This window comes from Balaenoptera borealis (assembly GCF_965194805.1).
Source record: "Balaenoptera borealis genome assembly, chromosome: 3".
NCBI classification, from domain to species: domain Eukaryota; kingdom Metazoa; phylum Chordata; class Mammalia; order Artiodactyla; family Balaenopteridae; genus Balaenoptera; species Balaenoptera borealis.
The window spans coordinates 1,134,177-1,359,205 of record NC_138866.1 but is presented as its reverse complement, the minus strand read 5'-3'; the positions used below and the strand labels follow the sequence as shown (position 1 = coordinate 1,359,205).

Below are 225,029 nucleotides of genomic sequence, written 5' to 3'. Positions count from 1 at the left end.
AGCAGTTGCTGGTCTGGTCTGTGTGCGTGGCTCTGATGGGGTCCGGGGCGCCAGCCAGCAGAGGAGTGGGCAGTCTAGAGGCAGGGAAACAGTGGGAGGTAAGACTGCGTTAGTGAGCCCAGCTCCAACCCCCAGGGCATTGGACTCCACTTACAAAACACACATCCAAAGGTAAAATTATCAAGACTCTCAAGACAGCGGGCAGAGCATAAGCCCTGGGTTGGGACCCTGTGCTGGTCCATAAAGCTGGTCCTAGACATGCTTTCCTTGCTCCGTCTCATCAGTGAGGCCACCCCTGACCCCTCCCCCCATGCCTGGTACACCCTTTCCCTGCACTCCAGCTGGCATTGTACATACTGTTTAAAGCCTGCCTCTCACATCTGGAACAGATGCTTCACGGGGAGGGGGGAGGGGGGAAGAAATCTTCCCAGCACCTAGAACACTGCCCAGCACATAAGAGGTGCTCAATAAATATATTGAATGAACAAAAAAGTGAGTGAATAAGTGAATGAATGAATGAATGAGTGGATGGATGGGCTTTCTTCCTGTGGCATCCCTCTGCAGCTTCCTCGGACCTGCCAGCTCATCTCCCACTGCTCTCCACCTTCAAAACCACTGCTGGACTCTTGGGCTCTGTATAGCATCCTGCTGCTGCCCTTGTGGGCTTGTTGCCAGGCCCGTGGTGCTGTGGAATTCTGGAAAGCGGCAGCTGTGACCCACTGCCCACTCAGCCTGTCTGAGCAGCCCCTTGGCCATTCTCAGCCCTGCCCCTCCTCTGAAATGCAGATTTTTAGCCCTAAGGGCCAGGCTCCTTTGTAGGTATTTGCCAACTTGGTAAAAGTATGACTCTCAGAGAAAGTCATACCACCGTGACTCCCACTTTGTGTAGGTTGGTGAGCTGAGCAGGAGAGGTCAAGCAACTTCCCTGAGGCTGCACAGCTGCTGAGTGTCTGGGCGGGGACTTGAACTTGAGCCTCTGGCTCTAACAGTTCACATGCCCCCGGCTGGGTGCTTGTCCAGATTGGAGATGTTGGGTGGGGTGCGCCAGCCCTGGCAAAGCCTCCTGCCGGCAGCCTGTATTGTTCCTGGGATTAGGCTCTGGGGCGGCTGAGCTACAGGCCAAGTGTCACCAGGGCTTGCAGCTCTTTCCTGGGGCTTCCAGAGCCTCGGTGGGGCAGGGCAGGGCAATGCCCACCTCCCTCCTGAGAGGAAGCAGCCTGGGGACAGTACCTCGAAAAGGACAGGGGCGCTTCCTGGTGCTTCCAAGCTGGGGAGGGGCTGCAGAGGGACTCGCCCCCCCACATACCCCCGAGCGGCAGGGGCCCCAGGATAGGGACTGTGTAGGTGCCCTTCTCCGCTGAGGGTGACAGGCCACGCCTAACAGTGAGCAGCTCCAGCCATTCTGTCCCAAAGGCCCAGATTAGCACAGCAGGGCTCAGAGGAGGGGCCAGGACCCACCCTGCCCTGTAGAGGAGGCGGAACTAGGAACCAGGAGGAGAGATAAAGTGCTCCCAAGGCCTGTGTTCCAGAACCCTGCCTGTTGGAAGCTTCCCAGCATCTCTTGCTGCCTTGTGACCTCCCCAGAGGTTGAGGGGACTCATCAGGTAACTCTGACATGGTTTCATGGCTGCATGAGTCTGCCTTCCGTCAGCTCCCTGAGGGCGCTTTTACACACATTTTTATGCTTTCCACTTCCCGCCCCTGGTAAGTGAGTGCTGCTACCACATCCCCATTTGATGGATGAGTAAACTGAGGCCAGAGAGGATCGATAACCTGCCACTCAAGGTCACACCCACAGGAGAGGGCCTGGAGCCCACGAGCTCCCACACCTGCGGGCAGCAGCGCCTGTGCCTGCAGTTCCAACAGCAAAGCACCTCTGCCCAGGGCCCAGCTGAACGAGGCGCCAGGCAGTGCTCCGAGGGAGGTGGGGCTGGAGGGTGGCAGTCATGCCTGGGCCTGCAGGCACTGGCTCCGGGCCTGTCAGGCCAAAAAAGAATCCATCGGGTTACATGTCGGACCCAGATTTCTCATCTCAGAGGGACTTTCATCTCTCCCACCAGCCAGTTGGGGCCCCTGGTCCCCCAAGCCCTGCACCCTCCTGGCACAGAAGTGATCTGCTGCTGACCTGGGGGAGGGGGGGGGCGGGCACGTGTTGAAGGAGGCCTGGCTCCTGATCCCCTGGGCCCTCCATTCTAGCTCCTCCGGGGGCGGGTCCCACCCAGGTCCCACCCCCCTCCGGCATCCCCCTTGTCACTCCCTCACCTGCCCCCTCCCACCGCCTTTACAGCTGCTGTCACTGGACCCCAGGGGGCCCTGGCTTCCATCTTCTCTCGTTAGAATCCTCCTCTGGTCCACTCCCTTCTCACCTTGTCTCCCACAGGCATTGGGCTAAGCACTTAGTAGGCTTTATCTCTTGAAATCCTAACAGCCAGCAGACACAGCCTGGGGGTGTGGGGGGAGGCGGGTGACCCTTGTTCCCACTTCCTGTTCCAAAACTCAGGGCAGGCCAGAGGGAAGGGTGTGGGCTGGGCCCTAGGCTCCCGGATCCCGGGGGTGGTGGACCTGGGCTTCACTCCAAAGGCTCTCCAGACGGGCCGCCCAGGGCTACAGGGAGCGGTCCTCAGCACCCTGCCCACTCTGGCCCCCAGGGCTGCACGCCTACCCCGTTGAGGCTCAGAGCCACCCTACCTGGCCACTCACTGACAGTGAGTGACGTGCACCACTCGGACCCTCGGTCTCCTCATTTCTGAATGAGAGATATCTTAGACTTACTTTAAGGCCCAGGTGTGTGCTGCTGGAAGGCAAACTGAGTTGCAATGACTCAGGCCTCTGTAACTCAATAGGCTTCACACCTATTGGTGGTTACTGGTAGCTGCTACTAATGACAACTTATCTGTTCATGACAGGCCTGTGGGCAAGAGCTGGTGCTGGGTGCTGGGGTAAGGAGGGAGGGGCGGGGCTCTTCCTCATTCCAGCCTTCGGGAGCACTCTGATGATCCCACCCTGAACTCCTCCCTCTCCCTCTTCTCCAGTTCATGTGTCATGAGTATCACCTGTCTGTCCCTCCAGTGTGTCTGCACCCCTCCGTGGCTCCATCCCTCTGCAGGGGCCTGGCACCCAGAAGTGCGTGGGGTGGGAGTGAGGGTGAGTGAGACGTCTCAGCCCCCTCTCATTTTGCAGGTGGGAAAGCCAAGGCCCAAGGAGGTCCTGGGGAGGCCCAAGGACACAGTGAAGTGGGTCAGTGTTGGGAGGCTGCAAGCCAAGCGAGGGACCTTAAACTAAGTCTTTGGTTTGATCTCAGGTAGAGATCTGGGTTCCGGAAGGCTCCAGGAGCTGCAGTTACAGGTCAGTGTCAGGCCAACGAGCACCCTGGGGACACTGCTGTGTCGTTCTGCACCTGCCCTGACGGGAGCTCAGGTGTCTGGGTGGCCACGGCAGCCTGGGCAGCTGGGATGGGAGTGGAGCAGGCCACACTCCACGAAGGCCTTCTGGAAAGCTGAGCAGCACCGGCTCTGCTGGGTCTCCAGGGAACAGGACAGGGGCCCCAAAGACCCCTGGAGGTACGAGCCATCCCCAGGCACCCTGGGGAGAATGCCAGAGGCCTTGACTTTGCCAGCGCCCAGCCCCACTGCTGCAGCCCGTCAGGCCCGCCCAGCCCAGCCCCCACTGCACCTCTTCACAGACAGCAGTGCCACTCGCTGAGCAACCTGTCCCCAACCACGTTCTTCCCGAGTGTCCACACAGCAGCCCGATGAAACCCGGATCTGACCAGGCCACCCTCACTCCCGCTTGCCTGTAGGATAAAGTCCGACTTCCTGTCCCTGGCGTTCAAGGCCCTCCATCTCTGCCTCTAGTGTCTGGACTGCCCTTAAGAGGGGAGGAATGGGGTGTCCCCAGGCAGGAGGTGGTGGCTCTGAGCCTTGTCCAGATGTGGCCGGGCCACCCAGACTGCACTGAGCTGCTGGGCCGAACACGGCTTTCCTAGCCCTGGGTGTGCAAGTGAGATGGTGTGTCCAGTGGTAACGTTGGGCGACTGTGGGATATTCCCAAGAGGTTTTTGTTTTTTGGTGTTTTTTTTTGGCTGTGTTGGGTCTTCGTTGCTGCACGCGGGCTTTCCCTAGTTTCAGCGAGCGGGGGCTACTCTTCGTTGCAGTGCGCAGGCTTCTCATTGTCGTGGCTTCTCTTGTTGCGGAGCATGGGTTCTAGGCACACAGGCTTCAGTAGTTGTGGCGCGTGGGCTCAGTAGTTATGGCTTGAGGGCTCTAGAACTCAGCCTCAGTAGTTGCGGTGCACGGTCTTAGTTGCTCCGCGGCATGTGGGATCTTCCTGGACCAGGGCTCGAACCCGTGTCCCCTGCATTGGCAGGCAGATTCTCAACCACTGCGCCACCAGGGAAGCCCCTCCCAAGAGGTTTTGCTGCAGGGGCCACATCCTGGGACCAGCTTTCCCTCCAACTGTCTCTTAGCAACCAGAGCTCCTGAGGATCCACCGTTCAACCCCTTCCAGGCCTGGGCCTCAGACGACCTCAGCGGAAACAGTGTGGCTTTGGTCAGAATGGCACGTGGGGCACAGAACTGGGCCTTTGACCCCTGCAGGTGGCGTCTCAGGTCAGGCTTAACTTCCTGCCCCAAGATAGCTGGAGCCACGTGACTGGCTCTTCTTCCCCTGCCTCCATCCCCAGCTCTAACCCAGCCCCAGGGGCCGAGCCAGCTTTGAGGCCGGTGGGGCCTGAGCAGGTAAGTCCCTGCTCTGTAGCTCAGAGGCGGAACCCTCTTACAGCCCACCCAACCTGGAAGGGTCTTCTGTCCATCAGGCCTTGTTCTGGGTCCCATGCCCTGGTTACCCTCTGCCCTGTGATCTGCGCTCTGTGTTGTCTTGCTGCCAGCTGGACCAAGGACATCTTCCCATGCCTGTCGCTGACTCTGGTCACCTGCTAGCTGGGTTCTGGGACCATCCTCCCTGGGCATGGCTTCTGAACAAGTAGCACCCCCAGTTACTGGAGCAATAATCCCCAGGTGTGTGCAGGTCTTCCATGATAGCCTCTATGATGGCTATGGTTGGTTTCCTTGTCTCGTGTCTGGGGACAGTGCTTCCTGTTCCAAAGAGGGGGTCCAGATGAAGGGCTCCAAGCAGCCCACCTGCCCAGGTTGTGTCCTCCTGCCCTGGGACTGGCAGGAGGGTAGGCCCACGACCCTCTTCATCCCTGGACCTTCTGTTGTCCTGGTGGTCACACCCTGACATCCCCACACCACAGTGTAAGGATCCCGTGTGAGGATGAGCACGCAAGGGATGGGGGCGGAATGCCACGGAGGGCACGGGAGGAGGGTGGCCAGCGCGGCGGGTGTGCCCTGGGGTCTGCAGAGGTCCGAGGATGCTCCGACACGGACTGGGGGCGTGGCCTCGAGAGTGGGCGTGGCTTCAACGGGAGGGGCGGGGCTTTCTGAGACCTGCGGGCCGCTCCCGCCCGCCACGCTTCCTTCTGGTTGGGGGCTTACATCTTGCCTGGTGGTCCTGCAGCTCTTTCCCCCGGCGCTGGGCCCTCCCCTCCGATCCTATGTCTTAGACATGGTGACAATGACAACGTGGACGATAAGAAGAGCTTCGGGGACTTCCCTGGTGGCACAGTGGTTAGGAATCTACCTGCCATGCAGGGGATACGGGTTCGAGCCCTGGGCCCGGAAGATCCCACATGCCGCGGAGCAACTAAGCCCATGCCCGACAACTACTGAGCCTGCACTGTAGAGCCCGCGAGCCACAACTACTGAAGCCCACGTGCCTAGAGCCCGTGCTCCGCAACAAGAGAAGCCACTGCAATGAGAAGCCCGCGCACCGCAACGAAGAGTAGCCCCCGCTCGCCGCAACTAGAGAAAGCCCGCGCGCAGCAACGAAGACCCAACTCAGTCAAAAAGTAAATAAATAAATTTATTTTCAAAAAAAAAAGAAGAAGAGCTTTGGCTTCCGCCTTTCCCAGGTCCCCGCCCTGGGGGGGCAGTCCTCAGGAGACATCCCGCCCGGCCAGAGCCCCTACCCAGACCCTCCCACTCCCTGCTGCCCACCCTGGCACAGCTCTCTAAACCTGCCCATCCTCCAGGCCCTCCTCAAAAGTACCCCCTCCCAGAAGTGGACCCAGTTTAACTTCTCACCTCTGAGAATCATACTCTGTCACCCCCTCCCAGACACAGCCTACAACCTCCCAGCAACGGTGTCATCAATGTCCCCAAGGCCAGGCATCCAGAGGCCAATCAGATGTGCCATGGCTAGATGGCTTCCACAATGGCCACCAGCAGCACGGCCCAACTCGGCTACAAGGATCTTTTGCTACAAGACCTAGAATGGAGTCTTCCTACGGCTTGTGACTTGCAGTCCTGAGGGGCCAGGAAGCTGAGGAGGGTCCTTTCTCCCAGAGCAGGGTGGGGTCTCCAAGAGGAAGGGCCAAGTCTCACTCACCCCCAGCCCCCCACAACTGGGTAGTCCTGATGTTTTTCAAGGGTAAATGGAGGTTTCTGGAACCATAGCTGGGTGAGAAGGATGTCTCCACCAGGCAGAATCTGCTGGCACACTTTCCTCACAATTGGCTTGGGGTCTGCCCACACTGGGTAGATGGGTGGATGGATGGGTGAGTGGGTGGATGGGTGACTGGGTAGATGTATGGATGGATATGTGAGTGGATGGATGGGTGGGTGGATGGATGGGTGGATGGATGGGTGGATGGGTGGATGGATATGCGAGTGGGTGGATGGTTGGATGGGTGGGTGGGTGGGCAGATACCATGTTCCCAACAGAGGCCAGCAGACCCCCTGCCTCCCTGCACACCCTGAGTGCCCCAAGGCTCGTGGCCAGGAAAGGATCACAGAGCCTGTTCATAAAACAGCTGAGGAGGTGGGTGAAGTTCAGCCTGCAGAAGACAAGCCTCAGGGGAGCAGAAGAGGTGCCTTTGAGGGTTTGGAGGGCTCTCCACTGGGAGGAGGCAAGGACACCCCCTCCCAACCCCATGGCTCTAGGGATGGACCCAGGACTAGTGGGGGAAGTGGGAGGGAGGCAGATGGTGTCGAGGCAAAGCCAACTGCTGGAGCCCGCCTCCTCTCCTGCTGTGCTCCTGACAAATGGTAAACGGAACCTGGTTTTCTTGCTAACTTACATTTTCAGTTCCAAATGGTCTGTGACTCCAAACATGTTCTCATTAACAAAGTGTCTTTTTGTTGCAAGCAACACACTGACAGTCACAAATGAGTGACACAGAGGTGCGTATGATGCAAAGCCACACTGTACCCAGCCACCCTCCCCAGGTCTGCTCCTTGACCCCACGGGGCTTGTGAGGCTCACAGCGGCCCCTGCAGCTGTACACACCACATCTACCTCTCATCTCTGACTTGCCAAATTTCAGACACTATGGACTCCTCAATATGAAAGGTGGAAATACAAGAACATTACAGTTGACCCTTGAACAATGCGCGAGTTAGGGGTGCGAGCTCCTGTGCAGTCGGAAGTCTCAGCATAACTTTACAGGGGGCCTTCTGCTCTGGGGTTCCACATCCGAGGATTCAACCAGCCTCGGGTTGGGTAGTGCTACGGTATGTATTGAGTGAGGAAAAAAAAAAACCCCGTGTATAAGTGGACTCATGCAGTTCAAACCCATGTTGTTCAAGGGTCTGCTGTACATGACCCTCCTATTTTTCATATTTACATAGTTACTTTTATTCTTCTACTGCTTTTTTGGTAACTTTAGATAACATCCATTCTACCATATAGCCTAGCAATTCCGCTGCTAGGTATATACCTAAGAGAAATGATAACGTGTCCACGGGACTTCCCTGGTGGTCCAGTGGTTAGGACTCCTCGCTTCCACTGCAGGGGACACGGGTTCGATCCCTGGTCGGGGAACTAAAATCCCGCATGCTGCGCAGCACAGCCAAAAAAAAAAAGAAAACATGTTCATACAAAAACCTGTACATAAATGTTCATAGCAGCATGACTCACAATAGTCAAAAAGGGGAAAACAGCTCAAATATCCAGCAGCTGATGAATGGTTGGTTAAACAATATGCAGTCTGTTCCTACAATGGAATATTATTCAATTATATAAAGGAACGGGGACTTCCCTGGTTGCGCAGTGGTTAAGAATCTGCCTGGGGCTTCCCTGGTGGCGCAGTGGTTGAGAGTCTGCCTGCCAATGCGGGGGACACGGGTTCGGGCCCTGGTCTGGGAGGATCCCACATGCCGCGGAGCGGCTGGGCCCGTGAGCCACAACTACTGAGCCTGCGCGTCTGGAGCCTGTGCTCCACAGCGGGAGAGGCCGCGATAGTGAGAGGCCCGCGCACCGCGATGAAGGGTGGCCCCCGCTTGCCACAGCTGGAGAAGGCCCTGGCACAGAAACGAAGACCCAACACAGCCATAAATAAAATAAATAAATAAAATTAAAAAAAAAAAAAAAAAAAAAAGAATCTGCCTGCCAGTGCAGGGGACATGGGTTCGAGCCCTGGTCCAGGAAGATCCCACATGCCACAGAGCAACTAAGCCCACGAGCCAAAACTACTGAAGCCCGTGTGCCTAGAGCCCGTGTTCCACAACAAGAGAAGCCACTGCAATGAGAAGCCTGCGCACCACGACGAAGAGTAGCCCCCACTCACCGCAACTAGAGAAAGCCCGTGCACAGCAACGAAGACCCAACGCAGCCAAAAATAAATAAATAAAATTAAAAAAAAAAAAGGAATGAAGTACTGAGACAGGCTTTACCACTGAACACACTATGCTAAGTGAAAGAAGCCAGACACACAAAAAAACACATATTGTATGATTCCATTTATGTGGAATGTCCAGAATAGGCAAATGCATAGAGAGAGAAAGTAGAGTTGTGGATGCTTAGGGCTGGTGGGGAGGGAGAAACAGGAGAAACAGACTGCTAATGAGTATAGGATTTCTTTGTGGGGTGATGACGGTGATGCAAGTAGACAGTAGTGATGGTTGCACAACCTTGCCAATGTACAAAAACCCTCAGAAACACACACTTTAAAAGGGCGTGTTTTATGCTAGGTGACTTATATATCAATAAAGCTGTTATATGTAAAAATATGTATTCATTGGGTAAAGAAGATGTAGTACACATATACAGTGGAATATTACTCAGCCATTAAAAAGAATGAAATAATGCCATTTGCAGCAACATGGATGGACCTAGAGATTATCCTGCTAAGTGAAGTAAGTCAGACAGAGAAAGACAAATACCCTATGATACCACTTATATGTGGAATCTAAAATATGACACAAATGAACTTATGAAACAGAAACAGACACACAGACATAGATAACAGACCTGTGGTTGCCAAGGGAGAGGGACGGACTGGGAGTTTGGGATTAGCAGATGCAAACTATTATATACAGAATGGATAAACAACAAGGTCCTACTGTATAGCACAGGGAACTATGTTCAATATGGTGTGATAAACCATAATGGAAAAGAATATGAAAAAGAATGTATATATATGTATAACTGAATCACTTTGAGCAGAAACTAACACAACATTGTAAATCAACTATACTTCAATAAAATAAGTAAAAAATATATATATATCTATTCGTTCACATTCACTTCTGACCCGGCCTTGGGGAGGCAAGGTCACTGGTCCCCCCCCCCGCATTCCTCCATCCCTCCTCAGTCAGCCCCAAACAGTGAACTTGAACGCTGGTCCAACATCAATCTGCGAACACACACTGACAGATGGGAGGCTGAAGTTGGGAGAGGATCTTGCAAAGGATCAGAATCCTGTTGTGATCATAATTGTGATTTAAAAAATAATTGCTGTGTATTGAATACCCACCCTGTGCCAAGGTGACGGTGCTGTGTGTTCTACATGCATCATCTCATTAAGCCTCAGGATGACTTGAGGTCAGGCACCGTGTCCCCATTTTACAGAGGAGGAAACTGAGGCTTAGAGGCATCACATGACTGCTAGAACGTGGCAGAGCTGGGAGCAGAGCCCGGAGTGTAAATCCAAAACGCTTGGCCACCTGGGAGAACATCCACATTTGCTTTCTGTCTCCAAGTATGGGTTTTCTTATGCTGGTGCTCACGTAGACCCATTCGTTTTACGTGGTTTAAGCCCTTTGCGCGATGCAAGACCTATCTCGAGAATGTCCTTCGGGGCAGAGAAAGGCAGTAGAGGCAAGGGCTCCCTCCCCCCCACGCCCCCTTGCCGCCCACCTGGTACCAGGATGCTCCAGCCTCCCTGGGCCTTCATCCTGACCTCAGGTGGGTGCAACCTGGGCCGTGACCGTGACCTGCTTCCTGACAGACAATGAGAGGCCTGTTTGCCTTCCCGGGCGCCGGATTAGACAATATTTAGCTTTCCCTCGGAGGAGAAGCGTTGCCCCTCCCCCGCGCGGCAGTGCCAGCCGCTGGGCCGCCGCCAGCAGCCTCTCCCTGTTGCTCAGCGCCTCAGTGCCCATTCTAGAGGTTTAATCATTAACGGGCACATTTGGCCTTTGATTTCAGGTAGGAATTTGGGAGCTGTGCCCAGGAGCAATTACCTCTGACACACTATTTTGTGTAAAATCACTCTTAGCTGCCATTAGCTGATAAAGCTGGAATAAAGAGGGGTCCGTTAACCGCACTGGCCTCTCGGCCCCTCGGCCTCCGTGGAAGGCCACCGTGGGACCTGCCTTTTGGGGACCGTGAAGTAGGTTCTAGAACATTTGCTCTCAACGTGGCCTGGCCCTGCGGCTGCGCGGTGGCCTCACCCCCACGGGCAGTCCTGAGGCTGGCAGAGTGGCCGGGAGCAGCGCCCGCTCAGGGCAGACCCCCCGCAGCCAGGCCCCTGTTGGCTCTCGGCCCCCCGAGCGAGAAGCCGCTGGTATCAACAACTCCTCACCCTTCCAGCCCGGGTTGGGGCCCAGGCAGCAGCGCCCGCCTCTCGTCGCCCCTGGGAGGAGCAGCCGCTGCCTGGTGTGGGAGTGAGCTCCCCATCCCGGGCGGACTCCAAGCTGGGGCGCCCACTCAGGGCTCCCCCCGACCTGAGCCGGCTTTCGGGAGTCACCGACAGGCACCGAAGCCACGCCTCCTCCCCCTCCCCCCTGACTGCCACTGAGACCCGCCTCCCCGCCCTCTCCTGGGAGCGGCCCTGGGAGGCACGGGGCCTCCCAACGTGCGCTGCAGCCCCCGCTGCGTTTCTGCTGCTCGGGGCGTTGCCAGAGCAGCTGGCTGGAGGGGGAGGCAGGTTGAGAGAGGCCTGCTTGGGAGGAGGGTGGTGGCAGACCTGGTCTCCTTCAAGGGACCCTCTGCCTGCCTGCCCTCCTGCATCTCTGCCCCCTGAGCCCTGCCCCACTCCTCCCCAGAAACCTGAGGCAGAAACCTCAGAATCTCCCACCTTCCCCTGCCCTGCAATTCCCCTCGGGCTGGCCCGTCCCCTGCCCCTGCTGCAGTGCCAGTATCGGGGGGCCAGGCAGCGCGGGTTTGCTCAGGGGTGACCGCATGGTCAGCACCCGGATGGGCATGACCTCGGACACTCCCAGCTTGTCAACTGGAAGGGACTTGGAGGCCGGTGTGTCAAAAGTTCTCAGATGCAGAAGGGCCACAGGGGCCAGGTACACTGAGGGGCAGGCCAGAGCCTGCACACAGCCATGCCACAGCCACTGCCTGTTTTTTTGTTTTTTTTTTAATATTTATCTATTTATTTTTGGCTGCGTCGGGTCTTAATTTCAGAACGTGGGATCTTTTGTTGCAGCGCATGGGCTTCTCTGTAGTTGTGGCGCACGGGCTTCAGAGCATGCGGGCTCAGTAGTCGCAGTGTGTGGGCTCTCTAGTTGTGGCGCACGGGCTCAGTGGTTGTGGCGCGCAGGCTCAGTTGCCCCAGGGCATGTGGGATCTTAGTTTCCCGACCAGGGATCGAACCCGCGTCCCCTGCACTGGAAGGCGGATTCTTAACCACTGGACCACCAGGGCAGTCCCCACTACTGCCTGTTTTGCCCAAGTAGCCGCGGGCTTCCCCGTGGGGCTCTGCTCTGTGACCCTGGTCGCTGGGCGTCATCTCCCCACCGCCCTGTGGGGCTTCGGGGCCTTCCTCCCAGCCAGCCCCGGCTCCAGATGGCCAGACAGTCCCAGAGCCTCCGGCTGGCCGGGCGCGGGGCTCCCGTGGCACCGGAAGAGCTGCCTGGAAAGGCAGGATGGGCACACCCTGTTAGGGGCTTGCCCACTGTCCCCCTGGGAGCCTTCCTGGAATCCAGGAAATTAAGAAGGACTCAGGCAGGACCCCCGAGGGGCCTAGTGGCCCCGCCTCTGTCTTGCTGCAGGACTCCCGGCCCTGTTCTCGGCTCTGCCGGGGAAGCCAGACCCTGCTGCCCAGAAGCGGGCTGGTGCTCACGGGGAAGGCCAGCTGGGGCCTCGCGGGGAGCAGACCCTCCAAGTCCCCTCCACGTCCGCCTGCTCCTTTGCACCCCTGCTGCCGCCCTGCCCCCTGGACCAGGGCAGCGGCCGCCCGGCCGATCGCCCTGCGTCGTCCTTGCTGTGGCCCTGTCCACTCTTGGGCTGGCTCCGTGGATTCGAGTTGTTTACTAGTCCCTGTTGCTTTAGGAACAGACTTGAAATCTTAAAGAACTTGACCCACGAAGAGGTGGCTGCAGGGATTATGCGGTCGCGGGGACAGACTCCTGTGTAGGCCGGGTTTGCAGGAAGCTGGTTGGTTATTCAGTAGCTTTACTTCACCGATACGTCCCAGAGGGATGAAAGCGCTGAATGTAAACAACAACAAGTCAGAAACGTTTAGAAGAAAGTCTAGGCGCGTGGGCCCGCCCGAGGAGGGGAGCGGCGTCCTTGCCCCGGAGAGGGGCGTGGCTGCCTGCTCCCTGGGCCAGGCATCCAGCGAAAACAAAGGCCAAGGGTGCCACCCCGTGCACTGGGCCCCATGCAGGGTCAGGGACCTGCACCTCCCCAGACAAACAGGCTGTTCTCTCCAGCGCCGCGTGGCTGAGGGAGCCGAGGTTTTCCAGACGTCTGGGGAGCCGTCTCCCATTCCCTGCACTGCGCAGGCCCAGCTTGGTGGGATGCTTTGGGCGTGCAGCCAATGGCAGCGCTTGGGCCCTGGGGCAGGAGGGAGCACAGGGAGGCCGCTGGCCCGGGTGGGGCCCTCGGGCCCTGCTGACACCCACGTGCAGGCCTGTGAGGACCAGAGCTGGGCGCTCCACGCCGGGCAGGGAAATGACGCGCCCCGTGCAGCCCACTCCAGTTCAGTGCCGAGGGGGGCAGCCTGTGAGCGCAGGCCTGGCAGAGGCCCTGTCAGCCCTTCGCTGCATACCTGACACTCCCCAGGCAGCTGAGGTGAACCAGCCCCGTGCCAGCCCCGTCCCAGCCCCAGAGCCTTTAAGAGACCAGCGGGGAAGCTGCTCTTATGAGCTGCTGTGATAAAGATGATGCACGTGTAGAGGCAACGTAGACAGACCTACGAGCGCCTCGATTACCAGAGCCTCAGTCTCTTCATCTATAAAACGGGGACAAGAATCAGGGCACCGCCCCAGGGTGCTCAGAGGATGGAGGTGACATAATCCTGGCACCTGGCAAGTGGTCAGTGCACGGGATGAGGCCTGGGTGCATGCCCAGGTACAGAGGGGCAAGGGGCTCCCTTGGGTAGGGAGGGAAGGCTTCTCATCCTGTGTCTGCCCTGGATGAGCCAGGCTGACCACGAGGACAAGGGGACCCGGCAGAGGGCATAGGACGCCTGGAAACGGCAAAGCCCCAGGAAGACCGCATGCTCAGAGGCTGGGGGGAGGGGCTGAACGAAAGGATGGCAGGGAAGGGCTGGTCCAGCTGGAGGGCCTGGCCGAAGGCCGAGAGGGGAGGCCTACCAGAACTTTCCTCCTGGGCGTTCCCTGCGCCCTGCTGCCTGCCAGGGCCTCTGGACAGTGCAGACCAGCTGGCTGGGGGCCTGGGCTAACATTTCCATTTAAAATTCCCAAGTTGCCCTAAAGGACCCAGCAAGAGCACAGAGTGAGGGGTGGAAAATGTTAGCGGAGAATCTGTCCTGTCCCTGGAGTTCTCCTGACCCTTCTCCTGTCCCTGCTGCCCCTGCAATGCTACGAGGTCTGCTCCCTGCAGTTGAGTTTCTTTACAAAAGAGGAAGACAAGGCTCAGAGAGGAAAGAGCTCTCCGAGTCCCACTGTTGGTCTAAGGCCAGATCGGCTTTAAATCCAAGTCTGTTTTATCACTGGGACCGGAGGGGACCAGAGAAGTCCACCATGGCCAGCAAGGATGGCCCATCCTGCACCGCACCCCAGATTCCCAGAGGGCCCAGAGTCCCTCTCCACCCCAGCGGTCAGGGGAGCCTGGTGGACGCCCACCCTGGTGGCCCCTCCCGCAAACTACAGGTGCTCAGGAGTGTCCCTGAGGCTTCCCCTGGCCAAGGTCAGGACTGGCAATGCTGACCTTGGAAGTGGTCACGGCCACAGTGGTCTCTGCTGGGATGCTCTGAGGGCAGCAGGTCCGAAGCTGGTGGTGACGCCTGCAGCCCTGCCTGCGGCCCCAAGTCCCCTGCACTCAGCGTCCCTGGTGCGTGTCCGTCTCTGAGTGCACGGAGGCCGAACAAAGGACGGTGCCCAGCCCTGAAACGGGAGAATCTAACAGCAGACCCTAGAGGGGATCCAATGATCAGCGTAGACCCACACCGTGGGGCTCCCAGCCACTGCCCTTCTCCAGGAAAGCCCCTTCCATGGGGTGCCCAGTGACCAAGTCTGGGCCTGGTCACCCTGCCCACTGCCCTAAGTTGCTGGTCCCGGTGTGGGCCCCTGACTCAAGCTGACCAATCAGAATTTCCTTCCTGGAAATCTGGCTCTGCTTGGCCCACAGAGGAGCCCTGAGGGCCACACCTGGCGGCAGGGCCCCTTCCTCATCCATAAAAGAATATTAAAAATGACATTTTCCAAATATGTTGGCATAAAGACGAGTATATGCATATTATATGTGGAAACATTTTCTTCAACCTAAAAGTTCATTTTTTTTCCTTCCGATTTGAGAAGAAATAAAAACATTTTGGGGGGCACTGAGCCTGCTGTGCCTCTTGGAGGCCCCCCAAGGTCAGCGCTGCAGGCTCGCTGGTCTCGCTCCTTTCTGACCTGGGAGATGCCTCACCTCCTTCCTGTCCGTCTCCTTTCGGCCTGAGTTGCCCAGAACTGGATTCTGAGTGCTGGTGGCCTAAGAACTAACACGGCCTTCCTGCCGTGGCTGTGCCTCCGAGCGAGCCTGAGTGTCACTCATCACCCCCGCAGCCCCGGACCCCATTTCAAAGGTTAGGACACTGAGGCCTGGAGAGTCAGCTGCCTTGCCCGGGGCCCCGCTGTGGGTCCAGAGCCAGGTTCCAAGAATTCATGTGCAGCTTGTTCTTTGCAAGGAAAGATAAGCAGCTTCCTTCCCAGTTTCTCCTGCCCACTCTTTCCTTCCTTCCTGGTCCTTCATTCGTTTGCACTTAGGCCGGGGTCGCAGCAGGATGGAGCTGGGAGAATGAGTCTGGGGGTGAGAGGACAGCGAGGGTGGACAGAGCAGACAAGTGGGCAATGGCTGCTCCAGACCCTCTCAGGTGCCACCCCCTCTGGGCATGAGGCCAGTTCCTACGGCATCCCTGGGTCCCCCACCCTGTGAGGCCCTCGCCAGGAGAGGTGTCCCCAAGGCCACCTGCAGGAGGAGAGTCCCTTCAGGGATATGGATCAGGGCAGAGGTGCTGCCCAGCTGCCTCTGGCTCCAGGGAGAAACCCTAGGCCCCATGGAGCTCCGTCAGCTTTTCCTGAGAACAGGAAAAGAAGCGGGAAGTGGGGATGTAAAAATAGATGCTACAGCCAGTTGGGGCAGGACTGCAGTTGGCCGGCCTCACGTCTTCCTTCTTCTGAAGGTTGGGCTTGGGCGCGCCCAGGCTGGGAGGGATGCCCGCTGGGCCTCCCTCCCCTCCTGCTTCCCGGACACCTCCTGGGCCCCCAGCCCCGGGAGGCACATGCACGGGCCACAAGGCCTCTGGGCGGGCGCTGTGATTCGCCGGGCTGGTGGCCAGCAAGGCTTCTGCGCCCCTGAGCCTCCGCCTGCTGGCGACAGCTTCCCTCCAGGGCCGCTCGGCTGGGTGAGCCACACCCACGGCACCCAGTGGGTGTGCTAGAGATGTGGTGCCTCCGTCACCTCTGCCCAACCCCCCACCCAGAGGGGCTGACCCCCTCTGGAGCTGCCTCTGACCTCTAACCTTTCCCAGGCAGGTTAAATGGAAGGTGTGCGAAGAGGCAGGGGTGGGGCTCATGACTATCTTTCCAAAGACCAGCCAGTGCTGTAGCCCCCTCCCAGCTCATCCTCCCCGCACCGCCCCTCAGCCCTGCGCTGGGGGCTGAAGCCCCAGGACCCACCGATTCCAGCTTCTGCCCGATGCAGCGGGAAGGCACTGCGTGTGGCCCCGAGGCCGGCCTGCCATTCTGCTGTGTCCCTCCCTGGGCAGTCAAGGTCCCCTGCGACCTCTGTTTCCCCATCACCCAAAAGGAAATTCAGCTTCCGCCTCCTTAAGAGAATGGGAGACGGAGCTGTGTAAACTGTAAAGTGCTGTGAGGGTGCGAAGGGCTGCTGCCCCCTGCAGGAAGCAGGGTTTCTCTCGGAGGCCGCAACAGAGAAGCACCTGCAGCTCCTGCCAGCTGCCCCGCCTCCACCCCACGTTTCCCTCCTGCCCCTGGGTCCCCAGGGAGTCGGTCATCTTCCGGCCACGCTCAGCTGATGCTGAAGGTGAGTCAGGTGCGATGATGACCCAAGCGCAGGTGAATCACGGAGCAGGAGGGGGAAGTGGGTTATTACCGGGACTGTCTCTCTGAGAGGCCGAGAGAGCAAGAGTGACATCACTGCCGGCTGACCTCACACGCACGAGGCCCCTGCCCGAGCTCCAACGGCCCTCTGTCCCCCTCCGCACCTGCTCTGTCCCCGCAGGCTGCGCTGGGCCCTGGCTCTGAGGACCACAGGCTGCTGGGAAGCGCGGGCACAGAGCGGCAATGGGGGCCGTGCCCGCCTGGAGCCACCCTCACAGAGGCCTCAGCTGTGAGCCTTTGGCACCTGCTCCAGTGAGGTTAATTCAGGGGGTTCAGGACGAGTGAGAGGTGACACTGGGAAATGTAAACTTTAAACTGTATCAGTGTTTGTAAGTTGGGTTTGGCATTTAAAAATTTTACCCAAGGGACTATACTCAATATTTTGTAATAATCTATAAGGGAAAAGAATCTCAAAAGAATATATATATATATGTGTATAACTGAATCACTTTGCTCTACACCTGAAGCTGACACAACATTGTAAATCAACTATACTTCAATTAAAAAATAAGTACATTTTATTTATTTAAAAATCCTCATCCAGTGGAAGTGGCTCTGGCCTCTGAGGCCCTTTGGGAAAGCCACTTCAAAGGTCTAAGCTCCCCGGGCTGGGACAGGGCACGGGAGGGGCACTGGAGGGGCTGGGGCAGCCTCGGGCAGTGTCGTGGGCCCTTAGAACGAGCGCCCCTTCAGCGTTGGGCCCTGGGCGCTTCACTCGCTTGATCCTGGTCCCAGTCCCGCAAGCTTTTCTAAGTTCATGGGGGACACTGAGGCCTTGGGTCTGGGATGGGAGTCAGGAGTCGGCTTGGTGGGGTACGGACCGCGAGGGTTGCCCGAGGGCCCCCACCAAGAGCAGGTCTGGGGGCAGGGTCTGTCTGTCCTTCCTGGCAGAAGGCAGCACCTGCACAGCCTCAGCTGGTGACAAAGGGGCAGAAACGCTCTGGACGTGGACAGAGGGCGCCGGCACAGACGCTAATGAAAGGCCAGGGCAGTGGGAGCTGAACCAGCCTGCGGCTTCCTCGAGGCCCGGCCGCTGTGACCGTGATCGTGGTAATAACACCAGTGCCCATCGTGGGTGCTCAGGCTGCTGGTGTGGGATGTCTGGACACTGACCGGCCGGGAGCTCAGGAAGCCCCTCCCCACGCGATCTCACTGATGCTGCCCTGGCTGGCTGGGCTGGGGGATTATTACTTTATTGTTTTTAAAGTGCCCTGTTGTCATTTTTTGATTACGGAAGCGATCCAAGCTCATGATAAAGACCTGTGAGCACTGAGTGGGTGGTGCTATTCGCTTGGTTCATGGTTCATGGATGGGGAGGTGACGCAGCCCATCGCAATTCATCAGTATCAGCAGCAGGATGACAAAAAGGATTTAGTCACCGTCCTTTGGGACACAGCTGGGTAAGGCTGCTGGCAGACAGACAGGGTCTGCACCCCGGCCCTCCCAACCTAAAGCTGACCAAAAATGAGGGTATTTTCTGCACAGTCCTGGGAGGTGAGGGCAGGAGTGGGGGCAAAGGCAAAGAGCAGATGCTGGCACAGTCCCCCAGCCGCTGGTGGCCGCAGCCCACAGGGCGACTGCCCATCTTGCTTCTCCAGCTGCTTCCTGCTGCCGGATCTGGGGCTGGGGGTGGGACAAGGGCTGGGCTGCTCTGATGCCCTGGTGCTTCCCGGGGTTAGGGGAGGCCACTGAGAGCTGGCGGGCGCGGGGTGGCCCCTTTCATCCACGCGCAGGCACCTGAAGACCTAGGCTGGGCTGCGTGCGTGAGGCTCCTCTGGGGAGCACGGGAGACAGGCGTCCTGCAGAGGAACTCTGTGCTGTACATTTTTGTGGCCCTGATTTTAGTGACGAGCCCCTTCGCCCAACCCAAACCATCATGTGCTGAGGAACACAGATCACCTAATTCATTCTCATGAAGTCTCACCGTGAGCTGCTGATGTGACCATCACCACTCCATTTTACAGATAAGGAAACTGAGGCTTGGGGGACGATGTTCACATGTCCAAAGCCACGCAGTACTAAGTGGCTGAATTTGACTTGAACCATTCCAAGCCCTTCCCCCGTCTCCCAGCTCCCCGCCCACACTCGGCTCTCCAGGCCCTGATGCTATGGACATCATGCTGCCGCCCACCTTCAGGGAGCAGGGGCTCCCAGAGCCCAGCGGTGACCAGGCAGCGGGTGTGACCTCCTGGGGACTGCATTCCACCGAACCCGACACACACATTTTTCCCAGGCCTAGGTGTGAAACTTCGGGCGAGGGTGGCCGGATCTGGGGAACCTCCCAGAGCCCCTGGGCTGATCTGGGAAGATGTGCTTGTGTCTGGATGCTGCGCCCCCACCATCTGGCCCAGAGCAGGCCTTCTGTGTTTGCCAACCGTGCCCCAGGGACAGGTAGATCATGGGCACACTTGGCTTAGAGACGCCTGGGCCTGGTTTGGGCTGAGAGTAGGGAATGGGAAAGGATATCAGAAAGGGGCGGGTGCTGAGAAGGGGGAGGGCCAAGTGCAGAATGCTGGTGGGCACTGCAATCAACGCTGGTGCCTAAGGGGTCCGCTAGGAGGGTCTCAAGTTCAGAACACCTTGCAGGGGGGTTGCAGGGGCTTGAAAAAGCCTCCAAGTCACCCATTTCCTGTGACTTCATTGGTGTTGGGGTGCAGGTTATCTGGCCTCCTTTAGTTTTGCTGCATGTTTTACTGTTTGGCTAATTAATCTTGGTCTGACAAACTTTCTTTTTGGAAGAAAATGTTTATTCATGGGTGTTTGGCCTGAAAAATACTATTGCTGGGTTTTCTGGCACCTCCAAACATTTAGGAGACACATGTGGAAGCCGAGCTGGGCGTCAAGGCTGCCTGCAGTGTCCCTCCGGGCTGGGAGCCCCTCCAGGTCAGGCCAGGCCCACCTCGGAACCACCTCTGACCCAGAGTCCAGACCGAGGCCAGCATAGAGGCGGCGGCAGCACCTGCTTGTTGAGTGAATAACTCGCCTGGCTGGGGGACGGTTCCTGGAACGGAGGTGCCAAGAAGGTGAGAGAAGCCAGGCAGGAGGGCAGGGCTGCGTTAGTCTCTCAGGGTGTAATTCTTCTTGCCCTTGCAAGAAGGGTGCAATTTACATTTTTACTTATTTGAAATCACACAGTAATTCTTTTTTTAAAAAAATTAATTTATTTTTCGCTATGTTGGGTCTTCGTTGCTGCACACAGGCTTTCTCTAGTTGCGGCGAGTGGGGGCTACTCTTCGTTGCGGTGCGCGGGCTTATTATTGCAAGGGCTTCTCTTGTTGCGGAGCACAGGCTCTAGGTGCACGGGCTTCAATAGTTGTGGCACATGGGCTCAGTAGTTGTGGCTTGCGGGCTCTAGAGTGCAGGCTCAGTAGTTGTGGTGCATGGGCTTAGTTGCTCCGCGGCATATGGGACCTTCCCAGACCAGGGCTCGAACCCGTGTCCCCTGTGTTGGCAGGCGATTCTTAACCACTATGCCACCAGGGAAGTCCCACACAGTTAATTCTTGAACACAGTCTCATATAAATCAAAGTGTTACCAATAAAATCCAAGTCCATCTTGATCAAGCCCCTTTATTGTGCCCCCCGACTCCCGGTATATTCCCTATTTTGTTTTGGTGCCTACTTTGCCAGATTTTTACTGATATACAAGCTCGTGCCTATATAAACACATAGTTTGAGTTTTGCGCCTGTGTGTGTGTTTAAACTCAAAGGGTGTCGCTCTGTATGTATCATGCTGTAAACTGCTTTTCCCTTGAGCAGACTAAATCTTGGAGATTCTGTCAGTGCGCATAGATCTTCCTTATGACCTGCGTCTGCTGTGGAGGACCCAAGGCTGCAGCAATGGCCCCCACAGGAGTCAGCACGCCCACTTTACGGATGAGGAAGTTGAGGCTCAGAGAGGTTGGGTGACTTGCCCGGCGTCACCTCCAGCTGTGTGAGGGTCCGGTCTGGCAGGGACTGGGAGAGGGGCAGGTGGGAGTGGTGAGTGTGGAGCACAAAGAAAGGAGTGGCAGGTGAAGGGGACCCCAAGGGCAGAGCCCAGATGCCCGAGGGAGGAAATCAGTCAGGGCCTCTGGGAGTCTCAGCGATTCCAGATGGATCAGGGGGGAAGCTGGCACTCAGCTGGAAGCCGAGGAATTCTGCAGGCCCCGTCCAGCCACACGCTCACTCTCCCTTCCGGGGCCGACTCCCCGGAGCCTCTGTGGCCAGGGTGCTCAGGGCTGGGCGATGACCGAGTGGGCCCTGTCCTCCAGGACACATGGCCCGGGCCCACTGCCATGCCAGGCGGGCCCAGGGGCAGGGGCAGGTCCTGCCCACGTCCATCCCCCACATCCCCATGACACCAGCTCTGGGTGGCCTCTGCCGGGTGCTCATTCCCCAGGACTTAGGTCAGGGTGAGGCACGTGCCAGAAAGACCAGGCCACCCGGGCAGGCCCAGGGTGTGGCCTGCAGTGCTTCCCACGAAGGCCGAGCCGGCCAAGGTGCAAATTGGGGCAGGCTTCCCAAGGAGGTGGAAGGACGCAGGGAAGTGGCCTCCAGCCTCCTCAGCGCGCTGCTTCCTCCTGACTCACTGCTGGCCTGCCCACCTGTGGCGGGAAGTCACCAAACCTCCCCAGACTTAGGAGCACCTGCCGGGTGATGGACCTTGCCCCACGCTCCCCACATGCGCCTGCCTCAGCTGACCCACTTCCCAGGCATTTGGCTGAAAGAGGCCAGGGCAATCCCGAGGGGTGGGGTGGGTGCGGCCGGGGTGTGTCCATGGTGCCAGCGCCCATGCAACATTCTCGGCCTGGTTTCCCAGGGCTGCGCCCCACCTGACCACCTTGTGCCTGTCCCCTTGGAGGCCACTGGCTTATTCACAAGGCCACTTGTGCCCAGCGGCTCGGGGCATCGCTGCCAGCAGGCCGTCAGTCGGGGCCTTCCCAAAAGAGTCCCAGGGAGGAGTGTCCTTGGGCTTGGTCTGCAGGTTCCGTGCACCCCAGGCCCTCCTGCTCTCCTGGCTGCATGACTTGGACCAGCTACCGCTGGCCCTTCAGGCTTCCTGACCTACAGTGGAGACTCTCAGATTCCATCTCACACACCGTTACCTGGATCAGACGGAGCCCGGTGTTCAGAAGGAACGGAGTGGAGCTGACCACAGGCTGCTGCATCGGGGTCAGGAGCAGCTCTGCTTTCTGAGTCGGTATCTTGCCCAAGCCGACTTACTCCCATCAAATCCCGTGGGGCTCACTTTTGGCGTTCTCAGTTCGGCTGCAGAGCAGAATCTCTTGGGGAGCATTTTTTTTAAAACTTTCATTACGTGAAACATTGTTAATATTTTACACCAAACTTTTTACATAAGTAGACAGGATTTATACTGAACTTTCATATCCCCATATCAACCATCAACTCATGCCCATCTTGTTTTATTTATACTCTACCCAGTTCCCCTTCTCCCTACATTGTTTTGAATCAGACAAAGGAGGTTTTTTTTTTCTTTTTTTTTTTTTTTTTAAGTACAAGTGCCAGACTCTCACCCCCAGGAATTTAATTGAGTCATCCAGGCTGGGGCCCAGGAAAAGTGTATTTTAGCAAAGCTCCCTCCTGGGACGCACAGAGGTGCAGCCAGTGGGGAGGGTTTAGAGCCAGCAGATCTGTGGAGCTGCTTCCAGGAGGGTCTGGGAGACACCGCGAGACCCTAGAGAGGTGGTACATGGGGTGTCAACCCAACAACCCTGACCTAGAAGTTCAGGTTTGGACGGCCCACTCTGAGGGCGCACAACACCGTCACTCCAGACGAGGGGAGAGAGATCCCATCCCACTCTGATGTGGACGGTCTGGAGGGGGTGCTGACAGCTCCATCAATCCCGTGCTTGGGAAAGCAAAGACCAGAGTGGATAAACCCACCCGGAGAGTGGTTAACTGGTCAACCACAAGGCTGCATGTTCCCAGGGGCTGTGCCAGCCAGTTGCTATCAAAGGAGATCCTGGCGCTGGCAGAGCTGGCCCACAAAGGATGCTTTGTTCACCTGTTAAAATAAACACTTCCCCTGGATATTTACTCCCGGGACTCAAATGTAATATGGGGTGTAAGTTACTCTTTAACAGGAGACTTGATCCAGGCCACCAAGCTCTCCTGAACTAATTTCCTGGAAGAAAGGCATCCCTCCGCCAGCCTAGGTGTTTATTAACCACTCCCCGTGGCAGTCAAAGAGAGGCTGGCCGTGGCCATCACCCGGACCCCAGGTTCACCCTGAGAACCCTGGTCCTGAGGGCCAGCCTCCATCTTCCCTGAAGAAGAGTGGAGGTGACCAGCGAGTCCTCGCTGTCTGGGAAGTGAAACCAGAGGCTCAGCAAACACGTGTTTTCCTCTGGTCTGTTCAGTTCCCACTTGGAGAGAATACGAGTGAACTTGGGCTCCTAGCCGGAGAAGGGGGCATGCAGATGTCCAGACAAGCCCCTGGCACCAGGGCCCAGCACACACCCACAGCAACTGCCACCAAACCTGGACTTCTAGGTCAGGATCATTGGGTTGACATACTTGACACATCAATCTTTAAGGGTTAAATATAACTTCACGAACTTGGGGGCATTTACAATCAAAATTTTCAAAGCCCAGTCAATGATGCAGTGAGAGGTGATGGTCAGAGCTGTCGTGAAGGAAAGCTGGCTGCTAGTCTCTGCTTGTCACACCGATTGGATCAGGTGGACACCTGACCTGAAGGCAGCTCACGCACAGGCTGGCCATGCCCTGTAGCCTGGTGCAGAAAGATGGGCTGGGCCAGTCAGATGTCCCCCTCAGGTATCTGGACCAGGAAGAGAGGAGGGGAGATGCCCCGGGGAGGAGGGTAATGCAGCAAAATGTCACATGGGCCCCGCACGGCACCATGACCTCATCCTCGGGCCAAGACCAGGAGGAGAAGAGTGGGCAGAACAGGCACCAGGGAGAAGAAATGCTAGCAGGGGGAGGCCTGAGGGATGCCGTGACCTTCCTTCTCCCAGATCCAGTTCTGCTTCCAGGAGGCCCGGGGGCCCCAATGCTTTCCTTGGGTTCCCCAGGGATCCTGTCCTGCCCAGGCCGACGTGAGGACAAGCCAAGTGAGAGCATCTTGGGATGGACGTCTGTGGACACTGGAGCCTGGTCTCCTTCCGGTCTGCCTCGGTTGACAGGAGGGGCAGGAGTGGAGTCGGGCTGTCCCCTGCACACGAGGCTGGCTCTGTGCCAGTCCAATGGGCACCTTCAGGTAAATGTAGGTCAGCTCGCATTGGCTCACATGCTGGGATGCTAGCACCTGGCTGTAGGTGTTGGGTGCAGGTGGCCCACCTGTGGGAGGGGCCTGGTGAACAGAGGGACAGTGTGGGTGGGAAGGGCCCGGGGAGGTCCTGGCCAGTGGTGACACTAGCTCCCTCTGTGCTGTGCCTGTATTTGACTGCAAACTGGGGACTGGAAGACAGTCCATCTCCTGGAGAGGGGACAGAGCCGGGCAGCAAGGCAGGACCTCTGATGCCCAGCTTTGCGCTCAAACAGTGGCTAGGAGGCAGGGGGCCAGCTCAGCCTGCTAACTGGATGCACCAGGGGGCTGGAGGCGAGATGACACTGGGCCCAAGGCCACCCTCCAGGTTACCAGAAATTGACCTTAGGGCCACAAGACTAACTGTGGCCCCCAGGCACTGGTGCGGTGGGGCTCCCAGCCTTGGCCAGGGATCGCGGGGAGGGAAGGGAAGCAAGCGTTCAGATATGCAGCTCTTCCCTGGTGACACCTGGGCGCCGGGCCCTGTGTTAGGAAAACCTGCTGTGCTCACCTGTGACTCACTGACTGGGCAGAACTGCAGGCGGCTGACGACCTTGCTGGAGCCTCTGCTCCAGGCTTCCTTCAGAGGCAGGCTCTTCCGAGGGTCTTGAACTTGTGTGATCAGAAGCTACTCGAGGGCTCCTTAAAGCACAGGCTGCTGCCTGCCCGAGTGTGTGATGCCACAGGTCTGGGCGGGGCCTGAGGACCTGCATTTCCTACCGGTTCCCAGATGCTGCCGCCGCTGCAGTGGCCCCGGGACCCCACTCTATGAGAGCCACCGCTGTGGCTGAAGCCATTTCAGAGAGGACGTATTTTCAATCACTCTGCACCTGCTTCCTTTTGGAAGGGGGCTGCGGCCCCGTCCAGTGCGCCTGAACCACCTCTCCTGGACGACTGTCTCCAGGGTGCTGGGGCTCGAGGGCAGGGATCTGGGGAGTGAGGGCAGAGCCCTGCTTCCTTCGTGAAGGTGGGGTGTGGAGACCTCTAGGCAGTGCCTGGGGCTCAGGGCACAGCTCACCTGTGGAAAGGGGTTCTTGGCAGGGATGGGGACCCAGGGACCCCACTTCGATGGCTGGCAGAGGCTCTGAGGCCAGTGGCACCTCAGCACACGGGATGGACTTTGGAGCTGCTCCGGCTCCCCGGGTGAGGGCACGGGAGGCCACAGTGCTGGTTTCACTGGAAACGCCACTGGGTTTTGAGGCCAGAGAGGAGATGCCAACACAAGGCTCCTCTCTGCCCTTTTCAAAAGACAGAATGCCCGCACTTCAATGGCAGTGTCTGCACTGAGTCCGGCCATTGTTCGCAGGAGGTAGAACCCCAGCCTCCAGGACAGGCGGCTCCTCTGTGCTCCCCACAGGAGTCCCTTTGTGGGGTGGGGGAGGCGCTGGGCCCCAGCCAGTCTCCTGGATACTTCAGGACACTGGCAGGTCCGCTGTGACGTTCCCAAGCCCCAGGCTGGGGTACCAAGTCACCTGAAGGAAGGTGATATGAAGGTCAGGGGAGAGAGCAGAGGCATGGCTGCCACGCCGAGGTACCTGTGTGCAGGGCCGTGTACTGGGCACCCCTGCGATTCCTGTCACGTTCATTTGAAAGGTGTCTGGAGGCTCAGGATGGGTGGTCAGAAGCTGACTCCCAGGAGAGGACGCAGGTGCGGGTGGCTTCTTGCGGAAGTGGCCCCAGGGGAGACTGCGAGGGTGGAGGTGAGCAGGCTTTGTAACACTCTGGAAGAGGAAGAAGCCAATCCGGGGGGTCCTCAGGGGAGTGCCGCCCTGGGGGACGTGAGCTCCCGGCACTCCTGGCTCCTCCCTGGGCCAGCCCCCAGAAGCAACTTTGCAGGGGCTGCAATGGGGGAGGCCAGCAAAGCCGGGAGGGCACTCAGGGCCATGAGCAGATCCCAGGGGTCTGGGGCAGCAGTGAGAGCACCCACCCCACCTGAGTCCTCCACAGACCCTTCAAGCTGGGAAGGAAAACATCCTTGTAATTCTTTTAAGAAATTCTTTTCATCTACCAAGGAAGATATGTAATAATTACAAGAGTTTAGTGATTATAACCCATAATGGAATAGAATCTGAAAAAGAATATATATAGAGAGAGATATATATATGCATATATAATTGAATCACTGCGCTATACACTTGAAACTAACACATTATAAATTAACTACACTTCAATTAAAAAAAAAATAAAAGAGCTTAGTGACACCAGAAGGGTGTATGCAAAACATGGTGAGAGCAGGAGGTGTGGATTCCATCTTGGGGCTTCCTGCGCTGTCCCTCGGCTCAGGAAGAGCTGGAGAATGCTGGGCAAAGGCTCACCATGACGAAAAGAGAAAACCCAAATAAACAAAACAAGAAATGAAAGAGGAGAAATCACAACTGATACTGCAGAAGCACAAAACACCATAAGAGAACACTATGAATTATCATATGGCAACAAATTTGACAACCTAGAAGAAATGTACAACTTTCTAGAAACATACAGCCCACCAAAACTGAATATAGTAGAAACAGACAACTTGAAAAGACCGATCACTAAATGTGAAATAAAATCTGTAATAAAAAAACTCCTTACAGGGGGCTTCCCTGGTGGCGCAGTGGTTAAGAATCCGCCTGCCAATGCAGGAGACACGGGTTCAAGCCCTGGTCCGGGAGGATCCCACATGCCGCGGAGCAACTAAGCCCATGCGCTACAACTACTGAGCCTGCGCTCTAGAGCCCACGAGCCACAACTACTGAGCCCATGCGCCGCATCTACTGAAGCCCGTGCACTCTGGAGCCCGTGCTGTGCAACAAGAGAAGCCACCACAGCGAGAAGCCCGTGCACCGCAACGAAGAGTAGCCCCCGCTCACTGCAACTAGAAAAAGCCCACACACAGCAACGAAGACCCAACACAGCCAAAACTAATAAATAAATTAAAAAAAAAAAAAAAAGAATCCGCCTGCCAATGCAGGGGACACGGGTTTGAGCCCTAGTCCAGGAATATCCCACATGCCGTGGAGCAACTAAGCCCGTGTGCCACAACTGCTGAGCCTGCACTCTAGAGCCCATGCTCCACAACAAGAGAAGCCACCGCAATGAGAAGCCCACACACCGCAACGAAGAGTAGCCCCTGCACAGCAATGAAGACCCAATGCAGCCAAAAATAAATAAATAAAATAAATAAATTAAAACAAAACAAAAAAAAACCTCCCTACAAACAAAGTCCAGGACCAGATGGCTTCACAAGTGAATTCTACCAAACATACAAAGATGAATTTATACCAATTCTTCTCAAACTCTTCCAAAAGACTGAAGAGGGAACACTCCCAAAGACATTATATGAAGCCACCGTCACCCTGATATCAAACCCAGACAAAGACATCACCAAAAAAGAAAATTACTGGCCAATATCTTTGATGAATATAGATGCAAAAAATTCTCAACTAAATATTAGCAAACTGGACTTCCCTGGTGGCACAGTGGTTAGGAACCTGTCTGCCAATGCAGGGGACACGGGTTTGAGTCCTGGTCCGGGAAGATCCCACATGCCACGAAGCAACTAAGCCTGTGCACCACAACTACTGAGCCTGTGCTCTAGAGCCCGCGAGCCACAACTTCTGAGCCCATGTACCACAACTACTGAAGCCTGCACACCTAGAGCCCGTGCTCTGCAGAAGAAGCCACCACAATGAGGGGCTTGCGCACCACAACGAAGGGTAGCCCCCGCTCAACGCAACTAGAGAAAGCCCATGTGCAACAAAGACCCAATGCAGCCAAAATAAATAAATAAATAAATAAATTTATATTAAAACAAAATTAGCAAACTGAATCCAACAACACATAAAAAAGATCATACACCATGACCAGGTTGGATTCACCCCAGGGGCACAAGGATGATTCAACATATGCAAATCAATCAATGTGATACACCACATCAGCAAAAGAAAAGATAAAAACCACATGATCATCTCAATAGATGCAGAAAAAGCATCTGATAAAATTCAACATCTATTCATGATAAAAACCCTTACAAAAGTGGAACAGAGGGAATATATCTCAAATAATAAAAGCTATGTATGACAAACTCACAGCCAATATAACACTCCATGGTGAAATGCTGAAAGCCTTCCCCCTAAAATCTGGAATAAGATAAAGGATGCCCACTTTCACCACTTTTCTTCAACACAGTATTGGAAGTCTTAGCCATAGCAATTAGACAAGAAAAAAAAAAAAACGGTAGTCAAATTGGCAGGGAAGAGGTAAAATTGTCATTATATGCAGATGACAGAATACTATATATAGAAAACCCTAAAGACTCCATACAAACACTACTATAACTGATAAATGAATTCAGCAAGATTGCAGGATACAAGTTTAACATACAGAAATGGGTTGTATTTCTTTACACTAACAATGAAACATCAGAAAGGGGATGTAAACAAACAATTTTTAAAAAAATTTATTTTAGGCTGTGTTGGGTCTTTGTTGCTGCGTGTGGGCTTTCTCCAGTTGCAGCGGGCAGGGGCTACTCTTCGTTGCGGTACGCAAGCTTCTCATTGAGGTGGCTTCTCTTGTTGCAGAGCACAGGCTCTAGGCGCATGGGCTTCAGTAGTTGTGGTGCGCGGGCTCAGTAGCTGTGGCTCGTGGGCTCTAGTGTGCAGGCTCAGTAGCTGTGGCTTGTGGGCTCTAGAGTGCAGGCTCAGCAGTTGTGGCGCACGGGCTTAGTTGCTCTGCAGCACGTGGGATCTTCCCAGACTAGGGCTCGAACCCATGTCCCTTGCATTGGCAGGTGGATTCTTAACCACTGCGCCACCAGGGCAGCCCAGCTGAAAGTTTTTTATACATGCACTTATATATATATATTTTTAATAAATTTATTTATTTATTCATTTTTGGCTGCGTTGGGTCTTTGCTGCTGCGCGTGGGATTTCACTAGTTGTAGTGAGCAGGGGTACTCTTCGTTGTGGTACACGGGCTTCCCATTGTGGTGGCTTCTCTTTGTTGCAGCACACAGGCTCTAGGTGCGTGGGCTTCAGTAGTTGCAGCAAATGGGTTCAGTAGTTGTGGCTCACGGGCTCTAGAGCACAGGCTCAGTAGTTGTGGTGCATGGGCTTAGCTGCTCTGCAGCATGTGGGATCTTCCCGGACCAGGGCTCGAACCCACGTCCCCTGCATTGGCAGGTGGATTCTTAACCACTGCGCCACCAGGGAAGTCCTAGATGCACTTATATTGTGGATGTCACGTTTCATCCCTACTTTGCTGAGAAACATTACACGAATGGATGTTTAATTTTGTCTAATGCTTTTTTTTTGCATCTATTGAGATGATATTGTTTTTCCTTGTTATTGTATTAATATGGTGAGCTACATTGATTTTTTTTTTTTTTAGTTAAGCAAAGAACACCTTATTTCTGCTACACATAACAGCATACTGCCCTAAGAAACAACTACTACTATTTTTTTCTTATTGAAATACAGCTGATTTTCAGTGTTGTGTTAATTACTGCTGTACAGCAAGGTGATTCAATTATACATACATACACATATATATATGTATATACACATTCTTTTTTAAACATTTTTTTCCATTATGATTTACCATAGGATATTGAATATAGTTCTCTGTGCTACACAGTAGGCCCTTGTTGTTTATCTATTCAATATATAAAAGCTTACATCTGCTAACCCCAACCTCCTACTCCATCCCTCCCCCACTACTACTATTTTAGTTTCAGCATTAACATGTGCACTTACAAATATAGGTCAGCATGTATATTAAAAAATATGCCAGTAATCCCTGCTCCCTGGAGAAAACAATGTTGTAGATAGATTATCAGTCAGTCAGCTGAGGATTATGTCATTAGTCTTTGTTCTTAAGAATCAGTAGGTTCTCTGCTGTTTGCCAGATTCTTTCTCTTGGGGAACCTGCCAGCGTAACCTTAAGCCTGCTCCTATTCAGGGTTTCTTAAACATCTCAATTTCTCTCCGTTCTCTCTATTGAATGTTGCCATTGATTAAAATCCAGATCTCATTGATTTTTTTTTCTTTTTTTTTCTTTCTCATTGATTTTTGAATGTTAAACCAACCCTTCCTTGGTCATGACTTCTTTTTACTTTTGATTGGATTCAATTTGCTAAAATTTTGTTTAAAAATTTGGCATCTATGTTCAAGAGGAATATTGGTCTATAGTTTTCTCTTAATGTTGTTCTACTTTTGAATCATGCTGGTGCTGATCTCACAGAATGAGTTGGGGAGTGTTTCCCCCTGTTCTATTAAGGAAGAATTTGTGTACAATTGGTATTATTTCATTCTTCAATATTTGGTGTAACTCATCAGGGAAGCCATCTGAGCCTGGAGTTTTCTGAGAAAGTTTTCAACTACAGATTAAATTTCTTTGATATAGGGCTATTTAGGTTCTCCATTCTTCTTGAGTGAGCTTCAGTGGTTTGTGTCTCACAAGGAACTTGTCCATTTCATACACCCTGTAGAATTTTCTGGTTTCAAGCTCTTTGTGATATTCCCTTATCCTTTTAATATCTGTAGAATCTGTAGTAATGGCACCTCCCTCATTCCTGATATTACTTTTTTCTTCTCCCTTTATTTTTTCTTCACCAGTCTGGCTAGAGTGTTTGTCCATTTTATTTATCTTCTCAAAGAACAAGCTTTTGCTTTCACTGAGTGCCTACTATGAATGCCTGGTCCTATGTGAGATACCAGGTGGAAAGAGATGAATTAGTGTCCTTTACATAAATCTGCTATTTATTTTTATTCTTTTTCAGAAAGTCCTCTGCTTTTTATTTCTGAAATTTTTTAAAAAATTATTTATTTATTTATTTATTTTTGGCTATGTTGGGTCTTTGTTGCCGCACATAGGCTTTCTCTAGTTGCGGTGCATGGGCCTCTCATTGCGGTGGCTACTCTTGTTGCAGAGCACGGGCTCTAGGCACGCGGGCTTCAGTAGTTGTGGCTTGTGGGCTCTAGAGCGCAGGCTCAGTAGTTGTGGCGCACGGGCTTAGTTGCTCCGCAGCATGTGGGATCTTCCCGGACCAGGGCTCGAACCCATGTCCCCTGCATTGGCAGGCGGACTCTCAACCACTGTGCCACCAGGGAAGTCCCAAACCTGCAATTTATGATCAATCATCTTACAGGCGCCGCACAGCTCGACTGGGGCGCACGCACCCCGGGATATATTAATACAGTGACAAGCAAGAAACACATGCCTCCTCCGGAGGCTCCCTGGTGGCTGAAACACATGGTTGAAAGTTACCCCTTCAGATGCTGGGACCGTGTTCTCCTCCCTCTGCCTTTAGGGTCCTCCACAGGCCACTCTGAAGAACACTGACGAAGCACGGATGGGCGGGATGCGTGGACCTCAGGATAAAGGGCCTCCTTGGAGCTCCATCTGGAAACTGGCTGCTCCTGCCCGCGGGTGAGTTCGAGGCCCTCTCTGCTTCTGTAGACAGACGCCTCTTCTGTCGGCACTGCCCGAGCGCTGTTCTGAACAGGGTGCCCCCCCGCACCCCCCCCGCCCCGTGCCCAGCACAGCTCCAAGCAGTCCCACATCTGTGCTCAGTGCCCACAGGAAGCCTGGCGACGACAGGCTGGCGGCGCGCACTGGCTCCACCTGCAGGCCACCTCGGGACATGACTGGCTTGTGTGCAAACAGCAAGTGGGTTCTGGACAGCAAAACTCTTGCTTCTTTCTGCGACAAAACACGCTGTCTCCACTTAGGAATTAGGGACGGGGAACCACTTGGTGCAGCAGGAGGACAGTTTTGTTCCACTCTTTAAGGCATGGCTGACGCTGGGCACAATCTCCGGGGGTGGGGGTGGGGGTAGAGCAGGTCTCTCCTCGACATCCTCCAACCTGCCACTCTGCATCACTCACAGGCCAGAGGGTCCACCTTTCACAGGATATGCTCCATCTCAGCCAAGTTCCCTTCACAACACAAATCCCAAGAGCCCCTCACCCCATTCTGCACAGGTGCAGTATGGGCAGCTGGTCCATGATGGGTTTTTATTTACTGATGATCTTAACTAAAGGACCCCACAAGCGGTAGAGGGGGACACGCTCCCAGGGCCCGCACACCAGCTCCTCTGCTGACTCCAGGGGCTGCCTGCCCAGGCCTCACCTTCTCCTTCTCTGGATAAGAGCTCAGCCTCCCGGAGCGCAAGTCCTGGTCCCAGCATCGGCTAGCTGACCTCTGGCACATCACTGCCCTCTCTCAGCCTCAGTTTCCTCCTATGTAAAATGGGACTGCAGCTCTACGTCATTCGGTTCCTAGGACTGAATGTGCTAAGAAGCACAGCACCGGGGGAACACGGGTGGACACTGGTGTAGTGGATGAAAGGGCTCGGGGTGGGGGGGCGGAATGGGACTTCCTTTGTATGGCTCAGTGGTTCTCAAAGTGTGGTCCCGGGGCATCAGCACGTCCTGGGAACTCGCGAGAAATACAAGTTCTCAGGCCCCTTGCCACACCAATGGAAGCAGAAATGCTGGGCCCCGCTAGTCCTTGCTGACAGCCCTCCAGGTGATACTGTCTCAGAACAGATGGCCCACGAGTAATTTTTAAGATTAGGACTTTCTGATCCGCAGTGCTGACTCATCCTCTGGACGGAGAAGAGAACAAAAGCTTATCGGAGAAAACGTGATCCCTGCTTTAGAATGGAACCCTGCTCCCAGCTCCAATGCCAGCTCTCATTGGGGCCGTACGATGCTTTCACGCCAGTTCCCCGTTGAGCCAACAACCGTGAGGCAGTCAGTGAGCCTGATAAGTGGGTTTTATCCCCATTTTACAACAGAAGAAACCAAGGCTCAGAGACCCCACCCAAAAGTGGCAGCCATCTGTCAGGCACCAACCATGGCGAGAGACCAGGACCAAGACCTGGGCCACCATTTCTATTCCACAGGCAGACCCCCATCACCTGCAAAGCACCAGATTTCAAACTGGACTCAATTCCACACCTATGCTTACTGCTTTAGAATCTATTTTTTAAATGCAATTTTAGGGGTTTTGGTAATTGCCTTAAATGGAGAAAAACATTATGCAGCATTCACTTGATATTAGCCAAACTAGAAAACGTATCAATTGATTTTTTTTTAAAAAATTTATGTACCTTGCCTTAGAAGTGATTTCTGGATAAAATTTTCTAGAGCTTATAATTCCATCCACCATATGATCTAATACTGCCTATTTCTAAAGCATTTTACATAACTTTGCTGTACACCTGAAACTAACACTGTAAATCAAGTATACTCCAATAAAATTTTTTTAAAAAAAGGCATTTTACAGTTTAAATAATGCTCTTGCATACTTTCTCTCACTGCGCTCCACAGTAACTCTAAGTTAGAACTTACACATTATCTCCATTTTCCAGATGAGAAAACAGAGGCTCAGGGAGGTCACGGGAGTTAAGTAGCAGAATCGACTGCTTAACATTTACTGACCTTCAGAGTGTGAAGCCTAGATCTGCCCTCCACCCCTGCGCTAACGGAGGTGTTCACTCCTCAGCCCCTTGGATCTCCTAAGGACAGGGCAGCTCGGCGAGACTCTGGCCGCACCTGGCGCGCGCAGACCTACTCGGAGTGCGGCAGGCGCGGGGCGGAGGGAGAGACACGGCGCAGGCAGCATGCGTCTCACAGGTACGTTTATTCATGTCCAAGGGCAGGGGCACTGCTGCAAGTCAACACGATGTCCCACGTTCCCACAGCACAGCCAGACCGATGTCCCATCCAAGGAGAGCTCGTTAATGATGCCCATGAGCAGGCGCAGGACTGGAAGCTTTTCAGGGAGAAGCACAACAGACACAGTTTAGGAGGAAAGGAAGCAGCAGAAGGCAGCTCGTCACAGAGGTGCGTGCCGACAAGCCAGAGGCGCAAAGGACAACTTCCAGTACGACGGAGCACGTGGAGGGTTATTTCTATGTGGATGTATACGGAGGGTCTGCGCAATCAACATGGGCACGCAGCTCACGTGCAGGCGCACAGAGCAAGCGGCATGGAAATGTCTTCTCCCCAAGGTCAAGGGCCAGTCCTAAGTTTGCACAGGACTCAGATGACTAGAGTTTCATTGCCATTTGGAAGCGAAGTGAAGAAACGCCCAGCACTAGGGCACACATTTATGTGGTTCTTGCTTTCACAACACGTTTTACAGGGCAGCCCACGGGCACAGCTAACTCCTGCTTGCCTACTGGTGGCACCAGCTAGCCCCGATCAATTCATTTCGCTCCTGGAAGCTGTACTTGGCCCACGGGGTGAGCAGTGGTTTTCAACGCTCAGACTGCGGGGAGCAGAGCTTCGGAACCCTCTCCCGGCGGGCCAGCACACGCCACCTTCTGAAGTGTTCCTACTGCATCTGTGTGCTTACTGAACCTCGCGTCAGCTTCAATTCACAACAGGGATATACCTTGACCCAAAAAGGTATGATGGGGTTTCTCATTCCCTACCCATTTTAAGAAGCAGAAATCTTACCTTTCAAGGCTTTACTTCTTTTATCTAAAATAAATGGAAAGAAAAATTGGTCATATCAATGCTTTACAAAAATGCCTTTAGTCGACTCACTGTTGAAATCATCATTTGGCTGAAAAGTTCATAGCTTAGGCAAAGCTGTTAAATGAAGCTTTCAGAAAATAGGAATTCCTATAGTGTCTCAAAGCCAAGAAGTGGTAAAAATTCTACCACAGATGTTCTCTGAACAGTTAAATAGCCCTTCAGAATCTGCAGGACTCTTCACTCTCTACCAGATCCTAACCTCCAGTCTTGCAGTTTAAAGTTTCTCCTTTCTTTCCTCTTTTCAACCAATCGCTCATTCATACACAGTTGGGCCTCATCTCTGCTTCACTGAGAACCAAATGGTTACTCTGCCCCAACTTTAATTATGAAAATATTTAAACATTCAGATCAGTGGAAAAGGTACAGTAAAACACTGCATACCATGACACTTCATCCCTAAATATTTTAACCTGCATCTCTTAAAACTAAAGACATCTCCCATGCATTCTAAATACCATTGCCACACCTAAGAAAATTAACAATTCCGATATCAAGGTCTTGTTCAAATTTCTTATCACTGACATAGGTCTTACACTCCCCACATTTTAACAAAGGACCACCGGGGGTTCTGATGTTCACTCCTAGTTAAGAACCATAGTTTCTTTACAATATGAATTGTGATTCCTCTTGAAAGTAATTTTCTTCTTGACCTCCAATGAATCAAACACAAAGAAACTTACCAGCACTCCTGATCTTATAAACGATAAAAGCCATCAGCCCCGTTCCTACCCAAATCTCCTGGTAAACTTGGGTATAGTAGGGCTTCATGGGGATCCAAACATTCTTAATAAAGCTTTGAAGCATCTGAAAAGGAACACAGTGATAAATATTACCATGACTATTGTTTTAAACCTAACTGGTAAGAGGTTTCCATTTATTAAGTTTGACCCTATTTCCCAAACTATTCAACAGGGAGCAGCCCCTATGCCGAACCTGCTACCCGAAGCCATTCCAACATCTACATGGGGACTCTTGCTCTCAACAGCTTTCCAAGCTCCACTCACCTCTCACCATCCCCTGACCTTGGCCATCCGGGCACTCCATCACTTCACATTCCTCCAGCCCCAGAGCTCTCCCAGCCTGTGCTGTCCCGCACTGTCATCAATGGTCCCCCTCTCTGAAGGCTATCCTCCACGAATGCCGCCAAATTATGCCAAGAATTACACACTTTTGAAGAAACTAGCATACTTGCATCACCATGTTAAGAACTGTTGGCACTCAAAGCTGAAAAAGAACATGGTCAAGGCATGGTGATTTCCCTGTGAGACTAACACCCAGACTTGAGCTCACGTTCATCAGCTGTATCTCAGTCCTTCGTTTGTTTTGTTTGAATCTCAGCTGTATTGAGGCATAACTGACATATAAAACTGTAAGATATTTACAGTGTACACCATGGTGGTGACTTGATACATGTGCACAATGTGCAGGGACTTCCCCCGTCTAGGTGATTAACACAACCATCACCTCACTTTTTTTTTTTTTGGCGAGAACTTTCAGTTCTCTAAAGAGTCAGAGCATCTGGGAGAACAGTGTCCTTGGTAGAGGCAGCTCACGGGCCAAGACCCAAGGTCAGAACATGCTTGGAGTGGGAGGAACAGCGAGAAGGCCACTGTGGTCGCTCAGATTCAAATCCTGGCTCTGTCACTTTCCAGCTAACTTAAACTGCCTCGGTTTCCTCATCTCTAAAACAGGTATAAAAACAGCACCCGCCTCAGAGGACTGTTATGAAGATGGAGGAGTTGCTATGTGTCAATTACAGTATCTGCTGTCCTACAGCAAATGCTTGTTACATGAAGTGTCATGGCTGGGCTAGTGGACAGAAGATGGCCAGGTCATACAGGGCCTTGGCGGCCACAGCAAAGAGCGCAGCTTTTATTCTCAGAATGTCATGCAAATTTAACAGCATTCATGAAGTTCTTTACTTGCTTATCTCCTGCACTACTTGGAGAAGATCACACAGTTGCCTGAGATCACACAGCTGGATCTGTAAGTCACCCAGCTGTATCTGCTCCTCATTACTGAGAATCCTCTCCGAGGCCTGGCTTCCAGCTCTTCCAAAGAGAGAACATAGCCAGGCTGAGGCCCAGGCCTGAAGGCTAGCCAGCTCCCTGAGTGACCCAGGAAGCCGTGGCTGTGTCTTCCTCCTGGAACCCCTTGCAGACATGTCTGCCCTCACATTTCCTGTCTTCAGGCAGTACTGGGATGCTCTGTCAGAGCATAACGTTCCAAGAAACCGACAGCCCTGTCCTGAAAAGGCAGCTGAGAGGATCCAAACAGGATGTGGAAGAAGCCTCTGGAAGCCCTGGACAGGAAGAGTTCAGAGGGACTGAGCAAATTCCTCTCCTCCCTGTGCCCAGCACTGACTGGGAAGGAAGACCAATGGGGTCGGAAGCCTGCAAATCCTGGGTTCCTACACCAGTTCAGCCTGTTTTGCCCTCGATCCTGGGAATGCCTTGAAGCTGTCATTTCAGAGGTTTCCCTTTCTGTGAAACAGGGATAGCTCCACCTGCCCCACTGGGCTCTCAAAGTAAAGGACCCCAACCTACTGCCTGGTGTGGAATAAAAACTCAGTAAATGATCGCAGCAAGAGAAGAAAGAATTGCTGCAAATGCCCAGCTGACTACAACAGTACTAAGCTCCTGAGATTCTACGAGGAAGGACTTAAGAAGCTGAGGGCAAGGCCCAGGTCAGGTAGGGGCCTTAGAGCAAGGCCAGAAGAGGATCTAGAAGGAAAAGAGCAAAGCAAACTAGGAGGGTGTAAAGGAGGTAAGAAGGGGCCAAAGAAACTTCTGTTATCTCCATATTTTGCTCAGGGCCCAGGCCCCTGGTGTTGTCTCCTCACCTAGAATTACCCAAGAGTGCTACAGGGTAGGTACACGGCAAATGCTTACTTCCCACCCCACCTTTGGCCCAAGGCTGCCATATCTGGCTGGACAAGCGACATGTTCCCAATGTCTACAAAATGAGGCCCCCTACTTTTCCTGCCTGAGTTCACTCTATCTAGCATCGTTTCCCAGCTGTGTGAGTTTTATTAGCGCCCATTCCTTCAAAGACCCATCCTATTCAAAGGCCAAGTAGGTGCCCGCTGTGTCCGTTTAAGTCTGCAAAGTGGTTGGTATGTTACATTAACAGCAAACTATTACCTGACCTTACACTGGAAACAGGAAACGTCTGACCCGTTGAGCCTCAGACCGGGCTTCACAGGCTGAGGTCCGTACAACTGCAATCACCTCCGATCCCGTTTTGGTCCCCGTTTCCCCCTCTCCCAAAGCCTTGTCATACGTACAGTGTAGCTCCGAGAACAGTGTGGTGCAAGGAAACTTGAGGTGTAAAGGGGAGAAGAGACTAAACGTGGGGTAAGAGCTCTCGGCTTGGATCCTGACTCCATCACTAACCTGCCGAGTAAGCTCGGTTAGGTGGTTGAACCTCTCACGGCCGAAGGAAAAGGCGTAGCGAGGCCTCGACTTTACTCGCCAATAACAGCTAACCCCCGGACGACCTCCCTTTACAGTTTGGGGGACCCAAGTAAAAAGTGCGCGTGGGCAGGGGGAGGGATTGGACCTCAAGGTCAGGGGGGATGGAGATGTGGCCGCGGTGGGGCCGGGGAAGCTCCCGCCCGCCGCCCGCCGCCCGCTCCCGCCGTGGCCACTCTGGGCCCCGGGTCCTCGCTGCCCGCGATCTGGCCCCTCACCGTACCGGCTGCCCCGCGCCGAGCACCGACCCCAGCCCCGCACTCACCTCGGCGAAAAACTAGCGGCTCAGCTAGCCCTAACTCACAGCTGATGACTCGGAAAGGTCACTGAGCACGCAAGCGCCGCGCGGGGCCTGCCGGGAAGGCGGAAGGAGCGGCGTCGCCCTAGACCAGCACGCCACACCCCCGGCCGCGCCTGCGCACCACAGCGCCCCCAGCGGCCGCCCGGGTTCAGCCGCCTGGAGGGTAGGGTGAGGGGATGTGGGGGGGGGGGGGGTGTCACAATCAGGTGACTTAACCGTCCGGATTTGCCTGGGAGTGGGACTTTCAGTGCTGAAACAGAGAAGGTCTTGGACAAAGCCGACGAGTTGGTCTACCTGAAAAAGGGAATCTTTACTTGTGTTAAACGCAGAAAAGCTTCATCTCCCGTCTCTGATTTTCTTGCCATTTCTCTGTGTTAACATTTTTTGCTCTGCATATTTTTATGCATCAATTCTGTGCACAGTAATTCTACTCAATAGACAATATAAAGACTTCCACAGGGGTGCCAGACACTGGACCTAAAAGACGCAGGCTTTAAAAATAACCATGCTTGGGACTTCCTGGTGGTCCAGTGGGTAAGACTGTGCTCCCAATGCAGGGGACCCAGGTTCGATCCCTGGTCCGGGAACTAGATCCTGCGTGCATGCCACAACTAAGAGTCCACATGCTGCAACTAAGGGTTCGCATTGCCACAACTAAAAGATCCCACATGCCGCAACTAAACATGCCACAACGAAGATCCCACAACTAAGACCCGTGCAGCCAAAATAAATAAATAAATATTTTAAAATAAGTAAATAAAAATAACCATGCTTAATATGTGCAAGGAAATAAAAAACAAGACTGAAAATTTCAGCAGAAAACTGGAAACTGTAAAAAGTGAAACAAAAGAAAGCCATTTAGCTGATTTGAAAAAGAGCCCAATAGAAATTGGATTGATTTAGCAATGGATTGGACAGTTGAAGAATTACTGAATTGGAGGCTGGGTTAGAAGAAACCATTCAGGAACACAGACAAAAGAGAAAGGAACAGCAGGAAAGTCTATCATAGGTGTAACTGGTGTCTTAGTATAACTGCCAATCTAGAATTCCATGCGTGAGGAAATTAGCATTCAGAACAGAAGGCAAAATGACATTTTGGACCAACTAAGACTGAGGGAATAATCACCAGTAGGTCTGCAGATTAAAAAAAAAAATCAATGTTCATTGTTCAGGCAGAAGGAAAGTTGAGCTCAGAAGGAAGGATGGGGAGGCTGAAAGGAAGAGCAACGAACTTGGTCCTGCTTCAAAGGGAAAGAAGCTTAGGATCAAATGAAGCTGCATTTGGAAAACTTGGAAAACTTAGGGCAGTGATGCTCAAGTGTGGGCTGGGGGTTTCCAAGGCCCCCGAGGGCCGAAACTATTGTTTGTAATAATGGTAAGATGTTATTTGTCTTTTTCACTAGAATTCTCTCACAAGTGTATGGTGGAGTTTTCCAGAGGCTGTGTGGCTTGTGATGCCACAACAGAATGAGTACAAAAACAGGAGAATCCAGCTATGTTCCATTAAGGCAGACATTAAGAGGTCTGTGAAAATGTAAGAGTCTTTTACTCTTCTCAAACACAAAACTTTGGGGGCAAATATAGTGACTTTTCATAATTATTCCCTTTAACATCAACTGGTTTTATTATTATCATTTTTAAATGAATTTAAAAAGTAAATAAAACATTTCTCAGTTGTAATCCCTAAATAAAGTAGATAGAACCCACGTAAACAAAAGCTCTGTAGGGTCTTCAACAATTTTTAAGCATGTAAAGGGGTCCTGAGACAAGGACAAGGTTTGAGAAACACTGTTTCAGAAGAAGAATGTTTTAGACTTACAATGAGCTAGGAAACCGCAGAGGATAGTAAGCACTTAGGAAAAGCTTAAGGAAGAGCATCATCGTCGGAAGCTATTTCAGGACAAATCTTTTGAGCTTCAAACTCGACTTGAGAGCAACAGAATTTTAATGTCCTCAGTTGCTAATCCAACGTAGCCCATGAAAAACACATGTTCAAAGAAATCAATGTTTAAAGAAAGGGTCATCCCAGCAGATTAATTCAAAGTGCAAAACGCTGTATTTCGTGGCTGAGAAGGTCACTGAAGACATGAAGGTATTTGGGGCAAAGCTCCTCCCACTGCACAGAATCAACATCGCTTGGAATTGCTCTCAGCTGTTTTCCCTTTGGGCCTGCAGCTCCAACTGCTCTGCGGATGCAGATATGCGAAACCTCCACCAAGGCCCACTCCGTGGCCTTCCCCTGTGCTCTGGCCTAGATGTCTACATGCCTATTTGGAACTATGAAGCTGCCTCTTTTTAACTCTGGACGTTGGGCAGGAATGCCAGATGGGCTGGGCCAGGTGACTAAAGAGCACCAAGAACTACTCATGAAACGAAGGGGCTCAAAGCCATTTACTCTGTCACGACACCGAATGTTAACCAGCGTTTCGTCTGGAAAGTGGCAGTTAAATGACAACAAATTTCAAAACTGAAGAAGCATCAAGACGGTGTCCTTCAACTGCAGTTAAAAAACTCAAACCTCAGGAGGACCGCAGGAGGCAGTAAGCCAAGAGGATCAAAGAACATAGAAAAAGCCCTTCAGAAAACATCTGCGTGAAAGGCACCTTCTTCAGAAAAAGAGCAACTTCCACTTAGAAACAGACTCATTGTAACATCAACAAAGGAAGGTAGTGTGGGAACAGTAACGTACTAGGAAACACAAATGGGATTTGCAGAGTCGTTTGAAGTGGTTTCGGCCTAACTTGTGAAATTCAGAACATGTGCTAGCCTTCACAAAATGGATGAAGTTGCAGTATTTTCCAACCAATGCTGAATGACATACTGAGAGTCTAAATGATTTTACGATCACATTTTCTTACTTATTGAAAAATGTGTTTTTTTCCTTGCCAAAAAATGTGCGTGTGAGGGGGAGTTTTGAAGCCTGCACTATTCGGAACAGTCAAAATACGAGGCCCAGGGCTCGTAATACGTTAGTGGTGTGGCCAAGACAGGGCCTGGGACTTCTAGCTCAGTACCATGCTGGGTTTGTTCTTTGTAAGAAACCAATAGCTCAACCCGGCCTAGTCTGACTTCTCTCTGCACTGTTCTCAGGCTGACCTCTTATCTGCCACTCTTTGGGCATTTTCCAGTGTTTAATTGATTGGCCCTCACACTGTTGACCAGTGCCATGCTCTGGATGCCTTCCACCTATTTTTTCACAGGGCTCTTTCCTGCGAGCCCACACTGCGCCAGACGCTGCACTGGGCACTGACGGTGTGAAGGTGGGCAGGCAGTAATGTCACTCTTCTGATTCTCCCTGTTGCCTTTCTTCCTTTGTATATCTTTACTGGATTTTTCCTCTCTGACCCTTCTTTCAGGCTGCTTCCAAGTTTCTGTCTACCTTCACTCGCTCTGGCCTGGACCATTTCAGCTGCTCCCAGGGTTTTAACCACCATCCATTTGCTGATGACCTCCAAATGTGAACCTCCCACCACCTGTTTCTGTCTAGCTGTAGGGAGGACACCGCCCCCGAGACGTGGATTTAGGAAGGAAGGAAGGTGAACTCAGTTTAGCCAAGATCTCGCCCCACTGAACTTCTTCCAGATCCTCAATTCAGCCAGCAGGGCCACCCGCCTTCAGGCCTTCATCAGCGGACTACCTCCCCCTCCGAGTCCTCTTTCTTCGGGCTTGTTCCTGGTTCTTCTGCAGGTTTCCACTTAGGTGTCATTTTCTCCAAGAAGCCTTCCCTGACTTCCTTGCTCTCTTCCCCAAATTAGGTGCAAGGTGTCCCAGGTTAGCAGGCTCTGGTTTGCCGTCCATCTTCTCCACGCTGAGGTCCATTACCACGACCCTGCACTGGGCCAGGCGCACAGCAGGTGCTCAATAAACGTCTGTCCCGTTTTGGCCCAGAGCGCCAAGCCTCAGATGGAGTAGCCCTCAAAGGGGGAGGTTGGAGAGAGACTGGAGGCCTTGTTTTTGCACATCCTGGGTTCGCTGATGCTGGGCCCCGCCCCCAGACGGCCGAGGGGCCCTGAGGGACTCGTTTTGCCAACTTCGGTACCTGGTGGCCGACCCCAGCGGCCGGACTTCGGCGTCGCTGACGGGCAAGCGCTCCCGGCAGGCCTCACACTGCGCGGCGCGGCGGGGCGGGGCCGGCGGCACAAGGTCAGGGTGGCGCGTGGGGCGCGTGGCGCGCGTGGGGCGCTCTGATTGGAGGGCTTGCGGCGGGGCGGGGCCGCGGGCCTGCCGTCGCTGCGTCGTGCGGTCGCTGCGTCGTGTTCCCGCCCTGCCTGTTCCCTCCGCTCTGACCGGCGGTTGAAGAGGCGCGGACGCCGGCCTGTGAGCATGCTGCGCAAGCTCACCCTCGACCAGATCAATGACTGGTTCACCATCGGCAAGACGGTGACCAATGTGGAGCTGCTGGGCTCGCCGCCCGCCCTCCCGGCCGAGGCGGCCCGGGACGAGGCGCAGCGCAGGGACGCGGGCCCTGAGGCCCAGGCTCAGGCCCCGGCTCCGGCCCCGGCCCCGGCCCAGGCCCAGGCCCGGGCCAGGCCGGTGGCGCCTGGGAGGTAGGAGGCTGGCGGGGGAGAGACGGGGGCGGGCGCAGGTGCGGGCCTGGGCAACGAGGACCTGGGCCGCGCCGACCCTGCATGACCGTGTCGCTGGCGTCGGCCCCTCTGGTGAGATGTCTGGCTGTCCCAGAGTGAGCTGGCCACCAAGCAAGCCCCACCCCGTGGCCTGGGCCAGGCTAACTTCTCCCTACCAGGAGCGGAGCCGCTCCAGAGTTTGGTTCAGTTTAAAAACTTTTTGTTGGTAGGCTTTATTTATTTATTTTTTAGAGCAATTTAAGTTTATGGAGAAATTGAACAGAAAGTAGAGTCCCATGTACCTCCTGCTCCCTGAGCAGTTTCCCTCATCGTCAGCATCTAGCTTTACTGTGGTATGTTTATTATCATTAACTAAATCCGTCGATAAGACGAGGGTTCATTCTTGGTGGTGTACAGTCTGTCGGCTTGGACAAAGTATAACGATATGTATCCGCCATTAGCATCATACAGAGTCCTTTCACTGTCCTCCAAATCCTCTGTGTTCTGCCTCTTCATCCCTCTCTCCCCCGCCCCCCCCCAGCCACCTTTTTATTGTCTCTGTAGCTTTGCGTTTTTCAGCATGCCTTATAGTTGGAAAGCGTCCGGTATGTAGCCTTTTCAGATTGGCTTCTTTCACTTAGGAATATGCAGTTAAGGTTCCTCCATGTCTTTTTAGGGCTTGATAGCTCATTTCTTTTTAGTGCTGAATAATATTCCATTGTCTGGATGCACCACGGCCCGATCGCCACTGAAGAATATCTTGGTGGCTTCCAAGTTTTGGCAGTTACGCATAAAGCTGCTGTAAACATTCCTGTGCAGTTGTTTGTGGGGTCAAAAGTTTCAGCTCATTTGGGTAGATACCAAGGAGCCCTAATGCTGGATCTTTGTTCAGTTTTATTGGTGCTCCTCCTGCTATTATTCCTTGACTTGGGTGCTGTCAGTTAATCTGTTCACGTGATTTTAGTGGAAATAAGGCAAGAGGATGCCTATGTTTTTAGGAGACCTAGACGTGGTGAGTAGAAACACCTGCTCCCTCTTTAAAGAAGGTCAGTGTGGAAGTATCCCCTGCTTGAGGTATCTGCATCACTGCTTGGCCTCTTCCCCCCAAGTTGGACACCCTTTGCAGTTGAGAGGGTGGTTTTGATTTTAATTTTTTTTAAGTTACCTTTGTGCATTGCCCCCAGCCCTCACCCCCATTTGATCTAGTGGACGGACTCAAGAGTCTGAGTCAAGGTCTCATGGGTTGTTTCGAGCCTTTGTAAAGTCAAGTGCGACTTGGGATCATTGGTAAATTTGTTTCTTGGAGGCAGGGAGGGGACAGAGAGACTCTTGTACAGCTTTAGAGTGGCTGTTTTGTTCACGTTTTCACACACTTTGTTTCCTTTAATTACTCTGGCGAATGATCCCTTAGATCCGCCCCCTGCCCCCACTCCCCTGCCTGCTCAGTAGACTTAATGGGCAGAACAGTATTGCTTTTAAATAACTCACTGTGGTACTGAAGTAAGCTATTATTGACCTTGTCAGAAACGACCAGCATGGATTTAAATGTCCTTTTAACTTCCTGGACCCTTAATGCTCATCTAATGCCAGAGTCTCTAGCAAATAGTAGGCACTCAGTTAAATATAGCTATATTATTTAATCCTCAAAACAACCCCTTGAGGTTGCTGGCATTACCTTGATTTTATAGATGAGGAAACAGACTTGGGTGGTAAAGTGATTTGCCTGGTTTCCAGTAATAAATGGTCAAGGTAGGTAGAATGACTTCCTCCCCCACCCTCAAAAGATATCCACTGTAAGGTTACAGTGAGTATTTTATGTTACGTGGCAAAAGGGATTTTGCAGATGTAATTAAGATTACAGATCCTAAGATAAGGAGATTACCTGGATTATCTAATCAAATGAGCTCTTAAAAGCAGAGACCTTTTCTGGGTAGAGTCAGGGATTTGAAACATGAGAGGGACTCGATTGGTCATTGTTAGAGGGGCCACATGGAAAGCTTGAGAAGGAATGTGGGCAGCGAAGAGCAAAGACTGGATCCTGGCTGACAGCCAGCAAGGAAACGGGGACCTGAATTCTACAGCTTCAAGGAACTGGATTTGGCCAACGACCAGAATGAGCCTCCAGCTCAGGGAATGCAGCCCTGCCGACACCTTGATTTTGGCCTTGTGGGACCCTAGACAGAGGACCCAGTTGGGTCCACCTGGACTTGTGACTTACAGAAACTGTGAGATAATAAATCTGTGCTTTTTTAAACTTCTGAACTTGTGGTGACTTGTGGCAGCAGCAGGAAACTAATACAGTGGTAGAGCTGGGATTCAGACTTAGATGAGCGGCCCATGGAGCTGTTGCGGCTGCAGTGCCTGGCACACAGCGGCTGCTCAGAGGCTTGTGAATGATGTCTTCCCAGTGAAGGAGAGTTTTTCTTTTTTAAATAAATTTATTTATTTTATTTATTTAGTTTTGGCTGCGTTGGGTCTTCATTGCTACGTGTGGGCTTCTCTAGTTGCAGCAAGCGGGGGCTACTCTTCATTGCAGTGCGCGGGCTTCTCATTGCGGTGGCTTCTCGTTGCGGAGCACGGGCTCTAGGCACGCAGGCTTCAGTAGTTGTGGCACGTGGGCTCAGTAGCTGTGGCTCGCGGGCTCTAGAGCACAGGCTCAGTAGTTGTGGCGCACGGGCTTAGTTGCTCTGCGACATGTGGGATCTTCCTGGACCAGGGCTCGAACCCGTGTCCCCTGCATTGGCAGGCGGATTCTTAACCACTGCGCCACCAGGGAAGTCCTGAAGGAGAGTTTTGATGTAGGTGAGAAAATATTTGATGTTGGGGAAGGCAGGCTTTATAAGTATAGGGTATTGCATAGTGAAAAGGTATTTGAGAGGGACAGTCACTCAGGTAGGAAGATTAGCTTGCATTGAGTCCCCAGAGTCCAGTCTGTGGGTGCTGTTAAATCAGCTTAATGAGTCATATGAGTTATGACCATCAGCATTAAAAAAAAAAAAAAAAAAGAGCAATAGAAAATACCAGACTGTATTATGGTAGTTCAAATAAGAATTGCTCTGTGAGATGGACCTGTGTCTGTGTGGTGAGTACAGAGTCACAGTGTGAATTTCTTTCTGAAAGAAAGCCCTGCTTGAGTTCCTGTGACGAGAAGTTAGAGAGGACCAGGAGTTGGGAAGGGTGGTAAAGTGAGTAGGGGTAGTTGAATGGTTTGCAAATGATATATTCAATGATACTATGGATTTCCGCCTGTCTTGTTTTGCACATGTTATTGTATTTTTGCTCCTTTGTGCTGATTGTGGGGTATGCTTTCCTTCTTTTTCTTTCTTTCTTTTTTTTTTTTGGCTGTGCTGGGTCTTTGTTGCGGGCTTCTCCCTAGTTGCGGTGCACGGGTTTAGTTGCTCCACAGCATGTGGGATCTTAGTTTTCCGACCAGGGATTGAACCCGTGTCCCCTGCATTGGAAGGCGGATTCTTAATCACTGAGCCACCAGGGAAGTCCTGGCGTATGCTTTCTTTTATTTTTACATTCCTGTTTCTTCACCTTGGCATATGAAAAAGAGAAACTTAGTGGCTGTGTTAGGCCGTTGTGTTTTCCTCCAGGGTTGTCTGTGCCAGCTTTCCTTTGGAATGCAGGGCATGGTCCTCAGATTGTGGCTGGGAGCCCACTGCACTCCCACTGCCCTTCTGCCCAGTGTTGCTTTGTGTGTGGACTTCCCTCTGTCTTCCTAACTCACACGAACTCCTGGGCTCATGACGGTCTTGCTTAATTCTCACTTTGACATCTTTGACTCTCCAGTACCTTAAAATGTACTTTGTCCCAGAGAAACTCCACTACAGAAAGCTTTCAGATCACTTTTCAAAAGCATCTGGTGATGCTCTTACCCAGTTTCCTTTTTTGTTAATTTCACGTTTCCTTCTTGAAATGTCTTACTGTAAGCTGAATGCCTACCGTGTTGGGCATTGTGTCAGGTGATGCAGGCAGTACAAGCAATCTCACTCCTTCTGACAGGCAAGTCCCATCGTATAGCTGAGGAAGTCAAGGATCAGGTAAGTTGAGAAACTTATCTCAGCCCATGTATCTGTTATGTTGTACAGTGGGTGTGTTTGACTCCAAAGCATGTGACTTTTTCCTTTTTGCCTTGCCTTTCAGTATTTAGGCCTTCCCTAGATGGTAGTATTTGCTTGTGTTACCCTCCATGGAGTTCTGTTTTCTATTCACCCACAGAAGTCCATGTTTTTAAAAAACCTTTGTCTGTTTAACAGATTTAGTCTATTAGGTAATTTTCCCATTAATTGGAAAACTATTTGAGTGTCTATTCTGTATCTACCACGTGCAGCTGGAGTAGAGGGATTGAGAGGGAGGGAGGAGATGAAGTCAGAGAGGCAACAGGGTCAAGAGTTCCTTGTTCAGTCTCAGTGAGCAGCTTGCTGCTTCATCTTTGACATCGGGGAGCCACTGGAGGGCGCTTAGAGGTTTTGGGCATAGCTGCCGCGTGTGGTCTCCACTCCAGCAGGGTCACTGCCAGTTGAATGAATGAAGGGGGCCCAGGGCAGAAACAGGGAGGTCAGGTATCCACTTTATGTGTAAACTTGGTTGCACCATGGTGCCCAGATATTTGGTCAAACATTACTCTGGGTCTTTCAGTGAAGATATTTTTTGGATGGAATTAACATTTAAATAGGCGGATTTTGAGTAAAGCAGGTTAACCTCCATAATGTGGGTGAGCCTCATGCAATCAGTTGATGGCCTGAATAGAACGAAGACTGATCTCCCCTGAGCAAGAAGGAATTCTGCCAGCAAACTCCCTTTAGACTCAGACTGCAACTGACCTGGGTCTCCAGCAGATTTTGGACTTGCACCTCTACAATTGTGTAAGCTAATACCTCAAAACTAATCTCTCTCTATAGATACAGACGTCCTGTTGGTTCTGTTTCTTTGGAGAACCCTCACTAATACATCATCCAAGCAAGAGAGAGGATGGTGGTTTAGACCAGGACCGTAGCAGTGGAGGTGGTAAGCGATGGTGGAATTCAGGGTATATTACTAAGAGGCGGGAACTTTGTAGCTGGATCAAGTATAGAATAGGAATGGGGAAGCAGTCATGGGTGACACCAAGGTTTCCGGCTGAGCATTTGGAAGGTGTTGCCATCCACTGAGAAAGGCCAGACCGCAGGAAGAACTGGTTTTGGGGGAATACCAGGTGTTTGATTTTGAACATGTTAACTCTGAAAATCCTGTTAGTTAACAGTAAGTGCATGAATCGAGGAAAGAAGTCTGGCTGTGGAGCTAGATGTTTGGGAGTTTAAGGCTTTGAGGCCAATGAGACGAGACCACCCAGGCTCTGGGTGATGGAGCCTGGTGGGTGAGTGCAGAGAGAGGGGAGGTCTAAGGACCCAAGCCTGGAGCGCCTGAATGTTTAGAGGTTGGTGAGAAAAAATGTGCAAAAGAGACTGAGAAGGAACCACTAGCAGGGTCCGAGGAAAACCAAGTGAGCGAGCCTGTTTTAAACAACTGCTTGCTTAGTGCCCTGTATGTGCATCTCTTAGTACTTTTAAGGAATTATTTATTTATTTATTTAATTTTATTTATTTATTTATATTTTTTATTTTTTGGCTGCATTGGGTCTTCGTTGCTGCGCGCGGGCTTCCTCTAGTTGCGGCGAGCGGCGGCTGCTCTTCGTTGCGGTGTGCAGGCTTCTCTTGTTGTGGAGCACAGGCTCTAGGTGTGCAGGCTTCAGTAGTTGTGGCACACGGTCTCAGTAGTTGTGGCGCACGGGCTTAGTTGCTCCGCAGCATGTGGGATCTTCCTGGACCAGGGCTTGAACCCGTGTCCCCTGCACTGGCAGGCGGATTCTTAACCGCTGAGCCACCAGGCAAGTCCCAAGGAATTATTTTATGTGTTGTTTTCCCCGCATAAGAACTTCTTGAGGGTGCAGATTTTCACTGAATCTCCACCTCTTAGCACAGTACCTGGCATATAGTAGGAACTCAGATGTCTGTTTGGATGAATGAACTGCCTTCGTAGGTCCCAATTATTGATTGCTTACAATGTGCTGGGTCCTTATTCTAGAAATGATGAGAGTTGCTTCCTCATTTGCTCCTACCTTGAATGAATCCTGAAATCTGAGTTACTCCTCTGACCAGAGCTGATTTCCCTAAGGTAGGGGTGTGCGTGCGTGAGTGTGTGTGTGTGTGTGTGTGTATGTATACAGTCAGTCCAATAAGAATCAGCATATCCTGGCAACTGTACCGTAAAGTATTTCTAGAATAAGAGTGTCTCACTGTGTATACGATCACCACCCTGGTCTAAATAAACCACCATCATCTCTTGCCTGGATTATTACAAAAGCCTTCTATTTTTGGTCTCCTGGCTTCCTATCTTTGCCCCCAATAATTTAGTCTAGCACCTAGAAGAATACCTGGCGTGAGGTAGATGCCCAGTTGATATTTGTTGAATGAAGGAATCCTTGAGTAACATTCACACGTAAGGTTTGAGGAGCACATGTGCGACTTTCTGTGGGGTAGATGGCTGTTAGAACAAGGTGTAGACTCTGATCGTGGCTTACCGAGCGTTCCCCATCGGGCACCTGACTCACCTCCTGCTGTCTTTCACTGCATTCTGGACACATTGGCATTCTTCTGTGTCTTGAAGACACCACACTCCTTTCCACACTGGGGCTTCCACACCTAGTCTGTCTTCTGCCTGGAGTGCCTGCCCTCTTCCATTCCTGCCCCGTTTCTTCCCATGACAGGCCCCTTTCATCATTCGGGGCTGTGCTCCTTCAAGAAGTCTCCTGGGACCTCCATAGCTACAGAAGTCCTCCCCCACCTTCTTTGGCAGTCTCTCTAGTCTTTGTCAACTTTTTCTCCTCCTCTAAAGCACTTAGCACTTGCCCCAAGTCTTGTTTGTTTGCGATGTGTTTCTGGGTCCTCCACCATTGTGAGGGGCCAGAATGATTCTGAGATTTCCGGCTTGTAGAATTGGATGGCTACGTAGGGTTGCCATTTCCTGAGAAATGACTGGAAAACACTAGTTGAGGTGTTTGAAGAGTTGTGCTTTTAGTTTGTGTAAAGTGTGTTGTTTCGATTCCTCTGTTCCTTTCTTGAATTTTATTTATCCTTTTAGGAAACAAACCTCTATGATTTGGTTTTGAGCATGTTGATTTAAGTTGCCTGTAGGTCTCCAAGAGGAAGTGTCAGGTAGGCAATTGCCTGTATGCATTTGGAGCTCAGACGTAAGTTGGGGCTGGAGGTGGTGTAGGGGCCTGACAGGCTGATGTGAATCCTAGCCCTGCCATTCAATATCTCTTGTGATACTGGGCAGAGGCATGGAACAGGTGTGAGGCTGTTTGCTCATCTGTCAGATGGGAATAACGTCACCTCCTTTCAAGTCTAGGATTAAATGAGATGTACATACATACAGTGCTTAGCACGGTGCCTGGCATGTAGAAGAATGACTTTCATGTGATTAAATGGATTCGGCTGGTTAATAATGCCACCTTTTCAGAGCTTACTATATGTCAGGTTATCAGAATCCTTTTACGTGGGTTGGTGTATTTATTCCTTACTATTCCCTACCTAAAACTTTTAGCTACTGTGCCAATACTTTATCTTTGTAAAACATACCTGAAGCTTTCCTAGTAGTCCTCTCCCACATCTGCACCCCCCCTTATATTTTTAACTCTCATTCTTTTGCCAATTTTAGGTACTATAAATAGCCCAGTGTATAAAAGTGTGGATCTGTTAACATTCAGGAAGTTATTTGTGTTGTAATTTCTACCTGATTTGTCAATTTTTTAGAAACAACTATAGATTTCAGTTATATACACCAACAGTGACGTAGGAAACATGGTTATTAGGTTATTGCCAAAAACAAATGTGAGAGGTAGAAACTCAGAATACCAAAGTCCCTTTTGTATTTTTCCAGTCCCTTTAAAAGTCTGGCTGTACAGTTGACTCACTGCATCGTGGGTGACTTAGAGTGGTGTGGGGTTCGTCTTCATCCTGGCCTAGTGGGATGACCTAATGTCTACAGCTTCTTCAGTCACTGTAAGCTTTTTTTTTTTTAAATTAATTAATTTATTTATTTTATGGCTGTGTTGGGTCTTCGTTTTCTGTGTGAGGGCTTTCTCTAGTTGCGGCAAGTGGGGGCCACTCTTCATCGCGGTGCACGGGCCTCGCATTATTGCGGCCTCTCTTGGTGTGGCGCACAGGCTCCAGACGCGCAGGCTCAGTAGTTGTGGCTCTCGGGCCTAGTTGCTCTGCGGCATGTGGAATCTTCCCAGACCAGGGCCCGAACCTGTGTCCCCTGCATTGGCAGGCAGATTCTCAACCACTGCGCCACCAGGGAAGCCCACTGTAAGCTTTTTGATAGGAGTTATTTTTTAAAACTTATTTTCTTCCTGTCTGAACAGGGAGGATGGCCCTTTCTTGAAAGTGCCACGGGCTCAGTCATTTCTTTTGTTCACTGGCTGTTTGATGTGCCTTGGAGGGAGGAAAATGTTCTGGGCCTCTTCATGGCGTGTATCTCCTGGTATGCGTGGTGAGGCTCCCGGCTCTAGTACTGGATTCCATAGACAAACTCCAGGTTCTGATTAAAACAGAAATTCTATGAGGACCTACTGTAGAGCACAGGGAACTCTACTCAATACTCTGTAATGATCTATACGGGAAAAGAATCTAAAAAAGAGTGGACATCTGTGTATGTATTAACTGATTCACTTTCCTGTACAGCAGAAACTGACACAACCTTTTAAATCAACTATACACCAGTAGAAATTAATTAAAAAATTCTGTTCCCATCATTAAGGTAATAATACTGAAACTCTTGTTTGCTGCTTCATACGTTCACTGCACGATGAGCAGTTATGCCCTTTGGGGAACATTTCTCTCTCCCACAAATAGTTTTCACTCTACAAATTCTTATAGTGATTGAAGAAGCCATAGATAGTTATGTCCTGAAAAATGAACAAAAAGGGAACAGGAGTGAGAGGTGTCTTTGTTTTAAATCCACTTTGAGTTTGTTTCCATTTACCTTGTCTTATTAAACCCTGGGTAGATTGACACCATTTATGACATGGTTAGGATTTAAGACCAAACTGAGGCCAATTCAGAATGGTGTTGAAGTTAGCCAAGAGTAGGGAAAAACGCATAGTCAGAGTGTGTATTTTCTTTGGAGTGTGTATTTAGCTCCTACCTTGATTTTTTTTTTCTTTTTAATGGAAAAAAACTCACTCGAATAAATCTCCAAATATTAAGTTATGAACATTAGGTTCTTTGGATTTACTTTTAAGAATGGTATAGATTCTAGCACTTAATCATAGAAATAAATCTGACTAATGAATAGTTCCCTACTTTAATGAAATTCTGAGAGGTTGAATTTTATATATTAAATATTTTGCTATTTTAAATGAACATAATATTGGTTTAAATTATAGATTGGCATTGACTGTTTTTCTCTGAGTAGCTGTTACTAATGTTGTTAAACTAGTCCATTTCTTTTTTGCTCATGTAATCTAGAGCTTTTTTTTTAATACTTTCCCTTAATGCTGGTTAAGATTAAAAATGAATCTCAGTGTTGGGATGAAGCACTGCTTTGTTTTCAAGCTGCACATTATTTTTTCCCTCACTGCCGTCTTCCCCCTCCCCCACAGAGAATGACTGATTCAGTGTTATATTGTAAAGATAAGATTCACATCAATCATTTATTTTATTCTATACATAGTTTCCTTTTAGAATAAAAGCAAAGTTAATGTCAAAGTTAATTTATCGAATTTCATACTTGGTACTTTCATACAAATTTCATATTTCATATTTCAAAATAAAATGCCTTAGTTCCTGTTGGGATGTGTTTGAGGTATAAGAAAATACTTCAAACATTTTTTGAAAATATTTAGGAAACACTTTAGTTAAAAGCATACTGTTCAATGAAAACATTGCATTTTTAGAGTGGTTAAAAAAGGAACACTATTTAAAACAGGCTACATCCACAGGAATTTTAACTTCTGATCTTGCAACACAGAGTAGCATTAAGTCACATCACTTTCTCTTTTTCTTAATACTAAGGGTTCTGCTACTAAGACTGTCAAAAACTCCTCTGGTTACAAGTAATTTAACTTGATGGGTAATAATATGGTAGGTTCCATATCCTATGTGAGAATGTTGGGAACCTGTTCTTTGTGTTTTTGTCTACGTAACTTGAAATAGTGGGTATTTCATCCTTGTCTGGACTCTTGGAGCTTTCTCCTGGGATCACGGAGCGAACAGGACAGGCTGTGCTCTGTGACTCTTCCAGGCCCTCTTGCTGACTGCCTTTGTCAGTACTACTTAAGAAGTCCTTCAGAACTTGCTTGAAGATGTAGACAATTTCCCATGGCAGTACATCATTTTCTGCCATAACTTCTCGAAATCTAGAGGCAAAGCAGTTATCAGTATTCAATTCAGAAAATCTCTTTTGTCATAGCCCTTTGTCTCCAAAATTCAGCTTAGGTAATGTAACCATATAGTAGTTACCCACCTTTTGAGTAAACTGCACATTGCTTTAAAATTATACTTCTAGTAAAGAAATTTCAAAAGAGACTTTAAAACATTTCCTAGCCAGTGAGATATCAACAGTTTTTTTTTTGTCCGGCCCATCCTCAGTGATTTTGGTTGCTGGGTAGTTGATACACATGATTAAAAAATTTATATGATACAGTACAATTTCCAGTCTAAAGATACGAGGAGCTTAGACTTGATAGCAAATATCACAAGAAGAGAACGTAGTATTTTTACCTGCTGAGAATAGCTCCAGTTTGACAAGGTTGAACCTGTGAGCAAAGAACTTCAAGTTGTCTTTGTTCAGTAGCTGGGATGGTTGCGTGGGGATTCTGATAGTTTCTCAGCCAATTGTAATCCACACTTGTTTTTTTCACTTTTTGCTCATTTTCGATCTCTTGTATTAATCTCTCTCGTTCCTTTAGATGCCATTTTAATTCCCGAAGCAGAGTCTTTGTCACTACTTCTGAGTCAGGGTAGTGTGTGGATTTGTAGGAATTGTATTTTGGCCATTTCATCCAGCCAAAAAGTGGCATTTTTAGCCTATGGAAATATTCTCACTTGTTTATTTGCATAAAATATTATGGTTCTGATGAGCAAATATTTGTTTCTTTACAGTAACTTTGCCAGAAAAGTGCATGAATTTTTCACTGGTTAGATATACAGGTCAAAACAAGATTAGAAGGGATTAAAGTCTTAATTTCTAACTAGGTCAGTGCCAAAAACCAGGCTTTGAAAATACTTTTATGTAGCTAAGGAGAAACGAAATGCAGTCAGATAATCTACAGACTGAACATTTTCTGAAAATACCACTAACACTTGCTATTAAAAGTTCTTAGGAGGCTTTAAAATATTAACATATAGGAAAGTGCTATCTGCAAACATACTTTTGACTTATGTTTTGTACAGAAAAGGTTTAAAGATTACCTGTGAAGTTGATGGATCCGACGTGGTGATGTTGCCAAAGAGTTTCCTGGAATTGGTGCTGAAGCTGTGCTTCACTCAGGCATACCTCCTCCTCCTGGATGTGTCCCCTGGTGAAAGAATGAGCCTCCTCCTTTACCCACTGAAACTGTATTTGAAATAACTAACCTTCTATGTTAGGAATGAGGTTGTGATGTCTTCATTTGGCGAGAATGCTCATTAATTCACCTTGTAAGTAAGCTAGAAGAAATGACAAAAATAACTTACTATTTAATCTTTACAAATTATATAATGGTTTGCCTTTTCAATGTAGCTCAGTGTATTTGAAAAAGATGCCGGCAGCTACAGATTCTTGTCCTAAATGCATTTAGACATGTCTTTGATAAAGAAATGAAGAAAGGTCGTCTGAAGCACCACAGATGTGCTGCCAGCTAAAGTGAAGACTGTCGCATGATGTGATGCTTTGCTGTGCATAGCTGCAGGTCACAGTTTAGTGCTGTATTTTTATGCCTGTAGAGCTCTAAAAATAACCATGTTGCTTTTATTCTTCAGCTTAACTTTGAGGCCGTTTAGAAGCCAGGTCACTGTCCCCTCTAATGAAAGCAGGAAAAGTAGATCAGACTTGACTATTTGCACAATATACATTCTGAGAAACCTCGTTACAATCGAGCAAAGTAGGCAAAGAATGCTGATATCAGTCATGTGTGAAATATTTAGTAAATGTTATGTTCTGTACACATTTTGTTTTTCTTTCTAAATAGTATTTAAATTTGTATATTTAAACAAGTTGTAATGCTAGAGGACAGTATATACACTTACGTAGATAACTTTAAAATATACTTTATAATCTCTAAAAACATGGTGATAAGGCAATAATAGATTAAGGTCAGAAAAAAAATTGAGACATGAGAACATATCAAGTTCACAACGAAATCTTATAGTTCATTATAGAAAATCATTTTCGTGTTTTCTTTTGGAGCTGAAAGTGAAACTTATACTCACAGTTTGGGCGAGTACCGATGTGTAATTGGTCTTTATTGTGCTAATTTTCTATTCCCGAGAGGTGTGTGTCTTTGGTTTAAGCATGGACAGGTTCTTTGCTCTCTAGTTCTGTGTTAAATGACTGTGTAGTGGCTTTTCCTTTTATAATATTTGTTTCTTCTGGTGCCTTTTCCTTCAAATGAACTGTGAAGAATAGACCTCGTTTACATCAGACCTGCATGTCATGCGTGATCAAGAGTGATGTGTGTGGTCAGCCTCCAGCTCCTGTTGCTTATATGTTAGAAAAACCCAGATGTCAGGATTCATCATCTGTAACTAGAAGGTTTTCATATTACGTTGTGTACAGTACTGTGAAAGGGAGGGGAGTAAAGTTTATCATGACAGAACGGTCCTACCTGATTTTCTACTGCAGTTATGATGAGTCATGCTGCTTCTCCCTTTGAATAACCTCCTTGTCATTGCTTTAATTTTTAAATTTTTTGCCTCTGAAATGGTAACAAAAATATCAAAAATGTATTGGATATGGAGCATAAACCGACTTTCTGTTCCAGGCCCTCTGCAGCCTTGCCTATCCCTTCTTCCCTGGCTTGCTTTCTTGCTCTACCTGAGTCTGTCTGTTGCGTCAGCCAAGCCTGACTGCCCCATGCAGGCCGTGCTCCCTCCGGCACTTCAGCTTTGGTCACACTGACTCTCTCTTCTGAGATGCTCGTTTTTCTTTTCCATGTACCTGTACTGTAATTCTCGTATTTATTTATTTTTGCCTGTGTTGGGTCTTCGTTGCTGCACGAGGGCTTTCTCTAGTTGCGGCGAGCGGGGCCTACTCCTCATTGCGGTGCGCGGGCTTCTCATTGCGGTGGCTTCTCTTGTTGTGGAGCATGGGCTCTAGGCTTGCGGGCTTCAGTAGTTGCAGCATGCGGGCTCTAGGGCACGTGGGCTTCAGCAATTGTGGCGCATGGGCTTCAGTTGTGGCGTGCGGGCTCAGTAGTTGTGGCGTGCGGGCTCAGTAGTTGTGGCACGCGGGCTCAGTAGTTGTGGTGTGCGGGCTCATTAGTTGTGGCTCGTGGGCTCTACAGCGCAGGCTAAGTAGTTGTGGCACACGGGCTCAGTAGTTGTGGCGTACGGGCTTAGTTGCTCTGCGGCATGTGAGATCTTCCCGGACCAAGGATCGAACCTGTGTCCCCTGCACTGGCAGGTGGATTTTTAACTACTGTGCCACCAGGGAAGTCCCTATACTGTAACCCTTTTTTTCAGGGCTCAGTTTCAATACCAACTAATTTTTTCTTCTGTCTGAGGGAAAAACATTTTTCCCTTGGCCCCCGTGCCCTGTTTCTTTGAACTCCGGTTTTATTTCTCTTTACTGTTAAACTAATAGTCCCTTATGACTAGGTTCTGTTCTGTCCTCCACTTATTTGCAGCTGTCGTTAGCTCAGCAGATACTTTTGACTGTGCCATGTCCTAGATGCAGGTTAGGGACTGGGGATGCAGCAGTGGACCAGACAGACCTATTCTCTGCCCTCATGGAGCCCGTCTTCTAGTGGGAAGATGAACCCGAGGACCCAAATCACCCAGTGCAGTGGTCATGATACACTCGAGGCCTCCCCAGTTCACTGTGGAGGTCAGGGAAGGCCTTTCTGGGTAGGGGCTGTCCTTTGAGCAGAGGTTTAAAGACCAACGAGGAAGCCACACAAAGCGCTTCATGCGGCCAGCTCCCTCCTCGGCTTGACCTATTAGCGCCTAGCTGGCTATTGAGACTCAAGTCTGACCTTCACAGAACTTTTCTTACACCTTGGCTCACATTCAGTGCATTTTCCTTTGATCTTCCTCGCGTAAGCCAATTTTCCTAGTACTTAGTGTGTGCTACTTGTATTATTATACATTTTATTTTTTCTGTCCTATTTCCTGAGATTGTTAGATTGAAATAGAGCTCAAATGTCATTCTCTGATTACAGTAGTTCCCCTACTACCGTGTAGATAGAGAACAGAAATATTTGTAGATCAAGGTAAGGAAGTACCTTTGCATTAATCCTTCCTGTTTGTTGGGAGTATAACCAGATTAATGTTGGATTTTATTCGTCACACATTTTAGTAAGTTGAATACATGAATTATTTCTAATGAATTGCAACCTCATTAGGCTATTTTGTGTGGAAGACATAAAGCTTAAACTGTGAAGCAGTTAGGTTAATTTCTTTTTGGTCTTTGTCATGGTTTTCTAGGCTTTATCTTCTTAGCTGAACAGCAAAAAATTTTATGACTTGAAGTGAGATAGGATCATATCATTCATAATGTGTGTGTGTGTAAAAGTTTAAGATGTGTAAGGAAGTACTTAAGTCTAAAAAGATAAAATTTTGGAATCTCGAAGGGCAGGCTAAGGAGCCAGGTTGTTTATATACAACTTGTATATATTTATGGTCAGGGGGCCTTTACAGTTCTCAGCAGCATTTGATTGCAATTAAAGGAAGATTTTTCATTGTGAGGGGACTAATATCTTTCTGTTTTTAATTCCTTTGCTACTGAATTCAAAGTTCTGAATTATTGGTTGGTTCTTTTTTTTTTTTGGCTATTAAAGATGCAGTTAATATTTGAGAAACTGTGATGTTAAATTCCTTTTCCCAATATTATTCCCTCTTTAAAATACTCTAATTGAAACACACTAAGATGTACTTTTTCATGTTAAAAATCATATTCTATTGGGTTGTCCATATCTTACTGACTTAAGAGAGTTCTTAGTGTACGTCTGCGTTCTGTGCTGCAGATGTTCACTCTAGAGTGACCGCTGTTCTTGCTCTTTAACCTTTATAGACATCGTTCATAGGTTTTATATTATAGTTTAGTTCAGTTTGTTGATATTTTCCTTTTTTGACTTTTCCTTTCTTGTGTTTTTGTTTAAGCCCTTCTTTACTTCAAAGTTATAACATACAGAAGAAGATCAGCTTTTTAGGCTTAAAAAAATAAGTACCCCTGGGTGTTGAGTTGGTTTGAAATTGATTTGAGGTTGGTTTGAGGTGTAGGGGTCCCCAGATTGGATAACCATTATTCAAAGTAAGTAGTCATTGTTCCACCCAGGAGATTTTCCTGATTCCTCGTATGCCCAGTAACTGTGTGGCGTATCCTGGGTATTTTGAATATTATATTATATTATGGGACTCTGGGTCTTGTTTAAATCCTGTGGGGAATGCAGCTGACCAGCTGTGTTCAGGCTGCAAGTTCCAGCCAGCTTCCTATGGGCAGTGGATTCAAGGTCCCTCTGGTTTTCAGAGCCTTTGCAGGGCTGTCTGGGTCTGTCCTGCACTGTGCCATCTAGTGGCCGTCCTGTAGCTCAGTTCTCAAAGTCTGTGATGGGCTGTTTGGGGTCAGGGCACGCCTGCCAGCCCAGGGGTGTGCCCAGCAGTTGCTAGAGGTTCTCAGGTGTCTGCGGTCTCCCTGGTGCTTTCCCAGCCCAGGGCCTCCCTTTGCTGGTCCTCTGGCCAGAAGACAGGGGCTTTGTTGCCCTGCTCTGCCAGGCACTTCCTGCAGTGATGCCTGCCTCCCAGGCCAAGCAGTGGGAGAGCAGAGAAAGAAAAAAGGCAGTGAGAGTCTGCCCCACCCTCTTGTAGAGGGAGTTTCCCTCCCTCGGAGTTTGATGCTCCTGCCGCACCTGGCTTGTGAGAGAATGGAGAAAAGAAAAATGTAAGGTGTGCACTGCCCCCGTTTTGAGTATTTGGAGTCCCCTTTCCTGCCCCCCAGGGCACAGCTAGAGCTGGTCCTGGGGTCCTGTGCCAGTGCCACGTGCATTTTGTAGCTCGGGAGTTCAGGTCGGGCCACCAGAGATAAAAAATGATGAGCTTCTGCCGCTGGTTTGGTGCTCTGAATTCTGGCCTTCTTCCCCGATCTGCCTCTTACTCTTTACTTGTTAAAGTCCTCCAACAGCTGCTCGGGCATTCTGCCCGGGGGTTACAGCTTCATTCTGTGGGAGGCACAGGGTGCAGCGTGCTTACGCCATCTTACTGGAAACGGGAACCTTGGACTCATTCTTGACTCCTTTGTTTTTTTCAGACCCCAGGTCTAATATGTCAGCATATTCTATGGGCTGCACTTTCACTGCTGCCACTCTAGTCCGAACGATGTCATCTCTGGCCTTGGTTTTTATGCTGGTCTGTTAGGTGGTCTCTCTGCTTCTGCTGTGTCTGAACCCCCATCACCCCACCCTACTTCACCCAGTCAGAGCCATCCTGGTAAAATAGGAATCAGATATTTTTATTGCTCTGTCTATGCTCAAAACCCATCTCACTCAGAGCAAAAGCCAAAATCTTTAAAATTAGCCCGTGCCAGTCCTCTGGTACCCGCTCCCCAACCCCTGGCTCTTCCCCGTGCCTCTACCCACCGCCCAAACCTCTTCTGGGCTTTCTCTGCTGCAGCCACACGGGTCTCCTGTCCTCCCTGGCCTTTTGCCGCAGGGCTCCTGCTCTCCTGTGACTGTTGCCCTTACAGAGCTGCCCAGTCCTTCTCTTTCTTCTGATCTTTGCCTGTGTGTCACCTTATCAACATGCAACCCTCCTCGCCCTGTCTCTTCTCCGGCCTTATTTTTCTGTATTTTATTACTGTCTGACATACTCCATGCTTTACTTTATTTCTCGTCCCCCAGCTAGACTGTAAGCTCCATGAGGGCAGTCTGCTCACTGCTTTAGGTACTTAGGACAGTGCCTGGCATGGAGTTGGCCCTTAATTATTAATTTGTTGAGTGACTTAATGAGTAAATATCAGGTAAACAGTAACCAGAAGTATGCTGATATGACTATAAATATCAGGCAGAAGTAGATTTTAATGCAAATAGCGTTTTATTAAAGTAAACCTCAAATTTCAAGAATTGGTATCATACTGATAGCAGTGCATTTACATTAGACATTGATAACAAAGAGAATTAAATTGATAGCATATTTTGCATATCATAGCAATTGCCTTTTTTTTCCACTTAATGTTTCGGACATTTTTATCTATTAGCACGAATATAGCCATAACATTCTTTAAAAATGATACGTATTAAGTAAGAGTATGCCATAGTTTAGCTTGTCCCTCTGTCATTAATTTTTTTCCAGGTTTTAACCACCACAGGTGTCAGGAAAAGGTATCCTCTCCTTGGAGGGTCCTTTATACCCTTGCCCTGTTTTATTTTCCCTTCGTATCCCCCATGAGCATCTTGCATGTTTGTTCTGCGTCCTTCAGTGGAATGCTGGTTTTGTGAGGGCAGGGGCTTTGTTTTGTTTACTGCTGTATCTCTGTGCCTAAGACAGTGCCTCACACGTGCTAGGTGTTCAGTAAGTATTTGCTGAATGAATGAGTGCTTTGTTGGGGAGGAAGAAAACTTTCTTCTTCTAGGTTCTTCTGGCTGGTCTAAAAATTAAATTGACATGAGACAGATTAACAGGAGAAAATAAAATTTAATTTCACATGTTCAGGAACCCCACATACCTGAGAGGGTCAGAGACCCCACATACTGGAGAGGTTCAAAGACAGAACAGTAAAAGGAGGTATATATGACATCCTGAACTAAGGAGTGGGAGAGGGGCCGGGGGCTTCCAAGGACAGAAGGGTCTTTTTTTTTTTTTTTTTGGCCCCATCGCATGGCTTGCAGGATCTTCCGGGTCAGGGATTTAACCTGGGCCCTCCGCAGTGAAAGTGCAGAGTCCTAACCACTGGATCGCCAGGGAATTCCCCAGGAGGGTCATTTATAGGATGATAAGAAGGAGAGCAGATGTTTGGTAATTAGATGTTAGCCTTGCTGTATAGATGGGGCTCTCTATATATACACACACACACACACACATATATTCTTTTCCATTATGGTTTACTACAGGATATTGAATATAGTTCCCTGTGCTATACAGTAGGACCTTGTTGTTTATCCATTCCATATATAATAGTTTGCATCTGCTAACCGCAGACTCCCAATCCTTCCCTCCCCCAGCCCTATCCCCCTTGGCAACCACAAGTCTGTTCTCTATGTCTGTGAGTCTGTTTCTGTTTCATAGGTAAATTCATTTGTATCTTATTTAATTTTAATTTAATTTTATTTAAAAAATTTTTTATTTTATTTTATTTTTTTCTGGCCTCTACAGAGTGTATTAAAAGCAGCACGTGAGGTTAACACATACTTTCACTGAATAAACATTACCTAGATATAACAAAATTCTATTTCGCTTTGAAATATCTTTTACATAGGTGACTATACATGTTTTATTACATGCACCACAGTGTGTGAATCCCATTTTTAGTGCAAGAACTTCTGTACTTATTTACATATACATGTAGGACTCTTAGAAACATCTTTTATATGTGCATCTTTAAAAAGTATATGAATTGCAGCACATATCCTTTAACTGAGAAAACACTACCCAGAGGCAATAAATTCTACCACTCTTAAAAACGTCTGTTACACATTTAACTTTGCATAGTGTCTTACATGCACCAAAGTGTGGACATCATACTCTTAATTAAGTAACTGTATGTTTTCACATGTACAGCCAAAATTCTTATAAATATCTCCTATACCTGAGATTTTACAGAATGTATGAAATGCAGCATATGCGGTGAACATTCTTTTGATGAAATAACACTTCCTGGATGTAACAAAATTCTATCACCTTAAGAAACATCTTTTTTAAAAAAACATTTTGTATCATATTTTAGATTCCGCATATAAGTGGTATCATATGGTATTTGTCTTTCTCTTTCTGACTTCACTTAGTATGATAATCTCTAGGTCCATCCATGTTGCTGCAAATGGCATTATTTCATTATTTTTATGGCTGAGTAGTATTCCATTGTATATAAGTACCACATCTTCTTTATCCATTCATCTTTTGATGAACATCTGGGTTGCTTCCATGTCTTGGCTATTGTAAATAGTGCTGCAGTGAACATTGGGGTGCATGTATCTTTTCAAATTAGAGTTTTCATCTTTTCCGGATATATGCCCAGGAGTGGGATTGCTGGATCATATGGTAGCTCTATTTTTAGTTTTTTAAGGAACCTCCATACTGTTCTCCATAGTGGCTGCGTTTTGGAAAACAGCCACTTTACGGTCCCACCAACAGTGTAGGAAGGTTCTCTTTTCTCCACACCCTCTCCAGCATTTATTATTTGTAGATTTTTTGATGATGGCCATTCTGACTAGTATGAGGTGATACCTCATGGTACTTTTGATTTGCATGTCTCTAATAATTAGCAATGTTGAGCATCTTTTCATGTGCCTCTTGGCCACCTGGATGTCTTCTGTGGAGAAATGTCTACTCAGGTCTTCTGCCCATTTTTTGATTGGGTTGTTTTTTTTTTGATACTGAGCTGTGTGAGCCATTGGTATAGTTTGGAAATTAAGCCCTTGTCTGTCGCATCATTTGCAAATATTTTCTCCCATTCTGTAGGTTGTCTTTTATTTTTTATGGTTTCCTTTGCTGTGCAAAAGGTTGTAAGTTTGATTAGGTCCCTTTGTTTATTTTTGCTTTTATTTCTATTGCCTTGGGAGACTGACCTAAGAAAACACATTGCTACGATTTATGTCAGAGGATGTTTTGCTTCTGTGCTCTTCTGAACCTGTAGCGTCTTGACCTCCTTTAGTTCAAAATAATCCTCATACAAAAGTGACACATTTTGGGGAGGCTCGTTCTGAACCCCTACAGCTCCCATATGTGTCTTTGCATGTGCTTCCTTGTCTGCAGGTGCGAATACTGCCCTTGGGGAAGATACTGAGGAAAGAAGTGTCGGCTGGCGGGAGATGTGTTCAGAGGTTAATAGGACAGGTCATAGTGCTCTGCAGAGTAACCGCTTGTACCCATCTGCCTCCCTCTCCTCGTAACCTAAGCATAGTTGTTCTTCTTGCCAATTCAGAGGGTGGAAAAGGTTTCTCATTGTTTTAATTTGCATCTATTTGGTGACTGACTGTGAATTTGAGTGTATTTTCATTTGTTTATTGACGATTTGCAGTTTTTCTTATAGGACTTAATGAAAAAGTAACTATTCAAGAATTCTGCTAGCATGTGGGAATTTCTTAGCTTTTTGTAAACAGTATACTAACTTTTAATATTCTTTGCAGGCCACTGAGCCAAAAGAGCTCAGAGACGGAGTATATTAACAAATACAGAAAACTTGAAGCACAAGAGTTTGATATGTATGGCAGTGGTCGTTCAACCAGTGGGCCAGGTAAACGAGTATCTTTAAATATCATAAAATATGATATGTGAGTTGTTCACGTGTTAAAACATTAACTTCTTAAAAGTCTTTAAGAAATGTATTTTGATCAATAAAGAATCCATATTGCTTGTTAATTCAGGATTTTGGGGGGATGAGTATATGATAGATTATAAATTGTGAGTGTGTGATGTGTTGTGAGTTGCTCATGTTTTTCTCTCAAGTATAGTGTCTAAATAGTCTGTCCTTTGGAAGACTAATAACGGTCCCTGACCTTACTATTAATTAGAATTACTTAAAATTGTTATTATAATTTTAATAATAATACATTATTATAAAATTATTTTATTGTTATTAAAATTATAATAGTTTTAAAAATAATAATCATATTAAAACAAAAATTTAAATAGTACATAAATGTATACAATAAAAGGTGAAGATCCTTCTTAACCTCTCCTCCTCCGAAGGAGGAGATACAAGGATACAACTGTTCAGAGTTTAGGTTTAAGCTAGTTACTTTCTGTGAGTATGCACTTTCTTTTAGTGAGCTGACTGTCTTATTAGCATTAGGCCGTATTCATATGACAGAAGTAAGTTTTTGATTTTTTTGCTTTATAAAAGGTTATCCGTCACAAACTTCCTACCTGACTTCCTAGTCAGGAAGTTCTGCCTCCTTTCTTTCTACCCTGTGTACTTATGCTGGGACTTAGGGACAGAAGTTGGGGTTAGAGTAATATTTTCCAGCCTTTTTGAAAATTATGAAATATAGTCCATACGTAGAAGTATACTAATCCTTATTCTTCTTGGTATTTATTTGGGCTTCTTGACAATATAAAATATTGGTATCCTTCATCAATTCTGGAAAATTCTGAGCCATTATCTATGCCCCACTCTCTCATGCAGTTTTGTATTTTTCATTTTTTTGGTCACTCTAGTATATGCAGGTTAATTTCTCATTGTTTATCTTTCTCCTAAGGCAGAAGCAGCTTTGAATTCTTTGTCTTCCTCTCTGTGTTCTTGGCTTACTATAGACTTTGGCCTGGTGTTTCCTCTCTCTCTTGCCAAGCTTTCGGTTTTTTAAAGATGATGTTTGTATATTTCATCTAGCATCTTTAGTTGTCCTCAGAAGGAATATTTGTGTGAACAGCCCAGTACCTTATTACCAGAAGTGATAGTTCAAAGTGATAGTGTGTCCTTTGATTCAATATTTACTTATTCTAAGAAAAGTACAACGTAGTACGTGTAAGAACATTTATTGCATCGTTGCTTATTTATGGGAAGCCTTAGAAGTCTCTTAAATGTCAGTGAACAGAGGCCTGGTGATTTTTATCTGTGTAGGGGAGTGTGTGGACTTTGATAGAAGCCTGAAATAGCTATGTGTTATTGTGGAAAGACATCTGTCATTTAATATTTCCTTTTGGGGAAGTGTGTTAGTTTTCAGATGACTCTTGATGATGTGATCCTTCTTGTTACGGGCTTAGTTGCTCCACAGCATGTGGGATCTTCCCAGACCAGGGCTCGAATCCATGTCCCCTGCTGGCAGGCGGATTCTTAACCACTGCACCACCAGGGAAGCCCCAGCAAAGGTATTTTGAATCAAAGTATTTTAAACTGGATATAACAAAATTTTCATGTTGAAACCTTGGGGCTGGACTGGAATTAGAGGTACCAGTGCGATCTCACAGTTTTAATGTAAATAGAATAGGGATAGAAACAGCTGTGTGTGTACACACACACACACACACACACACACACACACACACACACACACACACACACACACACACACACACACACACCCTCATCTCTTCCCCACAGGCACTGCCGCACTTCAAAGCATGGAGCGGCACCTCCTGCTTCCTGCGGCCCCTCTCCTCCCTCACATCCCCATCCGTGCATCACCTGGTCCTGTCCGGCCATCCCACGACCGGCTCCCCACTCTATGCCGTCACCCCAGTCGTCAGTCCCCATCCAGTCTCGCCTGGACTTCTCCTCATGTCCATGCTGGCCCCCACCAGTCCAGTCTCTCCAGAATTACCAGAGCGGTCTTCTCCAAACACTGACCTCACCCCTCGACATTCCCCCACCCGCACACACTCATGCCAAGGTGAACCGAGAACCTTCAACAGCTTCCCCTTGCTCTGAGTATTAAAGCTAAAATTCTTAGTCACGGCCCCAGGCCCTGTCACCAGTTGGGCCTATATCTCATCCAGCCTCATCCAACACAACCGCATTCGTCCTCTACTGCTCCTGTGACACGTGATCCCAACCTTAGGAGCTTAAAACAACACACACTTACGGTATTCTCTTACAGCTCTGAACGTCAGAGGTCCAAAAGCAGTCTGGGCTAAGATCCAGAGGTCTGCACAGCTGGTTCCTTCTGGAGGCTCTGGGGAAGAACCCATTCCCCACCTCTTCAGCTTCGAGAAGCCGCCCGCACTCCCTGGCTCACTGCCCCCTCCTTGTTTCACTCCGGCTTCTGTCCTCACATCTACGACTGACTCCGCTAAGAGCCCTGCGATTACACCAGACCCACCCACACAGCCCCTCCACCTCAAGCTCCTCAGCTTAATCTGTAAAGTTCCTTTCACCATGTGATGCAGCACAGTCACCACATGTTCTGAAGAGGAGGGTGAGGGTCTCTGTGGAGGGCTGTTATTCAGTCTCCAACTGACCCTGCCCACCCACACCCCAGGCTTTCTCCTATTACAGGCCCTCTGCACACATTTTCCCCTCCCCTGATCCCCAAACTGTCTAGGTAACTTCTGTAACATCTATTCATCCTTCAGCTCCAAGCTCAATTGTTACTTTCCTGATACCCCAGCTCAAGTCAGAAACCCTTGTCCTAAGTCCCCAGAGAGTTTATCTTTCAGAGCATTTACCTCCAAAAGCATTTATTTGTGTAACTACATGATTAAATGATAATCTCTGTAAGGGGCGGGACCAGGTCTTTTTAACTTATATTCTCATTGCTTCACACCGTCCCTGGCACACACCTTGATAAACATTGGTCGTTGAGTGAATCCTCCAAGTGCACTCAAAGCTATGTGACTGCCTAGTGAAAAGCTCCAAATATATTAAGATGCCATGGACAGAGAAAGCAAATAGCAGTTTCAAATATGAATCCAAATCAAAAGTTACAAGAGCAGACACTTGCACTTGCAGGCACTCATTTGTAATCTAGTCACCTCCACACAGTGGCAATCCCTATGGCATGCTCCAGGACCAGCAGTGGTGTGCTTGAGGTTTGTATATGTGAGTGACCAGGTGATGCACGGCTGGGGATGTGAGGGAGGAGAGGGGCCACAGGAGGCAGGAGGTGCCACTCCATGCTTTGAAGTGCGGCAGTGCCTGTGGGGAAGAGATGAGGTTCTTGTGTGTGTGTGTGTGTACACACAGCTGTTTCTATCCCTATTCTGTCTATTTACATTAAAACTGTGAGATCGCACTGGTACCTCTAATTCCAGTCCAGCCCCAAGGTTTCAACATGAAAATTTTGTTATATCCAGTTTAAAATACTTTGATTCAGAATACCTTTGCTGGGGCTTCCCTGGTGGTGCAGTAGTTAAGAATCCGCCTGCCAGCAGGGGACATGGATTCGAGCCCTGGTCTGGGAAGATCCCACATGCTGCGGAGCAACTAAGCCCGTGAGCCACAACTACTGAACCTGCGCTCTGGAGCCCGCAAGCCACAACTACTGAGCCCACATGCCACAACTACTGAAGCCCGTGTGCCTAGAGCCCGTGCTCTGCAACAAGAGAAGCCACCGCAGTGAGAAGCCCATGTACTGCAACGAAGACCCAATGCAGCCAAAAAAATAAATAAATAAATAATAAATAAATAATAAATTAAAAAATAATAATTAAAAAAATACCTTTGCTTTTGGCGCGATACAGGTGTTATTTCATCTGTATAACTGTTTTAAAAAATTATTTCTAAGTAGAAATCCAAGAACGCACATTCCGTGAATTTCTGTGAATTACATTAGAATATTTTATATAGTTTAAAGTAAATCATTTTTTAAAATTGAGATTTAGTAGCATTTCTGAACAGCTTGACCTTGGTTCCAAGCTGTGGACTCCTGCAGGGTTTCTGTTGTTTTCATATAGCAGTTTTGAATTTGTCCTGGGATGGTGTCCTTAGTTGTGATTAAATGCCACAGTGCTACCTCCCTTTTAATTTGGTGATATTTTTGGTGGTTGTTTCCATCCCTTTGATAGCTTTTCTTTTGAGTTTAAGAGAATGGCCTGTATGGAGTTTTCAATAACTGAGAAGGGAAATATTCAAATTAAGTTTAATTTTGTATTTGGAATACCAACCCATACTTGGAGAAAGTGATATGTAATTATTTTGAAGATTTAATTTTATGCTTAAATGAGCAATGCAGTAATTAAACTTATTTTCTATAGTATACAGTGTCTAGATTTTATGATAAGAAATGTTATTATGTTCTCCAGTTAAAATCCATTATATACTGTTTGGAACCCTGACTCCTGAATTTTTTTGGTTAGATTTTATATTTGAGAAACTAGCAATTTTCATGGTTTCCAGTTTTTTCCAGTTCATGTGAGATATTTTGATGTTAATAACCTTGGATAAAGAGATAACAGGAAAATAAAATTTGAGGTTGAGGTACTTCTCATATCACTTTTGGATTACACTTTGCTGTATGTGGTTTGTTGATTTGCGTTAAATTACCCATTTTCTTTTCTTTGAGAACTTACCTGTAATATTTTCCTGGCCTCCTCCTTTGATTTGGTTGCTGCTGCACAGGTGAAAGAGCTGCACAGCCGTGAACATGTCTTTTGCTTCCTGTCTTCCCTCTGGCGGTGGATGTGGAGGCTGGACTTGATTTGCGCTCGGTCGGCTGCAGCCAGTGACCTAAAAATGTCAGCCTGTGTTTCTTGTTAAACAGAGAGAGGGCTGTGGTTTAGACAATACAGTTAGGACTTCTGCAATTCTTTTCTTGTAGCATTTCTGTCTTTAAGCAGCAACCTTCAAAATGCATGTAATCAAGGAATGTAAGTCACATCAGTGTTGTCAAAGTGGTGGCTCGTTTAGCAGCACCGTGAGCCACGGGTGCAGGTTCTGAGCAAAAAATACAGCTGCTGCCTTTCTGTCTTTCTAAAGAGTCTGTGTCACCTCTCTTCCCCGTGCAGGCCTTGTCCCTCTCACCCTGCGTCCCACTCCCTGTCACTGCGTCTCCCAGTGGTGTCACAGCTCAGGAGCTCCTCCCTCTGTCTCTCCTCGTTTGTTTGGAGTCTCATCCCTTCCCTTTGTGTTAAGAAGGCCTATTATTGATTGATAAGCCTACCAACACCAAGAATGGGAAGGTCTCTATTTTTTCCCTATTTATGCGTATATCATCTCAGTCCTTGCATTTGTAGACTGGCCTGGGGACCCAGCCATCATTTAGAATTCTAAATAATATAAAATCTTGGAACCATTTGTAAGTTAGGAACTGTTCACACATTGAGGTTTTTTTTGTTTTTTTTTAAATTTATTTTTGGCTGCGTTGGGTCTTTGTTGTTGCACACGGGCTTTCTGTAGTTGCAGCGAGCGGGGGCTATTCTCGGTTGCGGTGCGCGGGCTTCTCATTGCGGTGGCTTCTCTTGTTGTGGAGCACGGGCTCTAGGCGCGAGGACTTCAGTAGTTGTGGCACGTGGGCTCAGTAGCTGTGGCTCGTGGGCTCTGGAGCGCAAGCTCAGTAGTTGTGGCGCACGGGCTTAGCTGCTCCGCGGCATGTGGGATCTTCCCAGACCAGGGCTCGAACCCATGTTCCCTGCCTTGGCAGGCAGATTCTTAACCACTGCGCCACCAGGGAAGTCCCACACGTTGAGTTTTGCTACATGTTTTGAAGGTAGTGTGGTTAAATTAAAGGGCTTTTTAGCTGAGAGTGCTTCTGGAAGGGGTGAGATTGAGCGCAAGTATACCAGTGGGAACACAGGACAGCGTCAGTGATTGTGTTTCTTTAAAGCTAAGTGGAGCAACGGAAGGAGAGTGAGATGTGAGAGTGGACAGAAATGCACGCTTTGGAGTTTGGCGGTCACTAGTGAGGAGACTAGAAGGTTAGAAAGCTGTTGAGGGCAGGACTTAGAGAACTTTCCCCCGAAGTCAGTGCCGCGATGCCCTAGAAGGAACTCTGCTTCCAAAGAGAAACTGTTTTTGCTTTGAGAGAGATCAGAACGGTCTCCTCTGTTCTTAAAATTCAGAACAAGTACTGCACATCTTGATTCAACTGTAGGAAAATAGCCATATTTTAATTATATAGTTAGACCGATTTTGAAACTGAGAGTATGTGTAGGGGAAAATGTAGGAGAGCAAAAGCAAAGCATGGACACGTGTGTCAAGTGGGAAGGGTGATGGCAGAACAGAGGGAGAGGCTGGGGCAGAGAAGCAAAGGGCTGGGAGGAACAGGGAGGGGGGCGTTGAGGGGAGACCTGGGGAGGGAGCCAGCTCAGTGCTGAGTTTGGGAGAGACAGGGAAGCTTTCAAAGTTTATTTACTTTGGAAGTCAAACTTCCTTCCCAATAGAAGTCTGTATCCTGTGAATTTTGATGATTTGTCAAGAATTTGTGGCATCCGGAGTGTAGCGCGTGTATGTACAGGAGGATGTTCAGTAACAGGGCTGGGCAGAGCTCCCCAGGGTGTGTCTTTCTTTTTTTCTTTAAGTAATAAATTTATTTTATTTTATTTATTTATTTTTGGCTGTGTTGGGTCTTCGTTGCTGCTTATGGGCCTTCTCTACTTGCGGTGAGCGGGGGCTACTCTTCGTTGCAGCGCACGGGCTTCTCATTGCGGTGGCTTTTCTCATTGTGGAGCACGGGCTCTAGGTGCGCGGGCTTCAGTAGTTGTGGCATGCGGGCTCAGTAGTTGCGGCTCACAGGCTCTAGAGCGCAGGCTCAGTAGTTGTGGCGCACGGGTTTAGTTGCTCCGCGGCACGTGGGATCTTCCCAGAGCAGGGATCGAACCCACGTCCCCTGCATTGGCAGGCGGACTGTCAACCACTGTGCCACCAGGGAAGCCCCCCAAGGTGTGTCTTTGTCAGAGTAAAGTTGTCCCTTCCAGGGTGCTTGTTCCCAAGGTATCCTTAGGGTGTTTGGTTGTCTACTACTGATGTATTTTAGTAGCAAGGAATGAACACTTAACAAATTGGTGTGAAATTTCAAGTAAAAGTTTGTTCTTTACGCTAATCATTTTTGTGCCATTGTCAAGTGATGAGTACTGTGCTCTGCAGATCTTTTATCTTAGCAGGTAGCGCTGAGCCTACAGCACTGATTGCTCTCACGGAGGGTAAGGTGGTGCTCAGCTTGTATCAGTTATTAGCAGTGGGTGCTAAGGGAATTTTCTAATTACCCTGCTCACAGCGTTAGCCTGTAGAATGTGTATTTGTGTGTGTGTACAGCTTGCTGTATATATAGATAAAACAGTAGGTTGTCTACCTTGTCTTTTTTCATATAAGAAATAGCATTGTATTTGTTTTGTCTGAATCCAGGTCCAAGGCCACCTTTAGCAAAATCAAGCAATGTGATGTGCATCCCAGAGACAACTTATAAATATCCTGATTTGCCTATAAATCGATGTAAGGAAGAGGTAAAATTATTTTTGTCATAATGTAATTTTGTTGTTTGACTAAATGCCGGCGACCCAGCCCTTGGTTTCTGGTCTGAAAGTGATGAGGTGCTGGGCAGGCACCCCGGGGAGGTGGTTTTGTGTAATAAGCGTGTTGATGGCCTTCCTTTCGGCCGTGCTTCATTTGTTCAGCCTTCCCCTGAGCTCATCTCCTCATATTTAATTATTCATCTAGTCTTCCCTGCTCTGAAATAAGTGTGAGTAAACACCTGCTGGGCCCCAGGAGAGCTGCTTCTTGAAATACCCACTGCCCAGACTTTTTAGAAAGCAAATAATGCCCTCAGCCGCAGTCTTCTCTAGCATTCCACTGGGTTTTCTTTACACTCTGCCTGGTTTGTTTGCCTGGTGATTGATCAGTCATTGATACATTATTTTAAGAACAATGTTGGGCAGTATAGCAGCAGGATGATTACACTTTTAATTAGTTACATGTTATTAAACATGGGTAAAAGTAAGCGTATTGAAACCTTAATTAACTATACTAGTGGAAGAAGTGGTTATAGATAAGACTAAACTGTAAATGTTCTAAATTTAATTTTTATTTTGCTTTAGATCGAATCATGCAGCTTTTGTAGAGTAGATATACTTTATTAATTTTTAAGAGGCCAATATTCAAATTAATTTGTATTCCCTGACCATGGCAATTGCTAGAGTGATAAGAGCTTACGCATGTTTAGGGTGGAGGCGGGGGGTGGTGGGGAGAAATTGGGTTGGCGTTCTAGAGCTGCTCCGTACAGTCTGTACGTGGAACAGTAGAAGTTAATTGTTTAAAAATGTGTCTGAAGAGTTTCAAATGAGAATTTAAAGCCACTTGAGTGTAATAACAGCTGTGTTTTCTTGTTTCTCAGTAGAATTACACGGAGGTTCATTACAAAATTTTAAAATAATAGAAATTTAGACTTAGCAAGAGCTATAGAAATTCATTTTGGTGTTTTCATATTTATAGACGACAAAATTGAGACATAGGGCTCAGTGAACTTGGCCTGAATTTCTGTGGCAATTAGTTATTGTTCACAGTGGTCAAATTGGTTTCAAATTCAGCAACCGTTAGTAACCTTCTTTCTCTCGTTTGTGATGCTTAGGTGGTTAGGTAATAATTTAACTTTTAAGGATGAAAAGAAAATAAATTCTGAAAGTCTTCCTGAGATAAAGCTTTTGGATCATAGGTAATACTTTATTACATCATTGTTAAATTTGTGGCAATTTTGAAGGTTTTTTTTTTTTTAAATTCTAGGTCGTTTCTTTGATAGAAAGTAATTCTGTGGTAATCATACACGGTGCCACTGGTAGTGGTAAAAGTACTCAGCTCCCGCAGTATATCTTGGATCATTACCTCCAGCGCTCTACCTATTGCAACATTGTGGTCACCCAGCCGCGGAAGATCGGGGCCAGCAGCATCGCCAGGTGGATCAGTAAAGAGCGCGCCTGGGCCCTGGGTGGTCTGGTGGGCTATCAGGTGAGACTGAGAGAGGGAGCCATCTCGCTCTTGGTTAATTTTTTCTTTTAATTTATTTTTTGGTCATGCCACATGGCATGTGGGATCTTAGTTCCTCGACCAGGGATTGAACCCACGCCCCCTGTGTCGGAAGCGCAGAGTCTTAACCACTGGACCACCAGGGAAGTCCCTCTTTGTTAATTTTTTATTTTATGTAAGTTGATGATAAGATGTGATTATTTTCTGCTGGAAAAGAAAATGAAATCAGTTGCTTATAGAGAAGAATTATGGCATAATTTTAAAAACAGTGAATCTCTGAAGTTCTTGAAACTATTGATAACTTTAGTTTCTTTCTCAGTTGAATAGAAAAGAAGTGAGAATGCTCAGACTTGAGAATGACTTTTATATAATTTTATCTATTAATTATATCTTTATGTTGAAGATGTCTTCATACATAATCATTTTAACATAAAAATGATATGGGAAGTACGACTAGATAGGCCAATCTCTCCCCCCATCACCAAAAAAGAAGAAGAAGAAGGAAGAAAAATCAACTTGAGAATTTCAGTTTTAATTTAGGCCCTATATTTTTTGTGATATACAATAATTTTTTTTCCCTTTCTTACCTTCATTATGAAATGAACATAGCATTTTTTGGTAGTTAAATGTGAACCATTTAAACTGAAAATTTTCTCCTTTCTTTTTTCCTTCCCCAATTTTAGGTAGGGTTGGAGAAAATAGCAACAGAAGATACCAAGTTAATTTATATGACAACCGGCGTGCTGCTTCAGAAAATAGTTAGTGCCAAGAGTTTGATGGAATTCACGCATGTCTTCATTGATGAAGTAAGTGCTCTGCTCTTATGTTCATGTTCCTATTTGATAAGAGAGCACAGTGCAAGTTACTTGTAACGTGTCAAAAAGTACTTTGGGTCTATATCTGCTTATTCTACTTAGAATGTTGATTTTCTGTTTTTATACTTTGCTCTTACTTCCCAAATGTGGGTGGGGATGTTGAGGACTGTGAAAAGATTCCTTGTTTAGAGCAGGGGTTGGCAGACTACAGCCCTCAGGCCAAAGTTGGCCCCTGTTTTTGTAAGTGAAGTTTTATCGGCACACAGTTTTGCTCTTTGTTTACGATTGCTGGTGTTCTACAGAAGAGATGAGTAGTTGGGACAGGACCATATGTTCCGTGAAGCTGGAAGTATTTGCCCTCTGGCCTTTTACAGGGAAAGGCTGCTGACCTTGGTTTAGAGTGTTAGCCACATCAGACAATTAAAAGAACTTTAATTGTCTGTAGGTATTTTTTGTGCCTTACAGATACTTTCCATCTAGTAAAACAAGGACCATAATATCTTTTAAGAAAATGAATAAAGTAAATAGATGATATTGATCTATTCACTTTTCTAAAAAAATCTCTAATAAAGTATTGTGAACCCTGTCTTTGTGCCAGTCTTAGCTTTCTCGACTTTTCTCAATAAGGATGGAATATTTAATTGATTTTTATTTGATTCTATTCTGTTCTATTTAGGCCGCGCAATGCGGCTTGTGGGATCTTAGTTTCCTGACCAGGGGTTGAACCTGCGCCCTCTGCAGTGAAAGCACCGAGTCCTAACCACTGGACCACCAGGGAATTCCTGATTTTGTTTATAGAGTTTTTTGAGGTGGGGAGATGCTGTGTTCAAACAGTTTTCCAAGGAGCTTTGGAAATGCCTCTACCCCAAACTCTTGAGTTTTAAACCTCATCAGTAATTATGCCTTGAGAAGCTTTACTTATTTCTTGTGGCATTAGAAACATCAGCAAATAAATAGGATTAGTGGGAGACTGTGAGGTGGGGCCGGAGCACCTGATAGAGGCTGGAATGAAACCCCCTGAGCAGCCCTTTAGGGAAAGGTCTCTCCATTCTCTTGATATGTGTGTGATCAGTATAATACTGAAACATACTGTCAATGGAAATAATCAGTAAACAATCTATAATAGGAATAGAAAAGAGTGTTACTTGAGCCAAACTGAGGACTATAGCCTGGGACACACAGATTAAAGAAGCACTTGAACTGTGTTCTGCTGGACTACAAAATGGGGGGCTTATAAAGGCAAAAACTGAAAAATACAAGTTGTTTGTTGAGAATTAGGATTGGAGCTGGAGAGAAGTAAGGGTGCTAGTTAAGCAAGAATTGGTTGGGGTCTGAAATGGTTGCATAATTATAAGCGGAGACCTTGAGACCGTAAGGTTGCAGTTGGCAGCTGCTGGCAGATACTTTATTGAGAATGGCTGAAGGTGTCCTTGAGTCTGATACAGTTCAGAAAATTCAGGTTCCAAGTGATGGAGGAACGTGTCTGAAACCACATCCACAAGGGCCACCCGGCTCCATTTTGGATGCCTGAACCATAGTTACTCCATTTTTATGTTTAAATGCATTCTCTTCTTTAATGGTTAAAGCAGATGCACAATGCCTGTGTGACAGGCCACAAAACAAGGCTGTTCTAATTAGCATAAAGTCCAAGCATGTCATGTATAAGCCAGAATGACTTCCCCATACCTCAATATGTGAAAATTTCTTCCATTGATACTGCAGGTAAAGCTGAGTGGGTGCATTTACTAGCCTGTGTACATTTACTTGGTTTTAAATTACTGTTGGTTGTTTGAGAGAGTAAAAAAAGGTGGAAAATATGTTGTTATTCTTTGCAATACAGTGTGATGTGCAGTATGGTTCATAATTTTTCTTTATGACTTTTGGCAGTTTTGAGTGTCTTTAGGTAGTGATGAAATTCAAACTTAGGCAGTATGCCCAAAGGTGGTATTATAAAGTCCACATTAGTTACCGTTTGTTGTTGAGCCTTTTACTGAGGCCTCCAGATAGCATGGTGTTGTGGGGTAGTTCACTCCAGAGCTCTACTTCTCTTGCCTCCATTTATTTCTGTAGATCCAGCAACTCTCTGACTGTGTTAGGAGGTGTCTTTGCGCACACACGCCTGAGTGGCGTGGACGTGCCCATGCACACTGCGTTACTGGGTGCATTCCTTCCTGAAGCTGCGTGATGGTAGCTGAACGCAAGTCGGCTACACTCTGCAGGAGCTTGTCCTACAGGGGAGCGCCTCGTCACTCGGTTACATGAGCAGCTTCCTGCTCTACCACCGTGTCCCCAGCTCCTCGTAGGTGCTCTAATAACTATTTGCTTAACAAATTAATGGGTTGGATAGACCTGAAGTTTCAGTTTTACAAAGAATTTTGTTCCTATTGTTCAGGATGATTTGAATTTCAAAAGAAATCTAAGAAGTTGAAGATGGCCAGGCAGTTGAAAATGGAATGATCATGTCCTTAACTTCTTAGCTCTTGAAAAAGAATAAACTAGCTTCAGGTGAATCATTCGTTTAGTAAACATTTTTTGAGTACTTGCCTCATTAGGTGCTGAGGTTGTAAAGACGCAGAAGTTGTAGTTTCTGCTCTCAGCCACTCTGCTGGGGAGACACATATCTGCTGAGATATGTGTAATTGTCGGCAACGGAGGAGGGCCTGGGGCAGGGAGAGGACTGTGGGCATCCTGGGATACGGGGTGAGTGGGGGCCTCAGGGCAGGAGGGGGAGGCAGCCCGGCCTCCAGCAACTGGGAGAAGCCGGGCTGTGTGAAGTCAGAGCTCTGGAGGCTGTAGTGGTGGTGTGGAGGCCAGGGGAGTCTCAGCGCTAAGGAGAGGTCACTTTGGGGCTCTTGCCTGAGCACAGCCTTTATTTTTCTTGCTTAAGTACGTGAGGCAGGATGTTTGTGTTGAGGAAGTGCTCTGGGGTTTGGTGATAGAACGAAATGAGAGTTAGATTAATAAGGTGTCTGTTAGGGTTTCCAGCCGTTATGCAGGAACGTTAAATACTTTCCAGCTGCTGGTTTTTTTTTCTTTTCTCTGTACTCTTTCTGTCCATACCTGCTTCAGTGGGAAGTGCGGCCGGGAAGGAGCCGGCTAGAGAATAAACAATGGAGCCTTTCGCCTGGAGGAGAAGGGAGCCCCCTCTTTCAGACTCAGTAGTTAATCTCTCCACTTGGGCAGAGAAATGTCCCAGAGTAGAATCTGCTGTCCCCTTGTGCCTTGGGGAGCCCGACTAAGTGTAGAGAAATGGCCACACGTGACTTAGCCCTGGGTGTTGGCTGGTTCGGGGCAGGCCCTCGGGGTGGCTCGGCCAGGAGGGCGCTGTCTGAGCAGCCGGCCCCCGGGGGACCCCGCAGCCCCATTTCCCCGGGTGCTACCGCGGGGCTTCCTATTGCCCTCAGCTCCTCACCCAGCCCTGCGCTACCTGCTCCTGACTGAGCCAGCTCTTCCCGAGCCCACCCTGTGAGCTCCAGCCTGCCAGGCGGGGGCACTGCTGCCCGGGCATAGCCACCGCCCTGCACGCCCTTGCTGAAGTAGTAGTGTGAATACGCCCATGCAGAGGGGTGCTGTGGGCCGGGAGCGGCAGAGGGAGGCTGGTCTGCTGCTCCTCGGTGGTGGGACGCTTTGTGTTGTCACAGTGGGCAGGGCCGAGAGTGCTAAACATTCCTCTGTCCAGATGCCAGTAGGGCCCTACAGAGAAGCACGGGGGCTGGGGGGCACAGTGACGCACACGCCTCTCGTGTGTGCTCTCTGGTTTGTGGGCCGCCGTTCTTTGCTTCCTCTTAACCAGGAGTGATAGTTTCCTGAGGGACGGCGTTTAGCGCAGAGACTTAGTCCCCAGGCCCCTAGGCGCACCGTTGAACCCCTTTCCCTCCGGTCACTCAGCGGTGCCGTGTGCCTTCCCACGTGGGGTGCCCCCTTTCTATTTTGCAGGTACATGAGCGAACTGAAGAAATGGATTTCCTGTTGTTGGTCGTCCGCAAACTTCTAAGAACAAATTCACGTTTTGTGAAGGTAAAGTTGATTTCATGAGTAACTGAAATATTTAGGGTTAAGATTTATTATTTAGTTTTGTTTCTCTTTATTTTAATAGAAACGGTTGAAAGCAGTGACTCTTAAAATTCATTGTCTTGTGTAGTCCTCCAGATCTTGCTAGGAAGCTGGCTAAAGGGCGTTCTCGTATGATCAGACTATGGAGTCCTTTTTGGTTATTATGTTGCATTAACTTGTAAAATATTCTCCAGGCTGCAGAAAATGATCTGATAATAGTTGACTCTAATGAAATGCTGGGTATTAGAGCACTGCTTTTGGTTGAATAGGTACCATAATCTGAGGGTATGTGACTATATCTGTAATCTCTGTTTTAAAAGTAGCACTGGGGCTTCCCTGGTGGCGCAGTGGTTGAGAATCTGCCTGCCAATGCAGGGGACACGGGTTCGAGCCCTGGTCTGGGAAGATCCCACATGCCACAGAGCAGCTGGGCCCGTGAGCCACAATTACTGGGCCTGCGCGTCTGGAGCCTGTGCTCCGCAACAAGAGAGGCCGCGATGGTGAGAGGCCCGCGCACCGCGATGAAGAGTGGTCCCCACTTCCCGCAACTAGAGAAAGCCCTCACACAGAAACGAAGACTCAACACAGTCATAAATAAATAAATAAAAGAACGTGAATTTCTTAAAAAAAAAAAAAAAAGTAGCACTGAGTCACATTGAAGTTTGAGAATAGTTATATGCACTGTTATTATAGGAGACTTGAGTTAGGAGCTAACTGAAAGTCCGTGGCAATGGTAAACATTGCTTACATTCTATTTGAACAAAAAGGGCAAAGAAGTGAACTAGGCCAAAATAGCAAAAGGTTTGTAATTATTATGCAGTTTAGACATAGGTCAATCCAGCCATGCTAAGTAGGAGTCTTTCAGAAGCAGCAGTGATTGGGTGCATGTCACTCATTATATAAAGGAACTATGGAAGGATTTGCTGTTATTGGAAAACAGATGCCCTCTAAATCATGACATATTTTGTCTTCAAGTGTTTCATCTCTCTGTCCGTTTAGGGAGACATTCCCACCCTGCCCCAAGGTAGGGACATCTACCTTAGGACGCTCACAGTCTCACCTGGTGGGTGCTGACTAAATGGAACCCGCAATTTGCAATAAGTTGTCTTATTGCTTGAGATGACTATAAAATGAATGAGAGAATTTGGCTATTTCATTCCTTTTTTTGAATCTTAAAGATGACATTGAAGGTTGTTCAACAAGTCCGGACCTTTCTTTTTCTTTTTTTTGGCCATGCCATGGGGCATGTGGGATCTCAGTTCCCTGACCAGGGATTGAACCTGTGCCCCCTGCATAGGAAACGTGGAGTCTTAACCACTGGACTGCCAGGGAAGTCCCCGGAATCTGGACCTTTCTTTTTTTTTTTTTTTTTTAATAAATTTATTTATTTTTGGCTGTGTTGGGTTTTTGTTGCTGTGTGCAGGTTTTCTCTAGTTGTGGTGAGCAGGGGCTACTCTTTGTTGCAGTGCGCGGGCTCCTCATTGTGGTGGCTTCTCTTGTTGCGGAGCACGGGCTCTAGGCACGCGGGCTTCAGTAGTTGTGGCACGTGGGCTCAGTAGTTGTGGCTCGTGGGCTCTAGAGCGCAGGCTCAGTAGTTGTGGCGCACGAGTTTAGTTGCTCCGCAGCCTGTGGGATCTTCCCGGACCAGGGCTCGAACCCGTGTCCCCTGCATTGGCAGGCGGATTCTTAACCACTGCGCCACCAGGGAAGCCCTTAAGTTAGCTTTCCGATGCAAAGTGTCCTTTTAGGTTAATGGTTGTAATTTAGCTTTATTGGAGAAATGTAGTTTCTCACTTGATAAAGCAATTGAAGAGAAATTTAAAAATTGGCATCTCTGAGCATTCTTTAAACTGTAATAATTTGAATTACACTGGAGATCAAATCAAAGTATTCAGTTAAAGTTTTGAAAATTATTAAAACAGAAGACAAGCCTGGAATTGTAAAAGTATTTCATTTCAGTTATTATTATCATCATCATTTTGTCTGTTTTAATGGTTTCTCTTACTCTGTAGGTAGTCCTGATGTCGGCCACCATCAACTGTAAAGAGTTTGCAGATTACTTTGCTGTTCCTGTTCAGAACAAGATGAACCCTGCTTATATTTTTGAAGTGGAAGGAAAGCCCTATTCTGTTGAGGAGTATTATCTTAATGATTTGGAGCACATTCATCATAGCAGGGTATGTTGGAATGCATTGTTTCTTTTACAGTGAATGTACTTTTGTATTTGATCAAACCTGCATTTATTAGCTACAATTGCAAGGCTTAAAATTGGAGCAGAGAGATGGTGTGGAATGGGACTGGCGAAGAATAAGAGGAAGGGAACTCCGGGGTTTGTTGTCCTAAACTGTGAGCATGATAAGCACTCACATTGTATATCCCGGTGAAAATTATTCAAACTGGTTTTATAGTTTATTGATGTTGAAGAATAAAATGTCAGCTTTTGGTCAGCTACAAAATTGTAGATTCAGCTGAGGGTAGAGGTAATTTTATTTCTGTTAAATTAAATTTTCTAATGTAAGTTGTATTGTTCTAAACTGACGGAGGATTGCATTGTGGGAACAGTGTGTGATAATATATTCTTATGAAAAGTTGCAGTTGATTTACAGTTGTTTTCACGTGGGTAATACATTTATAGGATTTGAAGATCAAAGAGTATATGCAGGTATAAAATATCTCCTTCCTACTCCTGTCCTCTGTCTGCCCAGTTCCCCCACTAAATTATTGTCATTAATTTCTTTGGATCTTTCCATATTTACAAGCAAATATGGATGTATTGTTTCTCTTTTTTACAGAATGATAGCATTCTATTCTATGTGCATCTTGTTTTTTTTCACTTACCTTTTCACATTTTTTACATGTCATATAGTTTCTTCATTCCCTTTTTAGAGCTACATAACATTCTTTTATGTGAATATAAATATAAAGATTATTCTTTTTTTTAAATTGAAGTATGGTTGATTTACAATGTTGTGTTAGTTTCTGGTGTACAGCAAAGTGATTCGGTTATATATATATTGTGTGTGTGTATATATTTTTCATATTCTTTTCCATTATGGTTTATTACAGGGTATTGAATATAGTTCCCTGTGCTATACAGTAGGACCTTAACTGTTTATGTATTTTATATGTAGTAGTTGGTATCTGCTAATCCCAAACTCCTAATTTAACTCTCCCCCACCCCTTTTCCCCTTTGGTAACCAGAAGTTTGTTTTCTATGTCTCTGAGTCTTTTTGCAAATAAGTTCATTTGTATCATATTTTAGATTCCACATGTAAGAGATATCATATGGTATTTGTCTTTCTCTGTCTGACTTACTTCACTTAGTATGATAATCTCTAGGTCCGTCCATGTTGCTGCAAAAGGCATGATTTCATTCTTTTCTATGGCTGAGTATTATTCCATTGTATATATGTACCGTATCTTTATCCATTCATCTGTCGATGGACATTTAGGTTGCTTCCATGCCTTGGCTATTGTGAATAGTGCTGCTATGAATGTTGGGGTGCATGTAGTAAAGATTATTCTTTATTTAACTAATCTACAGTGTTTCTTATCTTTTCTTATTAAAAACAGTGCTAAAGAGAACATCTTTGTTCATGTGAAGGTATATCTTGTAGGCCAGGGTTTCTTAGCCTCAGAACAATTGATATTTTGGGCCAGGTAATCCTGTATGGTGGGGGCTGTCCTGTGCATTGTAGGATGCTTGATATTTAATAGCTCTGCTGGCCTTGACCCACCAGATGCGAGTAGGGCTCCTTCCCATCCCCACTCCCCTGTGACAACCAAAAATGTTTCTGGACATCCCTGGGATGGGAGTAAAACACCTCTTTCGAGGACCCCTGTGTAGGTTGTGCCTTCCTGGAAGTGGGTCAGAGGATGTGTGCATTTGGAATTTTGATGGATGTTGCCAAATTGCTCTGTATAAGAGTTTGACTTTTATTAAAAACATCTGTAGGGACTTCCCTGGTGGTCCAGTGGTTAAGACTCTGGGCTCCCAATGTAGGGGACATGGGTTTGATCCCTGGTTGGGGAACTAAGATCCCTCATGCCGCGCAGCTCGGCCAAAAAAAAAAAAGAAATCTGTAATGTTAAAGTAAACAGTCTCTACTACAATGAGTTGGCCGACTAGGGTTCACCTCATTAGAAGATATATTTTGTCAAATCTAATTATGTCAGAGGGAGGCCAGTGATGGCCATTAGAACGTAGCACTTCTTTTTTTTCTCCCAGCTTTTAATTTTTTTAAAAAAATTAATTAATTAGTTTATTTATTTTTGGCTGCATTGGGTCTTTGTTGCTGCACATGGGCTTTAGTTGCGGTGAGCGGGGCTACTCTCTGTTGTGGTGCGCGGACCTCTCACTGCAGTGGCTTCTCTTGTTGCAGAGCACGGGCTCTAGGCGCGTGGGCTTCGGTAGTTGTGGCACGCAGCCTTGGTAGTTGTGGCACGCAGGCTCAGTAGTTGTGGCTCGTGGGCTCTAGAGCGCAGGTTCAGTAGTTGTGGTGCACGGGCTTAGTTGCCCCGTGGCATGTGGGATCTTTCCAGACCAGGACTCAAAACCCGTGTCCCCTTCATTGGCAGGCGAGTTCTTAACCACTGCGCCACCAGGGAAGTCCTCTCCCAGCTTTTAAAATGACAGTATTTCAAAACAGAAAAGTTGAAAGAAATTTTGTAGTGAACACCCATGTGTCCATCACCTAGAGTCTACAGTTAACATTCACTTTGTAGCACTTCAGAAAAAACCCCAAACCTGTCAGAACTAAGAAACTAACACTGGTACGTTCCTATTAGCTGAACTTGAGTTTGTTTGGATTTCACTGGTTTTCCCTAATGTTCTTTTTCTGCTCTAGGATCCCACATTGTGTTTAGCTGTCATGTCTCCTTAGGTTCCCCTGGGCTGTGACAGTTTCTCAGACTTCTCTTATTTTTGATGACCTTGGCGATTTTTAGGAGAACCGGCCAGGTATTTTGTAGGGTGCCCCACTACTGGAATTCTTCTGATGTTTTTCTCATGAGTAGACCGGGGCTGTGAGTTTGGGGGAGGAAGAGCACCGGAGTGAAGTGTTGTTCCGTCACATGGTGACCAGCAAAACGGCTCATCGCTGGTGACGCGGCCCGGATCTCCTGGCCCCGGTGGTGGTTACCAGGCTGCTCCCTTGTAATGTGACTCTGCCCTCCTTTTCTTTTTCCATATATATGTGTATATATATATTAGGTTAGTTTGTTTGTTTATTGTCTGTCACCCCCCTAAGGTTATGAACAGGGTAAGGAGAGACATTCTTTCCTTTTCTTACTGGACTCCGTGGTTGGAAACAAGTCTCTCTAAGTGCAGCCCGTATTCAAGGTGGAGGGGAGAGGGCCCGTATTTGTAACATTTAAACATTGTGCCTTGTCTGACCCATTTTGGAATATGAGAGTAATAATGCTTTACTAGTCTTTTCACCTGGCCAATGTCTGATTGACTTCTGTTGATGTGTGTTTTGTGTTGCATTCCTTGTGAATGTGCTGAGGAGTGGGGTCTGGCCTGGGCACGTGCCCCGAGCCCGTGTGGGCCCTGGTGGCGGATGGGTGCATCGTGTTCACCTGCTAGAGGACACCTGGCCCCAGTGCTGTCCTGATCGGTGTCACTTAGGGTTTCAATGAACCGATACTCAAGATTTAACTCCGTATTAATTTTAAGCCTTACAGAAAAGGTGCTTTATGTGGATTCTATTATAATTTTTGGAGTCAGAGGGCCTTTGTTAAAATCACAGTTTTATTACCGTGATTAGTCGTGCTGTCGTGTGATTACTCAGCACGCTGTCCGTGTTGCGAGGGAGAAGGTCCTCCTCCTCCAGAGCAGTGGCCTCTCCACCCTGTGGTTGTCTCATCCCTTCCCACCTCCTTAGGGGCCTCGTCTGATTCACTGCCCTCCTCTCCGTGTCTTTCCTAGCATCTTTTCCACATTTAAACAGCGCTGAGTCTCTTTCATCTTAAAAGACACCCACGTTAGGTGCCCTGTTTCTCATAGCTTTTGCCAGACTTTGAACTCCCAGTGCCCACTCCTCTACCCCCCGCCCCCCACTCACTGCCGCCTCTCAGCCAAGCCTGCACCCCCCAGTGTCACTAGTAACCGCCTTGTGAAGTCCAGAGCACTCGGCCCTACACCCCCTGAGCTCTCTAATATTTGACACTGTTGGCCACTTTGATTTTCTTGAAACTCACCCTTCCCTTGGGTCCCATGATGCCCTCCTGGTCTTTCTGTTACCAACTCCGGCTGTTACTTTCAGTGTCCTTTGAAGAGCGCTTTTCATGCTTCATTTTCAACTTTTTTTTTAATTGCCAAAAAACCCTCACAGAACCGGCCCGTAGGAAAGGACATAAAATGTAATCGCGCACTGGGATGAATTGTGGCCACCCGTGATCTGCAGCCTGGTCCAGCAGCAGAGCATGGCCCACTCCCCAGGCCTCCCCGTGGGTTCTTTTTGGAGCACGCTCCACCACCCTAGAGCATCACGGTTCTAGAACTCTGCTTGGTTTTGCTGTAATCCATTTGAAGGGGATTTGGGAGGATGGTTGGGACGGGTTCCTTCCCGGACAGGCCGACTGGGATGGAGGCAGACAGGCGGGGCTCCGGGGCCTCAGCTTGGAACAGAAACACCATGGTCGCCGAACACTGGGCACCGGTGGGCGGGCTGACTGGAGCTACCCTGGCCCCGCCTGTGTGGATAGCCGCGCTTCCCTCCACGGTCCTGCTCCCGACTGAGCACGCCCTCTGCAGTGCACTTCACTCCGCTGCCTGGCCACACCGTGCCCTCCGGGAATGCGGACGCTTGTCTGTCGTGTCTCCTCCTGGTTTCCTCTCCGCAAACAGAAGGGGATGGGTTCAACAAGTGGATGGGTGGGCTGTGACTGGTGTTATGTCCTTTGTCACCTGTGTCAAGGCTGGCTTGGAGAAAGCAGGGCTATGTTTGGTATCTTAGCAGTGTGTTCAAAAAATATTCTCTGGGCTTGTATTCTAGAACTCAGTGAAATCACTTGTGAACTGATGTCATGCTTTTCCCGCAGCTTGCTTGTAGGAAAACAATTCTTGATGGGTTTGGATCTACTGTTGGAGTTTGTGAAAAGTATACCTTTTCTTCTACTTCTTTTTTGTCTCGTTGTGTTATGGTAAATACTGGTTATTGTTTGGGTAAAGTAGAAAATTATTTAAAGGTTGAATGTCAAGAATGCTTATTCAAAATTATTGATTAAATAAAAGTCAATTTGTCATACTTATATTAGTAGAATTGTAATTCTAATGAAACATGGATTATTTGAATACTAGCTGACTTAATTTACTCTAAGTAAAAATTGGAAAAGGAGTTTCTCCTGAAGTCTTCTGATCTGTTCTTCACAAAATCAAATGTTGTGTCTTTCATACAGTACTTGGTAAGTAAAATTATTAAATAAACAAAAAAGCTGTCTTATTCTTGGTGAAAAAACTCAGTATGGCTATAAAATAGATTCTATGGCAACAATAACATAACGTAATGCTGAATATTCTGGAGAGATACGCAGTGATGGCCTTGGTCCTGTGAACGCTCTCAGCTCAGACTGGTAATTCTAACCTCACCAGGGGGTCTGTGGATGTGGTTGAACCCCAGTGTTCCAGAGAAGCACCTGAAGGGCAAGTTTAAAGGAACGGGGCTCCATGTGGCTTTGTTTTAATGCACAATTAAAAGTAGTCTAGGGACCCCCTCAAAAAGCTTGGTAGCTATAATATGACATGGTTATATTATTACTGTAAATTGGCAGATACAGATGGGCTGTTGCCTTTTCCTGGTACTTGTGATTTTTAGGGCTACTTTCCACGTGATGCTGGTGCAGTCCTCAGGCTCTCTGAGGTCGAGGGCATGAGCATTGGCTCTGACCAGAAGCTCTTCCTGGCTCCACCGGCATTTGGAGCAACTTTTTCTTTGTTTTAGGAATAGATTTCCCGCCAGAGGTCTCGCTTCTGTATGTGTGGACCCTGACTCCTCTGTTGCTCCCGCGACGTGTGTGCCGTGGGTGTCAGGCCTTGAGAAGGGCTTGATGCTTAGCAGGCACCAGATACTGGCTGCAAACCAGTTTTGCCATGTTTATTCGGGGTATTTGTTATGGTGGTAAACTCACGGGTCACCCATCCGACCCCAGAGTTTCCTTGGTGATCCTGTTTTGGCTTTTCCTCTTCCTCTTTCTAGCTTTCCCCTCACCTCTTGGAGGAGCCAGTGATAACCAAGGACATCTATGAAGTCGCTGTCTCCCTCATTCAGATGTTTGATGGCTTGGACATGAAGGAGAGTGGGTAAGAGATGCTCCACTTGGCAGTGTACTTGAATGTATCTGAGAATTAAGAAATCTTTATTCGTTTTGAAGCTTTTTACTGTTTTTATAATAGTAACTGTAGATACTGTTTCAGTAGTCACTGTGTATGTTTTAAAATAAAGTCAGTATCTTGCAAATTTTTTTACTGGAAACTTCTATTTTAAAGTAGTTAAAATCATGCTAAGAACAGTTTAGGACTGACTGTGTTTAAAGCTAGAAACTGCAGCCTGAAGATAGAATAGTTTTTCCAGACACGCAGAAGTCATGTCAGGGCTTCCCTGGTGGCACAGTGGTTGGGAATCCGCCTGCCAGTGCAGGGGACATGGGTTCGAGCCCTGGTCCAGGAAGATCCCACATGCCGCGGAGCAGCTAAGCCCGTGAGCCACAACTACTGAGCCTGCGCTCTAGAGCCCGCGAGCGACAACTACTGAGCCCATGTGCCACAACTACTGAAGCCCGGGCGCCTAGAGCCCATGCTCCGCAGCAAGAGAAGCCACCGCAATGAGAAGCCTGCACACCGCAACGAAGAGTAGCCCCCGCTCGCCGCAACTAGAGAAAGCCCGTGCACAGCAACGAAGACCCAACACAGCCAAAAATAAATAAATAAATAAACTTAAAAATAGATAAAACCAAAAGCTAATAAAAATCTTTAAAAAAAAAAAAAAAGGAAGTCATGTCAGTCAAGTCACTCACAGTCCTAAGGTAAAACTTAAAGGACCATATTAGGAGAAACTGTTGAAAGCCTTTCTTTGCCTTTGTTTCCGTTTACTGTAAAGATATATTCCCGATTCTAAGCAGTTTCCCATTGTAATCCAGACGTTTTTTCATTTAGCTGGCTCTTTGAAACCTAGAACATATTTATTTTCCCTTAAGGACAATTTTAGGTTACAAGTGGTAGTTAGAGTCTTTAATTTTCAAAATATTATACCATATGAAGACCTTTTAATGTGCTCATTTGGCTACAGCTCATAAATACCATTTATATATTGGGACAACAAACAGAATATAGATTGCACCTCCTCATAGTAACCAGCACTCGGTTGCTGGGAAAGCTGTTCTCTAATAAGCCCTAGACACACACAGACATGGTATTTCTCGTCTTTTAGTTGTTATTTGTGTAACGTAAACATACAGAAAGTGTCAAGGTATTCATTGTCTTACATTACTGGTGAACAGTACCTTGCAGTGAGGTGGCTGTATTCTGCGCCTTCAGAATAGATTTCCTGCCAGACATTTCACTTTCGTGTGTTCGGATTCTGACTCCACCGTTTCTCCAGTGACGGGGTCAGGGATGTGCCGGGGTCTCCGTGTGTCGGGGGCCTTGAGTAGTGCGTGACACAGGAGTTGGAAAATCCAACTTACATGCAGCTCTGTTTTTAAGCTCCCACAGTTTTTTTGTTTTTTTTAATATGATCAGTGTGTTTGGCTTTACTCAAATATATATCATTTTATTCATCATTCTTTCATCTTAGACTTTCCTTTTTTTACTTTTTCTAATTTCTTAATTTAAGTAACTTTATTGAGATATAATTTACATATATTAAATGCACCCATTTTTTATTGTCTTTCAATATTTTATGATATTTTCCCATAGTCTTCTGGCTTCTCTTATTATGGTGAGAGGTTACCTTTTGGTTCAGCTGTTCCTTGTAGGTAAATCTGCCTTTGCCTGGTTAACTTTCAGCCTCATTCCTTGTCTTTTTCCTGTGGTTTGACTGCTGTGAATAGGTGTGGCTGTCTTTTCATTGATCTTGCTTGAGGCTCAGTGGACTCAGGGAGTCTGAATGGTGGTGGCTTGGGTGCTGCCCAGCGACCTTTCATCCAATAGTATCCACTGATGCTCTCGCCTGGGTCATTGGTACATTAGTGAGGTTCTGATTTTATCACTTGTTCTTACTATTCTCTGAGATTGTTGTATAAAGAGGCATTTTCCTTTTATTACCCTGCCTCTTTTCTCCTTATCTCTCTCTCTTTTCATGTCACAGTGGACTCGTGGATTTTTTTTTTCCTTTTAAATAGATTTTATTTTTTAGAGCAGTTTTAGGTTCAAGGCAAAATTGAGCAGAAAGTACAAATAGTTCCTGTATACCCCCTCTCCTACAGATGCACAGCCTCCCCTCCTATCAAGTCTCCTACCAGAGTAGCACATTTGTTACAATTGACACATCATTATCACTCAGAGACTATAGTTTAGGGTTCACTCTTAACCCTAAGGATTCCTAGAAATCCTCTGTGTTTGACCTGTTCATCCCTTCCTCCTCCATAACCTCTGGCAATCACTGACCTTTTACTGTCTCCACGGTTTTGCCTTTTCCAGAATGTCATAGAGTTGGAATCGTACATATTGCAGCTTTCAGATTGGCTTCTTTCACTTAGAAATAAGCAGTTAAAGCTCCTCCATGTCTTTTCAGGGCTTTTTAGTGCCGAATCGTATTTCATCATCTGGATGCACCACGGTCTGTTTATCTGTTTGCCTACTGAAGGACATCTTGGTTGCTTTCAAGTTTTGGCAATTGTGAATAAAGCCACTATAAACATCCAAGTGCAGGTTTTCGTGTGGATGTAAGTTTTCATTTCATGTGAGTAAATACCAATGAGCGCATTTGTTAGATCATATGGTAAGAGTATGTTTAGTTTTGTAAGAAACTGCGAAATTGTGCTCCCAAGTGGCTGCACTGTTTCGCGTTCCCACCAGCAATGAACAAGAGTTCCTGTTGCTCCACATCCTCACCAGCATTTGGTGCTGTCAGTGTTCTGACAGTTCTAATAGGTATGCAATGGTATCTTGTTTTAATTTGCATTTCCCTGATGACATATGTTGTGGAGCATCTTTTCATAGGTTTATTTGACATCTGTGTGTCTTATTTGGTGATGTGTCTTTTCAGGGCTTTTGCCCATTTTTTACTTGGATTGTTCATATTCCTATTGTTGAGTTCTAAGAGCATTATATATATGTCTAGGATAACAGGTCTTTTTATCATGTATGTGTTTTGCAAATGTTTCCTCTTGGTCTGTGGTTTGTCTTCTCATTCTCTTGAGACTCATGGATTTTGTTTATTTAAAGTGTCAAAGTTAATTATAATCAGTTTTATTTTTTTAACAATCAATTGTCCAAAATTTGGCCAGTGGGAGCCTTTGGTAAGTTGGCTCCTGTATTATTTGACATGACTTCCTTAGTTTTGGGGCATTTATTTGCTTTCTGGCACAAGGTGTTCCAGGCCATTCACCGTGTTCTTTCCCTGCACTAGACCAAGAATCATTTCTCCAAGGAACTGATTCTTGTAGTGAGGAATGTTTTTAGAAAACATTTGGATTCTAAGTGTGCTCATTGCTGCTGGGGTGTCTGTCATTGCTTCTAAGTCTTTTCAGTGGCTGTATCTGGAAATGTATTATTTATTTATTTTATTGAAGTATAGTTGATTTACAGTGTTGTGTTAGTTTCAGGTGTACAGCAAAGTGATTCGTATATATATATATATATATTCTTTTTTAGGTTCTTCTCCATTATAGGTTATATTCCACTGGAGTAATATTTCATTGTATACATGTACCACATCTTCTTTATCCATTCATCTGTCAATGGACATTTAGGTTGTTTCCATGTCTTGGCTATTTGAATAGTCTGCTGTGAACATAGGGGTGCATGTATCTTTTTGAATTATAGTTTTGTCCGGATATATGCCCAGGAGCGGGATTGCTCTATCATATGGTAATTCTATTTTTAGTTATTGAAGGAACCTCCATACTGTTCTCCATAGTGACTGCATCAACTTAACATTCCCATTAACAGTGTAGGAGGGTTCCCTTTTCTCCACACCCTCTCCAGCATTTGTTATTTGTAGACTTTTTAATGATGGCCATTCTGACCGGTGTGAGGTGGTACCTCATGGTAGTTTTGATTTGCATTTCTCTAATAATTAGCAATGTTGAACATTTTTTCATGTGCCTGTTGCCCATCTGTATGTCTTCTTTGGAAAAATGTCTATTTGGAAATGTCTATTTCTGCCCATTTTTCGATTGGTTTTTTTTGTTGTTGTTGTTGGTAATGTATTTTTTAACTGCCATACATGAAATGATATTTCAACTCAAATTTAATATTGTTCTTTTCTTAGCTTTTCTTTTATATGTTCGTTACTGAACCAAACTTGGGTCTGCTCACCCATGTGCACTAAAGCCAATCTACTGACACTGGTTGTGGTGAAGGAAAGTGCAGGGTTTATTGCAGGCGCCAAGCAAGGAGTCCAGGCAGCTAATGCTCAAAAAGCCCGAACTCCTTGAAAGCCTTTAAAGGCTTTTAAAGACAGGTTTTTAAAGACAGAGTGGAGGAGGGAGTTGTGGGGGGCATGATCAGCTTGTGGACGCTCTTCTGATTGGTTGTTGGTGAGGTAGTCGGGAGTCAACATCCTCAGCCTTCTGGTTCCAGCTGGTCTGGGGTCTACAGGCTTGTGGTCACCATGCAGTTAACTTCTTCCACCTGGTGTGGGTTTCAGTATCTGCAAAACAGCTCAAAGGACGTGGCTTAGAATAGTACCTCTCACCCTTGAGGAGGAACTAAGGGTCCTTGACTTTGTTTAATGGCTAAACTATTATTTTGTCTTGCTTGACTGTTTTCCTTTGTTTCTGCATTTTCTCACTTCTCTGATTAAATTTGCTCTTTGGAACTCTCGGAAGGCCTAGGAGGCTAAAGTTTTTCTACAAATAAGAGGCAGGTGGAGGACATGGTGTGTGTGTGGGGGTGGTTTCTGTTCTGGGAAGGCCCCATAGGGTCCTGCTTGATTACATTTTTAGTGCTTTTCTTAAACACCAAAACTTTTGGTTGCTAAAGCATTATTTACTTTTTTGTTTTTCCCCATAATATAATAATAAAATAGTTTAACAAGTAAATAGTGATAGTCCTTCTAAAACTAAACCTGTGAGTGAAGTATAAAACTGCTTTGCTGTTCCTTTTGTTCTTAGAATATATCCTACTGGATATATTATACAGTCAGAGAGAGCTGTTTTCAAATATTACTTTAAATAATAATTCTCTCTGTTTGGTAATCAGTTTATTTTACACCTAGGTTCATTTGTTTATTAGTTGCCTATTTAAAACATTTTAAAGAACCCTATTTTAATTTATTATTTGCCATAATTTCCTTCCTTCCACTTTTTTGGTTTACTTTGTTGCTGTTTTCTAACTATTAAATTGATTGTTATTTTAGTTTCATCCTTTTATTTTATTGATAGAAGTATTTAATCCATGAATTTTTATCTGGTGACTTCAGTGATTGTATCCCATATGTTCTGATGTGTAGTGTTTTTGTTATTATTTTTGAGACAGTCTCAATTTTGGCTTATATTTCCCCTTTGACCCAAGAGAAATTTAAAGTTTTTTGATTAAAGGGCCTTTAAGCACTTTTTACTAATAATGTCAAGTTTGATGGAATTGTTATCATAAAATATTATTTGTATTATTTTTGCTTCATGGAACTTAAGTGGTTTTTTTTTCTGTGATCTAGCACATGGTCGGTTGTCATGAATATTCTGCATGCCCTTGAAGTGACAATTTTCTATTATCAGAGTGAAAAGTTTAACATATGGTCATAAGTTGCACACTATCCATTATGTTGTTAGCTTTTTAAATTTATTATTTTTTTTTACAATTTTTTTTGATGTGGGCCATTTTTTAAAGTCTTTATTGAATTTGTTACAATATCGCTTCTGCTTCATGTTTTGGTTTTTTGGCCCCAAGGCATGTGGGATCTTAGCTCCCCGACCAGGGATCAAACCAGCACCCCCTGCATTGGAAGGCGAAGTCTTAACCACTGGACCGCCAGGGAGGTCCCTAAATTTATTTTTTGACCCCTGGAATGGTCGTGGAATGAGACTGGTGTGTGAAAGTCTCCTATTATTAGCGTATTTATTTTTCTCCCTTCATCATGTGTGGTTTCTGCTTTGTGAAGAGGGCTGCTCCAGTCTTTTGCTGCTAGATACTCATAACTGTCACAGTGTCGTTGTGAACTATGGCCTTCCACATTATACTGTGCCCTTCTTTGCCTTGCTTAATGCTGTGGAGTCTAAATTCTACTTTGTCATATATCAGGATTGCAACTCTTGCTTTCTTTTGTTTGTCTTTGCCTCTAAAATCTTTGCCATCCATTTGTTTTCATTTTCTGAATTGCTTAGGGTTTAAATGTGAGTTTTGCATATAGCATAGAGTTGGTTTTGCTTTGTGAGCCACTTGAAAATCTTTTTCTTTTGCTCATTGGCTTCAGCCGTCCAGGCTTACTGATGTGTGACTCATGTGTTCAGCCTCAGATATGTCACATTTATTGCATGGTCCTTCCTTTTCTTTTCATGTTTTGAATTTTTTCTTGGTAGTTAGGAAGGTTTGTAATTTTGTTTTTGTGTTTACCTTTAATACCTTTATATAAGGCCCATAGTGTTACATAGGCTTCTGATATTTGGGGTTTTTTTCCAATTTTTTTAAACTGACATACAGTTTATTTACAATGTTGTGTTTTAGGTATACAGCATACTGATTCAGTTTTATATATGTGTGTATGTATGTGTGTGTGTGTGTGTATGTGTGTGTGTGTGTATGTATATATGTACTTTTTCAGGTTCTTTTCCCTTATAGGTTATTACAAAATATTGAGTATAGTTCCCTGTGCTATACAGTAAGTCCTTGTTGGTTATCTATTTTTTTTTTGAATTTTTGAATTTTATTTTATTTATTTTTTTATACAGCAGGTTCTTACTAGTCATCCATTTCATACAGATCAGTGTATACTGTCCATCCCAATCTCCCAGTTCAGCACACCACCCCCACACCCCGGATGCTTTCCCCCCTTGGTGTCCATACGTTTGTTCTCTACATCTGTGTCTCTATTTCTGGCCTGCAGACCAGTTCATCGGTACCATTTTTCTAGGTTCCACATATATGCGTTAATATGTGATATTTGTTTTTCTCTTTCTGACTTACTTCACTCTGTATGACAGTCTCTAGATTCATCCACGTCTCTACAAATGACCCAGTTTCATTCCTTTTTATGGCTGAGTAATATTCCATTGTATATATGTACCACATCTTTATCCACTCGTCTGTTGATGGGCATTTAGGTTGCTTCCGTGACCTGACTGTTGTAAATAGTGCTGCAGTGAACATTGGGGTGCATGTGTCTTTTTGAATTATGGTTTTCTCTGGGTATATGCCCAGTAGTGGGATTGCTGGGTCATATGGTAATTCTGTTTTTAGTTTTTTAAGGAACCTCCATACTGTTCTCCATAGTGACTGTATCAATTTACATTCCCACCAACAGTGCAAGAGGGTTCCCTTTTCTCCACACCCTCTCCAGCATTTGTTGTTTGTAGATTTTCTGATGATGCCCATTCTAACTGGTGTGAGGTGATACCTCATTGTAGTTTTGATTTGCATTTCTCTAATAATTAGTGATGTTGAACTGCTTTTCATGTGTTCCTTGGCCATCTGTATGTCCTCTTTGGAGAAATGTCTATTTAGGTCTTCTGCCCATTTTTTGATTGGGTTGTTTGTTTTTTTAACATTGAGCTGCATGAGCTGTTTATATATTTCGGAGATTAATCCTTTGTCCATTGATTCGTTTGCAAATATTTTTTCCCATTCTGAGGGTTGTCTTTTCGTCTTTTTTGTAGTTTGCTTTACAAAAGCTTTGAAGTTTCATTAGATCCCATTTGCTTATTTTTGTTTTTATTTCCATTACTCTAGGAGGTGGATCAGAAAAGATCTTGCTGTGATTTATGTCAAAGAGTGTTCTTCCTATGTTTTCCTCTAAGAGTTTTATAGTGCCCAGTCTTACATTTAGGTCTCTAATCCATTTTGAGTTTATTTTTGTGTATGGTGTTAGGGAGTGTTCTAATTTCATTCTTTTACATGTAGCTGTCTAGTTTTCCCAGCACCACTTATTGAAGAGACTGTCTTTTCTCCATTGTATATCCTTGCCTCCTTTATCATTGATTAGTTGACCATAGGTGCGTGGGTTTATCTCTGTGCTTTCTATCCTGTTCCATTGATATATATTTCTCTTTTTGTGCCAGTACCATATTGTCTTGATTACTGTAGCTTTGTAGTATAGTCTGAAGTCAGGGATTCTGATTCCTCCAGCTCTGTTTTTTTCCCTCAAGACTGCTTTGGCTATTCGGGGTCTTTTGTGTCTCCATACAAATTTTAAGATTTTTTGTTCTAGTTCTGTAAAAAATGCCAATGGTAATTTGATAGGGATTGCACTGAATCTGTAGATTGCTTTGGGTAGTATAGTCATTTTCACAGTGTTGACTCTTCCAATCCAAGAACATGGTATATCTCTCCATCTGTTTGTATCATCTTTAATTTCTTTCAACAGTGTCTTGTAGTTTTCTGCATACAGGTCTTTTGTCTCCTTAGGTAGGTTTATTCCTAGGTATTTTACTCTTTTTGTTGCAGTGGTAAATGGGAGTGTTTCCTTAATTTCTCTTTCAGATTTTTCGTCATTACTGTATAGGAATGCAAGAGATTTCTGTGCCTTAATTTTGTATCCTGCAACTTTACCAAATTCATTGATTAGCTCTAGTAGTTTTCTGGTGGCATCGTTAGGATTCTCTATGTATAGTATCATGTCATCTGCAAACAGTGACAGTTTTATTTCTTTTCCAATTTGTATACCTTTTATTTCTTTTCCTTCTCTGATTGCTGTGGCTAGGACTTCCAAAACTATGTTGAATAATAGTGGCGAGAGTGGACATCCTTGTCTTGTTCCTGATCTTAGAGGAAATGCTTTCAGTTTTTCACCATTGAAAATGATGTTTGCTGTGGGTTTGTCATATATGGCCTTTATTATGTTGAGGTAGGTTCCCTCTGTGCCCACTTTCTGGAGAATTTTTATCATAAGTGGGTGTTGAATTTTGTCAAAAGCTTTTTCTGCATGTATTGAGATGATCCTATGGTTTTTCTCCTTCAGTTTGTTAATATGGTGTAGCACATTGATTGATTTGCATATATTGAAGAATCCTTGCATCCCTGGAATAAATCCCACTTGATCATGGTGTATGATCCTTTTAATGTGTTGTTGGATTCTGTTTGCTAGTGTTTTGTTGAGGATTTTTGCATCTATATTCATCAGTGATATTGGTCTGTAATTTTCTTTTTTTGTAGTATCTTTCTCTGGTTTTGGTATCAGGGTGATGGTGACCTCATAGAATGAGTTTGGGAGTGTTCCTTCCTCTGCAATTTTTTGGAAGAGTTTGAGAAGGATGGGTGTTAGTTCTTCTCTAAATGTTTGATAGAATTCACCTGTGAAGCCATCTGGTCCTGAACTTTTGTTTGTTGGAAGATTTTTTTTTTTTTAATTTATTTTTTAATTTATTTATGGCTGTGTTGGGTCTTCGTTTCTGTGCAAGGGCTTTCTCTAGTTGTGGCAAGCGGGGGCCACTCTTCATCGTGGTGCGCGGGCCTCTCACTGTCGCGGCCTCTCTTGTTGCGGAGCACAGGCTCCAGACACGCAGGCTCAGTAATTGTGGCTCACGGGCCCAGTTGCTCCACGGCATGTGGGATCTTCCCAGACCAGGGCTCGAACCCGTGTCCCCTGCATTGGCAGGCAGATTCTCAACCACTGCGCCACCAGGGAAGCCTTGTTGGAAGATTTTTAATCACAGTTTCAATCTCATTACTTGTGATTAGTCTGTTCATATTTTCTGTTTCTTCCTGATTCAGTCTTGGAAGGTTATACCTTTCTAAGAATTTGTCCATTTCTTCCAGGTTGTCCATTTTATTGGCATAGAGTTGCTTGTAGTAGTCTCTTAGGATGCTTTGTATTTCTGCGGTGTCTGTTGTAAATGTCTCCTTTTTCATTTCTAATTTTATTGATTTGAGTCCTTTCCATGTTTTTCTTGATGAGTCTATCTAATGGTTTATCAACTTTGTTTATCTTCTCAAAGAACCAGCTTTTAGTTTTATTGATCTTTGCTCTTGTTTTCTTTGTTTCTATTTCATTTATTTCTGCTCAAATCTTTATGATTTCTTTCTTCTGCTAACTTTGGGTTTTGTTTGTTCTTCTTTCTCTAGTTCCTTTAGGTGTAAGGTTAGATTGTTTATTTGAGATTTTTCTTGTTTCTTGAGGTAGGCTTGTATAGCTATAAACTTCCCTCCTAGAACTGCTTTTGCTGCATCCCATAGGTTTTGGATCGTCTTGTTTTCATTATCATTTGTCTCTAGGTATTTTTTGATTTCTTCAGTGATCTCTTGGTAATTTAGTAACGTATTGTTTAGCCTCCGTGTGTTTGTGTTTTTTTATGTTTTTTTCCCCCTGTAATTGATTTCTTAATCTCATAGTGTTGTGGTCAGAAAAGATGCTTAATATGATTTCAATTTTCTTAAAGTTACTGAGGCTTGATTTGCGACCCAGGATGTGATCTATCCTGGAGAATGTTCCATGCGCACTTGAGAAGAAAGTGTAATCTGCTGTTTTTGGATGGAATGTCCTATAAATATCAATTAAATCTCTCTGGTCTATTGTGTCATTTAAAGCTTGTGTGTCCTTATTAATTTTCCGTTTGGATGATCTGTCCATTGGTGTAAGTGAGGTGTTAAAATCCCCCACTATTATTGTGTTACTGTTGATTTCCTCTTTTATAGGTGTTAGCAGTTGCCTTATGTACTGAGGTGCTCCTGTGTTGGGTGCATATATATTTATAATTGTTATATCTTCTTCTTGGATTGATCCCTTGATCATTATGTAGTGTCCTTCCTTGTCTCTTGTGACATTATTTTAAAGTCTATTTTGTCTGATATGAGAATTGCTACTCCAGCTTTCTTTTGATTTCCATTTGCATGGAATATCTTTTTCCATCCCCTCACTTTCAGTCTGTATGTGTCCCTAGGTCTGATGTGGGTCTCTTGTAGACAGCATATGTACGAGTCTTGTTTTTGTATGCGTTCAGCCAGTCTGTGTCTTTTGGTTGGAGCATTTAATCCGTTTACATTTAAGGTTATTATCGATATGTATGTTCCTATTACCATTTTTCTTAATTGTTTTGGGTTTGTTGTTGTAGGTCTTTTCCTTCTCTTGTGTTTCCTGCCTAGAGAAGTTCTTTTAGCATTTGTTGTAAAGCTGGTTTGGTGGGGCTGAATTCTCTTAACTTTTGCTTGTCTGTAAAGGTTTTAATTTCTCCATCGAATCTGAATGAGATCCTTGCTGGGTAGAGTAATCTCCGTTGTAGGTTTTTTCCTTTCATCACTTTAAATATGTCCTGCCACTCCCTTCTGGCTTGCAGAGTTTCTGCTGAAAGATCAGCTGTTAACCTTATGGGGATTCCCTTGTATGTTATTTGTTGCTTTTCCCTTGCTGCTTTTAATATTTTTTCTTTGTATTTAATTTTTGATAGTTTGATTAATATGTGTCTTGATGTGTTTCTCCTTGGATTTATTCTGTATGGGACTCTGCGCTTCCTGGACTTGACTGACTGTTTCCTTTCCTATGTTAGGGAAGTTTTCAACTATAATCTCTTCAAATATTTTCATAGACCCTTTCTTTTTGTCTTCTTCTTCTGGAACCCCTATAATTCGAATGTGTTGCGTTTAATGTTGTCCCAGAGGTCTCTGAGACTGTCCTCAATTCTTTTCCTTCTTTTTTCTTTATTCTGCTCTGTGGTAGTTATTTCCACTGTTTCATCTTCCAGGTCACTTATCTGTTCTTCTGCCTCAGTTATTCTGCTATTGATTCCTTCTAGAGAATTTTTAATTTCACTTATTTTGTTGTTCATCATTGTTTGCTCTTTAGTTCTTCTTTGTCTTTGTTAAATATTTCTTGTATTTTCTCCATCCTGTTTTCAAGATTTTGGATCATCTTTACTGTCATTACTCTGAATTCTTTTTCAGGTAGACTGCCTATTTCCTCTTCATTTGTTTGGTCAGGTGGGTTTTTACCTTGCTCCTTCATCTGCTGCATAGTTCTCCATCTTCTCATTTTGTTTAACTTACTGTGTTTGGGGTCTCCTTTTCTCAGGCTGCAGGTTCATAGTTCCTGTTTTTGGTGTCTGCCCCCAGTGGGTGAGGTTGGTTCAGTGGCTTGTGTAGCCTTCCTGGTGGAGGGGACTGGTGCCTGTGTTCTGGTGGGTTGGGCTGGATCTTGTCTTTCTGGTGGGCAGGGCTGCATCTGGTGGTGTTTTGGGGGGGGCGGTCTGTGAACTTAGTATGATTTTAGGCAGCCTCTCTGCTAATGGGTGGGGTTGTATTCCTGTCTTGCTAGTTGTTTGGCATGGGGTGTCCAGCACTGGAGCTTGCTAGCCGTTGGGTGGAGCTGGGTCTTAGCGTTGAGATGGAGATCTCTGGGAGAGCCTTCGCCGATTGATATTACCTGGGGCTGGGAGGTCTCTGGTGGTCCAGTGTCCTGAACTCGGCTCTTCCACCTCAGAGGCTCAGGCCTGACATCAGGCCAGAGCACCAAGACCCTGTCAGCCACATGGCTCAGAAGAAAAGGGAGAAAAAAGGAAAGAAAAAAAGAAATTAAAAAATTATTAAAATAAAAAAATAATAATAAAAAAAAGAAAAAGAAAATGAGAGCAACCAAACCAGTAAACAAACCCACCAATGATAACAAGTGCTAAAAACTAAACTAAGATCAACATAAAAATCAGGAACAAATCAGTCCCAGACAGCAAACCCCAAGTCTACAGTTTCTCCCAAGTCCACTGCCTCAGTTTTGGGACGATTCGTTGTCTTTTCCGGTATTCCACAGATGCAGGTACATCAAGTTGATTGTTGGGATTTAATCTGCTGCTCCTGAGGCTGCTGGGAGAGGTTTCCCTTTCTCTTCTTTGTTCGCACAGCTCCTGGGCTTCAGCTTTGGTTTTGGCCCCTCCTCTGCATGTAGGTCGCCTGAGGGCATCTGTTCCCGCCCCTGGCCTCATCTCCCAGCCCCCACCTGCCCCTGGGCGGGGGAGCAGACGAGCCTCTCGGGCTGCTGAGTGCTGGTCGGCATGGATCCTCCGTGCGGGAATCTCTCCGCTTTGCCCTCTGCACCCTGTTCAGCTGTGCTCTCCTCTGTGGCTCTGAAGCTTCCCCCCGCCACCCCCCGTCTCCGCCAGTGAAGCGTCTTCCTAGTGTGTGGAAACTTTTCCTCCTTCACAGCTCCCTCCTAGAGGTGCAGGTCCCGTCCCTATTCTTCTGTCTCTGTTTTTTCTTTTTTCTTTTGCCCTACCCAGGTACGTGGGGATTTTCTTGCCTTTTGGGAAGTCTGAGGTCTTCTGCCAGTGTTCAGTAGGTGTTCTGTAGGAGTTGTTCCACATGTAGATGTATTTTTGATGTGGAAGGAAGGTGATCTGCATGTCTTACTCCTCTGCCATCTTGAAGGTCCCTGACAATTGATTTTTGTTTATTGATCTTATATTCTGCAACTTTGTTGAACTCATTTATTAGTTCTAGGACGATTCCTTAGGGTTTCTGTATATAAGATCATGTCATCTATTGAATAAAGATAGTTTTATTTCTTCCTTTCCAATCTGGATGCCTTGTATTTCTTTTTCTTGCCTAACTGCCCTGGCTAGAACCTCCAGTACATTGTTGAAAAGAAGTGTCAAGTGTGGATGCCCTTGTCTTGTTACTGATCTTAGGGGGAAAACATCCGTCTTTCACTGTTAGGTTATCATGTTTGCTGAGGGCTTTTTGTAGATGACCTTCATCAGGTTGAGAAAGTTCACTTCTATTTCTAGTTTGTTGAGTGTTCTTTTCTTTTAATTAATTAATTACTTTATTTATTTATTTATTTATTTTTGGCTGCGTTGGGTCTTTGTTGCTGTGTGTGGGCTTTCTCTAGTTGCGGCGAGCAGGGGCTATTCTTCGTTGCAGTGTGCGGTCTTCTCATTGTGGTAGCTTTTCTTGTTGTGGAGCGTGGGCTCTGGGTGCGCAGGCTTCAGTAGTTGTGGCTCATGGGCTCTAGAGTGCAGGCTCAGTAGTTGTGGCACACGGGCTTAGTTGCTCCGCGGCGTGTGGGATCTTCCCAGACCAGGGCTCAAACCCGTGTCCCCTGCATTGACAGGCGGATTCTTAACCACTGTGCCACCAGGGAAGTCCTGCTGAGTGTTTTTTAAATGAGAGCATGTTAGATTTTGTTAGATGATTTTTGTCTATTGAGATAATCATGTGATTTTTGTCTTTATTAATTTTTTAGATGTTAAATCAACTTTGCATCCCTGGGATAAATCCCACTTGGTCATGGTGTATACTTCTTTTTATATGTTGCTGGATTTGGTTTACTTAGTATTTTGTTGAGGATTTTTACATTCATATTCTTAAGGTATTGATCTGTAGTTTTCTTATGTCTGTCTGGTTTTGGTATCAGGGTAATACTGGCCTCATAAAATGAGTTGGGAAATGTTCTGTTTTTTAGAAGAGTTTGTGAAGAATTGGTATTACTTCTTTGAATGTTTTTTGGAGTTCAGCTGTGAAGCCATTGGGGTCTGGGCTTTCTTTATGGGTAGTTTTAAAATTACTAATTCAATCTCATTGTTTGTTATAGATCTATTCAGATTGTCTGTTTTTTCTTGGGTCAGTTTCAGTAGTTTGTGTCTTTTTAGGACTAGTAGTAATGTCTTCTCTTTCATTTCTGATTGTAGTATATGGACTCTCTCTTTTTCTTTTGGTCAAACTAAGTAGATTTGTCAATTTGTTGATCTTTTCAAAGAGCTAGGTTTTTGTTTTTCTGTTGTTTTTCTTTTTCTATTTCATTGATTTCCACTCTAACCTTTATTTTTTTCTTGGAACAGTCAAGAAACAACAATCCATTCTGTGTCTGGGAAAAGTAACTGCAAAGAAAGAGGAGGGGGTGAGAGGGGTAAACTAGTACCTGCAGCTCCATGGCTCTGTGTCCCATTTGTTCTTGTCACGGTCTTACTGCTGAACTGAAGGGTCTGATTTCCTTGTTTCTTGTCTGTCTCTCTAGCTAGAATGTAAGCTCCAAAGAGTGGGGACCTTGTCTGTCCTTCTGCTGTGCCTGCCTGCACAGAGGAGGGCCTGGCACAGGGGAGGGGCTCAAGGGTTTGTGGAGGAATGAAAGTTCTGACTTCACACAACATAAATATGTTGATAGCAGCAGGGAGGCGAGAGGACAGTTTGAGATCTTGGTCTATAAAAATGCTTCCTAATAATAGTTTGGATTCCTTAGAGTTTAAGTTTTGTTTGTAGTAGTTTTTCTAAATGTTTTGTATTTTGAGGTTCTGGATTACAGTAACTGAATTTCAAAGAAGACTTTTGCGGATAGTGAGTTTTTATGGGAGAAAGTAGTCAAGAGGCTTGGGGTCCCTTGGGTGATTGTGGGGCTTTGGACAGTGTCTCACGTCCTGGGGCCTCTGTGTTTTCTTATGTAAAAGAAGGAAAATTATACTCGATGACCTAGATGTAAGAACCTTTCAGGGTCAGAAGCCATAATATGAGGTTCTGGAAAAACAATGGCTACTTAGCCTTGATTAATATTTGTGCACTTCACATTTTAACAGGACCAAGACCTGGTCGGGCACCCCATTTGTGTCAGAGCGGAGCAGTGTGTTGGTGTTTTTGCCAGGTAAGTGTCATTCTTTCGTGGTCTAGACTCTGCGCTGGATGGAGACTAGTTTGTGTCTAGCACATATTGTGAAAAGTGGTATTTGTAGTGCAGGTTTATTATTTTTAGACTCTGGGAATGTGAATAAATGTGATTTTTCAGTTTGACTCTTACTATAACCTTTGTCTTGCTAAAAACGTTGATAATGAAGAGTTTAACTTTTTGAGGGCAGTCTGACCCCCTTCAGAAAAAATAGGCTATGTTAAATTTGCTATTTCATATATATGGTTATAAATGTGAAGTAATTGTCATCAATCTGTATTTAAAGCTTATTTAATAATAATATCATTATTGTAATACCATGAAGATCATCAAGGTAGCCCTTGAGTTCCTTTTTCTTCAGTATTTGACAAAATAATCTCTTAAGATACTTAAAGATTAATTTTTGTTAAATTGTACTTTTTCAAAATGATGATTATGATTTTTTAATCAAGCGGTATAGCTTGATGAAACCTTATGACAATAATTCATGTATTTTTTCTTGTTGGAAGGTAATATGTAGAACATATGAGTATTTGTGCTAATTGTGGTGGAGAACAAAAAGCATGAATAAGAGTGACATTTTACTTTGGAATGCAACATGAGAGTTTAAAACTTTGATCATGTTTTGCTTAGGTTGATACGGATTAGTTTTATTTCCAGAAAACAAGCATTAGCTGACAGTGGTGTGGAGTTGCATTTGTCCCAATAAATATTTGTCAGTGATTGCTGTGTGCATAATATTGTATCAAGGAAGAAATGACCAAAGTAGAGTCAGGGCAGTACTATCTTAAGAACACCTGACGTGAAATAAATGTTTTCTAACTGCTGATCATTGCCTGAATAAAATATGTATAAATGATATTCTACAGTTTAGTTTGTTGTTTTTCTGTTATGTGTTTATGTGAGTTCATTTGACAATACATTTATTTCATTAATTGATCTTTTGGGAATGGTTCTGTGTTAGTTTTTTTAGGGCTGCTGTAACAAAGTGCTATAAACCGGAAAGCTTAGAACAAGAGAAATTTATTCTCTCACTCTGCTGGAGACTAGAAGTTCAAAATCAGGGTGTCAGCGGAGCCCTGCTCCCTCTGAGGCTCTGGGTAGAATCCTTCCTTGACTCCTCCCAGCTTTTCTTGGCTGTCAGTCTTTGGCCCTCCTTGGCTTGTGGCTGCAATACTTCTATCTCTGCCTTGATCGTTACATGGCATTTTCTGTGCGGGTGTCTTCTTACGAGGACACCAGTCCTATTGTAATAAAGGCCTATTCTTCTCCACTGTGACCTCATCTTAACTAATTATATCTGCAATCATGCTTTATTTACAAATATGAACCTTATGAAAAAAATTTAACACATCTCTGTGACCAGGACTTTTTAAATATTATTTTTTGGTTGTAAAATTTTGCATAATCAAAGTAGGACATTTGGAAAACCAGTGGGGGGAAGAGAGGAATGTAAAATTACTCATCTCATATGGCCAGCACTCACAGGCAGTCATTGCTGTGGAAAGGAAAACATAGAAAGAATATGGTTTTTCTCATATTTTTGAGTTACTGGTAGTCAGTGTCATTATGCATTTTTCACTTGTAATTCTGATATATTTAGGTGAAGAGGATAAAAAAGTCAGATAAAATGAATTGGTAGAGCCGTATTTATAAAAGATGTCATCTTAATTTAAAGGTTGTTTTTTAGAAATAAATACAGATCTTTTTTTCCCCCTCCACTTCTTTTCTTCCCTAGGTCTGGGTGAAATAAACTATATGCATGAAATTCTCACAAACATGGTTCATAAAAGGTGTGTTTAAAATGATACTGTTGTATTTTTACTTGTAAAGCATTGTATTGTTTCTAGCTTAAATAATTTTAATTATCTCAATGAGTAGTTATTCATTTTCATATATATCTTCTCTTTATGGATATTTTATTTCATTTACTTCTTTCTTAGGTTACAGGTCTATCCACTCCATTCAAGTGTGACTTTGGAAGAACAGAATAACGTGTTTTTAAGTCCAGTGCCTGGGTACAGAAAGGTAGGACAGCTGGGAGACCAGTTCTGAGCACTTAGGTTCATTTTCCTTAGAGACTCTGCTAATGAGAAGTGCTGACATTCCAGCTGTTTGTACGATATGTTCTGTAGCTGGTGGTTAGTCACCTAAACAAGCACTTGCCTGATGAGCCAAGTCTGTTATTTCATTTTGTCTTTATTTTATAAATCAGTTTGCTAAAGTTTTTTATTTCCTCAGCCTCAGGACATTATTTCTAGCGGATTTCAGTGCCTCTTACTCCCAGCAGTTCTCAAACTGGGGGACTGTTCTCTTGTCCCTGGCACTGCTCTGGAGATTTTGGTTAGAACCCACATTCTTAGTCCTGGTTTAAGAGTATTTCTTTAATTTTTTGTGTGTGTGTGAATGATGGGATTGTCTTATCACAGCCCTTCTAGTGCTGCTTGAGATCATCAGGGACCCCAGACATGCAGCCCAGCCCCCTTGATTCCAGTGAGAAGGTTCTGCATCTCTAGAGGCAGCCTAGACCTTGCATGGCAACTCAGGGCTCTTATGTACTGCAGACCTTCCTGGGAACTTTAGCCTGGTTGTGCTCTGTGCCCCTGGGTAATTCCAGGACCCCCTGAAGCTATCATATCTGAGGTCAGGGAGAGCTGTCTTTGCCCTGTTTCTTGCCTGCTGCTTTTATGAACCTTCTGTGTTGCATGGGCCTGGTTTTCTGTACATCAGGGGCTTCCACTGGACCCCTGGAATGATTCCACCAGGAAAAGGCTGTATCTTAACATTGAGGTGTAGGGGTTAAGAGCATGCGTGGGGAGTTGGACAGATGCCATGGGTCTCTGTCCCCTGTAGGTGTGTGCCTCTGAGCACATCGCTTCTCAGACTTAATTTTACTGTTGGAAAGTAGAGTCGATAATATTTACCTTGCAGAGCTGTTAGGAAGGTTAATTTTAATAATATATGTCCATACTTAACTTGTGGTAGTGCTACAGTGCCTGACACGAAGTAGGTGTCCAATGATTGGATGCTGGTACTACAGGTAATAGCTAATACTTATTGAGCACTTGGTTCACGCCTGGAGCAGTTCTAAGCATTTCACATTTATTAACTCAAGTGATAGGGAGGATACTATCGTTATCTCCATTTTATAGATGAGAAAACTGAGGTTAAGTAGTCTAGGGTCCTCCGCTGGGGTGGAGCAGAGCTGGGGTTCAGAGCAGGCTTGGCTGCTGAGCCCGCACTGCACTGACTCCTCCTCCTCGTCCCCCGCCCCCAGGACCCTTGACTAACTGTGACTTCTGTATAAAATGGAAAAAATGGCTCATTTCAGAATTTGAGCCCAATACCTAATGATTTCCTGTATATAGTGAGCATGTCAGATTCTTTTTTTGATGTTTGATAGATCATTCTGTCCACCAACATTGCGGAGAGTTCTGTCACGGTTCCAGACGTCAAATACGGTGAGATCCTGCTGTTTTCCTCACAGCGTAAACCATAGAATTTGTAGCCTGTGTGTCCCTCAGGAGTTGTTCTTCCCCGTCTCTTCCCCTGTTCTGGAGGAGAGAATGTAGGAAAGTGGGTTCCGAAGTTCCTCCTGTACTTCTCTCTCCCCGCCCTCCTCTGAGCTCACGGGTCCGTTCAGCCGGGCAGCCTCTGCGGCGCGGCTACAAACACACACAGGAAGCGATCGGGGCGTTCCCGGGCGCTGCGGGCAGTGGGAGAGAGCTTTGGGGCTGCCCCCGCTGGACATAGTGACCGGAGGGAGGAGCCCGAGTCCGCCCGGTGGCTGCCGGTCGTTGAGAAAGACACCGCGTCAGCTCGGGGTGAGGCCACTCGTAGTCTGGTCTCCCACGTGTGTGTCCTTGATCACTTTGTGAGGTTGCGTTAATTCATGTTCGGGAGCCTGACGCTTGCCGGGCGCTGTTCTCGGTGGTGGGCAGGCGGACGGGGCGAGTGAGGCGTGTTGTCTTCGGTGGGAGAGACAGGCAATTGGCAGGGGAAAAAATAGGTGCAATTTCAGGTCGAGGTAAATGTTATGTAGGGAGATAAATCAGAGAAAGGGATTACAGTGAATTGGGTAAATGACCTTTTAGATGGGGCGCTGTGGGAACACCTCTGTGAGGACGTGATAGCTGAGGACGGCGTGACTTGGGTGAGGAGTGAGCGTGGAAAGAGGCGGGACAGCGTGGGGAGCAGGTGCGAGGAGCAGCAAGGTGGCCAGCGTGGCTGGGACAGATGAGCCGGCGCCCCGGCAGTGCTCCGTCTGTGCCGGCGGCCGTCCAGGTGCTGGGGGGACAGTGCGCCAACAGGCGAGGCTCCGTTCTCCTGACACATGGGGGGCGGGTGTTGACAGGCGGGCCATCAGTTAGACAGGTAACCACGTGCCGTCAGGTAGACTGCGGCATGTCCAGAGGAAGGGGTGGAGGAGCGGGGCAGCGGCCGGTGGGGGGCATCTGCGGGAGGGGCGTTTCTGTAGAAGGGACAGGAGGCGCCAAGTCCCTGAAGGAAGAGCGCCGCACAGCCGGGAGGCCGGGCCAGCTGGACGGGGCGAGGTCAGGGAGGTCACGGGCACCAGGGCACCAGGGCACCAGGCGGGAGGCCGCCAGGGCGTCGGAGACTCCAGCTTTTCCCGAGGGAGCCGGGACGTCAGCGACTTGTGAGGGAGGAGCGACGGCGCGTCAGGTCTGCTCGACAGCCTGTGGGGGGGACGGGGGTGGGGGAGACGGAGACGAGGCCGAGGAGAGGGCGGGTGGGAGTCGGGCGCCTTAGGAGCGGAGCGCGGGGGCAGAGGCGGAAGCGGCCGTTCCTGGGCGCAGCCCGCGGGGCTTGACTTGCTGAGGGGCCGGGTGCGGAGGTTTCACGGCTCGTGGTGACTCCCCGCCGTGCGCCCACCCCCGGGAGCCGGCGGAGACTGGCCCGGGCTGTTGAGACGCCGGCGGGTGTCCCGGTGGCGGCCCTGAGGAGGTTAGGGCCAGGGCTCCGCGCCGCCCGGGGAGCACGAGGGGCGGTTCAAGGCGGGGAGCCTGTGGAGGCGCGGCCGGCCTGGAGGGGTCGCGGAGGGTCGGCGCCGAGGCCCCGGGGGCCGCGAAGCCAGACGGCGCTCCGGAGGCGGTTTCTGTGGCGGGCGGGCGGAGACCCGGGGCAGCGGCCGCAGCGGCGGCGGGGCCGGGAGAACGTGTGTGCCGGGCGGCGCGGGGCCCAGAGGCGCAGAGGACGCGGGGGAGCCGGCCGTGGGGGCGGGGCTCGGGCCCCATGCTGGGGAGAAGGCCGATGTGGGCGGAGGGGTGCTGCCGAGGGGGCGCAGGGTCCTGTGATGGCCTCTGCTTTCCCCGTGAGCCAGAGGCCGGGCCTCAGCTGAAAGCGAGCAGGACAGAGCGCTGGAGGTGTGAGGAGGCTGGATGGACGGGGCAGCCTGAGTCCCGAGGGCCGCTGGCCACCGGGAGCTGAAAGGGCGCCTTCATCCTGCAGCCCGTTTTGTTTCTCTTTTTCCCTCCTGCCACTTGGGCTGCGCAGTGTAGGTGGAGAGCTGTGACCAGCAGGCCTGGGGTCGAGTCAGCTGAGCAGAGCAGGGTGACGGGAGGCCAGGGGTCGAGGCGGATGTGTGGAGCGGTCACGGTGGGGGCTGGGAGCCCGTGGCTCGGTCAGGAGGGAAGGAAGGTCAGGAGGCGGAGGGGCAGGGACAGTTTAGCAGGTCCTGACACGCACAGATTGCAGGTCCGTTTGTAGGGATTAAGGACTGCTGCGGTAGGGTTACAGGACGGGGAGAGGGAAGAGGTCTGCTGCTAGGGAAGGATGCGTGAAGTTGAGATTGAGGAGGGGGCTCAGGCAGGGCGGTGGGAAGGAGATGCTGAGACAGGTGGAAGATGGGGTCACGAAACCGAGGGCCGGGGTGCTGCCAGCACCGTTTTTATGGGAATTGAGATCCCCAAACATTATGGCGGGAGGAGTGTTCAAGAGCCCTGGGGAGCCAGCAAGGAGGGATGGTCGTGGTGGGGTAGTTAATGAGCAGGAGGTTCTTGAGGAGGGAAGTGGCCCTGAGGGGTAGGCCGAGCACGTGGCGGGCGGGGACAGGCACCAGCACCAGCCCGCCGGCTCTCCTGCTCTCCTCCGAGGGGCGGGGCGGGGCCTGTCCTGGGAAGAGCTGCCGGGGCTCCTGTCCCTGGGTTTTGCAGGGGAGGACACTGAAGCACAGAGATGCTGAGCAGCTGTCCCCCCGCCCCGCCAGCACACACACGGGATTGGGGCCTGGCAGTCCCCCACTTCAGCCGTGCTTCTGCGCAGCCCCGTGCGGCTGGCCTGTCGCTGCAGCCCGCGTAGGCTCGTGTTATGGCGTGTGGGCTCTTACAGGGCATATATTCTGTCTGCCCAGACTCCCAGGACTTAGAAGAAAGAATGTGACCCCAGCCTCCCCGTCCTAGGCAGTCGGGAATGGCCGGTGCATTTCCAGAGGCTTCTGTGTGTACACTAATTCTAAAGGCTGTGTGTTTCATAAATTGTCTTATCGCTATGCATTGTGATTGTTACGCAATTATTTCTTGCTAGCCTGGTATTTACATTCCCTTTTTTAAATGACAGTTATAGATTTTTGTTTGACTAGAACTCTGGTTTGTGATGAAGATACGAATTACCAGAGCCTGCGATTGAGTTGGGCCTCTAAAACCAGTTGTGATCAGAGAAAAGGTAAGGCATTTGCGTTCCAGCACAATAATAGGAGTTGGTGGCACATTCGGGTGTCTTCTTGAATTTTTTGCTTTTTGTACGTTTAGTCTTATTCAGAGATTTCCTTTATTGGAACCGGTTTTAAGTTCTAAGCAGCAGCATCTCATACTGGCAGACTCTGTTCAAATCCACGACCCTCCTCGTGTGCACTGCAGCAGGTAAGAGCCGTCGCACCTGCTGGACGAGCGCCCGCCATCTTCCGCGGGGACTAGTCACGGGAGCCGAGCGGGGCGCTCGGTAACTGCTGCTCGTCCTTCCTCTGACTTCTCTCCAGGTGTTGATCCTTCTGGGATGATCTTTTCCTGAGCTCAGCTGGCTCCTCGGAGGGCTCAGCCTTTCCTGCGAGCGCACGTGGTGTATTGCTGGGGAGACGAGGGCGTGGAGTCGTTTGTCGGGGCCAGGGTGTCGGGGGGGGGGCTTTGTCCACAGTGGCCGTGCAGTCACCTGCGGGGAGCGGCTCCAGGGCACAGCCTTCTCGCCATGGGCCGAGACGCAGCTTGTGCTTTATGAGAGAGCCTTCGGGGAGGACAGCTGAGGGACTGCTCCAAGAGTACCTGCTGGGTGGGGGCACAAAGCTACCACATCAAAAAACAGAATAGAGGCCACATTTACTGAATGCTCGCCACAGGCCAGGCACGAGTCTAAGTGTTTTCCGTGTACTTACGCATTTACCCCTCATTCCCCCAGTGAGGTAGCGTGCTGTTAACACCCCGACTTCTCAGTGATGCAGTCGACACACAGAAGGAGTAGCCTGCTCGGGTTACCCTGGGAAGTGCTGGGACCGAGACTACGACCCAGACGTCCGGCTGCAGCCCGCAGCTTTAACCATGTTGCCGTGTTACCTCTCTTGAAATGACTTGCCTGGAGAGGGATTAAGAGAGAATGATTAAGGGACTTCCCTGGTGGCGCAGTGGTTAAGAATCCGCCTGCCAGTGCAAGGGACATGGGTTCGAGCCCTGGTGCAGGAAGATCCCACAGGCTGCGGAGCAACTAGACTCGTGCGCCACAACTACTGAGCCTGTGCTCTAGAGCCTGCAAGCCACAACTACTGAAGCCTGCGTGCCTAGAGCCTGTGCTCCGCAACAAGAGAAGCCACCGCAATGAGAAGCCCACGCACCACAACGAAGAGTAGCCCCTGCTCGCCACAACTAAAGCCCACGCGCAGCAATGAAGACCCAACACAGCCAAAAAATAATAAATAAATTAATTAATTTTAAAAAAAGAGAATGATTAAGGAGTCACTGATATACGGTCATAGAGAGCTTCTCATCACCTTGGAAAAACCTTATGTATTGTTATAATCATCTCAACCCCGCCCCCCACCCCCCACCCCCCGCCAAAAAAAACCCAGAACATAAAACTATGCTTAGAAGAAGTGACTAGAAATATTGTTGGCCAAAAAGTTCGTTTGGTTTTTGCCATAAGGTATAATGGAAAAAAGCCAACCCAATAGATATACAAAAATGTTTAAAGTGATTATTTTTGGGTCAGTCTTGAGATTATAGGAATTGTATCCTTTGTCTTTTTGTATGTTCAAAGTTTCTATGATTAGAAAATTTTTCCCATACAGGAAGTTGCAAAAATAGTATGTAGAGTCCCTTGAACCCTAGCCCCAGCATCTCAGCTTGTTAGTGGTGACACCTCCTACCTCGGTGCAGCGTCAGCCCAGGCAGCTGATGTCAGCACAGGGCTGGACCGCGGACCCTAGTCAGTTGCCCAGGTTCACACCGTGCAGGCTTCTCTCCAGTTGATCCCATGTGTAGCCACCGCCACGGTCAGAACACAGAGCTGTTCCAGCTGCCTTGAAGGAGCTGCCTGGTGCTGCATCTTTAGTCACACTGTCCCCTGCCACTCTTCTGCCAACCTCAAACCCCTTCTTCATAGCCGTAGCTGCGGCCTTTCAAGGACATTATTAGGTGGAATCATACCGCATGTAACCTTTTAAGATTGGCTTCCTTCACTATCTGTAGTGTCCTTAAGCTCCATCCAAGTTGCTGCATGTGTCAAAAGTTTCCTTTTTATTGCTGAATAATATTCCATTGTATTTTGAAAATTAGTAAAGGGAAACCTCACTAAAATGGAGGGGGGAGGTCAGAAGGGGGCGCTCTTGTGCAGTACCACCTGAAGTACCACTGGAGCTCAGTTACAGGAAGAGTTGTCAACTTCAGAAGCCAACAAGAACCAGCAACAGGAAAGAAGCATCAGTTATACGCCCCAACAGGAAAAACTGTGCCTTGCATCTCCTACAAGAAATCATCTGCCCCAGCAACTCGGCCAATGAGAAACTGTCCCCACCCTGAACTCTCGCTTTTCTCCAGTGGACTTGTGTTCAAAACAACCCCTCCCAGCTTCCTCCTTTTTCTCTATAAAATAATGTTCCTCTTCTTTATATAGGACTTGCCTGTGGTTTTTACCATAGCTTGCTTGTCCCAAATTGCAATTCTCTGCTATTTCTGAATAAACCCATTTTTGCTGGTAAAATTACTGTTTTTATTTATTTATTTATTTATTTAGACATTTATTTATTTATTTGGCTGCACCAGGTCTTAGTTGCGGTACTCGGGATCTTTTACTTGTGGCACTTGGGATCTTTTAGTTGTGGCATGCAGGATCTAGTTCCCTGACCAGGGATCGAACCCAGGCCCCCTGCATTGGGAGCATGGAGTCTTAACCACTGGACCACCAGGGAAGCCCCAATTATTATTTTATTTTTAAGGTCAACAGTACCATTCACCTGTTGAGGGACATTTGAGCTGTTTTTAGCTCTTGGCGATTACAAATAAAGCCACTGTGAATGTTGATGTACAAGTTTTTGTGTGGACATAAAATTTCATTTCTCTGGGATAAAAGCCCAGGAGTGCAATTACTGGGTGGTATGGTAAGTATATGTTTGCTTTTATAAGAAACTGCCCCAAACTATCTCCATGGTGGCTGTACCATTTTACAGTTCTACCAGCAATGTGTGAGATCTGTTTTTTTCACATCCTTGCCAGCATTTGGTATACCACTATTTTTTATTTTAGCCATTCTAAAAGGTACATAATAATATCTCGTTGCAATTCTAATTTGCATTTCCTTAATGCTAATGAAGTTAAATATCTTTTCTTATGCTTATTTGTCTTCTGTATCTCTTCAGTGAAATGTCTGTTCAAGTCTTTGGCCCATTTTCTAACTGGATTGTTTGTATTTTTATTGTTGAGTTTTGGGAGTACTTTATATTATATATCCTAGATATAGTCCTTTATTAGATAGGTGGTTTCCAAATATTTCCCCCAGTCTATATTTTGTCCTTTAATCCTCTTAACAGGGTATTTCATAGAAAAAAAGTTTTAAATTTTGGTGTGGTCTAATTTATCAGTTTCTCATTTTATGTATCATGCCTCTGGTGTCATGTGTAAAACTCTTCACCTAGCCCTAGGTTGCAAAGATTTTTCTCCTGTGTTTTCTTCTAGATATTTCATAGATATGTTTTGCATTTGTATCTGTGATCCATTTGAATTAACTTTTGTAGATGGTGTGAGGTTTGCTTATGGATGCCCAGTTGTTCCTGCACCACTGTTCTCCTCCCATTGAAGGCTTCTGTACCTTTGTGAAACATCGCTTGGGTGTACTTGTCTGGGTCTATTTCTGATTCTTCATTATGTTCTATTATCTGTGTGTTTTTCTCTCCACCAATACCACACTGTCTTGATCACTGTATAGTAAGACTTATCACGAAACAGATGGATTCCTCCCACTTTATTCTTCATTTTCAGAATTGTTTTAGCTATTCTACTTTGCCTTTCCATATAGACTTTAGAATGATCTTGTCTATATTCACACACAAAAAAAGCCTCCTGTGATTTTGCTAGGAATTGTGTTAACCTGTACATCAGTTTGTGGAGAATTGATATATTTGCTATGATGAAGCTGCGTATCCCTGAACATAGTGTGTCTCCCTTTATTTAGGTCGTCTTTGATTTGTTTAATCAGCATTGTGTTATTTTCAGCATACAGATCCCTGTATATGTTTTGCTAGATTTACACCTAAGTATTCAGTTTAATTTGGAGGGATTATAATGATTGTGATGGCATTTTTAATTCCGGTTTTCACATGTTCATTTCTAGTGTATAGAAATGTGATTGATTTTTGTGTGTTGGTATTGTGCTCTGTGACTTGCTGATTTCACCGATTAGTTCTAGGAGTTGACTTTGGTTTTGTCATTACCTTGGGATTTTCCATTTAGACAGTCCTGTCATTTGAAGATACGGCGGGTAGATGGTGGCGGAGGCAGCAGTCTGGACTCTGCACTCAGTCTCCTGTGTCAGGACAGGTGGGTGGGGGCCGAAGGGGGCAGGGGTCCAGGCTCCACAGGTGGGGAAGGAAAGCTCCTCCCTGGGCTGCCCCATTTTTTAAAAGCTGAGTATTTGTGAAGGATCCCCCCTCCCCACCTGTCTCCTCTCTCTCAGATTTTATTATGTTTGGGGATAAAGGAGTTTCCATTGCACAAGCAATACCATCACAAGAGAACAGTCGTTTATAGGATGGTCTCCGTGGTCCAGGCCTGGTTTTGAGCTGTTTGCATGTGATCACTCATTTCATATGAAGCCATTGTCTTGAAGGACGCCTTTGCAGAGGTGTTGGGATGGGTAACAACCAGCCGTTTCACTGGGGCTTCTCTTGCCAACTTGATTACTTTCGTTTGGTGATCTCTGTATTTTTACCAGTATGAACTATGCATTTGCAGGAGATGTGTGGTATTTTAAATGTTTTGATTGCCATTGTATTTTGGGGCCAAGGTGGTTCTCTTTAGAAATATGCATTGGATTTTCCACTATACATCACTGAGTAGGAGTCAGCACTTAATCTGTATATAGAAGATCACTTCTAACACTGACTTATACTGAAGTTTTTACCAAACTGACCTGGTTTGGTAGAAGATAACGGAAGTTTTTCTTAATATTTAATGGTTATTCTTAAATATATCTTTATGCTAGTGTTAAAGTAATTAATGCCACAGTTTGAATGTTTCTCCTTTGCAGGCCGTGCTGGACGAGTGTCTAAAGGATACTGTTACAGACTCATATACAAGGATTTCTGGGACAGCTCCATCCCCGACCACGTCATTCCTGAGATGTTGGTAATAAACTTTGGTCATCTTTATGACATAGTTTGTTTTTTGTAGACAGTTTTGCTGAATAGTTTAAGTAATATAATTTTGAGTGTCATGTGATTTTGATCCCAGAAAAATTACTTCTGATCAAACTTGTCTTTAATCACAGAACTGACTTCTGTTCACTAAGCACCAGTGAGGGACTTGACACCCATGTCACGTTTCTGGCCCCATAGGAGGACTGTCCACAGACGCTGCTGCTGTGTGCTTTTATAGTTCGTGCTGTGGAACTGGCTTCTGTCTTTCCTCTCCTGCCTCTCTCTCCTTTCTCTCCCTCTCTCCCGCTTCCTCTCCTTTCTTTCTCACCCTTTCCCTTTTCCATCTTGCCTTCTTTATCTCTCTCCCTCTCCTTCTCTTCCCCCATCTCTTCATCTCCCATTTCTCTCTCTTCTTCTCCCACCCCTTTCTGTTTTCCTTTCTTCTTTTTCTCTACTTCTCTTTCTAAAGTACTAGTCATGTGAATAGGTTAATTGATTTACTTATTTTTACTGTTTCTAAATTTAAGTTTTGTTCTTTTCAGCGTTGTCCATTAGGAAGCACAATATTGAAAGTGAAATTACTTGATATGGGTGAACCGAGGGCTCTGCTGGCAACAGCCCTTTCTCCACCTAGCCTGAGTGACATTGAACGCACCATCCTTCTGCTAAAGGAGGTGGGACCATCTGATACTTGTTCGTGTTAGGAAAAGCTAAGATTTTTTGGGTGAATTTTAAAAGCTTCATACTGTGTATATCTTTAAGGTATTTTGACAGTTGTAAGTAATCAGCATTTGCTTGGAAAAGCATGTCATGACTAATTTTTGATTCCAGATTTTATATATGTTGTTCAGACCAGCTTTGTTAGTTGTCTGAAGCTGAAGCTCCTACTCTCTCACCCCCCCACCCCCGCCCCCCGACGGGGGATTGCGGTTTGTTGGCGGGGCTGAGAAGCGCTGGATAGGAGATGCAGCCGTGGAGCTCTGCTCTCCCGCCCTGGCTCCGCCAGCCTCCTCCCCACTTGCCCTCTGGTTCTGCTCTTCACCCTCATGCTGGCCTCTCCTCTTCCTGTTGCTGGGAGCCCTGCTCTGCTCCTGCGCGTTCTCTGACTCTCCTCCGACCCGCGCTCCGCTCTCGCTGCTTGCAGTGAGTGCCCAGTGCCCCGGCCTCGGCGCCGCCACCTGTTGGGGCTGTGGACATTCTGCCTCGGGCCCTCAGAGCTGGGGCTGCCTCTGATACCTTGGGTACCTGCTTGGGCGTCCGTAAAATACACTTAGTCAAGTTGAGGACGTCGTTTTCTGTGCACAGTCTGTACGTTTTGGCTGTGAGTGACCACGTGATGTGGTGGTTGGAGGTTTGGTTTAGTGCTGTGCGTGCCATGTTCGTTAAATCTGGGACTTAAGTAGACTTTTGTGGGGGTAGCTTGAGCGTCACCTCCCAGCATTAAAAAATAATAAAATGTGTTCTGAGTATCAAAAAACGAATTAAAAAACTTTAGTATCAATCTTTCATAAGTTGACTTAGGTATCTTTTAGAACCTTATTCACCAAAATTTGGTCGTTTCCTGTTTTAAACTCCCTGCCTTAAGGAAGAAAAGAGTGTGAATAAATCAGTGCTTGCTAATCGCACTAATTTATTTTATAAAGGTTGGAGCACTTGCGGTGAGCAGGCAGAGAGAAGATGAAAACCCCCATGATGGTGAATTGACCTTCTTAGGAAGAGTTTTAGCCCAACTTCCTGTTAATCAGCAGCTCGGTAAACTCATAGTCCTCGGACATGTGTTTGGCTGTCTAGATGAGTGTGTTATTATAGGTGAGTGTGGGAGCTGAGAAGCGGTAATGGAGGGTAATGTAAGGCTGCTCCAACAGTCTTACCTTCTCTTTGTTTTTTCTCTTGTTAGCGGCATCTCTTTCTTTGAAGAATTTTTTTGTGATGCCTTTTAGGCAGCATCTTGATGGATATAGGTATTTAACATTCATATTTTTAAAAGTCATAGTGTTTTAATGGTGTCCAGTGACACTCTTTGTCGTCTGTTTACAGGAACAAAGTGGATTTCTGTGGCAACAGTAAGAGTGACTGTGCTGCGCTTGTCGAAGCGTTCAGGGTAGGTTTTCCCAGTGCGAGCTGTGAAGGCGGCTGCCACCGCTTGTCAGCACACGCCGTCTCCACCGGAAGCGCCATGAGGGGTGCCGATGTCCAGTAGTAAGCAAAGTGTGTTGGGAGATGGGGACTTCCCTGGCGGTCCAGTGGTTAGGACTGCACGCTTCCACTGCAGGGGGCGCAGGTGCCATCCCTGGTCGGGGAGCTGAGATCCTGCGAGCCTCGCGGCACAGACAAAAAAAAAAAATTGTGTTGGGAGAAGAAGATGAGGGTGGGAGTCCAATTCTATGAAGTAGATTGGAAAAATTAAATTTGTAAATTTTCTGTGGTCAAAATGTGTTGAAATTGGACTTAAAAAAATTCGGTTAGCGAATAAAGTATTTTGAAACTCTGGTTCATTTGTTTTTAGGCTTGGCAGACTTGCAGACAAAGAGGAGAGCTGCGGCATCCGAAGGTCAGTGAGCTGTTTCTTTGTGGATGGCTGCCTGTGTCATGGAAGCTTCCCGAGCCTTCTCTAGCTCAGCCTCAGCGCTGTGTGTGAACTGGCAGCGTTCAGCCTGAGCGGAGGTCACTGTGGACGGTCCTCAGAGGCCGCAGGCCAGGGCAGCTCCTGGGCCCACCTTCAGCTGCAGTCACTTCCCAGAGGCAGCCGCACTGCCTTTCGCCCACCCCTGGGTAGTAGTGACCCTTCCTGTGTCAGGAGCCTCTTAGCTGCCAGCACTAAATACCTGTGGGACGTGCCTTGGCGTGTTGGCTCAAAACTGAGAAACCCAAAGCTTTTCCTTCCGCTGTTTTCAGCAAAGTTTTAGATAATGGGCTTGAAAAAACCAACCCGTTAGCCTTCATTTTTTTGGGTGGGCGCGGTTGCATGTTGTTCTTCTCCTTCTAAACTGACTAGGTTCAAAAGATTGTTGATAGGTCTGTGTGTTTAAATTTGCCATGCCTAGATGTATCCTTAAAATAACTACATGAGTTACTCGTGAAAGCCACCTCTTACAGAGTCAGCCATATTATTTTTCTTGCTGGTATATATTCTTTTTGGGATATACTTTTAGCTGAGATACATGTATTACAGTAGCCAAATTAGCTGTAACTTGTTACATTAATATTGAATATTATCCTTTTATGTATTTAAAGGATGAACTTGACTGGGGACGGTTAAATTACATTCAAATCAAGAGAATTAGAGAGGTAAGTTATAAATTCTTTGAATACAAGTAAAGATGACTTATCAAATGTTTATCAAGTACCAGCAATACCCAGGGTAGCAGAGAGTATTCCAAGAAGTACATCCTCGTTTCCAACTTTGGTAGAATTTATGTGTTAACATTCATGGTTACAGTTGACTACAGCTGAAGGACACAGATTAAGGTCAGCAAAGGTAAGAGGCGGGTGGGGAGGAGCCAGGAGAGACCAGGGGCCAGCTTGCAGCTGTCCTCTCCCGGTGGAGTCGTCTGGGCAGCACGATGTGTGACAACCCCCGTGAAGTACCGCAAGCCAGGGAGGCTGTCCCAAGCCTTGGCGTCCAAGGTTTTATTGAGGGTTGATTACATAAGTGTGGGGTGCCCACATGGCTGACCTTAACTTCCTTAGTTTTTAGCCCCTCCAGAGGTTACTGATACTGTATGGCCCCACCATACAAAGGTCACATTGCTACCATGAACTGCTTGTTGTGTCCAAGGCCTCAGGTAAACAAAGTCACTCTTACAAGGCGGGATATTCCAAGGGCCTGGAGGTGAACTGCCAGGAGCCAAACCTTTCTTTGGAATGTCCAAGGTGTGGACACCTGGGCCTGCTGACTTAATCCTTTACTGCACAGTTTGCAAGATAATCTGTCTGTTTTATTTTTATTTTCAGAGAACTTACTCTTCGTTTGGTTTGTCAGTTTTACTGTGCAGGTGTTTTGAGGGGAGGGGGAAGGTGGAGGATTTCAAAGAATTGATTTTTAATTTTTTCCATTAATTTAGTTTTTCTGTGTCTCTTGGTTTACGTTTTTAGTCTTACTGAGATGAGAATTAAATTTATTAATACTTTCAAGCTTTCTAATTAAAAGTATTTAAAGCTGTGAATTTTCTTGTGAGCACAGTTTGGGGCACATCTCATTGATTTGTGACATGTAGGGATCTCATTGTTATCCCTGTCTGTAACTTATTTTAGTGTCGGTTTCCTCCTTGATTCAGAGTTTTTAGAAGAATATTTGAGTTTCCAGGTAGAAAGAAATATTTTTAGGTATCTTGTTTTTTTGTTAATATTTTTGTTTTTATTGCATTTTGATCAGAGAAAGTGACTTGCATAATTTTTAGTTGATTTTTAATTAGAGAAGTTGTATGTATCAATACTACAGCCTTACAGAAGATTTATTTTTTTTGATTTTTTTTTTTTAATAGAATTATTTATTTATTTTTGTCTGCTTTGGGTCTTTATTGCTGCACGTGGGCTTTCTCTAGTTGCGGTGAGCGGGGGCTACTCTTTATTGAGGTGGCTTCTCTTGTTGCGGAGCACGGGCTCAAGGTGCACGGGCTCAGTAGTTGTGGCTCGCAGGCTCTAGAGCGCAGGCTCAGTAGATGTGGCGCACGGGCTTAGTTGCTCCACGGCATGTGGGATCTTCCCGGACCAGGGCTCAAACCCGTGTCTCCTGCGATGGCAGGGAGATTCTTAATCACTGCACCACCAGGGAAGTCCCCTGTTAGCTTGTTTTTAATCACAAAGGAAGTATACGTTTATGGCAGAGGTTTCGGAAGTGTTTAAAGGACTTAAAGCAAAGGCTGTGATCATGGTCTCCTGTTCCTCTGACACCTGTAGATGACTGTGTTTGTGCATTTGCAGTGGTTTCCTGTGTGTGCGTGTGTGTTTATAAACTGGGATCATGAAGCATATACAGCTTTGTATCCTGGTATTTTCTGTTAATATTGTATTGAGCATCCTTTCCATTCTTTATTAATTAATCTTTAATAAGATGGTTCTTTAAATGAGTTTTAAAATTTTTTCATTTATTTTTTGGCTGCATTGGGTCTTTGTTGCAGTGCGCGGGCTTCTCATTGTGGTGGCTTCTCTTGTTGCGGAGCACAGGCTCTAGAGCATGCGGGCTTCAGTAGATGTGGTGCGTGGGCTCAGTACTTGCGGCTCGCAGGCTCAGTAGTTGTGGTACACGGGCTTAGTTGCTCCACAGCATGTGGGATCTTCCCAGACCAGGGCTCGAACCCATGTCCCCTGCATTGGCAGGCGGATTCTTAACCACTGCGCCACCAGGGAAGTCCTAATAATATGGTTCTTAATAGCTGCAGTGTTCCATCCCATAGACATACTAATTCTTTCCCCATTATGTACTGCTTTTCTAGGGCGTTTGCTATTCTGAATAACATAATCACTTGGAGACATCATCTCCCAATGTGTTTTTCTTAGGTGGCTGAATTATATGAAGAATTGAAGACTAGAATCTCACAGTTCAACATGTATGTTGATTCCCGGCGGCCTGTCATGGACCAAGAGTATACATATAAGCAACGATTCATCCTGCAGGTACTCTGGAGCTTCCTGGGTGTCTCTTTCTGGTTCTTTCTTCTTATTAGGTCTCGTGGTTTTGACAGTGCTTATTTCCTCCTTTTTTTTTTTTTTTTAAATGATTTGGAAAGCTTACAGTTATTAATTAGAAATCTGATGGCCTTTTTTATTATTATTTAATTAATTTATTTATTTTTGGCTGCGTTGGGTCTTTGTTGCTGCGCCCTGGCTTTCTCTAGTTGCGGCAAGCGGGGGCTACTCTTCGTTGCGGTGTGCGGGCTTCTCAGTGCAGTGGCTCCTCCTGTTGTGGAGCACGGGCTCTAGGCGCACGGGCTTCAGTAGTTGTGGCTCGCGGGCTCAGTAGTTGTGGCTTGCGGGCTCTAGAGCGTAGGCTCAGTAGTTGTGGTGCACAGGCTTAGTTGCTCCACGGCATGTCGGATCTTCCCAGACCAGGGCTCGAACCCATGTCCCCTGCATTGGCAGGCAGATTGTTAACCACTGCGCCAGCAGGGAAGCCCTATTTCCCCTTTCTGATACAAATCATGCCTCACAGGAGATTTTAGGTCCATAGTGTTCATGCTGTGTTTGGGCACCAGGAAGAACTCTGGTTTTACCTAGTTTAGGTTTTCCATGTCATTGAGTTGATGATCCAGACCCATTTCTAATCTCTGGAGGAGTGTTTCTAAAGACTGCTAAATGTTATTACTGCTTCTGGAGAGATCCTTTTGTTTTGGCTTTTAAGAAAGTAAAAATGCTCTTAATATTATTATGTGGCTCTTCCCTTGCATTGAAAAATTATTTTAACTTTGGAGGCCATGATCAAATTAGCTTGTTGGATGGAACCTTCTAGGCATTGTGTAGAGGGAAATGTGTCCTAGAAAGGTGACCAGTGCTTCTGATGTAGGGGCTCAGAGGAGGAGTACCTCTTATATGTGTCCGTGTGTTGGCTGACGCATACAGAATTGGGTTCTAGGTGGATCCTGTAAACTGGGGGATGCTGGGAAATGGAGTGTTTTTCTGGATGTAAAATTACTTGAAGTTCAGGAGAGAGTCTTCCATGGGTGTATGTTTCACATGGTTTATTTTTATTGAAGAAGGGACTCTTCGCAGCATGCTTTTAGAAGTGAATATTGGATGCAAGCCTGCTGCTCTAAATTGAAGTGTCTTAATTGTAATTTTATCTAAACATTTGGGAAAGGGCCTGACCCACAGAAGTAAGTGTGTCAGGGAAAATGTAGAAGAAGTTGGCTAACCCCCAGGGCTCTGTGTGTACAATCATTTGTATCCTTGTTCAACTCACCACTCTTTTCTAAACCTCATTCTGAGAAGAACTCAGGCTCCTTGGAGGAAAGACATGTAGAAAGTGTTTCGGTTATGGCGAAGTAACCAGAATTGTGACTTTCTGCTTGATTGGTTTAAAGGTCCAGTGTTCCTGTGTTTTTTTTTTAACATTGAACTCATCTTTTATAGTGTAGATGTCATTCTGGGATGAGATTAGTATATTGGTGAGATAAAGTGATAAAATAATGCTGTTACTTCATGAAAATAAGTTTCTCTTCCAGGTTGTATTGGCAGGTGCTTTTTATCCAAATTACTTTACTTTTGGGCAGCCTGACGAAGAGATGGCAGTGAGGGAGCTGGCAGGCAAAGACCCAAAGACAACCATTGTGGTAGGTGGAGAGATGGGCAGCCTTCTCTGGGGTGGAGGCCGGGTGCCCAGTTTTCGGATGAGCTTCGTTCCAATGTGGCGAACACGGAACATTTTATTTCCCCACTTGTCTCTATTTTTTATAAGTACTAAGTGGATTTTTTTCCCCTAAAGTGAATTTCATGGCTTGTCTGACCTTTTCACATGCATCCACTAGTTCCTCAGTCTCGCTTCCTGTTTTGCAGACCTGGCCTTAAAAAAGAAAGCCTTGCAGAGTTAGGTATTCATGGCTAACCTTGACTGCTCATGTCCCATTTTGAAGGATTTAAGATACTTCTCCATAAATTTAAGAACATTTAGTTAATTGACAACTTCATTTTACTCAAAGTAAAGAGTTATTTGGTTGGCACCTTTGTACTGTGATTTAAACTCTGATCCCCATTCATGCTTAATAGAATCACCTAGAGAGTGTTTGTTTATTTTGAAATTCAGATTTGAGGCCCCGTGGCACAGAATCTGAACTAGAAAGTGTGGCCTGGAAATTAGTGTTTAACATGAGCTTTGGGCAAATCTGATGGTCAGTCCCAGGCACTGACTATCAGATCAACATTTGTGGACCCTTTGTTTAAACCTGAGCACAGGATCACTTCAGGGTAGGCAACTGGCATAAAGTATTTGGGAATCGGGCTTTTATCGGACCCTGGGTTCCATTACCGGCCTATATCTAATAAAGGGGGTGTAGAGCACTTGGCAGAGTTCCTGGCCTAAAGTAAACATGCCGTCATTGGCAGCTCTTACTCCTCTTGCTGTTTCCATCACACTGTTACTGAAGAAGTAAGAGTTCACGAGGGAGAGGGTCTCTGCAGAGCACTGGAGAGGCGCTGGTGCTCACACTGGGGACGAGAGGCAGCTGAGATGCAGTTTGTACCTGGGGACGGGTTTTACCTGAAGGGGCGGTCATTAGCTCCTTATTGCTCTCGAGGAAGTGTGGCCGGGCCTCTGCTCGTACTGACCTTCATGGCAGACCAAGCCCTTCTGGTTGGCTTCCTCTCACGCCTTGGTGGTGCTCCCTCCCGACCTGTGCCGCGGGGTGGGGAGGCCCCACAGCACGTTTCCTCAGACGTGGGCTGCGCTTGCCTCCTTCAGCCACCAGGCAGCCTGTTCACCTTGCACTCTGGGGGCCAGAAAGTCACCTGCTGTGTGCGTCATAAAAACTAAGTGTGGCTGGTGCTTACATAGTGCTTATCATCTGAGAGGGCCTTTGTCGAGTGCTTTTTACGCATTCTTCTCTGAGCTTCACGTTGACTCTCTGAGTCGGGGACTTATTGTCCCCCTTAATAAGGGATGTGGCTGTTGGGTCCTGGGGTGGCTCCGTAACTTTTTGCCTGCAGAACCCTGACAGGCCAGGACAGGAGCTCAGACCTGAGTCCCCAGCCCTTGCTTTTCAGCCACCCACTGCCTCTCATGGAGCTGTGCTGGGCCCTGAGATAAGCAGGTCACGGGGCAGGGGACTCCCAGTTTCGCGCGGGAGCTCGGAGCACAGATCGCCCTGATGGGAGGGAGAAAGCGCACGGACAGGGAGGGGTTGCTGCAGCTCCTGTCCGGTTAGCGCTGCCTGCGGGGCGAGGACGCACCCCCTCCTCCACCAAGTGGTGCATTAACCTGTAACGTTTAAGTTCCCGCTGCTGCCTATATAGAAATACTATGTTTTAAAAAGATGTATTTAGTCAGCTTGGTTATTTTAAGGTAAAAATGAAAAATAAGTCTTAACTTTTCTGTTTCAGACTTTTGGATTCTTCTAACAGGGGAAGAATTAGCCTTTGTTTAACATGTATTATTAAAACTTAATTATAATTTAAAAGTCATTAGTCCTTAAATACCGTGCTGTCGGGTCTACGTCTTGTGCTTAAAGACAGCGTGCTCTGTTTTTGTGAACATTATGACTGTGAGCTCTGTCTGCTCCTGTTAATGCAGTGTGGTGTTTTACAGCTGAAGCACGTTCCTCCCTATGGATTTCTCTACTATAAACAACTGCAGTCTCTCTTTAGACAGTGCGGCCAAGTCAGATCCATCGTGTTTGATGGTGCAAAGTAAGTAGTGTATTTTTGTAATCCACTGCAATTACGAAAGAACCACGAGATTTTATGTTTACAGGGGCTGATTCTTTCAACTGGGGGCGTGTGGAAATGGGTCGTCAGAAAGGCTGCTGAGGACAGCTCTTAAAGCGTGGCTGTGGTTTATCTTGTTGTCAGGAGCAGTTTATCTTCTCTTTCAACCACGTTCCTCCTAAAGGACGTCTGATGCTGAGAAGGTTCAGTAGCGTGATGAGGTACAGGGTTGGCGCTCTGGAAGTGCGCTGCACTCGGGCGCGTCCATCCGAGATTTCACAGTAAGTCGCCGGCCGCCAGAGATGCCTGCAGGAGAGTTTATCTGCTGATAGTCATTTAGAACTTACATGTTCTAAATATTTTTGGAAGACAAATATTGTAAAACTCAGTTACATTTGGCCTATTTTAATTGCAGATAAGAAGTAAGTGGTTTTGGAGTATCACTTTGAGTTTTCATTTCCAAGAGAGACTGCTTATGCACAGAAAAGGCTATTACGGTTTTTAAATTGATTTTTAATTTTTAAAATTGGAAAAAATTTTCTCGTGTCCTACACATTTTATTTAATTTACAAAGCTTTGTAAATCTAGTAAATAAGAAATACTTTTAGTTTTTCTTTGATTAATGTCCAATAGCTCAAGTTGAGCATATTCATTCTGCTTAAATTTTGGATTAATTGCCTCACACATTTTAAGTTCCATTCCTGTGATTAATATATTGATTTTCTTTGTAAGCATGTAAAGGCCTCACATGGCAAATATATAACCGTAATAAGTAAAGTCTTTCTAGGTGCTGCTAACAACCGTTACAGATTTAATTAAACTTACAGTGTCTCAAGTTTTCTTAAATATTCTAATATAAATTAGCAGTCAAATTCTTAATCACATATACAAAATTACTTACTTAAAATTGGATTCTCGTAGCTAAACCATCTTTCTTGAATATGGAAAGTCCGTTTGCCTCACTGAGACTCCAGTTCTGTGTGCGTGGGTGCTCTTTGGACTGATTTGGATGGTGCCGTCTGGGCTCTCACTAAGCTTGCAGTGGCCTCTTTCCTTAATCCTTACTGCTGGATTGCGTTCGGTGTTCGTTTCTTCTTCTTGCTGTCAGGGATATCTATATAGGTATTTTAATTATATTTTACTCGATTCCTCATAGATTTCTGGTGTTCAGTCGTAATACCAATGTCTTACCAATTACTTGGGGATGTAACAGTGTTCTTCTGGTTATCAGTTCTGTGCATCAAATATTAAAGGCAGAGAATGACATAAAATAGTTATTGAGTCAAGACTGTCCTCCGCCTTGGGATCCAGCAGGGCCTGCTGTGTGCAGGGCCAAGGGCACTGGAGCACAGGTCGTACGTGGGCGCACGGTTTCCTCCTGTGAGACATTTTCAAATTAGTGGTCGGCGTGGAGAGTAAAATCGGTTCCACAGATGTTTGCCCATCGTGAAGTGTCCTGGGAGAGGCCTGGGGGGTTGGAAGAAGATATTGTATCTGAGGCTCAGAGTAGGAGCAGTGACATTCACCTGGGCCTGCCTCTGGAGGAGTTGGAGGGGCCTGGAGGGGAGGCAGCCCTGGCAGGTGGGGCAGGAGCCCAGTGTGAGCGGAGCTGTGGTTTGGGAAAGCGTAGGATTTGTGCCAGGCACAGCCAGAGCCCTCTTGCCAGGAGCTGGTTTTGTGTCAGATTGAGCCTGAAGAGTGGGCATCAGGCGCTGTCTTTCGGATGGTATTTGTAACCAGCTGACGAGTATGAACGTCAGTAGTGGGTATTTAGAGAGCCCTGAGTGTTCTGACTAGAACTGTGTTTTGTAGAACTTAATCGGGGAGTGATGAAGAGGAGAAGAAGCCGTCCAGCATAAACTTGGCAGTTGTCCAAGCCGAGGTGACTTTTGACATGAAAAGGAGGCAGCGGATGGGAGGGAAGAGCTCTTGGATTCGGCTGTTGATGGCCTGTGGAGGACGAAGACGAGAGAGGAGCCAGCGAGGGCCAGGACTTCAGCTGGGGGGAGTGGACAGGAGGGCAGGGCCGGGGGCTGGGGGGGCGCGGGGAATGTCACGGGCTTGGCTCTCTCCACGTGTTGAGTTGAAAATACTCAGGGAAGATGAGAGTCTTGGAAATGTGCTCTAGAGTATTTGAAAGAAATTATTTCTAAGGAGAGACTTAGGCTCCTTCTAGAGAAAGATGGCAGAAATGGAAGTGAATAAAGGGAGCTGAGGACAGGAGGAGAGTGCACGTGCTCACTTGTGAGCTCACCCAGGGTCGGTGGAGGAGGGCTGAAAGGGAGCCGAGGGCAAGGGGACAGTGCAGTGGAGACAGGAGGCTGCAGAGAGGCCAGAGGACGGGACGGGATGGGACGCGACAGGCCGCTTTTCATCAGCTCAGGGTCCTTCCAGGTCACCCAAAATCACGCATTTCCATGGCAGTAGTTGAAGCGGTCATAAGTCTGTTTTTCTGAGTATGATGTTTTGCTCCGGGAGATTTTGACATGCATATACAAACAAATGTAAACTTGAAGCTTTTTTCCTTTTTACCAGGAAGTGTCTGGCAGGCACCCTTACTGCATGTTTTTTTTTAAAATTAATTTATTTTTTGGCTGCGTTGGGTCTTCGTTGCTGTGCGCGGGCCTTCTCTAGTTGCAACGAGCGGGGGCTACTCTTCGTTGCGGTGCATGGGCTTCCCATTGCCATGGCTTCTCTTGTTGCGGAGCACGGGCTCTAGGTGCACGGGTTTCAGTAGTTGTGGCACATGGGCTCAGTAGTTGTGGCTCATGGGCTCTAGAGCGCAGGCTCAGTAGTTGTGGTGCATGGGCTTAGTTGCTCCGCAGCATGTGGGAACTTCCCAGACCAGGGCTCGAACCTGTGTCCCCTGCATTGGCAGGCAGATTCTCAACCACTGCGCCACCAGGGAAGTCCCCTTACTGCATGTTTGATTCTTATTCCCCAAGAGGGAGGGATGTGATAATAGGACACTGCGACGTGGGTGGGTCTTAAGGTGGGGCGTGCCTCAACATTACTGGGTGATAAACTGGGTGGTTTTTTGGAGGGAGATCAGAAAGATCACTGAACTTCTCAGTTGTGTGCTTTTCTCTGTCTGATTTTTATTTTACAATAAAATAGAGGAAAACAAAAACCCAAATCTGTCACTTTGTTCTAATGAGAATTAAGATTTCTTAGCCGAAAATTCCTTTTGAACTTAATCTTTATTCTGCATTATACTGAGTAATACATGAGGATGATACTTGGTTTTAATTTAACGGTACGTCATTGTAACTTTTATTTCTCTTAAGTGAATAATTTTCCCTTAAATACATCTTCTTGATTAATTAACAGAAGGAAGAGTTGCTGGTGTTTTGAAGAGAGGTGTTACTGAAAATCTCTAAACTTGAGAGAAATTAACATGCCTCATAAACTTATTTTTTTATTTACATTTGTGGAACAGAGCCTTTGTGGAGTTTTCACGCAATCCAACAGAGAGGTTTAAAACTCTTCCTGCGGTGTATATGGCCATTAAGATGTCTCAGCTGAAAGTTTCCCTTGAACTCAGTGTTCATTCTGCAGAGGAGATTGAAGGGAAGGTGCAAGGAGGGGCTGTTTCCAAGCTCAGGAACACAAGGTATTTTCAGAAGGGAGGCAGGCACAACTCTGTCCACCTGCTTTCACATTCTCAATATTATTTTTAAACAGCTGTTTAACCTTGCTTAAGTTCACACTAAAAGCACTGGCGTGGTAGCCTGGTTTCATCGTCTTCTAGCTGTGTGTGCTTGGGCACATTACTTGACCTCTCTGAACCTCAGTGTTTTCATATGTTTAATAGCTATGATACCTATTGTACAAGGCTGTTTGGAGGATTGGGTAGAACCATTTGTGTCATTTTCAGTTTAAATCGAAGGGATTGACCCTAATGTTAGTTTCCTTTCTTCCTCCTTACAGTTACCGCCTTTCTCTTCCTAAGCAGAGTAGGGTCTCCCTTGCCCTTAGCGGAGCCAGCAGCGGGACAAGACGCAGGCGCAGTTGGCAGCAGCCCGCTGCTTGCCAGCACAGGCCACCCGTCCCTGTTGAGCAGGGTGGGGGGGCCGGGCTGCCTGCACGGGTCTGCTCGGCCCCCAGGCAGCTGCCGTGCAGTTTGCAGGCTGGCTTCTCTTGGACCCAATTAAATCGCCCTTCAGTGTTTCTGACAGATTACTTTGCCTTTCGGTCATATTCACACAGTGCTGTGTGTAGAATTCTCCTGCACCTTTTCTTGTTTGTAATCTTTTTAACCCCATGAGGAATTTGACAGGGATTTGAGGAATTGATGAGGTAGGGAAGTAAGTTCCATCGAGTTTCATCCAGTGTGGGATGGTTTGATTCTGCGAGTTTGGGAGTTGAGTGGGTTCAGTCTGTAACAACGTGGAGTAGGCCTGTCCTGCTGGGTAACTTAGCCTGAGTCACTCTTATTTAATAAATGGGTTGGAAAATTGGGAAGAGAGGTGGATCAGATCTCTTATAATTCTTCCTCTTCATTTAAGAATAAAATTATTAGGAAAGGAAACTTTTTATCAATTTATATTTCATCTCCTGGAATTTTAGCATTTATTATATTATTGCTTCAAGGGATGAATGATAATTCTTAGGTTTATTAGAAAATCATGTATGTGTTTCCTAACAACATTAAATAGGCTTGGATTCTTGTAGTTTTCTAAAGGTCAGAGTCACTCACCTCTGAAACCACAAGTTAGGAAACATTGCAGGTCCTAGATTTAGAATTTATATCCTTAAGAGTAGATATTCCATAACAGTCTTGACCTTTAGAATATATTCCTGAAGGGTAGTATGTAACTACTGGGGTACACACCCTCCCCCAGGGCAGCTCAGGAAGCCATCAGAAACACATTTCAGATAAGATCGACTTCATCATCTCTGGCTTTAGGTATTTTATTAAAATGTTCTTTTCTTATAGAAACAGTGGAATAGTTCAAGCAGTAACTTCATATATGTAAACATGTTTTCTTTGTAATACTTTTATTGCCTTTTAAAATAAATTGTGTTAAATAGGGTGAATGTGGACTTCCAGAAGCAGAGAGTTGATCCTGCGCAAGTCTCATTTAACACGTTAGACAGATCCCAGATGATTACAGATCTCCTCTTAACAATTGATGTTACAGAGGTAAGAATGGTGTGATCCAATCATTAGAGCTTTTCTGTCTTCTTAGCCTAGAACTGTCGTGTTGTATACATGAGATAGTGGATGTATAGAGACCCTCGCCCACAGCCTGTGTACCTTAGTCATCTACACTGGACCCTTGAACAATGTGGGGCTAATCCATGGGTAACTCACTGTCGGCCCTCCGTATCCGTGGTCCCGCCGCATCCTCAGATTCGACCAGCCACGGACCATGCAGTCCTGTAGTCTTTACTGTTGAAAAGTATCCGGGTAAGCGGACCCTCGCAGAACAAACCTGCCTTGTTTAAGGGTTACCTGTAGCAAATCTGGGTGAGCTTGAATTACTCTCGCTTGCTGAATTGAAATGTGGCTGTAACACAATTGTGTAAACACAAATATTCATTCTAGAGTCAAAGTTTAATTTTTAAAATGTTAGTACATTTTAAAATCAGTTTTGGCGACAAGATACATGTAAAAATGTTAATTGGCATAGTGCTATTTGCTTGTGTAATTCAGTTTATATCCACAAAACTAGCATTGGCACCATTATTCATTGGGGTGTAGTTTTTACTTCTTCAAAATAAAATTTCAGTTAAAATGCATCGGGCTTCCTGGTAAATCTGTAGTTACCCTTCACTGGGAGACTTCCCATAGAAACCTGGATGCCAGGAGACCGGAGAGCTCCGGCAGTGCGGCCCTGGCCGTCTTGCAGCGGCAGCAGGCGAGGACATCCACTCCCCCGTCCCCCCACTGCTCTTCCAGGGGGCTGTGCGTTCACCCCGCACCCGGCCCTCGCCACCCAGAGGGCACCTGGGGGCCCTGGGCTCTGGTCAGGGATGGAACAGCCCTGTTCCCACGTGCCCCCCAGAGCCTACAGTGCTTGTGTGCCCGCAAGTCTTGTGCCTCCAGACACCGTTCCTCACCTCGCTCAAGCCGGGCACCCCCTCCCCTGTAGAATACTTAGGGACCGGGGAATCTGGTTTGTGACTTGTAGTAGGGTGGTGTGCCAGGGCTGCAGTTTGAGTTTCTGTCCCTCTTGACAGAAATCCTTTCTAGAGTTCATCTCTGCTCTTCCTCCTCCTTTTTAGGTGGTTGAAGTGGGGCACTTCTGGGGATATAGGATTGATGAAAAAAGCTCAGAGATTCTGGAAAAGCTTACTGCTGAAATCAGCCGTCTGAAGTTGGTGCCCTTGCCCGTTCACCCACATCCAGACTTGGTCTGTCTGGCTCCTTTTGCTGATTTTGATAAAGAAAGCTACTTTAGAGCACAAATCCTTTATGTTTCTGGAAATTCTGCTGAGGTATGTTTTTCTGTAACAAATCACTGAAAGGGAAATGAGACAGACTTATAGCAGTTGATAGAAAGTCTTTTCTAATTTCAAGTGGAAATTAAATATAAAATAATTACAGTTAGAAAAGTGGTCTAGTAGAAAAGTTACTTCCCTCAGTGAGGTGAGGATTTAAGCCCCAGTCCCTAGGAATCCTGTGATGACGGAGCTGGGATGGATGGTTGCGTGGCCATGGTTGGTGGCGCACGGTGTTTGCCTGGGCCTGTACTAACTGAGGCACTTTCCTCATCCTCTAGGTGTTCTTTGTAGACTATGGAAACAGAGCGCACGTAGCTCTGGACGTCTTAATGGAGATTCCCTGTCAGTTTCTTGAACTTCCCTTTCAGGTAAGGTCGAGACGCTCCTGTGGTCTGAGAGCGTAAAGCTAGAAGGATTCTGGAGGTCATGTGGTCGCCCCTCAGCTTATGGACAGGGCCAAGGCCCAGAGGGCTGGCACTCGTTTTGTCATGCTCTCCGAATTTGGTTTCTGCTTTTTCCCAAAAATATATTGCTGTAGATATTTTTGCTAGTACTGCTTTTGGAGCAAATTAAAATATATGGAGTGTTTCACACTTAGCAAAAAAAGTAGTTTTAATTCAGTAATTTCTAATGCTTTCCCACATGCACTTTCTAAAAGTTATTCTAAACTTTTTTTGTTGTCGAAAAGGAAAACCGAGTTTTTTTTACCTATGAAATCCTCACTTACCCTGAAACTGTTTTCAGTAGGATTTGTAGGAGATCACTGGTGAGGATCCCTGCACCAGGGTCACTTTTCAGTGGTATTTGGGGTGAGCGTCTCGCACATTTATAAACTGGCTCAGCTGTGCGCTTCTGTCCCGTAGGCTTTGGAGTTTAAGATTTGCAAGATGCGCCCATCCGCAAGGTGTCTGGTGTGCGGCGAGCACTGGAGCGGCAGGGCCAGCCGGCGCTTCTCCTCGCTGGTCAGCGGCCGTGCCCTCCTCGTGAAGGTCTTCTCCGTGGTGCACGGCGTCCTACACGTGGACGCCTACCTCTCCTCGGCGCTGCAGGGCGCCATCAACGTGCGAGACGTCCTCATCAAGGAGGGCTATGCCGAGCTGGCCGAGGAGCCCTATGAGTCCAAGGTGTGCGCTTCCGTCCTCCTTTGAGGAGTGTGTGTGTGTGTGTCTGAGTGTGTGTGTGCAGGGGGCGGGGGAGTGAGAGAGAAGGGGGGCCCTTTTCCGCTCTCAGGGTGTTGGGGGGTGAAGAGCTGGACAGTGTTCAGTGTGTTAAGGTCTGTGGTGCCCTCGTCAATGGCTTCTAGTTTCTTTGAGACCAAATTATGGTGGTCAAGTGCTGTTCTTGTTGGTTTCTGATTATGGAGCTGTGTTTTTTTCTTCTTCTTGGAATGAAGATTAGCTGTGAAAGTGTTCTCTGTTTGGGGAGTTTTTAAAAAATGGATTCCAAGATTTATCTCCCTAAGGAAAGTAATTATAAAATATTAGTTTCAAGTATTTTGAACATTTCAAAATGTCTTTCAACTGTTTCTTTCAAAATCAGTTCTGAAGCTATTTTTCTTGATCTGAAGGTTTGAGATGCCACATTGAGGCTCACGTTGAAGGTGGTTTGTTTTTCCTTCTGTAATTTCTGCTGGGGATGAGGCGCTGAGTTGGGCAAGGGACAGACAAGCAGGAGGCGTCCCTGCAGAGCTGGCTGGGTTTGTGCTTCCAGGTGGGGAGTGCTTCCAGGGGTCCTGGTAATAGTCCCAGTAGGAAACTGACACTGTGTAGACAGAAAATTCTTCTTCTCGCTCTTTTCAGTTCTCTGATGGCTGAAAGGTCGTAAAGGCTAATGAATTGAGCCTTTAATGAATTCTGTTTTATTTCTTTTGTTTGAATTTTAAAATGTACTTGAGAAAATTATCTTTTGACATCTTAATAATCTAGAGACCACCTAAGAATAAGGTCACGCCTATGAAGTACTTTGATTAGTTTGGAATAAAGTGCTTTTAATACTGGTTTTCGTTTTAGCAAAATGAACTTTTCTTATTTTGTTCAGCAAAGCCATGAAGTTCTCAAGGGTCTCTTTTCCAAATCAGTAGAATATGTGACAGACATGTCCGTGCCATCCCCCCTGAAAGACGACGAAAAGTATGTGATCCGGATTTTGTTAGAGAGCTTTTCTTCCAATAAACTGGGTAACCCAAACTGCAAGGTAATTTATAGGAGTTATTTTAAAATACAGTTAAATTTTTAAAAAATCATTGTACATTTATAAGCTGAGTTGCAGCTAGTAGTCATGATGGTTTTTTCTTTACTGTTTTTTTTTTTAATTAATTAATTAATTTATTTTTGGCTGCGTTGGGTTTTTCGTTGCTGTGCGTGGGCTTTGTCTAGTTCCGGCAATCGGGGGCTGCTCTTCGTTGCGGTGCGCGGGCTTCTCATTGCGGTGGCTTCTCGTTGCAGAGCACGGGCTCTAGGCACGCAGACTTCAGTAGTTGTGGCACGTGGGCTTCAGTAGCTGTGGCTCGCGGGCTCTAGAGCACAGGCTCAGTAGTTGTGGCACACGGGCTTAGTTGCTCCACGGCATGTGGGATCTTCCCGGACCAGGGCTCGAACTTGTTTCCCCTGCATTGGCAGGCAGATTCTTAACCACTGCGCCACCAGGGAAGTCCCTCTTTACTGGTTTTTAACTGTTACTTTTCTCACAATGGAGCCTATATTAATAAGACCAGGGCTTCCCTGGTGGCGCAGTGGTTGAGAATCTGCCTGCCAATGCAGGGGACATGGGTTCGAGGCCTGGTCTGGGAAGATCCCACATGCCGCGGAGCAACTAGACCCGTGAGCCACAACTACTGAGCCTGCGCATCTGGAGCCTGTGCTCCGCAACAAGAGAGGCCGCGACAGTGAGAGGCCCACGCACCGCGATGAAGAGTGGCTCCCACTCGCCGCAACTAGAGAAAGCCCTCGCACAGAAACGAAGACCCAACACAGCCAAAAATAATAAATAAATAAATAAATAAATAAAAAATTAAAAAAAAAAAATAAGACCAAAACCCAGGGTTTAGTATAGAGCAATGCTTTGACTAGTTCTTCTTTTCTTCCCCCCTCAAAAAAAAAATATTTATTTATTTATTTATTAATTATTTAGCTAGCTAGCTAGCTGTTCCTGGTCTTAGTTGCAGCATGTGGGATCTAGTTCCCTGAGCAGGCTCGAACCTGGGCCCCCTGCATTGGGAGCGCGGAGTCTTAGCCAGTGGACCACCAGCGAAGTCCCATGACTAGTTCTTTTTTAAAACTAACCTTTCCAAAGGCGATGTCGAGTGAAAAAAATGCCCAGCCTGAAAGTTGAGGATTATGTTTTATTCGGCAGACTTTCTGAGGACTTGAAGCCCAGGAGGCAGCCTCTCAGGTAGCTCTGAGGGACTCTGCTCCGAGGAGGTGAAGAAGGAGCCAGGAGGTACAGGAATTTTGCAACAAGAACTAGGCAGTCGGATGGCAGGCAGCATTCTCCAGTCACGGCGACCAGTGCTTGCCCATCAGAACGAGGGGAAGCACAGTGTGTGGGCTTTTGGGAACCAGCGTCAAGGCTTAGCTTCGTCCCGTGGAGGTGCTCCAGTCGCTCGGCCCGTTTGGAGGAGGGCTGACAGGGACTCACTCTTCTACTGCCCCAGCCTTTGGCTGTGTGGTCGTAGACCTGCTTATTTAACTGGAATAGTCTGCTGCCATGAAAAGAACACTTTTACTGAAGTATTTGGCAGTGTTTCCTTCCTTTTTTTGACCAAAGTATGTGTATGTATTTATATATATAGAGAGAGAGGAAGGTTAGCGAAACCATGGAATCAGTTGCATCCCAGAAAAATACCTCCTTTAAGGCATTTTCCTCCCATTAAATCTCGAAGATGTTATGACTGACGAAGGTGTAGCTTTTTTCTTTTTTTAAACTATGAGCTGGCTTTTGGATTTTTAAAATGTATGTGAAGTGACATTTTACTTACTGGTAACATCTTGTATATTTTACGTGTACAGGCAATACTTCATGGGCCTTTTAACCCTTATGAACTGAAGTGTCATAGTCTGACCAGAATATCCAAGTTCAGGTATGATTAACTTAAGTTTCCCATGAAGCTTTTTTTCCTCTGGTCCTCTTTTTACAGAGCTCATCAGAAACTAACCTTTTTTATACCTAACCTGTAGGAATGTGGTACTTTTTCTAACTCCTTCCAGCTTCTCCACTAGCTCCAAATCTGCGGTTCCTGTTCTCTCTTACATGAAAGCCATTCTGTATAAGACATGTTGGAGTGTCTTTCCTCACAGCCGTCGTTTTTTCTGTGCTTACTGCAGTTGTTGTACGTTCAGCAGGTCTGTGCGTGCCGCCTGTGTCCTGGGAGCAGCTGGGGGACAGTCGTGACCGGCACAGTCGGTGTCCTCCCCTAGGTGACGGGTCCAGCGGGCAGAGGGTAGGACAGAGAAAGCCACTTAGTTCAAGATAGGTTGATGAGGGTCTTGTTAGGGGCCATGGAACATTACGAAGGCATCTGAGAGGGGCCCCTGTCCACAGTCGGAAGGCCATCGAGATTTTCCAGGGAAATCTGAGACCTGAAGCCTGCAGAGGAGTTAGACCAGGAGAAGTCCAGCTGTCAGGGCAGGCAGGGCGAGGGCTGGGGGGGAGGGTCCCAGCAGCAGGCATGTGGGCCTTGGGTCACCTCTGAGGAAGTGGAGGGGGAGTGCGGGGGCCGCAGAGCCTCACAAGCCGCGTGGGAAGCCTCACTGTGTGCACTTTAAATGGTCACTTCGGCTACAGGATAGACCCTGGCTTCTCAAAGTCTCCTCCAGGGCCAGCAGCAGATGCGTCCCCAAGAGCTTGTTAGAGATACAGGGCTCAGCCCCACCCAGACCTTTCGAACCTGCATTTTCACAAGGTGTCCAAGTGCTCTGTGAGCACTTTAAAGTGTGCAGAGCCCCAGCGTGAAGGGTGCTCGGGCAGGTGCAGACCTCTGAGGCTGCTCTCACTGTGCTCCAGAGCAGGACGACCGCGGGCCGTGCCGAGTCCACGACAGGAGGCACAGAAACGGGCAGCTTTGTGAGAGCTTTCGGTGTGGACCCAACGGGCCGGTGCTTGATGAGAGTTGATGATGGGGGAGGAGCAGGAGTGGAGGGTGCCCTGCTGGGGCTCTGCTGAGAGGTGGAAGGGGGTGGGTGGGCCACGGGACAGAGGTCTGGGGTGGAGGTAGAGGTTTGGGCAGGGTCAGCACGTGGGTCCAGGGAGTGGCCCGGGATCACACGAGGAGCGGAAGAGCGAAGCAGGTGGAGGACCGGCCCCAGGACTCCCGCGTGAGGAGGCCTAGCGCAGACTGGGCCGTGGTGTATTGCACTTGTTGGGCCTGTGTTTGCGCGTTGGACTGTCTTTGAAATGTGTTCCTCGCGGGTTTGGCATCACTCACTGCCTCGCGGGCGGAGGAGCAGCCGTCTCCCGACAGCTCTCCTTTCAGGCGCGTTTGGATTGAGAAGGAGAGCATCAACTCTGTCATCATCAGCGACAGCCCCGAGGACCTCCACCAGAGGATGCTGGTTGCAGCTTCCCTTTCGGTTAACGCCACCGGTGAGTGAAGGCCTGCTGTCCCTTCGGTGTCGCTCTTCTCTTCTTCCCCTTGGCTCCAGTTTGTCCCCTTGGCTCCGGAACAGTTTGTCCTATGATCAGTGAGCAGCCTCGCGCCTGTGTGCCGTGTTTTAGACTGTTTCCCGAGTGCATTGGCTGGTGGGGGTTTAAGAACTGGAGCATCGTCACCTTTCCCGCTGTGCAGGGGTGCGTGGATTGACTCCTTGATCATCCATGCATTCCACTGTGCTTGGCCGCAAAGGAGAGCAAATCCAAGAGCTTGGCCCAGGGGCAAACCCGGTAGCCTGAGGAGGAGAAAGGAAAGGCAAGAGTAACCAGACAGGACGGGTCCCCAAACGGGGTCAAAGCTTGAGCCTTAGGATTAGGGGTTCCTCTTGGGGTGCTGTGGGGACCCACACCAGGGAGCACTTGTCTGCTGGGGCACATCTATGGGGACAGACTCAACACAGGGAGGGAGGCCTGAGGACAAGGAGGAGTTGTGGGGCGGGAAGGTGTCACACGCATGACGACGCGCCCAGCGCTGCCCTTGGCCGTGACTGTCTGCAGGGTCCACCGTGCTGCTGCGGGAGACCTCGCTGATGCCGCACATCCCCGGCCTTCCTGCGCTCCTCAGCATGCTGTTTGCACCAGTCATGGAGCTCAGGTATGGGGCGCTCACTTGTCTTGTCCCCAGGCTTTGGTAAGATGCGAACCCAGTGGGAGAAACGGGGCCCCTGCTTCCTTTTGGAGAGAAAGCGCTGATAGAAAAGTGCCCTTGGCAGGTCTGGAGGCCGGCCGCGCCTCCCCCGGCTTCAGTGTGATTGAGGGAGGCTTTATGGTGATTTGCGGAGCTACACTGAGACTTAGTTTAGAAAGAAGCTCACAGAGCTGACAGACACGCAGCCTCACACGGGAGCGCGAGTTGAAGTGGGGCAAAAGGGATCAAAGTGGAGGTGGAGTTGAGGCCCAGCATCAGCACCACGCTGATGGACGTTCTGTTGTTAATGGGCTGTGGATGTGGCGCCAAGTCTCCTGGCAGTGGTCATCAGTGGGAAACCGTGCCCGTCCCACTCACAATGGTGCCGCGAGGTAAGACTGCAGCTGTGGCTCTTTCTCGTGCCAAGATCAGACAGGAACTCCTAGAGGCTTTAGTAAAGAGAAGTGTGTCAGTGAGCAGGGCTCGCATTTTTTTTTTTAAATTAATTAATTAATTTATTTTTGGCTGCATTGGGTCTTCGTTGCTGCACGCGGGCTTTCTCTAGTTGTGGCAAGCGGGGACTACTCTTCGTTGCAGTGCGTGGGCTGCTCATTGGGGTGGCTTCTCTTGTTGTGGAGCACGGGCTCTAGGCGCGCGGGCTTCAGTAATTGCGGCATGTAGGCTCAGTAGTTGTGGCTCACGGGCTCTAGAGCGCAGGCTTCAGTAGTTGTGACACACGGGCTCAGTTGTTGTGGCTTGCGGGCTCTAGAGCACAGGCTCAGTAGTTGTGGCGCATGGGGCCCAGTTGCTCCGCGGCATGTGGGATCTTCCCGGACCAGGGCTCGAACCTGTGTCCCTTGCACTGGCAGGCGATTCTTAACCACTGCGCCACCAGGGAAGCCCCTCAATATTTTCTAATAACCTATAAGGGAAAAGAGTCTGAAGAGGGATATACGCACATACATACGTGTATATATATCCAAATTGCTGTGCTGTACACCTGAAACTAACACAATATTGTAAATCAACTATACTTCAATAAATAAATAAATACGTATATACTATCTATATATATAAAATAAACTCAGGCTGCCCATTCAAAAAAAACAAAAACAAAAAACCCAGTGGCTTAACAATTTTGAAATATTAACTTTTCTCAAAACTTTTCATTTAGAGTTGATCGAGATGGCAGATGCTATACTGGAGTCCTCTGTGGTTTGGGGTGGAATCCGACTACAGGGGCCCCTGTCCTGCCGGAGCATGACATGGAGCTCGCGTTTGACGTGCAGTTCAGCGTGGAGGACGTCATAGAGGTAAGGCCGCTGAGGGCATCATAGGGTGGGAGCTACTTCTCGCTCTCGTTGTGCTGGTACAGCCGTTCAGCAACAGGAGCTGAGTCTGACACCGTGCTTACAGTGCAGGCGCACGCCTCTGGTCCTGGAGGCGCTCGCTCTCCCTTGACCTGCCTGTTTCACTTTTTGGTGCGAAGTAGCTTCCTGGCAGGTGGTGCTCTCTGAATTTCTCATTAGGTCCCTCCCGGCGCAGTAAGCCTTCCTGGGCGGTAGAACTGAGCAGCAGGCAGCAGGACTGCCGTGCGTGTCTACCCAGGCCGCACCCCAGGCCAGGACCAGCTGGACATCCTCGCCAGTTCCTGGTGGGAACTGAGGAAGGTCCTGCCCCACTCGGTCCTTCCCACACACACGGTCAGGGGCTTGCTGGGCTGACCCTTGGGTGCAAACTCGACTCTGCAGCAGAAGTACCTGTGCTGGTCTGGGACCAGATCAGTGCACAAGTTAAGGCTGACCATTTAGAGACTTGGGTGACAAAAGTAATTTTATAGCTTTTGAATTTAATAATGAAAAATTTGGGCTTATGTTTTATATGCTTTTGTTTTGTATTTCATTGTTGTAGTAACTCAGTTCTCTTGCATTTTACAAAATGAGAAACAAAGCTGGTCTTTCAGGACAGCTAGTTTGGAAGCACTCCTCCAGAGTGCTGGAAGTTCCATGGCGTCGCTGAGGTTGGCGTAGCTGTGCAGGAGCGGGTGAGGGAGGGGCGCTGGGCGAGGCCTGCGGGCTGGTCCTTTCTCCAGGGGGCATGTGGCTTTGTTGATTGAACTTGACTGCCCTTTCATGTAAAGGGGCTTTGGGGCTTAAAAGTACTCCTTAGATCATAGACCTAGTCGTGAAATGTGAAGCTGTAAAACTTCTAGAAGTAAATACAGGAGAAAATCTATATGACCTTGGGTTTGGCAGTGAGTTTGTAGATGCAACGAAGCATAACCTGTGAAAGAAAAAATTGATAAGTTGGACTTTATCAAATTAAAACCTGCTCTGCAAAAGACCCTGTTAAGAGGATGAAAAGACAAGCTACACACGAGGAGGAAATATTTGCAAATATGTATCTAAGGAAGGACTTTTGTTCATAATGTGTAATGAACTCTTAAAACTCAATAAAATAAGCAACTAAATTAAATATGGATGGCAACAAACCAATGAAAAGGTGTTCAACATCATATGTCACTAGGAAAATGCAAGTTAAGATCTCAGTGACGTACCTCTGCAGCCCTATTAGAATGGCTAAAATCCAAAAACCTGAAAATACCCAGTGCTGGCAAGGACGTGGAGCAACAGGAACACTGTCACTGCTGGTGGGAATGCGGAGTGAAGCCAGTGCTTTGTGGAAGGGAAGGTTCTTAAAAGTTAAACGTACACCTGCCATAAGACCCAGGAGTCCTACTTTTAAGTACTTATCAAAGAGATTTGAAAACTTACATCCACATAAGACCTGTTTGTGAATATGGATTGCAGCATTTATAATTCATGGTAGCTAAAAACTGGAAGCAGTCAAGATGTCCTTCAGCAGGGGAATGGACAAACTGTGGCATAGCCATACAATGGAGTACTCTTCAGCAATAAAAAGGAGTGAGCAGTTGATTCATGCAACAACGTGAGTGAATCTTAAATGCATGTTATTAAGTGAGAGAAGCCAGGACTCGGGGGCTGCAGATGGTATGATTCTATTCATATGACATTCTGGAAAAGGCCAGACTATAGGGACGGAAAACAGATTCGTGGTTCCTGGGGGCGGAGGAGTGATGGACCACAAGGGTACCACAGGGACTGGAGAGGGACGGAGCTGCGCTGTCTGTGCTGCGGGGGTGGGTGCACGGCTCCGTGTGCTCGTCAGAACCCGTGGTCTGACCACCAAATGGAAAACAGATCGCTAGTGGGAAGCAGCCGCATAGCACAGGGAGAACAGCTTGGTGCCTTGTGTCCACCTAGAGGGGTGGGGTAGGGAGGGTGGGAGGGAGACGCAAGATGGAGGGGATATGGGGATATATGTATACATACAGCTGATTCACTTTGTTAATACAGCAGAAACTAACACAACATTGTAAAGCAATTATACTCCAATAAAGATGTTAAAAAAAAAAAAAAAAAAAAAAAAAAAAAAAAAACCCAAAAAATCCCGTAGTCTGGGGCTTCCCTGTTGGTGTAGTGGTTAAGACTCCACGCTCCCAGTGCAGGGGGCCCAGGTTCGATCCCTGGTCAGGGAACTAGATCCCACGTGCATGCCACAGCTAAGAGTTTGCCTGCCACAACTAAGGAGCCCATGTGCTGCAACTAAGGAGTCCACCTGCTGCAGCTAAGACCTGGTGCAACCAAATAAGTGAAAAAATAAATAAATATTAAAAAAAACCAAAACATAGTCCGTGCCCCGTGAAAGAGTGGAACTCTGATATATGCAATCCACACACGAACACACACACACACCCCAACACCGACTAGGATTTGGGGGATAATTGCATTGAAGGGGGTGAGGGGAAAAGGAGCTTTGGAAAACACTTTTGACTGGAAATGGTAAGGCTACAGACAAAAAGAAACTGCACATATACACTGTCTTCTTCTTGGTAAAGTTGTTTCTCATGGAGTGCAAGTTAATTCTGAAACTGCGTGTTACTGGGGTTGAGCAACGGAGTAAATGAACGCGGGAGCCAGGTTTCTTATTACTAGACTTAGAGATGGACTTAGAAAGGAAGGCTAGAACACACCCTGTGGGACAGGGTGACTGAGAGACATGATTCAGTAGGAATTCATGTTTAATTTACTGCATGCAAGTAAGTTACGTGTGTATACATGATTTCGTACGCACGCACCGATAACCTAGCTCTCTGAGCTCAAGAAACGATGACACCCCAGTAGCCATGAACAAACCCAGGGCCCAGATTGCGGTTTCTGATAGGATTTTCCGATAAAAGGAACCAGGACTCCTTGGAGAAATGGACAGAGGAAACACAGGATGAGCCTGGAGCTTCTTGTAGAGCCAGGAAGTAAAGAAGCACTCAAGAAACAAAAGGATGCAGCCTGTCACAGGGACATGGGATCCCAGTGGCCAAGGTTGGAACAGAGCAACAAAATAAATCATGGGGTATTGGGTTATAACTCACAGTGTCCAAAGGGTGTAAACAAGTGATTGAATAAACAAATGGGGAAGAGGAGACAAATCTTCCACTCAGGAGAATTCCCAGCAGTACCCAGGAAATGGAGCTTAAACCTTCCCTGTTCCCTCCTCCCCGCTTTGAGAGTGGACTAGACTTAGTGACTGGCTTCCACTGAGCCTGGCAGACGCTGCCTCGTCTAAGTGGCCAAGGCCAGCATCACCGGTGATCCGTCTTGGTGATGGCACACACATCCTGACGGGACGGGATGAGAAGGGCCCCCACCTCTGTGGTTCTCCCCAGAACTCACCACCCCAACCTAATCATGAGAAAGACGGCACATAAGCCCAGACTAAGGGGCATCTCACAAAACACCTGACCAGAAATCAGAACTGTCAAGGTCTCAAAAAACAGGAAAAGGCTAAGAAACTGCCCTGGACCAAAGGAGACCGGGGAGACGTGACAAGACGTGCAGTGTGGTGCCCTGGATTGGGTCCGGGGACAGAAAGAGGACGTGAGTGGAAAAGGTGGTCAAATCCACATGGAGCCTGGACTCTAGTTAATAGTGACGTGCCCAGGTCAGCCTCTCAGTAGTGACAGATGGACCGCGGGTGGAAGGCGCTCGCGTCGGAGAGGGGTGCACGGAACGTCTGTTCTGTCTTTGCTGCTCTTCCTAAATTTCAGATTACTCAAAGCAGAAAGTTCATTAAACACTGTGGCACAGGCTGGAACAAAGTATGGCGCGTTGTTGCTCTGGGGGCACTCCTCAGGCTTCTGTGGGAACGTTGCAAACAGGGCGACAGCAGGGGCCGAGAGGGGCTGAAAGGGTGAAGGGGTCAGGTACATGGTGACCGATGGTAACTGGACTTACCGTGCGGTGTATACAAGCACCGAATTATTCTGTTGTACCCCTGCAACTAACATACTGTCATGTACCAATTGTACCTCAATTGAAAAAACGCACACAAGGGACTTTCCTGGTGGTCCAGTGGTTAAGAATCCTCCTTCCAATGCAGGGGACGTGGATTCAATCCCTGGTCGGGGAACTGAGATCCCACATGCCGCGGGGCAACTAAGCCCACGCGCTCTAGAGCCTGCGCGCCACAACTACTGAGCCCACATGCTCTGGAGCCCGTGTGCCACAACTAGAGAGAAGCCCGTGCCGCAGCGAAAGACCCCACGTGCCTCAACTAAGACCTGATGCAGCCAAATAAATAAATATTAAAAAGAAAAAAAGGAAGAAAAGACACACACTAAGTGAGAGGAACATATGGTCCTCCCTCGGTATCTGTGGGAGATTGGTTCCAAGACCCCCCTCAGATACCAAAATCCACAGAAGCTCAAGTCCCTTATATAAAATGGTGTAGTATTTGCATATAACCTGTGCACACCACCCATATACTTTAGATGATTTCTGGATTACTTATAATACCTAATACAATGTAAACCTTATGTAGATAGTTGCCAGTGTATGGCAAATTCAGGTTTTGATTTTTGGAACTTCGTGGAATTTTTTTTTTCCTGAATGTTTTTGATCCAAGGTTGGTTGAATCCACAGATACAGAGGGCTTACTGTGTATGTGATACAAGTAGATTTTGAACATTGTAACCCCATGGGTTAAACTATTAAATTTTAGAATAGAAGTTTAAAAAGTGTGCTTACACTGAAAAGTCTGAACCTTCCTTGCTGTTTTTTTTCTTTTGTTATTGTTTCTTAAATTATTGATAGTGGTTATTGGTGTTGTGTCGTTTTGATAATTTCTTCCAGAAACCATACTGATGATAATCATGAAAATACGAAATCTGAATGCTTATGAATTATTTGAATGTGGAGTGGAATTCAGTTATAGAAGAACCATATGAGTATTTACGTTGCCATTTATTTACAGATTAATATTCTCAGAGCTGCTATAAACAAGCTAGCGTGTGATGGACCAAATGGATCGATGCGTCTTGGGCCAGAAAGAATCACACAGTTGCAGGATAATGCTCGGCAGAAACTTTTAGGGTGAGTTGTGTGACGACGAGGTTTCTTTCTTAGCTGTCTAGATTGTGAACACCTTGAATCGTTTATGAGACGTGATAGATTGATCCTCTGACGCGGGGCGGCATCTAGAGGTGCCAGACGGAGGCACCAGCCACCTGTGTCCTGATCGTCAGCCAGGAGCCAGGCAGCAAGTAGGGGCGGCTTAAGAATATGTGATAAAGAGACCCTTTCAAATAGCACAGGCAGGTCGGAGGGAAACCACAGTGGGCACCTCGGGCAAAGGGAGGGAAGAGGGGGCCTGGGCTGTGGAGGCTGAGAGGCTGTGTGGAGAGGACCAACTTACAGGAGTGGGCCCTGCTGTCACGCTTCCCCCAGGATAAGCATCCTGGCCTCCCCCTCCCCCTCCGCCACTTGCTGGGCTCCCCGTTGGCCAAACCCAACCCGAGTCCCTAGGACAGGGGCCCTCGTTGGTGCAGCCATGAGCCCAGGTCAGCCTGGACAGCTCAGAGGAGGCCGAGGAGGGAGGACAGTCACGGGGGAGGAGCAAACAGAAGGCTCCCAGCACATCCAGCCCTGCGTGAGAACAGGGAGCAGTGGGCACCTTTCAGAAAGCTGTTAGATGAACAGACTTGCCTTAGCCATTGCGATAAAGGCTGAAGATATGTTTACGTGAACTTTGTGTTGAAGTTTAACTACATACAGTGCACGGGTCATCTCAGTGTGTTTGCACACAGTGAATGTGCCACGTGACAGCAGCTGAGGGAAACCGAATGTTTATTCGAAGTGCTCATAAAGCTAAAAGAAATCACCCAAGATGCATATGGGAAGGAGCGGCAGGTCACCATGTTGGCAGATGCTCCCTGTTCTTACACAGCTCTGCTCCCGACAGCACAGGATGCCTTCTCGTCAGGAAGGACCAGCCACCTGGTGCTCCTTTGATTCTCCCTACGCCCCTCTCTCTCTCCACCCCCGACGAGGGTGGCCGTGTCCTGACTTGCTGTGCTCTGGGTAGGTGAGGGTTAGGGTAGCAGTTCAGTGGTTTTAGTAAGCTTGCGGACTTGTGCTAACCATCACCACAACTCAGCTCTATAACAGTTCTGTCATCCCCAAAAGTTCACTTATAAATACCTTAGAACAGTCACACAAATCTATAAATTTACTAAAATTATTAAATTGTGTACTTAAAATTAATTAGTTCATGGTACGTACCTCAATAAAGCTGTTTTTAGAAACACAAGTTCTTAGTTTGTCAGCAACTCCTGTTCCTACCCCCACTCCAGGCAGCCACTGAGCTGCTCTTGGTCTCCATAGATTGGCCTTCTCTGAAAATTTTATATAAATGGCATAATGTTTTTTTTTTTTAAATCTGGCTTCTTTCATTGAGCATAATATGTTTAAGGTTCATCCGTGTTGTAACATGTGTGTCCTTTTTAACGACTGAATAATACTCCACTGTTTGTGTATGCCACATTTCCTTTATCCATTCCCCAGTTGATGAAATGTTTGGATTGTTTCCAGCATTTGGCTGTTACGAATAATGCTACTCTGGAAAGTCATGTAAAGTCTTTGAGTGAACATATATTTTCTTCTCTCTTGGGTAGATATCTAGGAGTAGAATTGGTAGGTTGTATAGTAAGTTTATGTTAATTTTTTAAGAAATGGACAAACTGTTTTCCAGAGTGACTCGCATGATACATTCCCACCAGCAACAATACGGCAGTTCCCGTCTCTTCACGTCCTTGCCTGCACTTGGCATTGTCAGTGTATTTTTTATTGTATTTAATCTAGTGGCGTTACGGTAGTATCTTATTATGGTTTTAATTTGCATTTCCTTAATAACTAATGATAAAAAGGATCTTTTTATATCCTTATTAACCAGTCATACACCTTTTCTGGTGAAGTAGCTTCAGATCTTTTCCCTGTTTTTTAATTGGTTTGATTGTCGTCTTATTGAGTTGTAGAAATTCTTTATAAATGCTAGCTGAAAGTCTCTTCCAAATATGCAATTTGCAGATATTTTCCCCATCGCATAGCTTGTCTTTTTATGTTCTTAATGGCATATCCTGAAGAACACATGTTTTTAATTTTGATGGTGTCCACTCTAGCTTTTTTAAAATTTTTTTTATGGTTTATGCTTTTGGTGTTATATCTGAAAAATCTTTGCTAAACCCAAGGTCACAGAAGTTTTCTCCTCTGTTTTCCTCTAATTCTTATATTTACTTATGGTACTGAGGTCTTTGATACATTTTGAGGTGATATTTGTATATGGTGTGACGTGTAAGAGTCTTAAGTTCATTTTTTCACATATGAACATCCAGTTGTTATAACATCATTTGCTGAAGAACTGTCTTTTCCCCCTCTGAATTGCCTTGGCACCTGTCAAAAATCAACTGGCCATAAATGTAAAGGTTTATTTTTGAACTTCCTATTTTGTTCTGTTGATTTATGTCTGTCTTTAATAGTAATTCTTGAAATTGGGTAGCGTTAGTCCTCATATTCTGTTCTTCTTTTTCAAAGTTGTTTTTTTACTATTTTAGATCCTTTTCCTTTCCATATAAAATTTAAGATCGGCTTGTCCATTTCTACAACAAACCTTGCAGGGGTTGTGATGGGGATTGTATTGAATCTGTAGATCAGTTTGAGGAGAATTGCCATCTTAACAGTATTGAGTTGTCCAATGCACTGAGCTGGAATGTCTGTTAGATATCCTTTAATTTCTCTTAACACTTTTTATGGTTTTCAAGTGTGCAGAATTTTGTTAAATTATTTCTATTTTAGTCTTTTTGATGCTATTTTGAGTTTAAATTGTTTTCTTTATTTTTGCATTGTTCATTGCTAGAAATGAACAATTGATTTTTGTATATTGATCTTTTATCCTGTGACCTTGTTAAACCTGTTTGTTAGTGCCAGTAGTTTTTGTAGATTCTTTAGGATTTCCTACATACAGGATCATATCTATGAATAAAGACAGTTTTACTTCTTCCTTTCCAATCTGTATGCTCTTAATTTCTTTTTCCTGTTTTATTATACTGGCGAGAGAACCCTCTGTATTGAGCTGAATATACATCTTTGCCTTGTTCCCAGTTTTGGGGAGAAAGCATCGTCTTTCACTACTAAGTATGATGTTAGCTGCAGGGTTTTTGTAGAGGCTCTTTATCAGGTTGAAGGAGTTCCTTTCTATTCCTAGTTTGCTGAGAGCTTTTATCAGGAAAGGATGTCACATTTTGCCAAATGCCTTTTCTGTGTCTGTGAGATAATCATGTTTTTTTTTTTCTTTTATTTGATTTGTATGGTATATTACATTAATTGCTTTTTGGTTGTTAAAACTAGCCTGCATTCCTGGGATGAATTCCACATAGTGTGTAATTCTTTTTATAAACTTGTTTTATTTTTTATTTTTTTAATTTATTTTTATTTTTGGCTGTGTTGGGTCTTTGTTGTTGCGCGCGGGCTTTCTCTAGTTGCAGCAAGCGGGGGCTACTCTTCGTTGCAGTGCGCAGGCTTCTCACTGCGGTGGCTTCTCTTGTTGCGGAGCTCTAGGCGTGCAGGCTCAGTAGTTGTGGCACACGGGCCTAGTTGCTCCGCGGCATGTGGGATCTTCCTGGACCAGGGCTCAAACCCATGTCCCCTGCATTGGCAGGCGGATTCTTAACCACTGAGCCATGAGGGAAGTCCCTATAAACTTGTTTTATAGCAAACAAGTTAAAGGTTTTTAATAGGTTTTTGCTAAAGAGTTTTCATTTGTGTTCATGAGGGTTATTGGTTTGTAGTTTTCTTGTGATATCTTTGATTTGGTATCAGAGTAGTACTGGCTTCATAGAATGAGTTAGGAGGTGTTTCCTGCTATTTTCTGAAAGAGTTTATATAAGATTGATATTATTTCTTCAAATATTTGGTAGAATTTACTAATGAAATCATTTGAGCTTGGACTTCTCTTTGTGGGGAGATTTTAAATTACTAATTAAATTTCTTGTGTTTCATAGCCTGTACGTCAGATGTTAAGTCCATACAAGTAATCTCTTGAATCTATGGCCCAAAGATTAGTAAACTTCATTATATTTGCAGAATCCTCTTTGTCACTGAATTTATCATAATCATGGGGGTAGAAATACGTGGCAAACATCATGGAACATGATGGAATTCAGCCTATCACAGACTGTGAAAGATATCCTAGCCCACCTTAGCACTCACTCCCCAGAACAGAACCACACTCAGCAATAGACACCTATGCATCACTCTCAGGACCTGAGGTCTTCCCAGCTGGAGGCAGGATCCTTGGCCCAACTCCCCTGTGGCTCTAGCCTTATTGCACCCAAGTGGGCAAAGAAACCAAGCTTTGGCAGAGCAGTTCAACTAGCAGTGTCCCGTGGTGAGATGAGAACACTCTGACACTGACCCCCTGCTGTGAGGAGTGTGGCACTGGGGAATAAGGCTGTGTGTCAAGTCCATTTATCAAGCTGCCTTTAGGAGGGTTCCCAGTGCACGTCCTTCCTTTCTGCTTGCGGAGCGGTTAGGAGTGCGAAGAATGATGCCAAAACAGATAGTGAAGGGAGGAATGCTCTGGAGTACTCTTGCTGCCTGGCCCTGATCCATCGGAAGAAATTGTATACTGACGTCATCAGAGAAACTGACACAAAGACTCAACGTCTTGATCTCCCCAGTGCTTTCTGCCCTAGATCCATGTCCCTCCCCACTACATACATCATTCTTCCATGCCCCAAACCCACACACGACTGGAAATATCCTGGGGGCTGAGCATTGACAGGTGAAAGAACATGGGTTTAAAATGCCTGGAGTCTCTGTAATGACCTATATGGGAAAAGAATCTAAAAAACAGTGGATATGTGTATATGTAAAACTGATTCACTTTGCTGTACACCTGAAACTAACACAACATTGTAAATCAACGATACACCAATAAAAAAAATTTTTTAATGAAAAAAAAAATTTTCTTGTGTTTTAGGTCTATTCAGATTTTCTCTTTCTTCTTAAGTCAGTTTAGCTTAGCTAAAGTTTATTAATTCTGTTGACCTCTTTAAAGAACTAACTTTTGGTTTTGTTGATTTTTTTCCCCCTAGTGTTTATCTTTTTTTCTGTTTCATTGATGTTCACTCTCATAATTATTATTCCCTTACTTCTGATTGCCTTGGGTTTAGCATGCTCTTTTTCTAGTTTCATAACTTAGAAGCTTAATTATTGTTTTGAGACCTTCTTTTCTGTTACAGACATTTAAAGCTATACATTTCTCTCCATTACTGTTTTTGCTGCATCCCGTACTTCTTGATTTGTTGTATTTTGATTTTTATTCTTTTTAAAATATTCTCTAGTTTCCCTTGTGATTTCTTCTTTGATGGGTTATTTAGAAGTATATTGTTTAATTTTCAAGTATTTTGGGATTTTTCAAGTTTTTAAAATGTTGATATATAATTTATTTCTGTGTAGGTATTATACATACTTTGAATGATTTCAGTCTTTCAGAATTTCTTTTAAAATTTATTGAGACTTGTTTTATGGCCTGACATACAGTCTTTCCTGGAAAATGGTCCATGTTCACTTGAGAAGAATGCATGTCTGTTGTTGGGTGGGGTGTTTTGTAGATGTTGGGTGGATTGAGTTGGTGTTCTAGGACTCACTGTCTTTACTGGTTTTCTCTCTAGTTCTATGAATGTTGAAACTGGGATATTAAAATTTCTAACTAATTATTGAGTTATTTCTTTTTTCAAGCCTGTCAGCTTTTCTTTTATGTATTTTGGGGCTCTGTTAGACACGTTTATGTTTATAATTTTTGTATCTTTCTGATGTATTAGCCCTTTTGTCATTATGAAATCTCTCTTTTTATTCTAGTAATATTTCTTGTTTTAAAGTCTATTTTGTCTGATATTAATATAGCTACTTTGGCTTGGTTTTGTTACTGTTTGCATGGCATATCCTTTCCTATCCTTTTACTTATAACCTATTTGCATCTTTGAATTTTTAAAAATGATTTTTCTGCCCTATTCCTGCTCTCCTCTCCTTTGGGACTCCCATTTTACATGTGTTTGTGTACAGTTGATGTTGTCCCACTGGTCTCTGAGGCTCTGGTCATTTTTCTTCAGTCCTTTTTCTCTCTGTTGTTCAGATTAGTTAACTTCTATTGATCTATCCTTAAGTTTACTGATTCTTTATTCGTCCATCTCACACCTACAGATTTTGGTCTCCTACGTAAGGAATTTTCCATTTTAGTTATTGTACCTTTCAACTCTAAAATTTCTCTTTGGTTCTGTGTATAGTTTTAAATTTTTATTGAGATTACCTTTGAGTCATTACCATCATATTTTCCTCTATTTCTTTATACATAGTTTACTTTAATTCTTTGTATATACTTGCAGTGACTTCTTTAAAGTCTTACCTGCTAAAACCACATCTGAGTCCACTCCATCAGCTTCTGTTGGCTGTTCTTTTTTTTATTCCTGAGTATGGGTCACACATTCCTGTTTCTTCACAAAATATCTCATAATTTTTGCTGAAAATTGGGCATTTTAGATAATGTAGTATATTAATGTAGGGTTTTGAATACTCCCTGCAGAATTCTGCAGAATCAGTTTCCCCACCATGTTGTAAGGCCACTAATGCCTGTTTTTTTTTTTTTTTTTTAAGGTATGTACATTGCTCTTTTATTTATTTATTTATTTTTATGGCTGTGTTGGGTCTTCGTTTCTGTGCGAGGGCTTTCTCTAGTTGCGGCAAGCGGGGGCCACTCTTCATCGTGGTGTGCAGGCCTCTCACTATCGCGGCCTCTCTTGTCGCGGAGCACAGGCTCCAGACGCGCAGGCTCAGTAATTGTGGCTCACGGGCCCAGTTGCTCCGCGGCATGTGGGATCTTCCCAGACCAGGGCTCGAATCCGTGTCCCCTGCATTGGCAGGCAGATTCTCAACCACTGCGCCACCAGGGAAGCCCCAGTGCCTGTTTTTTTAATTCTCCTTTTTATTTTTCAGCCTGGCTTGTTAGGGGTCATCCTTGTGTCTGCATTGCTTAGTGCTCAGCCAATGATTAGTGAGAAGTTGTGCTTAAATACCTAAGTCGTTAAGGTTTCTGCCCTCTGCCGGTGGGTCTCTGTGTGGGTCAGGTAGTACATCCAAAGTTCAGGCAGTTTTGAAATCTGGCTTTTATTTCTAGCCAGGGCTTTCGTGTGCGTGCATGCCACCTTCCAGTCGGCCAGGGCTGTGTGGCAGGCCAGGGGCCTCCGTAGGTCTCCGCTGCACGTGTGTGTGCCGCTTCTCCGTCAGCTAGGGAATGTGTGGTGAGCCCGGCTAGCCTCTGCGGCACCCGTTTCCAGGATCTCCCTCTTGCATTTCTGGATTGTCAGCTGGTCTGCTGCTGGCCCCAAGCAGGACCAGGGCCGAAGGCTGCCAGAGCTGTGGGCTTTCTCCTTTTATTTCCTGCTGAGGTTGCCATTTTTACTGACAGTGCTGCCAGGCATGAGGGTTTTTACCCTCTGCTCCAAATCAAGTGAATTCAGTCTGGCAGTGAAGATGCCTGTTTTCACCCTGGGAACACTAGGGTGCCAGGTTGAGCTGGTGGGGTGGGCGTGAGTGGTGGGTGGGAGTAGCCCCAGGCACGAATTCCACAGACTCCACTCTTGTTACCTGGAGTTCAGCAGTTTTTTGTGAATGAATGCTTCTGAACTTATTTGCGTTTGGTTAATATCCAGAGTCTTCAGGCATGTTTTTTGGACGATTTTGTCTAGTTTTATAGTTGTTTGGGGGGGGGGGGGTGCAAGAAGATTTGCAGACTTCTTTACATTATTGCTAGAATTCTCTGTCTCTGCCTTTTTAAGCTGATGACATTTCCAACTTTTCATGGCTGCTTAAGAATAAATGGTATAAAAGATCCTCTTACATTTCCTAGAACTTGACTCAGTAACCCAGGTGATGTGTGGTAACGGAGCAGCCTCCGCTGGTTACTAGGGGAACACAGAAAACAAGGGTCAGTCTTATAGACCCACGTTGCTCCATTTTTTTTTGTTTTTGAATGTATAGGGGGTTAAAATATTCTCTGATCATAATTACATAAATTTTGACCTTTAAGAAACTTATTGGAGTTACAATTCTGAGGGAAAGTACATAGGATTTAAATCTCTTTTTGAAAATCACAGTAGTGTTTTCAATTACTAACATATAATTAAGGTGACTTAAACTCTCTTTTTTTAAATTTTAGTTTGTTCTGTCCATTGAAACCAAGAGAGAAGATTGTTCCTAAGTGGCATGAAAAGCCATATGAGTGGAATCAGGTGAGTGAGAAATAGGTGGCCATGTGAGCAGCCTGCCACCAGGATTGATGGGAACAGAACTCTTGATGGGTTCAGGGGCTCCAGCAGGGTTGGTGGAGGGTGCCCGGGGAGCAGAGGAAGCCTGGCGGCGAAGCGCGTGGCTCTTCGGTTAACGGGGCGGGGTCACAGACCACACAGGCTGTTTCTGGATGGTATACTCTATGTAATGTCTTGGTGAAAAATTAGACCTCAGGCTAATTATCCTTTAATTTTGGATAAAACAGGTATGAATGTCTGGATTAGCTTTTAGGGTACATCGGTGGTTGTTGGAGTGGCTTGGAGACGTCCACCTTCTCACTGTGCCCTCACATGGCAGAGAGAGTGGTGTCTCTCTTGTGTCTCTTCTTATACGGGTACTAATCCCATCCTAATCCCATCATGGGAGCCCCACCCTCATGACCTCATCTAACCTGAATAACCTCTGCAAAGGCCTCATCTCCAAATATCATCACATTGGGGATTTGGAAGATACAATTCAGTCCATAGCAGTTGTGAAGTAGAGCACGGCCCATATTGGGCACCTTGACATTTCCTATCTGTAAGATTTAGAGTAAAATGTGATTTCAGGAAAGGAACTCAGGGAGGAATTTGAAGCTTTAATCCTAGAGCCAAGGATGTCTTTATAAATACACCAGCTGGGGCACTAGTTCCTCATCCCTTTGGCAGTGGAAGTAGGCTACCACCCCTGGAGATGGTGTTTTCCCACTCTGAGTCTGGAAGTTACTTCTGCTGCAGAATGTTCCTTCTCTCCATGTGCTCCATGACTGGTTTCCCCGTTAGAGCCCTGAGGACCAGTCCCTGGAGCCAGCTCCGTCATGTGCACAGAGCTGTGCCCCAGCCCCCTCTCCTAGAGCCTCCATGGGGTGTTTGAAGCTAATAGCAGGGCTTAATTTGAAAGCAGAATTTCATTCTGAGGTTGATGTGGTTTAGAAAACTTACATGCTTTAATGCCTCTGTTCACGTTCACTGTTCACAATTACATAGGAAGGAATGTATGGGAGATTTCTGGGTAAAGATTGCCATATTATTAGGATGAATTTAAAGATGAAATAGCAGATATATAGTATTTATTGTTGTGAGAATAGAGAAGCATTCTGTAAATATTTTTGGAAAATTAAAAGAGTAGTTTCTGCCATCTTACGTGTCTATGTATATGTGTGTGTATAGTTTTATTTGTTTTACTTTATGTCTAGAAAAGTCCCATTGCAGAGCCTGACTGGTCCTTTTGCCCCGATAGGTTGATCTGAAGCTGGTGATGGAGCAGGCGGACCGGGAGAGCAGCAGAGGGAAGAACGCCTTTCTGTACCAGCTGCACAAACTGATTGTCCTCAGTTCCTAGACGGGACGCAGGCTGTACCCAGCCCTCCTGGGGGCCACGGAGGCCTGTTAAAGGCTCCACCCGCGGGCTGCCTCCCTCTGTCCACTCGGTCTGAAAGGCCTTCTCAGTCCCGGTTCCTTTCCTCTTCGGGTGGTGGCTGGAGAGTGGTATTTCTGTTCAAGTGGAAGATTGGGAAAAGTAAGTGGAAGATTGGGAAAAGTCTTGTCTTTTCTAGAAACAGAAGATCACTGTATTAATAAACATTTTGGGAAAAATTATTTTGAAAGAAGACTTCATTTGGAAAAAGAGCTGTATTTTGCTTTCAATTTACTAAGGTAAATATAAGTAGCTAATCTTTCATGTGAGGTTCCAGAACATGCTTGTATGTTCTATTTTGTTACAGTGATTTAAACCTGGGGCACAGGAGAAACCAGGGCTCCCAGTTTACCACAAGGAGAAAGCTGTGTGTTTTTTCCAAAGCCACATGGCATTTTCTAATTTTTTTTCCATGAGGGAAAATACCTAATTTTGGTAAAACTACTTCAGTTTTGTATATTTTAGGTTTCTACTTAAGTTAAATTCGTAGTCCACATTTTGGAAATTAGAGAGATTACCTGGTCACTAGTATATCTATGTTAAAACAATAAAAGCATTAGACTAAGTTTGTTTCTGACAGTTATTAGTCAGAGGAGATTAAAAGGTATTTCATTCTGAAAAAAATCTAAATTTCTAAAACTGATAAAGGAATATAGACTTCTTTTTAAAAGTCAACTTTTGTCAGGCAGGGTTTCACCAGAAAAGCAGAGCCACTGTAAATGCAGCAGTAAATGAGATCTGAGTTAGCTCTTACACGAGCGTGACAGAAGCTGGAGTGAAGGTCTGGAAGGGCCAGTGGGCGGATCGGAGAAATGGTCCACCTGAGCCGGCTGCTTACAGGCGGACAGTTTGAGGCTTGTGAGAGCACACATATTTGGTCAGCAACGTGGGATCATGACCAGGAGCTCATGTAGAGAACTCGAAAACTACCCCGTCTAAGGGAGCTTCTGTAAACTGGGGGCCCGGCCAAGTGCTGTGCTGGGCCGGCAGCCAGGAAGCCCGCTGGATGCTGAGTGTGCCGGCAGCAGCGGCTGCGCCGCCCGACACGACCTTCTGAGCACACGGCCCCCACTTCACCTGTGCCCCAGTCTTGCTCAGCTGCTTCTGAGGCAGCTCAGAGCAGAAGCATTCCAGTGGGGGGTTTCTGGGGAACGCGCTTCCCACCTTACGCCGGAGGTGGTGCTACCAAGCTAGCAACACACCGTCCTTTGTTCAACTTTAAGGCTAAGAGCTCACCTGCCCTGTGAAAAGAAGTAGGATATTTTGACCCTGCTGTTTGCGCTTTGCTTTGCCGGGTGGGAGTGGTTAGCCCGTGTCTGCAGAGTGAGCTCACCGTGGGGTTAGCAGTGCAGGAGGACGGACCTGAGCCGTCGAGCACCCGTTCTGCTTGTTAGCTTTTGAAGAAAAGTTCTGTGAATGGTTAAAAAATTAAATAGTACCAAAAGGCTTGTTTAAAAAGAAAAAAAAGAAATCCAGTTTTTTGATTACTCTGGTTCTCACCCTCAAAGAAAACCATTCTAACTCTTAACCTGTTTTTTTTGGAATTGCCTCCATCTTGATAAGTACTTTATTAAGTAAATTATGCTTTTTCATGATTTCTGCTTTAGTCATTAATTAATTGCTGCTATAATAGATGAAGATTGAGCTCTTTCCATCATTCTGTACCTTATTTTCCGCATCCCCCATACAGTCACGTCAATATTGCTGGTTAAATCAGTCATCAGTCTTTATAACATTAACTTTGTAAATATTATTTTCTGCAAAACCAGGTAGTGTATTTGATGGCATCTCCTTCCACATCACTTTAGAGGGTAATCGCCTTGCTTTTCATGTGCATAATTCTCTAGTCACATATTTTTAAACAGTTGTTTATTTTTAAAATGTTATGTATTACTTGCTAAGTAAGTAACTTTATTTAAAAAGTTACTTAGTAAGTAATACATATCCATGATGTGAAATGAAAAGATTTTAAAGGGCAGGTAGGAAAAGTCTGTCTTCCCATCCCACCAGCACCGAGCTCTCCTCTGAGGCGGCTGTGGTTTCTTCATTTGCACAGTCCTTCAGCGGGTGTTTATTGAGCACATACTGTGCCCCAGGCACCGGGGCAGGTGCTTACGGACACTGACACCCTCACGGTGCTGACCTCAGAGTGGGTATAGGCAAAGGACGGGCAACCAGGCAGGCAGTGGTAAGAGCTGCAAAGTCAGTTGAAGGGACCGAAGGGATGGGGCAGAAGGTGCCTGCTGTCTGTAAAGGGCCCGGTGGTAAACGTCCTAGGCTCTGTGGGCCACGTGGTGTCTGTGCTGCTCGTCAGCTCTGCGGTCATAGCTCAGAAGTTGTCATAGGTGATACTTAAACAAATGAGTGAGGCTGCATTCCAGAAAAGCTTTATTTATAAAAACAAGTGTCAGACCATGGTTGTGGTTTGCTGACCCTGTAGTAGAGGGCAGGGGCAGGTGCAGGGCAGTGACACTGTCCTGTAGACAGCGGTCAGGGAAAGCCTTTGTGATGAGGGGACAGCAAGTAGAGATCCCATCTGGGGATATCTGGGAAAAAGGTGTTCTGGGCAGAGGAAAGTGTGCCCAGGCCCTGTGGAGGGAGCACATGCTTGGTGTATTTGGACAGCCAGCCAGGAGGCTGGGGCAAGGATGGTTAGGAGGGGACATTAGACAGAAGCCAGGTCTGGGACCGTGGGGCAGAGTCCAGCTTTTATTCTGAGTGAGGTGGCGGGCTTACAGAGGGGCTTGAGCATAGTATCGTGCCTCAACTGATTTTCTGAGAAAGACCATCCTGGCTGCTTCATGGGGCACAGGGTTGAGACCACCGCAGGTAAGGCCCAGGGAGAGACACTGGTGCTGAGAGCAGGTGGCCGGACTGGGGTGTGTTCCAGAGGGGAAGGGACACGAGGGAGGAGGGTTGGATTCGAAAAATCAGAGGAAGAATGTTCTCGGGACACCAGTGTAGTGGGCTGAACTTCTCCTCAAATCTGTGTCCACATCTTGACCCCTGGGACTCTCTGTAAATGTGATCTTACTTGGAGAAAGGATCTGATTAGGTAAGTTAAGGATCTTGAGATGAGAAGATCACCCTGGATTTAGGGTAGGCCCTAATGCCGTTAACCAGCATCCTTATAAAAGACACATAGAGGACCCAGAGGGAAGAGGCCACGTGAAGATGGAGGCGGAGGTTGGAGCGATGTGGTCACGAGGCAAGGACCACCCGGAGCCACCAGAGGCTGGAAGAGGCAGCGGGAGCCTCCCCTAGAGCTGTGGGAAGGGTGGGGCCCTGCTGGCCCCTTGCTCTCAGACCCCTGGCCTCCAGAGCTGTAGAGAATCCACTTCTGTCGTGTCAAGCCCCCCAGTGTGTTACAGCAGCCACAGAAAGCTAAAAAATGGACACAACCGTCATGGAAAAAATGGCTCCAAAGAAATCCCACAGTGACAGAAGCTCTGACTAATACAACTGTAGATAGAACACACCTCCCCAAACGTTCTCTGTTTAGAAAATTGAGCAGGGAATTGTACAGATTTAGTGGAATTCATTCCAGAAAATACTTCTTTCAGTGAAAATTTTCATCGTTGATGTAATGCTAATTAATGTGTTTTAGATTCACAAACACTTTGTCAGAATGGTGTCAGAATGGCAGGCGAATGCCTTGTAGCTGAAGCTTCCTGCCTGATGTCTAGTTGCTGCCCCTCCTCCCATCCTCCACCCTGTGGCATGCACGTCACCTCAGCGCTCAGATGCCTCTGGTCCAGCCTGGGCGCGCCTTTGGCTGTCGTGTCACCACACAACCTTGCAGCCCGGGTCCCAGTGCCACGGGGCTATTTCTCATCATTTCCTGAGCATTGCATGTACTTGGACATTCTCTCCGTGCACACAGTGTTCCTTCCGCTTGGACTGATTTCTGTCCCTGCTTGCCCCTGGTGAATTCCTCCTCTTCCTCTGTACACCCCCAGCGGTGCCCCTTGTACCGCAAAGCTGTCTGTAAGTCTCTGGACAGAATTAAGTATCCCGTTTCCTGGGTGGTCCAAGCATCTGCTTACGCTACCAGAATTAAGTAGTTCATTTATTCCTCAAGCATTTTTGGATTGCCTTGTGGGGGGTTAGGGTTAAATGACCCCGCCCCTTAGTAAATGCTAAGAGAGGGGTTTCACATTATATGTCTCTTAAGGGTAGAATCTGTATTAATTTCTGAATCTGAAATACCTGACACCTACTTGGTATTCAAATACGGTTTGAATAGAACCCGCCACAGTCTGGGGAGGGAGGGGGGCATCGGCACACTGTCAGGAGGGGAGGGGCTGAGGGGTGGCCCTGTGTTTAGGGGAGCAGGAGGGCCACGGGCGGGGGTGAGAGCCACGGGCACACACCAAGACGGTGCTCCTCCCTGACCAGGCTTCTCTGGCAGGGAAACCTGATGGCGCTGGCCAGTGCATGTGTCTCGAGGCAGCTGGCAAAGCCACCTCCTGTCACAGGGCTTATTGCCATGGAGACGTCAAAGTGCTGTGTTCAGATGTAGGAGCGACTTGCTAAATGTGAAGTGGATTAGTGAATCACAGCAGTTCTGACTTAGAAGTGCAGAAGGAGATTATCAACGTAAATAGTTTTAGGAAGAGGCAGCTTTCTGAACAGGTGAATGCCTGCTGGCACCAGGCCCAGGGCGCTACAGATAGAAGTAAAGGAGGCTTCCTGCCCGCAAGAGCTCGTGGTTCAGTGAGGAGACAGCGTTCAGGAGGGGCGCAGTCTGTGTTGTCACGGGGCAGCCGGGGCCGCAGGGGGCTCTTGTCGAGGGCGGGCCTTAGCCTGGTGCAGGTGGGCGTGGGGGGAGTCTCCCCCAACTCGGCGTTTCTGCTGAGCTTTGAGGGCAGGTGGAGAGTCTGATGAGGAAAGTGGTTGGGGCACGGAGGGGCAGCTGTGTGAAGACGCTGGAACGCCTGCACGGTCTGGAGGCTGAGCGGTTCTGGAAGGTTCCGGGAGGCTCAGGTGTAGGATCGAAGGCAGGGAAACTAGCCCGAGGGGAGACTGAAGGGGCGGAGAGCAGCTGTTGTTCTGTCTGCCCTGCAGTACCTCCCCAACCCTGTTCTGAGAACTCCTGACACTGGACACCCCTTCTGAGTATTGCTTCTCCTCCCAGGCCATCTGTGTGGTGGGCCCCATGTTGATCCAGAAGTGGGCACCTGCCCTCACTGGACCACTGTGCCCGTCAGGTTTTTAAATTGGCGATCAGGGCATCAGGCCACTCTCGAGTGGCTGAAACGAGAAGGCCTGAAGCTCTGGAGTTCTCTTCTGTGGGGAGAAGGCCAGCCTGCTGCCTGAGTGATGGCTGAAGCCATCATGTCCAGAGAAGCAGGGATGGGAGGGGCAGGGGAGCTTGAAGGACATATGAGTCCTTTGTTCTGGCCTCAGTCCTGCCCCTGGGTTCCATGACACCGTCCAGAAGTCTAATAATAAACTCTGCTTGACAGGTAGGCTGGTTCAGGTTGGGGTTTTGTCTGAGAGAATGCCAGCAGACGGTGGAGTGTGGGGCTTTATAATGAAGGCAGTGCTTGCCAGCGAGGGGTGTTAAGCAGAGCAGTGGCATGATAACGTCTGAACTTTAGATAATTCTGGCTTCAGGGTGATGGATAGATGGAATGAATAGGAGCAGAAAATGGTGAGACCAAAGACTGGGAGAACAGCTGCTCGGGCAGGAGGAGGGGACCTTCCAGGACCGAGGCAGGCAGTGGAGCTGGGGAGAGAGAGAAGAATGGATTTTCAGACCCCTGAAGGAGGTAGGCTTGATGTATAAGTGAGTGATGAACAGTCTTCTGGGGTGACCTTTAGGGTTTAATTTAGATAATTGGGTCAATGGTGACATCTTTTGCCAGGAAAATAAAGAACAGATTTGGTGGAATGGGGAAGATTATGGATTTGAGCTTGAAGCACCCGTGGGTAGTTGAGCAAAGATGTATAAGAAGCCGTGAGGCGTCTGGAGGTCAGGAGAGGCATCTGGGTGGAGGGAAGGGTCTTGGATGGAGCAATTTATAGGTGGTCACTGAACTATTTTATGTTTTCTCTTAGAATTTAATTTCCAAAACACATCTGCAATTCCATCATGTGTCACCATCTTGGTGGCCACCAGCATCTCTGATCTAGTAACTTCCTCACCCAGTCTCTCCGTGGCTGCTGTTTCTCCTCCCCTTCTGCCCATTCTTCCTTTTAGAAGTAGGGATCCGATCATAAACGTCAGTGTTCCACAGACCTCCTGGGCCATGGTTAGTGCGTTGGGGAGATGGGGGAAGAAAACATCTTGGCGTGGGAAGTACTTGGACACTAGTCTTCACGTGGTGGCCATGGTCACAAGGGCCGTGGAAGGGAGGGAGCCCTGAATGGGGACTTCCAAACAAGCAAGGGGAGCGATGCAGTGGCTGCAACCTGGGCAGACCAGGAAACTGGGGAGGGAGTGGTCAGAGGCGGTCCCTTCGTGATGAGTAATAAACGTGAAGGTGAAGGGAACAGAATCAAGTATGTTAGTTATTACGTGGACTGAATTTTCCCACCAAAGGAGAAGCGCCTATGTAGAGCTGAGAAATAAACAAAACCCAGCTCTACGCTACACAGCTAACACAGCTTTAAGTGTTTTAAGAGAACACACTTAAAGTGGTGAAAGTTGAAAATAAAGACGAGGGCAAAGATACCAGATAAATGAGAACAAAAAGCAGAATGTGCAGTTAACATCAGACGAGGTGATGTTTAGGGTCAAGTGTGTGGAATTAAGAGGAATGTTATGTAATGTCAAAGGCACAATTAATGGTGTGTTAGGAACACGTGTGCACCAAGCAGCATAGTGATGAATAGTGTGAACAGCAAGTTTCTGGAAATGCTGGGAGAGTTTCATACAAATACAGTGCTAATGGGTGATCTTGGCACACCTGGGTTCACTCCTGAGCATTCTAATTGACCAATTAAGATATAGAAATTAAATCATACAGTCAATAAAGCTGATATAATATGTATGTAGAATCCAGCATCCCTCACATTTAAAGTATCCTTTCCCTTAGGTTTGTGAAATGTTTACAAAAATAGATCGTGTATGTGACCACAAAGAAACAATTTTTTTTTAAATCAGAGAATTTAAAGGCCACATGTTTTTGGTTATAATCCATTAAAGTTGGACATAAATAATAAAAAGGTGTCTCCCTCCTTTCCAAATTTTAACTGCTTGGAAATTAGAAAAAGAAGATGCCCCTATATAACTCTTGGATCAAAAGAATAAATTAAAAGAAAAATTACAAACTGCCAAGAATGCAATGAAAAGATGCTCTATACTGAAATGTGTACAATTCTCAGGCTAAAAGAAAAAGGAACTAAGTATTCTTAAGAAATTAGACAAAGAAAAGCAATTGCTGGGACTTCCCTGGTGCTCCAGTGGGTAAGACTCTGTGCTCCCAGTGCAGGGGGCCTAGGTTTGATCCCTGATCGGGGAACTAGATTCCACATGCCGCACCTAAGAGTTCGCATGCCGCAACTAAAGATCCTGCATGCCACAATGAAGACCCGTCGCAGCCAAGATAAATAAAATATTAAAAAAAATTTTTTTTTAAATTGCTCGGAAGAGAAATATAGTAAAGATATAAAATCAGGAAATAGAAATTAATCAGGATAAATAAATCCAAAAGCTGATTTCATAAAAAGAGATAAGCCCTTCACAAGTCTGACTAAGAGAAAAAATAAGAACGGGAGCAAAACAGGCTAAATGAAGTAAAATTCCACCACTAAAAAAGGGTCTGGCATCAGCTTGGCTCGCAGCCTGCAGAGAACAGATGACCCAAATGCTGACTAATCTCTCTCAAGCCACCTTCAGTTCATCTGAAGAAGGTGGCGTGTGACTTTAATGTCACTACACACAGAGCCCACTTAGGAATACAGACAGAAAAAACTAAATTATCACCAAATGGAATCCAGTGACGTTAAAAAAAAATAACTGACCAAGCAAGGCCTATTCCAGGAACATAAGAGAAGTTTCATGTCAAGAACCATCAGTCAAGTCCCACATAAATACAGGAGGAAAAGTGTGTGGTTCTATTCAATGGATGCTGAAAAGGCATTTCATGAAATTTAGCATCCACTTCTAAGTCAAAAGAAAAAAGTGAAGTAAAGTAGAAACAGGAGAGAGTTGCAGGCAGTTCTTGCTTGCACAGCAGGCGGGGCGGCGAAAATGCAGACTGAGTCTGCGAAGCTGTCCTGTGAGATGCTTGGTCAGAACAGTGGAACACTGTCTGCTTCAAATACAGAGAATAATGAAAAGAATAGTCAATCTAGTGCATGTCGTACACTCTAATTTAAGATTAGAAACACTGAGAATTAAAGTGAAAAAACAGTGGTTTGAACAGCACTTCCCTCTTTTCCTCGTGTAACTTTTGGTGCGGAACCTCTTCTCCGCGGTGTGAACTGTCACAGCCCTTCCTAGGTCGGGACGAGCCTCCAGCACCGCCTTCTTGCCGGGAAGCTGGCCCCGCTCCCTCGGCGTCCTCCTCCCCGATGCCCCAGGTCCCGGGCCGCGCACCTCCAGCCCCAGAGCAGCCGCAGGGCCCGCGTCCCCCCGGCAGCCTCTCTTCTAGGGCCGTTAGGGTCCACTCCGATTTCACTGCCAGTGTTATCAGCGCTTTTCGTATCTTTGCTTCACTTTCACCTTTATTGGCCGATTTCCTCTTTCAAGTGTCCGTTTTTGTAAGACATCGTGTGAGTTTGTCTCTGGTGAGGCAAGGAGGCGACGTCCCTACAGACTTTGCAGTTTGTGTGTGAGTGAAATAACACACTCGGTGATCAGGGACCGGCGGACTTCGGGAGAAACGCCGTGAGTGGTCCCCGCTCGCGCTGCGCACCTGTTCCTCGCGTGCCTGTGGACGGAGGAGCTCAGCGCGCGCCCGGCTCGTCCTGGGTGCAGTTGCTCACTGTCACCACGCTGCAGGGACTGGGGTCTAACTCCCCTCGAGTTGTTGGGAGGCTGGTGCTCCTGAAAAGGAATGAAAGCCCAAAATCCACAGTAAGTGTTCTCTTCAGTGACAAAGCATTCAGACCATTCAGTTAAAATTAGGAACTGGACGGGGATGTCTCCTGTCGCTATTGTTTAAAACGACTTGAAGGGGCTTCCCTGATGGCACAGTGGTTAAGAATCCGCCTGCCAATGCAGGAGACATGGGCTCGTGCCCTGGTCCGGGAAGATCCCACATGCTGCGGAGCAACTAAGCCCGTGCGCCACGACTGCTGAAGCCCGCGCGCCTACAGCCCATGCTCCGCAACAAGAGAAGCCACCACAATGAGAAGCCCGCGCACCGCAACAAAGAGTAGCCCCGGCTCGCCGCAACTAGAGAAAGCCCACGTGCAGCAACAAAGACCCAACACAGCCAAAAATAAAAACAAATAAATAAATTTATAAAAAATTAATTAAAAAATGACTTGAAGGTTCTAGCAAATGCAGTAAACCTAGAAAGATGGAATAACTGATACAACATTAGACATAGATAAAGCTCTTTTTTGCTGATATGATGTATAATCTATGTGTTGGGGTCCCTAAGACCTCCTCCAGTTCTGGTGATTCACTAGCAGGACTCACAGCTAAGAGTTACGACAGCAAAAGGATACGAAGTAAAATCAGCAAAGGAAGTAGGCACGTGGGCAGAGTCCATGAAAACACCAGGTGCAAACTTCCGAGAGTGCTCTCCCAGGGAAGCCACACACATTAACCTGCCCAGCAACGAGCTGTGACAGCTTGTGTGAAGTGTTGCCCACCAGGAAGCTCCTCAGAGCCTCAGGGCCCAGGGGTCGGTCGTCTTGGAGGCTGGTCACCTAGGCCCCCTCTGCCCCACATGTGCTGCAGTGCCAGTCTCCCAGTTCAGCATAAACCTCAGCATTTATGCAAAGGGTTTTGGCTCAGTGAGGCACCCTTATCAGTTAGAGAACGGCGGGAACCCTCCTGAAATCTAAGCTCCCAGATGCCAGGCAAAGGCCAGCCCTGCGAGCAGGCCTTTCCAGGAGTCCAGTATCGTGCCTGCTGTGTGAGCTCTGCAACAACAAGATCCTTTGGTAAGGCTTCTAGATGCACGCTAGGGATACAAAAGTCATTAGTTTCCATGGCAATGAGAGCCTAGAAGGCCTTCCATGTACATCCTGAAAAAACATGCTTCAGAATAAAGGTGGAGGATCTATACCCTCATGAAGAAAACTGAGATCGTATTGAAAGACAGAAACAAAATCTGAACAGATGAAAAAGCATACTTGGGAAGATTTTACATCATGAAAGATGTCGTTAATATGCAAATATAGTACGATTCCAGCAAGAATCCCAATGAGGTATCTTTCTGGATTTGGATGAAAATATCTTAAAATGTATGTGGATGAGTAAATGCCCAAGGATAGAATCCTGCTTGAGGTATGGGGAGCCCCTTATTAACCTAGATGGGAAAACCAGAAGCTATAAAAGGAGATACAAACACATTTGATTAACGCTGAAAAACGTTGTATGGCAAAAGACACCATAACCCATCAACGGGTAGAATGGAAAATATTTGTGATGTGGATGACAAAGGGCTAATATATACTATACAAAAACCTTAAAAAAAACCCATCAGGAAAGAGCAACAATCAAACAGAAAAACAACAATTATATGAATAGAAGGTCTAGAGAAGAGCAAATCTTAATGGCCAGAAACATGAAAATGCTCAAAATCCTTAGGAGTAAGGGAAATAGAAACCAGCGAGCTTTATACCCACAGACTGGTGGGCAAGATGTTTTAAAGCGCTGTATCATACAGCTGCAACTCTTCCCTGACGTTGTCGGGTAGTCACCACTTCTCTTCTGCCTTACACTGTACAGCTGTCCTGACATATCAAAGTTAAAGGAGAGGCCTGTTTTCAATGTTCACAGATGTTGCCAGACTGATTTCCAAAGAAGCTAAAACACTTCATATTTTACCAGCAATATATATATATTTTCCCTTCCACCTCCACATCAGCAACTTTTAAAATGATACAGCACTTTTAAAAAGATCCGGCCGCCACCGTTAGGGAATAGTTGCAGCCGTATGAAGAGTGAGCCGAGACTTAGAGCTGCTCCCTGAAGGGATTCCACAAGGAAGGGCAAGTGGGAACAGAGAGGTGTGGAAATGTGCATATTATCTCATTCCAAAAATAAGTAACCATGTTACACGTACACGTGTGTGTATTTGTGCTTATGCTTGTCTGGAAGGGACTAAGAGCACAGAGAAAAATGTGGAAGGATACATTCTAGATAATGACCTCTGTCATCTGGGCTAGGACGGGCCCTTTTAGATTTCTTCGTGCTGCTCTCCTGGAACACAGACCTGATGGCTGGTGCTTCAGCAGCCATCTTCAACCTTGAGATGACCTTGATAGTGGAAACCACCCATATACAATGGCAGAATCTGGGTTCCTGTCAACCACAGCCATCCCACTAGCCCTGGACTGCCTACCTCTAGACTCCTTTTATGTGAGAGGGAAGCTAACTTTTTAAACTCTCTGTTATTTTTGGTCTGTGTTACAAGCAGCCGAACATAGTTCCTGTTTGATACAATATATACTGAAAAAAAAAAAACTTAAAAAGTAAAAGAATACACGTTCAATCAACAAAGTGCTCAGTTACAGGAGGAGTATTAAAAATCACAAGAAGAGACCAAGGCAAATGGATATCGTCTAGATTCAGTGCAGTCATGGATATTTGCTTCCAGGCTATACATTCTGACTTGGCTGAATTCAAAGTAACTCTTGACCACCTGCTTCCCACTCTGAAAAGTCCAGGCTTCCTTTTAGAAGCATAGACAGTATCCAAATTGCCAGAATCCAAGTGAGTAAAGCATCTTCTACTAAGCATCTTCTCTCTCCACCATGAAGTTACTCTGTACGTTAAGGAGCGCAAAAGATGGATCTGATCCAGTCCCTGATGGCAAGTTAAGACTCCCTAGAAACCAGAGAACGATGGCTGAGAGTGCAATTAAATACCACGTGAGGAAGCGCTGCAGAATACAGTGCTCCGCTTTCTGACATGTTATGGATTACTCCCTGGACTTGCGTTTGAATTGGAACAGTAGTTTTAGAACATTAACTGGAAAAGATTTTTCTTTTAAACAAAAGAGAAAAACGGCATTATAACCTCAGAGAAGTAGTATAATGTTGAAAGATGATAGGCAAAGACTTCAGAGGAATCAAATTAGACTGTGCTTTTGAAGACCTGCAATTAGAGAGAGGCGTGTTATCTCTTACATAATATTTTCTTGCTTAAATTACATTTCATAATGAGCTACTTATACTTGGGTTTCAGGAAACCAATTCCAGTGTGGGGAACATTTTTTTCCTCGGAAGTCGAGAAACATCAGGATAGCAGCACTGCCCTCTGGCTGCTCTCTCCTAGAACTGCAGGTTTTGCCTCAGCAGCTGTCCGTCTTCATAGGCAATGCTTTTGAAGCTTTTCTGAATGTTAGCTTGCAAACTGGTAATGGTAGGGACTACCTCATAGATGAAAAAAAAATTGGAAGTACTGTTGAGAAATCATGACCAGAAAGCAGAACTTCTTCCAACTTTGTGGAAACATTTTTATAAACAATATGGAGCGTTATATAAGTTTTATTGTTTGTATATTATTGGTGGCTTGGGCTTATTACAAAGTAACTTGATTTGGGAGAGCATAAAACAAAAAAAGATATTGCCCGGTCTTTTTATGTTCTCTCCTTTTTTCATATAGCTCTAAATCAGCGGTTATTTTTGCCTTTTTTAAAAACTGAGGCATAGTTTACACACAGGGAGTGTGTGGCTCTGAGTCATAGTTCAGCGAATGCTGATGAATTCATGCAGCCGCACCTCTACTAAGAGGACAGGGTGTTTCCATCAGCGCTGAAGCTTCCATGTGCACAGCAAGCACCGTTCTGACCTCCTTCACTGCAGTCTTGACTGTGGTGGAAGTTCATGTAAGTGCAATCCTACAGCGGAATGTACTCTTTGGGTCAGGCTGCTTTTTGCTCAACATAATATTTTTGAGGTTCATTCATGTTGTTGTATAAATCAATAATTTGTTCTTTTATTATCCGTTGTACGAAAACACCAGTTTATTCATCCATTCTCCTACTGATGGGCATGTGGATTGTTTTCACTTTGGGCCTATTATGAATAAAGCTGCTGTCCTTTATAAGACAAGGACAGGGGCTTCCCTGGTGGCGCAGTGGTTGAGAATCTGCCTGCCAATGCAGACGACACGGGTTCGAGCCCTGGTCTGGGAAGATCCCACATGCCGCGGAGCAACTGGGCCTGTGAGCCACAATTACTGAGCCTGCGCGTCTGGAGCCTGTGCTCTGCAACAAGAGAGGCCGCGATAGTGAGTGGCCCCCCGCTTGCCACAACTAGAGAAAGCCCTTGCACAGAAACGAAGACCCAACACAGCCATAAATTAAAAAAATAAATAAATAAAATTAAAAAAAAAATGGTCCACATCAAAAAAAAAAGACAAGGACATATAACAAGTCCTTATAGATACATGTTTTCATGTCTCTCGGATAAATACCTAGGAGTGGTGGGATTACTGGGTCATAGAGCAGATGGTGGTTTGACTTTACAAGGAATGACCAAACTTTCCGAAGTGGTGGTTGCTTTGAGCCTTCTCTTCCTGTAGTCTTGAGAATTCTGTCTACCCCACTAAACTAAAGTAGTTAATTCCCTCTTATTAATTGTTCTTTGTATTAAATTTTACCTGTATCTTCCTTAGTGAAGTATTTGCTCAAGTCTTATGCCTCATTTTGGGGGTTGGTGTTTTTATTCCTGAGTTGTAGGAGTTCTTTATTCAGGATATTAGTGCTGTGTCAGGTATATGTTTTGGGAAATTTTTATCCTAGTCTATCCTTGCCTATTCATTTTATTGTAGTAAAAACACAAAACAGTTACCATTACAAAATGTTAAATATATTTACATTGCTGTGAAACCCGTCTCCAGGGCTTTTTCGTCTTGTGAATCTGAAACTCTGTCCCCCCTGAAGAGCACCCCCCACTCCTCCTTCAGCTCCCGACGCCCACCACTCTCCTTTCTGTCTTACCTCACGTAAGTAGGTTCATGCAGTATTTGTCTTTTTGTGACTGGCTTATTCCATTTAGTGTAATGTTCTCAAGACTCACCTGTGTTGCAGCCTGTGCCAGAACTTCCTTCCTTTTGAAGGCTGAGTAATAGTCCGTTGTGTGGATGGACATTAGGCTTTTCCGTTCATCCATCCATGGACACTTGGGTGGCCCGCACCTCTTGGCTATTGTGAATAGCGCTGCTATGAGCATGGGTGTGCAGAGATGTCCTCAAGACACTGCTTTTAATTCTTTTGGATGAATACCCAGAAGTGGGATTGATGGATCATATGGTAGTTCTAGTTTTAATTTTTTGAGAACCCTCCGTACTGTTTTCCATAGTGCCTGCACCATTTTAATATCCTGCCAGCAGTGCACAAAGCTTCCAATTTCTCTACCTTCTCACCAATATTTGTTGTTTTCTGTTGTTGTTGTTTTTAAAGTAGCCACACTATTGGGTATAAGGTGATATCTCATTGTGGTTTTATTTGCATTTCTCTGATGATTAGTCACATTGAGCATCTTTTCAGGCGCTTATTGGTCATTTGTATATAATCTAGAGAAATGTCTATCCAAGTCCTTTGCTCATTTTTAAAGTGAGTTATTTGATTTTTGTTGATTTGTAGGAATCCTTTATATATTCTATTAACCCCTTATCAGGTACATGATTTGCGAATATTTTCTTTGATTCTGTAGGTTGCTTTTCACTTTGTTTATTGTGTCCTTTGATGCACAAACGTTTTAAAGTTTAATCTAGTCCCATTTGTCTGTTTTTTCTTTTGTTGCCTGTGCTTTTGGTGTCACATCCAAGAAATTATTGCCAAGTCCAGTGTCATGAAGCTTTCCCCCATGTTTTCTTCTAGGAGTTTTATAGTTTTAGGTCTTACGTTTAGGTCTCTTAGCCATTTTGAGTTATTTATTATATGTGGTCTATTCAATTTTTAACAGTGTCTTCAGATGAACAGTAGTTTGGGATTTTGATGTTTATTCTATTAATTTAAAATTTTTATTTTATGATTAGTTCCTCTGAGTTTCCTAAGAAATCTTTGTCTAACCCCAAGTCACAGAGAAATTCTTCTGTGTTCTCTTCTAGAAATGTTACAGTTTTAGCATTTGTATTTGGGTTTGTGACGCATGTCAGATTAACTCCTGTGTGAGGTGAGATCGGGGCGGAGGATATTTTTCCCTCGGAGGCTCTACTGCAGCAGACCTCCCCAGCCTGTTGGATGCTGCAGGAGATGCCGCCATGCTCCACGGGCTTCCCCTCAAGGTGACAGGTGTTCTCCTCCGGCTGGCAGGGGCCCTCGGCTGGCAGTTCTCTCTGGGGACGTTTTTTGCTGAAGAAGCCCTGCCCTCCCCTGCTCCCCAAGATCACACTTTCCTCCAGAGGAAGTGTGCGGCCAGTGACCGATCCATCCAGGGCTTGAAAGCACCTTCCCTCCGACTCCAGACAGCTGTGCAGGCCGGCCCCGAGGCCCTGGGCTGGCCAGGGTCTCCCTGGGGCTGGACCTCCCTCCCCTGCAGGGCTGCGTCCCAAGATCCCCCCCAATCAGCCTCCCCCGGGGCCCGGCCACGCCCCACACCTCCTCGACTGGGGGCAGGGGTGGGGCTCCTGCAGGGCGCCCGGACCCTCCGGGGAGAGGGAGGGCAGCAGCGGCCTACGCGTCCCAGAGCCCCTGGTCACACGCGTGGCACCGTCTTCGCGTGCAAGCATCCATTTGGTCCCTTCTGGTTCCTTGTCCCAGGTCCAGTCGGGGTGTGTCCCCCTCACCTCCAGCAAGCAATCCCTGGGCCCCAGCAGGTTCCTGGGACGTCCCGTCAGCCCTCACGTCCAGGGACCAGCCCTGCAGGATGGTCCCCCCACCTCACACACACACACGTCAGACCCCAGTCACAAGGCTCGGTTGTCACCTGGGCTTCTGACCGACCATCTGTAGATCAGAGTGTCCGTGACCCCCTCCTCAGGTTCAATTAATTTGCTAAAGCGGCTCACAGAACTCAGGGAAACATGGTGCGTCCTAGGTTACCAGATTAGTCCAAAAGGGGTGTGAAAATTCATGGAGGGAAACCTCACTAAAACGGGGTCAGGCGGCCAGAGGCGGCGCCCTCATCACGGACCACTCACGTCAGTGCAGCGCCCGGGCGGACACTGCAGGCCGCCGCCGCGTTGTTGCCCTTTGCAGATACCGTGTGCTTTTACAAGCTGAAGCTTTGTGGTGACCTTGCGTCGCGCACGTCCATTGGCACTGTTTTCCCAGCAGCATTTGCTCACTTTGTGTCTCTATGTCACGTTTTGGTAATTCTCTCAGTATCACAAACTTTATTATTATTACCGTATTTGTTATGGTGACCTGTGATCTCTGAAGTTACGTTGTCATTGTTTTGGGGCGCCTTGAACTGCACCCACGTCAGCCGGCAACCTTGGTGGATGCATGTGCCTGTGTTCTGACTGCTCCGCCGACCGGCCGTCCCCCCCTTCCCCCGCTTCTCCCCCCAGGGCCTCCCCATCCCCTGCCGCATGACAGCACGAAATCAGGCCAATTAATCCCCCTACAAAGGCCCCTAAGAGTTCAAGTGAAAGGAAGAGTCGCATCTCTCTGCAAGCCACACCCGCATCCCCGCAGGGACCTGCCCTGCCGCCCGACACCACCCCCTGCACGGCTCAGAAAGGCTCAGCCTGGCGCCCGGGTCACCCTGGGTCCCTTCTACCCCGTCCCTCGTCCTCCACACCGCCCTTTATCCCCGGAGCAGTGGCCTGCCCTGTGACAGCTCAGAGTGGCCCGAGGCCGTGAGAGGCAAGGCCTGGGTCTGGCGTGCAGTTACCAGCGGCCTGGCGGGCATGCCGGGTGGCCTGCTGCCACCCTCCCGGGGCTGAGTCCCAGGGGGGAAGCAGCCGCTCCCCGCAGTGACCGGGCCCAGGCAGGAGCGTGTCCACGGTGGGCGTGTGGAGCCGCGGCGTCCGGGGAGGAAGGCCCGAGCTGGGTCTCTGAGCTCGGGGGGCCATTTGGGCTTAGCCGAGGATGCGCCCCGCTCTTCTCCTCGGTCCCCATCCCCACCGGGAGGGCTTCTTCGGCGCCTCTCCCTCCCCGCGCCTCTCCCCGTGTCCCAGGTGCGGCTCTTCTCCCTGCTCTGTTCTCCAGCCTCCTGTTGACAAAAACATTCATCCATAGTCAACCTAAGAAAAAATGGAAAATTTTATTCGAGCCAACCTGAGGATTCTAACGCGGGGGACAGACTTTCAGAAGCTCTGAGGACTGTCCCTCCCCGTAGAGGTCAAAGCACAGTTGTATATGTTTTTGAGACAAAGGGTTACACGTCAAGGTAACGTGTGGACACTTTACAGAGTCCAGCAAGGGGAGTGGTGGGTCATCGTGACCCCTTGCGGGATTGAGAAAGGAATGTTATCTCCTAAGGAGTGACCTTGCTGGCGCCAGGGGAAACGGCCTTTTTGGCGAGCGGGCATTCCTGTGTCTCGTGGGGTGGGGTGGGGGGGGTGTCTAGTTAGTGTGTGATGCAGACGCCCAGGGCGCACGGAAGGGGGCCAACGGCAGAGAAATCTTATTTTTCTTTTCTTTTCTTGCCTTAAAAATCACCTTATGTCATCATTCCCGCCTGGCGGCCCTCAGTCTGCACTGAGCCATTTGAGCCGGTGCCCGCGGCCCCCGTACAGGGGCTGCCGCCCCACGTGCTGTCCACGGGCCCGCCCGCTGCCCACTGGCCACGGGAGCCTCTCGGAGCCTCAGGGCTCTCACCTGACACACAGGGGCGTCCCAGGCCGAAGGAGTCGTGTTCGTGAGGGTGTCCCGCAGTGCCTGGCCCCTCGGGTGGGCTTGTTAAAGGGGGCGAAGCTGAGGGAGCCTGTGGCCCCCCGGTGTCTGCCAGGGCCTCAGGCGAGAGGGGGGCGTGCTTTCCCAGAGGGCTGGTGGGAGGCTGCCTCCCCGGCGCCCACCGTACCTTCAGGACCCGCGGCTGCTCTGCCCCCATGGAGTCCCCACGTGTCTGTCTGCAGAGGCCGGGCCCTCAGACCGCTGCTCGAGACCCGTGAGGGCGGAGGCGACGACCAGGGACGAAAGCCTGCCGCAGTGGGCGGGCTGAGTGGAGGGGGGTCCCCATCTGCCACCGGAAGGCCAGCTACCACGTGGCCACCGGTTCTCCGCCGGCCGCTCCCCACACCGCACATGAGTGTGTGGACGTGACTGTCCCCGTAACGCTTCATTTGGGGGGACAGCTGGGCCACATTTGGCCCCTGAGTCATGGTTTGCGGCCCCTGGTCTAGGCCTGTGGTTCTCAGACTTGTGCTTGCGTCGTTGTCCCCCCGCGGGGGCATCGGAGCATAGATTGTCGGGGTCCACCCCCGGGTTTCTGAGTCAGGCCGTCTGGCAAGTGTGCGTTTCCAAGTTCCAGGTGAGGCTCTAGACCAGGGCTGGCTTTGAGAGCCCTGCTCCGGAAGATGGGTACGAGTGCCGGGTGGGCAGGAAGCAAGTAGATGGGGCTGTGGGTGCATCGGGACCAACCAGGAGCTTCCAAGCCCCAGACACGCCTCGCCCACCGTGATCCCGCTGTCTGGGCTGGGGCCGGGCCTCATATTTTATAAATGCCCCGGGAGGGGTTCTGACCACGAGCACCCCTGCGCCGGGTGCAGGGACTGGCTCTAGCAAGGGTGTGGATGGGAAGAGAGAGAGAAAAGAGGGTATGAGGGATCCCTGGGGGTCCAAGAAACAAGTTCCTCTGAACAACTTGAGAAGTAAAACAGATAAAGGCAGGGGTTGGGGTGACCTTGAGGAGAACTGATGGCCCTGCCCAGGTCCTCCAAACCCCCGCTCCCAGTCTGGGCACCACTGGCAAGGCTTGACCAGCGGAGGAGCCTTGGAGGATCCTGGAAGCTCTTTACTCCAGGGAGAGGGTCTGGGACAGCTCCCTGCCCCCAGGGGGAGAGAGAGGACTGGGGACAGCTCCCGCTCCAGGGAGAGGGCTGCACATGTCATCCCCCCAACCACAGAGTCGGGGAGCCCAATCCCTGTAGGAGGAGCCAGATCGGCCGGCAGGGGCACGATGGGCACTGAAGCAGCCCTCCAGGGGTCGTTTGTCCCCTCTGCTCCACGACCGGGGGTCAGGTTGCCCAGGACCTTCATCTTGCTCAGGGTCTGGGCACCCCCCAACACACACACTCAAGCCCTGGTGTTGGCATGTGGACCCCACCTTCACCCCTGACTCTCCTGGCTTCCCTTTTCCTGGCTTCACAGCTGCAATGCCAAGCTCAGGCTGGGCCTCGGTCTCCCTGCTTCCATTCCGAGACACCTTGTTGCCATGACTTTAAATGTCATCCCTGTGCTCTTGACTCTAGAATATACAGCTGTTGTTTCCTCTGGGCTTTCCAGGTGGCATCTCAAACATAAGGCACCCAGTATGGCCGCAGTTCCTGCCCCAGGCTTTCTGGACTTGGGAAAGAACATCTCCATCAGAGGTGCTGCTCTGGTCCAAACCTGAGTCGTCCCTGTTTTTTTTTTTAGTGTTCCAATAAAACTTTATTGGAGATGGGGATATATGTATATGTATAACTGATTCACTTCGTTGTAAAGCAGAAACTAACACACCATTGTAAAGCAATTATACTCCAATAAAAATGTTAAAAAAAAAAAAAAACTTTATTGGGGGACTCCCCTGGTGGTGCAGTGGTTAAGAATCCGCCTGCCAATGCCGGGGACACAGGTTCGGGCTCTGGTCCGGGAAGATCCTATGTGCCGCGGAACAACAAAGCCCGTGCGCCACAACTACTGAGCCTGTGCTCTAGAGTCCACGAGCCACAACTACAGAGCCTGTGAGCCACAACTACTGAAGCCTACGCGCCTAGAGCCCGTGCTCTGCAACAAGAGAAGCCACCGCAATGAGAAGCCCACGCACTGCAACGAAGAGTAGACCCCACTCGCCACAACTAGAGAAAGCCCACGCACAGCAACAAAGACCCAGTGCAGCCAAATATAAATAAATAAATAAGTAAATAAATTTACTAAAAAAAAAACTTTATTGGAACTGGCCCAAGTGGTGGGTCAGATTTGGTCCATGGGTCACTGTTTTCCACTTTCGCATTAATCCATTGTCCAGTGGTGTGTTTTTTTAAAAATTTTATAGTGATTTTTATTTTTATACAATTTTATTTTATTGTATTTTTTAATAAATTTATTTATTTATTTATTTTTGGCTGCGTTGGGTCTCCACTGCTGTGCACCAGCCCTCTCCAGCTGCGGCGAGCGGGGGCCACTCCTCGCCGTGGTGCGCGGGCCTCTCACTGCGGTAGCTTCCCTTGCTGCGGAGCACGGACTCTAGGCGCACGGGCCTCAGCATCTGTGGTGCACAGGCCTAGCTGCTCCGCAGCATGTGGGATCCCCCTGGACCAGGGCTCGAACCCGTGTCCCCTGCATTGGCAGGTGGATTCCCAACCACTGCGCCACCAGGGAAGTCCCTTTTATACAATTTTAAAGGTCACTTTCCATTTACAGTTATTACAAAATATTGGCTATATTCCCCCAAATATATGGAACACTTCGCAAATTTGCGTGTCATCTTTGTGCAGAGACCACGGTAATCTTCTCTGTATTGTTTCAGTCTTCGTATATGTGCTGCCAGAGCGAGCACGAGTTGTCCCTGAGTCTTGTCTTTGCCTCACACCCCAAGCTTCAAAACATGCTCCCGGGATGACCACGTCTCACTTCCTCCCCAGCCACTGTCACCCTTCTGCGGGACCCTGACCGCACAGCCCTCAGCGGCTCTCCTGACCCCTCCTGTCTGCCTCTGTCCTCACAGCAGAGCTTAAGACGCACCAGCCAGCCCTCTGGGGGCTGACAGTCACATTTAGGGTTAAACCCAGGGTCCTTACCTGGCCTCATGGCCCCTCAGCCAGCATCTGGCCTCCTGGGCATTGTTCAGACTCCCAGGCTTGTGCCTGCCTGGGGGCCTGGCACCTGCCTCTTTCTGCCTGGCATGCTTACTCTCTGCTTAGGCTCTGCTCAAACATCAGCCTTCAGAGAGACTGTCCCTTGCCACCCTGTTGGGAACAGGACCATCTATCACTCTGCCCCCTGCTGTTCCTCACAACACTTGTCATCACCTGACACTGGGGGAGGGTCGTCTGTTGCTGCCCCTCCCCACTAGAAGGTGTGCTCCAGGAGGACAGGGGCTGAGTCCCCAGGGCCTAGAGAAGCACCTGGCACACAGCAGGCACCCACACACGTGTCACATAAACAGTTAAGTAAGAGAACATTTAGACATAGGTAACCATAAGCAAAAATACAATCAAAGCAGAACAGTGAAGAAGGCTGGCAGAGGAGCTGAGCTGCCTAAAGACGGTGTCTGCAAATGACATTCAGTCACACACCCTGAAAGAGAAGCCACTGTTACGATATCACCAGAAAAGCCCGGCCCGACATACAAACTTGGTTTCCTGGGACTTACGGTTAACCAGTGGGTTGTAAAGGAACAGCTTCCCAAGGTGAATTGTGGCTCATACAGACAGAGGAGCACGTATGAAGAGTCTACTTACCCCACAGGCAGGGGCCCAGTCAGGTGTTAGGACCCGCTCCGGGGAGAAGCCCAATGACAGACACACATATAAAGCAGGAACGGTGACGTGAATGTGCAAACAGACGCAAAACTGGGCTTTCTGGGTGGAGGGGCTGAACTGTGTCTCCCCCTATATTAACATGGTGAAGTCCTGACTCCTCAGAACCTCAGAATGTGACTGGCTGTATTTGGAGACAGGACCTTGAAAGAGATGATTAGGTGAAAATTTTAAAAAGTGTGGCCATTAGGGTGGGTCCTAATCCAATCTGACTGGTGTTCTTTTAAGAAGATGAAATTTGTTCACTCAAAGAGACAGATGTGTGTGCAGAGAGCCATCCACTTACCAAGGAGAGACCTCAGAAGAAACCCACCCTGCTCAGCTTGACCTGGAACTTCCAGCCTCCGGAGCTGTGAGAAAATAAACTTCTGTTGTTTAAACCACCCAGTCTGTGGTACTTTGTTGTGACAGCCTGAGCAGATTAACACAAACACTCACTGGACAGGTTCATTTGCTTGTGTGTAGACAAGAATTACTTTTGCATTGTTGTCAGTTATCAAAATAACTTCTGTCAGTGAAAAAAATTAATCAACAATCAATCTAAGAAACAGATGGAAAATTTTATTTGAACCAACCTGAGGATTATAACCTGGGAGACAGTCTTTCATAAAGCTCTGAGGACTGTTCTGTCTGTTAGAGGTCAAAGCACAGTTATGTAAGTTTTTTTGAGAAAAAAGGTTATGTGTCAAAGGACATATTGACAGTTTACACAATTCAGATCTGCATGTTCAAAGTGAGTAGTGGGTCATCATGACCCCTTACAGGATTAAGACGGAAGCTTATCTCCTAAGAAGTTAAGAATGTGGTGGGTCATTTTGACCTTTACAAGATTAAGAAGGAATGTTATCTACTAAGGAGGTCTGGTTATTGCAGATGCACAATGCACACTATGGGGGAGGGAGGAAACCCAAACAGGCAGAGAAAATTTTTATGTTTAAATTTTTCTTGTCTTGCCATAAAATATGAATTTTATTTCATCAATTTCCCCCTTTTGATCATTAATCTTTTGATAGAAAGCATTAGGTGGTCAAATATTTGGTCCCTCAATATCAGGGCGGCTGCTTACCTGCCCTGAGTCCATCATGTCCCTCAATGTTGGGTCTTAGTAAACCCAGTTCTTTCTTTCCCTTTAGGGGTTGCACTAGTAAGATATTTGGCAAGGACTAATGGTGAATTCCAATTTGTCCAATAGGACTTATGCCAATTTTACCTTGCATGTGCATTGTGCACGTTCATTAATTTATAGAGAACTATAGGTGTGAGCAATAGTTTCAAGTTGTTTAGATATCATCTTAATAGAAGTAGGTGATACACAGACCGAAAGACAAGAAACTATCACTTTATTTTTAAAAAATATTTATTTATTTATTTATATAGCCTGTTCCAGGTCTTAGTCGCGGCATGCAGACTTCTTAGTTGCAGCATGCAAACTCTCAGTTGCAGCATGCATGCGGGATCTAGTTCCCTGACCAGGGATCAAACCCGGGCCCCTTGCATTGGGAGCCCTGAGTCTTAGCTACTGGACCACCAGGGAAGTCCCAAGAAACTATCACTTTCTATGTTATACAAACTGTAATCAAAATTGACAATAACAGTAACAATGTCATTAGTAAAGGTTTAAGCAAAGATCCTGCTAAACCATACCATTTTCCTAGTATCTCCCCTAAATTGGGAAGAGGATTCTTCAGAGCTGAAATTTGATTCTTCATATGTATCTTAAGATGAATTATGTTAGAAGACTCATCAGGTATAAAAACCCAATATTCAGTATGTGTCATAACACAAGTTCCCCCTAGGAAAGCAGTTAGAGAATATGTAGGGCTATACGATTCTGCAGGACTGATTTTCTCATCATGAAGACTTCTGAATCAAGCAAGCTAATGGCTTGATTACTACCATTCAAAGCTTGCTGAGTAAATTTTGTTAAAGTCTCTGTGGTTAATGTTATATTCTATTCCAAGTGAAGGAACAAATATTGCCACCAAATGGTCATACCATTGGAAAATTGATCAAACCCGTTGTGCTCACATTACAGGCAGATCGGCAGGGACTGTCTCCAAAACTACCCATAGGTGACCTTGAGCCCAAGGGAGAAGTACATTGGGCTCATAAGCAAAAGTGTGAACAATTATCAAAGTAATTGGTATACAAGCCTGGTCTTGCATACCGTCTTGGGTCAGGCGTCTACTTCAGATGTTTGTTGTCTTCTCATGCTGGTCTGGTAGTGCTGGTCTTAGTTAGTTGAAGTAGCGTGTCAGAAACAGGAGCTGCAGTCCATTCAAGAGAGGAGGACTGATGGGTCCCTTCCAACCTGGCTGTAAAGAATCCTTTATCTGATGCCTTTTCCAGTATGCGTAATCTCCTGATCGAAGTTCATGGGGCATCCGATCTTCATCCAAAGATAGATTATTGTGATAAGATTCAGAAACAAACTTAGAATGTCCTTTTAATATAATTCAGTTAAACTTTACGTTAATGTAACATAGCAACAAGGAGCCATCTGGGAAGTGATTCTTATGTAGTAAATACAAAACAAAAACAAAAACACCCTTAAAGACAACAACACTAGAACTTAATGTTCACTGAAATGTAATATTTTTCTTTCTAAAGTTACCTTCATTTCTACCAGATATAGCCAAATTAAGACTAATTAATTTGCAAAATAAGTCTGGTTTCCATAAACTTGGCCTGATTATTTCCATAAGTGTAATTGATCATACGGGTTCTTACAATATGGCTGTGCTGGAACTTTTTATAAAGAATCTCAAATTGAACTTTTAAAAGACCTCTCAAGGCCAGGAAAGCCATGCCAAGGTCTTGTCATCAGATTCTGCCTGTAATAGCTATAGATTTGGGTGGATTCCTTTCTTCTAGAGGTCCCACAAATATCTTGAGGTTCTTGCACCTGTCAGGAGGTGGCCTTCCTTGTTCACCTGGAAAGGCTGCTGGGAACTTAAGAGTTTCCAGTTTCTGGAGGGATCAGGTAGAGAGAAAAGATAAATGTTTCAGTTCTAATTACAAAGGTATAATTTACCAAATTTAAGTCATAAGTCGCTTAAGGGGGAGGGTTTCCTTATATCTGGAAAACACAGATTAAAAACCAGTAATATTCCAGACAAAAACCCAAAAAATTATAACCATACTCATCAGGTTGCTCAGTCTATGTGACTAATCCTTAATCTTCTTTTAACAGCTTTATGAAGTCACCAGGTTAAAGAATTCTTTAATTTCTTACCCAGCTCAGCAGTATGACCTGAAAAGGATCAGAAACCTGTACTTGTCCAAAAGTCTTTTATATGAATCTTCTTGAAGATGGAGCATTTTTGCAAAAGCATCTGAGTAAAACAATAACTATCTATAAATGACAAAAGACTTTAAAAAGCATGGTTAAAGATCTGATTACAATGCAATTGACAAACTTGGTTACTGTTGTGACATACAACATTTTAAGATGTTAACTAGAATTATAACTGATAACATTTTATCAGGATATACCCGATTTTTAGGAGTTCCATATAATTTCTTTTTTTAAAAAAAATATTTATTATTTATTTATATTTTGGCTGCGTTGGGTCTTCGTTGCTGCACGTGGGCTTTCTCTAGTTGCGGTGAACAGGGGCTACTCTTCGTTGCAGTGTGCGGCCTTCTCATTGGGTTGGCTTGTCTTTGTTTAGGAGCACAGGCTCTAAGTGTGCGGGCTTCAGTACTTGTGGCACGTGGGCTCAGTAGTTGTGGCTTGTGGGTTCTAGAGTGCAGGCTCAGTAGTTGTGGCGCACGGGCTTAGTTGCTCCGCAGCATGTGGGATCTTCCCGGACCAGGGCTTGAACCTGTGTCCCCTGCATTGGCAGGCGGATTCTTAACCCCTGCACCACCAGGGACATCCCCGTATAATTTCTAGACTATCTGTTTTAATAAAATTTACCCAAACAATATAACCTAAGAAGGTTTATCACTCATTTGATGATGCTTCCCTTGTTATTTAACATACCAAATAAGCCTAATTAGTTTAATACGCTTCTATGATAAGAAGAGCAAACAATTCTCTTGAGGTGTTCTGGGGGCCCTTGGGAAACCTCAAAGTTAGTCAGAGGTCAGACAAACTTCAATTAAAATTTGATCTTTGTCAAAAATATCAAAAAGTCTTTAAAAACCCTTGGTCAAATAGGATCATAGGTCTCTCTGAAACAATACTTATTCACTTAACCAAGTGACAATAAAAGATTTCAAAGGCATATACATAAAGGTACAATAGATTAATTAAAAGGTAAAGGAACTTTACAATCTGTTATCAAAAGCAGATTGATATTCTAAGAAAACTTTGTTCTCTTAACAAAGAGAAAATCATACTCCATTTTTGCGCCAGCCTTTTTTTTTTTTTTTCTTTTTCTCGCCGCACAGCTTGCGGGGTCTTATTTCCCCAATCGGGGATTGAACCCACGGCCCCAGCAGTGAGAGTGCCAAGTCCTAACCACTGAACCACCAGGGAATTCCCACCAGCTTATTTTTAATAACAAAATTCATTTACTCAAATTCAATCTAATCTTAATCCTGACCACCGTAGAATTCCTTTATTTTTAAAAATTAATTAATTAATTAATTATTTGGCTGCATCTGGTCTTAGTTGTGGCACACGGGATCTTTGTTGCGGCATGCAGGATCTTTTGTTGCGGTGCGCGGGTTCTTCGTTGTGGTGCGTGGGCTCCTGTTTAGTTGTGACACTGGGGCTCCAGAGCACACGGGCTCAGTAGTTGTGGCATGTGGGCTTACTTGCTCTGCGGCACGTGGGATCTTAGTTCTCTGACCAGCGATCGAACCTGCGTCCCCTGCATTGGAAGGTGGATTCTTAACCACTGGACCACCAAGGAAGTCCCTAGAATTCCCTTCTAAAGATCTTTTTTTCCCCCCCGCAAACCTTCTACAACTTTCTATATCCATATTAATTTGTGCTTTATTTTCTTTACCATTTAGAAATAACCAGCTTTAGGACAAAATTACTTTCTTTTCCCTTACAAAAACACATTTCCATTTCTTTTACCTTCTTTTGCCTTGCATACAGTAGTGCTTTCCTTATTAATTTTTAATTACATATTTTAATTACAATTTTAACCTTAGTTTTAAAACCTTAAAAAACCTTAGTGAAAACCAAGAAGAAGTTAATTATGAACTATTTATCATACCAGCATTTCCTGATTGGCAAATTTAAGAACATAGTCTAGAAACTAATTTCTTTCCTCAGTGGGATACAAGACCTGTCCAATGAACAAAACATCTTTAGTTTTTCTCTAATAAGAAGACAAAAGTAAGGGCTTCCCTGGTGGTGCAAGTGTTAAGAATCCACCTGCCAATTCAGGGGACACGGGTTCGAGCCCTGGTCCGGAAAGATCCCACATGCCGCGGAGCAACTAAGCCCATGCGCCACAGCTACTGAGCCTGCACTCTAGAGCCCACGAGCCACAGCTACTGAAGCCCGTGCGCCTAGAGCCTGTGCTCCGCAACAAGAGAAGCCACTGCAATGAGAAGCCCACCCACCGCAATGAAGAGTAGCCCCTGCTCGCCTTAACTAGAGAAAGCCCATGTGCAGCAATGAAGACCTAATGCAGCCAAAAATAAAATAAATAAATTTAAAAAAAAAAGACAAAAGTAGGTAAACTTAGACTTGTTTAGCAATGAATGTTTCAGTATCTTATTTGGAAATGATATGGATATTCAATGAATTCCCATCACTTAACTTAATTTAGCAATTTCAAGTTACCAAAAATCTGGAGAAACTATTTTTAAGTAGACCGTCCTAAAACATACTTATTCCTAAAGAATTCACCTAGAAACTCTTATTTACATTTAATTTACTTAAAAGTTTCATCATATCAAGTTATTTTTCTTGCTGACAAATTTTGCAACAAGAATAAGATTTTTGTTTTTAAAGGAACTAAATTTTTTAAAAAAATTTATTTATTTTTGGCTGCGTTGGGTCTTTGTTGCTGCGAGCGGGCCTTCTCTAGTTGTGGCGAGTGGGGCCTAGTCTTCGTTGCGGTGCGCGGGCTTCTCACTGCGGTGGCTTCTCTTGTTGCGGAGCACGGGCTCTAGGCGCAAGTGCTTCAGTAGTTGTGGCACGCAGGCTCAGTAGTTGTGGCTCGTGGTCTCTAGAGTGCAGGCTCAGTAGTTGTGACACAAGGGCTTAGTCGCTCCGCGGCGTGTGGGATCTTCCCGGACCAGGGCTTGAACCCGTGTCCCCGGCATTGGCAGGCGGATTCTTAACCACTGTGCCACCAGGGAAGTCCCAACAGGAAATAGATCTTATCTGACTTTTAGTAAACCTGGGTATAATAAAAGTATTATACTTAATGTTGATGACCCTAAAGACATGTCTATATTAATTAAACCAACAAACTTGAGCTTGTTTTCATTCATTAAAAATTAATCTGGATAACGTGATCCTGAAATTCATTTGGGTTAGTTTATTTTATATTTTTGAGTGTTTATAGAACCGCTTAATGCCCTTTAAGCCAGTTAAATAGAGCTCTTTTACTAGTTAAATTTGGCAACACCACACATCTACAACACACACACACATATATATATAGATACAACACACAAACAGACACAGAGACCCCATAGTTCCCATTCCAAAAGTTCATCCATGAATCAGGTACAATAGTACAAAATCCATCAGTTACATACAACACAGGGAATATAGCCAATATTTTATAATAACTGTCAATGAAAAAGCAATCAGTTGATCTAAGAAAGAAATGGAAAATTTTATTTGAGCCAAATTTGAGGACTCTAACCTGGGAAGAGCATCTCAGAAAGCTCTGAGAACTCTTCTGCCCATTAGAAGTCAAGGCACAGTTGTATAAATTTTTTGAGACAGGAGGCTATACATCAAATGACGTATTATTGACAATTTACATAATCCAGATCTAAGCGTCATCCTGGTGAGTCATGTGACCCCTTACAAGATCAAGAAGCAATGTTACCATTTGAGGAGTTGTCTTGTCGATGCTGGGAGAAAGTTCCTCTTTATGGTTGAGCAGGTATTCCTGCTGATGGGGGAGGGGGAGGTCTGGTCGGTGCCTAATGCAGACACACAATGCACGGTGCGGGGAGTGAGGAGGCCAAAGGGCAGAGAAGAGGTTTTATGTTCAAATTTTTCTTGTCTTGCCATAAAATATGAATTTTGTTTCACATAACTATAAATAGAGCATAACTTTTAAAAACTGTGAATCACTATATTGTACACCTATAACATATAGTATCTACATCAACTATACTGCAATAAAAAAAATAATAATAAAAGGTAAAGTTACCCCCGCAAAAAATCTCATCAGTTACAAAAGGGGTTGGCTTCAAATTGGGTTTCTGGCAGATGGAACAAATCAAGGTCACCTGTTTAGATGGCTAAACCCTTTTTACTAATATACAGGGAGAAGACATTTGTATCTGTCCTTGACAAGTCAAGTTCCAAATTACCTATCCCTCCCCTCCCTCTTGTTTTTTCTTAGGTTAAGAGTTACCGTCCTGAAATTTGCATTTTTAGAAGACGGCCTGGATAAGAGTTCCCAGAGAGGACCAGGTAGAACACTTACATCTGAAAGGCATAGGAGAAAAGCAAGTTCCTCTTAGGAAGATTTTGTTCCCTTAAGGCCAGAATTATTTTTACCCTTGTCTTGCCAGAAAATAGGAATTTTTTTTTTTTTTTAGGGAGGTGAGGGTCGCAGAGGACATCTCCCTCCAGTGGGACAGGCTCCCCACATTTTGAGTATGGAGACCCTTTTGAGACATTTTTTTAAAAAATTAATTAATTAATTATTGGCTGTGTTGGGTCTTCGTTTCTGTGCGAGGGCTTTCTCTAGTTGCGGCGAGCGGGGGCCACTCTTCATCGTGGTGCACGGGCCTCTCACTATCGCGGCCTCTCTTGTTGCGGAGCACAGGCTCCAGACGTGCAGGCTCAGTAGTTGTGGCTCACAGGCCTAGCTGCTCCGCGGCATGTGGGATCTTCCCAGACCAGGGCTCGAACCCGTGTCCCCTGCATTGGCAGGCAGACTCTCAACCGCTGCGCCACCAGGGAAGCCCAGAAAATAGGAATTTTATTTCATCACTTCCATGGAATCAAAATCAAGTACGGGAAGGGCTCTCTCTGGAGAGGAATCAGTTTTCCAGCAAACCACGTCGTGGTCCCTGTCGTTCCCTCAGCCCGCCACCGCCGCCAGTCAGGGTACAGGGCCTTGCTGTGCTGGCACCCAGGGAGGGAAACACGGACTCAGTGCATCTGAGATGAAGCCTGCAGCTTGTTCCTCCCGGTACCCTGCATTCCCCTTCCCTTCCCTCCGTAGGCTCTCCTGGGACTGAAGGTGGTGGGCTCTATCTAGCCCTGGAGGGGGTCCCCTCGGGCCCTTCTGGACGGTGTGAGTGGGCCGGCTGGGGTCTCTGCCTGCCCCCACCATCCCAGACACTGGACACCGAGGGCATGGTCAACAGTGCTGGATCTGCTGGAGCGCCGGGGCCTGGGGGGACTGCCTGGGAGGGGAGGGCGACCCCGCTCCGCATGGGGGGTCCTCTGGCACCGCCGTCCGTGAGGCACCTGGCCTTTGAGCCACAATTCACAGCTACTCGAAACGCCCCGGCCCGCTGCACTGAAATCGGATCGCCTGAGATGGGTCGGGACCTGTCCCCGATCCCCCAACCCGGGGCCGGACCCGCCCCGCCCCTCCCCCCTCCCCCCATCCTGGGACAGGCCCCAACCCTCCGGCGAGTATCCGCCCCCAGGCAGGTCCCTCCACACCCCCCGCAGGTCCCGCCCTCCCCCGCCCCGCCCCCGGCAGGCTCCGCCCCTCCCCCCGGCTGCCCTCTGCGCGCCCCGCCGCCTCCGTCAGTACCCCCGGTCCCCGGTCCCCTGGCTCACGGGCATGGCGCGCGCGACGGGGCCCGAGCGGCGGCTCCTGGCCATCTACACCGGCGGCACCATCGGCATGCGGAGCGAGCGCGGCGGTGAGTGGGTGCCGGCGTCCGGGCACCGGGGCTGGGGTGGGGGTCGTCCGCGCACCCTCTGACCTGTCGGGGGTCGCCAGGCCCCGCGGTGCCGCGCACCTGACCCCGCCGCTCCCGGTGGGCGGTCAGCCCCCCCGGGGGCACAGCCTCTCCCCCGCACTGTCGCCGGCTCCTCCCGGGGCCGAGCCTCGACCACCGTGGCGTCTGTCTGAGCGCCCTTCCCCGCACAGACAAGCCGGTGGGCAGGTGTTCAGAGTCTGCCGAGGCCCCTCACTCGGGACCACCGAGCGGCTGCAAGGCGACCCCAGCCGTTCCCCGCTGTTCCCAGCCCGGGCTCGGCGGGGCAGCGGGCACCAGACACCTTTGGGAAGTGTTCACGTGCACGAGGAGTCCGGGCAGGTTGGGCGTTTCGTTTCTCTGCCCCTGTGACATTGGCCTGAGTCGGTCCGCGAGGCGGTGACTGCTGGGCCGGGCGCTGAGCTCTGCGGGCCGCTGGGGCAGGGGTGCCCCCAGGCCGGGCAGAGCACCTTCGGGCAGGGACCGGGTTTGGGGAGCCTGGGGCCCTGCAGGGGTGGGAAGAGGACTGCACACACCTCCAGAATGTTCCAGCACTCCCGGGAGAGCAGACACTGTCTGTGCCCTCCACACAGGCCCCCCTGGGCTCCCTCCTTGGCCCCAGGTGCCTGTCCGGGCTGTCCTCACACCCAGGGCAACCTCACACCTGGCCCTGGAGTGTCCCCCTACTCAGATCCTCTGCCAGCCCCCTAGCGGGGGCCTTGCCAGAGCTGCCCCGCCTCCGCCCCGCCGCCCCCCGTGCTAACAGGACGTTCGCCTTTGCCCTTGGTCCTGAGGCCACTTCCCCAGCCCTCTCCTCCTGGCCACCGTTTCCACTGAAGCAGCTACCCAGATGCCACTAGCACTTTCTCGCTCCAGCAACTGCTTCTGGGTCCTCTGGGCCTGTTCGTGCCACCCCCCGACCCCGGCTGCCAATTCACAGACGTCTCTTGAGGCCCACTCCGTGCTGGGCCCCAGGACTCAGACCCCCGTAGAGCCCTGTCCTGGAGGGGCTCAGGGGTGCGGAGCGTGGTTTCCACACCCCCTCACCCCCTTCCCCCCAGCTGCTCCTCCCGGGCTGCCCCAGGCCTGGGGCAGAGAGAGGGGAGTGGCCGGCCCTGTCTGCATCCCTGGACTGTCTGGGGCCCCGTCCCACCCCTGTCGCTGCCCCTCCAGGCTTGGCACCTGGCCAACTGTGATTGCTGAGATTCCACTGAGCTCGACTCATTGTTCTCCAGGGTCCAGGCTGCAGGCTCTGACCTGGATCCCACCTGCACTGCGTCGTGTCCCCTCACAGCCCCCCCAGCTCCCCGGGGCCCCTTAGGCTCACTCTCCCAGGCGCTGCATTTTCCAGGGAGGATGTAAACTCCCACGTCTGGAAGGTGACCTGGAGACTGACTCTAGAAAGATGGGGTGCGGTGGGAGCGCCTTCCGGACAGGCAGGAGCCATCCAAGAGACCTCAGGACAGCACCCCAGGCTGGGGAAGGAGCCATATGGATGGAGGAACCAGGCCTGGGCCCGCTGGGCCGCCGCGCTCTGCTGGCCTCTGTCCTCTCTGAGCCCGGCTGGGGGCTGGGGGGACGCAGACACTCCAGGCCCTTCCTGCCCGGGAATTCTGATCCGGAGGGCGTCAATGATTAACTCGCCTGGCACTGCTGATGTGGGCTCCGGCCCAGGCGGGGGCAGTGAGGGGCGGCGAGGGGCGGCCACAGCAAAGCTGTTTGGATTGTCGCCGTTGGGAGCCTTTCTGCGCCTGCTGGTAAACAGTGGCCTGCAGGGCACTCGACGCCCCACACGTGAGCCCTGCCAAAGGTCAGGACGGCGAGGGGAGGGCAGAGGCCGTGGCAGCTAGGGACGCCCCTCACCCATCCCCTCTCTGAGTTCGGGGACGATGTCACTGGTCAAGGGACATCGTGAATCCCACATGAGCCGATAACCCCAAGCCCAAGGCCGAGCAGCATGACGGCTGAGGGGCCCTGACGCCCTGGGCGTGCCTCGTGGGCCTGGCTCCTGGCGGGGGTGGCAGGGTGAGTAGCGCCTCAGAGCCTGGCAGCTGAAGGTGCCAGGACATCCCAGGAGGCCACCGGAGGGCCTGGCAGCCAAGCCTCATCCGCAGGGGTGACGTCCATGGCTTCTTGTGCCCTTGGCCTAGACCCCCTTCCTGAGCACGTTGCCACACGCTCACAAGTTCACCGTTTTATAGCCTGAGCTGTCCGGGGACGGCTGTCCTGGGACGGCCCTTACAGATGAGTGTGTCTGGTGGGGCCGCTGCCAGTGAGTCAGCTCCCTGCCTGCACGGCCTGGGGACAGGGCCCCGGCAGGGTGGCTTCTGCTTTTGTAGGGCCTGAAGCTTGGCGGCCCGTGCTAAGAGAGAGAATACAATTTACAAAATCAGAATTAGATGATAAAGCAGGTGTTTATTTATTTGTTTGTTTGTTTCGTTGTTAGTTTTTTTGGCTGCAGCACGCAGCACGCAGCACGTGGGATTTTAGTTCCCTGACCAGGGATCGAACCCACGCTCCCTGCAGTGGAAGCCTTAACCCCTGGATTGCCAGGGAAGTCCCCTTTTTTTGTTTTTTTGGGGGGACAGGTGTTTATTTAGAATGACGAAGGAAATCACAACAAACTGCTAGTTCTTAAAAGCCAAGAACATTACAAATCCCAGAAAAATATTTTTTGTTCGTTGACTTCCTGACCCTCCCTCAAGGCTGTTTTCCCCACACTTTTGGCTGCTTCGTGTGATGATGTGTTGGCAGAATTTTGCACAGAGCGAATAGAACAGAAGGAGGGTTTAGCCTTTTCTTGGGCTGGTTTTGCCTGCCCACCCACACGCTCCCCAGGCGGGGACACCAGGGTCTGGGCCGTGTGGGGCTCGCTGGCCCTGCACCTTCCTGCCGCCCCGAGGCGTGGAGTGTCTCCGGAAGCCAGTGCCCCACCGTCCACTAGCAATAGCCTCGCTCTGGGTGGAGGTGACCGTGCACATCACCTGCCCCGTCAGTGGATCCCCAGGTTTACATGGACACCCCAGTGCCACCCACTGGGAGGGCAGCTGGAGTGAAGAGTGGCGTGCGGGCTTCCTGCGGCCGCCCTGACCCATGGCCACAAACGGGGGCCTAGAGCAGCAGAAGCATCTCTCGGGAGGTGCTCCATCCTGCAGGCCGCTGTGTTCGTGTCTCTGCTCTGTCCTTACACGGCCTTGTCTGGGTGTCAGCTCTCTTCTGCCTCTGTCTTATAAGGATGCGTGTGGTGGCACTCAGCACCCACCCGCATAAGCCAGCATCATCTCATCATCCCAGGACCCTAACTCAGTCACGGCTGCAAAGACTTCGCATTTCAGGTCCTGGGGGTCAGGAGGGCACACCTTTGGGGGCCTGCCGCAGAAGGGTGGGCGGCCCTGAGCCTCCCTCAACGCCCAGGGTCTGGAGTTCGGGCCTCCTTGCCGTCAGGGCTGGCGAGTCCAGACCTTTGTGGAGGCAGGTGTGTGCCTGGTCACACTTCAGGCATCTCGGGAGGGTGGCCGGGCTGGCAGTCACATACGGATGTCCCCTCTGTCTACTGAGCCCTGTCACTCCTGCAGCAAAGCATATGGAGCCCCTAAAGGGTGCTTCCTGGGTGGGGGGGCTGTTCAAGGTGCTCCCCCTTGGGTCTCCTTCTCTGGCTGGGGAGACGGTACCACGAACATCCTTGGGCCAATGCAACTGTGTTCACTGGGGGTTGGCACGAGCTGGGCCTGGGATTTACTTGGGGCAGTTTATTACGCAGCAGCGGGAGACTGATACACCGGGCAGAGGGTGAAGGCTGGGAGCAATATCGTCGCCCAGGGTGACCACTGACCCTGGTCCTGAAGGTCTTACATGTTTCAGCCAAGGGTGCTTCTCGAGGGGGGACCCTGCTGTTCTCGCCTGTGTCCAGGTGTTCGACAGCCAGGCACGTGGGAGATGCCCAACAGAACCTCAGTGAGGGGTGCATATGCCCGGAGAAGTTTAGCCGACTTGCCCAAGGTCACGGAGCTTGCAGGGAACAGGGTGGGACAAAAAGCCAGGGCCCCAGTGCAAAGGTTCTTCTGGGAGCCTTTGCTGAGGAGTTGTTTGTTTCCAGGAAACAGTTGTGACTTCTTAGGGTTTTCTTAGAACACACACCATTTCTGCCCAGTGCCTCCTTAGATGCAGGTTTCTGGACATGGAGGCTGCAGGCAGAGGGCCTGGGCTGGACCCTGAAGGTGTCACACACAGTCCAGGTAGGGAGAAAGGGTAACGGGGAGCGTGTGGGAGTGGCACCAGCATCTGGACATCAAGGAGGGCTTCCTGGAAGTGGTATCCTGAGCTGGGATGAAGCACCTGCCGGGTGAGAAGCGGAAAGGAGCAGAGGACTTCCAGGCAGAGCCAACAGCGTGTCCATGGGCAGAGCAGTGTGGACGTTCTGGGAAGGGGGGAAAGAAGAGTGGGCACGTGCGTCCGAGTTGTGAGAGGGCCAGGGCCCCCTGAGCCTCGGTGGCAGAGCCCCGGGGCTGTCTGGGTGAGAGTAGCAGTCCCGACACGGGGCAGCTGCCCATCCTTGCCAGGGCCCGGGGCAGCTGCAGGCCCGTCTGCCCAGCCTCTGACTTCCCTGCGGGCCAGAGCTCACCCAGCCAGCTCCCAGCCCCCCACCCCTGCGGGGCCTGGCCCCCAGTGAGGAGGGAGGGGGGCGGTGCTGGGGGTGTGGCCACCCGCCTCTGACCCCGCCTCCCCGCGCCACTCCGCCTGCAGTGCTCGTCCCTGGGAGGGGCCTGGCCGCGGTTCTGAGGACGCTGCCCATGCTCCACGACGAGGGCCACGCCCGGGCCTGTGGGCTCCCCGAGGACACCTTAGTGCTGCCGTGAGTGTCGGCTCCTCTGGGGTCCCGGCCGGGGACCGTGGCCAGCTGTCATGGGGTGGGGGGCACCCTGAGACTGGCCCCTGCCAGGCTGTGGCTTCTTGGTGTGTCCATGGTGAGCTGCTAGAGGATGCTGGCCCCGCGGGCTCCCGCTTTGATGGCTCTAGAACTGACTACAGCCCCCTTTCAAGGGAGACCCGTGGGGACTCAAGCCCGTCAGGAGAGGCAAGCGCTGGCCCCAGGTGCCCCCTCCTCGTGAAGGTCCCTCTGTTTCCCAGTTCGTGGCCCGGGCTGCCCGGTGCTCTTCACTGCTGGCCGGCTGAGCGGGGAGTTGCCCTCGCGGTCGCTGACCTCCCTCCTGCCAGCAGCCCTCCTCCCAGGGTCGTCCTGGCTCACCGAGGGGAGGGGACACTGCTCTGGAGCAACCTGGCCTGGCCTGTCCTCGGCCCCTCCCGGGGACCACGGTCCTTGCTCCTGGGGCCTCGAGTGGAAGGGAGCCGGTGGGGATGCAGAGCCCGCGGCCACGGCCCTGGGTGCGGGGGCCTGGCTGGGCAGAAGGGAGCGGGGCCGCCGCGCGAGCGGGCACAGAGTGCGAGCCTGCTTTCCACCTCCTGCAGGCCCGCCAGCCCCGCCTGCCCCGACCAGAGGGTCATGTACACGGTGCTGGAGTGCCAGCCTCTCTTCGACTCCAGTGACATGACCATCACCGAGTGGGTTCAGATTGCCCAGATCATCGAGGTGAGGTGACGGGGGAGTGTGGGCGGGGCTGGGGCCAGGAGCCAAGTGGGTCGCACCTCAGCTGCAAGGCTCCCGAGGCCCTTTTACCTGCACCCGTGAGGGTGGGCATCGAGGGCCACGTCCGCTTTCCCGGCGAGGAAGTGGCCCGGGTGGCCGTCTCGATTTGTTCCGTCAGTTTGTCCCAGTTAGAACCCTGGGCTGAGACGTGCAGCGCTTCCCTGCAGACTTCATGCCTGGCCCACCCCTGCTCTGTCCACCCCGTGCCCACGCCCAGCCTAGACCGTATAGTCTTCGTGGATTTCGGGCCCACAGAAGGGCACGGAGCCTGCACGGGCCTCGTGGTTTACACACAGTGTGGACGCCTTACCTGCAGCCCGAGCCGCCCGCCATCAGCTTTCTTCCCCGTCCTCCCCAGGCCACCAGCGCCAGCCCCCATTCCTGCCCAAGCCTGGCCCCCGCCAGGCCCATTTCTCACCTTCCTCCCTTAAGAAAGCCCGCTGCCCGCAGAGAGGCTTGTCACACAGCCTGCCCCTTCCTGGCAGCTGGGCGCTGGCCCCAGTTCCACACTTGGCTCGTTCTGCTGGGGCAGAGCGGCTTCCGGGGCCTCACCCCTCTCACGGTGAGCGCCTGGGGCCGCGTGAGGCCCTGGGCCCGGCCCTTGTGTCTCTGAATGTCCGTAGCCGTGATCTGGGGCACTCTCGCTGCTCTGTGGCCCGCAGCATCCTACAGTTGGGGCCTGACCGCTTCTCTGAACGCCTAGGACTGCTGTCCTGGCTGCAGAAGCCAGCCGTGCGCAGATTCACTGTGTGGCCAGCAGAGGGCGCCCCAGCCCGCCACGTGGCTTGGCTCACCTGCAGCTACGGGCCCAGCCTGGCTTGGTCTCTCAATGGGCCACGAGGGATGGTCCCCTGACACCCCCTTGTCTCCCGGGACCGTGCCCCTCGCAACCACAACCTGGGCCAGCTGCCCACTGAGGCCCAGCCGTGGCTGCCCGCTAGGAGGCGGTGGCCGGGGGTGCATCCCTGCAGAGGTGGCCTGTGTGCCTGGAGGCGGCATCCTTCCCACCTCCCATGTCACATCCAGCTCCCAGCACTGGCTGTGCCTTGTGCCCATCGCTTGTGTCCGCGCCTGGCCCTCCCACTGGACCAAGAGGCTGGTGGGCTTGCTCACCCCGCAGCCCCTGCTGCCCCAGGGGCAGTGGTCACGGAGCAAGGGGCCCTCCAGGAGCACCGAGCTGACCAGTGCGCTCGGGAGCCCAGACCGGGCATTGCACGGGGGGGACCTTCCCATCCTCAGATAAGAGTGTTCAGAGACCCCGACCTGAGTTCTCTCGTGGGCGGGGGGTGTCGCGGGGAGGCCCGAGGGGACGGGAGAAGACTGTCCTGGGCGCGAGGAGAGCACGGGCGCCGGGACTCCAGGCAGAAGCTCCACTTCCAGTGGGCTTCCCCGGCCAGCGGTGACCCGGGTCCCTCCAGCTGCACGTGGGGCCCTTACCTTCCTTTTCCTGGTGGCCCCGGAGGCCAGGCCTGCCTGAGCTCGCCGCCCCTCCTGCAGAGACACTACGGGCAGTACCACGCCTTTGTGGTCATCCATGGCACCGACACCATGGCCTTCGCCGCCTCCGTGCTCTCCTTCATGCTGGAAAACCTGCAGAAAACTGTCATCCTCACTGGTGCCCAGGTAACACCCCGGGCTGCCCAGTGGGCATAAGGTCAGGGCCTTCCTGAGGCCACAGGGCAGTTCAGCGCTGCTGGGGGCCCAGGCGGGTCCCCGGGCTCCTTGCTCGGTCCGGCAGCTCCCCGGGCTGGTTCCTGCGCTGCCTGAGCCGGCCGGCGCTGGTCAATGCCCTGGTCCTGCCTGGTGCCAGCCCTGCCACCCCGGGGGTGGGTCCACAGCCTGCTGCCAGCCTTGTCCAGCTGCCCTCCCTTTGTCGCTGTCCTCCTCTTCCCACTGTGGTTCCCACTGATGCCATCCCTGGGCACCTGGGCACATACTACCCCCTCCTCTCTCACCCTGACCCAGCACAACCCCCAAAGCCAACAGGTGGAATATTCTAGAAAACTGCTGGATTTGAAGGGGAGTGGTGGGGGAAGCCTGGACCCCCATCAGGGCCTGCGTCAGAGGCTGCCTGCGGTGGCGCCATCGGGCCAGCCCTCCCCAAGGCCCTGGAGAGCCTTACCCGGGTCAGAGGTCAGGAAATCCCGTGGCCAGGTGCCGACCCAGCTGCCTGCCCTGCTCTGTCCACGGTCCCTGCGGGTGTCACAGTGGGGCGGCCCCACTCAGGGGAGGCCCAGGGCCGCACCGCACACACCCCACTGCTGCCGAGCACGTCCCACTCGGAGCTCGAGTGGAGGGATGGGGTGCAGGCTGACCCTGGCTCTTCCCAGACCCTCCTGAGCCCCTGGGTGTAGGTCGCCATCAGGCCTCCCCCAAGGGATGAAGGGCAGGATTATGAGCACTGCTGGCCCCGGGAAGGATCGCGCTTGTGCTCTTGTAACCCCCGCGCTGGCCCGGACGGAGCGTCCCTGTTATAACGCAGGGGAGACTGAGGCTCAAGGCCCGGGGCTGCTGGTCCGCTGCCACACCCCTTATGAGGACCCAGGACTGTGGCCCCAGGCCAGGGCTCTTCCTCTGGAGGCCCTGGGCCCACGCCTGCCCAGCCGGCCCGTCTGCACACCCCGCAGCAGTCCAGCCCTTTGTTGCCTTCCTGGGCAGGAGTGGTGGGGATCTGGGTACGGGTCAGAGTCAGCCCTGGGGACATTGGTCTCCACGTAGACACGGGAGCAGGTCTGGGACCCGGTGCTCGGAGGCCCCGCGTGAGGCTTCTGGCCATCGCGTCCACCCACGGTCAGCTCTTGGCCACCCTCTGCCCACCCGGTCCAGAACTGGCCGGGGCAGTGAGGGAGCAGGGCCTCTGTGCCCCGGGGCCAGGGAGCTGGGCTGGGCAGTGGCGGGTCCCTGGGCAGGAGCCCATCGGCCGGCCTCCGGCAGCGGGCACTGGGGCCTGCGGGGAGCAGAGGGCGCTGGGGTGCGGGCCAGACTGGCATGGCCAGCAGGGGCAGCTCCCCGAGCAGCGGTCCCCACCGCCCCGAGCCTGCCTGCCGCCTCTCCTGGACCCTGCCCGGGCTCCGCACTGAGTCCCTCCTACGCTGCCGGAGCCTCAGCCCCTCTCCTCTTCGTGGCCTCTCCCCCAGGTGCCCATCCATGCCCTGTGGAACGACGGCCGTGAGAACCTGCTGGGTGCCCTGCTGCTGGCCGGCCAGTACGTGATCCCCGAGGTACCGCCTCCTCCCTCCTGCCTGCGTGCTCCTGGGGACCCAGGCCCGGGGCTCGGGGTGTGGTGCTCAGGGGGACACACGCGGGGGCGTCTGGCAGGCTTTAAAGATCTGTCTTTCCCCTTGAACATGAGGTACACCGTCACCGTAGAGAACATGGGAAAACAGAGAAGGCAGCAGGAAACAGTCACTGCCTCTCAGCCCCCGAGACGTCTGCTGCTGGCAGCGTGGTGGATTTTCTCCGGGTCATATATATATATATATGTATATATGTGGTTTACGTATATTTAAGTTGTCTCACAACTATGATATGGTATATGTTTATTTACACTACATACATACATGCGTGTGTACGTTTCCATCAGTAGGTCGTACGGGCGTGGTTGTGGAGCGGCTCTTTTTCCTCGTCTTTCCTGGTCACGTGGTGACGCAGGGAGACATTTACAAGATCCCCCCTCACAGCTCAGGGGACGGGGAGAGGAGCCCTGGGAGGGGGTCGCCCGCCCTGGGGAGGGGCTTCACGGAATGCCGTAGGGGCCTGTCTCGCGCCGAGGCGCCCAGCGCGCCCCACGGGGACAGCTCCTGAGCAGGGCAGGGGCTGCCCGGCGCTGAGCTGCACCCCGCCCCCGGCAGGTCTGCCTGTTCTTCCAGAACCAGCTGTTCCGGGGCAACCGGGCGACCAAGGTGGACACGCGCAGGTTCGCGGCCTTCTGCTCCCCCCACCTGCCGCCTCTGGCCACCGTGGGCGCTGACGTCACAAGTGAGCGAGCAGGGAGCTGCAGCGGGGACTGCGCGGGGCTCCTGGGTGGGAGAGCACGGCTGGGGCTCTGCCCTGGGCTGCGGAGAAGCCGGGGGGCGGCGGGGGGGCGCTGCTCAGAGGTGGGGAGGCCCCCGCAGGTAACCCCGGCTCTGAACCGGGGGGCCGTCCCAAGCGGGGCCGCGTTCGGGCTATCAGCCTCCTGTGCCTTTCCCCGGCCACGTGGCCCAGGAGTCCCTCAGTGACGGTCAGTGGCTCTGCCACTCGCCTCAGCCTCTCGGGGACGTGGTTCTGGTAGTGCGACCTCGTCCTGGGGACTTTCAGGGGCGTTTCCGTGCCCTGGGCCTGGCAGGCCGCCCAGCCCCCGTCATGGGGCTGCCCGACGCCTCCCGTGGGTGGTGGACCCTGAGCCCCCCACCCCGGGGAACCGCCAACGCTGGCCCTGCTGAGAAGCCGTCTCCGGCCCAGTCCTCGGCGAGCACTGCTGGGTTGGCGCTCAGGCCTCACCCGGCTCAGCCGCCCTCATGGCCGTGGAGACTCTCTCCACCCGGGATGTCCGCTCTCCTGTGTGTCTCCGGGGCCCCCCGGCCCCGCTCCGGGTCCGCCGTGGGCGTGGCCAACCCCTCCGACTCCCGCCCGGCACCGGGCTGCCCCTCCGCGAGGCGGCGTGACGGCTTCGCTCCAGTGACCTTGCTGTCCGCCCAGCCCCTGCCGTCTACATGCTGCCCCCTCGCCCCCCGTGTCTCCTCCTGACCAAGCCGGGGGGTCCTGGGGCAGGTGTTGGGCCTGGACGCCTGTCCGCACCCCTCCAGCGGTGGGATCCTGCCCCGGGACCCTTCTGGGGGCCTCCAGGGCCTGGCAGAGCCCGTCTTCCTTTGGGGGAATGTAGGGCCCTCGAAGCCTTGCTCGGGGCCGGGCTCGCCACACAGAGGGCAGGACCGAGGCAGCCCTTCTCCCTGGACTGCCTGCCTGCGTCGTCCCGGCCCCTCAGGAGGGCGCCGTGGCCTCGCCCATGCGGGCAGGACCCGTGGGAGCCTGGAGGGGGCAGTTCCAGAAGGCCAGCATGAGAGGCCTTCTGGCGTAGCAGGCCCCTTCCCACCCCGAAAGGAAGCGCAGATCAAGCCCTGGGGCGGGCGGGCTGTGGGCAGCCGGGGCCTTGACCTCCTAGGGGCAGGGCTTCCTGGAATGTCCCGAGCCAGGCAGGGACCCGCAGGGGCTTTCCTAGGAAGGTGATGAGGACTGAGAGCCTGGAGAGGCCCTGGGGGGTGCCGCAAGCTGTCCTTGGAGAGCAGCCGGAGGAGCAGGCCCTCTCTGGGGTTGGGGGGCTGGTCCTATAACGCGAGAGCCCCGCCCCAGCCCTGTGCCTTGAGACGCGGGCATCCGGGCGTGGTGGCGGGCAGGACCTCTGCCAGGCGGTTGTGGGGCTACAGCAGGAGGAGGGAAGGACCACGCAGGGAGGCATTGCGGCCCCGAGCCCGGACTTCATTCTGGGGGTCTTACCCTGCATTTCCCTCCCCCTGCCCACCCACCCTGCTTGCTGGAGCGCCCCGGGGGTTGGTAAGGCCCAGAACGGTCAGTGCGTCTAAGGTGTGTATAGCACGCCCGGGTTCTGGGGGCCAGGCGGGGGTCCCTGTGCTTGCTGAGGGCCAGAGTCAGGAAGGCTTCCCGGAGGAGGTGGCCCACGTGCTGGTGCTGGCAGATGGATCGCTTCCTTGCTGTGGTGGGCAGTGGCACTCAGCCCCTCCTGCCCTGGTGCCAGCCAGCTGAGGAAGGAGGAGTGGGCGGGAAGGAGGGGGCGGCCGCTGTGCAAGCCTGCGTCCCCCGTGGGGGCTGAGTCACACCTTCTCTGGGGCTCAGAGGGGAGCTCCCAGGACGCAGCCCACTGGCAGGTGCGGAGTTCTTCTGGATCCCCAGGCCCCTACCTGTGCCATGCCGAGCCCGGGCTGGCCTTGAGGTGCAGGGCACGCTGGTGTGGGCTGGGCCGGGCGGCTGGACAGGCGTGGGGCTGAGGCTGGCCCCGAGAGGAGAGGCCGCCCTTGGACCCCCAAGCCCGTGATCCCAGGAGGATTGTGTCCCCCCAGCCAGGGTGCCCGTGTGGTGTGTGAGGGCCCCGGGCTGGTCCCAGCACCTGGCGCTGAGAAACACCAGCCTCTGCCTGGGGTGTGCCCGGCGGGGCCCCTGGGGAGGCGGGGAGCTGGGGGCCGACACCAGCACTGGGGCGGCTGGCGCCCTCTCACTGCTTTTTGTTGCGTTTTCCCTCCCCTCTGTGAGGCCGTTACAGACGAGGGGTGAGGGGCTCAGGAGCGGGAGCTGTGCCGCGTGAGGAGGGGTGCACGGTGGGAGGTGGGGGGTGGGTGCTGGCCCCGCCCTTCCCCGAGTGGGTGAGGCACGTGCGGTCACACTGGGCCTCCAGGAGCCCCAGGTCCTCGCTGTGCGGAAGGCCTGGCCCCAGGGAGGGGGAGTCAGGCCGACAGGCTCGGGCCAGCGGGGTCCCAGTAGCTGAAGGGGACGCGGGACTCAGTGTCCCCTGTGCACGCGGGCTCCGCTGCGTGGCCCTGCGGTGGCACTGTTAGGACCGAGCAGGGACGGTCCTCACACCACCTTCCCTCCTCTCGGCCCCTCTGCGCATGGGGACAGCAGTCCCCTGGTGTCCAGTAGGCCCAGGTGGAAGGACTTGGGGTCCCATGGGCTCTGAGGGGGATGGGCTGGCCGGGCGGCGGGGCGCGGGCCCTCTCTGTCTCCGTAAACCCCCCTCTGCAGCCATAACTCCTGGCTGGTGGCCTCACTCCCACCCGCCACCGTCTTATCTGCTCGCCCAGCTGGGGCCGGGGCCCGAAATTGAAGGACACCTCTCGCTGCTGACAGATGCTGCGGCCGCCCTCCCCCCAAGCCCGTCCCCCAGAGCCCCCGCGTCTCCCACCCTCCCAGCTCCCCGTGAAAGGGCAGCACGTGTCTGGAACGTTCCTCAGTTTATTATCATATGAGAATTGCTCTGGTGGAAACAGCAGGAGGCCCGCAGGCTTGCACCCCCCTCCACGGGACCGGGGTGGTGGAGGAGCCTTGGGCGGGGGTCCTGGAGCCCCCATTCCCCTCCGGGCTCTGCACCTGACTCTGGGCAGCCTTGGGCAAGGCCCTTTCCCTCCCTGGGCCTCAGTTTCCCTGGGCTGGACAACGGGGTCTCCTTGGTACCTGCTCCCTCAGCCCGGCCTCTGCCTGCTCAAGGCTGCCACGTGTGAGGGGCCGAGAGAATGGGACCCTGGGCTCAGTGCTGGGCTCCTGAGGGTCAAAGGCCAGGCCTGCTGCCCAGACCCCTGCCCCCTGTCCCCTGCCCATGGGTGGAGCAGGAGGGCTGGGAGGCCGCTGGTGGCTTTGTCCCCGCAGAGCAGCAGCCTTCAGACCCACGGGGAGCCTGATCCTCTGGGGAGTTCTCTGCATGGCGGGCACTGACCCCACATAACTGCCCCCTTCACTCTCCACGGGGCTCAGGAGCCGTCCTGGGCGTGGAGAGCAGGCTGGGCTCACGTTAGGCCTCTGAGACTTTGGGGTGAGTGAGATGGAGGTTTTCTTTCCCCAAAGATTAGGGATCCGGAAGACTCATTCATTCATTCATTCATTGACTTGCTGGGCCGTGGGCCAGGTCGGTGCCCAGTGGTGGGCACGTGAGGCTGGCTGGTCACAGGACGCTGCCCCGACTGCTCATGGGACCCAGGATGGCAGACTCCTGGTGATCCCCCGGCTCTGCCCCGTCTGCTGTGCTTCTCGCCGTTGCACGTACCGTGCCCTCTGCCTGGAAGGCCCTTCCTCCACCTGCCCTCTCCCCTCTCCTGCTGGGCTCTGGAGGCCTCCGTCCCTGCAGGGTCCTCTTCACCCTCTGGACCCCACGCCCGCCACGGGGGCTGGCTCAGGCTGGAGCTGCGCCCCTCGCCTGAGCGAGCTGGGAGAGGGGGCAGGAGACGGGACTCCGGAGGCAACAGATGGAGGCCGGGGGGTCCAGGGAGGCTGGGCCGGGGCCGTGGCCTGCAGATGGCCGGAAGGTGTGCATTCGGTCCCTCTGTCCTCACAGTCAACCGGGAGCTGGTGCGGAGGGTCCGTGGGCAGGGCCGGCTGGTGGTGCACAGCAGCATGGAGCGCGACGTGGGCCTGCTGCGCCTCTACCCTGGGATCCCCGCCTCCCTGGTAGGGACCCCGGCTCAGCCCCCGCGGTGCCTGCCTCCTGTACCCCCTCCCCTCCCCACCTTCGTGTCACTGGGACCTGCACCCCCTCCGCTGCCTTCTCAGCCCGTTCACCTTATTTGTGAACTGGGCTTGTCCCCGCGGATGTCGCAGCGCCGGGTTCCGAGGGCTCCTCTGAGGCTGATGGGGTGTGGCCCTGGACTCTGCTTTCTTGTGGCTGCTCTGGTGGTCCCTGCCGTCCACCCCTTGGCCACCAGCTGTCCCTGGGGCGGACACGGCGCCTGCCTCCGTCCTGCGCAGTGAGCCAGGCCCAGACGCTGGGCTGCCAGTTGGATGGAGGGTCTCGGGTAAAAGTGTCTCTGGGCAGCGCTGGCGCCGAGCGCGGGGCTGCAGGGGGCTCAGAACACGCTTGCTTCAGCGCTGTGACCGGCGGGGCACTGCAGCCCCCTCTTCTACCCGGCACGCGAGGCTTCCCAGGTGTGTCCCTCTACCCGGGGTGGGCCGGCACCAGGCTGCCCTTAGCCTCTGGGCCGCAGTCTGTGCACTGGCGGCTACTCTCCTCCCAGGGCGCTGGGGACGGACGGGGCAGAGCCGCGATGGGACCAGAAGGGGTTTGCTGGAGGCGCGCTCCAGTGAGGGCTGCCCCCGAAGATGAGGGTCGTCCCAGGGGCTGGTGGCCGGAGCCCATGCACGGGTCTCACGTCGTGTGGTAGCCAGAGGTCACTGCACGAGGCTGCCGTCTTAAGTGGGGCTGAGCCACACAGGCTCCTTCTGGGAAAACATGCTGGCCCGTGAAGTCTTTCTAGAACATGCTGTAGCTGGGGGAGTGCAGAGCCACAAGCTGGGCCAGGCACAGGCAGGGGGACGGGACACCCAGGGGACTCGACGGGGACTTCCGGGCCGTTGGGGCGGGGCCTGCTGGTGGTGAGCGTTGTCCGGCAGCGGGTCCTGGTCTCCAGTCTCCCCGTTCCCGGGTATCTGCCAGGAACAGGTCTGCTTTCACCTTTGGCCTCTACCTGGAGAAGCAGAGGGAGCCGATGGCAGTTCTGAAAGGCTCTGATGGGGGCACAGCCAGAGGGCTGGATGCCTGCTGCACAGGCCAGCAGCTTGGCCCCTGGGCTCCCCCTGTGCAGCAGGTTCAGGGACAGACAGTGCTCAGCCCTGGGGCCTCTGGGCTGTGCCCACCTGTGCTGACACAGGGCATGGCTGAGCTGGGCAACAGGTGTCCCCGCAGGGTGGCCTCTGAGGGGACCATCCTTGTTCGAGGTAAACCCCAGGCCCCATCCTCTTCTATTTTTTAATTTTTTTAATTTTTTTATTTTTGGCTGCGTTGGGTCTTCATTGCTGTGTGCGGGCTTCTCATTGTGGTGGCTTCTCTTGTTGCAGAGCATGGGTTCTAGGAGCGCGGGCTTCAGTAGCTGTGGCACGCGGGCTCAGTAGTTGTGGCGCACGGGCTTAGTTGCTCCGCGGCATGTGGGATCTTCCCGGACCAGGGCTTGAACCCGTGTGCCCTGCACTGGCAGGTGAACTCTTAACCTCTGCGCCACCAGGGAAGCCCACAGCCTCTGTCTTCCGAGTGGAGCCTTGCAGCCTCGTGGGATGTGCGCGCAGCACCCTGGCTTAAGCAGAACCCTGCACGTGTGTTAGCTGCAGGGCCCTTTCCCCACACACTGGCTTGCTGGGAGCATCACCTGTTGTGTGTCAGACGGGGCAGAGCTTTGGGCTGGATGGAGGGGCCAGGGGCCGGGAGGGGCAGTGTGGTGGCCCAGCTGGGATGGGGGGCCCTTCACTCCGTGAGACCTCTGATGGCCCTTTCTCATCTCCAGCTGGCTCCTTGTGACCTCTGACCCATTTCCACGGTGTTTGTGGCCTTAACACTTAGAAGGGGACAAGGGTCCCTTTGGGGGATGTGTTGGGGAGCGTGGCAGGCACCGAGGGTGCAGGGCCAGCCTGTTGGTCCCCATCGCTGGAGCAGGAAGCAAGGCCCCTGACTCTCGCCTCCCGGCCCCCGCAGGTCCGGGTCTTCCTGCAGCCCCCTCTAAAGGGCGTGGTCATGGAAACCTTCGGCTCGGGAAACGGGCCCACCAAGCCCGACCTGCTTCAGGAGCTGCGGGCGGCAGCTGAACGAGGCCTACTCATCGTCAACTGTACCCACTGCCTTCAGGGCGCCGTCACCTCGGACTATGGCGCTGGCACGGTGGGGCGGGGACACCGAGGCCTTGGGAAGGAGGGCAGGGGCAAGTCCGGCTGTGACCCCATGCCCCATCGTCTGCCTGCGCCTCCGTTCCTGCAGGCCTTGGCGGGAGCCGGCACCATCTCAGGCTCCGACATGACATCGGAGGCGGCCCTGGCCAAGCTGTCGTATGTGCTTGGCCTGCCGGGGCTGAGCCTGGATGGCAGGAAGGAGGTGTGTGGCCCTCCGGCTGGGGACCCGGGCCCGCACCGGTGGGCGGTGGGGCCCAGTCCGGGGGGTGTGTGCCTGGGTTTGGAAGGGGGGCGGGGACGGGGGGCTCCCCCGATCGGTTGCCAACCCCAAGCCCGGGCACTGCCTGTCTTCACCTCGAGGAGCCCCAGGTCTGGCTTGGGCCGAGGATCCCCAAACTGCTCCCAGGGTATCCCCTCCCTCTTGCTTTTCAGGCTGGCCTCAGACACAGCTGTCCCCGGGCCCTGGGGCTGGGCAGAGGCCACAGGGGCCCCGGGAGACCCTGAGCTGGAGGGCTGGAGGGTGGGGCTGGCCTGGTGTGGGGATCTGGCTGGGGTTAGGCTCCGGCCTCAGGCATGGAGCCCGAGGGAGGAGTTTCAGGCCCGGGGCAGCCCTCTCCCGGGGCCTGGGGTGCCTGGCCTGCGAGGTTGGTCTGGGCTGCTGGGTCCAGGCCCTGATGCACCTGGCCCGGCTCTCCGTGCGCTCCCCCGGCAGCTGCTGGCCAGGGACCTGCGTGGGGAGATGACGCCGCCTGCCGTGGACGAGCTCCGGCCCTCTCTGCGGAGCAGCACGCTGGGCCGCGGGGTCGCCCAGCTCCTCGGTCTGAGCCAGGTACTGTCCTGCGTGGGCGAGGGGGTCTGGGTGGTGGGTCCCTGAGGGATGGGCTCCTGCGCCCTGGCATTTTGGTGCCAGGAGCAGAAAACCACCAGGCACGAACTGGTTCTGGGCTCCGGGCTACAGCGGGGAGGGTTTGCAGGGACTCGTGGGCCAGTGTGTGGGAAGGGGCCAGGCAGTGGAGAGGGGCCCTTGCAGCGTGCACACGGTACTCAGAACGTGGCCGCTCACCCGGGGGGCAGCCGGGCCGGGCCTACTGGCCCTGGTGCAGGGCTGCCTCGTGAGGGGGGCGCTCTCAGGCACCATGGGCGCTCCGTCCGTCCTGCTGCTGGCAGGAGAGAGGTGTCTGCTCTGGGTCTCCCAGGGAAGAGGGGCCAGGCTTGGAGCTCCTTTACTTCCCAGCCAGGGTGCCCAGGCCCAGGAAGGGACCGAGGACTTGCTTTAGGGCCTGGGATCTGAGATTCAAGCTGGGCCAGGCTCACGGGGGTGACTGTGGCCTCCTGATGCCCCACCTCACCACCACCCCCGGCACCGGCCTCTGGGCGAAGTGTCCAGACCTGGTGCGCCTGGCAGGAGACGGGCACTGTGTCCCGTTGCTGACCTGGGTCACACCACGTGCCTCAGTTTCCCCTCTGCAGAGTGAGGGTGGGAGAGTGGAGAGTGGCAGCAGCTTAACCTGCTTGCCAGGGATGGGCAGTAGCCAGACGTGTGCGGCCTGTCGTTACAGTGGATGCCTCGGGCCGAAATGACTCGAGGGATCAGGCCCCGCCGTGGTGCCTGGTGCGGGGATGCCTACGGGGGCCTCTGACGGGACCCCCAGCCTTCTGGCGCCTTGGGGAGCTGTTAGGCGACCCATGGAATTCCCAGCACCGGGGCCAGGCGACCCTTCCTTCTGGGGAGGGCCAGGCACCCCTTCCCACCCTCCCCCAGGCAGGTTCCCTATGAGTTACCCCTGCCTCCTGGCCCACAGGGGAGGCAGGCGAGGACGTGGGTCTCAGCGGGCGGGTGGCAGGCCCCGGTCAAACAGCTGATGGGACAGAGCCAGGTGGTGGCCTGTGTCCTGCCTGGACTTTGCTCCCAGGAGTGGGGGTCCCGAGTAGGCCTCAGATGTGGTGCCCAGCCCCTTTCTTTTACCATGTTGAGACTTGAGGGGGCGCTGGACCCCATCCTGGGACTCACTGCCGGCGCGGTGTGCGGGCCAGCAGGGTTCCCACGGGCCCTGCGCTCCACCTCGGCCCACCTGTTCCCCTGCTCCTGGCCCTGCCCACCCCTGGGGGTGCTGAGGACCCCAGGAAGCGGCAGGGGTCCCAAGGTGCTGCGGCCCCCCTCACCCCAGGAGGCTGATGGCGTGCGGGATGCCCTGGCACCCAGCCTGGCCTGCGCCGCGGCCCACGCCGGCGACCTGGAGGCCCTGCAGGCGCTCGCCGAGCTGGTGAGACCCCTGCCCGCCCTCGGGGACCAGCTCCAGCTGCACCAGGCCCAGGGGGCTGGGGCGCTGCCCAGATGTGGGCAGGACTGCCTGTCCCGGGGCTTGCTCACCTCCCTGCAGCTGAGGGGGGCACGTGGCTGTGTCAGGCCCCCTTGGGTGCACCCCGACCCTGTCCCTTCCCTGTGGCCTACCTGGCCCTGCCCGGCCTTCCCTCAGTGGGTGACGATCCCATGCATCGCCCCAGGGCAGTGACCTGAGCCGGGAGGACTTTGGTGGTCAAACTCCGCTGCACTCGGCCGCCCGAGGGGGCCAGGCTGGGGTGGTCACCATGCTGCTGCAGAGAGGGCTGGACGTGAACGCACGGGACAAGGATGGCCTCAGCCCGCTGCTGCTGGCCGTGAGGGGCAGGTACTGGGCTGCGGGGGGGCGGGCACTGTGGCGGATGTGCGGGCAGGGGTGCCGTGTGGGGCAGGGCCTGGACCGGGATGCCTCAGAGGGGGCCCTCAGTGTGCCCGTGGTCACACAGCATCCCCAGGCAAAGCCAGGTGGGACCAAGGACGCCTGCTTCCTGGAGCCTCGCCCACCTCCAGCTGGGCCCTAGGCACTAGCGGTGACCTTGCCAGGTGTGAACAGGACCCAGACTGGGAGGACTGACTCTGGGCACGGTGGTCAGGGAGGGCTTCCTGGAGGTGACCTCCAAGCTGAGCCAGGCAGGCCTGGCAAGACCCTGGCACGGAATTTCTAGACAAGAAAAACGCTTACAGAGCACAAGGGGTCTCATGTGTGTTCCCTCCATCCTCCACCTGAGGGGCTGGGGGTGGGGCAAGGGGAGAAACCCCCAGCCCAGCACTGGGATGGAGCACGTACAGAGCAGGTGACATAGTGGCAGACGTTGGGCTGGGTGAGCACAGGTCCCCAAGGGGGCAGGCGCAGCATGCATGCTAGTGGGGGGGTCCCCCAAGCTGGCCCCATCCAACAAACCCTGGCTTTTTAAGGCAGGGCCCCAGCCTGGGTTTTTTTGGGGCCCCCGCCCAAGTGGAGACTTGCAGAGCTGAGCTCTTGCTGAGGCCCCAGGGCCCCGGTCAGTCAGTGTGGGTACCTGACGTCTGGTTCCTTCTAATGGAAGTTTTGTTTTGTTTTTGTAGGTTTTTTTTTTTAATTTTATAAATTTATTTATTTATTCATTTTTAGCTGTGTTGGGTCTTCGTTTCTGTGTGAGGACTTTCTCCAGTTGCGGCGAGCGGGGGCCACTCTTCATCGCGGTGCGCGGGCCTCTCACCGTCGCGGCCTCTCTTGTTGCGGAGCACAGGCTCCAGACGCGCAGGCTCAGTAGTTGTGGCTCACGGGCCTAGTTGCTCTGCGGCATGTGTGATCCTCCCAGACCAGGGCTCGAACCCGTGTCCCCTGCATTGGCAGGCAGACTCTCAACCGCTGCGCCACCAGGGAAGCCTGTCTGGTTCCTTCTAAGGAGGAGCAGAGGCCCCCTGCCCTGCAGCCAAGGCCAGAGGCTGGGGCCCCCTGGAGGGGTCACCCTGTGTGCTCACCTGTGACGTGCACTGCAGGCTGGGGCAGCGGCACCTTGCAGGGCGGGTTGTGTGAGGATCGATGTGAAGGAAAACGCACGAGCTGGTGGTCACCACCCGGGAGCCGGGGTCACAGGCTCTGACCCCTTCCCCTGGGGTTGGGCCTGGCGGGCGGGCAGCCAGCCAGCGCGAGGCCGGAGGAGCAGGCATCGGGGCTGGTGAACACCTGTACCCGTGTCCTCTGCTGGGGCAGGCATCTCCTTGCCCTCCCAGGCCCGCCTGGCATCTCTCTGAGGGGCAGGCCTCTCCTGCTCTGACGGACAGTTGGAAGTCACGGCGGATGGGCACGGGTGGGGCCTGGTAGCCGCTTGGCCCCGTGTTCTAGGGGCTCACTTTGCTCCGAGGCCTGGAGCTTTCTGGGAAGACCTAGGGGCAGGGGCGGGACCCCTCTCCCACCTGTTTCCCCGTGCCCTGCCCGGCAGCCGGGAGGGGCGTCACATACATACGTGTGTGTGAGTGTGTGTGAGTGTGTGTGTGTGTGTGTGTGTGTGTGTGAGCGTGAGCGCACTGGTGAACGCGGGTGTGAGTGTGTGTCTGGGACATGGGGATCACAGCCCTTGCTTTCCATCTCTTGTAGTCTTGCTGTTTCCGAATGCAGAGCTGGTCTCGGTTTAGCGTCTGCCACAGGCCCCGGGCCCTCCCCAGGGGCCTCTCGGCCTGCAGGACCCTGGGTTATTTCTGGGGGTTTCATGAGTCTCATGGAGAGCCCAGGCCACCAGACCTCTCGGCTCAGTCCTGGGCTGGGGCGCCTCACCCTTGGGGCAGTGGGCAGTGGGGTAGCCCCTCCCTCCCTGCCTCCTGGGAGCATCAAAGGGTTCTCAGCACAGGCGGGGGACAGAGGGGGAGGGCTGCGCGTGGGGTGTGCCCGTGGCGCCCAGGCCCGGTGATCTGGCTGGAGACTCTGCTGCTCACGCTTGGGTGTGGGTGGTAGCATGGTGAGCTCACCCCATCCTGGTCCCACCCGCTCGTCCCCAGCTGGCTGTCACGGCACCTCCCGAACCGGTCTCCCGGCTCACCCCCAAGCGGGCCCTGCTGTGCCCTGGAGGGGCTGGCCTCACCCTGGAGGGCTCTGGGGGGGACCCCACTCTCCTCTCCAGCTCCCTAAAAGTGGGGTGACCATGCAGTTGATGGTACACCCCCAAACTGGGGAAGGGGGCAGCCTCGGGGCTCTGTGCTCTCTGTTCCCTGGGCTCGGAACAGGTGCCTCGACACCCACAGACCTCTGGGCCCTGCTCCGGGCCAGCCTGACGCCCACGTTCTTCCGTCAGTGTCTCATGCCCACCCCATCCCCAAGGGCAGACTACCGGCCCAAGGGATTCTGTTTTCCCAGACTCGGCCCTTGCGGGTGTGAGCTCGGCAGGGAGGCTCCTCCAGGGTGGGCCATACGCAGGTGCCCAGAGCAGTGCCTCGGGGCCTTGGGGGGGGGTGGCTGCGGGCGGGGTTGCCACTCAGCCAGGGCTTACTGACCCCCCTCACCCCGGGCGTGGGTCTGGGTGCTGGGGACCGAGGTGGGGTGGCCCTAGTCTGGGGAGGGTGGGTTCCTGGTCTTGGGCACAGGACAAGGCCCTGCTGGCGTCCAGGCGGTCACCACGCTCTTTCTCACGGCAGGCATCAGGGTGTCATTGGGCTGCTGAGGGCAGCTGGGGCCTGCCTGTCCCCCCAGGAGCTGGAGGACTCGGGGACAGAGCTATGCAGGTGAGGGTCGCAGGCGTACCTGTGCTTCCCAGGACGCGGGCTTCAGAGCGGGGAGAGCCCACTGTGCACCAGCTGGGCCCTTGGAGCACTTGAAGGTGGGCTTCGCTCCTAGCGGAGGGAGCAGTCCAGCAAGGGGGCGCGGGTGAGGGTGTGCGTGTGTGTGGGCTCGAGGAGGGCCGTGGAGGGGTCGGCTGGAAGGGGGGCTGGGGGGAGCCTGGGTTGCGTTTGGGGAGGTTGGGGGGACGGGGTGGGGGCAGGGCAGTCGGCAGCTCTCACGCGCGGCCGCGCTCCCCCGTGGGGTGAGCTCAGCGTGGCCCCATGCGGCGGGTCCTCGTCCCCGTCGTGGGGAACACACCGCAGGCCCAGGAGCTGCCCTGCCCTGGTCGGCGCTCGGCTGCCAGCTGCCAGCAGGACTCTGTCCTCAGCCGCTCTGAGTGACCACCAAGCAGGCCTGGGGGGTGCTGCGGCCCCGGGAGGGGTGATGGTAGGCTGGGCAGGGGGCAGGCCCAGGGCTGCCGGCCTCCGCTCCTTCCTCCATCCCCTGGGCCCCTCCCCGTGGCGCTGCTGATGTGCCCCGCCCGCCAGCCCCTCCTGTGTCCAGCCTGGGCTGCCGTGGGCGGGTCTGAGGCCTCGAGGAGGGGGGACGGGGGGGGGGGGCAGGCTGGGGGCTGGAAGCGCCTTGGAAGTCAGAGCCCCCAGGCGTGGGCTGGGTGACAAGGGCGGTGTCTCAGACCGCGGCTGCTGTGGTGTGAGGACGGGTGCTGCCTGCTCTCCAGGAAGAGGACCTGAAGCTCTGGCCCCCTCGTCCCCACCGGCCAGCATCCCCCCACCCCCAGCCTTGGAGGCCCCCGTCCTAGACACAGTGGGGTGGAGAGAGCCCACTGGCCCCAGCCTCAGCCCCTCCCTCCCTGGAGTGCAGCGTCCCTGGGGGGACGGATCCTGCTGGCTGACCTGCCACTTCTCAGCACCGACAGGGCTAAGGGGGGCGGGGGGGTCTCAGATGTGCGGGATGGTGGCGGGGCCCAGGCGGGGAGGGTCTTGGCTCTGAAGGGACTTCTGGGGTGACTTGGTTCAGAGCTGCACCCCAGGTGGGCCTCGATGGCTCCGTTGACAGATGGGGAAAGAGGCAGAGGGGGGAAGTGACAGCCAGCTCCCACGGGAGTGGGTCATCCGACCTGAGCTGCTTGGCTGGATTTGCGGGGGGCCCTTGGCCGGCTCCTCCAGGAGGCGAGGGTGTGTGGGAACCAGCGCGAGAGGCCTGGGGGCAGATCTGGGGGCGGGGCGGGTGGTGGCGCCATCAGCATGATTCACCTCAGGAATGACCCAGCGCCGCTTTGGGGGCTGCTGCTGCTGTTTCCTGACCCAGAGGGAGTCCCTAGGGTCCCCTGGGGGGATGGCCCTTCCTGCCCGGCTGCCCTGGCCAGCACACCTGGCTTGGACCCCTTCCCTGCCTGGTCCCAGGGTGGGGAGTGGCCTCGTCTGAGAGCAAAGGGAGGATGCGGACGACCCCACGAGGGCCTGGGAGGTGCTCTACGAGTCCCCCGCCACCTCCCTAGGGCAGGCAGGCCCAGGCCCCCTCCTAGCCAGGACCCCCCATGCGGCCTGCTGGGTCCAGGGCCATCCCCCGCCTCCTCAGACTTTCCTCCTGCCTCTGTGGGCCCCGCCAGGGAGAGCTGTCTTGTGAAATATGAAACTGGCGGGCGGCACTCAGCCGGTGGGGTGTGTGTGCACGTGCACGCGTGTGCGTGCATCCTCATGCGTGTGCGTTCGTGTGTGCACCCTTGACCTGAGTCCCAGTCACCCTTGCTGGGTGAAACCAGACTCCAGGCCGTCAGCTGGCCCGCAGCGACTCCTGCACTCCTGCCCCAGGGCTCGGGCACTGCTGGATCAGCTGTTTGGGGCTGGCTTTGCAAAAGTGCCGGTGGGCAGATGGACAGGTGCCCAGCGCTCTCTGACGGCTCCCCCTTCTCCGCTCCCCCTCCCAGGCTGGCATCCAGGGCAGACTGTGAAGGCCTGCGGGCATGGTGGCAGGCGGGGGCCGACCTGAAGCAGCCGGGCTATGATGGGCGCAGCGCCCTGCATGTCGTGAGTACCACTAGTGCCCTCTGAGGCCACCTTCTCCAGGAAGGCCTCCCTGACAGCTCCATTGGCTCCCCCTTCCCAAATGCCCAACTCCTGCTCTCCGGGTGGATGCACTTCATATGCGGGAACCACAGGGGAGGGAGGGCCGTCCCTTTTCCTGTCCCAGGTTCCCTCCCAGGGCCCAGACCTGTGGGGACAAGGGCAACGGAGGAGTCATGGGGTCCTTGGTGCATGGGTGGGAGGGCAGCCTGGTGGGCCGCTGGGGGTGGGAGGCGGGGTTCAGGGCCAGGTTGCTGGTCCGAGTCCCTGAGGCAGCCCCTCCCGCGTTCTCCCTCACCGCCCCCCCCCGCCCCCCACCGCAGGCAGAGGCAGCTGGGAACCTGGAAGTGGTGGCCCTTCTGCAGAGCCTTCAGGGTGGGGTTGGTGACCAGGCCCTGGGCCCAGTAAGTCCCCCAACCCCCTGTGGGGTTGGACCTGGTGGGGACTGTGTCCTGGGGACAGAGCCGGTCTAACTCAGTGGGGCCTGCAGAGCCCCTCCTGTGGTGGGGCGCACCCTCTGTGGGGAGCTGCAAACTGGGGCTCTGGACCAACCCCAGAACCCCTGCTTCCGTCCTGTCAGGCCGCCCCATAGTGCACCCTGCCGCGGCACTGGAGGCCCCAGCCATGGCCAAGAAGCTCCCCGAGCCTGGAGGGGGCCTGCCCGCCCTGCCCCGCCCCACCAGGACCAGCACCCACTGGGCTGGGTGGGCCAGGTTCCAGCTGACTCCCACCCCCACCCCATCAGCTGGCCTTCCGGAAGACTCTCCAGGCTGGTTGGGTTTGCTCAGGTCCTTGGGTCCCTCCCCTGTGAAAGGCTGCTTCCCGCTGACAGGTGCCCGGGCTTGTCTGTCTGCCCTGCCCCCATACAGTACCTGGGCCTCCACTCCTCCTCTAGAGACCTCCCATTGTCAGGAAGTGCTGCCTGGTGTCTGACCTGAGGCTGTCCTGCTGCAGCGTAAGCCATTCCTTCCTGTTGAGGCCTGCTGGAAGGATGGCAGCAGACCCACCCCCGCGGCTCTGACTGTGCTGTGCGCCCCCTTCCCCTGCCCCCCTCCTCGCTGCTGGAGCTGCTTCCCATTCTGTTTCCAGGACGCAGCCTAAAGGTCTTTGTTGGGTAGAGGGGCAATAAAATCTCTCTGAGGGCCATTCCCTCCCTAGATCCCCAAAGTCCGGCTCCAGTGGGTCTGTCTGGGTCCCAGGACCATGGGTATGTGTGTGGGGTGTGAGGCCCCAGGCTCTGGGTCAAAGGGTGGTGTCTTCAGCACCCTGGGGGTGAGGGACGCTCCGCCAATCCTTCCCAAGGCACCAGGAGTGAGTGTGAGTGTGGGCCCCCTGGGCGGGTGGGCAGGCTGTTCCCCTCCCCTACTTTCCCACCTCCCTGCCTGCTGTTCAGGCTGTTCCCTCCCCCAGACAACCTCTGCCCCATCTCCTCTCCTCCCAGTCCTCCTCCTGAGGCTTGGAGTCACCTCCTCCAGGCAGCCCCCACCCGCATCTGCTTCTGCTTAACTCTCCTCGCGGAGACCATCTCTCTAGTCCTCCCAGTCTCCCTCATCCGGTCTTCACAGGGGCCTCTGCAGTCTGCTGGCCCCTTGGCCCCGTTCATTGCAGCCCCTGATCTGCTGGTAGCGCCGGACCTGCTACCTCTTATGAGCCAGGCCCATCCTGGGGAGCCTGGGTGGGTGGAAGCGCCCTGCTGTGCGCAGGTGTGGGATGGGCAGGGCAGGCCCAGGCCTGGTGGGTGTGGCTCTCTGAGGCCAGTGTCAGTGCCTTACCAGAGGCCCCGCTGGAGCTGAAATCAGGTGTTTGGACCCACGGCCTGAACCGGAAGCAGTCCGTGCGGCGACAAGGGCATGCCCTTGGGCCTGGGCTGGCCCGAGGCCTCCCTCCCCCCACCACCCGCCCCGCCCCCCGCCCTGCTGGCCATGAGGAGCCTCCCCGCTCCAGGTCCCCCACCACCTTGGCCCCTCTCTAACTGCCCCCAGAAGGACTGCCTTCAATCTGTCCATCTGGCCCCTGGGCTGGGGGCTCAGGAAGCCGCTGGGCCCAGCCTGAGGGCAAGGGTGACCCTACAGAGCTCTCCCTTGCACCCACCATGCAGCCTCTCCCAGAGGCGCTGGGTCGGGGGCGGCTCCGCCCGCACCCCCAGGCTTCTCAGCCCGGTTCCCAGGCCCGGGCTGGCAGCCTTCCAGATCTTGCCCAGACACGGGTGTGCCTGGGCCTTGCACAAACAGGTGACACCACACGAGTGTGGTGGGGCCGCATACCCTGACGACAGCCCAGTGAGCAGGGGGCCTGCGGGGAAGAGGGGCCCTGGGGCTCCAGAGCCGGAGGCCCTGCAGTTGCCGGTGGGCCGGGACCCTCAGAAGGCCAGGGGGCGGCAGGACCGTTGGACAAGTACCTGGACAATTGGAGAGCGCCTTCCGCATCCCACGGCCGGTGCCCATCCCCACGTCCTCCGTGGCGCCCGGCACTCAGCAGCTGACCAGACACAGCCACCCGCTTTGGCTCTGCTTCCGAGGGACGGGGGACGGGATGGGGCAGAGCCTGTGCTCACGGCCACGCCACACTCAGCACGTCTCCCAGGCCCCGCGGAGCCCAGATTGTGAGAGCTGCGGTGCCTCAAGTTACCCCACATGGGCCCTCCCTCCCAGAAAGCCTGCCAGTGGAGAAGTGCCCACTGGAGCCCGGTGTCCCTGGGGGAGAGCACTCGCTGCGCTGGCGTTCCCCCAAGTGGGTCATCGAGGGCAGGGGAGAGGCTTCTGCCAGCGGGGCAGATGTGGGGAGCTCCCCTCCAGGCCCCCTGTTCTCAGGCCCCTCCACACACTTGGGGGATGCAGAGCCCTACAATGAGCGGCTCCTGGACTGGGCAGGCGTCCCAGAAAGCTCTGGAAAGTCTCAGGCATCTGTTTGGAAAGTTCCCCAGGGCCATTCCTCAGAGAATGGCCAAGTCGCAGCAGGGGAGTAAAGGGCCGCCCTCCTCGCCCCCAGCGCCGCGCGAGGGGGGGTAGCCCCGGGGATAACAAAGTTGAAGGGTCACCTGCCAGGTGCTAGCTTCCATCCCGCGATGCCCCCGAATGGGCACTGGCCCATCTTCCTTCCCACTTTACAGCTGAAGAAACTAAGGCCCAGGCCTGTGCTCAGGGTCCCAGGCGGGCACGTGGCAGAGCTGGGCTACCAGCCCGCCTGGCACTGCACCGGCCCCCTCACCTCTTGAAGGTAGTGCCACCGGGAGAGGTCGCCGGGCTGGTGGGAGACGCGGGAGTGAGGCGAGGCTCGGCGAGGGCGGGGTACACGTGCAAGGTGCCCGGAGCCCCTCGGGGTCTCGGAGGGGCCGGAGCTGCGTGGCTCGCACCCGGTGATTTCACTTGGGGTGGCGCTCCGGCTCCCAACGGCCCATCTCCTGTCGCTGGGATCCCAGGGTTATCACTGGGAAACATCTCTGATTTAGGCCGTTATCCACGTTTACCCAGTGTCTTCCGTCCTAAGATCAGATTTCTCAGTTAGGGCCGCCCTCACCCCAGCTACAGATCACACCTCAATACCTCCTGCTGCAAGTGGGGGGCCCAGGCGCTGGTACTGGTCACCTCTTCCTCTCCACTCTTACCAGTCCCCTCTGGCGCCGGCGACAGTGGCAGTGTGGAGGGAGGGGTCTGCCCCGGCCTGGGCTGCACCAGGGCTGAGAACAGGGGACAGGAGAGGTGGGGTCTTTCCGCCCATGCGGTGACGGGGGGCAGGAGCTCCCAAGCTCACTGCCTTGGTCACACACCTCTGTGCCCCCTCCCCCCAGTTCCTGCCCCCACACACTGCCACTCAGGCCAGTGGACTCAGCAGAGACGTGGGGTGTAGAGTCCCAGCTCCACCATGGAGCGCCGTGTGACCTCTGAGAAGTCACTGCCTCTCTTTGAGCCTCAGTTTCCCCAACTGCAAATGGAAACGATGAAACCTTTGCTACTCACTTTACTGGGTGGTGGTGCAGGTAAACCACACACAGCACGTGTGACAAGGTCTAGAGGGTCCGTCACAACTCGGTGGCTGCATCCGGCCTGGGACCAGCCTGGGCTCCCGAGCCCAGAGGACACTGGGGTGCAGCTGGCGGCACGGCCTTGTGTGGCCACCCCGGACTTAGCCAACCGATGGTGACCACCGCCCGCTGCCCACCCACCCCTGGGCCGCACCAGTGGCTCAGGGTGTGGGCCGAGGACTTTAGGGGTCACCTCCCTCCAAATTTTCTCTTTCCTAAAGCTTGGACTCCGCCATTAGCCCCCAGTGGGCAGCTCTGCTGCCCCAACACGTCCAGGTGACTAAAGCGGGCAGGCCGGGGCGCATGGGGCTGCGGGGTGCCGGCCCAGGGCTCTTGCCGGGCGTGGAGGGGACGCGGACAGGAATGTCGTGCCCTGGTTCCCCTGCCGCCCAGGGTGGGGAGTGTGGGCGCAGGATGGGGCTTCCAGCGTGGGCTCTGAGGAGGGGTCCGGGCTGCCCTCCTTACCCTCTGGGAGGAGACAGCGTCTGAGAACCAGAAACCTGCCGGCGCCTCCTCACCCTCCCTCTAGTTTCACTTTCCATTTGTTCCCCTCCTCCCCTCTCCCATGAAGTTCCCTTTGAAGTGAGAAGGGACACGGATGGGCGTGTCCAGCCGGCCCTCCCGCCACCCATGGACGGTACCCGGGTCCCGGGCTTCTGCCGGCTCCGGTCCTCACCTGGGCACCAACTCGGCCGCCGTCCCCACCTCCCCGCAGTGAGCCCGGGCGCCCCGGGTCCCTGGCGGGACGGTGCGGGTATGGTCCCCGGGCTCGGAGCGTGGACCCCAGGGGCGCCGGGGGCGGCGGGCCGGGCGGGGCCGGGAGGCCGGTGAGTCAGGGCCACCCCCGCGTGGGCGCGCCGAGCAGGTACCGGGGCCGCGGACGACCGGCCGCGCGACCTGCCGGCCCGGGAGCCGCCCCGCCCGGAAAAACCGGTCGGGCCGGCGCGGCGCGGGCGCATTCCGGCGGCGGGGGAGGGCGGCCACCCGCTTAAAAGGCGCCGAGGCGCTGGCCGCCGCCGCACGGACGCACCGCCGGGCATCGCGGGGCCGTGGGCGGAGGGGACGCGCCGCCGGGACGGCTGGGCTCGCGGGGGCTCGTCGGGCGCGGTCGGGCGGGCGGGGCTGGGTCCGGCGGCCGCGCTCCCGCTGCGTGTCCGGGCGTCGGGGCGCGCGGCCGGGGTCCCGGGCGGCGGGGCTCTTCTCTCCACAGCGCGGCGGACGCGGATCGCGCGCTGGGTTCAGTGGTTCTTAACAGTTCAACAGTTCTGTAGCGCAATTGTGAAATGTTTAGGACCACTAGACCCGGCGGGCCTGCACGCAGCGACAGTAATGGAGCGGCCCACGCGCGGCCCGGGAGCAGGGTCGGGGCGGGGGCGCCTGGAAGGAGCCCTCGGACCCTGCGCCGCGCACCCCAGGCCGGCCCGGGCCCTCCGTACCTCGCCCGGCAGACCCCGAGGCCGGGCCTGGGGCTGAGCGCAGCGGAAGGCGGCCGGGCGTGATGGCGCCGAGCGCTGGGAAGCGCTGGGAAGGGCTGGGAAGCCCTGGGAAAGGCTGGGAAGCGCTGGGAAGCCCTGGGAAAGGCTGGGAAGCCCTGGGAAGCCCTGGGAAGCGCTGGGAAGCCCTGGGAAGCCCTGGGAAGGGCTGGGGTTCGGGCGCGCCGGACCCACGCTCCTGGCGCGCTGCCTGAGCGGAGACGCCACTGCTGTCCTCCTGCAGCCCGAGCACACCCCCCAGCCCCCCGCCCCTTGAAACTCCGTCGGCTTCCCAGCCGGGCCCTGGCGATGGCCGCGCGGGGTGAAGGAGCTCTCCTAGCCCCCGGCCTCCCGGTCCTGGTGACGCGGCGGCCGCGCCCTCCGGGGCGGGAGTGGGTCGTGGGCTCGCTGGGGGAGAGCTGGAGCCTTCGCTTCGCAGAGGGCGCGTGCGGGGCGATTGCAGGGGCCCAGTGAGAGCGTGTGGAATGAATGAAGGACCCCCAGGGACAGAAACGTGGGTTGGGAGGAAGTTGGGAGACCACGCCCCGGGTAGGGGAACAGGCCCGCGGACTCGGTGGGCCGGACCGCCTTGGCCAGGGCGTCCCCTCTGCAGTGCGTCCTGGGAGCACGCGCCCGATAGGTCCCGTGGGAGCCGCGGGAGCCCGCGTATCTCTGGGAGGGGCTGGCCCCGGGAGGGGCTCAGCAAAGTGTCACCCCATTCCCACCTCCCGCCAGGGCGAGGCGTCCCTCCCGGAGGATGAGACCGACCTGCCCGGGAGCCTGCCTGGCCCGCGGGTCTGGCGCCACCCTCTGGGGAGGGAAGGTCCCTGCCTCCTTGGCCCCGGGTGTAGGGGAGCCGAAGGGCAGCCTGGATGGTGGGTCGGACAGGCCTGGGTTTGAGGCCCACCGGAGGCGCGCGGACCAGCTGGATGGCTTTGGGCCAGTCACCAGCTCGTGAGTGTGGGGGGGGTGGTTCGGGGGGTGGGAGGGGCGGATGCCAGGCCCCTACAGGGTGGGTGTGAGGACAGGAGCCGTGGTGTGGAGGGAGAGAGGTGGCCGCAGAAGGATGTGGCCCCAGCCCGGGCTGTGGGCCCTCTGGCTGCCTGGGGGAGGGGTCGTGTTCCCGGCGTGAGGGTCCACCTTCCAGCCAGCACTTTCCCCTTTTGCTCAGTAAACGCCGCTGCAGCCGCCTCTCGGGAGCACAGCAGGGCCAGGCCGGGTCCGCGGTGCTCTGAGGGGCCCGGAGGGTCTCAGCGAGGATGCTGACGCGGTCTCCTGACCGCCAGTGGCAGCGTCATTCGACAGCGTTCTTCCTGCGCCGCCTGCTGTGCCCCCAGCAGCCCAGAGGCAGGGGCTCCCCTGCTGGGGTCCAGGTGAGGGGTCATGGGGTGTTACCTAGTCTGTGGTCTGGAATCGTTTTGTGCGATGTGAATAGATACATTACAGACTGATGAAAATAAACATATGTTCTAAAGCATCATCGTGTCCTGGGGCTGGCTGTCCTTTCTCCCCCAGGCCTCGTCGTGGTCTCTTCTTCTTCCATCCAACCCCAGAGGAAGAGAAATGAGGACAGTTGTGTAGGGGGGTGGCCAGGTCCTCACCTGGCCTGGCTGCCAGCCTCTGCCTTGCCTCTGGCCCCGTGGCCTCCCAGCAAGCCCCAAGCCCCAACCAGCTTTCTCTTAGTTGGGGAAGGGACACCTCCTGAAACCTTCTCCCACCTCCCTGACCCAGGCCCCTGGGCCCCTCCCCACCCCCTTCTGTTCTGAGCTGCTGCCTTGAGGAGCCGGGCTGGGGAGACGGCTTGGTCCCGGGGCCCCAGTTTCAGGCGGCTCCACCCGCTTCCAGCCTCACCCCATACTGGCGCCTGGCTGGCTGCTACCGTGCCCAGCCTGGCTGGGCTCTGGTCACCGGGAGGGGCAAGGTTGGAGGGCTTAGGGGCTGAAGTGATGGAGGACCCTCCTCGGCCGTACCCAGCCCCCTCCCCCATCCTGGCACGGACTGAGAGTCAGTCGTGGTTACAAGCCTTGCCGCCCATAAGCAAGTGACCGTGGCAATTCCCTCCTCTCAGAGAGCCCATTGCTTCCTCTGGCAGCGGGGCTGGTAGTGCCCATCTCGCGGGGCTCGCTGCAGGGCCACTCCCAGAGCGCTGATGTGGGGCAGAGCTAGAGCTTATCGCAGGGACGGTAATAACTCGTGGGGGAGGGCCGGTGGGGGGAAGACCCCAGGTAGCAATGGGGTGGGGCCTCACCCCACGCCCCCTCGGTCCCTGGGGCTTTCTGTGACAAGCCCTGTCTCTCCTGACATACATTGCCCCCTGCCCCTGCCCCCCGACACCTCCCCTCTCTCTGGCAGATGATACTCAGGGCCCCAGTACCCATTCTCGTTAGCAATGGAAGCCCCTCGTGTCCACTGGGCACTTGGCCCCCTGCGCTGCTAGTGTGGGGCTCTGGCCTGCCTCTACTTCCTCTTTCCCCTTTCCGGGTGGAACCAGGCCACTGTGGTGCTAAGCCCGCCCTGGCCTTGCAGACAGAGGGCCACCCTGGGCCATGGCAGAGCCTCCCTGGATGAGGCTGACCAACTCATCAAGGTTTGCCTGGGACTTTCAGGTTTTAACACTAGAAATCTCATGTTCTGGGCACCGTCTTTGTCCAGGGCAAACTGGGACAGCTGGTCACCCCACCCTGGACCAGTGTGGGGGATCCGCCACCCTGGTTCCTGGGACCACTTACCAGCTTGTCTTTTCCACAAGAGAAATTAACCTTCTGTCTTTTTAAAGCCACTGTTATTTTGGTCTCTATTAAAGTAGCTAAACCAGTCTTCTGAGCGAGTGGTCTCCAGCTTTGCCACGTGGCTGTCACCGGGAGGGCTGGTGAAGATCGCCAGGCCCAGGCTCAGAGGAGAAGGATGGCAGGGAACCTGCGCCTTGGCCAGGTTCCCAGGTGATTCTGATCGAGGCCCGAGGCTGGGAACCACTGTCTTAAGTAGTAGATCTCAGCAAGAGAAAAGAATTGGAGGAATGAGGGTAGACAGACCCCCGAACCTGCGGCTTGTGGAGATGTCCCAAGCCTCTAATCCCCAGGGGAGCAAGAGCCCAGAACAAACACTGCCTGTCAGTCCCTCTGTCCCCAGCATCCCTGCCTGAGTCCCTACTGCACGGGCAACCTGCTGGGGGCTCCCCCCAGGCTACAGCGAGTCTAACTCCAAGTGCCTCTGAGGTTGAGAATCGTCATAGAGGTGGAGGGACAGATGACAGTTCCCTACTTCCTCCACACCCTCGGTGACTTTGTGAGTGTCCACTGTGATGGGCTCTCTGAGCATCTGCTGTGGTTCTTAAAGACTGCAGGGCACACAGATGGGAGGGGACATGTCCGAGAGAGCTTTCCTCAAGCCCTCCAGTCGTTGGGGATCACTCTTTTTTTTTTTTTTTTGGAAGTCTTATTTTATTTTATTTTTTAATCATAACTCATCTAAAAAAATAGCTCTGAAATTGCAGTGGATACTATTGAATACACATAGTTGATGACTTTAATCAGATATTCTTTTTTTTTTTAACATCTTTGTTGGAGTATAATTGCTTTACAATGGTGTGTTAGTTTCTGCTTTATAACAAAGTGAATCAGCTATACATATACATATAACCCCATATCTCCTCCCTCTTGCATCTCCCTTCCACCCTCCCTATCCCACCCCTCTAGGTGGTCACAAAGCACCAAGCTGATCTTCCTGTGCTATGTGGCTGCTTCCCACTAGCTATCTATTTTACCTTTGTTAGTGTATATATGTCCATGCCACTCTCTCACTTCGTCCCAGCTTACCCTTCCCCCTCCCCATGTCCTCAAGTCCATCCTCTACATCTGCATCTTTATTCCTGTCCTGCCCCTAGGTTCTTCAGAACCACTTTTTTTTTTTTTAGATTCCATATATATGTGTTAGCATACGGTATTTGTTTTTCTCTTTCTGACTTACTTCACTCTGTATGACAGACTCTAGGTCCATCCACCTCACTACAAATAACTCAATTTCGTTGCTTTTTATGGCTGAGTAGTATTCCATTGTATATGGAGATCACCCTTGTCTTTATTTTTTCAGTGTCTAGAGGTGTAATTAACATATAGTAAAATGTACAATGTATGTTTCAAGTGTACAATCTGATGACTTTTGCCATATGCATACATCCATGAAACCATCTCCATTATCAAGGTAAGGAGCAGATCCACCACCCAACAGGGTTAATCTGGCCCTTTGCAATTACTTCCTCCCTTCCGCAACACCCCCCCACCCCTGACCCGAAGTTTTCTTTCTTGGAAGGTTTTCAAATGCACATTCAATATCTTTAATGGATATAGGACTATTTGGTTTATCTATTTCTTCTCAGGGGAGTTTTATCAGTTTGTATCTTTCAAGGAATTTGTTTATTTAATCTAAGTTGTCAGATTTATTGGTATAAAGTTATTCATGATATTCCATTATTATTCGTTTGGCATCTGTAGAATCTGTACAATGTCCCATCTCATATTCTTTTATTTTTTCAAAATTGTATTTATTTATTTATCTGTCCAGCATACGGGATCTTAGTTCCCTGACCAGGGATTGAACCCGTGCCCCCCTGCAGTGGCGTATACTTGGAGTCTTAACTGCTGGACCACCAGGGAAGTCCCCTCCCCTTCTTTTTTTTTTTTTTTATAAACCCCAACTCCCTGATGGTTTTCAGGGAGGATTTTTTTTTTTAAGATTTTTAAATTTATTATTTATTTTTGGCTGTGTCAGGTCTTAGTTGCGGCACCAGGATCTTCACTGAGGCATGAGGGATCTTTTGTTGTGGCATGCAGGCTTCTCTCTAGCTGTGGCGTGCAGTTTCCAGGGCGCATGGGCTCTGTAGTTGTGGCATGTGGGCTCTCTTGTTGAGGTGCACAAGCTCAGTAGTTGTGGCGCACGGGCTTAGTTGCCCCACGGCATGTGGGATCTTAGTTCCCTGACCAGGGATCGAACCTGCGTCCCCTGCATTGTAAGGTGGATTCTTTACCACTGGACCACTAGGGAAGTCCCCCCTCCCATTCTTAATATTGATGATTTTGTGTTTTCTCAGCCTGGCTAGAGGTTTATCATTTTTATTGATCATCTGAAAGAACCCACTTTGAGTTTGATTAATGTTCTCTATTATTTTTCTGTTTTCTATTTAATTGATTTCCACTCTTTTATCTGTTATTTCCCTTCTTCTATTTACTTTAGGTTTTGTTTGTTCTGCTTTTCTAGCTTCTTAAGATGGTGTCTGTTAGGCCATTTGAGGTTGACCCAAAGCTCCCTGAAGCTCTGTTCATTGTTTTGTTTTTTTTTTAATATTTATTTATTTATTGATTGATTTGGCTGTGCCAGGTCTTAGTTGTGGCACGTGGGATCTTCGTTGCTGCGTTAGGGATCTCTAGTTGCGGCATGCGGGGATCTAGTTTCCTGACCAGGGATGGAACCCGGGCCCCCTGCATTGGGAGCATGGAGTCTTAACCACTGGACCACCAGGGGAGTCCCTCTGTTCACTGTTTACAGTTTTGTTTTCTCTGTGTTTCACTTTGGATAGTTTCTATTTCTAGCTAAATAATTGCTTCTTCTGCAGTGTCTAATTGGTATTAATTACATCAGTGTAATTGTCGTCCTGGACATTATATTTTCCATCTATGGAAGTTCGATTGGGTCTGTTTAATAGTGTCATCTCTGCTTAATGTATTTAAGCATTCCTAGATCTTCTTGAACTTAGTGAAATAGTTACAAAAATAGTTTTAATGTTCTTGTGAACTGATTTTATCATCTGCATCATTTCTGGGTCTGTTTCTTTGTGTGTGTGTGTGTGTGTGTGTGTGTGTGTGTGTGTTATTTATTAATTTATTTATTGAAGTATAGTTGATTTACAGTATTGTGTTCGTTTCAGGTGTACAGCAAAGGGATTCAGTTATGTGTGTGTGTGTATACATACATCTATCTATCTATCTATCTATCTATCTATCTATCTATCTATCTATTCTTTTTCAGATTCTTTTGCTTTATAGGGATATTGATATTGAGGGACTTCCCTGGTGGTCCAGTGGTAAAGAATCTACCTTCTAATGCAGGGGACGCGGGTTCAATGCCTGGTCAAGGACCTAAGATCCCACATGCCACAGGGCAACTAAGCCCGCGCACCACAACTACTGAGCTCGTGAGCCTCAACGAGAGAGCCCGCGTGCCGCAAACTACAGAGCCCACGCGCTCTGGAACCCTCACGCCACAACTAGAGAAGAGAAAACCCACACGCCGCAACTAGAGAAGAGAAAACCCACACACCGCAACTAGAGAGAAGCCTGTGTGCCGCAACGAAAGATCAGGCGTGCCTCAGCGAAAATCCCACATGCCGCAACTAAGACCTGATGCAGCCAAAAAAACCCCCCAAAAAACCAGAATTAAAAAACCCCAAGATATTGAATATAGTTACCTGTGCTATACAGTAAATCCTTGTTGTTTATCTATTCTATATATAGTAGCATGTATTTGTTGATCCCAAACTCCTAATTTATCCCCCTTTTCCACTTTGATAACTGTAAGTTTGTTTTCTATGTCTGTGAGTCTGTTTCTGTTTTGTAAGTAAGTTAATTTGTATTATTTTTTTAGATTCCACATTTAAGTGATATCATATGCTATTTCCATCTGACTTACCTTACTTAGTATGATAATCTCTAGATCCATCCATGTTACTGCAGACAACATTGTTTCATTCTTTTTTATGGCTGAGTAGTATTCTGATATATATATATATATACACAGATATATCTCAAATCTTCTTAATCCGGTCATCTGTTGATAGACACTTAGGTTGCTCCCATGTCTTGCCTATTGTGAATAGTGCTGCTATGAACAATGGGGTGCATGTATTTTTTCAAATTAGAGTTTTCATCTTTTCTGGGTATATGCCCGGGAGTAGGATTGCTCTATCATATGGTAACTCTGTTTTTAGTTTTTAAAAGAACCTCCGTACTGTTCTCCATAGTGGCTGCACCAATTTACATTCCCACCAACAGTGTAGGAGGGTTCTCTGGGCCTGTTTCTATTGACTGATTTTTCTCCTCATTTTGTGGTTTTCTGTTTCTTTGTGTGCCTGGTAATTTTTGATTGGCTGCCAAGCATTGTGGCTTTAAACGCTACTGGGTGCTGGATAATTTTGTATCTTACAAACATTGTGAGCCTTGTCCCAGGATGTGGTTGAGCTACCTGCAGAGAGTTTGATCCTTTTGAGGATTGCTTTTAGCTTTGTTAAGCAGGAGCTGTGCAACATTTATTCTGTTTTATTCTGTTGCCCCAACAATGAGGCAGCCCTCAAGTCCTCTACCCCACACCTTGCAAACGATGAGGCTTATTCCTTCTGGTCAGTGGGAACACACACCATTCCCAGCATGTTTAAAAATTTTTTTTAATTATGGGAAAATATACAATACATAAAATTTATTCTTTTAACCATTTTTAAATGCACAGTTCTGTGGCATTAAGTACACTCACATTGCTGTGCAACCAACGCCACCATCCACCTCCAGAACTTTTTCTCATCTTGTGAAACTGAAACTCTGTCTCCATTAAATAATAGTTCCTCGTTCCCCTCCTCCCAGCCCTTGGAACCACCGTTCTACCTTCTGTCTTTAAAAAAAAAAAAAATTTATTAATTTATTTGGCTACGCTGGGTCTTAGTGGTAGCACGTGGGATCTTTGTTGTGGCACAAAGGATCTTTAGTTGCAGCATGCGGGATCTAGTTCCCCGACCAGGGATCGAACCTGGGTCCCCTGCATTGGGAGCATGGAGCCTTAACCACTGGGCCACCAGGGAAGTCCCTCTACTTTCTGTCTTTAAGAGTTAAGACAGTTACCTCAAATGAGCAGAGTTGTCCTGTATTTCCATCTTCTGTGACTGGCTAATTTCACTGAGCAAATGTCCTCAAGGCTCATCCATCTTGTGGCAGGTGTCAGGGTTTCCTGCCTTTTCAAGGCGCAGAGCAGTGTCCCACTGTGTGGAGGGACCACAGCTTGCTGACCTGTTCCTCTGTCAACGGACACTTGAGTTGCCTCCACCTCTGGGCTGCCGGGACTGATGCTGCCGCGGACATGGCGTGTGCGCATCTGTCTTGGTTCCCACGTGGTTGGAACGCAGGCAGTTTTCCTTCCGTTCCCTCCCGATGGCTCCTTCTCTGGCCTTGGGGAACGTCCTTTCCTTCACGTGCTGACGGGCACCGGGCTAGAGACTCAAGGGGCCCCTTTGCCGGTCTCCAGAGCTGTGGTGGCTCTGGCAGCTCTTCTCTCTGAGACTCTGCCCTGCAGACTCGCGCAGCCTTGGCTTCCCCAGAGTCCCGACGGTGTGCCCTCTGCCCGGGGATGCCTGAGAGCTCCTCCTGGTGCCCCCTCCATGTGCTGAGGCCCGTCAGCTCTCCCTGGCCAGTGGGCTGGGCCAGCGCAGGCCCTGCCTCACCTGCTCCCCTCTCTCAGGGGTCCCTGTCCTGTCCTGCCTGAGAGCCTATGTCTGTGAACGGTTGTTTCATCTATTTTGTCCCTTTTTGAATATTTCTGGTGGCAGTGTGAATCTGGTCCCTGCTGCTCTATCTTGGCTCAAAAAGCTCCCCCGCCCCATTACCCCAAGAACACTAGCGGTCTGCTGATTCTCTGCCATGGTCCTTTCCCAGAAATGTTTCTGGCTTTCCCCAAGGGACGACAGTGTTGTTACAGACACACAAGGTGGGTCTCCAGCTCTCCTCTGGAGCTAGACCTCTCCTGGACTCCTCGTGCTTACCACCCCTGATGCTGGATTCTCCTGGGGGCTCAGATGTTCCACTGGCTCAGTGCTGGGGCATGGAGGCTCCGTCAGAGCCAACCTAAATCCACGTGTAACTCTTCACACATACGCACAACTTCCCTGAGGGCCTGGCCTCAGCAGGAGTGGGTGGAGGTGGCCACCTCCAGAAGTGGTTCCTGGGGGTCTCTAAGTGGCAGACCCAGCTCAGTCGCGGCAGAGGGGACGCTCCAGGTACCTTGTCCCCCTCCCTCCAAGACTCAGCCTTCCTTTATCTCCAGGCCAAGTCCCCAGCGTGCCTGAAGAGTGTCTTGGGAAGATGCCCCAGCACACAGGCCAAGGCGACACGCCATGGGCAAGGCGACACTTGGCCATACATTTTGTGAAGTCTGGCTTCTTTAGTCTTTGTTCCTCCTTTTAAAAAACATTCAGATAAGGATTTAATTTTCCTTTGGAGTCACTTTGGTCTCAGACCGTGGGTGGTGGTATAAAGCACTCAATTGCTTTCTTTGTAATTTCCATTGGGATTTTTCTCTAGAGTTATTCAGAAGTATGTTTTCACTTTCATCTACATTTCTAAATTAAACAAATAATTTCTTTTAAAAGTGAACTTTAAGCATTTATATAATTTAAAAAGTCAAATAATAATTATAAAACTTGTTAAGAAAAACAGGAGCTTCCTGCCCTATATATTCCTGCCCCAAGTTAGCATACTATGTCACAATTCCTTTCTCGTACAGCTTTTTAATTAAAAAAAATAATTGCCTCATTTTTTAATTTGCATAGTTATGATGGAAGTTTATATCCCTTCTAAATGTGTTCAAATACGTTATGTAATCTATATCCTTCCTTCCCTCCCTCCCGCCCTCCCTCCTTTCCTCCCTCCCCTCCTCCCTCCCTCTCTTCCTTCCTTCCTTCCTTCTTTCTTTCCTTCTTTCTAAGGCCTTCCTGTACAGTGCTCTGAATGCCTGCTCCAATCTGGACCCTTAGGACTCAGCTGACACCTGTAAACCTCTGTTCACCACCCTGGAAATGCCCTTTATCTCTTTCCTGGGTTGGAGTCCCATTTCCTTGATCACATGTCCTCTTTTTCCTTGGTTTAGTTCTTTATTTGGGAGGAGCCCATCTGCCAGGAACTTGGAGAAAGGGAAAGATCAAAGGCCAAGTTTTTGTCTTTATTCTACTTTTCTACTCAGTTGATAGTTTGGCTGGGTATAGAATTCTATATAGGGAATAATTTTTCCTCAGGGTTTTGGAAACTGCTCTATTCTCTTCTAGTTTCCATTGCTACTGTTGAGAAGTTGGAGGCCAATCTGCTTCTTGCTTGACATGTGGATTCCTCCCCCCATCGCAAGCTTTTAGTATCTTCTGTTTGTTCTTGGTGTTGTTTTGAGAGTTCACAAAGATGTTGGTCTTTCTTTCTTTCTTTTTTTTTTTTTATTGTGGAAGTCATTAAATCCTCAGTCCTTAGTTCTAGGATTTTTTTTTTTTTTCGTTATTTCCTTACCCTTATTTTTTCTGCTCTTTTTTCCTGCAACTACTATTATTCAGATATTGAACTTCTTACTCTAATCCTGTAATTTTTTTTTCTTTCTCCTCCTCCCCTTATTTTTCTCTTCCTTTTTCTTCTACTTTCTGTGATATTTCCTTGACTTTACCTTTCATCCTTTTGAATTTTATTTCTGTTATCACAGTTTTATATTCCAAGTGCTTCTCTTATTGTTCTCTGAATTGCATCTGTACTTAAGTTCATGGAATACAACATCTTCTCTTCTTTCTTTGAGGAACCCCCATGGCCATGCCCAGGATGCGTGAGGGATGGTGGTTCATGAGGCATGCAGCTGTCCTCGACATGGTCAGTGGTGTGCCTGGACCCTGGGGTCTGGAGGGCGTGGCTCCCTCAGCACCCCCATCTTTATTCATCCAGCATACCAGCTCATACTGTTTGCATTCTCAGTGTGTGTGGCCCATCATGCTGTACACTCTTGTGTAAGCTGTATTACACACACACACACACCCAACCTGTGTTCACAAGGGCAGCTTCATGTCCAGCCCTGGTTCCTGCAGATCCAGAGCTGAGCTGGGCTCTGCCCCTGCCCTGGAGAGGTGTAGGGAGCTGTTTTTGTGGGACAGTCACCCAGACGGGCTCCTCGGGAAGCAGCAAGGCCATTTCTGGCACGTTGGCAGGGCAGCGATGCAGCTGCACTAGGGGTTTCCCAGAGCTTCCCAGCTTGCACCCCCTGCCCCCATGTGTCCCTCTACCCTGGTCATTGCCTGTCCTCGAGCTAGAGGTTGAGCCCAGGTCTTTGAGGGGTAGGGAGAGAGGAACAAGAACGGGGGTGAGGGAGGAGGAGGGAGTCAGGGGTGGGCTGAGGCCTGTGGGGGTGGGGGGGGGACACAGGGAGGCACGTGGAGGGGATGCTGAAGAGGTCTCAAGGCTGGCACCTCTCACTCTCAGGGGTCTAAGCAAGCCCCTGCCCCTCTCAGGGCCTCAGTTTTCCTATCTGCACAAGAGGGAAACCAGATGGTTTCTCTCTTAAATATTGATGCAGTCTTTTTCACCGGAGACTGTGGCCAAGGGGCGCCATCTGCCGGCCACAAGTGGCAGTGTCCCCATTGCCGCTGTGGCTGTGTGAACACAGGGGATTGGCTTCCCAGAGTCCTGGTTCCTGCCCTCTGACCCCATCAACCAGGGAGTCGGGGAGGAGGGGTCTGCTCCTGCTACTTGGTGACCTTCCTGACTGGTTTCCTGTCTTCCTTAAGCATTCGCTGACACCTGGGAATCAGTGACACCTGTGCCCTGGAGGGGCACAGGAACATGCCAGGTGTGGCAGGAGTACCAGGACTGGGGGACTAGTTCTGCCTAGGGCTGGAAGCCTTCCTGGAAGAGGCGGCATCTGAGTGCACCCTGAAGTTGGAGTTGGTCAGCTATGAGGGGGAAGTCCAGGCAAAGAGGACAAAAGAAGTTGAAGGAGCGGAGTCCAAAGAGGAGGAGGCCCAGGCTGGGTGCCTTGCGGGCTGGCTGAGCGACCACCATTCTCCGTGGGGCACCTCAGAAACGCTCAGAATTTCTACTGGGGCTGGGAGCCTTGCAGGCTGGGCTGCAGGGCCGGAGTGCTCCTGTCATGGTGCGGCCACTGATTACAGGGTCTGGGGACCACTCAGTGCCACGTACATTTCCTCTCAGGAGCTGGGGAGGCGCAGACAGATCAGGAATGCTTCCATCTGGGCCGCAAAGTGTCCTCAGGCTGGTCAAACCCGCTGACCTAGGGCTGGGCTGGGTGGGTCTGGTCAAGTCATCCCAGGGTCAGGGTGTGACCCTGCAGTCTTGCTCTGGATCGGGTGGGAAGCAGTGTGAGGAGGCCAGAGCAGACATCCAGGTGGGGGGCCAGAAGGGCTGCCCCCAGGAAGGGGATGGAGGGCAGGAGCCCCTCTGCAATGGGACCTCACACAGGAATTAGCAACAAAGAGCATGCCTGGGGATCACTCATGCCTTTATTTCTTCAACAACTATCAGTGGGTATCTACTCTGTGTCAGGTACGAGAGAAACAGCTGATTTTCTAATGGGGATGATGGGCAATAAACAAGACAAATAAGAAACATTCATAGTAACGCACGGTAGGTGCTGAGGAGGAAAATGAAAGCATTGGAGTGCTGGGGAATATTGGGAGGGTTTGGGGTTTTAGGTAAGGTGGGCAAGGAGGGCTTTGCCAGGAAGGTGACCTTCCAGAAAAGAGAGAGAGAGCAGAGTGGCTGTCTGGGGAACAGCGTCCCCTGCAGAGGAAACAGGAGTGAGCCCCTGAGGGGCCGTGCTCAGCAACAGCAAGGAGTCGGTGAGACTGTGGGACGCTGGGGCTCCCAGGGCATGAGAAGGGAAGCAAAAGTTCTGCGCAGAGAGGTGGTGTGATCTCACCCACCTGCTCGAAGGCACCCCTGGCTGCTGTGTTGAGAGCAGACCCAAGGAGGTGGCAGTGACCACAGAGGCTCCAGTTAGGGGTCACTGCAGTAAACATGATGGTGGCCAAAACAGGGCATGGGCAGCGCAGGCTGTGAAAAGCAGTCTGACTCTGGGCATTCTGTCAAGGGAGAGGGAACAGGAAATCCTGATGGATAGGACCCAAGGGCGCCGAGAGCAAGCAGGAGTCAAGGATGACTCCAGGGTGATTGAACTGAGTGAATGAATGAGCAAGTGAATGATGGAAAACCCAACACCCAGGAGCCCCCCTCCTCCACTGCCCTTATCTGAGCCCATCCCCACGTGACTTGAAGAAAGGGCCAAGGGGCGGGCCCTTGAGCCACATTAGTACCTCTGCCGCTGCTGGCCGAGGTGCTGAAACCACAGTGCTGGAGGTGATCCCATCTCTCTGGGCCTGGGGCTCCTCCTGGCGTGGGGTGCTGGGCAGGGGTGCGGGGCAGAGGGCAGGAGGGGCTGGCCCAGTGACCAGTGAGGGTCCCTGTTCTACAGGGAGCCGGCCTGACTCTGCTGGTCTCTCTCTCTACTTGACACACCCTTATCCTGCAGCCCACTGCGGCAGGGGTGGGGGTGGGGATGGGGTGGGGATGTGATCTTCCTCGCCTCCTGCTTCTGACCCCCAGCTGAGAGCCCCCAGGTTAAGGCCCTGTCCTGCCCTCCGCAGCTGCACTACTGAGGCCAGGCCCTGGGCTACCTGCACAGACTCTGGATCCAGATGGCCTGGGATGCATTCTGGCAACTTACTTCACCACTCTGCCTGTTCCCTCATCTGTGTGCTGGGGATCGCAATAACACCCCCTGCTAGAGTTGTTGTGAAAATTAAATGAGTGGCCCCCAGCACTCAGCCAC

The 225,029-nt window shown here is 49.7% G+C and overlaps 4 protein-coding genes and 1 long non-coding RNA gene across 17 annotated transcripts; 2 read left to right on the top strand and 3 right to left on the bottom strand.

The window, feature by feature from the left end:
* Positions 1–19,050: 19,050 nt before the first annotated feature.
* On the bottom strand, positions 19,051–210,852 carry LOC309626659. 2 transcript variants are annotated; one of them, XR_014243343.1, is made up of 4 exons: positions 210,617–210,852; positions 208,318–209,400; positions 202,065–205,068; positions 19,051–20,244 (listed from the first exon to the last, which is right to left on the bottom strand). It is a non-coding gene; the product is annotated as an uncharacterized lncRNA (long non-coding RNA). The 2 variants fall into 2 exon arrangements; XR_014243344.1 differs by lacking the exon at positions 19,051–20,244 and adding an exon at positions 201,844–201,924.
* Positions 25,662–38,497, bottom strand: ATP5MJ (ATP synthase membrane subunit j). 5 transcript variants are annotated; one of them, XM_082387645.1, is made up of 4 exons: positions 38,339–38,493; positions 35,281–35,404; positions 34,520–34,543; positions 25,662–25,792 (listed from the first exon to the last, which is right to left on the bottom strand). In XM_082387645.1, exons 2-4 carry the CDS (start codon positions 35,402–35,404, stop codon positions 25,677–25,679), a joined length of 264 nt encoding a protein of 87 aa, XP_082243771.1. In that variant the 5' UTR covers positions 38,339–38,493; the 3' UTR covers positions 25,662–25,676. The 5 variants fall into 5 exon arrangements, with proteins under 5 accessions (XP_082243771.1, XP_082243773.1, XP_082243772.1 ...); XM_082387647.1 differs by lacking the exon at positions 38,339–38,493 and adding an exon at positions 37,744–37,911; XM_082387646.1 differs by lacking the exon at positions 38,339–38,493 and adding an exon at positions 37,749–37,909.
* Positions 42,698–154,907, top strand: TDRD9 (tudor domain containing 9; the record flags this gene model as incomplete). Its single annotated transcript, XM_082387599.1, has 37 exons — positions 42,698–42,921; positions 63,467–63,573; positions 71,056–71,153; positions 72,427–72,648; positions 73,350–73,472; positions 77,418–77,498; positions 79,547–79,711; positions 85,733–85,836; positions 101,340–101,404; positions 103,164–103,218; positions 103,369–103,453; positions 104,829–104,886; positions 108,002–108,106; positions 113,168–113,265; positions 113,819–113,950; positions 114,920–115,085; positions 115,174–115,237; positions 115,314–115,377; positions 115,783–115,827; positions 116,511–116,564; positions 118,776–118,892; positions 120,437–120,544; positions 122,512–122,612; positions 126,070–126,243; positions 127,665–127,776; positions 128,862–129,074; positions 129,359–129,448; positions 129,944–130,204; positions 131,118–131,273; positions 133,088–133,158; positions 134,551–134,660; positions 135,225–135,321; positions 136,529–136,667; positions 141,685–141,803; positions 149,980–150,052; positions 151,329–153,493; positions 154,006–154,907. The coding sequence occupies 36 exons, from the start codon at positions 42,698–42,700 to the stop codon at positions 151,428–151,430; spliced, it is 4,158 nt and encodes a 1,385-aa protein (XP_082243725.1). The 3' UTR covers positions 151,431–153,493; positions 154,006–154,907.
* On the bottom strand, positions 42,937–63,581 carry RD3L (RD3 like). Of its 2 annotated transcripts, XM_082387638.1 has the most exons (4): positions 54,666–63,581; positions 54,402–54,508; positions 53,712–54,017; positions 42,937–53,347 (listed from the first exon to the last, which is right to left on the bottom strand). In XM_082387638.1, exons 3-4 carry the CDS (start codon positions 54,008–54,010, stop codon positions 53,050–53,052), a joined length of 597 nt encoding a protein of 198 aa, XP_082243764.1. In that variant the 5' UTR covers positions 54,011–54,017; positions 54,402–54,508; positions 54,666–63,581; the 3' UTR covers positions 42,937–53,049. The 2 variants fall into 2 exon arrangements, with proteins under 2 accessions (XP_082243764.1, XP_082243763.1); XM_082387637.1 differs by having other exon boundaries at positions 54,402–63,581.
* On the top strand, positions 182,078–207,086 carry ASPG (asparaginase). Of its 7 annotated transcripts, none has more exons than XM_082387604.1 (16): positions 182,078–182,205; positions 187,006–187,114; positions 187,729–187,849; positions 189,404–189,529; positions 191,044–191,127; positions 191,758–191,884; positions 195,945–196,057; positions 198,069–198,251; positions 198,348–198,461; positions 198,972–199,088; positions 200,428–200,523; positions 200,765–200,928; positions 203,712–203,798; positions 205,784–205,883; positions 206,243–206,323; positions 206,789–207,086. In XM_082387604.1, exons 1-16 carry the CDS (start codon positions 182,124–182,126, stop codon positions 206,855–206,857), a joined length of 1,773 nt encoding a protein of 590 aa, XP_082243730.1. In that variant the 5' UTR covers positions 182,078–182,123; the 3' UTR covers positions 206,858–207,086. The 7 variants fall into 7 exon arrangements, with proteins under 7 accessions (XP_082243730.1, XP_082243731.1, XP_082243733.1 ...); XM_082387605.1 differs by lacking the exon at positions 206,789–207,086 and adding an exon at positions 206,500–206,647; XM_082387607.1 differs by lacking the exon at positions 200,428–200,523.
* Positions 210,853–225,029: the final 14,177 nt, after the last annotated feature.

Bases quoted from the DNA above. Each gene is read 5' to 3' on its own strand.
- ATP5MJ (XM_082387645.1), bottom strand. From the start codon at position 35,404: ATGCTTCAAAGCTTTATTAAGAATGTTTGGATCCCCATGAAGCCCTAC. The intron at 34,544-35,280 runs GTAAGTTTCTTT...CATTTATTTTAG, and splicing joins TTATAAGATCAGGAGTGCTG to ATAAAAGAAGTAAAGCCTTG. The intron at 25,793-34,519 runs GTAAGATTTCTG...TTCCTCTTCCAG, and splicing joins AAGAAGTAAAGCCTTGAAAG to AGTGTTACAAAGCCTGCTCA.
- RD3L (XM_082387637.1), bottom strand. From the start codon at position 54,010: ATGCCACTTTTTGGCTGGATGAAATGGCCAAAATACAATTCCTACAAA. The intron at 53,348-53,711 runs GTAAAAATACTA...CTTTGCCTCTAG, and splicing joins ACTGGAGCTATTCTCAGCAG to ATTTCGAGAAGTTATGGCAG.
- ASPG (XM_082387604.1), top strand. From the start codon at position 182,124: ATGGCGCGCGCGACGGGGCCCGAGCGGCGGCTCCTGGCCATCTACACC. The intron at 199,089-200,427 runs GTACTGTCCTGC...CCCTCACCCCAG, and splicing joins AGCTCCTCGGTCTGAGCCAG to GAGGCTGATGGCGTGCGGGA. The intron at 203,799-205,783 runs GTGAGGGTCGCA...TCCCCCTCCCAG, and splicing joins TCGGGGACAGAGCTATGCAG to GCTGGCATCCAGGGCAGACT.